Source organism: Esox lucius, chromosome 8 (genome assembly GCF_011004845.1).
Source record: "Esox lucius isolate fEsoLuc1 chromosome 8, fEsoLuc1.pri, whole genome shotgun sequence".
NCBI lineage: Eukaryota > Metazoa > Chordata > Actinopteri > Esociformes > Esocidae > Esox > Esox lucius.
Genome location: NC_047576.1, coordinates 13064256 through 13340740, shown reverse-complemented (window position 1 = coordinate 13340740; position 276485 = coordinate 13064256). Strand labels below are relative to the sequence as shown.

The window sequence follows — 276485 nt, the reverse complement described above, 5'->3', positions numbered from 1 at the left end:
GTGTAGTACAACTGTAAAAAACTGTTGTACTACACTAAAATGATATATATTACAATCTTATTCTGAAAAAAAGAAAACAGTGTACATCTGTATCCTAAAAATATTAGTCACTTTCCATTGAGGAAGCAACCCAACATCGTTCGGTTTCATTGATGAATGTACAACATGGTTCAAATAAAATGATATTCAATAAAAAATATAAATACAATTATATTCAATAAAAGAATGTATAGCGGATTCAGATTAATTTGATGCCTGCACTTTAGTTTAAACCCAAGCAAGTACCGAGAATGGGTTCAATGTTGAATTTGATTCAGGTTTTTAAACATTTTTGCTGACCACACTAGGAATCAAGTACTGGTATATGTATGTTTATGTGTGTGGACATTTGTAATGACTCACTATTTGTCAATGTGTGCACTTTTAATAGGTTATTTTTGTTTTTACAAAATATAATAATTATAATTACAAACCAACATTTAAACAGAAGCAGTTTGATATAAATGCTAAAAAAAACAAAAAAACAACCAAGAGTGTTTACCCCCTTTCCTGCTCCAAAAGTCAACATCCAGAACTTCCTGTAGACAGCTGGACAAAATACAGATCAAGAACATATCAGGTAAGAGCAGGGAGAAGAGGAAGACCCCACCTTTAATAGAAAATTGGGAATAAATAAAGACATGGAGTTTTCCAGCCATCAGGGCAGAAAGCTCAGAGGACGGATTGTCTCTTAGCCCACCTGAGCAGAGGCAGGGAAGTAAAATCTGAGGTCCTCTAGTGGCAAAATACTGTACAGCATCAGTGAAACCTGGGGTATATAGCTGTATTAGCTCTAAACAGTATATATCACATTATCAAGTGGCAATGTTCATAACGTTGCACACTTGTCAAACACTCGTTTTTGTCCTTCACTCCTGTTGGGTTTTTTCATTGTCACAGATATCCCCAACGTTGGAGGTGTGGTTCAGGACATATTCAACACTCAAACACACAAAACAACTGGAGTTTATATACAGAAGAAGCCAGAGGACCACAAAACCTGAGTAACTTTGTATTCAGTGACTTACCTACAGTAGCATGTACATGTGTTGTCATGACAGTGACTTACCTACATTAGCATGTACATGTGTTGTCATGACAGGCTAAACATAGGCTAATGTGCCCTACCGTGGTCATCAGGGAATTGTGGGAGTTTGGTACTGCACAAGACATTTCAAATAATAACACAAATTGGAAACAATATAAAACGTCTCCATCACAATCTCAGGGTTCTTATTGCAAACCTTCCAAGGAACAATTGGGAACGAAGAACTAACATTGTGATGGAAAGCATTGTTTCATAGACTCTTTAAACAGACCTTTCATTGCAAACATACGGAATAAAAACCTGACATTTCACCCGTGGATGTCCAAGAGGTGGAATCACAGTGAACCAGGAGGCTGATCCTAAGAGGTCCACAGTCAGAGGGGTGAAGAGTCCTACAGAAGTGCAGAAGACTGAAACCTGCTCATAGAAACAGTCTTATCAGAACTATCTTGTGCCATAAGAAAGCATCAAGGACTCCTGGTCATGGCTGTCTGCTGTACACTATTTCTATGTAACATTTTGAAATCAGTGAAGGAGGGGAAATCCCAGTCTCTGGTTGAAGAGGAGGCTAGTGCAACAAACATCAGGCTTTGGCCTTTGAGCTATCAACAAGCCCACACTCTTTCCAGTCCCAGAAAATCTATCAGCAAGAACTGGGAACATTCCTGTGGAGTGACTGCCCTTTCAGAACAGACAGCTAGGTGAGCCATTGTGCTTTGTCAGCAGTGGGACTCACTTGGTAAACACTCGGATACCGGTAGGCCCATCTACCTTGAAAAACACAGTTTTTCCCTTGGGCAGCTTGACACCATCCCACCTGGTCGGAGTTCACTTTATCTGTACTTGTAAGTATAGAAAACCCAGGAAATATTAAAAGGTCCTCCAGGGTAAAGACAGGCCTTTTCAGTCCCTCACTGGGTGAGAGAGTGGGGGTGCTGGACATGAGGCGGGCACAGGGCCGCAGAACACAGGCAACTGCTGATGGATCCAAAGTCAGAAGTGACAGAAACAGAGGTGGGGATGGCAGGTAAGGGTTGGGGGGTGGAGGACAAAGAGAAGTCCACCTGCAGCCGATCAGAAGCCCCACCTTCGGGCCCAGTGGACAGGCCATCGGGCAGAAATGGTTCCAACTGCAGCTGGTAGAAGCCAGAGCCCAGAAGGGGACACACCCCTGAGGGGGACAGCGGGATTCCGTAGGGCTGGGGAGACGGGGGGAGATGGGCAGGGGGGGCTGTGGGACAGTGTCCCGGGCTAGGACAATTCAGAAAGGACTCCTGATGCTGGTCCTCCACAGTTGGGAGTTGAGTGGAGTGAGTAAACTGCCGCTCCCTCTGTGGGCTGGGACAAGGAGCACCACACAGCTCCAAAACCTCCATCTGAACCTCAGCATCTAGACAATGACAGAATAATTACTAGAGACTTGAAAAGCACTAAATCAATAACCACCAATGACTGCAACATTGGCCATGGCTTCCAACATTTTGTTTTCTTCCAATCAGCAACATAAAAAAAAAGCTGAGGTAACATTGTTGAGGAAGTAGCTTACATTTACAAAATGTTAGTTGCAGAAATTAGTACCATACAGCAAAGCTCCTGGTGACTGTAAGATCATGAAAATTGTTGGTTTAAATAATGTCATTCATACAGTATATTCATGAAACTTTGTGAAAGTTGGCAAATCACCAAAACAAAAACTGACGCTCCAATAACAGACTTTTCTGTGATTTGATCATGCATTTGGTTTGGTATGTTAAATTGCATGCCAGTTCATCATGGCCTTAGAAACATAATGCCTTCAAAGTCTCCTGACAAAAAGCCTGCTCTAGTTACAACCTCACAAAACTGGTTTGGGTTTATCATTTCAACTAACAGCAGAAACAGCTGAAATTGGAGGAAGTTAGGAACGCAATGGAGCATTGTCTGTAAAACTGTCAATAATATATTATTCAGCTTTATAGGAAATAGACTAAATATTGAATGAATCTGTCTGCCTGTTAAATACTGTGGGCTTCGAGGATCCCAGTGGGATTAGTATATTAGGTAGCAGAGCTTTGACAGGCCCCAACACAATACACTGGGATAGGGCCAGGTGGTGCTTGTTATTTTAGATCAATAACCATGATACAGGCTGGACTAAACTAAATAGATCCATGACATATTGGGCCATTTACTCCCTTATGCTTGGCTGTGCAGTCTTTCTGTACTATTATTTCTTACTGAGATCCTAACATGGTTATCGAAAAAGCTTCAACGTTATCAGATCAGTCCAAAACCTTTTTTGAGGTGACAGGATAGCTTGTGAGTTTTGTCCAAGTTTAGAGTGAGAAATACCAACAAGCTAACAGTTTCTTCACATCTTGTTGACCACTGCATGCCTTTGCTATGGATACTTACAGATGGCCCAGTCTGGTGAGAATCTTAACCAGGCCTGTGCAATTAGAGCCTTTACCAGGTGGCCAACCTGGTTAGAGAGCCTTTACCAGGTGGCCCACCTGGTTAGAGAGTCTTTACCAGATAGCCCTGTCTGGTTAGAATCTTTACCAGATGGCCATGTCTGGTTAGCTTTTACATGCTGGCCCTGTCTGATTAAAGACTTAACCTGCTGGCAATGTCTGGTTAGTCTTTACTAAGTGACCCTGTCTGGTTAGTGGCTTTACCAGGCGGCCCTGTCAAATTCCAGCCGTTACCAGGTGATACTATCTGGTTAGAGTGTTTACCTAGAGGGGCCTGTGTGCTGTGAGTTCAGGGCTTTAAGAGAAAGCGGGGCGTTCGTCTGCGACGGGGACGGCCCTCCTCTTCTGCAGCACCACATCAGTACACAGGCAGAAACAGGGAAACACACAAGCCAATGGGAAAGCACAGACAGGTGGGGTCAAAATGCTTCAAATCATATGTTCATGAACACAACACAAACTGGAGCAAACAATGTTATGAAAACGATAAATAAAAACAAACAACACTAAGGTAGAGTGTGGTGACATGGGTGATTTAGCATGTGGGTCCATTGTTCTACTAGGTCTGGACTCAGCAGAGTGCTCTGGGGGGGAATCAGGAGCAGGGTGGTGGTTACCTGGTTTGTTGCGATCAGTGACTGGTGGAGGGGAGGGTGGCTCAATCTGGGAGCATCCTTCCATCTCTCCAACGTCTCCATCCTGGTCACCGTCATCCCTGGAACAGAAACCAGTAGGAAAAGCCCATGAGAAAAGGGAAGTTCTAACAGCAGCTTGTACTCATTTCTGTATTCAGTTTAGAAATTCGAATCCTTTTCTGTTGCTACTTTATTTTATTTCCATCCTAGCTTCACATCAGCTCAACATAATAAACACCCCTACCAGTAATAAGAAAACACGGCCCGATTTTTTGATAAATCCCACTTTTCTATGCATACGCATATTCTTTATTCCTTTCCTAAGTAGACATTTTTGGATTGTTTCTACACAATCTTGTTAAATGAGGCCCCATGGTTCTGCTGTTTCCATATTAGGGTTGTCCAGTAACAGAGCAGACATTAATTTTCAAAATATGTCTGTATAAATGTAGTTTTACCAAGCAACTCACTATTTTAGATTCTCAGTTGGGTGTGCCAACTCGGCTGGTGCCAACAAGGCAGTGAGATATACTGGCTCCCGTCTACATTGTTACTCACATGTTCCCTGTCTGCAGACAGTACTTCTTGCGGCCCAGCCTGGTGGTCTGCTGGGTAAAGTACTCATGGCGCTCAGACTTCTTCCACATGTAGTAATACCCCACACAGTCTCCCACCGACCGTGTGCGTACCTGACAAGTAAACCGAGTGGAGAAGAGTAAGACACAAACCCAGTGGAGAGCAGTAAGATACCAAACCCAGTACAAAGCAGAAAGACACAAACTTAATGGAGAGCAGTAAGATACCTAAACCCAGTGGAAAGCAGTAAGACACATAAACCCAATGGAGAAGGGTAAGACACAAACCCAGTGGAGATCAGTAAGATACCAAACCCAGTTGAAAGCTGTAAGGCACGTAAACCAAGTGGAGAGCAGTAAGACACATTAAACAAATTGGAAAGCAGTAAGACACATAAACCCAGTGGAAAACAGTAAGATACCTAAACCCAGAAGAAAGCAGTAAGACACATAAACCCAGTGGAAAACAGTAAGATACCTAAACCCAGAAGAAAGCAGTAAGACACATAAACCCATGGGAAAACAGTAAGACACAAACCCATGGGAAAGCAGTAAGACACATAAAACCCAATGGAAATCAGTAAGACGCATAAACCCATGGGAAAACAGTAAGACGCATAAACCCATGGGAAAGCAGTAAGACACATAAACCCATGGGAAAGCAGTAAGACACCTAAACCCAGTGGAGAGTAGTAAGACACCTAAACCCATGGGAAAGCAGTAAGACACATAAACCCAGTTGAGAGCAGTAAGACACCTAAAGCCAGTGGAAAGCAGTTAGACAAACAAACCCATGGGAAAACAGTAAAACGATGATGCAGCTTTCAACAGAGCTATTGTGTTATGCCAGTCTTGGCCATTACTGAAATATATACAGTTGCCTGACTCATTCTCAGTTGCTTTTGTACTGCCCATACAAAAAAAATCAGGCTGATGGAAAACAAATGTAGCAAATCTATTTTTGCAAGGACTCACCTTATTGGCCTGAATCAGATGGAAGTTCTTCCCATGAACTCGATAGCCATGTTCAAAGTTTCGAGACTCCTCCTCACTCCAGGCACACAGCTCTTCTGCAAAGAAGACAAACAGCATTAAGGGTGGAATGTAGGCAACAAATATAAGTTGGTAGATTTGACAGTGCTATATGCTATAATTTAACCTAGACTCCCCAAAGTCAAGGGACAGATCAAAGCAAGTATTAACAAAGGGTTTTCGAAGTAGATTTACTGATATGAATAAGATACAACACTTTATGAAGACTAGTCCTAGAGATAAATATTAGACCTACTGCTACTATACAAGAATATTGACAATCATTCAAGTACGTCCACCAATTAACTGTATTTCCAAAGAAACCAACAAAGAATTTACAATTCCAAAGAAACTAAATAGATTTTTTTAAATGTACTGAAATTCTGAATACTTAAAGCATCCAGAAACTAAAAAGTTGAAGATAATTAAGAAAATGTGTATTTATTTACATGGGTGGTTGTAGAGTTGAAGAAGATTAATTCTCAATGACGAAACTGCATTTAGTTGAATTAATCCTTTGAGGCCACTAATGACTCATAATAAGTTCACAGTAAGTTTACAAAGTTGTTGTTACTAGCAAGATGTTGCAGTAACACGACATATTACTACAAATCAGACTCTCAGAGTTGTGGAGAGACTCACCGCTATACACTTTGACATTAAAGCTCAGTCGTCTCAGTGCCTCCTCTGCATTGAAGTTGCACTTCACCAGCTCATACAAAGCCTGTAAGGAGGAAACAGAGGTCAGAGAGATATGATAGAAGGCTGAGTCAGTGATTACAATATGAACTGAACTGAAACCCCCAGCACTCTCTTCCTCTATACCAAGCCACTTTGCACCTGTTCATTGTCTTTGATTATGCCCCCGTTGATAAGGATGTCGACAGTCCCATCCTGTCTTCTTCGTCTCTGGGCACTCAGTAGGAACTCCTCCACAGCTGGGCTGGAGAGCATGTCTGGAGTCCACAACAGCTGGTCTTCATTCTCATACACTGGAGGGGGGAGGATAAACACAATGAGGGGGATGAATGGGGAGACAGGGGGAAAGGAAAGGAGGGAGGGGGAAAGACAAAAATAGGGACACTGATGAGGATGGACTTAAAAACTGAGGTGAGTCTGAAAAGTCTGTTCACTCATTCATTGCAGTTGCGCAACATAGAAGATGAGTCACATTCCAGCCGTCCACCCGGTCAACAAATGAGGGAAAATGATGGTTACCTTTCTCTTGGTCTGTGTACGGGCTAAGAGGAGGGATTTTGGCTTGGTACATGGAACCCACCATGATGTCCTAAGAAATAAGTCAGAAAGACACTCCTGAAAACAGGTTTTTAATACACTTTGATGCAAGTGTACATAAAAAGAAAATGTAAAAACTGTAGCGCGGCTGATTAGCCCATGTGTTTCACCTTGTGTCCATCGTTGGAGGTAATAAAGGCACCACCATCGTCTGAATCTTCCTCTGAGGAGCCAACTAAGGTGTCTTTTTCTGCCAGGGAATGTGCTGGGGAAAACACATGGGCTGCAATTATACAGTTATGTCATGGTTTCATGCACTGTGAGAAGGAAAATACACCCACTGAAAATGTGTCTTTTTGATATGTTTAATCTTAATTTATATACTATTGACAGGAGATTAAGATTGAGGAGTCAGCCTAAAGGGAGATATGCTAATCTCACCCTCAACATCAGCAAAATCATGAGGAAAGAGAGGAGGGAACATGCCCCAATTCACATCAACACGACTGCAGGTAAACAGCGTCAGCAGCTCTGAGATCCTCCGTGCCTACATAGTAAAGCAACTGTCAGGGACCATCATGTCCACTAGTATTGTCAAGAGGGCACAGCAATTACTCTACTCCCTAAAGAAATCGGTCATACCACCCTGGGTCTGTCCATCGCTACATCGACAGGGAGGAATTTTTGCCAACTGTTCTTTTTAGATGTGCTAAAACTGTGTGATGTTTGAGGTCTTTCTTGCATGTATTGCTTGTCCTTCTCAGCATTTCTACAGGTTTATTAGATTAGACTCTTCAATTGTTCTGGGTCAAGGCACTCCGCAATGCTTTCTGGCCATATACCACACCGGTCGTCCAGTATATAATTTGCATTATCCCCCATCAACAGGTCCCGTTCATGAAAAACGACAAATACCTGATACAACTGTTGAAGTGTATGCTTGTTATGTTTAGATAGCAAAAGACCATCTCTTTATCCATACACAGGAAGTCACGTTCATTCAAAGCGCGACAGTAATTAGCCAATGGGCTTGCAGTACTGGAATGTGTATTCTGTTTGGGATATCTATAAAAGGTGAGGACAACCTGAAGTTTCTTTGAGATTGAGTGAGATGAGCTCGAGTTTGTAAGACCAAGGATCGAGTCTGTAACAACACTATTAAATGCTGCAATAAATAATTGAATGACTCTCTCTGGGTACACCATCTTTATTTCAACCACTATATGAAACGGCTGATTTCTAACACACCAATGATGTAATGTTAAAGTAAATGGGGAAAAATAGATATTTAAGCAACTATATAATTTGCTAGGGCTGCAATGTATGAACAGCAAAGCCGCAGCAATCAAGGTGGTCGTATGGTGTGCGTGAATGATGAGGGGAAGGTGAATGATGAGGACAAAAGGAGAGAAATCAATTATGTCCCTTCATACTGGCCTGGTAAACAAACTTATTGTTTCGGATTGTTTCTTCTGATTACATAGTAGCTGTCATGAATAAGAGAATCTAATTAACCTAGCTAGTTAACGGTAGGCTAATTGAGATACAATACATTAGACACATTGATAATACAAACAGATTACCTGTGCATTTTATACAATTCTGTCCTTCTAATTTTAGCACGTTCTGTTATTTCTGATAGAATCTTTCATTGATTATCCAGATATCTACTAATAACATGCAAAATTGAGGCACTAGCACAACTTTAGTCTAGCTGATAACATTTGTCTACAACAACAAACTAGATGTGCCAATTCACATACATTTATAAATGTTTTCTACATTAACTTACCCACCATATATACACACCACAGACTTCTATTTTGAAGGCAAAATACGAAAATCTGAATCTTATAGTTGCTGCCAAATGTTGCCTATATGACGTTTCACCGTAGACTTGTTTTCAAGGCAAAATACGAAAACCAGAGGTCTTACTGTTGCTGTTGAATCTCTAAAGTTGCCTGCATGGCGCTAATATACTGTAGCTATTGAGTTGTGACAGTTTGTCAGCCAGCTAGCTACCTTTGGTTGTCGCACAGATGATGGCTACCTTATTTATATCAAATTGTGATGCAGCGGTGCCTCCCCGCTGTTATTACAGGGGGAAACACTGAGATTATTTTGAGATCATCATGAAGAATTGCCATTGTTAAGTCTAAGCCCATGTTTGAGCCCACTACTTTAGCCCAGTATATAGATTTTCTCCTAACATTCAATAACAATCTGTCTCCTCATTGGCCTAGGCTGGCATTTGCATTCAAGACCAGGTAATTTCAAGTAGGCTAACCTCCGTTTGTCATTGTCAGAGTAGCTACCCATTCCGGTCATTTGTGTAGTATTGAAAAACATTCTGCTATTTTCTTTTAACATGTAAATGTCCTAAATGTGCATTAAATGTGTTTATGAAGGGCTAAGGGAGTCCTACCAAAAAAATTAAGTCACATCTTAAAATTCATTTATGTTTTCGTTGTTTTGCGGAATTCTGGCAATTTGAAGGAATGGTAGAGGTACACTGATTATTTTGCTCAAAGAGATTACATTTATGTTTTAAGTGCATATAAATGACTACAAATGGTTATTTATTGAGTAACACCACCTTTATCGGGCAATAAGGTTGACCTAAAGACCAAATATATGTAGGTCAACAAAACATTTTTTTACAGGGTACACATCCTCTTAACACTGTAACACATTTGCGGTACAAAAAATAAACCTTGCTATAAACACATATTTTATTTGAACGATGGGCAGATGTCTATTTATGGGAAGAGGTCCCTTTGTTGTAACCTATATATAGAATATATACTAGCATGGTTCTTTATATGACATAATTCATCATATGTACCTCTTAGGTGTTGGTGAAGGAGGTCTGAGGCTTCCGAGGTGACAGAGGGAGTGAGGTCATCAGCTGATGACTCCTCTTCATCCTCTCCTGAGAAAAGATCATTAGCAATCTGGTCCTGAAACAACAGAATGGAACAGTAGCAATTGATTATTTTGTGTTTGTAGACTGTGGACAGGCCGTCTGAAATAATTTCATAATGGACAAGACATCATGACTAGACATTATATCAGTGCCATAACATCATGTAATGCCATGAATGCAGGAGTGCACTAGGCTGGCTGACATTACTTACCTGAGACATAATGAGAGACCTGTAACACACTGGTCTGGACCAGAGTCTGTTTGTTGGTGCATTATTTGTGTAACAAATGGCTCGAGATTTGATAGGTTCTCACAAAAACGCCTGAAGTGTTTTTTTGAAAAGGAACTCTCTTTCAAACAATCTGTCTGTGGTTGCAAGCACATCCCCAGAGAAAACCATACTCAAACACCTTACTCGAAATCCTTTGAAACTGAAATGGAAGGCTCACTTGAGATACATAATTGCGTAACCAAAAGCGTTTCAAAGAGCCATATACACAAACAATGTACTAATTGGCAAATTTTGGGTTGTTGGGATTATTACCTGCAAATAACTTTGTTCTCACATGACAAGCCTCTGTACTACTGTAACTTTTGGATAATATCATATTGAAGGCAGTCTGCAATAATCAGCGCACTAACATTCATCACTGCAGATCAGAACTGAGCTTCATTTGTTTATTCTTTCATATATATTTGGTAAATCTTTCTATATTTTTTACTCTTACATCACAGCAACTCCCAAGGAATTTTATACAGTCAAGTCTTCTGAAGCACATCTGATGCTGTTCTGGTTCTAATCACGCTGAACCAGGAATTCTTTCAGAATTTGTTGGAAGGAACACACTCTTCAACCTTGCTTAAGCTTACAGAAACCCAAGCTACCATAAAGAGTCACTAGAGTATGACAAGGCAATGCAAGCATATTTGATTGCTAACCACTAACCCAGGATGGTGCTGGCCAATTACCCTGCACTCTGCAGGACCCCTGGGATTCAAATTCTGGTATTGAAATTAAGTTGAATTTTACTCTTAACACCTTATGGGTTGGACATTTGCTCAGCTGAGCTAGCAAGCAAGCAAACTATCTAGCTAAATTGTCTGACATTTTTAGCTCATTTTCAAGCACATTTTGATTAGGTCAATACTGGTGCTACAACCTCTATACTTCTTTGCCAGATGTAGAATTGGCCATTTAAAAGTTACTCCGCATGAATATATCGCAATGTGATAAAGAGTTCGGATCAGGTGAATCAGACTCAGAATTTAATAGGGGTTATTTGACAGGTTATGTCAATTAAGTAACAGTTCAACATTAAAAAAGCACATCAAACTACTTCTGAAGTAGGGGTGTCGCGAGATACCGGTATTGACGATAACCGTGTTATTTAAGAAATGAAATATTGATATCATGTTAATAATACACATATGAAAATATGGTATTAACTAGGTGAAACTGAAGTTGTATTTTTCAAGAAAACCCTCTCAGTTTTTATACCTTATTCATGTCACCTATAGACAAATGATGCTTGTGCTTAAACAAGGAGACTGGACCAATGCACTGGTGTTGAAATCAACTTGTTAGCCCCACGAGAACCCCGGGGAGAGATCCGCAAAGACGCGCCGTTTCTGTAGCCTATTCACATGGAAAAAAGGACGTTGTATTTTTCCAAAGCTTATTCATAGCTTATTCATGCACAAATGATGCATGTGCTTAAACGACGAGTCTGGAACTGTACACTAGCGTTTGAATTAATGCCTTTTCGTAGCCTATTCGCTAGGTGAAAATGTTTTGTATTTTTCCTAAAACACCTCTCAGTGTTAGGCCTTGTGGATCTTTTGTTTATCAGTTCATCTAGTTGCCTTTTCACTATCCATTAAGTTGTCATTGTTCTTTTTGTACGCTTTTATTTTTTATTTGTACAGTTATGGTTACAGACTCTCTCCACCTCCATATACTTGTATTTTGAGTGTAATTAATTCCAAAAAATAGGAAACAAAACCACATTAAACAACGTAGAAGATGAATTTGACTGATATAATTTTCTTCCCTTCATATTTTCTGCAGATACCGCGATAACATTGTTACCATGAATTATTTTGGCCACGATAATCGTGTAGCGAAAATCTGATATTGTGACAGCCCTATGCTGAAGATATCCCAGGAGTGTTTGCGAGTTACCAGACAGATCAGTGCAGATGGCTGTCAACCTATTTGAAGTTGGACAATAAAGGGAACTGGGCAGTCAGTGGATGAGCAGGTCAGAGTGGGAACTGTGAGTGAGATTAGCAGGTCTCTCCAACATATACAGGTCACTATGAGTCACTGAGTGTGCGACAGCAAAATCCTTCCTCAGTTTGGAGGCAGAAAGCCTTCAGGGAGAAAAGGCCTTGGCCAATCTGCCAATAATGGGACTGCTCTCTCCAATTGAATCGTGCTGGAGTTGCTACTGAGCTCATTCCATTGCAATGTTCTCTTTGATGCCATGTATTAGCACACATTTGTACAGGAAACACTGTGGGGATGGGTGAAAGGCCCAAAAAAGAGTGGCAACAATGTCCCTTGATGTTATAGTCTACCAGTAGACACAGGAATTCCCTTAATGTTATAGTCTACCAGTAGACACAGGAAATCCCTTAATTTTATAGTCTACCAGTAGACACAGGACTTTCCTTCTTCCATTTCTACCAGCAGGGGTCACCATTTGGTTTGTTGGTGGGGTAGACACCAAGCCCACAGCTTGATAACCTGTTGCACGTGTGGCAGTGTTTAGACTACCAGTTATAGAAATTACTCCTATAGAAACTCCTGTTTCTCAATGCATTGTAACAAAAATGTTGTTGCCCATAAAGAAGTCCTATCGAGTGTATTTGCATCACATATTCCTGAGCCTCAACTATAGTGCTTTCCAGGAACAGATACGTTTTGATGTTGTTTTTCATTAGACCCCGGTTAATCCCTACCCTAAACACTGGGAGTTGCCTACTGGTTAAATATGAGGAAGGAGGAATGAGTAAAAACCAGAGGTACATTATAGATACAAATTACAAGCCTTAACTGATACTGATCAAGTAATCTCTAATATCGTTTCTAATCTGGTATCGGAAGACTACAGACAAATCTTTCAGAACTCATCCTCTGTGATGAACAAGTACAATACCTGCGACAGCTAGTTGCCAGTGTTCTGCTTCTCTAACACTGCATCGCAGGAATCAACTGGATTAACACCTTCTGAATGTGTTGTGGGATAGAAACGGAAGGGTCTGCTTGAGAGGCTCCATTGCATGTCACCTGAACCTGCCCAGAATGCCGACTGAGCGCCTGTGAGGCAATAGGCCATCCTGACAATGTCTCCAAAGCTCAAGATAAACTACTTTCACAAACAGCAACATGTTTCTTCTGATTGGGATGATCTGGTGTGGACCAAACTCCAACCATTGTAGAAAGTAGATGCCTGTTTTATGGCCAACTAACTCCAAGTAGGAAGGCCTAGCCACGTTTCCTAAAAGGTCAACTTCTGCATAGCTCTAGTTAGCCAAGGTTCTATTGTTTGACATTTTCAAAGACTGTGGTTTAACGAGATAAAAAGGTAACAGGAAAAATTTGTTAGTTTACTTTCTCAACATTTTTTCTTTTGGTGGTTCATCCAACTAAACTTTAAGGACAACATTTCATAAGGCTATTTTGATGGCCTACATTATCTTTTGGGGATGTGCTTTACACATATCCTTTGGATATTTTTTTCCTGAGCAGATAAAATATATTTATATTTAAAGGTCCTTACATCTGAGCTTATTTGGGGTTTTCCTTACCTTGGTACTTTACCTGGATTTGAAACTGGACTACACTGAAGGAATTACTGCTGTATTTTGCATGTTCTTGTGTTTCATGAACATTCCTTGGTTATATTTGACTTATTTTCTATGTTATTATTTCTATGGAGATAATTTTCCTGTGGAGATAATTTTAAGAATTGTATGATATAGGCTAAATGTGTACATTTAAACAGAATAATAAACTGTTATTCACAGGTTGCATCGACGTCACTGTTGCCGTGGTCACAGACACGGACATTGATGAAAGTTTAACGTGTTCTGGAGGTACTATGTACCCCAACATAATCTCCCCCCAGATAAAGGGTGACCAGGGTGACAGGAGCATATAAAACATGGCAAACTCATGGGCTCGTCAGGCCTATCAGTGCACGGTCTAATGTGTGTGCAATGGTTTATTTAACTAATTAATAACTATCGATGTTTATTTAATATACAGTTGTTCTTATTGTTAAAAATTGGCAAAAAACAATATTCAAATGCGGAAAAAGTTTATACTTGACTCATTTACTGGATTTTTTTTTCCCGTGATGTTTCCAAACCATTAGTCTTAGAACAAATGGTAATTAACCCCTGTCTTACTTCAATCACTTGAACACGTTAAACTTTCATCAATATCTGTGTCTGTGACCACGGCAAAAGTGACGTCGATGCAAACTAGGAATAACAGTTTATTCATCTGTTTAAATGTACACATTTCGCCTAGTTTATACAATTCTTAAAATTATCTCCACAGGTTGCACTGGGAAAGCAGTGCATGGAAAGGCTATGATTTTCACCTAATAATGGTCTGATTCATAGCTAATCGGGTGCGAGAATTCAATGCCCAGATAAAGCCCTGCCTCAACGCCAATAGAGGCTCAAAACTTGGTTCTGAGAAAACATGACTCGAACGAAGTTGGGAAGAAATTGTAATCGTAAGAAGAAGCAAACGTGGAAAAAACTTGTTTGAACGAAGACATATTAAGGTCGAACGCGAAAATCCGTTTAATGATTTAAGCATACACTTTTTCCACACTTGAATCAATTTTTTTCATACGATTGAATTTAGTTTTTTCATATTATGAAATATTTTAGTTAAGTTTTTCTTTTCTTACAGTCAATACATTTGAGCTCAGTTTGGCTCCATATATTTCATGTAATCTACTTCATTTGTACCACCTTGTCCAGTGTCATGTCCGGCAGACTAGCTACCCGCTCATTGGGCTCTCCATCTTGCTGCAGGTGAGGGTCAGACACCTCATACCCATACAGTGCCAGCAGCTCCTCGAGGGGCATCTCGCTGCCCTAAACATAAAAAGAGATAGAGAGTTTAGTAGAGAGGGAGAGAGAGAAAGAGAAAACGCATTATCATTTTGAAATTTCCTGATAGAATCTAGACTTCAGGTAAAGTAGTTTTGAAAGAATAAGTAGGAAATAGAGGTAATATTTATGTACATTTGATATACTACAGTGGCTCGGTATTCAGCTCCCATATTTAGTAGAATTCCCAGCAAAAAAGACATAGTGAAGACAAAGGAACATTCAAAGTAAATCCAGAAGTTTTGTAGAAAAAGACCAATAAGGGGTAGGATATAAGAACAATTTCAAGTCAATATTCCCTGGAGAACAGTGAAGTCCACTATTATGAAATGGACATAATATTGCAGAACCTTGAATCTATCTAGAACAGGTTGTCCTCAAAAACTGAGCAATCTGGGTGAGAAGGGCACTAGTCAGGGGGACCACCAAGAGGACTATAGCAACTCCAAAGAAGTCAGTCCTTAAAACTTGCCAATTTAGCATACTGCAAAATTAGCCGATGTGCTTCACCAACTGGCCTTCATGGGAGAATGGCAGAAAAACATCAAATCTCAGCTTGAGTTTGTCAGAAGGCATGTAAGAGACTGAAACCAAGTGGAAGAATATTCAATAGTCTGATAAGACCAAAATAAAGCTTTTTGGCCACAGAGCTGAGAGTTATGTTCAATGCAAGCCAGACATCCTGAGAACAACATTCCCATGCCATGGGGATGCTTCTCTGCATCAGGGCCTAGAAAGCATGTGATGGTAGAGGGTGAAATGAATGCAGTGAAGTACAGAAACATCATGGTAGAAAACCTGCTAAAGTCGGCAAGAGAGCTGGGATTGGAAGCAGATTAATCAGTAGAACAATGACCCAAGTAGGTGAGTCTAGTTATCTGCAATAATACTGTTACGTTTTACTTGGGACATCAATGTGGCACCTGCTAGCTTGTTTTGTTCATCCGCAAAGTTATTTTCATTACCTAAAGTTTGACTTCAGGACAACAAATGACTAGATCAAATTATTACTTTTAAATGATTACGAAGAATAAGAAAAAAAACTTTTTTAATACTGGTTGTATAATTGTTGTTTGTAATTTGATGTAATTTAATGTTATTTCATGTCAAATAGTGTTATTTTATGTGTCAAACTGTGTTATTATACATGTCATTTTTGACACACAACAACCCAAACAGTGCTAAACATGCATAGAACCATTCCTCAAGTCATTGCTCTGAAGCCTTACGCTATGGACAGAAACCAAAAAAACTATACAGCACACCGATTGTGGGTTATCATGATTGGGACTCAAAATTTTGTCTTAATATTTTTAAATTCCTACATTTACTTTAACACTTTTTAATCTATTTCATTTATGTCTTTTTGCAAGCAATTCCTTGGTTGATTTGGCTGTGTGCAGTTTCATGTTGAAAGGTCAAAATCTTCTTAAACTTCAGCTTTGTGCCAAATTATCCTAATATTTGGAGAATTATTCACACTATCCTGGACAGAGTACCTGTCCCCGTTAAAGAGAAGCATCCCCATAGCCAGATGCCGCTGCCACCATGCTTGACAATAGGTATTGTGTACAAAAAGGTTATCTACAAGATCCACATGAAAAATTACAAAATCAAGTAAATGCCAAAGCAAATATAACAACCTCTTTTGCTGCATCTCAGAATATGGTGCATGCTTCAACAATATATAGAACACTATCAAAATGGCATTCATTGGAGGGTAACTAGGAAGAAGCCTCTGGTGTCACAAAATAACCAAACTACCTGTCTTAACTTTGCTTAAGATCACCTGGACAAACCTGAAGGTTTCTGGAATTCCATTCCCTTGAAAGATGAGTCCAAATTTGGTGACAAATCAAAACCGCTATGTTTGGTGAACATCCTCTGGACCTGGTCAATTGCACATCATCAAGGGAACCATGAATACTGAGGTAAACCAGGAGATTCTTGAAAATAACGTCAGGAAATCACTCAAGGACTTAAAGCTGGGCCAAAAAAAGCTGGGTCTTCCAACAAGACAATGACCCAAACCATTCAAGCAGATCTAAGAAAGAATTATTCAGGAGAAAGAAGATTTGTGTTTTGGATTGGCCAAGTCAAAATCCTGAACATAATAATTGAGATCCTGGGGAAGGACCTGATGTTGGCAGCACTTGCAAGAGAACACTCAAGCTTCACTCAATTGACTATTCTGTAAATATTTTTACAAACTGGGCAAACATCTCTCAAAAAAGATGTCAGAGAATTATTAGTGGCTATGGAAGACGTTTACTCCAAGTTATCACTGCTAATGAAGGTGCCACAAGCTATTGAATGAAGGGGTTCACATTTAATTATATATTTTATTTTTATTTGAAAAATGACTTAGTATTGCAGTAAACCAATAACAAAGGAACCTGACTGGGATATGGTCATTGAAATAGCAGATTTTTACGATGTAATATTTGGTGAAAACCTATTTGGAAATTATTTTAAATGTGTCCCATAAACAGTACTTCAAAATACTTTCAAATACAACATTCTTCTTTTACAAATAACAATAGACAAAAATAAAATTCATTGTTTAGGGCATTATACATTATATTCATTGTTTAAGGCATTTTTTGTAACAGATATCAAATACAGATTTGTATTGGTTCCTAGGTCTTTCCAACTACTGGTCTGGGGGGATGCAGCGGTTTTACCCAAGCACAGATGAAAACATATGGCTATTGATTGAATGGACCACAGGCCAGGTGCTAGAGGAGCTTTACTCACAGCGTGGGGGCGTGCTGTCATCTTCATTAGGCAGCCCTGCGAGGCCCCCAGGTTCTTCTCCAGCTCCACTAGGGCCCTGCACTCTTCTTCCAGCCCCTCATGTCCCTGCCTCAGAATCTCCACTAGGCTGTGTCTGCGATCTCCAGAGCCCATTGATTCATCTGACAGACGCACAAAGGGCGATTTTCAATTGAACAAAAACATGTTGTACTAAAGACAAGTTGATTTGTGTGTTGATAAATGCTGTAAGCATAGCCACTGCTCTTTAAATGTAATAGTAATTGCTTCAAACTATCACTATACCCAACAAAAGGGGACAAAGGTATAACAAAAAGTCTGTTCAAAAAAGTTCTGTAAGAACCTGATGTTCCTTAAAAAGTGTCCCAAAAGGTATCGTTACCATCATGGAGGATCAGCTGGTGCCTGATCAGGTTCATGCAAGTTTACTTAGTTTCTGAACCTCTCATTAATCGAACATACACGTTTTCATCAAAGACGTTTTCGCCACAAGTAAATAAACCAGCTGTATACGAAAAACTCCTGGGTGAACACTCTCACAAACAATAGGCTACTTTACTGACAGATGGAACAACATTATTGGCCACTTGAACTTTGTAAAGCTTCGGCGGATCTACTTTAGAACGCGTTGTTGACCACCAGGGCCAGGGCGCTTTCCTGTGACTTGGTGCTGAACGTTCCTTCCTCTGACTCACGAATGGCACGAGTGAGAAGGAAATAGTTCTGGAGGTTGCGTTTCCACCCAAAGACGCAGAGTCTCAAATAAGTTAGACTTCTCTCAAAGTTTGTATTCAAAATGAACGCTAACGGCGCACAACTGGAACACATCTTCAGCACCATCACGAAGCCGGTCTTCCATTGTTTTCTTTAGTTTTTCCATTTTTTTTTTTTTTTACAGCGCTTCATCTGACAAATCGGAATGGCTCTTTAACGCGAAGAACGCGGAGAGACGAGACCGAGCCAAAATACCCCCATTTTACTTCTTTAGTAATCCACCCTTGGCCCACTCACAACCTTCTGTAACCCACATACGATTGACAACATCAATATCTGCCGTCTTGGTTGACAGAGGCTCTCAAACGTGAAGATGTTTCAGTATCATTTAGTCCCCACTTTCCTCCCCAAGCCCTTTGCTCACTTACCTCCGCCATTCCGTTTCTGCGCAGGCTGAGGAATGCCCGGATGTTGTAGAGCTGTAGCTCCTATTCTATGTACAACCCTAGTTTACTGCCGCAACGTTCCATACTAACAGAAGACTAAATGAAAACATAAAGAAATTAAAGTGAACTCGGTATACTTTTAATACTGACGCATGGTATGGTTACACAAGTTCATAAACATGTCGCGCCTTTTTGCCATGGTGTAAATAACTAACAAGTGAAGTGCTATAATGACTGAAGTTTATAAAGCTGTCCTTTGAAATAGATATCACGTTCGTTTAGCCATGATCCTGAAATACGGCTATCTGATTACCACTTGCCATTTTTGCCGAATAATTAAATTGACCGGTTTGTACATTAGTTGTTAAGAATTATATGGCTACTGTAGACTGCACCCTACTTGGGCTCAGTAACTAGATAACAATGTCACTCTAGAAGAAAAAAATGTGAAGTATAATATTGTTTGACTTTCAGAGTAATTGCATTTATCTCATTAGCTGGTAGATAGATACTGTTTTATATGTTGCGTAAGCTTTATAAACTGTATGAAATAAGAACAATTAGTGACATATCTAAAGAAATTGTTCACAATCTCACAGTGCATCTTTAATTACAACATGACATGATCCAACAATCACTGGAAAAGTTTTTGAAATATTTAAAACTACTAACGTTTACTTTAGAATGCTAAATGTAATGTTTATAGGACACTGTAGAATACTACACCACAAACTGGTCTGGAATGTTCAGCTCTTGGTGTAGAACTTGTAACGCTTACTAGAATACCAAGTATTCAGACCCTTTCACCTTCTCCACATTTTGCTGTGTTGAAAACCTAAATTATACAGTTAGAATCATACGTTTGCATACCTTTGCAGAAATTGTGAATTTTTGCATTGATTTTGAAAATATGACAGATCATGCAAAAAACACGTCTTATATTTAAGGATAGTGATCATATGAACCCTTTTATTATCACATAGTTGTTTGGCTCCTTTTTAAATCATAATGATAACAGAAATCCCCCAAATGGCCCTGATCAAAAGTTTACATACCCTTGAATGTTTGGCCTTGTTACAGGCACACAAGGTGACGCACACAGGTAAAAATGGCAATTAAAGGTGAATTTCACACACCTGTGGCTTTTTAAATTGTGTTTAAATAGTCAATGAGTTTGTTAGCTCTCAGTTGGATGCACTGAGGCTAGATACTGAGCCATGGGGAGCCGAAAAGAACTGTAAAAAGACCTGCGTAACAAGGTAATGGAAATGTATAAAGATGGAAAAGGATATAAAAAAATATCCAATGCCTTGCAAATGCCAGTCAGTACTGTTCAATCACTTATTAAGAAGTGGAAAATCGAGGATCTCTTGATACCAAGCCAAGGTCAGGTAGACCAAGAAAGATTTCAGCCAAAACTGCCAGAAGAATTGTTCGGGATACAAAGAAAAACTCACAGGTAACCTCAGGAGAAATACAGGCTGCTCTGGAAAAAGACAGTGTGGTTGTTTCAAGGAGCACAATACAACGATACTTGAACAAAAATCAGCTGCATGGTTGAGTTGCCAGAAAGAAGCCTTTACTGCGCCAATGCCTGGTTACAATATGCCCGACGACACCTTGACATGCCTCACAGCTTCACAAATGGGCAGCTATACCACCTGCAAGATGCCCCCTTTAGCATGCTGTCATTGATGCTAAAGGGGGGAATACACTGTAAGAACTAAGGGTATGCAGACTTTTGAACAGGGGTCAGTTCCTTTTTTTCTTTGTTGCCATGTTTTGTTTTATGATTGTGCCATTCTGTTATGACCTACAGTTGAATGTGAATCCCATAAGTAAAGTGTTTTGCCTGCTCATTCATGTTTTCTTTACATATATTATCAATTCTCCAAGGGTATGCACACTTATGAGCACAACTGTAATTGATAAAAATGCATTTTATTTACAGTCTACACACAATACTCCCTAGTGACAAGGAGAAAACAATTTATTAGAAATACGTGCAAAATGAGAAACTGAAATATTTTATGTCGAATTGATCAGGGGAAGGTTATGAAAAAAATGCTCAAGTACTGAATGTTCCCATGGTTGGGCACAGTGGGCTACATCATTGTGAACTGGAAAACATTTGGAACCAACAGAGAGGTGACCAAAGGCAACGGTCAAACTTTTAGATTTTCAACTGTAGAAATGTAGAAATAGGAGAACCAGACAAGAAAAAACATCTCTGCAGCACTCCAGTAATCAGGCCTTTATTATAGGGAGGCTAGGTGGATAAGCCACTCCTGAGTAAAAGGCATAAGACAAGGACTATGAGAATATGCTCACCAGAGCCCCTTATTCTTGTTTTCAGCTGATTGTGTGGTCATTTGCTGCCTAGCCCATCTGTGACTGAGAAGTTTTGAGTTCCTATATGTTGTTTTGCACGTCAGTGACGGGACATTTCTCAGTAAACCTCAGACACTGTGTGTGTGTGTGTCTGTGAACAGCCTAGGAGGCTGCTGTTTGTAAGACATTGGAATCCATGGCCTGGGCACCAACTACCATACAACACTCAATATTCAATTGAAGAGTAACTGAATGTGTCTGATTCATATTGTAAGCCATGTTTCTCAGTCAATAAATATATTTTTCAAAATGGTGGGTGTACGTAATAAACTGCCCACTTTGGTAGTAAATTGATGAATACTTAAGTACACACTACAATGGATCGTGTACTATGTAACTATATAATTTTGTAGTATACACTCATTTGAAAAAGTAAGTATAACCCTTTGAAATTTGGACACATGGATATCTAAACTAAATACCAACCACACTCATTGATAAAGGCAATTTAACTCAAGAAGTTCAAATTTGAAACCATATATGCAAATAAAATGAACAGATGTAGCAGAAGTTATTAAAAACCTTATCTTTACCATAACATAAAATGGGTGGAATTAGATTTTTTTTGGGTGAAAATTAGTAACAGATGAAAATAATTGGGAATACATTAGAGAGTAACTTGGGAGGGCGCAGCCTTCCATTCACATTAGAATCTTGGTCTAGTTTGGACTTAACCATATGGACGTGTGGTATCCCATCATGTCAAGACCAAAATAACATTCAGATCAAAAGAACTTTAGAAGATGATTGATGCAGATGAGTCTGGGAGGGGTTACAAAGCCATTTCCTAGAAATTCAAAGTACATCCTTCCACTGTCCAATGGATCATCTACAAATTGAGAATTCCAGACCACTGGCAATCTACATAGGAGAGGCTGTCTCACTAAGTTCAGCCCAAGAGCTGACCAAACAATGCTAATAGAAGTCTCTAACAACCCCAGAGTAACATCAAGGAGGCCTTGTAACAGCACATTTTGTAATAACATGGCATTATGGAATAACTTGACTAAATGTAATGGACAAAATGTACTATTTATTTATGAAAATGTAATAATATGGTGCATTATGTAATAACCAACCAAATAGGATTTCTTCATCTGTACAGTTAAAATTTTAACAATTAAGCTAACTAAACCTCCCAAATATTAAATAAGACCCCTATGACCTCCCTGGTCCACTTGGCGTTATGGTTCACCTAAACAGTTATAGTTCACATAAAAGCTTTTATTTCTAGCAGGGTTGACTATGGCAATGGTCTTTTGACAGGCCTCCCCAAAAAGATCCTCATAAAGCTTCAGCTTATTCAAAATGCAACTGATCGAGTTCTAACAGGGTCCAATAGTTCAGACCACATCACCCTGATTCTTAAGTCACTACACTGGCTTCCTGTCAACCAAAGAATTGAATACAAGGCAATGCTTGGTGCTAAACTTGGTGAGTGCAAGGGATAAAGTGGGTGAAGCAACAAATGCTGTGCATCTCTGAACCAGGCTCCCTGTTTATCTTAAAAGTAACCTAACCCTCAAAAACTTCTGAACCAGATCTCAATACCATACTGTTCATGGATGCTTTTAGTAAAATTATTTGTGTCCTTTAAAATGTTAAATGTATTTTATTTCTAATTTAGTGTGACTAAATTATTTCTCTGCAAAGCATTGGATTTAGAGGTTTCTCTCATTTAGAGTTTACTGTAGAGTAGCTCAAACCTTTATGGTAATAATCATGTGCTTGTTAGCAATGACAGCACTCGCTAGCCTGGCAGATAATATTGGTCTTAAAAAGCTTAACAGGAAACATTTTTTGGTAAGGCCTGTTAGAAATAGGCCTATTAGTCCTACATAAATCTACAATGTGATCATCATACATATGGAGCCAAACTGAGCTCAAATGTATTGACTGTAAGAAAAGAAAATATGTGTTTGAACGAAGACATTTTAAGATCGGACGTGAAAATCCTTTTAATGATTTTAGCATACATTTTTTCCACCCTTGAATCTATGTTTTTAATACTATTGAATTTAGTTTTTTCACACTATGAAATATTTCAGTTCGGCTCCATATCATCACGGATGCCAACTCTCACGCATTGACAGCGAGATACGGAATTGAAACGTGCTCTTATGCCACACGTCCATTTCTCTGTATAGTCAAAATGTGCATAATCCTTAATGGAAGGGCTGTGTGTGTGTGCACATGTCCTAATGTTCGTGTGTATACCAATACTTTGTTTGTGTCCAGGGGCGACTGGTCATTAGCGGCAGGTGGGGCACAGCCTATCATTTATTATCTATGAATATAGCATCTTCCTAAATAATAAATAATTAGTGTTAGGATTTTATTTCATGTTCATTGGTCCCTACCTTGCTGGTTCTGACTGCGTTCTGCCGATTCGAGTTCGGAGTAGTAGGCCATAGACTAAGCGTGAATGTGGGGCTGGATCCTCTCTCACAATGCAATGTACATTGTACATGTGAAAATATTAATACGCATGCTCAGAATGTTAGTGTGATCAATGTAGGTCACACAAATTTGATGCCAAGTGGGGCTGACTGCCGGTAGCCTCATTACAGCATCATTTCCTATTTCAGACCTGATTGGCTGTCTGTCTGGCACCAACATTAGTCGGCAAGAAGAGCGAGGAGGGTAGATTGTCTTAGTTAGCTTATTAGCTTCACAAATGCCAGATAACTTGAGAAAATGAATAAAGTGGATTTCATACTTGAGCACCGGTTTGAAACCCTTCATTTGGAGAGGGAACTTGAAGTAAAACGACTTGGTACCCATCAGCCATGGGATATTGTCATCACTCAAACTGCTGGTAAAAGTCACCACAAGTTTAAGGTGGAGTGGTTTTTGAAGAAAAAGTGGCTAACGGTTAGCATACAAAAGAAGGCACTCTTCTGTTTTCCATGCTATTTGGTGGAGATGGTACTTGGTCGAGGACAGGTTACAAAGATTTGAAACATCTTTTTGAGAAAATATGAGAGAGTGGGAGTCATCTGGACAATGCTGTGAAATTGGGCTTACTTGTAAGGGTAAATGTGTGCATACAGGCGCTCCATTGAGCAGCATAACGAACAAGTGGAGGAAAACAGGTACGTTCTCAGTCGGATCATAACATGTATTAAACTGTGTGGAAAATGTGAAACTGCACTGCGGGGCCACGATGAGTCGGTGGACTCCCTGAATCCTGGAATATTCAGGACTATGTGAGGGTGATTCGAGACTTCAGAGGCACTATGATGCTCAGCCCATCTTCAAAGGGACATCTAGCACTGTACAAAACTAACTGTTAGACTGTATGTATGAAGTGTACAGGGAGGAGATAGCCAAGCAAGTGGACGAGACATAATTTGTTTCCATACAGGCAAATGAGACAACTGATGTCTCCTGTAAATCACGAATGGTGGTTGTGTTGCAATACATGTTGCCTGACAATACAGTGACAGAGAGGTTTTTGGAGTTTGTGGAAGTCAAAGATAAAACTGGACTTGGCCTCTCTAATAGCATCAAGGGTATGCTGGAACCACTGAAGTTGGGAGAAAAGCTGTTCGCTCAGTCTTGTGATGTAATGAGTGGAAACATCAGAGGGGTACAGACGCTAATGAAAGAGACATACCCACATGCCCAGTTTGTTCACTGCTATGCTCACCAGCTGAACTTGACCTTGCAGCAATTTTGTTCAGGAAGGATGAGCATCTTGAAGGTGTTTTTTTCAGATTTAACTGCTTTTGCCACCTTTTTCTCTAGCGCTCCAAAACATGCTGCGGCACTTGCTGAGGCAACACAGAGACACATTCCAAGGCCACCCGCTGTACGATGGAACTTTAAAAGTAGAACTTTCAATGCAGTTTTGGAAAACTGCGCTGCGCTACTCCTGTGTATGGAGGACATACGCACACAACCAGGATGGGATGAGGCCACCATAAGTGAGGCATACGGCCTGTCAAAAAAATCTAGCCTTTCTGCAGTTGCTTGAATTTATCTTCCTTAATTCTTCCTTATGCCAGAAGTTTATGTTTTATACAACACTCTGCAAAAACTGAGCATCGATGCATCTGGGATTAGCAGTGCGCTCACCCGTTTCAAGGAGAATGTCCAGAATATGCGGAAGCAAACTGATGAATGGGCTGCCACCCTTCACGATGGAACAGACCAGCCAGGCCGACGAGTAACCAACACAGCGCTGGTGATGAAGGAGGCATGCGACACAGTCATCTCCCAGGTGGAACAGAGGTTTTCACAAAGTGACCACCTGATCGTTGCCAAACTGGTTTGACAGCTCGCTCTTCCCAGAATTTGTACTGTCAATTCCCTACATCTAAGCTTGACTGTGCGGTGAAACTATGGCCTCTAGGAAACAAGGAAAAGTTGAAGTCTGAGCTGACCACTCTGTACCGCCACACTGAGCTTCACACTGGTAAGACGGCCCTGTCTCTGTTAAGATCCATCCATGAGAACAACCTAGAGGAGGCTTTTGCTGAGACCGTCACTCTGCTGAAAATTATCAACACCTATGACGACATCCAAGTCAGAGAGGAACTTTTCCACCTTGAAGAGTATAAAAACCTTCACTCGCAATACCACGGGACAGTCACGACTCAACGCATTGGCCATGTTGTCCATCGAAAGCCAACTACAGCAGCTGATTCAGCAGCTACATTCCAAAATCATCGAAAAGCTTTCCCAAAAGAAGAACCGCCGGGCTATCTTTCTCTTCTAGTGAGCCCTCAGCCTTGGTGAGTGAAAGCATGGTCAGTGCATTGGTCATATTTTTGTGCTGGATCGATCCACCGTGCCATTCGCCGTTGCCGGCTAAAACTCTATAGGTTAAAAAAGAAGCTGTATATATACAAGATCCAGAAGCGCAGGCATTTTCTCTGGGCCAAGGATCATTTAAAATGGACTGTGGAAAGTGGAAAAGTGTTCTGTGGTCAGACAAATCAAAATTTTAAGTTCATTTTGGAAAACTGGGATGCCATGTCATCCGGACTAAAGAGGACAGGACAACCAGAGTTGTTATCAGTGCTCAGTTCAGAAGCCTGCATCTCTGATTGTATGGGGTTGCATGAGTGCGTGTGGCATGGGCAGCCTACACATCTGGAAAGGCACCATCAATGTTGACAGTTATATCCAAGTTCTAGAACAACATATGCTCCCATCCAGACGTCGTCTCTTTTAGGGACGACCTTGTATTTTCCAACATCACAATGCCAGACCACATACTGCATCAATTACAATTTCATGGCTTACATTTGGCGCATCATAAAGAGGACGGTGCGACAAAGAAGACCTAAGATAGTTGAGCAACTTGAAGCCTGTATTAGACAAGAACGGGGCAACATTCCTATTCATAAACTTGAGCAACTTGTCTCCTCAGTCACCAGATGTTTGCAGTCTGTTATAAAAAGAAGAGGGGATGCCACACAGTGGTAAACTTGGCCTTGTCCCAACTTTTTTGAGGTGTTGATGCCATGAAATTTAAAATCAACTTATTTTTCCCTTAAAGTGATACATTTTCTCAGTTTAAACATTTCATATGTCATCTAAGTTTTATTCTGAATAAAATATAGAAATTTGAAACTTCCACATCATTGCATTCTGTTTTTATTCACATTAGTACAGTGTCCCAACTTTTTTGGAATCGGGTTTGTATATATCCTATATTTTGAAATGGTTTGTGCCCCATCAATGTTTTACATATAAAAACGCCACTGTTCGTGTCAGTGAAACACTGAGTGTCGTGAAGTTAATACCCTCAAGCATAGTTTCTAATAAAGGAATACAGTGACACTTGATGTAGATACAATCCAATGAAAGATACAATTAGTTCACTAGATTAGTAGCATCTTTTCAAAATAATTTTATGTCAGCATAATTTCTGATAGAATGCATTCTCCTTATGTTATAATGATTTTGATGAACGAAGACATCCAGTTTGCTTGGTTATTACATACTGCACCAAATTATTACATTTCCATAAAAAAATTCAACTCCCACATTTTGCAATAATCACCGCATTATGTAATAATTTATTTCAAAATGCAAGGACATTTTGTCAGGTCCTGGCTATGTAGATGCCCCTAGCCATCTCTGCACTGGTCTGGGGGCCATAGTTGGGACCTGGCAGAGAATAGTTGCCTCTAGGCATCTCTGTGTGTTGTTTCAGGTGTCCCCAATTTGAGACAGCTGGCCTGTGTTGCCTCTGATTGGGGACCCTATTTAAGTTGCTGGTTCCATCCCTTGTGTGGTTGGTTATTGTTTTCCCTGAGGAGACTCATTTTGATTTGTGGTCTTTTTTTTCTTTCGTTTTTTTCTGTTGGTTAAACCTGTCTTTGAACCACTACCCTTCCTGCAACTGCTTCCACCACCTACCACAACCCTTACAAATGTATTACATTTTGCGTTAAAGCTGTTTATTACAAAATGCGGCAGAATATTACAAAATGTGGGTGTTATTAAATAATGAAATGACAATGTGTTATATTTTGTGGTGTTAATACATAACAAGCCTCTCTAGCCACAAACAATCTATCCATAAGTCCATGTATGTACATTAACATACAGCTTGTCAAGGCATGTACTGGCAAAAATCCATTTAAACAATCCTATATCTTTGCTGGACTGTTCTGTAGTGTCCAGAAGTCTTCATTCCACAAAAAGTTTAGATTCAACTTTGTCATTGAACAACAAAATGCAGTTAGTATCTAACCAAAAGTGCAAATAGAAGATTGCAGAAAATGTACAAGTTAAACATTTAAGAACAATGTATGTTATAGGTGGGATGCGTAAATATGCAATGAAGGCAAATGCATGTACAAATGGGAATTCTAAATGTGCAATGAAAGAAAATTGAAAGTGCTAGACGTCCTTATCAGACTTTGCAAAGCAATGTCACAGTCCAGTAGTACAAAGACAGTAGTGCAACGAGGGAATACTAAGCGGTGGGCAGGTGGGTATAGTTAGTGATGGGTCACAGAGTTCAGCAGGGTTACAGTAGCTGGAAAGAAACTGTTCCTGAGCCTGCTGGTATGGGAACGAAGAGACCTGTACCATCTGCCTGATGTTAGGAGGGAAAACAGTTTGTGGCATGGATGTGAATGGTCCCTGATGATGCCCGCACCCTATGCAGACATCGCTTGCGCTGGAAGCTGGCTGGGAGCCTGGCACCGGGGATTTGCTGGGCGATTTTCACCACCTGTTGCAGGGCCTTCCTGTCGGCCAAGGAGCATCCGCCAAACTATACAGTGGCACAGTTAGACAGAATGTTCAAAAAGATCTTGGGAGACGGACAGGCTTTCTTCAGCCTCCTCACAAAGTATAGGCTGTCGCACCTTTTGACCAGGGTTGAGGTGTTGAGGGTCCAGGAGAGGTCCTCGGAGATGTGGATACCCAGGAATTTGAAGCTGGGCACATGTTCCACCTCAGTGCCATCGATGAGAACTGGGGCATGACTGCAGCCTTTAAACTTCCTGTAATCCACAATGAGCTCCTTGGTTTTCTTTGCATTTAGGGCCAGGATGTTATCAGCGCACCATGCCGACAGGCACTTGACCTCCTCCCAGAAGGCTGACTCGTCATTGTCACTGATCAGCCCTACCAACGTGGTGTCGTCTGTAGTCGACGATAGTCATAGATGACGAGGGAGTACAGGAGGGGGCTCCACACACAGCCTTGTGGAACACCATTGTTAAGGATTAGGTTGGAGGAGGTGAAGTTGTCTAACCTGACTGACTGGGGTCTGTTGGCTATGAAGTCCTAAGTCCAGTTGCAGAGAGAAGGGCTTATCACTAGGTTATGGATTTTGCTCACCAGCCTAGAGGGGATGATCATAATGAATGCTGAGCTAATGTCTATGAACAGCATTCTCACATAGGTGTTAGTTTTGTCCAGGTGGGTCAGGGCAGAGTGTAAAGCTGTGTCGATGGCGTCCCCTGTAGACCTGTTGGATCAGTAGGCAAACCGGTAGGGATCCATTGTTAGGCAGTGGGGGAGGCAGGACTTAAGGTAGGCCAGGACCAGTCTTTCGAAGCACTTCATGAATGTGGGGTTGAGTGCAACAGGTCGGAAGTCATTCAGGCTAGACGCATTCAGCTGCTTCGGCACTGGCACAATGGTTGCAGTCTTGAAGCCCATAGGGACAACCGACTGGGCCAGTGACAGGTTGAAAGTGTCAGTAAAGACCTCAGCCAGTTGCTCTGCACATGCTCTTAGCACACGCACTGGGGACGCCATCAGGACCAGCGGCCTTTCGTGCATTCACCCTGCTCAGTGCAGACAACACATCTGGATGGGTAGTCTGAGGGGGAGGTTGTCTGGGGGGAGTACAGTTTCAATGGCTGGCTCTTTGTTGTGCCTGTCGAAGCAGGCATAGAACCTGTTTAGCTCTTTGTCCGAGAGTCCGTGATGGCTTGGATGCCCTGCCACATGTCGAGGTTCAGAGTTGTTGTTGAAGTGCCCCTCAACCCGCAGTTTGTGGTCATGTTTAGCTATCTTGATGCCCCTTTTCAGGTTGGCCCTGGATGAGCTGTAAGCCTCGTTGGATCTGAAAGCAGCATTGTGTGCCTTCAGCAGTTGTCGGACCTCTCTGTTCATCCAAGACTCTCACCCTAGAAAATCTAGGGTGAGAGCTGAAAATAGCAGTTGTGTTAAAGCACAGCTCAAACAAATAATAATTATTAACATTATTAAGCCATTATTCTGGCTATAGAGCACAAAATACAACAGCATCTAATTGTAATTTATTTCAGAATAAATCCAACTCAAAATATTTGCTTTAGTGCAATATCTTGCTTAACTGTAATTACATTTTATGAGTTTTGACAAACATCAAGAACATGATTTAATTTACTTAGTTGTTTTCAATATGTTAAATTCTAACAACTTTCCACGTGGCTCTGTTTTTCCACATGGCATCTGTAAATGTTATGATCATTTAAACAAAAATGTAGTTTCTATATTGTATAGGCAGCTTGTTGTGCCATGTGAAGTGATGTGGATCATGATGAACATATATCAAAACCATCAGAAATATTTATATTTAACGCTGAATATCAATAGTTATTTCCTCCGGTTTTCCACTTCCTCAGCACCACGCACTCAGAGAAAGAGTCACAGACAGACCACAATCCAGCTGACAAAAATAACAAAGCGCACCTAAACTTTGCGACTTTTTAATTTGTTGTTTAACATTTCTCTTAATTTTAAGTTTTCTTATACTTTCTACTTACATTTTTTATGATTATAATTATGATTTATGATTCTGATTACTGTGGTTATATTTCATTGTCTAAAAAAAAAATGAATAAATTGACAGTCCTTTTACTTGCTTATGCTGGTGAACATTAGCAAACACATCAAATATCATGTGATTTTTCTGAAATTAAACTAATTGGAAGTACATTTTAAAAGAAATACAGTATATGTTATATCTACTGTTTTAGTCTTTTGTCCGTGTTTGAAGTGTCACATCCTGTCCATGGTCACTTTGGCATGTGCTAACATGAGGTTAACAAGTGTTCATCTATAAGGCTCATGAAACTATCCTAGCCACAGAAGACCCCCCCCCCCCCCCCCCCAGGGGCATCTACATAGCCAGGACACAAAGCCAGTCTAATTTACTGAGCCAACCACACAAGGTTCATTCATCAAAATGAGTGTGTGATTTGCATGTTTCTCATTAATTTCTTTGTTTTGTACAGGACACCTACAGATTACATTGCTTTACCAAATTGGCATGTATAGGAACCTCAATAAATCTCATATGAATGCTGTCTTCCATCCCTCCACGTGGATGACTTTCAGTAATGAGCAGGACACAGGAGGAGATAAGAGGAGGAACAGAAACATCTCCTGTGTCCTGATTAATATACACACCTAATTCTATTCTTTATAGCTGGCAAATTAAAATAGCCCACCACTGCCCACTCCGTTGTTCCATTAGCTGGAGTGTGGGGAAAGGGTTGGCCCAGGTTAGCAAGGACGCTGGTGGCAGACAGGCTGGGTAGATTAGTGGGAGTGTCCCTGGACTTGATCAGAATAGTATGTAGAGTATTCATCAACAGGCAGCGTATCCCTTACACACACCCCCAACCCAACACACACACCCAGGGGGGTTTTAATTGCTCCTGGGGAAATAACTTAAATGGAGGTTTCAGACTGGGACAGGGACATGTATCCTTTGCCAGAGGACCTTAATTAGTTATGTTTGTTTCATTGTTTGTAAGTTTGTGTGTGTGTGTTTGTGTATTTGTGTGTGATCCAGGTCTACCTAATACTTAATAAATACATAAGTATTTGGCAGGTCCTTACTAGGACAAATTATGATTTAGGGAGAACAAACAATTGGGCATTGTGTTAGAATTTGAGTAACTTTTAGGTTAAGGCATTACAGACTAGTTATAGGGTTTGGTTAAGTTCAAGCATAAGCATTAGGACTTGGTTAAGTTTAAGCAGAACTGTTATTGAGGTTAGGTTTGGATTAAGGTGAGGGTTAGATTTAGGTTTACGGTTAGGGAACATGGATTTATGGGCTTCAGGTCCCTACAAAGGTAGAAAAACGAATGTGTGTGTGTTAGAGACTCTGTCAGGATCTATTGAGGGTCTGATGCAGATGCTGAACTGCTGGGGGTGTGTTTGGTGTGTGTCTTTTGACTTTGAATTGGGAAGGAAATTGCCACCAGACCCCAGCAACAAGTTAATTGGTCCTGACCTATGGGGACAGATTCATTACGAGAGGGAGGACCCAAGGACAAAAGCACTACCCTAACAATAGAGACCATGCATGGACTAAGTCAGCAGAGCTGCCCTATTGTATCAGCTTCAAGAGTACCATCTGAAGGACTGTGTAAACACTGCAGCAATAAATGTCTCTGGCCTGGTATGACACAGAAACTCACTGAGAGTGGTATTGTAAATTGGCACGCCATTGAGAGTGAATGAACCGCTGCACAGCCTGTTAGTCGTGTCAGTGCTATCTGTGGCATGGATGCCCTCCCCCCACCCAAGTCCATCTGTGCCCATTGGCCTTCTCCACTCAGAAGCCTGTGCAAATTAGGTTTGGTTTTAATAACCTGATGGGAGGGAACACTATTGTTTTACTAATAGGAAGGAGGGGTGTTTGTTGAGAGTTAATTTAATAGATTGCTTTGAAGTGTGTGTGTGTGTGTGTGTGTGTGTGTGTGTGTGAACACGTGATGGGGGCATTGCACATCTCTATAAAAGTAAGAGTCCAGTGTTGCTGCAAGACAATCGCGCAGTGCCATGCTTTGTTACGGACCATTTTCAGAAGAGAGCCTACTAAATCCATCTCAGACAGGACTCCAGACATTGCAGACGGTTGATTTCCTGTCAGAATACAACTTGATGTTAGAAGAGGACACCGTGCAGGACCACAGCAGTGCCGGTCGATGTGAGTTTGATAATGTACAATATTTGATCACTTACATCACGTTTCTTTTCATATTCAGAACGAAGTCGAGTTGTGCATATGACCTGTTGTGCTTGAATATAACAAATTCAGTGTTTTCTTTCGTGTATTTTCAGCGGCATCGAGGTGCAATGGTGATTTGTGTCCACCAGGGGCGGTATGGCCCTGCACTGGTTGTGGGGAGCCCATCAGAGACCCAGAGGTATTGCGAGTCGGAACAGACCAGCAGTGGCACATCGGGTGTCTGTACTGTGATGAGTGCCACTGTCCTCTAGGAGAGAGCGTCAGCTGCTTCCTAAGGAATGGCAGGACGCTGTGTAGGACAGATTATGGCCGGTGAGTCAGCAGCTTTAACTATAGGCGGTATGGCGGAGAGCTTGTAAAGTCACAATGTGATGAAGAAAGTCCTTCTAATGTCATCAGTGTGATGAAAATAGATCTTCTAATGACAGCAGTGAGATGAAGACTGATCTTCTAATGTTGACAGCGTGTGGTTGTGTGTTTCTGACAGAGAGAGAGAACAGCTGTCATTCATCTCAATCTTTAGTTTATATCCGTGTGTTTGTTGTTTTGTGTGTGTTTGTGTGTGTGTGTGTTAGACTATTTGCTGAGAAGTGCAAGGTTTGCGGGGAGGCTTTGCTGTCCTCTGACCTGGTTGTGAGGGCAGGAGGACAGATCTACCATCCTGCCTGTCTGCACTGCTCAATCTGTGGTGCGTTACTCAGGCCTGGGGATTCCTTCACACTGGGACCTCAAGGGCCGCGCTGTCAGGCTGAGCACACGACGCCAGAGCAACAGAACCGTGAAGGAGACACGCTGAAACAAATAAAAGGTTCTGTAGTGGGGTGTGCAGTTAATCCTTCAAAAAATGTATTATAACATTCGCCTGCACTTACTGTAGATGTTTAAATGTGTCCATATATTGACAATATTTGTGTTGCCCTGATTTGGGACAGGGAGAAGAGGTGGAGTTTGGGAGAGGTGTGAGGACAGGCTCAAGAGTAGAAGGGTGAGGATGCGTACTGTCCTCAGTGACTCTCAGCTGAGAGCCCTGCGCTCCTGCTACTCCCAGAGCCCCAGGCCAGATGCGCTTGCCAAGCTCCAGTTAAGCCGACTGACCGGCCTCAACCAGCGAGTCATCAGGGTGTGGTTCCAGAACAAACGATGCAAGGACAAGAAGAGCCATGCCAGGAGAGGGGCCAGGCCAGCAGGGGGCTTCACAGTGAGTCAGGTACGTGTGTGTGCGTGTGAGTGTGAGAGAGAGAGTAGTAGTAATTTAACTCTAGTGAGTAAATCTTTGTTCCAGGCCTTGCTGTCTGCCAGACCAATGGTGGTCCTCTCTCCAGAGACCCCTGACTTCGCCCTCCAGATCTACATCTTTAAGTCCCCATGGCAATCCCATGACGGCCATGCTACTGACAGGAAAGACCATTTTCTCACGGAGACATCACAGGTACGTGACAGTTGGGACCACACTAGCAAACTATTTCATTCTTGCTTAATTTATCACAGCTTCTTTAGATTGACTCCTCGTGTGTCCGGGGAAGTGGTGATACTCTTACCACATGATACTCCTTTCACCGCATTTTCACCATATTAATTATCTTTCTATTCCCCTTAGAGCACATGTTCCTCAGAGGACCTGCACTCCTCACAGCATCACAGTGTTTAGGACGTGGTCACCATGCAGACTGTCTTGAGTCTACATTAGCACCATCCCAATAAACTGTCCATTATTCAGAGGTTTCAATAAAACTGTTCACCACCATGTTAAAGGTTTCAGTTGATCTGTTTGCTATGCTGGTGTATGAACAGAACAGTTTATTATGCTGATATTTCAGTGACACTGATGATTATGCCTATGCATTAAAGGGAACTGTTCACCATGCAGATGTGCAAAGTACAGATCAGCGTAACAAAATAAGAATGTGTCTTCACTACACCACGTCCAAATACAGCATACATCAGGAGCTGTACTTTTCATTCAAACGTCCAGTCATTACATGTGATGCCTACGTGAGCTGTCACCATATGATTTCACATAAGTCTGCAAGGACACACAGGCTGTGGCACTGTGGGTATTATGGAGGAATCAAAGCCCCACAAAACCAAACCATAAGTGGAACTGAGTCATCAGATGCCCAGACATATTCCAATCGTCTTCATGACAACTTTTTTATTGTGGCAAGTTTTCACTAATCATCTGACATGCAAATCAACTACACACAACTTGTTACTCACACTTGCATTTTGCCACTGAAATACATTAATGTGAAAATCAAGTGAAAGTACACATCCCCCCACAAGGGGGCAATACAGTCTCAACACGAGGGATTAACACCATTTACTCAAACTTTTTCTGGTATTTCAATGACAACGGAGAACGATTCAGCAGTAAGTTGCCAGTAAATTGCGATCGAAAGTCACCTAGCTTGTGTGAGGAGAAATGTGTGGCTAGGAACGGTTAGTGTGATGTTTCTGTGGGCTACAAAACTAATTTGTAAGGTTAAACATGGGCTGTCTACTCTGTTTTCAGAACAAGCCCACTCAATGTCACAGATCACATTGCAACTGCATGCATTCTCCCATTCTTTTTTTCACTATTTTATCACTATGGGAACAAAATCATGCATTTATTCCTATTCAAGAACATGCAAATGCATTGTTCACTTTCATCTGTATCTTTTCACCGCTTTCATACTCACAACTGGCTAACAAACCGAGCTTCTTTTTTATTTTCAGCGCAAGACTCAAATGAGAAATAAATGTATTCTCATAACCCACAACCCACCTCTCACATGCTTACATGCCTAGGATCTATATTTGGCCCAACCCATAACCTATGAAACCCTGTGGAATAGTGTTTTCTCATCTCTCGTTGTCTCTTTATCCTTAGTCATTGTGACTTCTTTAATCATACATCCAATTCTTCTTTATTCGTCCCCTTTCCCCCACTCAGGTCCCTCCATTTTTTTGTTCTACCCACAAGCAGCCAGCCTCTCTCTGTATTGGCCTCTGTCAGTATAAACAGGATGTTTATGCCTCTGAATTGCAGTCAGAGCTGCACAACATTGATGATCAGATAGTGGCATAGTGGAGTATAGAGCTCAGCCCCCCTGATCTCGCACTCCCTGTGTAGATTAACAGGGATTTAGAGGTTCCATTCTGCTGTCCAATAAAGCAACACACAGCCTGAGACAGCACAGGAGGTCACCCAGCCAACCGCACACACACGCTTACTCGTCTGACCACTCATGACCTGACCATCAAATTCCCCACTAGTCATCTGCCATTATTTTTACGTGCAAAGTAAAAGTAACACATGATACACATATAAATCAAATCATAAAACCTTCACCAACACACTAATATACCCAGCCTACATAAACCAACTCACTAATATACCCAGCCTACATAAACCAACTCACTAATATACACAGCCTACATAAACCAACTCACTAATATACCCAGCCTACATAAACCAACTCACTAATATACCCAGCCTACATAAACCAACTCACTAATATACACAGCCTACATAAACCAACTCACTAATATACCCAGCCTACATAAACCAACTCACTAATATACCCAGCCTACATAAACCAACTCACTAATATACCCAGCCTACATAAACCAACTCACTAATATACCTAGCCTACATAAACCAACTCACTAATATACCCAGCCTACATAAACTAACTCACTAATATACCCAGCCTACATAAACCAACTCACTAATATACCCAGCCTACATAAACCAACTCACTAATATACCCAGCCTACATAAACCAACTCATTAATATACACAGCCTACATAAACCAACTCACCAATATACCCAGCCTACATAAACCAACTCACTAATATACCCAGGCTACATAAACCAACTCACCAATATACACAGCCTACATAAACCAACTCACCAATATACCCAGCCTACATAAACCAACATCAATATCAGGCCTATTACTACATACAACTAAAATATTCCTGTGTGACTGGGAAGGAGACATCATAAATCTGGACAGGTTGGACAGATGCCCCATCAGTCTGTTGAGGAAGAGATTTAGGAACAGAACTTATTTTCATAAAAACTATCAGCTGATTGTGGTTTGACCCCATGACTCAAACAGTCTAATACCATGACTAATATAATGTCATGTTCTAGTAATATATCAGTGTTTATGGATCAATCAATCAATCAAATGTATTTATAAAGCCCTTTTTACAACAGCAGTTGTCACAAAGTGCTTTACAGAGACACCCAGCCTTAAACCCCAAGGGGCAAACAACAGTAGTGTTGGATTTCAGTGGCTAGGAAAAACTCCCTAAGAAGGCCGAATTTTAGGAAGAAACATTAAAAGGACCCAGGCTCAGAGGGGTGACCAGTCCTCTTCTGGCTGTGCCGGGTGAGATATTAAGAGTCCAATTAGAATAATAAATACATTTCTCTGGGCTAAATCCAGAGTCTATTTGATTCTAGACTAGGTCAAAAGTATGACCAGGTGGACAAGGACAGGGACAGCAACGGGCCCCCCAAACCAGGTACTCCGCAGGTGTGGACCAGGACCTCATCTCCTCCTAAAATTTTAAACTGGAGGAGACTGAGAAAAGTTAGAAAGTGCATTCCTCATATTCCCCAGCACAATAATATGGATGACGTTTGAGGATGAGGCAATATTTATCAGTGTTTATGGATGACGTTTGAGGATGAAGCAATATTTATCAGTGTTTATGGATGATGTTTGAGGATGAAGCAATATTTATCAGTGTTAATGGATGACGTTTGAGGATGAAGCAATATTTATCAGTGTTTATGGATGACGTTTGAGGATGAAGCAATATTTATCAGTGTTTATGGATGACGCTTGAGGATGAAGCAATATTTATCAGTGTTTATGGATGACGTTTGAGGATGAAGCAATATTTATCAGTGTTAATGGATGACGTTTGAGGATGAAGCAATATTTACTACGTCACCATTGTATTAATAGGCTGCTATTACCTTCAAAAAGACCTTAATTGGAAAGAGGGTATTCCACTTCTCCCTGCAATATTAATTTTCCACCCACTCCCTTTCCACCCAAAACTCTTTCCACCTTTCCACCCAAAACACTTTTTCACACTCCTGTTATGAAAACAGGCTGATTGGGTTTTATGGAATAAAAGGAATGAACATAATTCTCTTTTTATCAGATGAAAAAAGCTCAAACGTTCAAACATACCAGTGAATGTATTCACCTCTATACTGAGCTGCCCAGGAGATTCTGTGTAAAGGCTGTTTTCAGAAACATGCGCACGGCCTGAGCGTGAATTAGAGAGTAAATAAGGTCATTAAGTCAGTGACACCCAGACACATAGGTCTTTCACTGGCTCTTGGATGATTTGTGTATACACTAGTAGTGAACCGTGGGTTTTGGACATGGTGTAGGCTTTCAGTGTGTGAAAATAATGTTTAAACTTGTTGCATCACACCCTAAAAAGTATAATGTTGAAGAAATATAATATTCTTTTATGGAGCTTTTTTTGATTAGGGCAATCAATTTGGAGGTAACCACACGAAAATCCTGAAAAATATTCTGTGGCATGTCATTTAAATTTTCTTGAATAACACAGCATTTCACAGGCCCAACGTATATTTTTTATGCAAATTACTTACACCTACGGGCAAGCTTAAAATAAACAATCTCTAGTGTAAACCGTACACTGCAAAATTAATATTGTCATGTCATCCTATCTCTCTGGAGTCAGACAATTGTCATAACTTTATTGTTTTCACCCTTCAAAATCATCCTTTTATGTGCAGTCTGGTCATCCACAGTCTACTGAGAGCAGCTTACATCATGTCTTAATCTTTTGGTTCTCAGCCATGGAAAACAATTCTTCAGGCCTGATGCATTATGGAAACCATTAGGTTCAATGACCTCTTTGAAAACACAGACTTGATTTAATGTGAGGCAATGCAATGTTGATACAAGAATTTCCTGAGGGCCACCTCACCCATGTTCCACAAGTGCAGTTGACCAAAACATTCCCTCTGGTGTAATACTACAGAAGGTTCAAGTGAGTTAGTATGAGCACATCCGCTGTACATTGTGTAATTATAATGTAGGGTATTATTTTCACTGTGAGAAGGGTGGTGGGAACAGCTCTCCTAGGTTTCCTCAACAGTCTGGGTGTGGCTGCATATGGTGCTGAGGTTGAGTCTGTATAGTATAAAGTACCAACAGCGAAAGCTGCTCTCAAATAGTCCAGTTTGATGGGAAAGGATGAGTTCATGTAGATAATACTTGTGTTTACAGGGAGGGCATCCCACAGGCCTGTCCGTCTATGACATACCATTTTCCCTTCACTGTCTGTGGACAGACCCATTTATTTTAACACCACATTCCCCCTCTAGTGTGCTACTCTTGTCCCCATCCACCTCCGTCAATAAACAGATCAGCACCATGCTCACTGCAGCTCTTTCTCATCCGGCACTGAGGCGTGCTGCCCTCTGTACCCCCTCAGTACTGACATGTGCAAAAACCACACACATAGTCCTGTGGGGGCAGGCTACAGTCATCTCCACAATAACAGCTGCCTGCCATGCAGTCTTACTCATAAACACAGGTTGGCCATGGTCGGGTCCTCAGACAGGCACTACTGGTGGGACATGTGCAACCCAGATGCCCCAGGGCCCATTTATGTCATAAACTCCCACAGAGAACCAGTGAAATGTGTCACATAAAACACCACTCGGAGTCACAGTGGTCACAAGCCTTGACGTTTACAAGGGAGGTTTGATGACTCTCTGTAGGTAGGCAACTGTGGCTGTTGTTCTGCCAATTAGGAGGTTATAAGGGGATGGTGACACCCTTTAAAAACAAAAACAAACCATCCTCACTGTATATTTAGTTCAGAATTATTGATTCAAAGGCATGTATAGGTCAGTACAGGTAAGTCATGGCCAAAAATTTCTACCTGCCACGAGAACCATGTATATAGAGAACAGCAAAATGTGTCATCAGCTGTAACGTCATGTACTGCATATTACTCGCCACTCATTCCAATACCATTTCTGCTCACCATGCATTCTATATATAATTGTATGTCATTATTTTGGTTGCAAATGCTGTTTACCACAAGCAACAACATTGCAACGTACTGAAGGGGACATTGCCTGGTCAGACGTAATATATGAAAATGAATAAACTCACTATTGTAGGTTTACTGGTTTAGGAGGCAGGACACGTGCAGGTAGGACATATAACAAACCTTTAACGGGAAGGAAACAGTGAAAATCCCGACAAGACAGAACAACCGTTACTTATGACGTGAGCCAAACAAAGACACAATAGGAAAAGAGGAACTGAAATAGGGACAGTGATTAGGGTTAACAATTGAGGGCGATAAACAAAAAAACAAGTGTTTGTGATCCAAATGAGGAAGGTGTTTGTGATCCAAATGTTGGATTTCACTGAAACGTCAATCCTGCCATGCCAGGACGTAACAGTAAGTCACTCTGGTTAAGAGCGTCCGTTAAATAACTTATAGCTAATGTTAAATATGTTATGAAGGGTGGCAATGTTGTTATTGTTGTGGTAAGAGCAGGGTCTGGAGTAATGGCACCTGAGACAGTCGCTAATACAGTTTGATTGTTGTCAAACACACTTCGCCTTAATGCAATTCCATCATGTTTCAATCATCAGTAATACATTTGTAGATACAATATACAGAAATATGGAGGGGTAAAAAAAACACTGTGACATGGATCAATAAAGCTAACATTTTCTCACAGACACTACCATTCCTCACAAACGTCTGGAATTAACAAGTTACTGGAATTCTCGACAAAATGTGCCCATTTCTTATATTGGATGCAACAACCGGGGTGGCACGTGAACTATGCCTGTTAGTGTGTGATGTGGTGACGTTTGAGGCCATCAGATGTCAGAGCCATGCTGGGTAATGAGAGGTGAAGTGTGTTTTTTAGCCTTGTGTTCTGGAGGCTGGTCCATGGTGCCAGGGTATGCTCCATGCACGGTCTGTCTTGTCCTTTAGCTGCCTCAGCAGAGCCACTGGCCGCTACCTCTGCAGATCTCTATCTTAGCCCTTTATGTGAAGCGTCACTCACTGTGGCTTCAGGCAGAGACCCGATCGGCAGCGGCCCTGAGGCCCGGGGTCTGCTCTATTCACACTGTGTCTAACACGCGGAGCGGGGGGTCACGTTCTGGGAGAATAACCGAAATACGTGCGCACACTATTTACGTGTGTCTGCGTTTATTATACAAACACAGACACGCAACATCCACATCTCCCACTCAACGCTGTGTGTCCCAGTTTAAATATGGACCAAACAAACAAAAACCCAACAGCACTGCTCGCAGTCCAACCCAACCAGCAGTGCTGAAAGAAGGTTTACATGAAAAGCTGTTTGATTGATGTGCACTGAGGACGTTGTAAGAGATTGTGATGGACGTCCTTAAAACACTGCTGCGCTGTAATTGGTGATGGGTGTAATTTGGCATGGCACTGGTCGAGCTTGTTGGTGAGGTGAGCCCTTTCTCAGGCTCCAGCTTTCCTCTGAGGTTTTCGAGTGGACAGGCTACCCTCTGGCCCAGGGTGAGTTAAGGAAAAATAAGGGTCTGGGGAACATAAGAGAAGAACCGCTGGGGCAAGACACACTAGAACACTTGAACATTCTGTGGCCCCTCTGAGGCCCCTCACCCTTTGACCTCAGTCAATAAGACAGCAGACAGACATAGTACAGGCGGATAAAATATGGATTTCCTCAAGAGACACAGCTGGAACATGTTTTTATATATATAATTGGCTCTTTGAAGCCGCCCTTGAGCTTCAGTTACGCGCAACAATCTGAGCTGTTTTACACGCTCACATGCACCTGTGTGTGGAAAAGCACACTGGCAGACATGGCATCAAAAACAACCACCAACCGGCATCAGCACAGCAGCGCTGGGAGAACTGGACAAAATCAACAGCAGGCTTGTTTACATGACTGAGGTCCAAGTTATTTAGGAAGGCAAAGGCCAGAACTTTATTTGAGGCAAGGAAAATAAGTCAGTGCCACAAAGAATGTACATTCTGCCAGTGCCAACAGATTACATGTGAAAGAATGTAATATCTCAAAAACGTGACAGTGATAACAATCTGTATTTCATCTTGCATGATAAAACCACGATAGGCTACCGGCGCTTTAAGTCGTATGTTGAGCAATGTAGGGTTTTTACAATGAAGGGCCCCTATAACACCCTGCTGAAAAGTTGCTCCTCCTTTTCTGTTTCATTTCACGCCAATTTGTCATAACTCCTCTGTACTATGTCACCATAATATCAGGAATGAATTGATCCAAGGGCTGACAGAGACCCAAGCCTGCAGGGGGACCTTGAAGCAGATAACAATTAGCCACAGTCTAATGGAGCCAAACCCATAACACAGGGATAATAAATGTACATAATCTTTTATATGTATAAATGAGTTTATTGTCTCCATTGACAAGGGGCATCACAGTGCAGCCCTTTTCATTGACCTATCAAAGGCTTTTGATGAAGTGGATCATGAAATGATAAAGCAAAGACTCTTGGATATAGGCTTATTAGTAGAAACTATCTAATGGTTTGAAAACTATCAAATAGATCACAATGTGTGCCGGTACAAGGTCTCACCTCCAAGCATGTGAATGTGTTAAAGGGTGTGCTACAGGGACCGGTTCTGGGACCACTCCTCTTTACAATTTACATAAATAACAAAGGTATAGATGTACCCCAAGCTAACATAAATTTCTATGCAGACGATACTGTGATTTATTGTTCGGCACCCTCTCAAATTTTGTCCCTTTCTCATTTACAGCTTGCTTTTGATATTGTTCAATAAAGATATAATCAGCTGAAACTTGTTCTAAATGGTGATAAAACAAAATAAATGTTGTATTCAAACTCAAAGAAAAAATCTAAAGATCTTCCATTTCATACCACATGGTAATGTAATTGAGCCTGTTTCTGTATACCGATATCTTGGGATTTTAATTGATGACACTCATTTAAGACACATATATTGTACATGCATGCCTCTATGTCCTCATTACGTATGCTTGATACTGTACACCATGCGGCTTTGAGGTTTGTTACAAACTCTGAATCTCTCACCCATCACTGTACCCTACTGTATATGCGAAAGTGGGATGGCCATCAATAAATCTCCCAGTTTATTTAAGCTCTTGCATTGTCCAACAGACTAATGATAAATATTGCTTGCACTCTCATAACTGTATTTCATTGACAGTTCCTAGGACATGTCCTGAAGTAGGGAAAAGACGTTACAATGCTGTGCAGCTTCTACCTTGAATGAGCTACAAAAGATTTTAAAACTAAATTGTTTAGTCACTATGGTCCAAAATCATATCCATGATACATATTGAAATGGGTTGCTGTAAATGTTTTGAATCCTGATCTTAATTGGAACGATGGTAATTTATGTTTCATGTTGTGATTTTACATATTGTAAATTCTGTGTGCTGCTATTTTTGGCCAGGTCCCACTTGGAATAGAGATCTCAATGTGGCTAACCTGGTTAAATAAAGGTTAAATAAATAATATACCATGACTAAAAGCTGTTCTAATGCACAACGCAATGCGGAGTGCCTGGACACAGCGCTTAGCTTTGATGTATTGGCATTAACCCTGCTAAACCCTGAGGTGTCTAATTGCTATAATCAATTGGTTACCAATGCAGAGAGAGTAGTAAAAATGAATGTGACGTCATACCCATGTTATACACATATGCCACGGCTATTAAACAATCAGGATTAAAGGTTCGAAGTACAGTTTATAATTATGTACTGTATATATAAAATGTATGCTTTCATTTTTGTTTGAAAGGCCTACGTTTTCTGTGTATTGACGTTGATCAAGATAATTATTATAAAATCGGTGAATGTAACTGTTCATCTCAAATGAAATCTGGATGTTGTGAAACGAAAAGGGTACATTTTTCAATGTGAGTCTCTGGGATTTATTGAGTTTAATGACATTAGGCCCTGTATAACATTAACCAATCACTTGTCTTTGCTCACCTTGATGATGCTGTTTATCTACATTTATGCTTCTTCAGTAATATAGTAAAAGCAGTTGTGTGATCTGTCATCCAGCTTGTCAACTCATTCCTCTAATCAGACTTCCTGGTAGCTGATTTCATGAACAGGAAGTGAATACAACAACTCATCTCAAAAAGAAACAATTGCACTATCACGGCAGCAGTAAGAGTATTTTTCCATTACAACATTGGTATAAAAAGAGACCAAGTAAAACATATACAGGCTTACAGCTTAGTTTTCGATTCCTGGCTACTTTAACTTCCAGTAACGTACACATACATTAACCCTTTATTCTGTACCTTTGAGGTCGCTATTTTAAAACAACAAGATTAATAGCTATCTTAAGAGTGCAGCAGGACTGTCCCTAAGACTGTCTGCCACCTGGGCCCTGTGGGGGCCACAGACTCTCTAGATAACAGATTTTCCTACAGGTCCAGATAGACTATCAGTTTCTAGGACCCTAATCAAGACCTCCTACAGAGAGACACCGTACTGAGGAAAATCGGATGTTACCGATATAACCGTCACAGTGACTTAAAATAAGTTTGACGGAGTGCTAGTATATCTTGTACAGGTTAATCTGTTGAATCTAAACTTAGCAGCAAACACTGGGAATGTAAGGCGTCTGAGTGTTGGCTGAGCAGGACATTTTGTTCTTAGAACAGTTTCAGTGAGGATGGAAGGAGAGAGGGAGGGAGAAGAGGGAAGGGGGAAGGGGACGGCTGTGGATGAAAAGGTGAAGACCCAAGAGGACCTGCCTTCCTACCACAGAACCCCCACCCCACACACACATACACCCAGTTCCCACAAAACTGGACATTCCAAAGAAGCCAACTCACTGCCAAACTGTGTCAGCCAGCCTTGACTCACAGTACCTAATTTAAACAAAACAAGAGCGTACGATCACACACACACGCTTGTAAACTATTGAAAAATGCTAATGTTCTGTGCTGACCCCGAGCTGCCTCTTTCCTCCCGGTACCATATATCCAGGAAGTCACCACACTTGCAACAACAAAGAGATCTGGACTGTTATGATACGGTTATAAATGGGTTGTTACAGTGTCTGCACATCTCTTGTCGGTCAGGCTAAAGTCAACAATGCTGGGTGCAATTCATTAATCTTCAGGGTCTGGGTTTGACATGTGTGAGAATGCCAGACTGCCTGTAAAACCTCATGCTCACTGACATCATGTCCCAGAAAGAAGCTAGTAACTATCCCAGTCCCGTTCATCCTTCTCCTCCCCAACCCGCTGCTCCCACAGACCCCAACACTTTCTCCGAGCATTTTTCAACTCTTCTGCACTGCTGCTATCTCTCTCTCACGAAATGAACAAGTCTCTATAACCATAAATTTGTCAAACTGTTGACTTTCAGCTTCTGTCTCACGCTTAGTTGACCATAGAAAGATCCTATCATTACCTTGGAGGGTGTCAGGTAAGTTTAGCGTAGCAGCCTTTATTGTTGTTCATGAAATGTAAAAAATAGTTTATAGCATTATGTAAAGCATTATCTCTGTCTTTTACGAATCTCAAAGGTATTCTCCCCCTTGGACTTTTCCACACGTCACTGTGGTAAAAATGTAATATTTAGCTTTTGCCACTGATCAACCCAGAAAATCGGCAAATTGTTCTAAATTAATTACAAAATAATTGACCGCATAAGTATATACACCCTGTGCAATGATACAGCTGAATGAGCTGTGGTGCAACCAGTTGTCTTTAGAAGTATTCTAATTAATTAACTATTTAAAAAAAAGATCATTAGTTGAATGGTGTTCACCTGTGTCCAGTTAAGGTGTTTCGCGTGACTTCAGGTTGAATACAACTGTCTCTGGGAGGTCCAACTGTTGTTCTTTTCTATCACTGCAATCCAGCTGATACTCAGTATTTTAAACCTGTGATATAAACCTTCCTTATGTTTTATGTTTATTATTTGTATGGACTTCTTTCCAGAGCCGACTTTAAACAATAACTAATTAATTGATTCGAATGCAGTCAATACTACAGTGTTTGGTTGTTTCACATAGGTTTCTTAAATATATGCACTTACTGTATGTTGCTATGGATAAGAGTGTCTTCTAAACTACTAAAATGTAAATGTAAAATGGTTAGCGCAATTCCTAACAAAAATGACATAATATAGACAATGTAACATTCAAAGCAAATCCTGAATAAGGTTCTTGTACAGCACCAATCCAAGTAGTTTGGTACGTTGATTATTAAGAAATGTAGATAATATGAGTTTCAATCTGTCTGAAAGAGGGCATCCTCCAAATCTAAGTATACGTGCTAGAAGTGCGCTAGTCAGGGATGCAAGCGACAACTCTAAAGTTGTTACCGTCTTCCACGGCTGAGTTACTGCTACATTATGCCCCATTATTCACAAAAGTGGCCTTTATGGGAGAGTGGACAGAAGAAAGCTTTTGTTGAAAAAAAATGTCACTTAAAATCTTGGCTAGAATATGCCATAAGGCATTTGGGAGACTGTGAGATCAAGTGGATGAATATTCAATGGACTGATAAGAACAAAATTGTGATTTTAACCGCAACGTTAAACACAATGTTTAGTGCAAGCCTAAGAATGCACATAATCCTGAAAACATCCCTATTGTGAAGCATTGTGGTGGCAGCCTCATGTTATGGGAATGCTTTTCATTTGTTTTGAGGTTTTCATTTGAGTATTTGTTTTTATGTAATTGTACTTTCATATATTTGTCTTTGTAAAGCACATTGAATTGCTTCAATGTATGAATTGTGCAATATAAATACATTTGCTTGCTATCATAGAAAGCCTAGAATTCTTGTGAGGATAGAGTGCAAAATGGATGCAACAGAAATCCATAAATCCTGGATGCAAATCTGTTGAAATCTTCTCCCAAGACCTGGGACTTGGGGGAAGATTAATCTTCCACTGGGACAATGACCCCGACATACAAACAAAGCCACACTGGAGTATCTTAAAAACAAAACGATCAATGTCCTGGAGTGGCCCAGTCAAAGCTGGGACCTCAATCTTTTGAGAAAAGGTGAAGAGTTGAAATTGCTGTTCAACAAAGGTCCCCATCAAACTTGATGAACCTAAGCAATTTTGCAATATTGCAAACCTTTCTGTAGAAAGGTTTTCAGTCAGTAGAGATGTATCCAAACAGACTCATGGCTGTGATTACTGCTAAACGTGTTACTTACGATTATAGACTTATAGTGGTGAATCATTTTCTGTTTTGATGTTGTAATTAATTATGGACATTTTGTATTTTTATGGACTTTTTGTGTGGATCAGTGGCAAAATCTCCTAATTAAATAAATGTTGATTGCAGAACATTTTGTCTGCTCAGATACAACCATGCACCTCATCATGCAGCAGGAAATGAACATCACACCAATTGAACATCAAACCATTTTGTCAGAACTAGAAAATGGAACGTTTCTAACAGGACAGGTCAATCACCTGATCAGAATCCCGTTGAGCTCACCTGTATGATACTGAAGACAACACTAAAGGCAAAAAGGTACTGAAAGAATCAGGAACTGAATATGACCGCAGTACAGGCCTGGCAGAGCATTCCTAAAGTGATGCTCTGCCAGGCCTGTGCCATCAAAAAGGTGTCATGTTAAATACTCTGACTCATATCCTTTGCTTGTGATGAAAGCAAAGGATATGAGTCAGAGTATTTACCATGACACCTTTTTGTTCATGTTAAAAACTATGCTCCAATCGAAGCTTACATTCTGCACTTTACCATATAAAAAATGTCCCTGTCCATACATTTTCTAAGTTCACTACATATTGCAATCAGTTGAGAAAATGGCCTACAATGGCAGCAATTTTTTCCCATTGGCCGTGGTACCATCTAACGTCCAGAATAATAGATTGACCACATTCCCCTGGGGGAGTCTATACTGGGAATGTGCTGCCTGGAATATTGTGCCTATAATATTCTCCTTTCCAGTGTAGAGACAGGGAGGAGGGTGGAGGGAGTAACAGGGTCAGACAGCACCTAAAATGTCCGTCTCAAGTTTCCAAAATATGTCAAGCAGACAAGCAAGCAAACTGACAGGCTGGCAGAAGAGTGACCTATCCTACAAGAAGCGACTAGGGGAAAATGTATTTATTTCATTTAAGTGAATATAAACAAAATTACAACGCCTGGATCTGAGTTCAAAGTCAATTAAATGGTCGGGGAAGCAGCATTTTATTTGATACCTATTGCAAAAATAGGTAAGTATGCTACCCATCAGACAGTGGCCGTGGTGATTTTCGTACTAATTGGCTGAAAGAATTGAGATGGTGGTAGAATGTGGAAAGTGGGGCGATTGAGGTAGAATTAGTGCTTGCAGACAGAAGCTCCGAAGTCTCAACACTTTTTATTAAAGACGTCTGGTTTCAGTACAAAAGGAACAATCCGCATCTCCACACGACATGGCCCTGTACACAAGGCTATTCCTTTTGGTTCTGAAATACGTAGATTTTGTGTGACGTTGGTGCTTTAGTTCGCACAGCCTAATCGTTCCCCAATACCACTTGAATCAACTGTAGATGAACCCGCCCCTTTTCCAGGTTGGGGTGCGTAGAGTTAGATTTTTTAGAGAAAGGATAGATCGCTGAAGAATGTACCACTAAAATGTGGGACGCATGCGACAAGGCTTATTTAAAATGTGTTGGCTAGATCAGGATCTTAAGAAAACCGTTAATTATAATACCTAGCAGTATTTCTGGTTCCTACATTGAATGACTTGTAAGTAGTATGGAATTGTTGCCACGACACGATGAGAGAGGAATATTTGGATTTTAAAGAACCGCTTGGGAACTTCCTCACCTACCAAGGACGTATAAGAAAACATCCATAGCCTGCAGTTATCTGCCAAAGGGATGTGAACTCTTCTTCATGTAAGTTTAAATGTAGCCCAAAATGTATAGTAGACGGAGATTTTTGAGTAGCTAACGATCAAATCTTTGCCTATATTAACTGATTCTAGTATAGAAATATTTTCCTAATATCAACGTTTGAAAATTATTCTTTCATTGTAGTGTTGCAAACAGTTTTAAGCTGGAATGTCTAAAACAATTCAAGAGGGATATAAAAGTGCCGGAGAGTTATTAAATATATTCGACAATACTACAATATATTACAGACTTTTTCTATGAAAACTGGAAGAAACATATAGGCTTAAACATAAATAATACATTTCAATACTTGAATACTGAATATGATATATATACACACACACACACACATATATATATAGTTTAGAATTAGGGCCTATTTAATACTATGATGGCATCTAATCTAAATGGCATTAATTATAATGTATTATTACCAAGGAATATACATGTTAGGCTTCTAAACGTTTTTAGGGTCACAATTAATATAGTTATTTGAGTTGAATAGAAATATGTAATATTTAAATCAGAATACATTCTTTCCTTTATTAGTAACCTCATTTAACACATTTTATCCAACAGGTCCCTCTAAAGAGAGTGATGCCAGCAGTGACGGATGAAGTAACGCAGGGAGTACTTCTGCCCGCAGTCTGCTGTGTTGTGGCGCCCTCTGCTGTGTGACGGGGGAAGGACAGCCAAACCCAGACAGGATGGAGAATGTGTTTGAGGATGGGATGAACCCAATCATTGTTGCCCACTACAATCACTCTGGAAAGTGGACTCGGCCTCGGAGCAGTGTTGCCTGTAAGACGGCTGTCCTCCTCCTCATATGTGTCTTAATCGTGCTGGAGAACATTACAGTGCTACTGGCGCTTTGGAGAAACAAGCGCTTCCACAGCCGCATGTACTACCTCATTGGTAACCTGGCCCTCTCCGACCTGCTGGCCGGGGTCGCCTACGTGGTCAATATCTTCACCTCTGGCCGCCAGACCTACTTCCTGACGCCGCCCCAGTGGTTGGCCAGAGAGGGAAGCATGTTTGTGGCCCTGAGTGCCTCCACGTTCAGCCTGCTGGCCATCGGCATCGAGAGACACATGACCATGGTGCGTCTGCGCCCGTGTGAGGCGTCAGGGCGGGGGAGGCTGCTGGGGCTGCTGGGGGCATGCTGGGCGGTGTCGGTGCTGCTCAGCGCACTGCCCTCCCTGGGCTGGAACTGCCTGGAGCACCTGGCTTCGTGCTCAACCGTGCTGCCGCTCTACCAGAAGAGCTACGTGGCCTTCTGCATCAGCGTGTTCAGCGCACTGCTGGTGGCCATCATCATCCTCTACATCCGCATCTACCGCCTGGTGACGTCGAGCGGGAGGCGGGTAAGCAGCAGGCCGTCGGAGCGCTCGCTGGCTCTGCTGAGGACGGTGGTGATTGTCCTGGGCCTGTTCGTGTTCTGTTGGGCCCCTCTGTTCCTCCTGCTTCTGCTGGATGTGGGCTGCAGCCCTAAGCTCTGCCCGGTCCTCTACCAGGTGGACTGGTTCATTGCCCTGGCCGTGCTCAACTCAGCCCTCAACCCCCTCATCTACACCCTGTCCAGCAGGGAGATGAGGGCAGCCTTCTTCAAGCTCCTATGCTGCTGTCAGCCTCACCTGGAGGCACCGCCCCCCACGGCAGGCAACCCCCACCTGGCAATCGTCATCCCCACGGCCGACCATAGCAAGTCCAGTGTAGGGGGAGTGGGGAGTGGGATTACAGGGGCTGCCAGGTCTTTAACACGGGGGAAGGTCGCAACACCCCTGAACTCCAATAACCAGCATGGAGACACATCCAACCCAACGGCGCCACACCCCTCTGGGCCAGCGGACCTGTTGTCAGCAGTGTTGGTCAAGGCTGGGGCGTTGCCCTCCCTCAGCAAGTTCTGACTAGGCAGCTAATCCCAGTAGACTGGTCCCAAACCCGTAGGTGCACTAGATAAGCTAATTCCTCCAGTTGTCCTTGGTTTTACGTGTCGTATTTGGTTGAAGTGCATGTATATCTGGGATCTTGCTAGATCCTCACTGCATGTCGAACTGGCTATACTGTAGTTGGACATTGTGCAGGCATGAACATGGGCCTTTTCAGTATGTGATTGACTGGGGGGGACCTTTAGGAAGACACTGGGATTCGTTTTCTTCCCCAAGGAGCCCACAAAGAGAAAGGTTGCTAAGGACCTACTCATACCATTTACTCTTGCTCATTTAAAGCCACTATTTTGCAAAGACTTACTCACACTGAATTTCTGTGTCTTCATTATACACAAATGTACGCAACTTTTACGGAATGAAATGCAATATGTGGCAACATTATTGACTTTGTATTTTGTGGGAAAAGTGGGAATAATTGTAATCGATGCTTTAAACAATATGTTTGAATTATAGCATGGGTTCTTTGCTAATGAGCGGAAGTGCACTGCATATTGCACATGCAGTGTATTCTGTTGGTTGACCAATTAACTTGCCTTTCTATGACAGGACAGCCTATTTATTCTAATTGAACAGAATTGTACAGAAAGTCTAATATGTATTGATTTGAAGTCACGGCCAGAGTAAACTAAGATGTTGGTTCTGGTTTCTCATAGCAGAGAAAAGCCACTCACACTTCCACTAAACACTAGTGAGCTAGGAGTGTTGGATTACAATTATTTAACCAACAAGGAACTTTAGTGATCTTCCAACCTTATGTGGTGTGGTGTTTTATTCCACTACCAGTTTAATAAAAACAACTTCTTGATAAACTTTGGTAGCTTGTCATGATTATTTGGTTTAAGCTTTCATGTTATGTCAATTTGTTTACACATATATATATATATGCACAGTATCTCACAAAAGTGAGTACACCCCTGCACATTTTTTGCAAATATTTGATTATATTTTTTCATGTGACAACACTGAAGAAATGACACTTTGCTACAATGTAAAGTAGTGAATGTACAGCTTGTATAACAGTGTAAATTTGCTGTCCTCTCAAAATAACGCAACACACAGTCATTAATGTCTAAACCGCTGGCAACAACAGTGAGTACACCCCTAAGTGAAAATGTCCAAATTGGGCCCAAAGTGTCAATATTTTGTGTGGCCACCATTATTTTCCAGCACTGCCTTAACCCTCTTGGGCATGGAGTTCACCAGAGCTTCACAGGTTGCCACTGGAGTCCTCTTCCACTCCTCCATGATGACATCACAGAGCTGGTGGATGTTAGAGACCTTGCGCTCCTCCACTTTCCGTTTGAGGATGCCCCACAGATGCTCAACACGCAGCTTCTTTAGCAAGGCAGTGGAGGTGTGTTTGGGGTCGTTATCATGTTGGAATACTGCCCTGCGGCCCAGTCTACGAAGGGAGGGGATCATGCTCTGCTTCAGTATGTCACAGTACATGTTGGCATTCATGGTTCCCTCAATGAACTGTAGCTCCACAGTGCCGGCAGCACTCATGCAGCCCCAGACCATGACACTCCCACCACCATGCTTGACTGTAGGCAAGACACACTTGTCTTTGTACCCCTCACCTGGTTGCCACCACACACGCTTGACATCATCTGATCCAAATATGTTTATCTTGGTCTCATCAGACCACAGGACATGGTTCCAGTAATCCATGTTCTTAGTCTGCTTGTCTTATGCAAACTGTTTGCAGGCATTCTTGTGCATCATCTTTAGAGGAGGCTTCCTTCTGGGACAACAGCCATGCAGACCAATTTGATGCAGTGTGCAGCGTGTGGTCTGAGCACTGACAGGCTGACCCCCACCCCTTCAACCTCTGCAGCAATGCTGGCAGCACTCATACATCTATTTCCCAAAGACAACCTCTGGATATGACGTTGAGCACATGCACTCAACTTCTTTGGTCGACCATAACGATGCCTGTTCTGAGTGGAACCTGTCCTGTTAAACTGCTGTATGGTCTTGGCCACCGTGCTGCAGCTCAGTTTCAGGGTCTTGGCAGTCTTCTTATAGCCTAGGCCCTCTTTAGGTAGAGCAACAATAATTTTTTCAGATCCTCAGAGACTTCTTTGCCATGAGGTGCCATGTTGAACTTCCGGTGACCAATATGAGGGAGTGTGAGAGCGATAACACCAAATTTAACACACCTGCTCCCGATTCACACCTGAGAACTTGTAACACTGACAAGTCACATGACACCAGGGAGGGAAAAAGGCTAATTGGGCCCAAAAGTGTATTTTCTTCAGTGTTATCACATGAACAGATATAATCAAATATTTGCACAAATTTGACAGGTGTACTCACTTTTGTGAGATACTGCATGTATATCACATTTGGTTAACTCATACCCTTATAATGTTGTTCATTTGTCCTATACTCATATTTGTGACCAAAACCATAGAAAATGTCAAATTTCGATCTCAAACAGTCTGAAAAATGCTCAGGCCTCCTGAAGAGTGTGAATGGGCCATTCAGCAGCCTAGGGAAGTCAGTGCTGGCCAGTCCGTGGTGTATTCACATGAATGTTTTCTATGTCTGGTGTACACTCATACCGTTCCATTGGAGGGGGTACACCCACACTATTCCTACACAGAAAATATGCGTTTTCACATAATTAATTAAGTAGTTATAGAAAAATCTGGAAGCATTTTTCCTTTTATGGTGTATTATACTCTCCCGTTTACATTTGTTTCTGCCTTTACGTCTCATTCAGGACGACTTACAGTAGTGAGAGCATTCGCCTTCATACCGGTTAGACGGCATCCTCTGCTTATGGAGATGGCCTGCCAACCTGTGTTACATGTCACTTATGTGCACCTAAGCGTGAGTGTGTGTGTGTATGTGTTTCTTTTTTGCTGCTCATCTTTGCAGTGATCAGTGTGTGTAAGAACATCCGAAAAGTAAGAAGAACAGCTGAGAAGTGAGATTGCTGTTTTGTGACTCTTCAGGTAATGTCAGTTAATGTCCTATCAACCCATTAAACATCTAATGGACACTGCTCGTTCCAACAGTTATGTTACATTTTCGGAGGCTTATTGGGTCTCAGCAATTTACTCCATCTGTCCTACAGAGACACTTGTGGCCCAACACTGCCGCCTAGTGGAGAGAGAGAGAGAGAGAGAGAGAGAGAGAGAGAGAGAGAGAGAGAGAGAGAGAGGGAGAGAGAGAGGGGGGGGGCAGGCAGAGGGAGGGGTCGGCAGGCCTCAGAGACACGGGGGGCAAGAGGTAGGGGTAGGGAGAGGAGTGAGAGAGAAGATTGAACAAAACGAAATATATCAGCAGTTATCGTTGACTTATTTGATGAAACATGAATAAAAGTTCAGTTTTGATCATAAATTCACATTTACTGTTTTTAAAATTAAAAACCGAGGGACTAACTTTTTATGTAGTCTACTTGGACTTCGTTATAACCAGCAGTGTTGTCCAAATTTCTATGGTGAAAATAACCAAATCCTAATCTTTGAAAGTGAGGGTTTGCGTTGTGAGTCATATACAGTTTTGGAGTGTATCAAATTCATTTTCCTTGGAAATTTTTACTCTAATGTTAAGGTCAAGTGGAAAGAGAAGAAGCTTGCAAATGCTTTTTATTCGTATCAGACTCAATGCTTTACCAGACCTGGACCACTGGGGTGGCACCACTATGAATTGTTCTGGAATATTCAGAAGAGATTACAAAGAAATATCTGCAAATGACATGGACACATGCACAATGTTCGTAATGTTGTACTGTGTGAGTCATGACATTTCAATGATAGGTGAACCCAACTGTGGCAGACAGAATGACATTTAAAAGCAGACACCTAACCCACAGGCAGTTTCTCCTTTAATCTCTCATTTTGAGAAAAAATATGAAAAAGTGAGGTGTAACATGTCTAGTTTAAAGGTTAATGTCAAAAACTAAAATCTGGCTCAACTCATGTTCTCATGTCATTTGTCAACAAACTGGCTGTAGCCTAAATGGAGTGGTTACGAATTAATCCAGATTAAATATGAATGTGGGCATGTACAGATCTACATAATACTCATTTATTGAAGTGTGTTTCTACATGCAGACACCAACATGTGACACTGTGAAATATGGGAAATATGTAACATTTCCAGTTGCTGTCTCATGGATCAACATGGGTGGAAGTGTACACACAGGCTTCAGATTTTGCTTCCTTTAAATGAAAAGAAACGTTTCTATCAATCAACATAACCTACCCCACATTTTGTAAGGGAACAAGAAATCCTTGAATATTTCTCTAATTAATAAAAAATAAACAAAGCGTATGTCATGCTTGGTTGAAGTGCCTTTGGCCATCGCCTAGGCTGTGAATCATTTCGAATAACATTCTTCTGACCTTGCCTTCGGGAAGTATTCAAACCCCTTCACTATCTTCCCTTTTTGTTGTGTTACAGATATATACACTGAACAAAATTATAAATGCAACACTTTTTGTTTTTGCCCCCATTTATCATGAGCTGAACTCAAAGATCTAAGACTTTCTCTATGTACACAAAAGGCCTAATTCTCTCCAATATTGTTCACAAATCTGTCTAAATCTGTGTTAGTGGGCTCTTCTCCTTTGCCAAGATAATCCATCCACCTCACAGGTGTGGCATATCAAGATGCTGATTAGACAGCATGATTACTGCACAGGTGTGCCTTAGGCTGGCCACAATAGAAGGCCACTCTAAAATGTGCAGTTCCATCACAGCACAATGCCACAGATGTCGCAAGTTTTGAGGGAGCGTGCAATTTGCATGCTGACTGCAGGAATGTCCACCAGAGCTGTTGCCTGTGAATTTAATGTTCATTTCTCTACCATAAGCCGTCTCCAAAGGCGTTTCAGAGAATTTGGCAGTACATCCAACCGCCTTCACAACCGCAGACCATGTGTAACCACACCAGCCCAGGACCTCCACAACCAGCATCTTCACCTCCAAGATCGTCTGAGGCCAGCCATCCGGACAGCTGCTGCAACAATCAGTTTGCATAACCAAAGAATTTCTGCACAAACTGTCAGAAACTGTCTCAGGGAAGCTCATCTGAATGCTCGTTGTCCTCATCGGGGTCTCGACCTGACTGCGGTTCATCGTCGTAACCAACTTGAGTGGGCAAATGCTCACATTCGATGGGGTCTGGCCCTTTGGAGAGGTGTTCTCTTCACGGAAGAATCCCGGTTTACACTGTACAGGGCAGATGGCAGACAGTGTGTATGGCGCCGTGTGGGTGAGCGGTTTGCTGATGTCAATGTTGTGGATCGAGTGGCCCATGGTGGCGGTGGGGTTATGGTATGGGCAGGTGTGTGTTATGGACAACTAACACAGGTGCATTTTATAGATGGCATTTTGAATGCACAGAGATACTGTGACGAGATCCTGAGGCCCATTGTTGTGCCATTCATCCACAACCATCACCTCATGTTGCAGCATGATAATGCACGGCCCCATGTTGCAAGGATCTGTACACAATTCCTGTAAGCTGAAAACATCCCAGTTCTTGCATGGCCAGCATACTCACCGGACATGTCACCCATTGAGCATGTTTGGGATGCTCTGGATCGGGCGTATATGACAGCGTGTTCCAGGCCCTGCCAATATCCAGCAACTTCATACAGCCATTGAAGAGGAGTGGACCAACATTCCACAGGCCACAATCAACAACCTGATCGACTCTATGTGAAGGAGATGTGTTGCACTGCGTGATGCAAATGGTGGTCACACCAGATACTGACTGGTTTTTTGATATGCCACACCTGTGAGGTGGATGGATTATCTCGGCAAAGTAGAAGTGCTAACCAACAGATTTAGACAGATTTGTGAACAATATTTGAGGGAAATAGGCCTTTTGTGTACACCGAGAAAGTCTTAGATCTTTGAATTCAGCTCATGATAAATGGGGGCAAAAACAAAAGTGTTGTGTTTATAATTTTGTTCTGGGTAATTTATAGTGGACTTAAAATGTTGCCATCAATCTACACATAACAAAGCAAAAAGACATTTTGGATGGGGAGTGTCACTGAACTGAGATCTTCAGGTTCTCCCACAGATATTGAATGGGGTTCAAGTAGGGGCTTTGGCTGGGCCACTCATGGACATTCACAGACTTGTACTAAAGCCACTAGTGTTGTGATGGCTGTATGCATCGTTCGCTGTCGTGCTGAAAGATCAATCTTTTCCCCAGTCCGAGTTCCTGTACACTCCGGATCAGGTTCTCTCCAATTACCTCTGTATTTTCCTCCAATAATCCTTCCCTCAGTTGCCTAGTCCCGGTTGCTGAGAAGCATCCCAGTGATACTCCCAACACTATCCTTCACCATAGGTATGGTATTAGCCAGCTTATAAGCAGTACCTTGTTTTAGCCAGACATGGTGGTTGGCATTCAGGTCTAAATGTTGGGCTTCACAAATAATATTTTTCCTCTTTGACCTTAGAAGTGAGATTTATTAATTACTTTATTAATCCAATATTACTTCATTAATCCAATTTACTTTATTAAAATGAATGCAATTTCCCCCCCCAAAACACAACAAAAAAGGACAAATTGAAGGGGTCTGAATACCTTCTGTGGGCACTGCATTTCTATTGTTTTTGTCAACATTGCTCATGCTTAGAAAATTTGGTAGGACAGAAACACTCAAACCTTGTCTCTGAGATGAAAATGTCGGCCGTGCGGTTGAATTATTTAGGCACACAACTCCACTTGGCAAGCCATTCTGATGTGTTTTTGACATTATAATTTCTAAAATGTTATATATATATTTTGGTTTTAAAATAAACCAATGTCCCTTTTAATGACAACCATTCGCAGAACATGATGATCCCACCACAAAACCAGAAAATATAAAGGCATCAGCTACAGATTATTAACCCCATATTGCTGGCTTGTATGATCGGAAGTTTGAATCATGATTGCAGTATACCAACAGTGCCAGTCAAGTATTTTTGAGGCAGGCATAAGAAATGTAATTTGTAGAGATGTGTGTTTGTACAATAATAATCTTATGATAAAAACTGTCAAAATCTATTTTAATCACCTATTGAATTTAATTATAAAGCAGGAAAAAGTTAAAACTACACAAGGGGTATGTACATTTTAACTAACCACGGTACTGTAAATGTGACACCAGAGGAATATTCGTTAGATTTAAATACGTATATAACCAGTAGAAACACCTAATTTCCATCATTGTGTTATAGTACTTGCTCATACCAGCCAATTAATAATAGTATCCCCAGCTTCATCACACACATCGATGTCAAAAAGAGTTGGGATCTCCAACTGGGTCAAAGTCATATTATATGGCTAATTATTACATAATAAGTCAGTGTGACCAGTGTGTGTTGTGATGGTCTTAGACATGGTGGATTTGGGACATTCTCTGTGAATAATGTCTGTGTGCATATGAGCCATGTGAGCATGGAGCCGGACCAGAGAGTAACACAAGGCCTGGAATTCCACTGAGCCTGTGGTGTCTGTGTGGCAGACAACAAAGAATCCATCTGGCCTCCACCAAAGGATGCGCTAGTGTGAGTAATCGCTGCCATTCCCGAGACCATGGGTTTCTCTTCACAAGCTCACAACCGAGAGTGTTAGACCATTGTGAGGGTGGTTGGCGTTGAGGAGACAGACACACACCCACATCCATTCAATACAATGTAATTGCATCTGAAACAATAAGACTTGGTGCCCAGACTTCAGTGATAAGCTCCCAAGGATCAGGAGGTTTATCTGGGAGCAGCTGGATCAGGAGGTTTATCTGGGAGCAGCTGGATCAGGAGCTCCCCAAGACCAGGAGGTTTATCTGGGAGCAGCTGGGAGAAGGCTGCTGGGGGAGTTCAAAGGTCATCCTACAGGATATTGGATGGGAGAGAGCAGGGTCGTATCCCCACATAGCCATGCCGCCATCGCCATTTAATCTCCTCTAAACACTACCCAGGCATAACCAGCCATCCCGCTATGCACTGCTGAGCACTGAAATGCTCCTCACACATTCATAATGCATTGGCATTGCCAGAAATATACATATAACAACTTCAGCATGAAAAACACCATCTCAAGTGTCTCAATCTCAAATGTCAAAATTGAAATGAACTGAAACACTTAGCTATTCACCAATAGTGTCTGATGGGGGATTTAACTTAAAATTCATAGGGATTAATGCTGTCAGCATTGGCCATTATAGGCCTATTAATGCAACAGGGAGGTGTAAAGCGGTCTAAGCTGTCCCTCAACACCATCCCACAGCCTGCCAAGTCTATTACCCATGCCCCCACTTCCCCACCCCCACCCCCACCCGGCTGCGTTGCGTGCCCCCCTCTGATTACAATCTCCGGGGCCTGACGGCACGCACACACCTGCCCAGACAGACAGCCACGTTCCCCAAGTCGGCTGCCCGGAGCTCATTACTGCAACGCAACTGTAGGGCTTAGTGTCAGTGGGGGCATGCGTGACAGGGGAGACGAGACGGCGTGCCTGGCTTGCCGCTCGTGTCCTTGTGTCAGCGCGTGCACAGCTGGGTATTCCTCTGCTCCAAGCATGTACAACTCAAACTACGGACGTTTTGGAGAAAGTTATGCGTGGCGGCTTCGGTGGGGCGTCTTGGAAATGCTAGGGGTGTGTGTGTGTCTGTGTGAAACACGCGTGTGACATTTCTCTGGCTCCACAGTGAACACAGGTGTCTGTTCGGCTCAGTCGAGCTAATGGATTACCAGCTGCTGCCAGATTATCAGCCACTCAAGCCACATATTACACTCATTCTGATAAGACAGCTGGATATCACAGGCGGTGCATGAGTATACTACATGCACATCTCCCACCCACTCACATGAAGCGACCGTATTCAGAATAAAACATCCTAAATGAATCGCCTACAACAGTAACAAAGGATAGTTGACAAAAAGCTTATTGAAACCCACACAGAGAAAAACCAGCAGCTTAGCTAGGAAGCTGCAACGGTATCATAATGATTGTGTTTGGATTACATACTACACAGTGCTTAGGTTCTTAGTCCCCAGTCTCTAGAGTGCTATCGAATGACAGGAATACACACACACTGTTCCCCCTCTGCATCGTACCCTCTCCCTCATTCCCTCTTCCTCCCCCTCACGTTCCCTCGCTCTTCCTCACACTCCCCACCTCTCATTCCCTCTCTCAGGCCGTTGAGAAAGAGTGATCTCATGGTCATCTCTGCTCTCCGTCACACTGCTAATCAGCCGCAGCCATTTCATTTGGCTCAGTAATGAAAGCAATCCCAGGGCCTTTCACTCCAGCACACCCCAAATAATGAGCCCGGCCTTACTGTCCTTCTTGCCTCACCCCCTCCTCACCCGCTTCTCCCCCCTGCGACCTAATGGCTGGGGAAGAGCCTGCGTCTACTGTAGGAGGCACGCCCACGCTGAGAGGCCTTTTCTGTGTTCCACTCAGAGTTCTGAAAATGTCTTTTCTCCTGGTAGTTCCAGCACTGACTGTGCCCCAATTGCAAAAAAAACCTGAGCGTTGCTCAGTGTGAATGTGTTTTTCTGAGAATATCTACAAAAAAGCCAAATAGGACGCAGAAGCATGCAAACAGTATAGACATATTAATGCTGTGGAGGGAAGAATGTTGCACTCAGAACAGAAGACACCACATCAGATAAGAACGAGGATCCACCAAAACTTCCACGCCGCACTTTAATAAATCCTTTACTGTTTTTACCACAGGTGAAATGCCTCAACACAGCAGGTAAATAAGACATGTTCTATCCATACTGATTAATAGAGACTACGACAATTACACTGATTATTGTGGCCCAGGCCATACAGATCATCATTAACCCTTTACACACCTGACCACTGTGATTTGGCCATTCAAGTAGCTGTGTAAACCTTTGGCTTTCCATCAAAAATTATCGTGGTCCACTATAAAGCACTGCAACCAGGCAGCGATGGGGTCCAGACCAACAGATCATATATATAACACAGCAACAGTAGTACAAATCAGACACAGCTCTGTGGCTGCTGCTACAGCTCCTGCTACAATACTGTCAACATAGAGCAGTGACACACAGGTTCAGTCAACAGTAGAATAAAACCAACAGGACAGGCTAATTAGGCCTAAAATAGTCAAATTAAACGTGTGGTCCAGACGTGGGATTCCGTGAGAAGAACCTAGTTTCCATTGAAAGTGAACCAGTTTGTGTGAGAAGAACCTAGTTTCCCCAGGAGACTTCAACCCAGTTGGTGTGAGTGGAACATATTTTCCCTGGAGATGGAGAACCGGTTGGGGTGAGAAGAGAATATTTTCCCTTGAGGCTGGGAATAGTGCAGCAGTACAGGCAGCAACACAAGCTCAGCGGGAAACTTATCATGTAAAAGGTTGTCAGTTAAAATCCCTGGTGGGCTACAGAGAAAAGGCGCCGGCACAGTCTTGAGTATTGCATTTTGTGTGAATCTGCTCCCAGATCTGAGAGAGTTGAAACCATAGGAACAAAAGTTTCTATACTGATAAGCTACTGGATGTGGAATCCTTAAACAAACAGTCCAGTCCAAGAGGAGCACATGTGGCCTCCAATTGGCTAAATCTCTTTGACATTCAATAAATCAAAAGTCAGTGTCCAATCACGATGTGACCCAGGATTGCAGGAAAAGGGTCCCGAGCCAATCACAGGGTCTGCACAAGCACAGGGAAGAGCAGAGACAGGTGTTCGGCTCCTCTGATTGGTAGCTTGTGCGTGGTATAGAAATGGATGACCTCCGGGATGGTGTCAAAGGGCAGGCTGTTCTGCCCCAGGACGTACTTCCCATCCTTACACTGGCTGAACTTCATGTGCATGAAGCCTTGGCAGCTCCTGGAAGATGACAGCAGGGGACAGGGGGGAAAGAGTCATGGACCCAATCATATCACATAATGACACACTTGGAAGTGACAGGTCTGAAATACAGCCTACTTACTACCGGCATTTTATGAGGTATTTCTCACCAAGATTTAACACCATATCATCATATATGACTAGAAAAGAGAGAGAGAAGGCAGAGTGACAGTGGAAATGATTGATGTAGTGGCAAAAACAAAGATGATTAGATGAAGGGACGAGAGGGAGAGATAGTTTTAGCGGTAGAGCAGCGCTGCACCTCCCCTTTAAGAGTAAGCAGCCTTTCAAGATGTATGCCTAATTATAGAAGGCAGACTGTAAGACAAGGACTCTAATTGGCAAGCTATGTCTGATCACTATCACAGTTAGCAAAATCAACGTTAAATTCTAGGAAAATCTGTTTTTAACAACAAGCAGACTTAGCATTGCTACACTGGAATGAAAGCTATATTTATTATTTTATCAAACAACCACAGGTTGTAATAGTAAACTGTCCCGTGAAGAGACATGGTTGGTCTGTTTATCTGTCTCATCCATATTCATATTGTCATGGCGCTGGGCTATCTGTCAGTGTGCTTCCATGCTGATTCACTCTGCTAACTGCTGCTGTTGCTTTGATTCCATCTCCATTCAACTACCTCTGGCACTTCTCCCTCACAACCATTCACAGAATGAACTGACAGGCTCTTTGTAAAGATCAAACCAGCCCTGCTCACAGAGCCCTGGCCCTCCTAGTGTGAGACAAGGGCCACATACTGTAGCGTTGCAGCATTACACGCTGTTAACATCTGAGGGTGTGTGTTCGTGTGGTGTCTGCGTGTCCTTGAAAATGAGAACCTCAGTTACACAAGGGTGTGCGTTTGTGGGTGTGTGTCTCTGTGTGTGAGAGCGTCTCTGTGTGTGGCTCACAGAAGGTGATTCATATTCATTAGTGATTGTAGAGCAGCTGAAGGGGAGCTGAAGTGTGCTCTACCTACCTGATTACCACTCAGAGAGAGAAGTAGGGCCGGGAGAATAAAGGGGGAGTCAGAGTGAGGGGGGGGTGGGGAACACGATGGAGAAGGGGGTCATGGATCAAGCTAGTAATTAGATAGAAGATATCTGACCAGAATCAGTAAAATGTGTCATAAAGGAGTAGATAGGGAAGCACTATGCCAATGATCATCAGATCCGTTGAGGATGGAGAGAAGAGAGGAGTGACAAGGGAGGAGAGGAGGGAGGAGACGGACACCGATGGGTTGAGGGAGGAAGAGGAGAGAAGGGAGGAGAGAGAAACGTCAGATGGGGCGACGGAGGAGGAGAGAAGGGAAGGAGAGAATGGACAGATCGGGTGAGGAAAGAAAGGAGGGGGAGAGAAGAAACAGATGGGGTGAGGAACAGGAGGAGACGAGGGATGAGGAAAGGAGAGAAAAGACAGATGGGGTGAGGGACAAGAGGAGACAAGGGAGGAGACGGGGGAGAAGAAACAGATGGAAGTCGACAGAGAATCTGTGTGTGGGGGGGGGGATCAGTAGTAAAGGAGACTGCCAACACACTCTACACACAGGAGAACAGTCACAGTATTGTAGCGGCAGCTCAGTTGGACTAATATCATTCCGTAAGTGTATTAGCAACTACTTGAGGATTCAGAGTGCAAGGTGAACCGGCTGATTGTGGTGTTACCGTAATGAGAGGGAGTAGTCGTTACGGCTGGTCTGGCTGTTCCTCACCAGGTAGCTACACTCCTTACACAGGGTCAGGAGAGATTCGGCCTCGGAGCGTGACAAGGTCCCGTGGTACCACCTGACCAACACAGGGACATGACAACTGCAGCTCATGGTTCAGGGATATAGGTACAGGTGATAATAAAGTAGGGTGCTCTTATTTTACCGTCGGGAGCGTCGGAAAGAGTGAAAAGGTGCCATGTAATGTGAAATGTCCACCCTCTGGGTTTTTTTCCCTCACTGAGTAGCATTGTAGGTTTTTTACAGAGCAGATGGCAGAGGGGTGAGATCACGCTCTATTTAAACCACAACAAGAGTGGCTCTGGGCTCTTATAGGAGCCTTTAGGAAGCCAATGACAGAATAACAGACCACCCACACATTCTGTGTCCTCAATTCATGTCCATGGCATTGTTTACACATATACATACTGCTTTATTCTAATCTTTGGTCATCTCTGCAGTATTACCATGTAGACAGAGGAAAAGAAAAAAAGGGTGAAAGAGCACTTCAGAAGAGAGCTCAGTACGTACACTTGTTTCTCTAGGGGCAGGGTGGGGTCTACCCTCTCCCCCGTCATGTTGGGAGGATCAGAGCAGGGCATCCGAAACTTCATGCCCCCTCCGCCCAGGGGACTGGACCGGGGCGGACGCAGATGCTCGGTGGTGGACTGGTTCCACTCAGCGCCGTCAAACTGCACTGCAAACCCAGAGAGAGGGAGGAGACATATATAGTGAGGGGGAGGAACAATGAGTCAGAGTTCATCCTTAAAAGCAGAAAACTCTAGCAAGGTCTGGGAGGACAGAGAAGATACTGTTGTCGGTGCAGAGGGGAAAAGCTTCAGCATGCCATAGCACAGAGGAGTGACAGTGGTTCTGCTAAAGAGGAACACAGAGGAGAGACAGTGGTTCTGCTAAAGAGGAACACAGAGGAGAGACAGGGTTTCTGCTAAAGAGGAACACAGAGGAGAGACAGGGTTTCTGCTAAAGAGGAACACAGAGGAGAGACAGGGTTTCTGCTAAAGAGGAACACAGAGGAGAGACAGGGTTTCTGATAAAGAGGAACACAGAGGAGAGACAGGGTTTCTGATAAAGAGGAACACAGAGGAGAGACAGGGTTTCTGATAAAGAGGAACACAGAGGAGAGACAGGGTTTCTGCTAAAGAGGAACATAGACCATAGCTGTGATTTGGTGTAATATCATCTTGATCATTGTTGCCATCCAGTGGCTGCCTAGAAGCTGCTACTGGGCAGATGTGGAAGGTGACCTATGACTGGGAGACATGGCACAGGGGGTTTATGGGTAGTGGCGGGTGTCTTGCCCCGAAGGCCTTTCATGCTGTGTAGAAGGACACATTCAGAGCCATGTGGGGAGAACCAGGGCTACATGGTGTGTAGAAGGACACATTCAGAGCCATGTGGGGAGAACCAGGGCTACATGGTGTGTAGAAGGACACATTCAGAGCCATGTGGGGAGAACCAGGGCTACATGGTGTGTAGAAGGACACATTCAGAGCCACGTGGGGAGAACCAGGGCTACATGGTGTGGGGTTGATAGGTTACTTGACCCGGTGATGAAAGCAGGCGGGAACACATGCAGATGCAGGACACCTGGGGCATCATGGGTGAGGGGGGTCTGGCTGGGGGTCGTGTGGGGTCAGGGAAGGGGTTTGGGGGTCTACTTGTCCTGGGTGAGAGGTCACCTTGCTCTCTGAGGGAGGGGGTGGGCTCCTCCTCCAGCTGTTGGCCCACTGGAGGGGGCCAAGGCAGCTCAGCCAACTCTGACCTGATCTCTACATGGCCAGAGAGAACAGACAGGAGACATGGAGACGGGTTTGAGAAGGGAGAGAGAAAAACAGACAGAAGAAGACATGGAGATGGTTTGGGGACAGGAAGATCATATAGACAACATGAATGTCTTGGTGGAAACAGGGTGGGAAATTAAAATGGAGACCGATGAAATATGGAGTCAAGTCAACGGTACAGAGTCCAGTAGATGATGGTTAACAATGAGGAAAGGACAGGCCGCTCAGAGAGGCAGGAGCAGACCAAAATAGCCCATTAAAAACAAAGCACGCGCACACACGCAGGCACACACACACACACACTTCACAAAGCCCCTCTTACACACCACACAGTGAAACAGGATTACAAAACAAATGAAGGAAAAGGGGGGCTGACATCTTAATGATCTGACAAAACCAAAGCCCCCCTGGGTGTGTGACATCAAAGGGCAGCTGAACGGGGCATTAGGAGAGAGACCCTGGCGCTGCTGTACATACATCTCTCTCTCTGAGCCCTCGTTGCCTCATTCTCTCTCTCGCCCTGGTTAATTATTGAGCAGGCAGATACACTCCGCCACTTTCCCTGGCTCTTTGTGAATTATTGATGCATGCTGCAGTACAATGGCCCCATCTGGAGTATACCCCCCCCCCAACCGGGCAGAAGCCATGATTAAAGTGTGACCCAGCCCCCCAACATCACCCCTCCACAGTCACACTTCTCCTGGCTGCCTCCCATCTCCACCTCTCCCTCGCTCCATGAATGACAGTAGGAGCAACGGGAGAGAGTGGGGAAAGAAAAGAGAACAGAAGTGAGGAAGGGTTCAAATGAAAGGAGAGAATGAACTAGATTATCATACTTTAGGGGTTGTGTGGACATTTTTTGGAGCGGGTTTTGTGTTTAAGAGTTCAGCTTAACATGTCACAGCTAATGGAAAATTCCAAGAGTATTCCTACGGCGCTTGGCGAGACTTCCAGACAGTATTCAACACAGTGGCTGTACAGTACGGTACATCACATTACAGCACAGCATTAAACACAGGGGCCATACATTACATTTATTACAGTACAATACACTATATTACACTACAGCACATTTCCAGCATGGGCTTAGAAACCAGCTGCACAAGCAGGAAGATGGTATGTGTGTGTTATGTTCATATTTCATGATTCCACAGTTGCAGCTATTTGAGGAAGCGTCCAGTATAAATGTTTGTCTGTCTGTCTGTCTGTCTGTCTGTCTGTCTGTGTTTGGTCATTCTGTGTTTCAGTGCGCCACATTAGCCTTCATCAGCAAGACAATCAATCAAATGTATTTCTAAAGCCCTTTTTACAACAGCAGTTGTCACAAAGTGCTTTTACAGAAACACCCGGCCTTAAACCCCAAAGAGCAAACAACAGTAGTGTTGAATTTCAGTGGCTAGGAAAAACTCCCTATGAAGGCCGAATTTTAGGAAGAAACCTAGAGAGGACCCAGGCTCAGAGGGGTGACCAGTCCTTTTCTGGCTGTGCCGGGTGAGATATTAAGAGTCCAACTGGAATAATTAATAAATGTCTATTTCAATTTAGACTAGGTCACAAGTATGACCAGATGGACAAGGACAGGGACAGCAACGGACCCCCCAAACCAGGTACTCTGCAGGTGTGGACCAGGACCTCATGCCCTCCTAAAGTTTAAAACAGGAGGAGACTGGGAAAATACAGAAAATGCATTCCTCATATCAACAAGGATTTATAGTGGAGAAGGAGAACTTAGTGGGGAAGTAGAACTGACCCAATCCCCCAGCACAATAGTATAGCAGCATAAGACCTTGGAACTGAGATGGGGGGGTCCGGCGACACTGTGGCCCCGAACAGGCAGGAACTCAATCCACCCACATTGCCAGGCATCAACCACCAATAACTAATGTAATTTCCTGGGTTACATATTTACTGCTGAAATGTGTTCTACTACAATAAAAGTAGGCTTAGCTTCCAGATACAACTGACATCTGACCACATCTCTTGGGAGTTATTTGCCTTTCTCCCCGGGCAGTGGCAGCTCCAGGATGGGGAAGAAGCACAGCCAAGAATAAGCCCAGATCCCCTGTTAGCACCCCTATAAAATAAAATGAATAATGTTCTCAAGAAAAGGCTCCAACTGCTCAGCAAGCCAACACAGGCTATATGACAGTAGTGTCTCTTCAGAGAGTGGATTACATTAATGTAGTCCTGGCAACCAGATAGGTATATTTTATCTAGGGACAGAGAGTTGTTTTGGAAAGGACCCCTCCAGAGCGTATGCCAGTGCTCTGTTGAAAGGCCCATGGGCTTAGTTTTAAAGTGTTTCACCTTCACTACACATTTCACCAGCTGCCAATTCTGCCTCTGAGAGAATCTGGGGGCTTGAAGTTTGCAAGTGGTTTCAGCACTTCTCTTTGACTTCATTGTAGTATTCAGCGAGCTAGTGCCTGAATTTTTGTAGGCAAAACCTTGCTGTCACAGTGATGGCCTCAGAACGGGATTCATAACGATTAAAGGTTTGACTAATTTGGCACTGGACTAATGGAAGGCTCTTCTTCAGTAGTGGTATTGCTTGGTTTCATGTAAACCCAGACACTTTTTAAGGACATTATTGATATAGAACTATGTGGTGGTGAAGGCCACATTCTCCCTGTGGTCATAACTGCATGTGCACAGATACAATTCATAGATTTCCAGCACTGATATGCAATGGTCAGGTTACCCACTGGCACAATGGATTTGACGGTCTTAAAATGTATGGCACAATGGATTTGACGGTCTTAACATTTCTTTAGGTTGAAATGTTAATGATAATTTAATTTAAGTTTTATATTTAGGAGTGCAGGACCATGAATGTGTCTAAAAAGGAAAAAATAGGATCTGGGCACCTGTACATACAATTGTTTAAAAAGCAATAGAGCTAAATATTTTCATTATTTTTTCCATAGTCTTGGAAATCTTTATCAATGGTCGCAATCATTTTGAAGATTTCGGTTTTACTAAAACCTACATAGTCCACACAGTAGACACAAAGAACCTGACAGAGCTGAAATGGGTTCATTGATAACAGATAAAACAAATAGACGGCTTGGCTTGAATCAGAACCATACTGCTTATTCCATGAGCCAACAATAAAGGGGATGTATTTCACTATTATCTTTAAGCAATCCATTTTACTTGTTCAGTCAGGACAAAAATGACTGTACAGTCTCAAAGCTTATAAACTAAGTAAATAAATGGAATTTTATTTCCAACAATCAAAACACATTCAGAAATAAAGCAATTGGATAAGTCCTACCGCACCTCTTCGCAAAACACAATTATGGAGACATCTGCTTTCTAACAAGCCCAGCTCACCAGGTCGAGACCTTCTGCAGGGCACAACTGAGCTCTAATGGCAGCCAATTAACACCTTGCATGAGCGTAAAACACTTTCTTTTAAACCCTCAAATGTATCTGATAAATTGACATAGAATACCTTTTCATTTATAGCAACGACCTGGGAGACAGTTACAGAATGGGGGGGGGGGGGGGGGGGTGAATGAGTCCGCACGAACGCTGGGGATTATTAGATGGTCACGGATGGTAACAAGAGATGATGAGGGCCATGACACTGTCTACATTATGGGACTAAGGACACTCAACACACGGGTCTATCACCAACCGCTGCCCTAGGGAATCATATATATATATATATATATAAAAAAAAATAAAGACATGGCATGGGAAATCACGGACAGAACGTCCAAAGTGTGTTTCTGTGTTTGACCTTCTGTATTTTTAGGTCAGCCCAATTGCTTTTCCTTCCACTGTCTCTCTAGGATGTGGTATCTTGTGCACTGCTGCCCAGCACCCCTCCACCTCCCAGCCCTCCACCATCTCCTCTAAGTGGGGCATCATCTCTCCCTCCACTGAGTCTCTCCTCCCTTCCATCTCGCTCAGCATCCCATCCGGCTCACTCGAGGGAACACGGCAGGACCGCCAAGGACATGTCTTTTCATTAACGTCAGTAATGCCTGGCGTGGAGCGAAGACGGAGAGAGGAAGAGAGAGCGATGGAAGAGTGTCTTCACGATAGATCCTGTACATAGACGGAGAAGCTAGTCGGGAGACCCCCAGGGTCTGTTTAAAGTGAACCAACAGACACTATGGCCCTGGTGACAGAAATCTCATTATTGCAGACGTTCGCGCACGCGCAGTCCTTAACGATACTTTGTAATATTTCAACCGATGTAATATTTCGCAAGAGTATGAGATAAGAATAATCTAGACCTAATGGACAGACAGACAGCAGCTCTCCTTGACTAACAACACAGAGATTAAACCAATGCTGTGTACCTAACACCCCTCATCTACCAGTTAGTCAGGGTGTGTGAGAGTAATGAGCCGGTCCATTACATTAGCTCACAAACGTTGCATGTCCACAGGGCTATCTGACCCTCCCTCACCGTTAAGTCTTCAATGACTCCATGTCCCACCACCAAAGGATATGGACAGCAGTTAACTAGCAAATTATTGATTGTGCCAAAAAAAAAAAAAACATGCAAACAAGCACAAAAAATATAATAATTCATAATTAGGTCTACAGAAAGCATTGTGTGTGTGTGTGTGTGTGTGTGTGTGTGTGGTAGCACATTCATAGGGTGAGAGCTGCTGAAGGATTGTTGCCTCTGTCCCTGTCCCCCAGGGGTGTAGAATTAGGGGGGGACGGGGGGTCATGAGCCCCACCAAAATTATAGACAGGTCAATGTAACCCCCCCAGCAAAAGAGGGAAAAACCTGGGAGACATTGACCGTGACCCTCCCCACCCTCAATGTACAATAAAAACCTACGGCGATGTGGTCCCCTACGCCCCTGCTGTGGGTTATCAGGCTGCCTGCATGTTACCTCAACGGGATGGTAGGACAGCACTCACAGCCCTAACACCAATGATGGGGGGGGCATCACGACTGAATGTCTCAACCCCCCCCCACCCCATCTCCCACCCCGCCAGCGTCATCATTTGTCTTATGCCTCCCCCCCTTTGCTTACGCTCTCCAAACATATAACTAACTCCCCTCTCAGCATGACTTCAACTGCCCCCCAAAGCTACCCCCCCCCCCCCATGTGACTGGGAATATGGATTCAATGTGTGAATGGAGGTAAAGTGTTTTTGTTCTGCACGGACCGGGTGACATGTAGCTGACTGACAGTAGTGAAAACAACAGGGGCCAGAAAATCACCAGTGGACTGTTTCTCCTCTGGTTCCTTCTCCAACAGATATGGTAACAGAGAGAACATTTAGAAGAGAGGGGGCTGGGTTTCAAACCTTACACTTTCTAAAAGGGTCGCTCACCCCACAGATGTAATCATGCTGAAGTTATGGTGTCTACTTAATGTCTGCAAGCTAATGTGATTTCAGCAAGTCTGAGTGCGTGTGTGTCTGGGGGTGTGTGTGTGTGTGTGTGTGTGTGTCTCGTGTGCTGCTGTAGCAATTCGGATGACCACTGTTTTATTAGCACTGGATCAGTCATGCACACAGAAGCATGTAATTAACAGAGAAGTGAGGGGGAGGAGAAAGCCTGTTGATTTACTCTCCTGTCACTTTGACCTCCTGACTCTGAGACACAGCTCAATTAAGTAGGTTGGCCCAACCATATAGTACAGTGATCTGCCTAGTGCCAGCCTGTGACTTGCACACACTAAAACACCTGGTGCCTGTTATTGTTAAGATGAAGTTGTGTTGGATACAGTCTAGTTTAGCGGTGTTGTTGTCCCACCTGGAAGGGTGCGAGGCCATCTGCCATTCGCTGCTCCGTCTACCTCTCTACATATCTAACTGGTCTCTGCCAAACTTGAAAACATAACAATATTAGTTTAAAAAAAAATATATATTATATATATATTTATATTAAATAAGTCACACACATCATCCAGCCTTTTACTGAGGCGGATCATGTTAAGTGTTTGCAATGGACTGAGTGTATGAGCGGTTATTTTTACATGTGTGTGCAATGGACTGAGAGTGTGAGGTCCTTCTAGGTGTGTAGTAGGGTGAGAGTAAGAAGTGCCAGACAGCGACAGGTCAGCCTGATGGTTGAGGATGAGACGGAGGTCATCCGTCAGACAGTCGGTCAGTCATATAGTCAGTGATTCAGTACCTGCAAACGCTTTAGAGATGTTGTCCTTCTTCCACTCCCAGGGCTGGTCGTACTCATCGGCTGGCCGCTCGTCATCCCGAGGCAGCCGGCTCTCCCTGCCTTCCTCCAGGGCGTCTCCGTACCCGAGCCCCACACCCAGTGGCCGTCCCCGCTCTGCCTCATACGGGGTGTCATAGAGCTGCACCTCACCCCGCACCCGAGCTGCTCCCGGTCCACGCTGCAGCTCTGTTAGGACACAATCCCGTTCCTTACCGCAGTGAGGTAGAGAGTGGAAATATTCCAAATCGTTTTTCAAACAGACCACACGCGGCACGTGCGATTTCAAGGTCAGACTCCGGGATCCAGCAGTTTGTGATGTCGAAGAAAATAAACGAAACACAACGTTCCTCAAACATGAATGAAATTGCATCTCTAACGGCAAATAATATGAGATGCTGGTTGAGCAACAACATGAGTTTAATTTTAGTGGGAGGGGGGGGGGATCATGTTTGCACAGCTTGCTGGAGGCCCAACGTGTCATATTGAGAGGTTTAACTAAGCTCTGGGCTACACCCAGAGCTGTGGAGCACAGCAGCAATACTGTTCCTGCATCTCACAAACGCCATATTTACTAGAAACTCAATATGAATGATTAGAAGATTTGTGATCAGACTCACTGTGGAGTATACAAGAAAGAGGAGCATAGCATTTGGCCTTAGCAAGGAGTTTAGGAAGTCATGCAATAAAATTGTTCAGAGAATTGCACCTTCAAAAAGTTACAGGTGACCTTCAGCAAAATAGACATTTATTGATTGAAATAATATGCCTGAAGGCAGACTTGACTGAAACAAAAAGATTATCGATGAACCTCACTTCAATCAGCAGTCAGGGGCTGTCTTATTGATGCAGGTGAAGAAGCTCAATGCTTACAAAAAAAAAAAACAATAACATTGGATGTGAGGAAATGTTGTAACCCAGCTTGCTATAGAAGTGCAATGCAGTGAGAGGAAAAGAGTGTTGAACAGAATGGGTTGGTGAGAGGCAGAACAGCCAAACTTTAACCTTCAGACGACAGACATACTGCCTATTGGGCCTTTCTACCATCTCCATGGCGACAGAGGAGGCCCTGGGGACAAACCCTGAGGTGGGAGGAGGAGGATGGGTAAGTGTGGGGGGAGGGGGGGGGTTGATGTTAAGTCAGTGAGACAGAGGCAGTCTCTATGCCTGGCTACACTTCTGTACCTGTGCATGGAGCCTGTAGTGTCAGAGAGCAGTGAAAAGATAGAACCGATTAGAGGGGGGAGATGAAATCAGCCAAGGTGGAATGAGAAATGGATGGCAACATGATGGGAGAGAGAGCAGAGGCGAGAATTCAGAGAATGGAGCTTGAAGGAAATGAGGAATCTATTACGGCATGCAGATGAATGGCAGGTCAGCAGGTGACAGAACATATAACAGAGTTTGGCATTTATTCTCCAAAATGCTTTCAGGACCATCTATGATTATGTAAGGGCCACATCTGGCCAGAACACACTTTGTATAGGTCCCTGAATAAAACATCTAAAAGTAAAATGTAACGTACATTGATAATCTGTCTCCGGGATGGATAATAGCCACTTAATGTGTAATGATTTAGAGCGATACTTAGTTTCACCTACCGCCTTTATTTGTTTTTTTTAAAATAGCGCCCAGAGACGGCATAGGGCCTCGGACCTGGGCTAACAAGCTGAAATACTAGGAGCTTTTTTCATCCTAATTATGTGACTATAAACTGCTTCTGACTTGAATGAAGCCAGCAAAGACAACAGTCAAACACACACTAATACACACTGACTCGCCGACGGATTGCAGAGATACCCAGACTCCCCCGAGGGCAGCTAGGGGAGAATCCACAATCCTGATAGGAGAGGCGCTTCACTACACAAGTCTGACACACAGTGGTTGGGAAACTGAGATGTTACCACAAAAAAGCCAAATGAAAAATGATAGATCTGAACCACAGGATGGAGGGCAAAAATAATAGCAATATATTGTAAAGAGTGTCTTGGCAAAAGCCTGTGTTAGAACTCAGTCAGACAGCGAGGACACTGACATGGGGAAAGTCTCACTCCTGAAGGGGAGGCCTGGTCTGCAGAACTGTGTGTACTACAGATTCAAGATAACTAATCTACAAAGGCATGACCACCAACAGCAGACAAATGAGCTGAAGCATAAAGAGATCTGGAAATAACTTAGAAAACCAACACATGAACAGAGTCACTATGGGAGATGCGCCACAGTTACTAGCCCACTATATTTGATCCAAATCGAAAAAAGACCGATGAGGCAAGACTCACCTGTGATGACCCTCTGGGCCTCGTAAGGCTCCATGTAGCCATTGTTCTCACAGGGAACTGCTCCCAGATCAGTCTCTGGCCGGGGGTTCAGGTGAGCATCAAATGGATCTGAGTAGTCCGTGTCTCCCACTGCTGGGGCTGACGGAACCACCTGAGAGGATGTCAGGACCACTCATTAAGACACAGGTTGCTTAGTGTACTCATCATCAATCATGGAACGCAGACACACCATTAATCATCCATTGTCAGAATATAGCCCACCCTAATAGTTCAACAAAATGCACATTTGTATATTACAGAAATTAGACGACATCTGACGGCAAAACACAATGAGAAATGAACATTTCATAAACTGATTTAATTATTTGATTGCCAGAGGACCAGGCACGCAGAAGGTGTTTGGAGGAGAGCATTTGTTTCTTCGGAAACACTGGTCAGCTGGCTCACAGACAACTACAAAGGAAGCCATATGGTCGAACCTTAAGCGCGCGCGCGCACCTGCACACAATCAGTCAACCAACACATGTAATAAACCCCTGTTAGACACGCACAGACACAAATTCCATCCATTCCCTTGTTGATTCAGTAACAGGTTAATGAACGCCTGGGAACAAATCGGCAGTGTTAATGAGGGGATGGATATTCCAGAAATCCACACAGAGACTAATGAGGGCAGCCAGAGCGTGCATGCAGAGTCTGTTTTGATTAGACTACTTTTGGTCTGATATTTCAAGGAGGCTGTGTACTTTCAAATAATAAAAAAAGAGACAGACTCCAACACAACTGCAGGAAAGCTACCAGTCAATCCACTCATTAACTTAGTGAAAATGTTTGAGCTGTTTTGTTAACTGAATCCATGTACATTCCCCACCTCTACTGGCAAATGGTCCTTCTCTCAGTCTCTCTCTTTATCTCTCAATGAGATTCTGTGCATTCCTGGCCATTGCAGCTGTGCCTGGCTGTTCTTCTGCCAACACACACTCTACCCCTCCAGAATAAGACTTTGGGCCCAAAATGGTAAGACAAGTGTGGCAGCATACGGTCCTACTGACAAGGGCCGGCATGGCTTCATTCACCATGTGTTCACATGGAGGTCTCTCTCTGCGTGCCAAACCAAACGCCATTTATTATTTATAGCTGTACATAAACTCAGGGGACGGTGACACCCCATTCAACGAGTCATCCAGCAAATCAACAACGCTTCCTCCCATTACACATCTAGGCCAGACAATTTACGGCTACTTCTAACAGTGTGATGTACTGAAACATTCCTTATTTCTGACACATTACCAGTCACTCGCTTATGGTCTTAATAAGTGGCAAGCTCTTTGTAATGGAAATGTATGTTAATGTGGAACAGGAAAGATGTTACTCACAGGCTCTTGTTCCTCTAAGGAGATGGCACTCAGTAAGATCTTTGTTCGCCCCAGGTCCTGTGAATCCACCTTGATTAGGCGATGTTTGGGAGATACAATCTTCATATCCAGACTGTTGGTCTTCAGAGGAGAACCAAGCGCGGTGTGGGAGGAGTCCGAGGACCCAGAGTCGTTTCTGGCCCGATTCTCTGAGTCCTCATACGGATCCTCAAAGTCTAAGTTCTTCTGAGCCCGATAGGCTTTTAGTATCTCACTCTCTGTGTAGTCTGGTTTAGGTGGCTGAGGAGGCATCCTCCTGCTACCAAAACTCAAATAGTCTTTGAGCCACTTTGCCATTTGTCCTTTGCTCCCTCTGGCACTTGAGACTGGGTTGAAAGACAGGTTGCTGTTGAGGGGAAAGATGATGATTTAAATTGAACGTCTTGGTTGACCTGGGTTAAATTTTAGTCATAATGCAGAACTACAATATCTTTAAATCTTATGTTGATCAGCTCTTTGTAAAACGTTTCCCACTGGTCAAGGGATCACTGTGACACAGACGGAAAAGAAAAATGAAACCCTAGCCCCGACGACAGCTGGACTTTATTTACTATGAATGTCGTCTCAGGGAAACAATAAAGCACTCACTCTGAAGTGTGGACTTTGACCGAAAAGAGCAATTAAATTGTAAACCCATGCGAGAGTCTAACTAAATTCACTAATACTGAATCCACTAGGACACTTCGGAAGTAATGGATAAAAAAAAAGAGGAAAACCGTTGGTTTAGAAACCTGTTAGAACGCGGAGGCCAATTCAAATTCACATTTAACACAATAACTGTTCATCACCCTGACATTTCCAACAAATAATACTGCATTAGACTTTTGACTGACCCCTTTGCAATAACATGTCTAAAGGTAATTATTTAACACTTTTTAAAGGACATTATAGCCTACCTTATCAAAACGGTAGCCAATTCTAATATAAAACGCTAAAAACATCTGGACACTATAACATGTTCTTTTCATACTTGTGCTTTTTGGTAAGTGCACTATTTTACCGTCCACAACGATAATGTTTAAATAAACTACAACTTAAACAATTCGATTCATAATTACACTTGCATGTAAGTTCGACAGTTTTTAAAACCCGCTTTTCACAATTCCAGTTTTATTAGTGACTGTACAATGCGTTGCGCTGTGAAACAAACCTTCTGCTCCTCTATGCTACCAGTGAGTATCCGAAAGCTTTATTCCACGTTTCCTCATTTTGATCGTACAAAATGCAAAAGCAGAAAATCTTCTATGTAAAAAGGTTTTATAGGTAAATGTATGTAGAAGAAAAAAAAAATAACAGTCCGCTCCAAAACGAGGGAGAAGCACATGAGTCCCGCAATGAAACGAACGTGCGAGCAACTAGAACCAAACCACACGGTTAAAGGGGAGGGGTTCGGCCAATGCTTCCCTATGGATTTGACTATTTTCAGCCGACTTTAATAATGTAACATTCTACATAGACCACTGGTTACATATTATCCGAGTAATTGCTTAATGGAAAACAATTAGCCTGCGTCTAAAAAAACAACACAACCTATGTAGCATATACTCCATACAAATTAAATGAAAATATGGTTTAAAATACTCGAGGCTTTTCACACTTGACAAAATCAGTTAAATATAATCTGCGTTCTCCTCAACAAACCAATTTAGAAACCTGAAAGCTTTGCATAACTAATAATTCAAACTATTCACTCAAAAACATTTATTTTAGAGAGAACACAAACGAACAATGTGTTCAACAATAATCAACACTATCCCCAACAATATTATCTGTAGCACCATAAACCAGAATCATTAAAAATGTGACTTCAAGAATGCCTTGGTGCATGATGGTGCAAAATCCACAAATAACCACCTAATACACACTTTTTTCTTTTTAAAATATAGTATTTGTGGTCCATTGGATTCTGATCTAATGGGTGATACTGAACTGTTTGGCTGGGCCAGTAAAGACACTATAAATAAATGCCTCTCTACCGTGATCTCACTCCCTCCCTGGAGAGAGAAAAAAAGGATGAGGTCATAGCTAAGCAGAACCCCCCCACCCCCTAAATTACTTCTTCCAGACTAGTATGCCTGGCAGGAGGGACAGTGGGAAACAAAAGGGTGAAATAGAGCAAAAAAATTAATGAAAGGCATTTCCGGGTAATATGTTGTGTTTGCATTAATAACTAGACTTTTTCGCCACACCATAGACCAAAATCAAATATAGATTATAGTAAATTATAATCCCTGTGCATGGAAACACTTCTGATAATCATCAATGGACACAAGCAACAGCGTAATGCTTGACATCTATCGCCCTCTCTTGGTGATTTGAACAAAATGCATCTAAACACTGCTGTCTGCGAAGACTGCATTCTCACTAACGAAAGCTAGAGCCTCAAGAGACTGTACACAAATATTGAGTATGGATGGATAGTATTATATGTCCAATTCCAAACCATGTAACACGCACTTTTTAAGGTAGCAATGTATTGTGGGCAGACACATTTAAAGGTAAGGAAAGGATGTGGTGTATTTACTTGGCTCGAGGCACATAGCCTTAGATCGTTGAAAGCGACAATTATGGAAATTTAAATCATGACATTGTGATAGTCGTTTTAGCTAATGGTGGGTAACTTAAGTGTTGAACCATGTAGCAGAGCTTTTTAAATTAACTGCAGCAAATTATTGTTGGTAGCAGTTAGTGCTGCGTTCAGACTTGGGGTTAGAGCGTATTTAGGGTGGCAAATCTCTAATCATTGGTAAACCGCTGGTTCAAATCTCTAGCAGACAAGGTAAAAAATAAATAAATGAATCTGTTCACCCGAATTTCTCTAAAAAGTCACTCATTATAAAAACATATGAAATTATATTTTGGTCACATCGCACCCTAGTTCCACTTACAATCGTCCACTTCCCTCCAACTGCTATCGGGACTTGAATATTGCATACAATCGAGTTTTTGGCACAAATAACAAAACATACTCTTCCGTCTCTGAGTTTACGGAAAAAAATAACAAAAGGACAAGTTCGCTACTTCCGGGTTGAGCTTTAATCCCACCGCTATATTGCTTTGGTGTTAGGCTAAAACACATCTGAGAAGTCCCAAAGTTGGCCAAACCACTACAATAACTAGGCTAGCCTACAGGATTAACATTGCGGCAAGTCACTAAAGAAAAACTGCAATGCAGTGAAACATTTTTATCGCAATGAATCAGCATATGGAATTATTTCTAATAAACAATTATAGTTTTATATTTGAATATTTATCCTCAAGGGATAAATGACCACGTTTACACAAACATGTATAGCCTACGAAGCAAAGTCTGCCATCTACCACGTCAATCAAACCTTTATTCGGCTTCTTCCGCATAATGTGATAGGAGGATCTGAAAGAAAGGGCAGGTGCATTTGAAAGTCCTGAAGGGATCAGTGGTTTAGCCTACATTGCGGCGTTAGGCTACTCATGGGACAGAAACAAGCCAGTCCAAAAACATCACTCTACCTCAGGTATTTATTTTTTCTATACCAATACACTTTTTCTGGGCTTTTCTGTAATCATCACTGTTCATGAATTGGTTATGTTTCACCAAAGACAAATACTGCCTTGGTGAAAATTAGAATAGCCATATATCGATGATATGGCATTCTGATAATGTATGATTTATTACACACTTTCTCTATCATCAAACCTGTTTATTGTTGTATTATAGATTATGTAAATCGACACCTGTTGGAATGCATTTTATAAGCTACCAACCCACGTGTTTGGCACACAATTATCCCATCAGCATCCTGGTTATTGTTGTATCATACATTATGCAAATCTAAACCTGTTTGAATGCTGTCTATAAGCTTCCAAGCTCAAACAAAATTGTTTGGGACACTGACAAGCTATGTGTGTGATTTGATGTATGTTCCTTTTCAGAGTTTCCCAGTTCTGGGTGAAAAGTAGAGCAAGCCAAAATGAAGAGCCTCAAGGCAAAATTTAAAAAGAATGAGGTAAGAGGCAAGTCTTGGAGAAACTGTCTCACAATGCACTTGATGCCTCGATATCTAACATGCAATTATGTTTAAAATGGTAGTACTTTTTTTAAGTCTGGTAACATTTTCTGACCTGATATTGACTGCTGAGGGAGGTGACAGGCCGATGGTCGTCAGGTGGCTGTCTTTGTGGAGGTCCCAGTGCTGACAGTCTGTGTGTGTGTGGAGTGCTGGGTGTCAGTGTCATGGAGCAGCAGGGAAGCAGGCCAGTCTGCAGACTGATGCTGTGACCAGAGCTCTCAGGTAGCCTTCAATTATTCAGCCACACGGGCACACACACACACACACACACACACAAAGTATTGGCCCTTTCCTTTTCTTGACCCCATCCAATTGTGAGTGGTTGTAATGTGAGGGGGAAAATAAACTAATCCCAAGACAAGGACAAAAAGTCTGTACTCATTTTGTGTACGTTAATTAATGTCTTAAATGTCTAATTAACTGGAGCTTTTTGTATTGGACAAGCAGTACTAGTGTGTGTGGCTATGTTTTAAGGTAGTCTAGTTCAAAGATGAGTAGAAATGAAACTCCTGCATTCTGTAGCTCATTTTGGTGAAATATCCCTAGAGCCTGAGTGATATTATTGCTCCACTAGGGAGAGGATTGGAGAGTTGGTTATTAATCACAGGCCGACTTACCATCTCACTTGGAGGGATGTTTCCACTGTCATTCAGGAAAAACAGAAAACAAGAGCCCCCTTTTTGACTTGACAGAGCAATACTCAGTAGCTTATCATCCTCATTCACCACAAGATGTTGGTCACACACAGGACACCGATAAGCACACTTAAGGGAATAGAACCACAACTTAACCATTGTTTCCTGTTTATATAACCAGATAAGGGATTTCTATTTCATATTATTATAATTATATTCATTTCTATATTGTGACAGTTGCTTACAGTGCTATAAATGGCTGAGCCCAGTTAGGTTGATGTTGATACAGGATGTTATTATGTTCCCTCTGCCCTGTTCTGGCCTGGTACCAGTCAGCTCATTTCTCCTCATTCTACTGAGCCTTCATCCTCTCCTCACGTACACAGGTTCAGAGACGGAGAGAAGCTGCCTAGCCAAAATAGGACAGAGCAGGGAGGCGGAGGGCAGACTGAAACAAATGGAGAGACTTTGAGAGGAGGAAAGGGTGGCTGAGAACATACAGTAGTACTAGGCTAGACTGGAGAGGAAGGGCTGGTAGAGAACATACAATAGTACTAGGCTAGACTGGAGAGGAAGGGCTGGTAGAGAACATACAGTAGTACTAGGCTAGACTGGAGAGGAAGGGCTGGTAGAGAACATACAGTAGTACTAGGCTAGACTGGAGAGGAAGGGCTGGTAGAGAACATACAGTAGTACTAGGCTAGACTGGAGAGGAAGGGCTGGTAGAGAACATACAGTAGTACTAGGCTAGACTGGAGAGGAAGGGCTGGTAGAGAACATACAGTAGTACTAGGCTAGACTGGAGAGGAAGGGCTGGTAGAGAACATACAGTTGTACTAGGCTAGACTGGAGAGGAAGGGCTGGTAGAGAACATACAGTAGTACTAGGCTAGACTGGAGAGGAAGGGCTGGTAGAGAACATACAGTAGTACTAGGCTAGACTGGAGAGGAAGGGCTGGTAGAGAACACACAGTAGTACTAGGCTAGACTGGAGAGGAAGGGCTGGTAGAGAACATACAGTAGTACTAAGCTAGACTGGAGAGGAAGGGCTGGTAGAGAACATACAGTAGTACTAGGCTAGACTGGAGAGGAAGGCCTGGTAGAGAACATACAGTAGTACTAGGCTAGACTGGAGAGGAAGGGCTGGTAGAGAACACACAGTAGTACTAGGCTAGACTGGAGAGGAAGGGCTGGTAGAGAACATACAGTAGTACTAGGCTAGACTGGAGAGGAAGGGCTGGTAGAGAACATACAGTAGTACTAGGCTAGACTGGAGAGGAAGGGCTGGTAGAGAACATACAGTTGTACTAGGCTAGACTGGAGAGGAAGGGCTGGTAGAGAACATACAGTAGTACTAGGCTAGACTGGAGAGGAAGGGCTGGTAGAGAACATACAGTAGTACTGGGCTAGACTGAAGAGGAAGGGCTGGTAGAGAACATACAGTAGTACTAGGCTAGACTGGAGAGGAAGGGCTGGTAGAGAACATAGTTCTGCTGTTGACTGCGGTGCCAAATAAGAAGGGCACTGAAAGTAGAAATGGTGTGTGTGTGTGTGTATATGATAGCGAGGAGAGAGTGAATGTGTGTGTGTTCCTGAGAGACAGAAATAAGGCGTGTGTGCCCGGTAATGAGACTGCAGACTGAGTACGAATGGCCCAGAGTGCAGCAGCAGCAGCAGGAAAAGAGGAAGGAGTTTTGGCTGAGAGCAGACCACTGCGTATGGACAGTGACGTTACTGGGAGAGCGCTGGCAGATTACGCGTTCATATAGATACTGTACGTACAGCCTTTATGTTTGTGCCGCGTCATCATGAATTTGCTGTCGTACGTTTGTTCTCTTACAGAGCGCGGAGGTTGGTTTTCACGCTCAGTATTTAGTACTGTTTGTCGTTTAGTCAAATGCTCTGTCATTCAGTCAGGGTCGATGTCTGTGGACTGGTGAGGAGAGTGTGTGACATCTCCCTGTCCATATTTTGGTCAGGCAGTGCACCCCTTGCTCCATGGATAGTCAACTAGCCGAATGACTCGCTATTTGTGTCCTTGTTTCAGCTTGTTGGTGGTAGGTACTCTCTCTCTCTATCCCTTCCTGACACTTCTCAACATTTACAGCTGTTTCATCTGTTGTTTCGTTTGTTGAAGGGATTCAGTATTTTGGCGAAAGCTGTGAATATTAGTTCTTTTTGTAGATAGTGCAAATAATGTATGTCCACTTCTATAAGAGTACTGGTTTTAGCAGAGTTCCACCTAAACCCTTGCTTAGTCATCAGAACAGGCTCCTGTACAGTATATACAACCGTTTGGTTGGTTTTGACAAGAGCCGTGTTGTGACTGGTTGGTGTACTGTCTGTCCATGTCCCGTCAGAGCCAGGACTGGAGTAAGAGCGATGAGAGGCTGCTGCAGGCTGTGGAGCAGAACGAACCTGACAAAGTAGCCACTTTGATGGTAAAGAAGGGACTCTGTCCCACCAAACTGGACCCCGAGGGGAAGTCTGCGTAAGTACCGAACACTGGGTTACAGGTAAAGACAAAGCATTCACTAGAAAAACATTGTCCCTTGTTAGTCTAAGACCAGTTTAAAATGTGTCAAAGAAACTGCTCCATACTGAGCCAGTGAGGAAGAGTAAGGATGTCAGATAGTGTCTGCATTACTGGAGGTTATGATCTGAACCAATATTGTTATTCTCTGGTAGGTTCCATCTCTGTGCGTCTCGGGGGCGCCTGGACTGCCTGGAAGTCATCCTGGCTCACGGGCCTGACATTAACGTGACAGATGGCACAGGTGAGACGGCTGTCTCATTCAGTGAACATGTTAACACGTTTAGTGTCACAGATAACCAAGGTAATGCTTTGTGGCTTTAACTGTTCAAAACAACGTAGTCAATGTTGATTATCTGAATTCCAAAAAGCTCTCTTGCTACTAATCTTTACTCATTATTCCTCTCTTTTTTTGGTAAATGAAATGGGCCTCATCGACCCCAAGGCTTGAACGCCCTTCACCTAGCAGCGAAGAACAGCCAGCCGCAGTGCCTTAAGAGACTGTTACAGGTAAATTAAACAACCAGACAAATTTAACAACACTGTGCGGTTACCGTGCTTTACATTGTCCTTATACATCTCTTACTTCCCAAGGAGAGACTGCCTGTAGACTCCACAGACATCTTTGGCCGGACAGCTCTGCATCATGCAGGTTAATACAGTGCTCTAGCTACAACACGGTAGATTACAGCAGCATCTCTGTAACACTGTCAACACCTTAACATTGTTCTACCTTCCACTTGTCCGGCTGCGATGTGTGTCCGGTCCTCTTACAGCTGTGAGCGGCTGCTTGTCCTGCACAGAGACTCTGTGGGATTTCAAGGCCAGCCTGGATGCCCAGGACGGGGTAAGTAGCCCCAAACCTGACCTCGGCGCAACAGCAGTCATTCAGCTAGGGTCTGTAGAGCTACATTCAGTAGTGTGCAGTGCCCTGTTACAGTCCATCACTAAATGAGATGATTTCATCTTGTTAAGTCTTTATTGTCATTGTGGTGTTTGTCTCTGTGTCAGGATGGCGCCACCCCGTTGATCCTAGGAGCCCAGATGAGCAGAGTTAAGCTGTGTTCTTTCCTGTTGAACCGAGGAGCCAACCCCAACATACAGGACAGCCAGGGGCGGTACAACACCACAAACAGGGCTATGCGTTAGAGGGACTTACATGTGTGCGAGCCTGTGAATGCGGACGGTGTTTAGGTTGTAGGGCCCTGGAGGGCATTTTATGAACACGAGAGGGGTAGGAGGAGTTGAGAGGAATGTAGTCGTATGTAGGTCGTAGGTCACGGTCGTATGTAGAACCAGGCAGAGCTGCCTCTGCTTCAGTGTGCTCTGTTTTTTGGGTTGAAGGTCAGCCCTGATGCTGGCATGTGAGAGCGACGGTGCAGAGGCCGTGGAGGCTCTGCTAAGAGCAGGAGCTGACCCACAGCTGTCAGACGCCCTGGCTCATGATGCAGCCCACTACAGCGTAACCACTGGCAACCAACGCATCACCCAGCTGTTGCAGAACGGAGCTCCAGGTAACCTCTTTTTGTCTCACTTGCTGTCTGTAGCAGGGTTGGGGTCATATCCATTTCGGGTTTTCTTTTTATTGAACTAGCCAAAAAGAAGACTTTTACTGAACTGATTTGGAATTGAGCCCAGTCTTCCTCCACTGTCTGGGTTCCACACTGGGCCCTAGCAGCATGGTACATCGTTTTATAATTGATAGAACAGACAACATTTCCTCTTGGGTATTGCCGGGGCTATATAGGGCTGTACCATTTCCAATGTTGAGTTCATTTTCATGGGCAACTGTAGCTAACGGTCTGCTGTTGGAAACGTTGTTGCCATTTCCATGGTGTTCATTATTTCTATCAGTTGTAATTGGGAAGTCTGGTCTATGGCCCCACTTTGCCCCCCCAGGAACCGGTTGTAAATTGAGGAAGTGGAATTAGGAGGCAGCTGCAGGATAATTGTAAAAGGCTGAAGGCCCTCGTGTTTTCAAACGTGGCTTGGTGATTTATGAAAACAGAACTGTGCTTCACATGAAGCCTGAAGTGCTGAAATGTCTCTGATGTACCTGTGATATATGATAAGTGTATTTCTTCACAGCGTATAGTAGGGCTGTTCGATGTGATATACTGCATGCTACAGTATAAAGAAGGACTTTTATGGGCCAGTGTGTTTTTTTTAGATGAAGGTGCTGTGTAAATCTGTATGTGTGCGTGTGTGTGTGCGTGCCTGTATGTTTGTGTGTGTGTGTGTGCGCGCAAGCAAGCGTGTGTGTATATGTCTGGTTGTGTGATTTCATTGAATCTCAATACACCAGAGGTTTAACAGGCCTTGCTCTTTGTCTCTCCCTAAACATACGTAGCCACTGGCAGTGATGAGGAGGAGGTAACTTACCACACAGATTTTCATTTCCAGATTTCCTCAATGTGACAGCCTATATATTTCATCAAACATCTTGTAGTAGACTGCGGCATAGAGAGGCACAATACATTCTTATCACGTTTTCAATCAACAGCCACAACCTTTGAACAACAGCTGTAGTCACTCAAGGAAAACATTAAGGAGCACAACAAAAACATAACTAGGAAACCATAAAACCCTATCGTGATATTCTTTGGACTATAGTACAACTTGCTTTGCTCCTGACCTGCTTGTTTCCATTGCTCCCTGTTCAATCTGCCCGTCCGTGCCTCCAGCGGCAGCCCCCACCTCCCCCTCCCCTGCCGGGGGGGAACACTCCTCGTAAGAGGAAAGCTCCTCCTCCACCAGGATCCTCTCCCCAGGTAGGAGGGTTAACCCGGGGGGACCGGTGACACATTGTCTGATGTCTGAACGCTCCCATTCCTCCTGACTCATGCTTAGGGTAAGCTGTCAAAATCCTTCTCATGTTCCAGGGATGCTCACCTTCTCCTGCCCCCCGAAGCCCTCCTCCTCCTGCTTCTCCTGAGCCCCAGACCCAGAGCCCCTCTCCCTCTGCTCAGTCCCCAGAAGCAAAGCGCTCTGCTCAGGCTAACCTTGTAAGTTAGCGCCCCTGCCACTGCATACTGTATGTTGTATACTGGGCATACAGGCGATAGCGCATTGTGAGGGGGGGGGGGGGTTGTCCTCTATATTGGGGGCTACTTCTGCATCACTTTCATGACAAAGGGCTTTAGGCTGTTTTCAATTGGAGACTGCTTTTGTACTCTGCTGCTGGGTGACTGAGATGTCACTGATATGCACGTGTGTGTGTGGCCTTTACTTGTGTCTGTCAGACGGAGGACGAGGAGGTGTTCGAGGAGATCCGCAGGCTGCGTCTGGAGCGGGGCCGTCTGCTCCAGAAAATCAAAGGCCTGGAGCAGCAGAACAGTGCCAACACCGCTGCAGAAGAGGTGCCTCAGATAAACGCTCTAACGCCTATTCCCTAGAGACATCTCGTATATCCCAGACGTAATGGCTGCTAACCCCTCGTGTACTGACCCCTCTCCCGTGCGCCAGCTCACCCTGCTGAAGGAGCGGCTGGAGCAGGCGGAGGCGGAGCGGGACAGGCTGCGGACGGAGCTGGAGGAGTTGAGGGCGTGTCAGGTGGTTGGGACCAGCGACTCGGACGATGACATGCTGGACTTCATGGGTGCGTGTTGTTGTGGAGAGAGCGTTTGCTAAAACAAATAGACCAAGTGGGTTCTTTAATGAGAGGGTAATACAAGGAAATGACACGGAAGGTCACGGTGAAGGCACCAGCGTGTTATCTAAGGCTACCCCTCTGTCCCTAAGGGGCGGAGAAGCTGCTGTCGAGGCGGTCGAGAGAGTGTCCTTCTGATCCGGATGAGGCGGACACAGACTTAGCCGACCCGGCCTCTGCCGAAGCGGCGGACCCAGGCACTGTGGCTGAACTACGAAGACAGGTGGAGGATCTGACCTCTCAGAACCAGGAGCTGGTCCTCAAAGTGCAGGTATGGTCATACACATAAACACACACACACACTTACACACTTTATCTACATAAATACTTAACATCAAAATGAATTCTTCCTCAATAATCCTAATCCTAACCTATTACCCTAACCTAAACCTAGCTCGTAACCTTTAATGCCTAACCATAACTGTAGTTCTAAAATGAACCCCAATTTACCCTAACACTTGTGTAAACCTTTTCCTTTTTCAAATTGGGGTGAGGGAAATCACAGGGAAACGCAACTCCTTGATGTCACCACAGTTTCGCTACATTTCTGTCCTCATTTATATAATAAAACATGCGCTCGTAGAGCTGATGTACTGATATACATGAAGTTATTACCAGGTTCTCCAGACCAGATCCGTTCCCAGGTGATGATGAGGTCAAGGCTGTGTCAGATTGGACCATTATTCATAACCACTCTGTAGGTCTGTGATACACCAACCAAGTATGAAGAGCTCCACAGAGGAGGCTAGGAGACTTGGTGCAGACATTCTTCACTAACTGGGTCATGGTCGGTTTCAGTACACAGAATTGGGCCAAAGTGTTACAGCCAGGCAACCGACCGTCTGGTGCTGTTTATCAGGGGCAGAACAGCTGGTACAAAAGAGGAGCTAAATCTGTCTAATGCTGTCCTATGGATAGAGTGTAGATGTTTGATTCCAGGTTTTAGTTGATTGAGTTGTATGAAAATACAGGATGCTTAACATAGTGTGACTCACACCACTGCTACAGTAGAGGTCAACCCCAGAGGTGAAAAACGTCTTGTTTGGTTTGCAGATGTTGGAGATGTTTGAGAAAGACGACACCGACATGCAGACATCCGGGCCAGACTTCGTCCCCGTGGCTCTGTATGATTCACTGAGGAGAGAGTTTGATGCTCTCCAGGAGCGCTACTCCCAAGCCCAGGGTTCAGCTGAGACCCCCAGCATGGCAGGAGAGGAGTAAGAATCAGCACACACACACATACATACATACATACACACACACACACACATCACCTTATGCCATCTGGATAAGCGCGTCTGCTTAATGACTAAAATGTTACATTTACATCACCCACTAGGGCTCGAGTTCCATTTGTAGAGGTGCCTTGGGGTGCTAAGCACTACCAATAGGGCACACTGGTAAGGATCACAGTAACATATCAAACTAGGACACCCCTATATTTAGGGTCAAAATAGAAACGCTGTTTCAATGCACTATTTTAAGAGTCTTTAAGCCCACTACAAGTGTAACGTGAACCCTGCTAGTCACAGTATTGTCTTTTTGAAGTAACTAACACTATGCAAACCATTCTTTTTTCCCTCCAGGTGTGAGGAGACGGTGGAGGTAGGAGAGGGGGAGTCGGGAACAGAGGGGACAGAGGGGGAGAGCAGTGAGGTGTTGCGGGAAAGGGTTCGTGGGTTAGAGGAGCAGCTGGCCCACTCCCAGTCCGAGCTGGAGGAGCTGAGAGAACAGGTGCATCTGGGAGTCTATTCAGTGGAAGAGGCGGGGGGGGGAGCGGTGACCCACACGGGCAGCAGCGAGGGGGCGAGTCAGGAGACGCAGCAGCTGAGAGAGAGAGTGAGGGAGCTGGAGGAGGCACTGAAGGAGGGACAGAGACAGGGGGAGGAGAGTGCAGGGGACAGTGACACGGTCAAACAGCTGAGAAAGAAAGTTGAGGAGCTACAGGCAGCCCCGGAGGAGAAAGAGTCGGGAGAAAAGGAGGACGGAGGGGAGAGCGAACCAGCGAGGAGCCTCAGGGAGAAGGTGCGCGAGCTGGAAGCTGCCCTGGCAGAGAGCAAGGACAGGGTGGAGGTGAAGCCAGACGGGGAGGTGGTAGGGAGGCTGCAGGAACGTGTGAGGGAGCTGGAGCAGGAACTGAGGGACTGCGTGCCCCGGTCGGAGCTGGAGGAGGTGCAGGTGACCCTGGGTTTGCAGTGTGAGCAGCTGGCCAGGGAGAGGGCGGAGGCCAGTCTGAGACTCAACGAGGCCCTACTGGAACTGGAGAGACTACGACCACCCAGCCCACAGCCTCAAGGAGACGAGGAGGAGGAGGAGGAGGAGGAGGAACGGTCCGAGGGCTCAGAGCCGTCCATCACATCAGGTGGGGGTGGGGTGGGGGGGGGGCTACCTAGCAAATTCTATTTCACTGTATTAGATCAGTGGTAAGCTGTAAATAACTTGCTTTAATATTGAATATGCAGGAATGAGTGTCACATTTCTCCAGGCTTGTGACAGCCACTCTAAGGCTTTGCTTGACCACACATCACACCGGCCGCAGCGCTCTTTGAGACTGTGATATTCTTTCCACCAATCAGAGCGATCCCTGAGACGAGTAAGGGAGGAACTGGAAGTGGCGAGGCAGGAAGCAGCTCAGGCTCTGGACTGCCTGTGTGCGGAGCGTGAGGGTCGGGCTCAGGACACGCTTCGCCTGAAAGACGCCGTACCGCTTTCTCAACACATGGAGGAGCTGTCGGCCCTGTCAGAGCAGCTGGCCCAGACCGCCCAGGAGCTGCAGTCTGAGAGGGCCCTGCGATGCCACGCCCAGACTGAGGCGGCGAGGCTAGAGGCCCGGCTACAGGCCACAGAACAGGACCTCATACCCAGGGAGGAGCACGACAGAGTCAAGGTTATAAAGATACTTTAGAAATCGTAATGAAATTCACACAAATAGAAAGCGAGAACATCCTGAATGCAAAGTAGATCAAAAGCGACTGGTTGTGTGTTGATAATGGCCGCCCTCAAATCATGTACAGCGTTAATCCAAGATAGTACAATATAAAAGTTACTGGATATTACACCCATTCTTCATGCGCTCCACTTCCTATGGCATTCCAGGCAGAGCTGCAGCGTTCCCTGGAGGCTAGTGAGAGCAGTGCAGCAGAGGCCAAAGAGGCTCTGAGTGACAAGGAGGCGGAGCTGAGAGAACTCCGGTCCCAGAAGGCCGTAGAACAGGGCCTGGTGTCCAAGGAGGACCACGAGTCCCAGCGGCTCTCATTACAGGCTGAGATCAACACACTCACCGCCCAATTCAACGACCTCACACGCAAACACGAGAAGACCTGCACCGAGGTGTGTGCAAGCCGCTTTCCGTCAAAATACGTAAAATGGGAAGAAAGGTACTGAAACGTGAAGTCACTAGTGGAGTCACCCTTCCTCACCCCCCATCCCGCCTCTCCCCCGGATCTGTCCCCTCCTCACCCCCCGTCCCGCCTCTCCCCTGGATTCGTCCCCTCCTCACCCCTGGATCTGTCCCCTCCTCACCCCCCATCCCGCCTCTCCCCTGGATCTGTCCCCTCCTCACCCCCCGTCCCGCCTCTCCCCTGGATTCGTCCCCTCCTCACCCCTGGATCTGTCCCTTCCTCACCCCCCATCCCGCCTCTCCCCTGGATTCGTCCCCTCCTCACCCCTGGATCTGTCCCTTCCTCACCCCCCATCCCGCCTCTCCCCTGGATTCGTCCCCTCCTCACCCCTGGATCTGTCCCCTCCTCACCCCCCGTCCCGCCTCTCCCCTGGATTCGTCCTCTCCTCACCCCCCTCGCCTCCCCTGGTTCTGTCCCGTCAGGTGTTTCAGGTGCAGCGGGAGGCTCTGTTCAATAAGAGTGAGCGTCAGGTAGCTGAAGCTCAGCTGGCCACGGTGCAGCAACAGCTGGCTGACCTGCAGGCCCAGTCCAGCCACGTCCAGGAGCTCCACAAAAACATACAGGACTCCCAGGGCCTGGTCAAGGAGAAGGACCGCAAGGTGAGACAAACACACATGGGACATGACAAAATGGACCCCCACCCTCCCTCAGTAGAATTTGGGCCATGTAAGACTGTCTGCTGAATGGAATGTCACATGCAAATGTAAAGGATCTGTGATGTCCCTCCTTTTTGAGTAGATAACAGAGCTGTCTAAGGAGGTGTTCCGTCTGAAGGAGGCTTTGGGGGCTCTTAGTCCTCCTCTGGGTCTCTCCTCCCACTCCTCCTCCCAGTCTGAAAAAGCCCCCCCTGTGAACCCCGGCCAGCAGATGGCGCTGCAGAACAGAGTGGCTGCACTCTCTAAAGAGCTCCAGGTGAGGGCACCAATGAGCCAGAACAAATACCTTTGTTCCTGTCACTGTTGAAGAGCCGCTCCACTCACATGATCATTAATGTGAAATCTCAGATGAGAAAAGTCTCACCTTGCAAACCAATCACTGGTTTAGACCAACCAATCACTGGTTCAGATACAACAAAAAACCAGGCAAACCTAGTTCAGCCAGACCACAATAAAAGGTATTGCCTTCTTGAGATTCGAACCTTTATTGCCCATGTGAAAGGCTGTGTCACTAACCACTACACCACAGAGCTCTACCTTCAACATGTGTCATTATAGCCTCTATCCTGAACAAAACCTATTTTGCCACTGGCTTTTTGAACAGCTTATTAGTCAGTAATAGGCTTTACCAGTATCTACTAACTTACTGGAATAGTCATAGGAATTGAGCAATTGCTAGCGAGTCTGCCAAAGTTATTTCATTCATGGCATAACAACATACTTTTTTCTTTCATTCGTGGATGACAATGAATTCAATAACCATCAAGAAAGGTGACGATAGCTAACCTTTTCATCAAGTGAAATGACAAGAGAGTCATGGAAAGAAAATAAATAAATGTCGTTGTTCACAATAGATTTGAACTTGAGCCTTCCACGTGAGAGGCACTGTCTTTAACCATAACGCCACAGCATTACGCATGTCACCATTCACTAAACTATTGAGCATTGGCTTAAACTAACGTTTCTCATTAAGTTTACCTCCACCACAAATAGCGTCTATGAGCTGTTAGCTTTTGCCACTGGCCGTTTGAACAGCTTATTAGCCAGTAATAGGCTTACTGCTATCTACTAACTTCTTAGGAATAATCGTAAGAATTTAGCAATTTCTGGCGAGACTGAAGATTACCTTATCCATGCAAGAAACAATCGCAATATAACCGTAGACAATTTTTGGTTTCAGTTTTAGCCAGCAAAGATTTCTTCAATATGGAATAATTCACAGTCACTCACTCAGAGACATTCGCTCTTAGCCGGCTCCGCTTACACGGCCCGGCAAAAAAAGAATACTAATCCCCTCCCCAAACCACCTGCTGCACCTGTACCTTAGTTTGATAGTTATAGTGATTAGTCTTCATATGTCAGAGATGAGCTGACAACTTTGGTGTGTTTTTGGTGGAGCTTGCCAATTTCATTGACATGATCATGTGACTGGAGCGCACCCTTAAGTGAATACTACAGCATACTGTCACTACTGTCTGTCTGTCAGTCTGTTAGTAGAGTCTTTGTTTTTACAGGATTGGGAACGAAGGCACAGACAAGTTGTAGCTGTGTACCGATCCCACCTGCTGGCAGCTGTTCAGGCAAGACCAACTCTTTGTACCTTAGTAGACCAACTCTATGTTCCTCAGTAGACCAACTCTATGTTCCTCAGTAGACCAAATCTATGTTCCTCAGTAGACCAACTCTATGTTCCTCAGTAGACCAACTCTATGTTCCTCAGTAGACCAACTCTATGTACCTCAGTAGACCAACTCTATGCACCTTAGTAGGCTAGCTCTATGTACCTCAGTTGAATACATATCAGTATTGGATCCGTGCTATATGAAGTGTTGTTGTGTAGTTGAGGGGAAAATCACCTAGTGTTATATCTTCCTCAGGGCCGGATGGATGAAGAGGTAAAAGGACTGTTACTGCAGATATTGAGGATGTCACACAAGGACCAGGGGCATTGACCGAACCAGGCCAACAGACAAGAGAGAATACTCACTAGTGCACACTGGAAGACACTATGAAGACGCTTGTACTGTACCACCTACTACTGCTGTGAGCACAGTACTGCTGAAACCACTGTACTAGTCTGTTTTGAAGACAGCTGCATCCAGTACAGTATGTGTAGCCCTGGCCCGTTCATGACTGAACTGTATGTAACATACATGACCAGGTAGTTTTCTATTCTCAGAAATAGACAGTGTAGTTATAAGAAGAATGTACCAGATCTTAATAGATTGCTAAGCTTACTGATACTATGACTGATATTCTTACAGTAAAGAACTTCTGCCTCTAACGTGCCTTATTTTTTAGTTGTTGAACAGTTGTTGCTTCAATAAAAGCTCAAAAGAGATAGGACTAACATGCAGAAGGTTTTCATTATTCTCCATATCTATTTTAGGCTAGAGATAGCAGGTATTTTCCTTGGGGGCTGCAGTGTGCTGCCATAAAGCCTGACAGCTGGACTTGACATCAAATGTACATCTCACTTTGACATTTCATCCAACATTAGCCTACATTCCCAATCAATCCAGACATAGGCAGAGGCCTGTGGGTTGGCTTCAACACAAACCACACACATTTCCATATAATCCATTTTGACTAATTTTATTGACAAAAATGCATTTTCTTCAAACAAGAGTTCATACTAGAAAGTCCTGAGAAAACAAAGTGGTAATTTTAAAAAGTTGCATAAAGAATGGACACATCAGAGACCAGGGAGTCCTCTATCAATCAATCCGACATCAATTAACAACACAGAATTGTGATCAAATAAGTTGGGCATATCAGTTGCAAACATCTTTGATTGTAGGACTGGAATAATAGAACGTGAAGTACATAAAAAAGTATAGCCAATCAGAACATGATGAGAGGTGCTACAGTATTTTTGAATATTCAGTCTGCCTAATTAATTAAGGGTCTTAAAAAAAAATTGGGCCAGTGACCCCATTTTTAAATAAACATTTATTTTTCAATGTAAAAAAAGGTAAATGTCTTCAGCAATGATAACTTTTTCAATGAATCTTTTACAGTCTTTCAAATAGTTTTAGACCAACTCAAAATATTGTAATATTTTAATCTGAAATAAGTAGAGTATAACTTGAAATGCACCGATAATGTCTGAAAAAAAATCAAGAAAACACCTGGGATCATGAAGGAATACATGTAGATAATCTGTGCAGAAGTTTAATTTTCCAGAGTCTGATTTACAATCTGATTTACTCCCTGGTCCTGTCCACTCTGCTGTACAGGGTCTGATGGTTACAGAAGACCTGTTAGTGTTCGTTACTGTCTTATCTTTGAAGAATGGGGTCAGAATATTTTGTATTTAAAACCATAGTTCTATGAACCAAGCGCCATTCTTTTCTTACAACTGAATGTTTTGACCCAGGTGACACCATTTAAGGTTTAGACCCCGAGTTTGAGAAACGTTGGAATAAACTGAGGTTTGGCATGGCAATAAAATTAGTCATTTGTTCTCAGGTTATACATACACACAGTGCACACAATGTGTCTTCTTCTGTGGTAGATATGTAAGATACTGTACAAGCAGTGTAGGTGGATAGATATGAAAGACATCAAATGTTAAGGCACTGAACTATTTTACGGGTCTGAAGAGATAATTATTGATACACTGAGTCACTTGTAGCAAGGCAGTCTGCCTTCTGGTAGCACAGGCTCTGACTGGAAAAACTTCAAACAGCAGGCTTGGTGAAAACCTAATTTAGGTAGCTATTCACTGACAAGCTATGAATCTCCCAAGCAAACACATTTATGGTTAATATTGATCAATCACCTTGACACTCCTCATGTATTTTGGCCAACTGTATATTCCCATGGTTGTGTTATGTAGTCGTCCCGTGGTTATTGATGGGACAGAAACGTTTTCTATGTTGGTGTCTGGTTAGTACTGTATCTTAAATTCATGCTACAGTATAATCAAATATTTAAAGCCAGTTGAATTTTTTTCAGAGATTACATCTGAATAAATCATAGGTGCAGGTCAGGTGCCACTGTTGCAGATGAACAGCTTTTACAAGTCTGTAAGTATCCCAATGTAGGAGGAGCGGAAAACTGCATTCGGGTGATTCAACAGAACAATCTCGTACTGACAGATTGTTATAAACATAGATGTTTCTATGAATGTACACCTGTCTTGACTGAAATCGTGCTGGGACTCAGGATGAGCTGCCACATCACCCTGGCACAACTTTTGTATGTGACTGTGATGGTGTCAGCTGACCCTCTGTGACCTCTGATCTCCAGTTCCATCCTTGTGAATGGGTAGTTTATTACCTCCCGTTCTGAGTTGTCCAGGCATTGGTTACCATAATGACTGCATGCTGAGAGTGCAGGTGGAGAAAGTGTACAGTTTGTGGCCGCCAGGCAATGTAAAAATCCCCCTGGGTTCCAGGTAAAGGGAGTCACGTGTGTCCTCGTGGTCCAGTGAAAGCTCTGATTCTGGGCATATGGCAAAGTGAAGATCTTCCTATCTTGAGCTTACATGAAAACACTGCTGACCCCTGAGAAAACATTTAAGGGATATAAAACTAGAGAACAAAACCAGAAGACAACGGTTGGCTGAGACAACAATCAAGAACACAAAAAGCGGTTAGACCATTTTGAGAGTCCCAATTTCCTTCAGTAGATGTTCTATAGTTTGTTTGAAAGTCTGTTGAGAGTATAACTTCCTGTTGATAAGCAACTGTTTGCTAAGGTTAAGATTAGGTTAAAAGGGTTTAGGGTTACTGATAGTAGATACTCTGTAGGGCATCTACTGGAACACTTTTGTGATATCTTTTTTTTTAACGTCACCCATGAATGTTATGAAAACCACTTTTAAACTGTACAGAATGTTTTCATGAGACAATAAAGCAAATCAGCATGGGCTGTTAATGCTATCTCTTACCATTACACAGTGTCATCTCCTCTGAGGCTGGCTTGGTAGGGAAGGTCACGGTTTCCTCCGTACCACCTGTTTGAGGTGAAGCTCACTCTCAGCCGCCACAATGGGAAGCTCGTTCTTCAGGTGGTAGCTGATCAGGTGACTTATGCTCTCAAACAGCATGTCTTTGGTGCGCACCTGACAGTGACGAGGAGGAGTGGGCTAACAGATGTTAGCAGGTCATTACATATTTAAAAGATTGCTTTGTCAAACCTACTTACAAGAATGCTTCATATAAACACTGATTGAAATTAAAAGTGCTAATGCTAGGCTTTAGCTAAGTATAGAAATACACGTTAAGTGGTTGACACATTCTCAAATTGTTGCTTTTTTGCAGTCCTTTTTGCTCTTTTGGCCTTACCTAATTGAAACAAACTACCAGCAGGCGAATCAATGTTGGTCAAAGATGGAGATGTGTTCTCAGAGCTTACACTGCCTGCTAACTAGGACGTACTCTACGCACTGGGAGGAAAACGCGTTCACAGGCCAATAACCACAAAGGAACTTGCAGGCGCCTGACCATGCACAAAGAGTCGCGGAGTGCAGCAAAGCGAGGCGACCCTGGTCCGACATTAACCACAGCCTGTTTGCCCTGCCAAATGCAAGGCCCATGGGCACTGGCGTTACTCCACAACTAGCAATGAAGCTGTAGTGCCAGACATTACCAGACTCTTCTATTCGGGGACCTGACTACATTTCCATGTGTATATTTTGCTTTGTCATGAATGTGCCGATTTGTATCATTTAATGCCATTCGCTTTCAAACTTGAAATTTCATGGCTAAGTATGCCCCGGTAATATTCCACAAGTGAACATCACTTACCACTCCTTCTGGGTCAACCAGCAGTAGGTGTTTGGGCAGGCCACAGTGCATGCCTGTCAGGACGTATTGTCCGGGATTGGTGGCGCTGTCTCGTACCAGGAAGTCCCCGTCTCGGACCAGCAGTTTCTCTGCATCACGGCGGCTCATACGACCGTGGTACCATGGCTCCCGTCGGAGCTGTTCCTCTGTAGGCGCGACAGGGGCACGGCGCCGGGGTGGGCTAGGCCATTGGTCTTCCAACACACACACCCCGCTGTTACCACTGGCCTCGTGCATCTTTAGAGCATCCTCAAATGGTCCTGCAGACAGCCAGGAAGAGTGAGAAGACCGGACACACAAATGTATACTGGAACATGGATGACATAATTCATCCATACTATATTGTCCAGATATTCCCTACATCCTGAATAATAATATAAACTATTGAGCCAATGACTATGTGGACGTGCAGCTGTTAATAAGATTTATGTTATGTTAACACTTAATATGATGCCTTATAACCATAACATAAAATGTAATAACATAACTGTTAACATGACATAACTTGTCATAACACAACATAAGGTGTCATAACATGTCATGACCTGTTATAATATTGTCACAACAGCATCATGACACATATGTGGACTTGTTGTAACATATATTGGTAATTTATGATGTTACATAAATGTGTCACAAAACCTACTACCCCAGGCAAGTCATTCAATCAAACATCTTAATTGTATTTTTAACTGAATTAAAGTTAATATAAGGAAATCAGATCAAATGAATTAGTCCCTAATCTATGGATTTCAACCATGACTCAGAATTCAGATATGTGTGCATGGACATTTTCTGGGAACTTTTATGTCAGCTCAAGAAAAATGGGACCAACACTTCAAATGAATAATTTTTTTAATGTAGTGTAGGCACTAGGTTTATCTAGGAATTTGACTTATTATTGTTGTAAGTATGCAGATGGAATTCAGACTTGTACCTACCAGAATGCTGTTGCTGATGACGGGGCGGAATGCAGGAGCAGATTTCTGAAGCAACACAAGACACCATCTCTGGGACTGATACTAATATGATTCTCATATTCACAATGCTTGCTAACAATATAATACAGTATATTCAGCTATTCAAAGTAAAGTGACACAGAATGATAAATAATAAGATATTAGGTCATATTTCTGAGTTAGTAAGCAATGCCCACTTGCCAGTTTAATCGTAGGAAGTCAGTTGGTCATTATGAGATATCAAAGGGTAATAACAACAAATATGTAAGCTTTTTCTATGTTCATAAATCACTTGAAGTAACTGCTGGACTGTCTCTATGCACACAACTCTCTCACTCAGGGAGTGCAAGGTTGAGCACGTGCCAGTGCAACATGAGAACTTGCTGTTATCTATGGATGTTCTGTCACAGCGAAAACACATTTGAAAATCTCTGTGGTTTGTGGTACATGCCATATCATTTCAAACCTGCGAAATTACGTTCGCAGGTTTTCTAGTTTACCTTTTCTAATGTCTCCATAGACAGCTCATGAGCTTACTGAGTTGTTATTTGTTCCAGCAGTGCGTGGCAGCCGAGAGGTGATTAGAATACCAGAAATGTCTGAAGGTCTTCTAGAGATGTAGGTCTATGAAGAACACCTTCCTCAAGGACAGTTAAACACATTCGGGAACCCTGCACCTCTTACTGAGCTCTACATGACTGACCCCAGCAACCCCTTATATATACACATATCTGTAATCCCAGTCATAGTTGAAATCTATAGATTAGAGACTAATTAAATAATTTGAATTGGCTGATTTCTTTAAATAAAGTGTCATTCAGAATTTTCTTTTTGATATTGTAACCTGTTACATTCATACTTTTGTTTGAATGGTTTGCCTTGGGTAGTACGTTTTGTGAGTTATGACATGTTGATGTAGCGGTCCTAAACATCATAAATTAACAATAGTATAAGTCTACATATACGGGTCATGGCGGTGTTATAACAACATAATAAAAGGTTTTGACACGCGTTATCTCAGCTGTTTAATTACATGTTTTGACATAGTTATGGGTGTTGTGAAAAGTGTTACCAGACTCACTCATGTCAAATATGTCCTTCTTGGGACTGTCTGGTCCCCTGGCTGCCCTGTGGCCCTCCTGCTCCAGATCCTCCAGACACTGGGTGTTCACATAGAGGTGTCCCTCGTAATCCCTGCTCCCCGGGGGCTGGCCATCTGCCCGCAGGTATCCATCTGATGTCACACCTGTTCATCACAACTTCACTTACTAATACAGCTATTTACACGCTTCATTTACAGAGCTGGAGACCTTTGCGGTGTATTAGAGAAAATATCACGGCTTAAAAAAACTGCAACATTGTGACACGTGTGACTTGTGGTGTCGTCTCCTGCAGTATAATATCAGGCCACAAGGTGTCTCACCTGAGGTGCTGTTCTCAGTGTCCCAGTGGAGCTCGTAGCACAGCTGACCTGAAGGATAGGATGCAGTGTCTCTCCTGGCCGGAGAACCCATCTAAAAACAGATGGCCCAAAATGACATTCACACCACTAGTAGACCTGTATCTCTTCACCTTGGGATAAAAAGTACCTCTTGCCTAATGGTTCTTGCCCTGAGGCAGAGAGATCATTACATTCTTAGATTTTTACAGTTTATTCTTCTCAAATATACACTTTTGTATGGAAATGTTACAACACATTTCATGCAATTCTACTCATTTCACCATGGGGCAGCGATTTGATTTGGTTATAGTTTAAGAGATGTTTTACACATTACAGTGTAACTAAGGCCTTTCCAGTATGTTATCTGATTGGAAATAATTCATAAATTATTGGGGGCCCACTTTACATGGTTTGCTTGAGATGCTGAGTCCCCTGGGGTCCTTAGCAACTCCTTCCTGTATGTCGATGACGCCTGAAGCCAACCCTGCTCCAAACTAAACCACCTCTGAATTCTCAGTTCATGCCGCAGGGCGTAAGCTGGCCTTCCCTCTCATAAATTAGGCGACACAGAGGCCTGGCTTCTCTCTCCTGTTGTATCTCTCTCTTGTAATTCTGTAGCAGGAACATCCCCTTGACAGTTATTGAGTTTCCTGATACTGTATGCAGACAGCACTCCCTCCTCTAACTAAGACATTGCGTGTAAAAGGCAGGCAAAGTCACCAGCATCCAGGGGATAAGGCTGAATAATTACCTGCGCTGCCTTGCTCTGTGGTTGGCTGTGGATGTGGCCCAGCAAGGCCTTACAAGGCCTCAGCCTGGAGTCCACAACCCCCCCGACCGGAGGCTCCTTCCCTGGGATGCTGTTGTAGTAGTTGTGGTCCGACGAGTCCTCGTCATCGCCCCATGCTGAGTCCTCTGTCCTGATGTTCCTGAAGTGGCACAGAGTAAGAACAGAGGTCATGTAACTCCACAAGGAATTGGTTACTTATCCCACATCTGATAACATAACAGCTGGTTTTGAATGGTTCTGTTGTTGGTAGCAGGAGATGCATATGAAACCAGAGCAGAACACATTAGAACTCGGCTGTCTACCCAGTGACCTTAAAAACGCTTTTGGTCCGGTGACACGGAAAAATGCAATCTGTTTTTACAGTTCTCATTTTGTCGAGATCAAGAGAGTAGCATGGACTGAAACTTGAGCCCGGTAGATCACATTTCTGACATGTGAGAAAATAGAACCAGTATATGTTTGAGGTAAGTTTGTATCTGTGGAAAATGCAAGTCGACGCTTTAAGTAGAACACTGTGCCACAACCATACCACTATATAAAAACCACAGAGCATGAATTCATTGTGTGTGTTTGCTTGTGTTTAACCTTGGTCAAACCAGAAGAATGCAGAAGACTTGTCCCCATTTTGAAAAAGACAATTTTTGGCTGTTAGTTTTAGGTTTAGGGTATAACTTACAATTGGGTTAGGGTTGTTTGTGTCTGTTTGTGTGTAAGGATTATTAACTTCTCATAACAACCTTCAATCAACGGACAATGAATGTACTTTGTGCGTTTCTGACTGTCTAGCAGTGCACTTTGGATAAAATGACATATTTTGTGGATTTACCTTTGGGGTTGGGAGGGTTGGAATATAAGATTTATTGGATTTCTTTAGCAAAAAGGTCAAATGGTCAAACTATTAGTACATTTTAGTATGAAGACACATGAGTGTTTTAAACCCATTGAACTAGATGATGCTGGTTCATTGGCCCTTGTCATCCCAGATTCCCTGCAGTGTCTCTGTCCCTCACCTCTCCATGGTGGGGATGGCTTTGGGAGGGCTGTGGAGGTACTGTTTGAACTGCAGTTCGAAGGCCTGGCCGATGGTGCTGATGACATTCTGTGCCAGACCATCACAACACTCCAGGATGTGACATGCTGGACAGAGGAAGTACTGTGAGTATAGTGGGAGTGCTGTAATGTCAACATGAGTATAACATCTCATCACAACCTAAGAAAACATGCATACATCTCCATAGCCTACTCGGTTTAAAAGACAGTGAACCAGTTCCGTCAACCTTATTGTCAGTGTTTAATGCTCAGACGAAGATGCTTCGATTTTAAATTATATAATATGTTGTTTCTGAACGACAAGCTGAAGATTGTCTAAGTACCTCTTTGATTGACTGGATCTTTGGCTACATAAGCAACGTAATCAGGCGTGTCCTGCAACAGAGGGAAGATGAACCAGATGAATTAAGATATCATTGAATAACTCATTGATTGTAGTAATGAGATTGGGAGGCGGCAAAAGCAACCAGGACAGACACCCAGTCTGCCAAGCGGCCCATTTAAACAAACACACAGAGGCAAACAGAGAAAGCGTCTATTGCACTTATGCTGCGAACACTCACCGTGTCTCCCCCAGAAGCAAAGGAGATTGACTGCATGGGATGATGCGCTATCACCTGCGCAAAAGGATAAAGAAAGCTATCCCATTAGCGAAAACACTGTTCAGATGTTATTGGAAGCTGTTATTTAGTGTCAGGTGTAATGTGATGAAGGCAATGCCCAAGTGTGTGGACGGTGTGATAGTGTGTGCTGTGAGGGGAGATGTCTAACCTGTCGCGTGGTGGGGATGAGCAGACTAAGGCCCTCTATAGAGATGTTGACAGCAATACTCATGCCAGCGAAACGCAGGTTACTTTTCCCCATGGTGGTCTGTAGGGCCTTGTTAATGTTCTACAGGACAAGGGTATTCTGGGCTTAGTGTCGAACATTTATAAACACACACACACACAAACACTCTTATTCACACACACCCTTATGCACACACATGCATTTATATACAAACATACACACACACACACGCACACACAATTTTGCATAAACAGATGTTGACTCACCTTCTTTCTCCAGGCCCCCTTACCCCCAGGGACAGCTTCACATAGCCGGTTGATGGCCTCCCTGGGTGGGGCGAGGGGAGAGGCCTTTTTATATTCATGCTTGATTAAATTGACATCCCCTGAGGTTTTTGTGTTATTCTCACCATTGGCGGAGACACAAAATGCTCTTGGATACAGTGTGCATGCCTTGTCTAGTCATAGAAATATAAAACACGCTTAGATTCAGCTAATTCACCATATAATGTGAATTGAATTTGCACTGTAACTATTAATTACTACCACAAACATGGCTGCTGGTCCAGCCAACATCTAATGTCTACTTTATTTCATTAATTAAGCTCATTTTTGCTCTCTCTACTATATATTTTCAATCTGTTTTTATGGAGGGCTGTTAGTAAAATGCAAAGTCAACATTATTAGAAGTTGTATATGACATGCTATAGAATGTGTTTTAGTCACTGGTATGTGATGGTTCAGCAAAATGTGACAATCTTTTCTTTAAGAAAAAACTGCTTGAGAATCCACAAGCACAGACAGACTGGAATAAGTTTAGAGCATGGGTGATTAAAGGGGTGAATTTCCCTTTCATCAGCCAAAACATAACCACCCAATCAGTATTCAAGAGCATGTTGCACTCTATCACAAAACCCCTCAGATATAAAACAGGGACATAAGTACAATACATCATTCATATTTTAGTCAACAAATGCTTTATATACATTTATTTAAAGTTGTATTATTATTATTGTCAAATAGCTTTACAATACAGTAAATGAGAAATTATAAAAATTTTAACCCATCTTTGCTGGAAGAAAGACATGTACTGGTGACCATGGTATTGTGTGGTAGGAAAAACTTTGAGCTCCTTTCTGTTGAATGTTATGACATTCAGGTCAAAAAGACATGTTTGTTCAAATCAAATGAGTGTAAACAAAAAGCAATGGACGTTAAATGAGTTGAATCTATTTTGATTTCATAGGCTAGAAGTACTAGTAAACTGTAAAGTGTGGGTGTATCCATATTGGCACCACAACCTGAAGCACAACACACTGGTACAAACAATGATCCAGAAACTCAGGAAAAACTGAGCTTAAATAGGGACTCCAATTAGAGGCAATGGGGAGCAGCTGCCTCTAATTGGGGACAACCAAAGCAGCAGTGCAGAGATGCCTAGATGCACCTCTGCGGGCAGGCCGTGACTGTTGCCCCGAGGCATATAGAGATGCAGAGAGGTCAGTACCTGACGTGGAATGCACTCCTTCGATCTCACCAGAAATTACAGGACCGAAATCATCCAAAAAGCCCCAGTTCTGAGTTGTCTGTCTTTAGAGAAAAAAAATCAAAGGTACTTCCGATGTGTTTTGGGAAACTTAAGTTGAATTTAGGAAGAAAATGAGTCCTGTTATTCCTGAGGAAAATCAAACACTGCATTCCAAAGTTTTTACACCATACCAAAGGTCAAGCATAGTGATGGCAGTGTCATATTTTGGGGAAGTGTTGCTGCATAAGGAACCAGAAGATAAGCCATCATTGAAGAAACATACATTCTGCTCTGTAGTTAATATAATTCTAAAAGTGGATGCCATACAAAGTGCCCCTGAGTTGAAACTGAAGTGCACTTGAGTCATGCTGCAAAAAATAATGAACTCATTTTAAACCACAAAGAATAAAAAGCAGAACATTTTAAGTTTTGGATTAGCCTAGCCAATGGCCAGACCTAAACCAAAGTGAATTAGTTGTGCTGGGACCTGAAATGAGCAGTTCATGCTCAATTGCAAAAGCGGTTCTTATGTAAATGAAATACATGTACAAATCTTGTCTTATACGTTCACTTTATTTAAAGGTGCAATGTGTAGAATTCTAACTTGTAGAACTCTAACGTTTAGAAGACTGGATTGAGCAATGATATGAAGTGTCCTCCTCCTCTTACCTTACCAAACTAGACCAGAATATTATTAGCTAGTCCAGGGTGATTTAGGATGGGGGTATTGTACTGTTAGTGTAAAAAAAAGTCAATGCAAACTGACAGACAAACCGGCAAGAAAGTTTAAATGGGGAATATCTTACACGCTCTGAAAACGTTTGTAGAAAACAGTCAATTGAATCTTTACTGTTCAATTCTAAGCATCAGAGCTCAGCTCACTACAAGAGGCTACAAGAAATGAAGGAAAACGACACCCACAGCATTGACTTAAACTTCTTATTGTGGACCCAAGAGGACATCAGTACAGGAACGCTGAACATCCTGGTGAACATGAAGGTCTTCTGGCTAACCTTATCTGGGATGTGACCTGCTACACCAAGAAGGACCACGTCCAGGCTGAACTTTTCATTAGTACCTTTTAGGCCAATGAGTAGCAGGTCATATTAAAATAAATCTGAATCTACCATCTAAAAATGTGCACCAAACTCTCACTTACAAAGCAGCTCTAAATTTCCAAGACATAAGATTCAAAGACTCTGAAGCAGCTGGGCATGGAGAATACTGCTGGTCAATTAAGGCCAAGACGGCATGCTTCTACCCCCATAGAATAAACATTAATGGGTTGTTCAAATGGCTTGGAAATATTTTTTTGCAACAGTGGGTCATTGAAATTGTTCTCGGTTTCAAGTCATTACTGTAATTCTACAGAAATTCCACAGGAAAATAAGTTGTCAACAAACTGTCCATAAACTGCCTTCTTCATTTTTGTTCTTATAGACAGTCTGTGTTTTCAGTAGATTTGTTGGTTTCTTTAGGGGTATTCAATTAATCTACATCCTTAGGAGTAGCCATTTTTTTTCCATATCTTAAGTTTTTGCAGGTTTAACCAACTTTCTCAGTCTTTAGGTATAGTAGATTTCTCAGACACAGACAAAAAAGGTATTTAGAATACAAAGCGTTGTTTACGGACCTGAGATGATGGATGACATAGTTTAAGTTTCTCCGAAACTTGGTACAGTTCCAACACAATAGTCTTCACACTTACGCACCGCTGGAGGGGCTCTACAGTATCTAAGATGTGGCATCTCAAGCTTACAATAGCTGCAAATTTACACAACAGAATTATCTTGGTCTCAAGTTTTCTTTGATGTGTTTTTCGGAAAATGTATTGTAATGTACAACCCTGTTTTCCCTAATAAAAACAGAATCCAATGGTGTCATTTAGACCTATATTTAATTGAAAATAGTACAAAGGCAACATACTGTATGTCCCAACTTTTTTTAAATGTGTTGCTGGCATCTTATTCAAATTGAGCATATATTTTTCAAAAAACAATACATTGTGTCAGTTTCAATATTCAATATTGTCAGGTCCTGACTGTGGTTCCTCTTGGCATCTCTGCGATGCAGTTTTGTTATCCCCAATCAGAGGCAGCTGTGCCTTGTTGTCTCTGATTGGGGATCCTATTTAAGTTGCTCGGGTTTTGCTTCAGTTTGTGTTTTTCTGTTTGTGTTTGGGTTACACTCAGTTTTGCGAGCTGCCCCTGCGTTTGTTGTTTTTGGATCAGTTTGGAGGAAGAACATTAAAAGGATTTTTCACTTGAAGTCTGCGCCTGTGTTATTGTAAACATCTTGATGGTTTTGAAGCTTGAGACAAGGGAAGCACCAAAAGCCAATTCGATGCAGTCTCTCATAAGTGATGTCCAACACTTGACTATGTATGATGAACTCAACAGACAATAACATGGTGTTGCCCAACACTTGACTATGTATGATCAACTCAACAGACAATAAGATGAAATTGCTCAAGAGGTTCACAGTATCATTCATAGAGGACAACACTTTTACTATTGTCCGGTTTCAACAATATAACTGTACTCCAACTTCATCAGCATTGTCCTCATATTCATCCTATGGACAACTTAGAAGTAAAGTGAGTATGTGAGCAAGCCAGTGCCTCTTCCTTCAGTCTCAATCCTAGGTCATGGGTTACCAGTCCATCTCAGTTCAAAGGTCACAGTAAGTCTCTCAGATGAAAGCAGGACTGTATATGTCTAATCCCAGTTTACGCATGGCTAACGGGAACACTTGATATCATAATCACATTCAGTTGAGATAACAGTAACATATTCTCTGCAGTAAATTATCAGGTAAGTTGGGGTAAGGAATAAAACAATAGCAGCATGATTGAAGGTTATAGTGTAATGTCTTCTCCTGAAGGAGTTATGGGCTCATCAGGCTAGATTTGATTTGGTTTTAGTTTCCTCTCCATTTTGTGGTGTACTATTTTAGTGTACTCTGTACCATTAGGCTGCTCTAACTCCTGTGCATGAGGGAAATTGGGGACAGATGAGTGAGGATGTCTGATGATGTGCCTGAGTGTGGTTGCCTCAGCATAGGGTCTATCAGGGGACAAGAAAAGATTGGCTTTGGACTCGACTCACAGCCTGGGTGAAGTTTAACAAATGGATACCAAGCATTTGTATTGTGGTCTTTCTCCCAACCAAGAACAATCCCATTGTATCATATCGGCCAAAAACCATGAAACTGCACTTCAAATTAGATTCTGGAAAGACTGATAATCTGTGCTTTATTCTCCTGTCAGTTTTAGGAATTGTGTCATTGGGAACATTAGGCTTAGCCGGCAATAACAAGTGACTCCAGGAAAACACAAGATTAAACCAAATAGAAGTGGCACAAGAAAAACTAGCCTGAATTGAATTAAATAAATGAATCTGGAATGCATGGTTAGATGAGACATCCTTAAACAATAACGGTATAGTCTAAACAGATGACCGCTGAGCCCTTTATACTCCATGTTACAAATGTATTTAATCTGAGCTTAGTGCGCATAATACCATAGCTTGTGCCATAACTATCATAAACACAGCCATCTCAGATGTTGGCTTTGTAAACCTTCTATTTCTCACTCTTCTTTCCTTCTGTCTTCCTTGTTGTTGTGCTCTGCCCATGTCAACCACTGCAGCTCTCCAGTCATTAGCAAAAATCATCAATAATAGATCCATCCATCGCTCCATTTCTGCCTCTCCCCTCGCACTTAAGGCCTGTGTGTGTGTGGGGCTCAGATTACTGACTATCGATCATGGAGGAGAGAAAGACAGGGAGGGGCTGTCCTGCCCAGGCAAGGGGGCTCTGCCTGGCAACATTCACAGCACCATCATCACACGAATGAGCACACAGACACAAATACGCACATAGCCAAACATGTAAAAGTGTGCATGCACACACGCAAAATTGCAAAGGTGCACATGTGCTAACAGGCAAAACGAGGTTAACACATTATTCATTATTCCGGGAATCGCAAGAACTAGGGGAAAAGGCCTGTGAATCTCTAACCTATTTGGTACTGTATCCCTGTATCACTGTGACCCATGTACCTTCTCGTTCTGCTCATATCGGCTTCTCCTGACTCATCGCTAGCAGGACAGAATGAACCACTGCTCACCTTGTCACCTGAGTCCGAGTGTTGAAGTCCAGCGATCGCATCGACTTCAGCACCTCAATGCAGCCCATGTACTGCAAAAACCGAGAGAAAAAAACATTGACATGACATATTTCCAACCAGATGTATTGCTCCGTAGATTCCTTTTGTCCGTCCAATTAAAAGGGATCTAGTACACAATGTACTTAAGGTCACAAGACAGAAAGTTTTGTGACAGTCTAATCCACTAATATATGGCACAACACCAATGTGTGACACAATACAGTATATCCTGTGTATACAGAGTGTCAATCATTTATTCCATAGTAGTAGAACAAACATATCTAGCTGGTCTTTGTGACAGAGGCTCAGTCGTTTGCAGACAGTGAGTGGTGGTGTAATGGTCAGGTTGACTTGTTATTAATGGCTTTGTGAGTAGATTAGAAACACTGAGAACCCGGTGCGTCCAGGGAGTTGTAGTTTCAGAGACCCTGAAGGACTTGTCTGTGTGTCACAGGGGATGAGGGAAGTTCTTGGAGAGAAGGAACTCAATCACTAGGGCTCTAGAGCCTGTTGTTTGTCACAGGGAATTTAGTCTACTAACAATATTACGAACATACAGTATGTATAATGAACTCCAAAAGCATTTTAACAGTGACATTTCTTGGCTCTGTATTCCACAACTTAGGATGTGTATTGGTGACATTTCTATGGGGTAAAATACAGACTGACATCTTTAATTAGAGGGTATTTGAGGGTATTTGAGGGTATATCCAATTAACCTTTTAGAAATGACAGCACATTTTCCCCATTTAAGGTAACAAAAGTATATTGGCCGTGGGCTACACAACTGACTCTTGGCAGTTTGTTCGTATTATTAGAGCATGCAGAGCTCTTGCATAGTCTTGATTCTAGGCATTGTATTTACAACTTAACATGGTACAAGATGCAATAAACATGCTCTAATTGTGCTTTATTACGTTATTATATATGCAGTGGAGTAGTATAAACATCATAGCTGTAAGCCAAATTTATTTATGCTTGAATAGGGCCACATCTACTTTTAAATGGTCTTCTGTATCAAGCCCGGAGGTCCAATGCCCCAGCAGCCCACAGAAAACACACAGTGAGGAAACACATTTTGTCGTTTTTATTTAATCTACTTTGTGATTAGCCATTGAAATGAATGTGTTTTTATGTGTTAATGCACCAGGGACAGAGGGGGGATGCTGTAGCTAATCTTTCTCTGTAATAAGAAATGGCTCTACACCTCATGAGAATGAGTGACTGTGACACGTCGTCAACATCTTTGAGTGACAAACGCTCCCATCCATAAAATAAATAGTAGACAAAAATGAACAGAAAAGGGCATACACATATTTCTCAGTGAGTGACTGATAAACCAACACACTAACACACACACACACATTTACATCCTGATGACTGCGATTATAGCAACAAATCAACATTCCAGTACACAACATCAACCTACAACATGCACTGTACAGTGTACTACAGGAGGATGGTCTTCACTTTCAAAGCTGTATGATCTCAGCCAACCTCTTGGCTTCATGTCCATGAATCTTCATTTGGCAAGCTCAATCAATGTCTTGTTGTGTATAGTTTGTCAACTGAATTTGTTGTGGTGGCTGGGCTGCTCCAGAGAAAGGGAGAGAAATTACCCGTATAACCTCTGCGCCTGAGAGCTCACTGAGCATCCTAACCAGATTAGGAGACAGGGAAGTCTTCCATCAGTCAAACGATCTCCCCCACTCCCTCTCTTTCCCTCTCTTTCTTCCTTTCAATGCCTGCATTGTCACTCTCTCCTGCATAATACACTTTTTCCATCAAGAGCCCTACCCTCCTTCCTCCCCCCAGCACTCTCTAATATTCCCCTTCCAAGAAAACATTCCAGAGAAATGTATGAAATTAGCCCATCTTCTCAGACGCCATCTCCACTGCTGCCTTGAAGGAAGCAAATGTCAAAGGAGGGTATCTATCATATTACTGGCTCTAATCTGGCCTCACGATCACTGCAACAGAGAACATCCTGTTCAAGTCTCCAGCTAAAGTTTATTATTTAACCTCTCTGACATTGTCAAAGGGCCAATATTGCTTGGCGGAAAATGTTGACAGCATATCAGTACCACCCAGTCCAACCAAGGTGCAAGTCTGGTATTTTGGAGAGGCTGACGAACAGTTTTACTGTAGTAATACTGATGTCGCTGTTTCCCAGGCCAGGCTGGACCGTAGATAACAGTATGGGTTTGGTTTCAGTGGGCCTAGATTGTTGCGATGGTGGCTTGGCTTCAGAATTTACAGATGCAGGTACACCACAGCAAATGTCGCACAAAACTGAAGTATGAAACTGTCCGGGAGGAAACATATACCATGTCGTTTTTTTCTTGTCAACCTTTGGTCGTTTGTTTCTTTTTGCCTTCCTGTAACGCCTTCCAGCAGAGCAGTGAAGGCAAGTAGTGCAATGGCAGCAGGGCACAGCAGAAGTCTTCTGTCTACAGTAATAGATTCCCCTGGGTTCTTCCCTGTGCACTGCATAGTAGTGAGGGGATGAAAGGACCTCCCCGATGTACGCACATCTTTTCTGCCTTGCTGGCTCCTTGAATAGTGTTATAATGTATTGGAAACCCGCAAACTGCTAATGAAAACGGGTGCAGGGCAAACATAGCGAAGTAGTGCTTGTAGTGGTCTTTGGTATCTCCTGTCAGTACAGCATGTTTGGCTGTGGACTACGTTAGGCATGGAAGACCCCGAGGTGTTAATGTGAGGAAAGCACCGTTAGAGATGAGGGAAGCTCCTGGCTGCGTTCTCTCTATGCTGCCTCCTACGACAGTTCTTCAGCGTTAACGCAGGACTATATATCCTGTCATGTCACTGTAGTCCTTCCCCACTACATGTGATACAAATGACTGTGATTAAATGTAATTGAATATAGGAATGAATGGGGCCTGTATAATGGAATTAGAAAGCGTGCTTGGGCCTAGACCGGGCTAATAAAGGGCCATGTCATTTTGTTGAGGCCGTTGGGGTAGAGCAGTAGAGAAGGAGGCGAGGTGGGAGTGTAAGGAGAGGGAAGGAGGGGGAAGGAGGGGGAAGGGGAAGAGCGGATTGCTGAGGGGATCGTTGACATTGACGTCAAACAGTCCCCCTCAGATGTAACCCTTTGTGAGCCAAAGAAACAGCATAGACTATGAAACAATACCTTACACACAGCAAGACATGTTGTTTTACAGTGAGCTTTTTGACCAAACGATACCATCATTTGCCTTGTAATATGTTTCTCAGATATGTTAATATAGTGTAGTTTTGTCCCAATTTTTGATGTCATGTAACATATCCATTATGGTGATAACCATTGTAACCAGGACTAGGGAATCACATGTATGTCGGTCTGATGTCACATCACATCCAATGTTTTACACAAACACCCAACATTTTAACAACTGATTCACCTCTATGAATTCTTGTTATTTGTTCTGGCTTTTCATCAACATACATGCTGACTGATACCCACGGACTGCATGTATCCATCGCTCACCACATTTGTTGTTCTGTGTACGGTTCCATCCTGTTCATTTCCTCCCTCCCACCCACAAGGCTGAAATGTGTAGGCTGACGCAGTATACCCAGTCATCCTCCCCACACAAAGCAGGGAGAGCCATCTCTCTGGATTAAATTATGTATTTCTCCTCAGCTTCATAATGCACCACCTGGCATTCTAATGTCTCATTGTATCCAGGAGACACACATCACTGAAACATCCAAGGATAAATGTCATATGAAAACGGATTTGAAAAATGGATTTGAATCATTCAATATTCTACAGGTTTGTAAACAAAATAGCAGGAAATCCTATTGGAAACAATTAACATGCAGTGAAATCATCCCTGACAGATTTATGACCATGTATTTAGCTGCATGGTAGAGAAATCCTAAAATGCTATGTATTCAGAACAATAAGAGCATGTGAAGAGCCAGAGCTGTAGTGAAATGCATGCGTGGGGACTCACCCTGACAATGTAGGAGACCCCAGTGCCTGTGATCTTCTTGTCTGGATGCAGCCAGCCCTGGGAGGGCTTGTGAATGAAACTGCCCTTCTGACTGAAGTCCTCCCCTCCCAGCCACATGCCCTCCACCCTGGCCCTGCGACTCATCCCCGTCCTGGACCCACTGTGGCCCCCGGGGCTCCCTGTGTTCTCCGCAGCCCCTGCTCCGTGACCCCCCGGGCAGGCTGACCCAGCCACTGATCTCTGCCTGCTGATGGCCTGTAGGGAACAGGGGGTGACACACACAGGATCACAGGAGTTCAACACAGTTGCCAGACTGGCCACTGGGCCACTGGGGACAGACACAGCGCTGGGGCCGTGTGAGCCCTGCAGGGACGGGGCTGCAGCCTTGCCGGAGTCCTTGCTGGAGCTGGAGCTGGAGCTGGAGTTAGAGGGACTCCTGCTGAGCAGGGAGTTGGAGAACTTCCATTGAGGCATCCTGGGGATGAGCATGCAGAAAGTGGTGGTGCCATCCTGCTCCCCGTCCAAGCAGGGGGAGTCGGCCAGAGCTGGGGCTGCAGAGGAGGAGGACCGGGGGACGGACTCCAGAGGTGGCAGGGGGGGCAGTGGTAGGCTGGGGGCAGAGGATGGGACCACCGGGGTGGCCACCACTTTGCCGCTCATGGCTAAGCTCTGCATCAGGTCGTCGGAGGAGGTCACAGAGTCGTTTCGAAAGCGGCCATACTTTGGCTTAAGTAGCATGCCCGGAGGATCAGCCTGAAGCAGAGGCTGATAGGGGCTGGTAGAGGATCAGGGGAAAGGGGGAGGGGGAGGGGGAGAGGTGCAATTGAAGAAAAAGAAAAATTCGGCAAAATCTTCCAGAAAGAGCTGTATCCCTGGTCAGTGTTGAATGAGGGCTGTCTGGTCCTCTCGACTCACACAGGCTCTTTCCCTCTCCTGCCTCTCTGCATCTGAGCTGGCCTGCTCCCTCCTTCTCCCCTGCTCTGGCTCTGATGCACGCTCCCCCACTCTCTCTCTGGGTGATGTCATTGTGTTCTTGCTCGTCTATTAGCCCTGCCCGGCCCAGCTGCTCTCAGACAGCATTAGTTAGTATATATCTACCCGAGCCTCCCTCCTAGAACACAAACATGAAGACACACCGACACACACATACACACATGCACTCATGCTTTGTCGTTCAAACCTTCAGCCGCAACATGCAGAACATAAACATATTAAATTGTCCTGCATGTGGCAATGACCGAAACACATATTTTTCTCCACCAGCTTTTTCGTCAGAATAAGGAGGTCATTGTTGCAAAAGCAAAACATCTATTTACGCATGAAGCCATTTATTGGAAAGACCAATAATTAATTATTTAATGTACAGTCAATACACATTATGTGTTCGCTACATTAACATCAATATTTCACATTTATGGGATAGAAGTGTGCTGCCAGTAAATAAGGACAACTGTGAGTTTAAGAATATACCAAAATCAGTGGTTGTAGGGATGTAAAAAATATTTGTAGATACCCCACTATACCTGAAATGTCCTCTCTCTGCTCTGGACATTTCTGGATCCAACATGAGATGATGATCTCTTAGACCCTGGTCTTGCCTGAGCATCATAAACTTTGACGGTCTTAACTTTCTGTATTAGGGGGAGATGCATTTATACATCAAGAGAAAACAACAAAAACAGGAAGTAGTGTTCTATGTTCTGTGGTTGGAGTACACATTGCATATAGATGTCAATCCCTCTGTGGGGAATACAGACAGTTGAGAACAAAAGGGTTTGTAAACAATTAATCTACAAAAGGCTGTGTTAATTTAGCAAGTGGTTCCTGCACTGCACCCAGGTAAATAATGGGGAAAAAGCAATAATGAAAGAGCATGTCAACTATTTTCTGACTCAGAATTTGTGTAGCAATTTAAGTGTATTAGCTATAGACATTTAAAAAAGAATCTAACTCTCAGATGCAAAATTGTAACGATCAATCAATACAATTTTGTTAAAAAATTTATATAAATTCCCAAGATTATATAATATGGATTTCCTATGTAATATTGTTGTCTGGATCATACAGACATATTTTCAAACATACACATTAATTGCATTTGTGCAGAAAACCAGTAAATTATGTTCTTCTCAGAAATCTATCCAGTCCCATCTGTGTGAATTCTCTCTCCCCATTACTCCTAATTTCCTGCCACTGTCCCAAGAGAGCTATTCTCCATCTTCCAAAAAAGACTAGGCCTTTTAGTGCTCCACTCCAGTCCCTCATCATTCTCTCACTTACACTTTACCAGGAGATGGAAGAATCTTCTATGAAATCCATAACAATGTGGGTTAAGCAGGGATTTGTTCTGCTCACCTTTCTGGGAAAAAAATCTTTAGTCATAGCAGAAAAACATTTGGTGACAGAGCAGATTATGAAACCCAAGGTTATATTATCTGACACACAGGACATATTAGTATAGTACAGTCCATTTTATTTGAAACCAATGACACAGTGTTTACTCAGCTCAAATAATATGAGAAAGCCAGTTGGCCTCATCTAAACCGTTATACTGTATACATATATACTGATCAGCCATGACATTATGACCACTAACAGGTGAAGTGAATAACACTGATAATCTCGTTATCATGGCACCTGTCAATGGGTGGGATATGTTAGGCAGCAAGTGAACATTCTGTCCTAAAAGTTGATGTGTTAGAAGCAGGAAAAATGGGCAAGTGTAAGGATCTGAGCGTCTTTGACAAAGGCCAAATTGTGATGGCTAGACGACAGGGACAGAGCATCTCCAAAACTGCAGCCCTTGTGGGGTGTTCCCCGTCTGCAGTGCCTATCAAAAGTGTTCCAAGGAAGGAAAAGCGGTGTGTGCCCTCTTTTAACTGGGTATGTGCATGTGTTCAGAATTAACCAATCACATTCAAACTCATGTTAAATAGAAGTCATTACACACCTGCCATCATTTAAAGTGACTCTGATTAATCAAAAATAAAGTTAAGCTGTTCTAGTAGGATTTTCCAGACATTTTCTCAGAGCAAAAGTCATGGTCCACAGAGAGCTTCCAAAGCATCAGACAGATCTCATTGTTGAAAGATATCAGTCAGGAGAAGGGTACAAATTAATTTCCAAAGCATTAGATATACCATGGAACACAGTGAAGACAGTAATCATCAAGTGGAGAAAAAATGGCACAACAGAGACATTACTAAGAACTGGACGTCCCTCCAAAATTGATGAAAAGATGAGAAGAAAACTGGTCAGGGAGGCTTCCAACATTAAAGGAATTGCAGGAATTTCTGGCAAATACTGGCTGTGTGCTACATGTGACAACAATCTCCAGTATTCGTCATATGAATGGGCTATGGGTTAGGGTGGCAAGACGGAAGCCTTTTCTTACAAAGAAAAACATCCAAGCCCGGCAAAAAGAAACATCACGTCCCCCAAAAGCACATGGGAAAATGTGTTATGGTCTAATAAAACCAAGGTTGAACTTTTGGTGAAACCAAGGTGAAGGATGGTGGTGGCAGCATCATGCTTTGGGGCTGTTTTTCTTCAGCTGGAACCAGGGCCTTAGTCAGGGTGGAGGGAATTATGAACAGTTCCAAATACCAAGCAATTGTGGCACAAAACCTTCAGGCGTCTGTTAGAAAGATGAAGAGGAAGTTCACCTTTCAGCACGACAACGACCCAAAGCACACATCAAATCCACAAAATCATGGCTTCACCAGAGTAAGATTACCATTTTGGAATGGCCCAGCCAGAGCCCAGACCTGAATCCAATTGAACATCTGTGGGGTGATCTGAAGAGGGCTGTGCACAGGAGATGTCCTTGCAATCGGACAGATTTGGAGCGCTTTTTCAAAGAAGAGTGGGCAAATATTGACACATCAAGTTGTGCCATGCGAATAGACTCCTATCCAAAAAGACTGAGTGCTGTAATAAAATCAAAAGGTACTTCAACAAAATATTAGTTTAAGGGTGTGCACACTTATGCAACCAGGTTATTATGAGTTTTTTAATTTTTGTTTTTCCCCCTCGAAGATTTCAGTTTGTTTTTCAAGTGAATTGTTCACGTTATTGGTCACAATAAAGGTGGAAAAAGTTCTGACATTATTTCTCTGTGTCTCATTCTTTTACATCACAAAAACCTTGTTTTTTAACAGGGGTGTGTAGACTTTTTATATCCACTGTACATTTTTGGAAAGGAAAGAAAAAGGTGCAATGGTCTCTTAATTTTTTCCGGAGCTATATATAAACTGAACAAAATTATAACACTTTATAATTTTGAGCTGAACTGAAAGATCTAAGACTTTCTCTATGTACACAAAAGGCCTATTTCTCTCAAATATTGTTCACATATCTGTCTAAATCTGTGTTAGTGAGCACTTCTCCTTTGCCGAGATAATCCATCCACCTCACAGGTGTGGCATAGGCTGGCCACAATAGAAGGCCACTCTAAAATGTGCAGTTTCTCTGTATTAGGGGGGTTCGGGGGGGGTCAGAAAACCAGTCAGTATCTGCTGTGACCACCATTTGCCTCACGCAGTGCAACACATCTCCTTCGCATAGAGTCGATCAGGTTGTTGATTGTGGCCTGTGGAATGTTGGTCCACTCCTCTTCAATGGCTGTGTGAAGTTACTGGATATTGGCAGGACCTGGAAGACGCTGTCGTATACGCCGATCCAGAGCATCCCAAACATGCTCAATGGGTGACATGTCCGGTGAGTATCCTGGCCATGCAAGAAGTTGGGATGTTTTCAGCTTCCAGGAATTGTGTACAGATCCTTGCATCATGGGGCCGTGCATTATCATGCTGCAACATGAGGTGATGGTTGTGGATAAATGGCACAACAATGGGCCTCAGGATCTCGTCACGGTCTCTCTGTGCATTCAAAATGCAATCAATAAATTGCACATGTTTTCGTTGTCCATAACACATACCTGCCCATACCATAACCCCACCGCCACCATGGGCCACTTGAACCACAACGTTGACATCAGCAAACCGCTCACCCACACGTCTGCCATCTACCCTGTACAGTGTAAACCGGGATTCTTCCGTGAAGAGAACATCTCTCCAAAGGGCCAGACCCCATCGAATATGAGCATTTGCCCACTCAAGTTGGTTACGACAACGAACTGCAGTCAGGTCGAGATCCTGATGAGGACAAGGAGCATTCAGATGAGCTTCCCTGAGACAGTTTCTGACAATTTGTGCAGAAATTCTTTGGTTATGCAAACCAATTGTTGCAGCAACTGTGTGGGTGGCTGGTCTCAGACGATCTTGGAGGTGAAGATGCTGGTTGTGGAGGTCCTGGGCTGGTGTGGTTACACATGGTCTGCGGTTGTGAGGCCGGTTGGATGTACTGCCAAATTCTCTGAAACGCCTTTGGAGACAGCTTATGGTAGAGAAATTAACATTAAATTCATGGGCAACAGCTCTGGTGGACATTCCTGCAGTCAGCATGCCAACTGCACGCTCCCCTCAAAACATGCGACTTCCGTGGCATTGTGCTGTGTGATGGAACTGCACATTTTAGATTGGCCTTTTATATGCCACACCTGTGAGGTGGATGGATTATGTCGGCAAAGGAGAAGTGTTCACTAACACAGATGTAGACAGATTTGTGAACAATATTTGAGAGAAACTTAAAAACAACTTGGTGGAAGTTCTCACAACTAATTAGGTTAATTGGCAACAGGTCAGGAACATGATTGGATTTGAAAACAACAGTCTTTCAGAAGTAAAGATGGGGAGGGGTTCACCACTCTGTGCAGGCAAATTGTACAGCAATTTAAAAACAGCGGATCTCATCATTTACGATACATAATATCATTAAAAGATCCTGAGAATCCAGAGAAATCTCTGTATGTAAGGGACGTGGCCAAAAATCTATATTGGATGGCTGTGATCTTTGGACCCTCAGAGGGCACTGCATTAAAAACAGATAAAACTTTGCCCACTGCATGGGCTCAGGAACACCTCCGAAAACCACTTTCTTTGAACAAAGTAGGTTGCTGCATCCACAAACAAGTTAAACTCTACCATGCAAAAAAGAAACCATATATAAATATGATCCAGAAACGCCACCGCCTTCTCTGGGCCCAAGCTTGTTTAAGATGGACTGAGGCAAAGTGGAAAACTGTCCTGTAGTCTGACAAATCCAAATTACTTTTGGGAATCATGGACGCCGCGTCCTTTGGGCTAAAGAGGAGAGGGACCATCAGGCTTGTTATCAGCGCACGGTTCAAAAGCCAGCATCGGTGATGGTATGGGGGTGCATTAGTGCACATGGCATGGGTGACTAGCACATCTTTGAAGGCACCATTAATGCTGAACAATATATACATGTTTTGGAGCAGCAAATGCTGCCATCCAGACAATGTATTTTTCAGCAAGACAATGCCAAACCACATTATGCATATATTACAATACATTATACACATATTACATAGCATGGCTCTGTAGTAAAAGGGTCTGGGTGCTGAACTGGCCTACCTGCAGTACAGACCTTTGAACCATTGAAAACATTTGGCGCATTATGAAACAAAAAATATGACAAAGGAGCCCCTGAACTGTTGAGCAGCTGAAATCCTATATCAAGCAAGAATGGGAAAACATTTAACTTTCACAACTACAGCAATTGGTCTCCTCAGTTCCCAAACGCTTACAGAGTATTATTAAAAGAAGAGGTGATGCAACACAGTGATACATGTGGCCCAGTCCCAACTTTTTTGAAACATGTTGCTGGCATCAAATTCTAAATGGGCATGACTTTTTCCAAAAACAATAACATTTCTCAGTTTCAACATTTGATATGTTGTCTTTGTACTACTTTGAATTAAATATAGGGATATATGATTAGCACATGATTAAATTCTGTTTTTATTTGCATTTTATTCAGTGTCCCAACTTTTTTGGAACAGTTTTGTAATTTCTAAAAGTCAAACAAACATAATTTAACATCATTAACAACTGTGTGATACAAACATTTGCAGTATAATTATGAAGGACACTTTACAACCTGAACAGCTTAAAGCTTTGTTTTGTTACTGCTAGTTACATGTAAACTGTTAAAAATGGAATTTGTGAAGGTGTGTGCTGAAAATGCAGATCATAATATTTATTGTGCCTGGCAAATCACAAATGCCCTAGATGTGAAGCAGGCATGCATTCAGATACACCAAAAAGACTAAGTCAATACAATGCACATGTGGGCCTTTTGAGAGGCACCAATAAACTCACTCACCTACAACAAAGTCCTTTGGAGATCAGAGTGGAGATGCCTTGACTTGAACAGTAGACCAAAATCCAAAAACCATAGGATGGTTTAGAGTATGTTTAGAGTATGTTTAGAGTATCCAACAGGATGGTTTAGAGTATGTATGAGATTTAAAACTCTTCAGGAAGTCATAGACTGTAGATACAAATAAGCGCCAACAAGGCCATCAACTTGCAGTCAAATACACACATGTGCGCACACGCACACACCCACAAACACACACACACACCACCGCCTCCTTTAAACAACCAATCACATTACTTGCTTGTTTGTGGCATAAGAGAATAGAGAAGTTACTGATAAACCAGATGTCATCAATATGTAGGATGTGACTAACAACGAGCAAAAAATCAGTATAGAGATCTTACTTAACAACTTATTTTTATTCTAGACTTTTTCTATTGTATGCCTGATTATCTAAGCCTCAGACAATGCCATGCAGTAGCTATAGGGCCATCACCGCTTTATGAGTGGGAGGATAGTGAATGCATTCTTTAAAATCTGTTTTAAAAAGTAAGCAGCATTTCAGCCAAGCAATATAGAGCTTTGTAGCAGTATATATTGCATGTACAAAATATTGACTACAACATTAATTTAATTTGTCACATGCAATATTAACAATGGCAGTGGAATAAGAGTGAAATGCTTGTCAAATTGCAGATGAAAGAAGTTGAAAATGTATAGAAAAAGTAACAGAGACTACATACAGTAATATGAATGAAAATAACATGGAATTCATCCAAAATGATGAGTAACAATTACTAGACTATTTGCAGGGAGTAGCAGTACTGACAGTTTGGATAATTACAGGGAGTACCAGTAGTGACAGTTTGGATATTTACAGGGAGTAGCAGTACTGATGATTTGAATATTTCCAGGGAGTACCAGTACTGTCAGTCTGAATAATTACAGGGAATACCAGTACTGTCAGTTTGAGTGTACAAAGATTCATATACAAATACGAAGTAGGGTCAGATAAATAATTAAATAATAAACAGTAGCAACAGTAATATATATGACTGGTTTGAAATCTGTATGTGTGTTCATGTTTTATATGAATGTGTTTGGATGTGCCTGAATGTATTTTTAAGAGGTAAAGGTATCTGGAAAAAATAGGTGTCTGAAAAAACTTTTTGGATTACCCATAACCACACCAACAGAATCTTTCCAGGTTAAACAAATGTCCTTAAAGAACTTCTCTGACAAAAATCTCAAAAGAACCTGTTGCAAAAGTTTTAACTCAAACAAGAGAACAAATTAAGAGGGGAAAGCCTAGGCCAAAAAATATATATATATATCAACAAGCCACTCCATGCCTTCAGTCCAGGGTTCTTCCAGGAACTCTTTGCTACACATCCAAGAACCTTCAACTACAGAAACAGAAAGTGCATATAGTTCCCTAAGGAACTCCAGGGTTAACTTCAGGATGTCCAGGGTTACAGTACGTTTTGTAATGTAACTAATTAGTTTGCACTACAAGATGAGAATGTAATGTTCACCTGGTTTTCTGTGTGCCATGCTATTGCAATCAGCAGTGGAATAAGTCAAGCTGTGCATGTTCTATGTCTCATTAGCAACCATTACCGAGCCAACAGATGTGATTACAACATGCAAAAGCACACTCTCTGGGAACTTAGCTTGTTTGTATGTAACTAATTCAGAAGGAAAAATGCTACCCACGAGGTAATGAGTGGGGAGTTTAATCATGTAGAATTTCTACTTGATCTACTTAAAAGTCTCTCTCGATCTGTCACTTTCTCTCGTCTTGCACTCTCTTTCAAAGGTCACAGGAACAATGTGGTTAGGACAACAACCTGTTTGTTATTTAGCGCCTCAAACACGTTTTTTTGTAGCGTATATCACAAAGTGACCTTTTCATAGATATTATCAGTGAAAAATATAAGGATATTGTTTTACATTAAACATTACGCTTACTGTCTCCAAATACATGACAAACACTGTGACAATAAAGTATATCAGAATTAAACACAATTATATTTCTATTGTTTTTGTTTTGTGTTGATTAGTAAAAAACAAAAAACAATATTATCTGAAGTCATCATGTTTTGAACCATCTCTGGCAGAGAGCTGTGTACCTCAGACGTTGGGGCGTGGCGCCATGCACGTCGTTCTGTCCGCGCGTGACTTCACCAATCCGGGCAAAGAGAGGGACGGTTGGAGTTCAAATTTGCCGATAGACTGAAGATGACAACTTGCGTCCGTTAGCTAGCTCGTAAGCCAACGTATTGGAACGTTGCTTAAATTTGACAGCTGTCTGAAACTATCTACAACATTGTAGAATATATTTCTGTTCGATTAAACATGTCGAAGAAGCAAATCTACTACTCTGACAAGTACACAGATGAAGAATTTGAGTATAGGTACAGTAGCGAACTATGTTTTGTTGTAATTTGCTAACGTAAGCTACATGCTTGTTATGCTAGCTATCGCAAGCATGTGAATGCTTCAGTAGGTTGAAAGAAAATTAACGTTAGTTAATGCATTCAGCCATACAATCACGAATATCATTTTTCTTAACTGATGACTGGTTTACGCTAGCTAATTTGTGTATTTTGCAGTAAGTAACGTGCAACCAATGTAACAAACGTTAACTACTAGTACCTTACCATTGACTTCGCTAGCTAGCCCACACTACAGTAAATTAACGTACGTTACCACATTAGCTACTGCTAGTCTACGGAAATAGGTTAAATATGAAATTAGTAAATATCAGTGCCGATGTCTTCACAACATCCTCTACTTTGAAGACGTTAGATTGGCTAATTTATTTTATACTAGTACAGTACTAACCAATCTAGTACTAGTTAAAACATAGCATCTTCAAGTTGGCTGGTAACATACAGTAGTAACGTTAAAACGAGTTGGGTGAATTCAGTGTTCCTTTTCTACACAGGCATGTTATGCTCCCGAAACAGTTATCCAAGCTGGTTCCCACATCTCACTTGATGACCGAAGATGAATGGAGGGGTCTGGGCGTCCAGCAGAGCCAGGGCTGGATCCACTACATGATCCACAAGCCAGGTAAGTTATTGGCCTGCAGTAGTTAACAAGTCTGGCTTTAAATAGACATTGTTTCATAGTTGAAACTAGATCTAGAGTCATATAGTATTCCCAATGTCCCAAACACATGACCTCTACCTCTGTCTTTTGTGTTGTTGTGATCACAATTCTACATTGTGTCTGAAAATGACATGCTGTAGCTAAATATCTCTGCTAGATTGAAGTGAGAACTGAATTCCTTTTTCTGTTATTCTTTTAGAGCCACACATATTGCTTTTCCGAAGACCTCTTCCAAAAGATTAAGACCCAAAAACCACCTCATTTGAATTGTTTGGTGTTTGTTGACTGTAAGCATTACACATCTCTGTGTATTTTGGTGTTTAGAATAGAACCCTTTTGCAGTTTAGTTTTTTTACTCCCACAAAATTCTGGATGTATGGTAGAGGCATCCCAATGAGAGCTGAAGGCAGAGAAGGCTCAGCCCCCACTAAAATATGGTGAGCAGTTCTGCGTTGATTTTTCAGTGATGCCAGTATGAAAATGGATTCCAGAGTTTACCATGCTTGAGTCAATATTATTTGTTAATTTTTTATTGATTAATCACTTCACAATATATGGTGTAGTGATACGCATATTGGTCAAACTTATGTATTTTTTTTTTTTGTTGAACATGGAATATTTGATTTAAATATTTGTTCTGTAAATGTTATTTTTTGTCTGCAATCTTGTATATATATTTTTATCAGACAGTATACATTTTGACTGATCAGTCAAATTTCTGTTAATTTTATTTTCTGTTGGACAGTATGTAAATAAAGTATATTTCTTTACTTTCTCTGTGGAGGTTTGTATACATTCTCTCTTTTAATGTAAATGTCATTTATTCAAATTTTTTATAAATCATAGCAGTACAAGTGGTTTTTGGTTTTTACCTCATCAATATGTTTTGTTTTGCAGATTAATCAAACTGTATTAAGGCTGTTGTATATTTTAGAGGATCATATAGTAACCTCAAGTTTGGCACCCTTGATAAAGATGAACAAAAGAGCTGAGTGAAATAAAGGAAATAAGTAATGCCCTTTATTTTATGCTAAAGAAAATATGGGGGAATTACTTTACTCTAATACAATTACTCTGAGAAAACATGCATCATTATTGGCACCACAAAATATTCAGACTACTAACATTTGACAGAATTACATCTGTATTAACTGTTGTAAATCCAAAAATCTTACATTAAAAGAGACAATGTTGTTGACTTTCATAAGTCAGGAAAGGGGTACAAAGAAATTGCATAAAATCTATATCTATCACTTATGGAAACCAATAAGAAGTACATAACTGATGGAACAGTGTTAAACCTGCCTGGTTTAACAATAGACAGCTTCCAGGCCCCCTATTGAGGAAGATTGTACAGGAGGCAAAAGTAGTTAATTGACCACAAAATCAACATTTTGGAATCTCAGTGAAAACCTGTGGTTTGAGGATGTGGAAAGATTATTTATGGAGGATTCTGTCCATGTTTGTGTTCCATTCTAAACAGACTTTTTTGCTCATCTTTTTGTGGGTGCCAACAACTTTGGAGGTGACAGTGAGAAGTGATTTTCAGTCAGCTACATTGACCACAAGTGGAGTGACAAATTCAGAGTGTCTGACACCCAAAGAGAAAGCTGGGGCCCGAGGCTTGTGGACAGTCACCTTCTCGGGGTTATGGGTTCCAGGACCAGGCTTCAGAGGGCTGTTGTTGGGGAGGCCATGGCGACCCAGAATGGAGAAAGCTGGTTTCCTGGGCAGGTAGACACTTGGATCTGTACTGTTGTATCTACCAGGGCCTGGGGTTTTGGATAGGTCCTCTGACGGACCCCCTGACTTGCAGTGCCCTGAGATGGTAAAGCTGGCACTGGCTGGCTTGGTAGGGATATGGGGCCCCATGAGTGGAGGAAGAGAGTACGTGTTGGGGGCAGGCACTGAGTCAATGGTACGGTAGCGGGTGCGTGAGCCCATGGTGTAGGATGGAGGTTTACGCTGGGCGTTGCATGGTGGAGCATTCTCAGGGCTATATGCCCCTGGTCCAGGAGTCTGGAAAATCTCTAATGGTGGAAATAGATATATTTAGTTTTGACTTTACCTAAACAAGGAGAACTCGATTGTAAAGCAAGAATATTGTTAACTGCCAATTTAGACACATGATGTAGTGTGTCTATAAAATGCTGTTTCAACCGCTGACTGTCAAAGGTGAAGCTTGAGCTGCCACATTCAGTTGTATCTTTATGCATGCTAAGTGTCTGACAAGTGTCCCTCATCCCGCTCAACAAGGCCCTTTTGTAAGGAAAGTCATTATTTTAACTTTTAATAACGTGCTGAGACCGCATGTGCTCCCAAAAGCCTTTTTGGTAGGCAAGTTGTCCTAAAAAAAAGCAGCACATGACTCTACTAGAAATATATAGCCACTTTAACAGGAAATCAACCCTTAATTAAAAATATATTTACCTGAAGTTGGTGGGAACTTTCTTGATGATCCTCTCACTCTACCCAGCATGGAGTATGCAGGATTTCCATCCCTGCCGAAGCGGGTCATTTTTGCATCAATATAATACTGAGGCCCAGGACTGGAGTCAACACAGTACACTGTACAACCAAACACAATCGTACTGTAATCAAACATATAACTGCCATACAATCAATACTGTTATAAGTTGGCCAATTTAATAAGGACAGGTTCACACATAGTCACAGGTATTGTGTAGTTGTCTCACCCCTGTGGATTTACATTGTCATTACATAATTTGAGGGTCTTTAGTCACCACTGTAGTACTTACAGTTGTTGCACATTGTACCATGAAAAGAGTAAGCTGGACTGGTTGTCTTTGTGAAATCATGGCCGATGAAACCAATGGTTGGTGGCAGAGAGTAGCGGCCGGGTCCTGGCCCTGTTTAGATATGTTAAAACATACAGAAGCTGGTTTCAATGTGTACCATTTTATGTACATCACACCTATTACCACACACATGTAGAGAAAAAAAAGCAAGCTGCAAAGTTTAACATAAAGACTTGACTGTGGACTGTGGACTTCTAAAGTCGGACAGTTCTGCAGGGAGTACAGAAAGATACCACCTGGGGAAAGACATTACATCAGAATACAAAGGTTCAGATGGGCGCACAAAACACAAGAAAGGCTACTGGGATCTTGGAACATTGTGTAACACTAAATAAAGCATGGGACGTTTTGGCAAGTCCAATCTCTGTGAATTGATAAATTCCTGCCAACGTTTCCAGATGAAATGCATTCAGTTACTAACTAAATGGTACATTTAATTAACCCACAGGATTGATCTGCACTGAAAAAGCACTTTACATTTGGTTACATTGAGGGAGCTCACCTTTCTCTCTGCCAGCAATGATGGGACGTTTTTTCACCTCCTCCCCCATGGTCAAAGAGATTCTGAAAGTCTGAACTTTTCTTAAATTAGTAATATGAGGAAATATAATTCAATATGAAAAACACGGGAAGCATGTACTGTAGATGTGGACGCAGACGGGCGCTAGTAGAAAGGCAGCATAGCCGGAAAGTTCTCTCTCTTTAGTAAGGGGATAGAGGTGATCTTCTGTGTTAGATGAAATACCAGCTGCTCTGCTCTTTTTCATCCATCATCTCCCAAGTCCTGAATGAAATACAGTATGGTGCTCCCTATCTTAGTCATCCACTCTGTCAATCAGTCTGTACACTTAGTTATCTTAGTTACCAAAAGACCCATGGACCATAAAAATAGAAAATGCTGTGAAGGTTATTTGAAATCATCATATGTTCCATTGCACTCCTATGCTGTCTCAATGTGCTCCAACGATTCCATCATTCAGCCAGTTAAATGGCACTTCAGTCTAAAGGGGGCTCACTGCCGGTGCTTAGAAACAATGTTATCACTGGATTCACTCGTGTAACATGATCTCTACAGAGCAATCCATGAAACCAACATCCCCCTCTCTCTTTTCTCTGTTCATTGCAGCATGAGGCAGAATCACACTTCAGCCATGAACACGGTTGCCAGGGATTCATCCCTTGGTATTCAGTCACAGCAACCAGGGCTCCTGCACTGCATGGTCAGCAGAGCAAGTGTCCCCATACTGTTACTTCATTCATGTTGTAGAGTGAAACAAATAGTATACCTTAAGTTATATTGACAGAGAACAGCATTTGGTTGTATGAACTATAAATGTGTTTGTTTCGGGAAAATCTTCAATGTATGTACAGGAGAGTTTTTGCTGAAAGTTGTCTGGATTCTTACCCAGGCTATATCACTACAAGTGCAACAGAGTCAACAGTCTCGACTGCTAAAACATCCCAGGCCACTAAAATACTTTCTATGAGAGACCATAAACAGGCCACTAAAATACATTCTATAAGATACCATAAACAGGCCACTAAAATACATTCTATAAGATACTATAAACAGGAAAAATTGCGAGAAAACCTGTTACATCTGCTATAATATGCCTTTATAACCATACACAGGCTCTCTGATCTTTCAGTAGTTTTATCATACAGTGGACTCATTGTAGTCATTTCAAAAACTCAACACACCGGAAGAAGCCAGTGGCTCTATGGTAACTGACAACATTGACCGAGTTAGCCATGCTCTGCTGAAACAAACATTAAACATTAACAGGCTCTAACTCTCTTCTGGCTGCTGTTTAGGTAACCTGAGTGTGTTGTTAAGAGCAAACACACAGGTTGGCCTTGATGCACACAGCCACGCCAGGGGTCACAGGGTGACTTGTCTTCAGACATGAAAGCCTTCTAAAGAGCCACAGCACTTCATCTCACTGTTGACTGAGTGACAGGAAATTCTCAACAGGCTTACATTTTTTTTTTTTTTAAAGAAAGGGGCATCTTAACCACAGCTTTTACATTTCCTATTATAGTACCATGCCAAAGTTTTAGGCAACCCGAGAAAATTGTTCAATATATGCAGTATGTGTTGTTCATTTACAACGAGAGAAAAATTAGGCCAGCTTAGTTCAGCCAGCCCATGGGTAGAAGTGTATGTGGTGAGTCACACAGGCCTTGAAGAGCAGCTATTTATGGGCCACGGCCATCTGTGTTGAGAGAAGTGGTCAAGATTTGGTTCCTGTAGGTGATGTACGTGATATCAGCATGTGTGGATGGGCCTTATCCTACAACACGTTGATAATCCAGGATCCTATACAAAGGTCCCATTTTTTTATTTTAGCTCTGCGTTTAACACCATCACATCAGAACCTTTCTGTTCATTTCTTGAACATGATTTTATTTCATTGCTACAATGAGCAATGTGCTGTGTAGACCTTTAGTTAAAGTGGCCTTTAACCACTGTTAATCAGATTTTGGGGGGTATTCCACTGCATTTTCTGACCTCAACTTCCCTAGTTTCCTCATCTTTTTTTTCTTCCAGCAATCTCACAAGATATCTATTAGCTTTGGGACAACAAAGACTTTCTTTTTACGTTTTATTATATTAATGTTTATTTGTATATATTCTGTTATATCATGTATTTCTATGAGTAAACAAACACTTTCCACCCGAATAAATAGCTTTAAAAAACGTCCTTACGTGGCCAAAGACTTATGCACCATACTATAGGTCTATAGTGTATAGGGGAATTGAGGTACTGTTACTGGAGGACACACTTTCAGTAGAATGTTAACTGCAAACAGAGACATGGATTGTAATACAACATTTATTCTCTTATTTTTCAAAAGCACCTGTATTGTAAATGGATCTGTTACATTGGTTTAAATTTAGTAAAGGTTGGTAAATGTAAAGTTAAATCTACATTTAATTTCAATGTTTATTCCTGGCAATAAAGTGACAGAATTTAACAAAAAAACGGAATAGCTTATGTACTGTACAATCAAATCCCTGTCTGTTCAACAGTTAGGTGACAGCTATACCTAAATAGGACTTCTTATGTGGAGATATTGGTAAATAATTGAACTCATTTGCATCCTCAGTCTAAGTTCTGCAGAAATGCACTCTTTGTCTCATTAGGTTAACACCAAATAAGTACATAAAGATATCGACTGTACACCTCAGTGTTTGACATAAGGCTTAGAAAAACAATGTGCGTCACATCTTAACATATTTTTGATTCATTAAATGAAGACACTGGTTGTTGGTGACAGGGCAAGGCAATAAGGGGAACAAATAAAACAAAACAAAAAGACTAGCTACAAATAAATACCACAGATAGAAAAAACAACAACACATTTGTTTTAACTCAGGTGTAATTACAAATATAAATACTTGATTATTTCATCTAGAGATTACAACTGTAAAGGTACTACAGTGAATATTAAAGACGCTATGGTGTCTACTGGTGATGAAGTGACTGCATATATAAAAGATAGAGAAACACAGAGGGCTGAAGATTACTAGCACGCGCACACAAACACACACATACATACAAACACACACACAAACACACACAGTCTTCCGGTCATTCATACGCACACATACACAAACTCCAGACACCAAGATATTTTTCCATCAGGTGGGGCAGTCCCTACTCCTTCTCCTCGTTCTTTTACTCTAACATATTCACAAACAATGTACAATTTGGAGCTCTGGCTGGTGTTGCAGTCAAGGGCAGTTTCTGTGGAGGAGAGGAGAACAGAATATAGAATAAGATCTCCCATAATAATTTACAGCATTCCAATCGGACAGGAAATATGCTCTGTTGGATGCAGAGGTATCCGAATACAAAAGGTATGTATACTGTCATTGACTGACCTCATGTGTGAGATCACTACGTTAATCTCAGGTGGAATTCACATTGCCACCGTGTTAGACGGTTCAAACTCAGTGTAACCGTGCGGACAGGGACGTCAGAGAGACGTACCATCGCTCAGTGGGGTCCTTTGGGTCCAGTGTGAGTAGCTGGCTAGCTGATGGACGTTCCTGCCCCCCCTCCGGTTCCCCTGTGGCCAGCTCAACGCGGTCCTCCTCCTCGGCAGGGAAGGGTTCGGAGTCTGGCTCGTATTCGTAGGAGTAGTAGGACACCTCAGCCATGGAACTCTGCTCCTCTTCACCTACATCACAGAAAAGAGGGACGGTGAGAAAATAAATACCAATACAATGGAAAATGAAAGGGTCGAACCGTAGGTTTCCACCAGGGGGGGACCCCTAAGTGTCAAGGCATACAGATTTATTTTAAATGAAAAAGCCTCACAAGGTTTAGACTGTAAAATACAGATCATGTCCATTGGCTGTAATCATTTTTTAAAACACATGAGAATGTTTGATTCGGCACCAGGCAATAAGCTTCTGCAAACTTAACGCTGGCTAGGGTTATTGTTATAAAAGTGTAAGGTGTAAAGTTGTTTTATATTTCCTAGCATGCCTTTCAAGTGAATGAGATACACGTCCGTGACTGTTTATTAGTGATGAGTTACACACTCACACACTCGCACGTTTGTACAGCTACACTCATGGGGACCAGAAAATAGAAATTGCATGCTCTCTTGCCCTAATCTTAACCCTAACCTTAACCTAACCCAAACCTCAACCTCAATAAAGTAAAATGTATGCCTAAACTTTACCTAGATGTAATGCCTAACCTTAACCCTAAACTTAACCAACAACACCTGTTCCTTAAAGAAACCCCAATTCTAACTATAAAATCAATTGTAAGTTTGACCCTAAACCTAAACCCTGAGCCGGAAATTGACTTTTGCCTCACGGGGACTGGCAAAATGTCCCAATGAGTCAAATTCTTTCTGGTTTTACTATACTCTTTGGGACATTCGGTCACCATGAGTTCAGTAAGACCTAACCACACACACACGGACACACAGACGCTAGTGTTTGGTGTTTGAAACTTTGATGAAACTTAACACTGTAGGTGTTCTGTTGGCTGGACTGGTAAAATATCACTATTATGTTTAATCTTTCATTCTAAATGCCTGGGTTTCAGATGAGAACACTTATTGGCATATTGAAATGGCTAAAGTTTGTTTTAAAAACTAATGTTCAGGTTATAAATGTGTCACGTGTTCATTTTAGTCCACTCACAAGTTAATTGTACAAATAGGCCAGTAGGGGTCACTATGTCCTTTGAAAGTTCCAGCATCTTGTCTGAAGCACTGCTATTGTACCCTGCTCTTTTAGCAAATCCTGTGCATCAGATGAACATACTACGCTCCCTTTACTTTCATCAACCTCTTAAAACATGTGTTTTGTTGAATTAATCATGCCCTCAGCTCTGATGCTGTTTCACCACCACATGTTCACACAGAGGTACTGATTCCAAAACCTCAATGTTTTCTCTAAAGCTGTTAAAAATGCTTTCACATTCCTGGCAAAGAAAAACACATCTATCAGAATCTACCTAACACACTTTGGTGCTCAGGTAAACAGCACCACACAGCTGGCACAATGCTCACTGTGTGTAATAATCTGGTTTGATCATCTGGTTTTTAGTACCTGTGCATAACCCCACTCAACTTGAATTTGCATTCCTGTGCCTATTCCATTGGGAAGCATCAGTGTTTGTACTGAGGAGATCTATGACTGAGTTAACTCCAGTACAACTACCAGAAGCTGCAGGCTGGGAACAAGTCAGTGCATGCATAGGCCACATCTAATACACAAACGGGTGGATTTCTCCCTGAGAAAAACTCCTGCTACGCACACAAAAACAGGACACAGTGACACATTTGACCAGGCGTTCTGCACCTACATATTCAAGCATGACACTTAAGTGAACCGTGTGTTGTAGCAAAACAATCCCCAAGAAAAACTACCCTCCCAAGAAAAGCCCATCCTCCGGTTGATCTGAACGCGTGTGCGCCCTGCAGACGCGATGCACTAAGGAGCCCCCTACCCTGCCCTCCGTACTAGGGCAAGTCTCAACAGCGTCCAGCACACTGCAGGCAGACCGTGTGATCAGACCTGGAGGAATAGGAGGGGAAGGCTGTGCAGCGTGTCTTTTATCCACACCTTTAGCTCCTACACAGCACACTAATCAAACATGTTATGTTTCTTTGCATGACAGTATACGTTCAAGCAGGAAGTTGCGTGCCAATGAACATATTCTTTGCGATGGGTATGCAGGATGTAACAGGTACAGTCACTACTGGAAGCAGTTGGTGGTGGGGAGGGGGCGGGGGTTGTCAGAGCTGAAGTCAATTCTAATCCCTCATACAACTGGGTGGCAGGTAAACCATTGGTTAAAACACACCCAGGATCCGATAGGTTGCAAGATTGAAACTGCGCCATCAGGTTGAAAAATCTCTCGTCCTTTCCCTTTCCGTAATTGTAACTAGGTTGTTGCTGTAAATGAAAATATATTCTCAGTCAACACACCTGGTACAGGAGTACTTTTAAATAAAATACAGATTCATGCAGACAAACATTAACAGTGACTCAAGTGGGAACAGAGCAGAGCAAGATTTGATATACAGTACCCTTGGCAGACATAACCTTAATACCTGAACACAATCTTCACAGTCCTCAGTTAACCCTTACTCCATCTCACTCAATACGTCTGTGGATGTATGTGTTTGGGTGTATGTTTTTCAACATCCACTGTATTTACCTGTGTGTACAGACATAGGAGCTTGCTCTGGTTCCTGGCCTGTAGCTACCTCACGGTCCTCTGTGGTGGAATCCACTTTGTGAACAAAGACAAAACACAATGACAGGCCAATGTTACACAGATATCATATTGTACTGAACATTTACGGTAAAAGCGTGATATCTTTTCCGGTATGTCCAAACCAGCCTTTACACAAACAATCAACAAGATGGTCTAAACATGAATCCTGTTCTTTTGATAATCTACTGTAAGGTTCTGTCTGTGCCTTTTCCCTATCCGCTCCACAACAAGAAGGCTCCTTTGTTGTTGGTCTGTGCGTCGGAAAGGAATGTGACAGGGTTTTCAAAGGCCTGGACAAAAGCACTCTGTCATTTGGAGTGCCCTGTAATATAGCAGCACTGGGCAGAGAAGGGGGAGTGCAGCTCTCCTCAGAAACTTCATCCAGCAATCAGCCTGCACCTGAACAGCTGTTACTCACACATGCACACACCACCTCATCTTTTCTTCCCCTACAATTGTGTGTGCGGGTGTGTGTGTGCGGGTGTGTGTGTGTGTGTGTGTGCGTGCGTGCGTGCGTGCGTGCGTGTTGGGCTCCCACGGTTGCACCCTCTTCCCAGCACATCCTCTCTTTAATTCCTCCAAGGGTGTTTCTCATAATCAAAACATGTTGGAGACATATTTTCGGTGCACGTAATGTTCGACTATGAACTAGATCATGTTTTTAGCTCTTCGATGTGGTGCAGCTGACCAATAAATCACAGCCACATGTGTGCTTGGCTTGCAGAGACACTGGGAGGGACGCAGCCTGGCATGCTAGTGTCAGATCAGACAGTGGGTGTGGAGGCACAGCTGCAGCAGCTTTGAATTCAAACCATTCGGAGGACCAATTGACACGAATTGATTAATGGCCCATTACTTTTACATTGAGGATTTTTTCGACTCATGAAGTGAATTTAAAGTGGAACTGAGCTCGGTCCTGGTTGAGTAGTGTGCAGCTCTCTTACTCTGAGGACACTGGGACATAGACACTTGTTCTATGCGGGTCCCATTCCGGCAGGCGAAGACCTCCATCTGGCACTGGTTCTGGTAGAGATGGCCGTCTGAGCCACAAACCGGCTCTCCATCATAGCCACAGTCCCTGTAGCAAGTGCAACGCTCAAACTGCTCCTCCCCCAGGCAGTCAAACACATTGTTACATTGGTTCCCCTGGACAAAGCCTGGGTCAGAGAAATCAGATAAGAAAGGATAAATGATATTACTTTCCATGTTGGGGATCTTTTATATTTTTCTAACAATGTTTCTCACCATTGTGTGACACTAGTGATCGTCAAAGTTTATAGGTTGGAAAATCTCCTCTTATCCAGGCCTCCACACTCACCAGGCCTCCACACTCACCAGGCCTCCACACTCACCAGGCCGGTAAAACACAGTCAACACACAAAGGGTCACGCACCCGTCACCAAGGTGACCGGCACAAGCGTTCCCCATTTGCTGTAGCAACAACGGTCCTCCGTAATAACGGTGTGTGTGTGTGAACTAAAACACTCATGTCGGCGTGATATCAGCCAGAGACAGTGGGCATACCCGTGTGGGCAGCTTTTCTGTTTTTCTGTCCCTAATATTGGCCCACGCATGACAAATACGGTCTTATAATGCAGAGGGACAGCAAATGGAGCTTTACACAGGAGCCACGTGAGACATACTGTAAGTCTCTATCTTTTTCATTAGCTGTGCACATACGTAAGTACAACTATGTAGGTGAACGAATGGAAATACAGTTGTGTTGGAACCAGTGGTGTGATGTTTACCTGTCCACTGATTAGTAGAGCTCTCCACCTCATTGCAGGTGGTACCATCACATAGCTCGCGGGCCAGGGGACTGCTCTCACTCACGTTGTAGAAGCGGGTCGCCTCAAACGCTGTATAGAGGGAGAGACAACAATAAACACACACACACAGACAGGTTTGTTTGAGTGGTTTAAGCACTACTCCACAAAACAATTGTGTCTCTCGATTTAAACAACAAACTACGATTTCCTATGAGAGAAGGCTGTCATACTAAATTACTGTAAATCATTGAGATTTCCTAATGGCAAAGTTAGTGGGTGCAAAACATATTCTTCACATTGGAGGCACACCTGGTTCATAGTAGTCGTACACCTTGACCGGAACAGGCGCTGTCTTTCCCACTATGAACTCCCTGACAGCCTGGAAGGCCACACACGTCATACACTGACTGGGGATCTGTGTGGTCAGACACACATCGAGATAGGGCAAACATTTTCATACGTTTGAACTGATCACAGCACACCTTTTATATAAAACAGATGAACTGTATATTTGGCAAGAGATCGTAAAAGGTGTATTTCTGTGAAATGGAAAGGTTGTAGCCAGCTTATACATTTGCCTGAAATGTCCTTGACTTGACTAATGAATGGTTGGCAGAAGAGCAACATATGGTGATATTTTATTATCGATATAGTGGATGAATTTTCACATGACATGGCAGGAACAAACACCTTGTGCATTCAAAGTTGCCATGTAAAAGTGTAAGGATTTTATGGGAGCAGACTACAGTTTATTGACAAGAAAAACAGAAAACAAGGTGGTTTTTCACCTCGTCAAAGTAGAAGAGGACCTTCCTTCCATCAACTTCATACCTCTTCAGGCCAACCCTCTTGTCCATCAGCAGCTGTTTGATAGGAATATGGGAGAGAAAGGAGTTAAGAGATGCAGTATTCTAATCTCTAATAAACCAAACAATACATAACCTCCCTTTAAACAAGGAGTGTGACAGTAGAGAACGTGCAGCGCTATTTCAGCATTTATTCAGCTTATAGACACATTAAACCAAGAACTAATTGGTGTTTATTATTTCAAGATGAATGTTCACAACACCCCATAATGGCCCAGTAAAAACACTTATTCTTTACATTTGTGGCAATTTATTGAAAATAATGATAAAGCATTGACAGTAACCATGAGCACAGTCGTTCCATCATTGTGACATGAAAGAAGTTTGGAACCAACAAGACTCCTAGACTCTTCCTGTCCAGCCAAACGAAGGTACTGGGCAAGAAAGGCCTTGGTCAGGGAGTTAACGAACAACCCAAATATCAGAGTTTCTCTGCAGAGTTGGGAGAACCAGCCAGAGGGACAACCATGTTCCACTCCATCAATCTGGCGTTGGGAGTAGAGTGGCTAGACATGACACGCCATCTAAAGTACTCTGAGAGCATGAAGAAAATGATTCTCTGGTCTGATGAGATCAAAATCAAGCCATTATCCCTGAATGCCTAGCTGTATTTCTGGTGAAAACAAGGTACCACTCATCCCCTAGCTAAAACCATCCATACTGTGAAGCATGGAAGAGAGAGCATAGTGCTATGGGGATGCTTCTCAGTAACAGGGAGTTGGAGACTGATCAGGATTTTGGGATGGATGAACAGAACAGAATAGTGAAGACAACCTTATCCTTCGACGCTTCACGTCTAATCTGCAAGGAAGACATCCAGGTATGCAAAGCTGGTATAGGTATACCCAAGGAGACTCAAATCTGTGATCACTGCCAAAGGCGCTTCTACAAAGTAATGAATAAAGGGTTTGAATACTTATGGTTATTTGCTTGATTGATTGATTGACTTATGTACATCAGGTATTTCAAGTTTTTGTTTTCAATAAATTGGCATAAATATTTAGAAAAATTTGTTTTCGCTTTGTCATTATGCGCTTTTGTTTGTAGAGTAATGGCAGTAGAATGAACACAATTAATTATACATTAAGTCTATAACACAACAAAATATGGAGAAATTCAAGGGGTCTGAATCTTTTCCGAAGGCACTGTAATTCAAATGTAATTAAAATGGCAATGATGTAACAACAATTGAGGATGTACTATATTTAACATTCACCAGCCAGGATCAGGTTATTCAACCATCGGTCCTGTCACACCTAGAATACTGACCATTCATTTAGTCCCTAAGCCAAAAACATATATGAAAAAGCTCCAACAGCATTTTCGTCTTCAAATTTTATGAACTTCAACCGAATGCTTCACAATGTCTTATCGGTTTCCTATGAGTCTTGATTTTCTGCAGGAATGTAATGTATTAAGAAGTAATACTGAACAGTATTACTGTCTATAAAGGAGTTGTGTTTATGGTGTAAGAAGGTGGGTTATGAGAGCAGTATGGGGTCTTAGTTGGGGCATGGAGTGCTAATTTATCCCACAGTGCTCTCATATGGACAAATTTGGTTTATGAGGTGCTCAGCCTGAGCTGGCGCCGCTATGACTGATATACAGACAAACACACACGTGAGTGAGTGCCATAGTACGAGTATGCAGTTAGGTAGATCACAACAATTAGACTGCAGTGCTAGACATTTGTCCTCCAAATGTCAGGTGATGACTTACTTTGCGCTACATAAAGTAATAATGCCAGGCACTGGGATTGAACTCATAATACCGGAGCTGGAGCTTGTGGCATATTCCACTCGACCCTAACCCTAACTTTAGCCTTAACAAAGGTCCAAAAATAGGTATCAAAATATACTTTTCTTTAACACTTCAAATTTCAATGTGACACTCAGATTTTGCTACAGTACTCTCTATTTTGGGGTATACGGTTATCGGGGTGGTTAATGTTAGGAATAAGCTAATGGAACTTGTAAGCCTCTACACTACTGTACAACTGGTCATTACTGACACCCTAAAGTCTGAGGGAAAGTGTGTGTCCAGTCTGTGTGTTTGTGTTAACTCCCCCCGGTAGGTAAGTCGTTATGTATAGCTTGAGGCTAGGGCCTATAACTCTGCAGTAATGAGGAAGACAAGCTCCTAGGGAGTTGGTCTCAACTAACCTCTTGTCCCCCTCCCTACAATGCTGCCAAGGGGCCCTAACCTGGCTCTCAGACGGGAGATAAAAGGTGACAACCCCTATTCCCAGTCCTCCCATGTTCTTGCGGCTGGGTTAGAGGTCCATGGTGGGTCTGTGGAGGTCTGCTCCCCCTGCCCACTGGGTCAGAGCTGGCTTTCATCCAGTCAACAGACCTTAAACACTGTAGTCAACTTCTCAGTATCGATTAACCCATTGCTGCATTAAAAACACACACAGAGCCTGCCAATCAAACACTCAACACACAAGCACATGAGCACACACAAACACAATGACAGAGAACGAGGGAGTGACAGCGCAATTTCCTCTAAAATTCAGCCTGAACCATGTGTTTACGAGGGAGCTCAGTGGTGTGAAGGAAATGTTTTGGCTATGTCTGCCATAGTTCCAACACAGTGTCAGAGCTACAGGTAAACACTCAATGTGTTCCCCCATTAATAAACATATGATCTTAAACGCCTCTTTCAGACTCATGAGGATGAATCATTAGCAGCATAAACAGCAGCAGAGGAGAAAAACAGTCAGAATGGAAAGTACATTTTTAGTGGGTGTGAATTGTTTGAGCATTACGTGTTTGAGACGTTGTCTTAGTAATTTTTGGGGCACAAATCTATTGTCTTTTAAAAAAAAAAAAAATATTGATAGTAAGTGTAGCAATTTATAAGAAAAGTATACAGTTTTACATTGTCAATAATATATTTTGCCTGTATTCTATACTCCGTGCTGAAAATAGTCAAGCCATAAATAGGAGGAAGCTAATAAATTCAGATGTGTTTCGGTGTCTAATTAAATGCCGTCTGTATAACTTTATAATGTGTATTGATGTTCATTTCTTACCCTCTCCAAACTTTCCACATCGGCTCGGAAACCTGACAGCAGAGGGACCTCTAAGACAGCCATATTAGAAGAACCTGAATGAAGCCACCTGAGAAGAGAAAACCAAAGACTTACATGCTCAACCAAATGTTAGCTAGACTGATGGTCACGGCAATTAGCCCAGTATTCATAGAGTACCTCGCGCAGGCTTCCAGGGTGATGCGGTGGTCCAGGCTGTCTTGGTGGGCTGCGGGGTCATCATCATCGTTGGGCGTCCGGCGTTTACGGTTCAGCTCTGAGCGGTTGTCATCACGGGAACTGGAGTGAAGACTAGCATGGTGGGAGGGGCGCGGTGCTGGCGGGTTGCGCTCCTGCTTGGGTTCCTTCAGGTCTATCTTGAGCTGGAAGGCTGGTTTGGCCACAGGGTCGGGTACGTTGTAGGATACATCAATCTAGTTAGAACAAGACAAGTGTCTCTGAGGTACAGAATATAATCCACATAAGGACCCAAATGGAACAAAAATGTATACAAATATTTCTACATATATATGTGGGGGAACTCAAAATAAATATATCAATATTTTCATTCAAAATATATAACTTTCAATAAATGCAAATGTAGTTTAATACCAATGTCTAATAAAGATATTTCTGATCATATAACAGAATCATTAGCAATTGTCCTAGACTTCCCAAAAACACATGTAATTAACATATGTTCAAATATGTTTACATGTTATGTACGGAGGGCAAGTTCCGGGCATATACACCGATCAGCCATAACATTATGACCACCTGCCTAGAATGGTGTAGGTCCCCCTTTTGCCACCAAAACAGTCCGGACCTGTCGACGCATGGACTCCACTAGACCTCTGAATGTGTGCTGTGGTATCTGGCAGCAAGATGTTAGCAGCAGATCCTTTAAGTCGCGAGGTGGGGCCTCCATGGTTCGGACTTGTTTGTCCAGCACATCCCACAGATGCTCAATTGGATTGACATCTGGGGAATTTGGAGGCCAAGTCAACACCTTGAACTCGTTTTTGTGTTCCTCAAACCATTCCTGAACCATTTTTGCTTTGTGGCAGAGTGCATTATCCTGCTGAAAGAGGCCAGTGCCATCAGGGAATACCGTTGCCATGAAAGGGTGCGCATGGTCTGCAACAATGCTTAGGTAGATGGTACGTGTCAAAGTAACATCCACATGAATGGCAGGACCCTAGGTTTCCCAGCAGAACATTGCCCAAAGCATCATGCTGCCTCTGCCCGGCTTGCCTCCTTCCCATAGTGCATCCTGGTGCCATGTGTTCTCCTGGTAAGCAACGCACATGCACCTGGCCATCCACGTGATGTAAAAGAAAACGTGATTCATCAGACCAGGCCATCTTCTTCCATTGGTCCGTGGTCCAGTTCTGATGCTCATGTGCCATATTGTAGGCACTTTTGGCAGTGGACAGGGGTCAGTATGGGCACCCTGACTGGTCTGCGGCTATGCAGCCCCATACGCAACAAACTGTGATGCACTGTGTGTTCTGACACCTTTCTATCAGTAACAATATTAACTTTTTAAACAAATTGAGATACAGTAGCTCTTCTGTTGGATCAGACCACACGGGCCAGCCTTCGCTCCCCACATGCATCAATGAGTCTTAGCACACCACCCATGACCCTGTCACTAGTTCACTGCTTTTCCTTCTTTGGGACACTTTTGGTAGATACTGACCACTACAGATCGGGAACACCCCACAAGTGATGCAGTTTTGGAGATGTCATGACCCAGTCATATAGCCATCACAATTTGGCCCTTGTCAAAGTCGATCAGATCCTTACGCTTGCCCATTTTTCCTGCTTCTAACACATCAACTTTTAGGACAGAATGTTCACTTGCTGCCTAATATATCCCACCCAATGACAGGTGTTTGTAATATATATATATATATATATTTCAAAGGATTTTTTGGTTGTCGCGATGTAGTTCAAAGCTCTCCTGAAAGTCCAGAGGCCAAAGAGATGGTAAGATTTACTCCTCCCACATATGATAGGATGAAATACTCAGACAAGGCCTGAAGAGCTACACACGTGTCCGAGGATAGGGGATGGGAAGACATCTTGTAGAAGGAGATTTTAGTCTCTACAATATATTGATCTGAAATATTTATCCATACTGTTAAATATATTTTAAACAAACATTTAAGTATGCCAACATATATTGTATATTAATTGCATAGTGGTCATACAATGTGGTCATTCTCCTCTAAACTCTCTCATTAACAATCTCTCTCATTTCACCCACAAAACTGCCACTTTTTAGTTTGATGCAACATTTTATGTACAATTCTAGAGACGGTAGTGCTTACAAATCCCAAGAGGTCAGTTGTTTCTGAGATGATGGAACTACCAAGTCTGGCAGCAACAATCATGCCACTGTGAAAGTCGCTAAGATCACACCTTTTCCCAATTCTTAACTGAATGACAACTAAACCATTGTATAATGACTTTTTGAATAATGTGTGTATATATATGGAATATATGGAAACATAAGATAACTACATACATTACATAAATGTATATTATTATTCATAAAAAATATTGACACATTCATTTTTTAAATATATGCTAATATATGTCTTTGGTGTGGGGATTTAATAGAGTGCAGAAGTGCAGAGCAGTGTGGATGCAGGTGAGAGCACACACACACACACACACACACTCTTATACGTATGTAAACATGTGTGGGCCTGCAGACATACACACAAAGACAGCCACTCTTTCTTTTATCATGCAGATGTTGCGGTCTCAATACAGGCCAGCTGTTCCAGTCCTCAGGCACTGACAGAGAGGGAGAGAAGGTTGGGCTGAGGAAGGGAGAAAGGTGTAGATTGAGGGATAGAGGTGTGAAAGCATGTCAAGTCATTGAGGGTTTTGGAGGAGAAGATGGGCAATTACAGCCATGAGTCTATTTGAATAAGTCTCTACCAGCTGTACACATCTGGTCACAACAAATTTTGCCCATTCTTCTATCCAACTTTGCTCCATCACGTTGGATAGGGCCCATTGGTGAACAGCAATATTCAACTCTTTCCACATATTCTAAAATCTCAAAAGATTGAGGTTCAGGCTTTGACTGGCTCACTCCTGGATAAAAACCTTTTTGTTTTTAAGCCACTCCATTGTGGCTTTGACTGTATGTTCGGGTTTATTGCCTGCTGGAAGATGAATCCTCTCCCAAGTCTCAGGTCATTTGCAAGTTTCTCTCAACTTTTTTCTGTCTTGGTACTTTGCTGCATTCATTTAGCTTTCTATCTTCGCAAGCTTTACAATCCCTGATTCAGAGAAGCATCCCCATAACATGATGCTGCCACCACCATGTTTCACGGTAGGGATGGTGTTCTTAGAATGATGTGCAGTGTTAGCACCAAACATAAGGCTTAGCGCTGAGCTAAAAAAGCTCTATTTTGCCATTATCAGACTATAGAATCTTCTTCCACTTGGTCTCAGAGTCTCCCTCATGCCTTCTGACAACCTCTTGCGGAGATTTGACATGAGTTTTTTTTCCTTTTTGCCATTCTCCTTTAAAGGCCACTTTTGATTAACAATTCTTGCGGTATGTATAGTGTCTCCCAGCTCAGCCTTTGAAGACCATAACTGCACTAGAGTAACTTTTATTCGCTCTTGGTAGCCTCCCTGAATAGTGCCCTACTTGCCTGGATACATTTGTTTTAGGATGGCTTGTCCTAGACAGATTCACAGTTGTGCCATAATGTCTCCAATTCTTCATAATGGACTTCACAGTGCTCTGGGAGATATTCAATGCCTTGATAATGTTCTTAAATCTGGAGCAGAAAGATGCATGGACAACAACACCCTGAGCAATTGAGTATACACTATGACCTCAAATATCCTTTTGTTTTTAGTGACATAGTATAGGGAAAACTACATCCTATCTTGGGGGGGTCAGTATAATTGAGAAATGAACAGTCCCTGATGAGAAATTACATTTTACCAGATCTTTCCAATTTACAGGAATCTGGTCTTTAGAGCAATGAGTCATGGAAATGAAATGGCTTTTTCCCTCTAGCGGAACTTCTGTGCGAGTAAAGGATAGTAGTAACATACCTGCATAAGACAGCAGCCCTCGCCTTTAGCACTGACAAACAGCCCTGTGGGAATACTGGGGATCTGCAGAGAGGTAAAGGGGGCGGGGGGGGGGTTAAGAGAGTGGGTGAGAGAGACACTAATCAAATGAATTAATTCTGTAGACACATGTAGCGGCAGTTAAATAGCCTGGCTGCTAACCAGGACAGCAAAATTACCCCCAATTAAACTGACACAGCTAATTACAGCACAGAATTAATAACATGCCTGGTTGAGGGAACCAAAGTTCACATCCTCACCTGAGCTTCTCCCTCTCTGTGACTGATATACTTGGGAATTAATTGGACATGTAGACATACTCACTGGTTCATTCAATAGGAAAGGCAATGTATTGGTTATATAGGGACTCCTTGCTATCATCAACTAAATTATTTATTTGTTATTTGAGGTACAGCATAAAGAGTTGAAATCTGTGTAACTTTAGTTCCCACTTGCATCTTGGTCCAGGTTCACTACTTGAGCACCTTTAGAAGATGCACATATAAATTACCTTCCTCAAATTTAAATCTTAACCATTACAGCAAAGAAGATACAGCACATTTCAGATCAGAGTCTAGGGACAACATGATCATACTCCTTACCGAGGCACTCTGCAGGATCTTTTGGTTGTCGCGATGTAGTTCAAAGCTCTCCTGAAAGTCCAGGTTGGTGGAGGCCAAAGAGATGGTAAGATTTACTCCTCCCACATATGATAGGATGGCGTACTCAGACAAGGCCTGAAGAGCTACACACGTGTCCTAGGACAGGGGATGGGAAGACATCTTGTAGAAGGAGATTTTAGACACTGCCTTAGTGAGACAGTTCTCTGTAGTAAATTAGATTGAAAATGTCAGTGTGGTACCTGGTGAAACAGCGAACTGTTGCTAATTAAAAACCATAATAATAAATTTGGGAGCTTTGGACTAAGAGGCTTTTAGGGTCTGGTTCTGCAGGGGTTTGTGAGGGATACCTGTGTGGAGGAGAATCCCCCAAGAGCGTTCCTCTGCTGGGAGAGCCACTTGACCACAGGCAGGGCGGAAGCTACATCACCCAGCAGGGTGTACGTCAGCAGGCTATATGCTGTCATCTCCACCTCAGCTGACACCACTGAGACAAGGAGGTAACTATTAGCATGCAAACACTAGACAGTTTCAAGACATTCACATAAACACTAAAAGTGATGCTCTGACAACAGCAAGTCAGGCAGTCTGTGTCTGTACCTGACTGAGTAAGGCCATCACTGAAGCCCATGAAGGTATCCTCATCTGTGACTGTGCTGCCTGTCAGACTCCAGTGGGTGAATCCATCTGATCCAAAGACAATGGAGAAGAAAAAAAATCAAAGATAGAACAGCGAGTCGTAAAAAAAGACAGGAAAGTGTGACTATCATGTCACTTTAGTGTTCTATATGAATTCGTAGGCAACCAAGCTGAACGGTACCTTGTGTGATGGCCATGTGGTTGAGGCGTCTGAGAGCGAGAGGGGCGTATGGGCTTCGTAACAGGGCCAGGGTGTAGGCAGACAGGGCTGTGGTATACGGGTCATCAGCCGAGTATGTGTTACTCTCTAGGAAACCCTTTGCCTTGCTCACAGCCATTTTCTCCTCCTGGGAAAGAATACATTTATATACCTGAATACAAAAGTGTGCACACGAAAACACATTAACTGATGTTGCTGAAGATACTGTAGTTGCACACACAGAAAACCTTTAGACGAGAAATGGAAACACTTCACTCCACGAATACTGTATCTGCATTTATCTTTAGCTAATTTTAAGTTAAGAATATTTGTTCTTTGCTGAGTGTTCAAGATCTGTCCCTTTCGAACTCTTGCACCCCAACTCAAAAGGCAAATAAACATTCACTTAATCATTAAAGGTGGGAGCACTTTCATCTTTTCCAGAAGTCCCCTTTTCCTGAACACTTAGATGAGAGACCTCAACAGCCACTCACTTTAATCTGTCCAGTCATCTTTTAATTAACTGAATTGGTAAGGAGTAAGGAGTTCTGCTTTGATCCTTTCAAGTATCCTTTTTCAGGCAGTTCTACTGGCCTGATTCCCTGGAGAAAGCTTTGTGATGGATTAAGAAAAGGAAGACTAGAAGATAATAAATGGGTTTGGTGAAGTATTATGTAGATGGATGGCACGGAATTAAAGATGATTCTTGGCCGCCACTATACTGGTTGAATTAAAGATGTGTAAATGAAACTGACACAATTAAAATTTGGGGTTTAACATTGGTATTGGAAACACAATTTAGGACAAAGCATAAACAGTATGTGGAAATCACTGTACAAATAAACAGCAATTTGTTCTTTTTAGTGACATGGCTTTGGCAGATAATGAATACCACACTTGAATGCAGGGCTGGAAATTAAGCTCAGGCGAGTCTAATTTTAGAACAGCTAGTCAGTCTGGCGAGTGAAGTTTTGCAGATTTATTCCAGGGAGTTTTAAATGTGGTAACTAAGATAATACAAGGGCTGATGACTCATTATGGGGCTCATAATCAGTACGCTAGACTCAACTTGAAATAAAGAGTCAGAACCTTCGCAAAGACCTGCCCCCTTGGTTACTGTAGCTGCAAATGTCTCTGTACTAGACACGAAACACGTCAATCATTTTAGAATTAGTTTAGCGCCAGAACAGTAAGGATACATTCAGTAGACTGAACATTTGCAACTTGTTAGTGTGTTTTATACATATTTGTCATGATCACTATACCACCAGTAGTAATATCAAGTTCATTAGCCTACCAGCTGCCGTTAACGTTCATTGAATGTAAAGTAAACGTTAAATGATCCTGAATGCAACCTATGTTTGAATGAATACTTTTGTATGCACTATTTAAATTAATTTTTTTGCTAATTACACTTGGTTGGATATTTTTGGGTGACTTGCATTTGCAAAACTTATTTCATTCTAAGTAGTTATATAATATTGTGCACAGACTAATTTAACATGAATACTAGAAAACATCAATTTATATACTACTATCTCTGTTTGTTACTCTGCAAATAGAGTTACAAACAGGGCTAGTAACATTTTCCTCGGGCTAGTAGAAATTTTGGCCTGCCCGGCTGGCTAATGCCAAAAACTCTAAAATTCGCCCCTGCTTGAATGTAAAAGAAGTACACTGCTACCTTTAGAGTATTCAGTGGGCTCCTTCTCTGTATTTTTATCCCCAGATTTGGACTCGACTCTATGGATCATACTATTGCTCAAAATGTTTTGCAGTTTTATTTATCAATATTTTATGTCGTTTGACACCAAACTCAAAGTATTCTTGTTTTGTGTAGATATATGTAGATTTAAAACTTCCTATGAATGGATGTCAAGCGTTCTCTCTATCCAGCATGTGAATGTTTCTTTTCAGCTAGTTCTGCCGTTTGGTTTCTTTCTGAAGATAAAACCCCTCAGGAAGGCCTCAAGCATTTCCCATTGTAAAGATCGGGGGGGGGGGGGGGGGCTAAATTGGCATTTGTTTCAAACAAAATCATAATTTAGGAGCTGAGGATTGGCTTAAGTGTCTCAGTTGGCTTGAGCTCACCCAGTCCCAAAGACAAGGTATTTGGTAAGAGATTACAATGCCACAAAACATTATCACATTAACGGTTTAGGGCAATAATTGACCAAGAGGTAGATAATCCAGTGAATATGACACTTAATGGAATATTCTCTACCAGTAGGATGCCAAACACATGTACGTAATAAAGACCTTGCTTGAACTGGAGGTAAGAGACATTGAGGATCTATCCAAGTATAAGTCTAACACACAGTTGAGGTCTCCTTTAATGATTATTTTGAGAGATCTCAGGAATCAGGTTGAGTACATTTAAAAAAAATAGATTCAAACAAGGTTTATTGTCATTGACATACACATTCAAGTAGTGTTACTGTTACTGAGATGGTGGTATTTTCTTGTTTTTGCTTGCTATTTGGGGTTTTATGGGTATATGTATACATTTGATTGGTATGGCACGCACACATGCCTCTGACACAGCCTGGTGTAGAAATCTTAAAACACTGAGGGCCAGTTTCACAGACACAGATTAAGCCTAGATTTCTTAGTCCTAGACTAGTTCAATAGAAAAGTCCATTGAGCTTGCTTTTTTAGTCCTAGACGAGGCTTAATTTGTGTCTGTGAAACCGGCCCTGGGTGTTTAGCCCCAGTGACAATCTTGGCTGTTTGCACCACCCTCTAAAGTGCCGTACAATTGAGCAGTGCAGTTGCCATAGCAAGCAGGAATGCAGCCATTCAAGATGCTCTCGATGATGCAGCTGTAGAACTGTTCGAGAATCTGGGGGACCATGACAAATCTTTTTAGCCTCCTAAGATGGGAGATGTTCTGACAAGCTCTCTTCGGCAATGACTGAGTGTGTGTGTGTGGAATACATTAATCAGTTGGTGACCCCCAAGGAACTTGGATTGACAAAATGGCTAATGGCTTTCTCACCCCTGCTTTTCTTGTAATTCACAATCAGCTTGTTGTGATCAGGCCCACCAACAGTGTTGTCAACAAACGTGATTAAAGTGCGGGTGTTGTGCATGGCCACAGCTGTGGGTCAGGTCCCTGACACGGACATGTAAGGGGTCACTGTAGGAGAGTCATAATCTACACACACATTAATGAAGCCAGTGACTGCTGTTGTAAACAGGATGGAATGCTGCCTCTGGGTGTACATTTTCCAGAGTGTCTTTGGCTGTACAATTGAGTTTAACCCTCTGATGCCTCTGAGGCACAGCCAAGTGCCAGTAATCCATATGCTGGAGGGTCTAGAAAGCGGCCCAGGGATTCCTTTCAGTTACAAAGTGTTTTTAACCTATGATCACCTTTCACAAGAGCAAGCATGACATAGTAAAGTATAAAATAATAACATGTTTAACTGCCAGTATGTCCAATGGCGTTGCTTCAGTGTACACAGAAAAGAGTTCAGCAGGTCGTTGTGCACATTGACAAGAGTTCAGCAACAGGGTAAAATCACTGGGAGGTGCACAGACACAGGAATGCGGCCAAGGTGTACTACTTTTCACAGGCATTGTTGTCTCTGCATGTCCTCCTCATAAATCTTTTGATGCAGTCAGCCAGGGATTAGATATTAGATTATCACCACTGGAGCGTAACTAAAGGTGGGCCTGTTGCCAGGACGTCTATCTTTCCTACTGATTGGAATGTACTGGGCAAACACACATTCATGCACCCACGTGCGTGCACATCCACACACACACACACACCCACATACCCATTTTAAATACTTCATTTCAATGCACAAACATTCACATTTTTTTTTATGAATATCTACATATAGGGTTTTTTTATAACATGTTTCTCTCTGTAGGAAATTAGTTTAATCATGTACTTGATTTGGTGATCATATGTTGGCTGATTTGGTTTTGCAACATAAGCCATACCGTAGGAATGCCAATTTCTCCATGCATTCTCTGTCCTCTTTGGTCACCAAGTGATGGTTGAGTGGTGTCTTCAATAAAGTCTATAACACATGCACTCCTACCCATTCTATATCTAGGTGAGAGTGTGCTGTATTTGCAGCAGTCTATTATTAGCAACGAACCTAACAACAGACTGTGGCTGGTGAGGCTGCTTTCTGAAGAAATGTACAGTTTAAGTGTTCCCTGGCAGTTAGATTTAAATGCACATATAAATGTCAGGTTAGCATGTGCCTAGAAAGAATGTGCTAATTAATGCAATTGGGATGGTGAGGGTGCTTGATGGGAGAGGTCATGTTACAACCAGTGGTCCTCATACCTCTGTAGTAATTCCGGTCTCCAGGAGGGCTGCAACCACATACGCCGTCAATGAGATCTTTCCATGGATTCCTCCCTTTAGAGGATTAATAACACTGGTTAATGATGTTCATAAAACACACTTACACACACATAATTTCTGGAATGTGAGCAAATCTTTAAAATGGAACTCTACCCCCTAATTCCCATTGCAGGTTATTATACCCACTGGTCCCATAATGGACAAAATGGAAATGTATAACTATTTTGTCTCAACTGGCCACCTTTTTTAGTTATGTCACTTAAAAATGATTGCAGAGAATTATGTTACAACTGACACAGTGCATCCACATTTAGCAAGGCACATAAAACATCAAAGACATAATATGGAAGAAATTCAGATAAAGATGATAAATATTCAACTGGGGCTGACTGAATGTTTTCTGAATGAATATATTTTGTACCTGTATTCCTAACTTGAGAATTGTTATTGGTGTTACCCATAACATCTGGAAAGTAACATGTCCTCACCCTGCATAAGGGACAAGAGCCTTCAATCCCTATTATTTAGCCAAGGTATTGGAATCCCTGATCAACAGTAAGCTAATAAGGGTTTTACATTTTCTCTCTAGTTTCAACAAATAGCAATGTCATTTTCATTTTGGTAGCACTGATAGCATCATTTTCTGATGGCGTCAAGTGTAGTTATTTCTAACAAAAGGTATACCACAGGGGTCAATTGAGACCTGTTCTGTCTACAATTTAATCATTTAGCTGACAAATCTTTTACCTAAAATTATACTTTTCTATATGGGTGGCGAGAGAATTTATGAGCCAATTGGAAGCTGGGGATGAATGCCCTCATCATCAAGCCCCACGATACTGGATTTAGCGGAGCTAGTTCAGGGCAAAAACAAAATTGTGAGGCATCTGTGAATCCCCAGGAGAGGTTTGTGAACCAGTTTTGTAGATGGCACTCTGCGCAGGGCAAATTCCATTTGATTATCTAGTGCATCAAGACTTGATCTTTGTACCAGAGGGAAGAGTACCCCCTACTGGGCTCTAAAACTGCCTCCAGCAGCATCTGATCTCCCATCATGGGGCCAACCAGGTCTGACCCTGCTTAGCTTCAGAGGCAGGACAGAAGCGGGATTCAGGACGTTTTTCTACTGGTTTACAATTCATTTAGTGTACAGTATCTATTAAATCCTGTGATATTGATGAGTCTACAATACAGTTATATATGCAAAAGCACCATATATATTGATATGTTAGAGTTGCAACCAGGTTTTCACATTAGTTGGTTATCTCATTGGGCGGGTCCTCACCAATAAATATCTAAGCATTTGGATTCACAAAGATCTAACAAGTATGAATTCTGAGTATGACTCTGTAGTGATCTCAGTGGAGGTTTTAAAGCTACACATTTGTGGAATTTCCAGCCATACTCCTTGTGTCTTAACTCCATGACGCCACTTGGGCAGTTTAAGACCCAGATTATAGAAGTGAGATGTGTTTTGATTGATGACATTGAAATATTGAAATTATAACATTGAAAGTGTCAACGTTCCTGTTGGTAGAAGGATATTTGTGAATTGCTGTACTGTACTCATTACATACTTTGTCTCAGGATCCACTTCTGGATGGTTCCTATGAATAAATCCAAGTAAAATAAACAAATTTTAAAAACCACAGACCTGCAGGTCTTTATTGAGGATGCGTCCCATGGCGGGGAAGGAGCCTTCCTCTCTTTGGTGGTTGATGAGCCACGCCTTGGCAGCACGCAGCTCCTCTGGGTCAATAAAAATGAACCCACGAGACTGAGCAAAAGATTTCAACACAAACGCTGTCAGCCTTGAGAAAGGAGACAGAGAGAGACAGAGAGGGAGAGAAAGAGAGAGAGAGAGAGCCAGAGAGAGAGATATTTATTGGATCTCTTTCAAGCATGTGCTGACATATCTTTCATAAGTACTTCTCAAACTTCACATTGAAGTTCACATAAACAATTTGAATGGGGTGAAATATTCCAAAACAAGTCACACTCTTTAAATCTCTCAACAGCAATAACATTGCGTTTGATGGTTACCAGTTATGCTATGAAATTTTGAACTTCATCAAAATCTTGTCAGATAAAAACAGACTGACTGAAAGAAGGCAGGGTTCAAAGCTAGAGAAAGCACTTGAATATAAAAAGTAAAAGTTGGCGGAATGGATAAAGTGGAGATAGCCACCACAGGATACAATAGCTGTTCTCTCAATAAAGAGGAATTTCACAAGGCTAAATCAAGTATGTTTCTGCATGTCAGAATATCCAGCCTGTTACCAGCACAAATGCGTCAATATGGTACAAAACTGCGTCACAATCATGAAAACAGACAGACACACAGATATATAAATTTAAAGACAGGCAGACATACACAGACAGTGTTTTGATATTTGGCCAACATGGGGGGTGCAGGCAGGAAGAAGCATCTGCTCTCAAAAATGAAAATCAAGACACAAGACACACTGTTTTCTGGACAATACCTGGTTAAAGACCAAAACTACTGGAACATTGTTCTCTGGACAGATGAGTCAAAGGAGTTGTTTGGGTGCAATGCCAGAAACTCATGTTTGTCTAAAGACAAACACAGCCTTCAAACAGAAGATCCTCATACCAAATGTAAAGCACAGAGGAGGTGGCATTATGGTTTGGGGCTGCTTTGCTGCCTCAGAACCTGGCCAACATGCCATCATTGAGTCAACCATGAATTCCACATTGTATCAGAGAATTCCTGAGGAGAAAGTGAGGCCATCTTTCAAAAGGCTGTACCTGAACTGAACTGAACATGGACCTTGCAACAGGACAATGACTGAAAACACACAAGCAAAGCTACTTCAGAATTGCTAAAAAAGAAACTGAGAGTTACGTAATGGCAATTTAAGTGAAAAAAAAGAGCAATGCACAGGGTGTGTTAACTTTTTCATATGATTAATTCTCCAGAGGTTTTTTTGGGAACTACAGGGACAGAATTAATCACCATGCTGATTAATTTTCCATTTCTTGAATACAACGCATTCACCTGAACAACAGCTAGGCATCAACAGTGTGATGCTAATGTTCTCGTCACTTAAGTGCCATGTTCGTCCTGACAGTGTATTAACGAAGATGTCATGTCAATCTATTTGCTGAATCTCATATCTCAATTGCAATGAATGCAATGTATTAAGGTGTCATGTTTTCTAAGGCCTTCATTTTAAGAAATTCATAACAGATGGTCCATTATTTCCTATTGCAGCATCCCAAAAGTACTGAGAATTTATGCATACAGCCATCCTTTGAGGTGTATTCTCACCTGGAGGTTGTAATCTGGAATCACAGCAGAATTTACAGAAGAGAACAGACCCACAAAAAGGTCAGTGGTGATGGCAGAGGTACTTGGCTAAGGTAATAACCACACATGCATACATAAACAACTGCCCTCAGTGAAACCAGCATATTCGAGCCAATACTCTAACTACAGACCGGCAATCCATTACAGCATCCTCCCTAGAGCAGCCAAATGATGAGGAAAACTACCTACCATAAAACAGGGAAATAAATGAATAAGATGTTTTTCCCTGAACTTATATTTGGGACGTAACGTAACTTAAGGAACAAACTAATCGAGAGTAAAAAAAAAAAAGTCTCCAGCCAGGTCCTAAAAGTCCTATCGCCCCAGGGAAGGAGCAGGGATGGAGCCTTAAGCCAGCAGGAATGTTGATGATGTTAAGTAATACTGTGTCAACTGCCAGGCCCAGGAGAGAGGTACTGGGTAGTGTAAAGAAGATTTAGTGGGCAAGGAAATGCCACAGACAGGGCTGATTCCTCCACTCTGTCCCCCTCCCTCTGTAACTTTTCAAGGGTGTTTAGGAAGTAGGCGCAGGCAGAAAGGAGATTGCCAAGAACAGGTAAGTTTAATCCAAGAAGAACTTAAGCAGCATACACAATGCTTAACTGAACCCATACTGTAGGGCTCCTAACGAGACCATGAACCTGCTACAGTGCCACATACAGCAACAAAACCCAACAATGAACAGAAGAAATGACAGAACTAAATACAAGTACTAACGAGACAACATAAAAACAGGTGGGAGAAAACACAGGTGAACAACATGGATTAAGTAGCTAATAAGGACAAGAACTCCAAATAAGGGCATGATGCTAACAAGCAAAGAAACCAACAAAACAAAAACAGGGACTGGAATGTTCCCGTTAGGCTGGAATCGTTACACCCTCATTCCTCTTCCCTGGTAATGCAGTTTGGGTAGGTTGTTGACATGTTGTATTGGATACCATATTGAGGAAATTGGATCCTGGAATGTCAAAGTTTTTATAATAGTCTACAAAAATGACAAAAACATGACAAAAGAGTGTTGTTAAAAACACCTATCTACTGGTTATATACTGTATGTGGAAGCAGGTTTTATATCTGCTTTTGTTTTTGTCAAGTATTAAAAAACTGGTTAGAGTACAAAAAGTCATTTTTTTTCTACATATATGAATTACCCAGCTCCAGAAAAAATTAAGAGAGCACTGCATCTTTTTCTTTCCTTTCCAAAAAAGTTGAAAAGGAAAGTTTTGAGTGAGGAACAGAAGCGTTCAATTTGCAGTGGTCTCTTAATTTGAACCCTTCTGTTCCTCACTCAAAACCTTCCATTTTGACTTTTTTGGAAAGGAAAAAAAAGAAAGTTTTTCCGGAGCTGTATTTTAAATCTTTAAAGTAATGAGACCTTATAAGAATTACTTTCAAAATGTAGTCTTTTCTCAAAGGCAGTTGGTGCAGTCATTTTAAGCTTGAATTAGTGATAGTGCTATGTTATTGGTCAAACCACAAAAGAGCACGTCATAAATGCACACACGCACACACACTAAGGCTTTTAAGCAGTGATTGTGAGTGGCCAGAGAAATTGTCACCACGCCGACCCAACACCAAATTCTTGCTACAATCACCCATGTCCGTTACGTGCCCGTTTTGCATTGGAATGGATATACATGGTTGAACACAACACAATATGTTAGTTCTCTCTGCTAACCGGTCCACTCCAGGCCCACTGCCAGATCAATCTCCTTCAGAGAAAAATGTAATGCCAGCCTCAACATGTCCTGTGTGTATCTAAGCAGGCACCGCTAACAGGCCCAGAGTGTGGATCGGTGAACCCTTCCAACAGGCTGCATATTCACCCCAGGCCAGAGTATTTAAGTAGGCTAGAGGGATGGAGGGAGTGGAGGGTGGTGGTGACGATTGCAGCAGCATGTGTCTCTCATTGGAACCAGACGGAGGCAGGTATGTGAGCGATGCCGGAAGAAGCGCTGCCAGGTCCGGTCTGGGGCCACAACATCCCCCACCTCGGCAAAAACATCTTGACACAACACCGCGGAAAACATACAGAGGCGCGCACACACACACACACACACACACACACACACACACACATGCGCGCACACACGCGCGCGCAGACACGCGCACACACACACGCGCACACACACGCGCACACACAGCCACATCTGCATCTGCCTGAGAGGCAGGTAATGGATATTGATGAGAACCAGTCCATCTTCACGTTCCTCCTCATCGTCAGAGGTATACTGTTCCACCCACAGGGTCGGACCGAGAGACAGCAGCAGAGCAGAGTAACGTAGTGAGGGGCTACAGGCCTTGGCATCACCGAGACCCAACATTAGCGGACAAAGACATAAGTGCCTGTGTCATTATGTACAATCTTTTCATTAAGCCCGGCAATTTCCGCTTAGATACATTTTTACAAGCTGGAATACATTAACACTGCATTAAGACTGTTGTAAACCTGCCCATAAATGACCTGCACTAATGAATAACCCTGGAGCCCAAATTAAAGGTAGGTTGTTCTGACAAATAAACACCAACCTGATGGATTAATATAGTGTTTTTTTGCTATGGACTTACATAAGGTTCAACATTGGTTCCTGCCATGTTGCCCATGGCCAACACTTACATTCACCGTTACACTTCATATCTTCTTAACATCCTCTTCCCGCATATGATGGTTTCAAGGGTTTCTCATGGAAAAAATGTGTTATTAGCAATTAAACTGAAACTAAGCAAGGTATGCTTAGTCCCAGTTTATTGGACATGTTGAAATGCAAAATAATTTTTTTGTGTTAAGTACGGAACAGCACCTTGGGTTAGCAGTCCCCCTGGGTTAACACAGGCTACTTACAAAGGTGCTGTCTCGCCCATGGGGCCAAAACAACTACAGATCATTCTGTTCCGTGAGCATTAAACCTCTCTACCAGCACACACTGCCTTGAGCCCCATAGCTGCCTTGGGGAAGCAATTAGGAGTTTGTGTATGATTTTTCTGAGTTTATTTAATCTACTGTTTCACAGTATGAGCTCTAGTAAATATAATAATACTTGCCACAGCTAATAAATCACCTTGAAGGTATGCAATCTTATTGAATATGCAAGCGGAACATTGGGGCGTCTTATGAACTCCGCATTCACTATTTCAAATATTATGAGATGGTCATGGCCACATGCCTGCCCCCAGGGATGTGTAAACATTCAGTTAAATACAGGAACAGGGGCATAAAAGTTACTGATAGTAGCCCATTGTTTCAGTCATCAACCCCCAGGCAAGGCTAAGTGGTGGAGGAGCGGTATGCAGTTCTAATCTATATACCATCTGGAGGCCATGAAAGTGGATGTAAGTAGATGTCTTACTGAAGGACAGTAACCCTACTGTGAGTAAATTGAAGATGACTGACCACATGCTTCCAGAGGAGTCCCTCTCTCCAAAGGCACTGTAGGATCCATCCTGGCGCTTATAGGTCAGCTGTCTCTGGTAGCCTGGTAAAGAGGCGGGGGAGGTGGATGTAAAGCGATCACTACTCAGAGTCCCTTAAGACCTGATGCATAACTCACAGCATGCACTGATTTCAATGGGAGATATTCAGGGAAATCTGATGAACCACATGACAGGTCCAAACCCCTTGAAAGATTTAAACCCGTCCAGTGGTTTACCTTGCAGCAGGTAGTCTGTGGCCTCAGCCTCCACCTCGCTGCTGAGCTGCCTGGTCTTCTGCAGGTACTTCAGGACAAAAACGTTGGGGGCAAAGTGGATCATGTTCTGCTCTCCACAGCCAAAGGGCAGTCGCAGCAGCTTGTCCAGGTTGTTGAGAGTGGGGCCCATCACGTCCCCTGACACATTACAAAACACAGCATAGAGACAAGTCAGCAACACTGCAATAGCAACACACATGTAGTTTTAATGTGACAACAAATTCCTGACAGCAGCGTAGTACCAGTACTTGTGAGGAACAGTGTACTGGTTCCTATTTAAGTTCCAATTTATGATTAACACTTATTTAAAAATATATATATTATTTGGCATTTATATATTATTAATACAATAATCTCAAAAAGTTTATTAATATCAGTAATTCCATTCAAAAAAGTGAAACTTGTATATTATATTCATTCATTGCACACAGACGGATATATTTCAAATATGTATTTATTTTAATTGTGATGATTATAACTGACAACTAATGAAAATCCCAAATTCAGTATCTCAGAAAATTAGAATATTACTTAAGACCTATACAAAAAAAGGATTTTTAGAAATGTTGGCCTAATGAAAAGTATGAACATGAAAACTATGAGCATGTACAGCACTCAATACTTAGTTGGGGCTCCATTTGCCTGAATTACTGCAGCAATGCAGCGTGGCATGAAGTCGGTCAGTCTGTGGCACCGCTCAGGTGTTATGAGAGCCCAGGTTTCTCTGATAGTGGCCTTCAGCTCTTCTGCATTGTTGGGTCTGGCGTAACGCATCTTCCACTTCACAATACCCCATAGATTTTCTATAGGGTTAAGGTCAGGCGAGTTTGCTGGCCAATTAAGAACAGGGATACCATGGTCCTTAAACCAGGTATTGGTAGCTTTGGCACTGTGTGCAGGTGCCAAGTCCTGTTGGAAAATGAAATCTACATCTCCATAAAATTGGTCAGCAGCAGGAAGCATGAAGTGCTCTAAAACTTCCTGGTAGACGGCTGCGTTGACCTTGGACCTCAGAAAACACAGTGGACCAACACCAGCAGATGACATGGCACCCCAAATCATCCCTGACTGTGGAAACTTTACACTGGACTTCAAGCAATGTGGATTCTGTGCCTCTCCTCTCTTCCTCCAGACTCTGGGACCTTGATTTCCAAAGGAAATGCTAAATTTACTTTCATCAGAGAACATAACTCAGCATCAGTCCAGTCCTTTTTGTCTTTAGCCCAGGCGAGACGCTTCTGACGCTGTGTCTTGTTCAAGAGTGGCTTGACACAAGGAATGCGACAGCTGAAACCCATGTCTTGCATTTGTCTGAGCGTGGTGGTTCTTGAATCACTGACTCCAGCTGCAGTCCACTCTTTGTGAATCTCCCCCACATTTTTGAATGAGTTTTGTTTCACAATCCTCTCCAGGGTGCGCGGTTATCCCTATTGCTTGTATACTTTTTTCTACCACATCTTTTCCTTCCCCTCGCCTCTCTATTAATGTGCTTGGACACAGAGCTCCGTGAACAGCCAGCCTCTTTAGCAATGACATTTTGTGCCTTGCCCTCCTTGTGCAAGGTGTCAATGGTCGTCTTTTGGACAGCTGTCAAGTCAGCAGGCTTCCCCATGATTGTGTAGCCTACAGAACTAGATTGAGAGACCATTTAAAGGCCTTTGCAGGTGTTTTTAGTTAATTAGCTGATTAGAGTGTGGCACCAGGTGTCTTCAATATTGAACCTTTTCACAATATTCTAATTTTCTGAGATACTGAATTTGGGGTTTTCATTAGTTGTCAGTTATAATCATCAAAATTAAAAGAAAGAAACACTTGAAATATATCAGTCTGTGTGGAATTAATGTATACAAAAAGTTTCACTTTTTGAATGGAATTACTGATATAAATCAACTTTTTGATGATAATTTTTTGACCAGCACCTGTACGTGGCACACAGTTTGTGGAGTGGATAGGTACGCTGCGGTCAGAGGTTTTCCACCATGGTTGCAATGCATTAAGGTATGGCGGCCTCAGAAAAAGTATTCTAGCCATTAGTTGGCTTATTGAGAATTGAGAATAACTATTTGCTGCAAGAGGAGTGAAAGAAAAAGGGTAGCACTATTGTGCAAGTCATGTGATGAGATTTCGGGCAACTCGTAGGCCCTACAAAGTGACAATCGACAACAGACTTACTATTTAGCCTAAAAATATGTAGCTAGCTTGGCTGGTAATCGTGCTGGTAAATGCTTTGCCAGTTCCGTTTCCACAGATGTAAATATTTGAATAGCAAAATTGCTAAAAAAAGTCTTCCTACTGTGCATTTAGATCTCCCTTGATTTCTGGTTGTAGATAAACATACTGGACCACAAGATCTGCAGACTCACTCCCAGGAAAAAATAGTTTAGGCTATGAGGCTATACCATTGTTCATTAACACCATCTGCTCAAGAATGCGTTCACTAAACATAATTCAAAACAACATTGTTGTAGGCTACTTTAAGAATTATGAAAACAAAAAGTTGGTCAGGATTAGAGTGTCTGCTAATGGACTTGTCCAGCAAACAAAAGATCCAGAAATGACACAAAAGCCAGACTGTAACAAAAAGTAAGAGAAGTTGTAAAAGTTTAAGAGGCCTCACTAGCTACTAGCATGCCTCCTCACCTATCATGGAGGCGGTGGCAGTCTCAGAGCCAGGCACCACATTGTGAGGGACGCCCAGGGTGAAGGCCTCGTTGTGGTTCTCATCAGAGTCCTCCTTCCTCCAGATCTTAAACTCCCCGACTGAGCCCCAGCCCGTGGAAAAACCAATGTGACGCACCTGCCCAGGGAGGGTGCTGGACCATTGCAGGATCATCGACTCATTGGATGGCTGCAAGCCATGTCCCACCTTTCAGAGAAATAATTGGTTAGAGGTTTTTTACTTTTTCTTTTACTGAAGTTAAACAGTGAAATTAAAGAACTTGACTCTGGAATTTTTGATAGCAGTGAAATGTGAAATGCCAGATACCTATAAAAGCCAGATTGGATATACAGTGCCTTTGGGAAGTATTCATTATGCTTTACTTTCTCCATATTTTCTGTTATAGACTTAAAGATGTAATTGCTAAAAGTATTGAAAGTTCCGAAGTTCTCTTGTCAGATGAGACCAAAATCAAACTATGATGCCTGAATGCCAAATGCTACATTTGAAGTAAACAAAGAACAGTTGATCACCTGGCTAATATCATCCCTACGGTGAAACATGGTGGTGGGAGCATCATGTTATAGGGATGCTTCTCAGCGGTAGGGACTGGGAATCTGGTCAGGATTGAGGAGAAGGATGAACAAAGCAAAATAGAGAAGATCTTGAAGAAAACCTAATCACAGTGCACAGTTCCCTAAAACTGGGGTGTGGAGTCATCTTTCAGCATGACAACAACCAAAAGTACACAACCAAGATAATGCTGGAGTGGCTACAGGACAAGCATGTGAATGTGTTTGAGTGGCGCAGTCAAAGCCTAGACTTGAACATCTTCAGGGAGACCTGAAGAACGCAGTTCACAGAAGCTCCTCATCCAATCTGACAGCGCTTGAGATCTAGAAGTAAGAACTGGAGAAACTGTCCAAATCCAAGTGAGCAAAGCCGGTAGCTGGCAAAGCTGGTAGAAGAATACCCCAAAAGATTCAAAGCTGTGATCACTGACAAAGGCGATTCTACAAAGTATTGAGTAAAGAGTGAAAACATTTACAATGTAAAACAAAATACATTTCTGGGGGGTTCTGAAAGAAGTGGCATCCATTGCTAAAAATGTGCTTTCACTTTGTCATTATGTGGTATTGTGAGTTGATTAATCAAAATTTGGAGAAAGTGAAAGTACCTTAATACTTTCCAAAGGCACAGTAAATGTGGTGGTAAATTACACCAGGACCAGATATCTAATAATAACAGGTTAGAAAAAGTGGTAAGTTTATGCTAAACAGAGTATGACAATATAAAAATACTAGATACCAATAATATTGTACTTAAAAAGCAGTTTGTGTTGCTTGTACATTTACAAATCCTATTCACATAGTCCATTGCCAAGCGTTGGCAACAACAGTCTCCATCACCTTTTTCCAACATCCATTCAGTCCTTGGTTGCAAATGAATTATAGCCCCTTGGGTATTTCTAGGCATTTTGTAGTCACATTAAACCAATGACCATGCAGAGCTGAACATGGCTCATCAAACTGAAATGTAATCAGTCACTAGAAAAATAAATGAATCTCATTGGGCCATACTGGGTTCTAGTGCGGGCTTTTAATTGCTCCCTTTGGTGAATGGTGCGAGGCTAATGCAGGGTTCAGGCCCGTGTGCCTGGCAGCGCCATGTGGATGCCACGGATCACCGAGTGTCCTCACTGACATCAGCCTGTTAAGCGTGACCTCACAGGCATGTCATTAAAAGTGGCGCCAGCCCTCTTGATTACACATCCCCTGTGCCTGCCCAGTCTAACAGTCCCCCTGGAACTTCACTCACTGCCCCTACTCACTATTACCTGCTGGTTGACTGGCTGACTGAGGCTCTGTTAAAAAGAAGGAATCAAATCCCAGAACGTATTGTATAGAATAGATGCACTAATGTCCAAAAGAGAACGAGCGACATTCCCCTCCTCTCACCTGCACCACGCCATCCTTCCAGCTGACCCAGAAGCTACGAAACTCATCCCAGGAGAGGATGCCTGGTGTGGAGGCACTGACCACTGGCTCGCCCATCTTGCCAAGGGAAATCCAACTGCGGGTGTTCTGTCTGCCCCCAAGCACAATCTCCAGCATCTCAGCACTGTCGTGGGGGCCGGGTGAGAGGGCGAAGTGGGCATCGTTGTGGGTCTTCACGGCCACCTCGAAGCAGGTCATCTTAGCCGGCTTCTTGACATATTGATACTCATACTTGTTGGGTGTGGAGATGTGTATCCGTTCTGTGAATGGAAATGTCAGATTTACAGAAGGTTACGGCCAGTGCAGGGAATAAACCAGACTGTGTTGAGGCGTTGGCTAACACTCAAAATGAATTTGCTGGTGGTGAAGGGTGGTCCAGCGCTCTAGGCCACTGCAGCATGGGTTCCATTCCAGCCTACTGCTATTTCAGCACACCCTCCTCTGTCTTTCCCCCTTTCTGTCAATAAAGCATAAAATTCCCCCCATAAATGTTATTAATTAGCTATTATACCTGTTGTAGCTGTAATACGACATAGAACTCCATACTGACCGTTGGGGCAGAAGAAGACACTGTAGGTGTACTCTCTGGGCAGGCCCTCTGGCTGCGGGCGGAGACAACATGTTAGAGCCAACATCCCTCCCAGCTATACCAATCATCTGCCTCCCATCTCAGCTGTCCATCCTCTCCCTCATACCTCCACAAGGACACTCCTGCGGACATAGTCAAGGCCAGTGGGGGTCCTCCTGTCTTCCGGGTCATCTGTGTTTTTGCCTGTTTTTGTTGCTTGGAGTCCATCAGAACAGCAGCCAGGCTCGCTATAAGCAATGGCCCGCGCTATATATGAAAACAAAGACACAATTTGCCTCGTCATATGTCTGCATATTTGTTTTGCTCCTAAGTTCCCACAAATATTTAAAGTACACATTAGAATTAAAAACACATTGAATAATCAGCCAAGATTCTATACTTTAAATACAAAATCCCCAACTGTTGTGTAAATCCACGCATTTGTTAATGGCCCATACATCTATGGACAATACAATACCATGCTGCAAAACATGACAAAATACGGTTGTCAAGGAACATGTAGTTCCCTTTACCACAGAGCACATTGGAGCTGTGGCTGAGTGACAATGTGTTCTCTGTATGTGTGTAGTGAGAGGGAAAGACAAGGGGCCAGGGTGAGAGCTGCAGGGGGGCCCATTGACCGCCAGTGACCTGAAAACTGATCAACATGCCACTGAGTGTCAGTGCAAGGCCCTGGCTGCCCCCCCCCCCCCGGTGGTGGCCTGCTTTGTTCTCAGATGTACTTTTGAGGGGACTGTTTTTAATCGCTGGATGACCAGATCACATATGCCTCAGGTCCTTTACCAGGACAGAGCCTCCCGGACAATCAGTGCATTTCGAGGTAGAAAGGGAGATGCATTTGTAGCCCTCCCCAGGGATTCCCCACTCTCCAGTAATGCGTAACAGGGCTAACCTGTGATGTTGGCAGAGCCCAGCTCAGTGAAGGACAACACGATGGATGTGGGTGTTGCCTCTCCAGGAGCCACACACTTCTTTCTGGTCAGGTGATGTTTCCCAGGGTGGCCGACAAACTTGATGCCTTTGGGAACAGTAACCTTTATATGGACCTGAAAAAGAGAAAGAGAGAGAAAGAGAGAGAAAGAGAGAAAGACACACACACACACACACACACACACACACCCACACACACCCACCCACAAAACATACACAAACACACGCACACAAAAGGGAAGGCCCTATGTTAAGACAACAGAGATAGATTTCTTCTGACAGGACATGATTGCGTCATATCTGCTCCCCGGTCCTTTCTTCATGTAGCGTGACCTCCTCAAAGCTCTTAAAGGATTTTGGAGAATTTCGAATCACATTGCACATTTTCCCTGCTCACTGACTCATGGGTCTCAAGCTCACTGAAGGATTAAGTTCCACTCATCATCCAAATTTCACAGAGGGCTCTGTTATGCAGTCAGAACTGTTCTTCATCCACACGCTACAAGTTGTACATAACTTTCGAGGAAATATAAGAATCAAATGTTTTCAGGCGAACATCAAAGGGAGGGCTTCACTGGCCTGCATAATCACCTTACATGACGTTAAAGCATAGAAGTGCCTTTCCACAGGCTCATCCGCCAACACAATGATGTCATCGCTGTAAACCGGAAGATGGACAGACTTTTGGTCGTACATATTTCTAGACGGTTGTCACGGTTTAGCATCGCACCCCCCAGTCTACCCCTTTGCTCTAATGTTCACCTCTGCGCAGGCAGATAGGTAGCCAAGATGCTTACCTCTGCGCAGGCAGACAGGTAGCCAAGATGCTTACCTCTGCGCAGGCAGACAGGTAGCCAAGATGCTTACCTCGGCGCAGGCAGAAAGGTAGTTGTAAACAGTCAGCGGGACTTTGGTCTGCTCCCCGCGAGTCACACTGTAAGGGAGGGTGAAGTCCACAAAGAAGGGCTTGAATGTAAGAAGCTCCACCTTCTTGGCAAGGCCCAGCCCCTTTTCCACTGACAAGCCAATAGCTTCTGTCACCCAGGTTGTAATGGAGTCTGGAACATCCAATTGCAACTCAGCTTCCCCGGTCACATCACTGCCAAAAAAGATTTTAGGTAGAAAAAACACACACAGAGGGCTGCAGAATTTTGACCCAATAACTTGTTTCAGACATAATATAGGAGGTCAGGAACTCAGCTAACTTGTGTTACAGGAACACCTGTGACTTCTTCCATAACACATGTCAATATACAGGTGTGAAAAACAGGCAGGTGCTCAGTATAACTGTTGTAAATGAATGAGATCATTGTTGGCTACCCGTACTGAGGTCGGTTTTGGCCGGCGCAAAATATAATAAACATGCTCGGAAATGACTAACGCCCTTCCCTTTGATCACCCTAAAACTACTTCGATACGGTCAATAAGGGAAATCAAAGTGTTGGACTGAACGTTGAATAATGCAGAGCATACCGTAACTCGACCCAAAGGAATCGAGCATTATGGAAATCTATGCCTAGTTTATTTATATTGGCTGGAAATGAATGGAAGGAGCTGTTGAGAAAGACGATGCGTGTTCCAAGACAATCCTGTTTAAATGAGCCACATTCACACCCACTGGGAGAAAATGCTGGACAGCCAAAGGGTGGTGAAATACCCCTTACAAATATGTGCTACCCCACCCTGTCCTCCATCCTAAATGCTTACAGATCTGGAACACCACCAAGTCCCATTTAAACACCCACAATCGGATCCATCTCCATCCACTCACAAACACACAAAAGCAAATCCATGCAGAAACACACACACACACACACGCCCTGATGTGGGTATTCCAGTACCTGACATTGAGGCAGTGCCACACCCAGGTCTCTGGGAAGAACGTCCGCCTGCGCTTCTCTGCTCTGCAACAAACACACCACAATCTGACATCAATAGTGGCCATCTGATATAGATTTGGATGCAATAATTATTCATTGAAAAAATTATTGATTTTAAACGCTTGCTGACATGTGCATGTTCATCTCAGGGATTCAGACAGAAGTCTGTAAAGTCCAACATATTTATGGTCACCGTCTAAACAACCACTGTCAATAAGTTACAGTTCACCTCCTTCTCCATGTACTAATAAATAGTGGGCACAGTGACTGGTTATATTAGACAAAAAAAAGATTCCTTGTATGTCAAATTCTAATTGGCAAAGACTTGGATAAAGGGCTTTAGCTGCTTAGGCTCAGTAGCTACCTGGGCACAGTGATGGTTTCTAATGGGCAAAAACGTGGCTTCATGTCTGTAGCTACCTGGGCACAGTGATGAATTCTAATGGGCTAAAACTTGGCTTCATATCTGTAGCTACCTGGGCACAGTGATGAATACTAATGGGCTAAAGCTTGGCTTCATGTCTGTAGCTACCTGGGCACAGTGATGGTTTCTAATGGGCAAAAACGTGGCTTCATGTCTGTAGCTACCTGGGCACAGGGCGAGAGTGCATAGCTGCCACCAGTGTGGACGTGTGTGGCTGAAAGGCAGGAACGGCCTCGTCCGTGTACATCTCCTCACTCTGTCTGTGGTTCAGACTCACCATGTCAGTCATCACCACAAGACCAGTCTCCTGTTACACAGTACACACATACACAACCACATTTATGATTACCTAAAACAGCCCCCTGTTACACAATATGCATACACACAACCTTTGTAAATATTATCATGGCCCATGTGGTTGTCCCGTCCTTGTCCACCTGGTTGTGCCTAAGGAATCCTGGCACAGGCCTCCTATATTTATACCCAGTGACCATCAAAACATGCAAGTATTGCAGGTACTGCTATATTCTTCACCCAGCATAGCCAGAACAGGCCTGGCCACCCCTAAGAGTCTGGCTCTTTTCTAGGTTTCATCCACCTAGGGAAGTTTTCCCAGCCCCTGTGCATCAATTTCTTGGAGTTGCTTGCTCTTTGGTGTTTTAGGCTGGGTTTCTATACAAGCACCTTGTGCTGTTAAAAGGGCTTAATAAAACAAATTTGATTGATTTGATTGATCTAGACCAGTGGATCTCAAATGGTGTCTGACAAAATTGAAAACACCTGTCTGAACCACTAATACCAGGTAGAAGGTGTGTAGATATTAAAATGAATTTACAGTACATTTACATAATTACATTCTAAAATTATATATATATATATATATTTTCAATCACAGTAAGTGATTGAAAAAATAAGTGAATCACACAACAACATTCTTCATTAAAAGAGAAAACCCACCGCTTGACACTAGATAGAATTATTAGTTTCCAATAGAGTTAGAATTTACACATGTTTAAGATGGATAAAGGGCTTTAGCTGCCACATATTTAAGATACTGCCACAAACCAAGGGAAAATCGAGCAATAAGATTGCACACTGCAGAGAAACTTGATACAGTTCCAATACAGTTGTAGTCACATGTGCAAAATGGGGCTCTATTAAACATGTAAGGCACTCTACCCCCGGAAGGTGGCATCTCAAGCTATCAGTATCAGCAAGTTTACTCAACAAAATAATCTCACGTTTCGAGTCTTCTTTGATTTGTACTGAAAATGTTAGTGTAATATAAACATGCCCACTGTTTGGGTTGTTTTCAGTTGATGTTCCTATTGGCCATGACATGAAGAATAGCCTAGTTACAACATTTTCCCTTGATTTGTAAAGACTGCAGCCAGATGGGAGCTGTGTTTTCAGAGATAGGCTTTTCAAAACAAGAGCGATGTTAGTCTCAGGATTTCGCTAGCTACTCTAAATTATTTTTATATTTACTGTCAATATGGGTTGAATGAAAAGTTCAAGTCAAAAACCAATTGGGTCGTGATTGAAACTACTTGGTGCCAATTGACTCCTAAGGAGAAACCAGTTGTGAACCTGTGATCTGGACTGAAGCTTATGCCGTGTCAGGTGGTCGGTAAGTGGTTGTTATTCTCACCGTGAAGGCAAAGCGGGCATCTTTAGTGATTTCCCAGTGCCATGGGAACACTGAAGAACGCCTCCGTCGCTTAGATGACAGCCCTGGCCACCAGAAGTGGCCGTCATCTTTGGGTACTCCAAAGGCATCGGACACGTCAAAGTCTGCCAGTTCTTTAAACACCTGCAGAATAGTGGACATGCATGGATTATGTTCATTTCCTGTTGGATTATAGTTTAGTGGTACTGTAGGTTACAAACAAGGTGAAGGGAGAGAGACCTTGTCTGGACTGAGCTGGAAGTCTGGTTTGAGAAGGTAGAGGCTCTTGTCCACGGTGCCGACACATACGCAGGAGCCCTTCTCACCAATAACACGCAGACTGACAGGGTCACCTGGCATCGACTTGTTGGCAGACAGAGACACGGACACCTACAGACAGGCAAAGAAAAGATACATGAATCCCGTTTGCTCTGTATAGTCATCCACAGAGACGTTCAGCTGACCTGTGAGGGGCTGTGTGTTGCAGCCTTAGTTGAAGCCTGATCTATTTATGGTCAGGAGTTAACAATTAAATGCAGGGCTGGTAGACGGAGAATGAGAGCCCCTAACCTTTCACAGCAGTTTTCACCAGTTTTCACACAATTGCCCAAATTAGCCCTGTTTAATGTGTTCCAATGGCCTCCTTTCTTCAGCTCCTAACCTAACCCCTCATCATCTCTCCACAAACATACACACATAAACACACGCAAATACACAAATGACGAAATTACATTCAAAGTGAGGACCGGAATTGAAGTATCCGAAATGTATAACTTGCTTGAACTAACCCTAACCTTACCTTTACTTAACCCCAATGACAATAACCTATATGCCTAAATGAACAAACCCTAACCATTAAACTTAACTCTCAATGCCTAAAATTAACCCTAATCTTAAAGATACGATCTAACACTAAACTTAACCCAAGTCTAAAAAAAAATCCCCAAACATCCTTACTTAAATACAGTAACCGGTCCTCACTTTGATAGCAAATCGAGTACACACACACTCACGTATATACACAGTCTCTGTCTTGTCATGTCCACGCAGATAGCCACACACACACACCTCCCCCTACCTCATTGATTGCATACCAGGGAGCAGTAAATACTTCATGGAAGGAGTTAACCCACCCCGCCTATTGCAGTCAGCTACTGGGCAGCTGATGGGCCAACACAGCTGGTTGTTTACTGGGACTCAATGGCTTTAGGGATCCCACTGTAGCATAGCAACAACTATGGTACTCAAGTCAACTGGAAACACACACAAGAACAATAGGTAATGTCTCAGTAATCCCAATCTGAACACGGCCTGGTTGCGAGTCTGTTTCTAATTCAGCAAACTCATTTGAGTTAACACACTGTAAGCTCCTTCCACTTCTAGCCTGAGATGTCACCAATTAGCACCATTTGTACTATTCAAATAGTTGGCATGTTGTCAGGGAGGGCGGTCACGTGTCTCTCAACATAGAGTCATCAGCAACACACCTACCTACAGTATCATTCTGACAGGTGCCTGTGTAAGACGCACAGGCAGGGAGGCCCTGGCCAGTACCTGGTTCTCAAAGCTGGGCTGCACGGGAATCTGCAGACTGTCAGTGACGCCCTCTCCGTTCTCCCTAACATAGTAGACCAGGAGGCGGCTGAGCGGTGACATGCTGTGGGTCACAGTGAAACGCAGCAGCGCCATACAGCTGTCCGTCTCTGCCTGAGTGGAGGCCCCTGGGTGAAGGGGTTGGAGACAGAGGGCTGATTCCGAGACATGCATTTACAGTTTGACTCATTATTCTCGGGGCATTTCTAGCATAACACATTGGACTGTTTGGTGCAAATATGGCGGGAATTGAGCAGATCTCTCGGCTCTCCATTACGGAGACAAAACAGCCTTCACATTCGGTCATTTATGACACTGACCGGAGCTAGCGGGCGGCAGGGTGGTGTGGACGTTCTTGTCGAAGGTGACCGCTGCCCGCTTGTTTCTGCGAGCAGTGGCGTTGGGCTGCTGCTGGCCAGACTGGACAATGTTACCTCTGGAGGCGATCTCATAGTGGAGGGTGAAGTTACAGGGACAGGTTGACTTCAGAGTGACTTCAGCCTCCTCACCGATCTAAATAGACATAAACACACACAGCACTCAGGATGAACCCATTTGATATCAGAATGATCGTAGCTAATGGGATCATTTGCTCTTTGTTATCACCATTCACTTCCACTCCGTGCATTATATGCGACACGTTTCAATGACGGTGTGTGAGACCTGGCGATGCTGAATGCTCATGAAGGGGGTGGTAAAGTATGGATGGCAGTGTACCTGGAGAGGAGCACTGAGACTTTGGATCTGGATGTGACATTTGCTAGGCGAGTACCAGCTGCTGATGGATAGGTAGTTTGGGAGGTACTGGTCTCCAGCTGGACGGCCATCTATGGCAGTCACCTTGGTCTGAGGAAACAACACCGAATTAAACCCACCAAAACACTCCAAAGATGACCATGATGACAGGAAGTAAGGTCCTATTGGATTTTCTGATTTTCTGTTCCTATTGGAGTTCTGATAGTTCCCAACAGTCTCTGGTCTCTGATATTGGATTGTTTGTTTCCTAACATCTATTTACAGAATCTGAGTGGCTGTGGATCCATATTTTCTCTGTTCTACTTCTCCAGACTACAGATCCAAAAGCTTCTGCATATGCCTATATTTTACACATAGATGTTTTTTGCAGTCCTCGGACACAGTGTCTGGGTCTGGTGTAATCTAGGAGACCTACACACACCGACTAGATTTACATAACAACTTGCCTGTTTTGACTTATTACAGTAGCCTTGGTTTATGCAAACATGAGCACAATACAATGTGGTGCTGAATCAGTGTCTCACCAATGCCACCCCCAGAAGGCTGGTTGGTCCAGTGAACCTTCCAGGGCCAGCCAGCGGGGCCAACCCCACCTCTAAACAGCTGCCTCCTATTGGGATCTCAGGGGAGGCATGTAAGGGCTCCCAAGGATCAGCTTGGGGCTGAGGCCAGAGAAGTAAAGGCTGAGAATGAAGAGGCTACAGAGGAAGAGGCAATATGCAATTCTGCACTGAGGAGTTGAAGGAAGACAGCCAGAAGGTGGAGAGTGCAGAGGCCACTGCCCATACCCGAGGCCACTGCCCATACCCGATATCTCCAAAGCCCCACCAGGAGGACACCCCGAAAATGATGCAGCCAGCAGTTTAATGGCTTTTGATCTTCCCCTCTCCTTCTCTGCTGCTAACATTAACGAAACACCCAGGCCCTACACTTGTCCAGTGTCCGTTACCTGCAAACTACACTGTAACCAAAAATAAACAGACTACAAAGGTTGCACATCAAACAGCCCGCAAGACACAGACAGCATAGCGTTTCTTTGTCATCGTCATTGCAAACACTAGCTAAGGACACAGACAGACCGGGAAATGCAAAATTTGGCCACTGTCCAACTTTGGTTACTGGGGCGGGTGAATGGCTGTCCAGAGGTGGGACCATATGCTGTCAATCAAATTGAGTTGTAAGCTACTTGCTTAATAATTGGCAATTGGCATTACGGGTCAGCAGCAGAGAAGTAAGAGGAGGATGCAAACAGATAAGTTAAGAACATATTGAGAATAAATACAAACGCAGAACCTGATCCACACATGGTCAGAAGCTTCTGGATCTTTAGATATACAGTGCATTGCCTGTTTTTGAGAAGAGCAACTTTGTTTTTTCTTTGAACAACTATACCTAAATTAAAAGGTTCGATCTCATTCTTATTTTTAAATTTGAGATATAGCTGATGAGGGAGGGCCACAGCAAGTCCACAGCCTTTTTTCCTGATCTTTATCAAGGGTGCCACTAATTCTTGAGGACACTGTACACATTCTCTAACACTTTAACAAGTTAGAGCTGCAGCCAAAATTCTACTATTTCATACCTCTGTCCCCCTATAGACCTTGTGTGGTGAACCATAAACAGCTCTCCAGCTAGTAAGATGGCTGGCTTGGTTTTATGAATAAAAAGCTTTTTTTCTGGGAAGCTAAGCATGCCCTAACCATGTCCACTTCTATTAATCCTCCTCCGTGGCCCACTAACCTCCAGCCAGACGTACTGGGCTGCCGTGGGGATGGAGGGGATCTCAAACATGACCTGACCGTCTTTGGACGTCAGCTCGCTGGTGTACACATTGTCCTTGGGGGTCAGCTCTGCCTTCACACGCACCCGCACCCCATCCGCTGGACTCCCATCAGGGTAGGTTACCTCTACCTGAGGGAAACAAGGACAAAGGGAACCACAGTCAGGAGATCATTAACCCCAAGTCTGCATAAGGAACCCCACATCTTGAACAGTCCAGTCCAGTTTGCCCTTGACAGACACCACGTGACAAATTAATTACCTTTGGCTGTCTCTTACCTTTCCCTTGTAAGGCAGACCAGGCTTGAACTGCTTGCGTGTGTCCTTGGAGTATTTGATGTCAATGAGCTGCTTATGAACCGGCGTGGAGTCATCAAACATGGTCTGCTGCCCTCCGTCTGTGCTTCTCACGGACACCCACATGTTCACTGTGCCCCGGAAGTGATCGGCCACATCCAGGGGCATCATGTCTTTGACACACACGCTAAAGGTTGCTGACGCTTTGATCTGAAAACAGTTGGGAATAGACAGACTCAGATATCGAGAAGTAAGCCCAAGATAAGTCACCCAGAAGACTACTGGGACTTGACTCACCTCCATGGTCTTAACCACAGGGTGGCCCACCTCATGTCGGTAGTACCCAACTCCATTCACTGTCATGTTCACTGTCATCTTCCCCATCACTGGCTTCCCAAAGATATACCTAAGACAAAGATGCAGTTTGAGTAGAGGTGCTACTTTGCCCCTCTCCAAGCCAACGAACAATAAATTAACATGTTACTCACTTTGCCCTCACAGTGGCTTGTTCACATGTGTTGAGGTCCCGAATGTACCGTGGAGGGTCTATCACCAGCTCAAACTTGGGCATCACTGTAAATGGCAGACAGAAAGCTTGATTAGGGCACACTATATAAAGAAAAATGTTGGATGTCCAGTCCCATTTCAAGCCTATATAATACAGCTCAAACAAAAGTGTCAAAGTATTTCGGAAAGTATTTAGACCCCTTCACTTTCTCCCAATAATTGTTTTCTTATGGACTGAATTTATAATAGATTTTTTTTTTGCCATCCATCCACACACAGTACACAAGACCCTTTATTCAGTACTTGTTTTTATTCAAGTACAGGCTTTGGCTTGGCCACTCAAAGACATTCACAGACTTGTCCCAAAGCCACTCCAGAACTGTCTTGTCTGTGTGCTTCATGTCTTTGTCGGGCTGAAAGATGAAGATTCGCCCAAGTCTGAAGTCATGTGTGCTCTGGATCAGGTTCTCTTCAAGGACCTCTCTGTGTTTTGCTCTATTCATCCTTCCCTTAATCCTGACCAATCTCCCAGTCCCTGCAGCTGAGAAGCATCCCCATTGCATGATTCTCCCACCAACAGTATAGATGGTATTTTTCACCAGACGCTGTGCTCGGCATTCAGGCCTACTAGTTTGATTTTGGTCTTATCAGACTCATTTTATAATCCTTTTACTTTATCTAGTCACTCCACCAAAAAGGCTTGATTGATGGAATGCTTTGGATATGGGAGGTTCTCCCATATCCACTAGAGTGGCCATTGGGTTCTTGATCACCACCGTGACCATAGCCAGTCTAGGCCAGATACTCAGTTGGGCAAGATGGCCAGCATTAGGATGAATCTTGGTGATTCCAAACATCTATTTCACTGTGATGGAGCCCACTATTTTAATGGGAAATTTGAATTCTAAAGTTTTTTTTTTTATAAACTTCCGCAGATCTGTGACTCCACAAAAAGTTTGACTGTAATTTTGAAATGATGACTTGCTGCTGCCAATGTTGGCCAGGCCACTCTTGAAAACAGAGTCTTTCCTGGAAAATGTAATTAAAAAAATACATAGAAAATGAAAGGGTCATAATACTTCCCGAAGCCACCATACAGAGTTGCTGTATTCATGTTGGGAGTCAAAAGGTTTTTTTAAATTCAAAAGCCTTCAAATGAAAACCATTTCCCCAGCTGGATCAATGTCCTCCCCTCAGGTAGAAACTCACCATACTTTTGCACTTCAAAGGATGTGTTGTAGGTGTGCCCCTGCATCTCTACAAAGACCAACCACTCCCCAAACACAGGCTGGTCAGAGAGAGGGAAGCTCATGTTGACGATCCCTGAGGAGAGAAATACTGGGTTCTTGACTTACCGTAATCATCACCAACTACAGCAGAGAGTACACGGTGCATGGGAGATAATGAGAATCTAAGTCATATTTCTCACCACAGCAGAGGGGTTTAAGCTCTTTCCACTGGACCATTCTTGATCCTCTTGGGTCCTGCAATCCAAAGTACAGCCATTAAGAGATTTTCCTTTCATCCAAACAGGTATGACTCTGTTTTACCCTACACATAAAAGCTGAGGGGAATTTCCAAAAACCTACATAAGTCCTCAAGTAATTCTTACATACACTGACCTGGATCTGACTCAAAAGGAAAAACAAACCCTAACGACTGTCAATCAGGAAATTATAACCACCTCACAGACTTCCCTGACCAAGAGAGCCACAGGGTCTACTGGTTGCAGGTGGCAGTATAACACAAACACAGTTATTCTTAGTCTCTGAGCTGAGCTTGTTTACGAAAAGCTGCCGATTGGCACTACAAAGGCACTGCAGACTGAACACCAGAGGATGTGAGAGGGAGAGAGTGAGACAGAGAAAACCAGAAGAAGGAAAGGCAGGCAGGCGACAGAGAGTGGAACCGAGGAGTTTACAGCAGGAGAGAGCAGCTGAGGTAAAGAGAGCGGTTCCTTTCATGTCCTGCTGCAGGGGCCAGGCTGGGGCTCAGAGCACAGGCCTGTTATCAAGGTGAGCTCTTCCCAGCCCTGTAATCTCATGCCTGGAGTTGGGAGACTAAACCCCATGTGGCCCTCCCTCCCAGCCCTGGTGGTCTGCCATACAGGCTGCCTCTCCCTCCACTCACCACAACGTAGGCCTCAATCTGCAACACGGGAGAGAAGAAGAGGGGAGAAAAAAAAGTGTCAAGGATGGCACAAGTTCACTGCGAACTGCACAGCCACACTGCAAAATATCCCCTGGACCCCTCCCCTCGCCAACAATCATCCATCTGTGTGTGTGAACGACGGCCATGGCCAGCAGTCGGCCTTTATAGCTTCGGCCATGAATAAACACACTGTCTACACAGTGGCAACGGTATATTTGGAGCTACATCTAAAATTCCAGCAGAAAAATGACTCAAGGTTTGTGTAAATAGGTTACTGTATATTTAATGTTCTCTCAGGCCAGGTTTCCCGCACCTCACTTGCCTCTGAGAGGATGCTGGAAAAATAAGTGTGTAAAAAAAAAAAGACACATACAAGAAAAAAAAGCTAGGTTGATGCCACCCTTCATTTGAAGCTGAGGCACATCAAAGGAGGCCAGCCCAGCTGCTTGGCATCAAGTCCCACTGACACACATTAGGTCAACACACCTGACTCTCATATTTCATATCCCATCCATTTCCTGTAAGTAGGTGTGATGTCTTGGCTTTGATGTGAGAGACTGGGTGCATTACCTTGTCATTGGCCGGCCTCAGATCCGGAGTGACAGAGTACACGTTGATTAGCACTAAATTGAGAGGAACAGATTATTACCCACTTCAATGCATTTGTTTACGTACAGTGCAATAAACAATCCATGTCATGCCAAACACCTTTCTTCTAGGCCGCTATTAAAGCAGGCTTTTCACAGCTTACAATGGTAGATGAGTGAATCTACTTTAGAAAGGGTATTACAAGTCCAATGGCTGACACTGAAGAGGGGGTAATAGACCTTTGTGTTTTGGCTTGTAAACTGGCTTGTCTGTTTGGATGAAGACGGCTGTGCCTTTACTGTCCACAGTGACAGTGGTGTAGTTGTGGAAGATGTATCCCCCCTCAGTGATGTGGCGATTCCCCCACACCTTTAGAAGAGCCTGGCCTCTCTGACCAGGAGGGACCTGAAACCAGGAAGGACACACATTTTTGCAGGATGCAGCGCCTGAGCATAACATAACACCACCCAGATGAACGGCAAACCAGATGCTTAAGGGCATAACTAGCCTAGTGGACAACACTTCATAAGGATTGGGTCGGGGGATAGAGAGAGGGAAAGAATCAAGTCACGCACGCTGGATTGATCCATTCCAGCCTTTAGGGGCTACAAACCCATACATGCACGTCAACAGCTGTCGCATATTATATTGCGGCTGTTACCTTATTCCAAATGAATGCGCAAAAAGGCAGATGTTCACATACAAATGATGTTAGTGTTGTTTTGCATGTCGTGTATGGAATGTGGACAGAGTGACTGGGATCTCACTACTGTGCAGCTGGAGAAACAACAATTTCAATGCATTTTTAAACCATTTAAATGTATCAACTTTTTTTTATTATATTACCTAACAACAATTATAGAAATGTCATTTACCACAATGTCATTACTCTTACCTTTAATTTGATTGTGCCTTTGTCTGAAATGGAAAAACAGAAAATAACAGTTAGTGAAAGTACAAGCAAAAATAACTCTAGTCAAAATGATCGATTTCTCTGATGATATCTTGTGGTGTGCGGTTAGCCTGGTTGTTGTGTGGCTAGCCTGGTCCAGTGTGAAAGCCACTGTGTTTCTAATAATAGTGTGGTGTTGTTACCTCATGTGTCAACACTGGCCCTGGAGGAGAACCAGTGTACACTAGTTTGGGTTGTCATGTACTGTTAGCAGTAACTAAATTTTTTTCCCATTCATATTAATTCACTCAATAACATGTTGAGTAAAATCTCTGGCCAATCCGGATGATCAATTCACTGGCAACTGAAAGGAAAACTGGTGGGACTGGAGTGATGCATTCTGCAAGAGATACAGCTGCAGACTCTTTTAGTGAAGTCCCAGCGCTGTCAAACAAATCCCAATGATACACAAAAGCCTTGTTAGTCAGGCCAGGCTTTGCCATAAACCTCCTATAAAAGGTAACATCCATTAAAGAAGAATTTTGCTTTTTTCAACTTGACGTTAAATGGGTCCTGATCTTGTTCCCAGACACTGCTGCCCAAATACATGGAAGGTCAGGCAGAACAGAGCATTAAACTTGACCTTCATTAGCCAATAAGAAATACCTGGCGCGATAGACATGGACCTAATCCCCAAGAATTGAACGATCATGGGACAACTGAAAGTACAATGCTGCTGAGCTAGTTCAATACTGCACTGACTTTGGGCAGAACAATGCAGTTACTGCTTCATGAAACATGTTAAATGTGATTAAATCACATACTACAGTAGCTAGCTAGCTGTTTATGGGCCAAGTGATGTTGTTTATGGGCCAAGAGAAACTGTAATTCATCATAATTTTCTTTAAAGAGCCATCACAAACTTAAAGGATCCATATGTAAGATTGTCAATGGACAACTAGCTTAAATACAACCATAAATTACCTTAAGATATCTGCAGTTAATATTTTAAGTTAAACTTTCACCTATTTATTTTACAAAATAGTCCAGAGTGCCTGAGATATTCCCCATTGAAAGTTAATTTACAGTCCATCTATCAGTTTGCATTGATGTGTAGTCTCCTCATACTGGCTTTAGACAATTGCAGTACTAACCACTACCCTAAAGCAGCATGGGCCAGCTAATACCATCATTAATTATGTGTTCGGTACAGAAAGAGGAGACAAGTCATGTTATTGTTTAAAGTCTTGTAAACAGTAAAGTAGAGGCAAGATTCTACAGTGTCCCTTTAAGCTAACCTTACCACATCTGGCTACAAATAAATGGAATAGTATGTGTGAGCATTTTTATTCTTCAATGGTAAAATCACATTTATGTAAGATCAAACCAAATATGGAGTGGATTTCAAATATCCTAGCCTACCACCAGCCTGAGCCCCACTCACCACAGTGTAGCCTAAACATCAGCTAGAGGAGAATCTTAGCTGTTCAGGACTAGATAAAATGCCTGCACACCCGGAAGCTCTCCAGATGGAAAGGCTGTTGCAATTTAATTCAGTAGCCTCACCTAGTACAGTGCCATGGCTGTGGGCCACCATCTCACCCTTCACTGAGAGCTGGACCTGGACGTGCGTCTCCTCCACAGCGTTGAAGATGGTGACACTCAGAGCCTCCTCCACGCCAGCACGGAACACAGAGGGAGCGGCAATTAGGTAACCCCTAGTGACCAGGAGAGAGCAGGGTACCTTAGTCTGGTGTTTACAACTCTGGTCTTAGAGGCCAAAAGACAGCTTTTTCAGTTTATTTTTGTCAAGGCTAATTCTCACTCATTCTCACACACAGTGCTCGAGAGAGATTCAGTTTATCTAGTAGGCACATGATACCTGCCAGCCAACAGGACTCTGCTCTATTGTTCAGTATGGGTGGCCGGCATCACTTCAGATGGAATATCAGTCCATTTTTTTGAAAAATAATGTCCCAGATTCCCGAGAATAACTTTCACATTTTGTCAAGGGAAGACGGCTGTCAGTAGGGTCAGAGGCCGAAGGTCATCCTCAGAAGCACATAAACATTCTGAAAGTCCAATTAAACTTTTACCACTGGTTGGCAAAGGGGTACCATAAATAATGGTAGAGCAATGGGTTCACTAGCAGTGACCTCTTAAAGAGTTCAGGAAGTTCACTGACCATAGCTGAGAGATTCTTTGCTTCCATATGGTGCTTTTATCACTTTTACATAATTACTACAGTACACTGTTATAGGTTGTTCAGTTAACCTTTTCATGAGTTCAAATTAATTAATTGAAAATGTAATAACATTAAAAGAAAAACAGGTTAATACAGATGACAGATATGTTTTCAGACCTTGGGGCTCCCATGTTAAACTTTCCTTAGAGATTACCCAAATTAGAAGGAATATGGAATTCACCAACCCAGTTGCATGTCTGAGTGTCAGATCAGGTGGTTAGCATTACAGTGCTGGGAGCCAGAGGCAATCTAGTTATGAGAAAATCCCTTAGAAAATTGGGCTTTGAGAAAAGCCAGATAATATAAGGAAATTGATTCTCTGTGTTTGATCTACTGCAAGTTCAACCAGCTCTTTGATAAGCCTGCGTCGGGTGTTGAAGACCATGCTTATTTTAATTAGACAGGCAGATACCTTGAACTTCACAGGGGTTTCTTCCCATTTCCTGAGAGCCCAGCCTCCAATGGGGACTGATGTTCTTTTCTTCGGGAAGGCGGTATTAGTCCCATAGCGTTCTCTATGGTGTGGTGTGGCGGGCTAACCTCATAATTACCAGACTGAATGCTGCTGCAGCCAACCATTCATGTGCGCTTGCGAGACCAGGCGGCTCATGAGGCTATTGGTGGGCTCCCCTCTGAAGCACATTGGCAACACAGCTTGTAAGCCTTCACAATTAACTCAGCAGAAATCTCCACATTTCAGGACTAGGCTCTGGCATACATTTCACAGCAGCCTGGCTGATGATTAAAAAAAAAAATCTTAATAATCAACTGTATTTAAAAATTGTCTTCCTGGCACTTAAAGACATCTTACAATAGTTTTAATTCAAACTAATTTAAATACCCCATATAGAGGGCTAAGTTCTGCAAACTCAAGGGAGCTCTTCGACAAGAACAGGGAGATGGAGAATCCATAAGTGTTGTTTCAAAACGGCCATATAGTTTAGTGTACTGTGGAGGGTAGTTTTCCAATCATAGAAAGTCCTATATATCTCAAGTAAAGCATTTAAATTATCTTTCTCTATTTCTTCACCTACCAGAGATAATAAGTAGGACAGAAATGAAACAGGGTCTTTTTCATCACACTTTTCACAGGTGTGATGTTTGTTTTAGTTCTATGTTCCCTCAGCTCTATCTTCCCCCAGGCCTCTGGGAACTCAACACCTATTCCCTTAGCCCCATTTTCCCTAATCCCAATGTTCCCTCAGCCCTATTTTCTCTCAGACCTATCTGACCTTAACACATTACCTCATCCCTGTGTTTGATCAACTCATTGATCCACCAGCCCTATGTGACCTTAACCTTTGTTTCCTCAACCCTGTGTTACCTCAACATTATGTTACCTCAGCCCTTTGTTCCCAATCCTTTGACCTTAAACTTTGTTCCCTCAGCCCTATCTGACCTTAACCTTTGTTCCTTCAGCCCTATGTTCTCATCAGACCTTTGTGACATTTGTTCCCTTCACATTTGTTCCCTCAGCCCTATGTGACCTTAACCTTTGTTCCCTTAGAAGTATGTTTCCTGAGAACCCTCTGAGCCAATTCTGATTAAATTAGCGCAAACGCTTACTGATATAAGAAATTGCTGAGGACAAAATATCACGTTTTTGTCTGAAGTCCGTTTTCTGTTCTTTCCCTTCTAAAACGAGGGTACATTGTGTCTTGATCCATACATACTCGATATTGACCAAACAAAACAAAAAGGTTCTTCCTCTCATTTGGGTTGGGGAACGCAGCATTAGGCTACTGAGGTAACACAGGGTTGACGGAACATGGTCCTACACAAATATTCAACAACAAAAAAACAGCAGGCACGAAGGACGTTTTATTGACTTTGTACACTGTTTAAAATTGAGTTGTTAATAAGAGTAATGGGTGAGAATAAAAGAATGGCAAAAATGTGTTGTAGCGGGTTGACTAAGAACCGGCACACGAATCCCAAATACAAAGGAATGTGACTCAAGACCAAAATGTGATTTGTATCATAGCCTAACCCAAAATTACTTTGTTTTTGTGAATTACTTTACAAAGCATCATAAACCGTGTTAACAAAAGTTAATTTTAAAAGGAAGAAATTTTCTCAAAAGAGAAAACACGTAAACAACATCGTCAATCCAACCTCAAATATTGGCGCTGAACATGTCAAGTGGGTTTGGATACATTGTATCACGATCAAGACATGAGCAAACCCTCTTTATAAACGCATGCAATTACAACTATGCTTAATTCATTTCTACAAATTGCAGTTACTGAACAAATTTAAATTAACAAATCAGTACCAATACAAAATAATACAATTGTATTAACTCATAAATAGCAGTGCCATTAACTGAGTGACTGATCTATTTCACAAAGATTCACAGCTGGGAATTCAGCAAGTGGTTTTGCTTTTCCCAGGAAAAACATGCGAATTTACAATAAAATTAGGTCAGCCACTTACTGTCTTTCTTGTGCATAACTTCTATTGACGACACAGATGAATAAAGTCCACGAGAGACTCAGCGTTGTCCAGCAGAACCTCCGCATTTTCAATATTACCTTCAGTTTGCCGAGCGGTGCTGTAATAGGGTCGCTCTCAAGAGTTCAGACTTAAAAACGTTCTCAAACCTTAAAATGTACAGTTGCTTCGACCAGCCTCTCATTCTTCCGTAGCCTATCCATTGAGGCACTCTGATGTGTGAGCGCCAACGTTTGCCTCAAATCGGCAATTGGGGATCAAATTTTTATCATGCCACTTCGAGAAATCCCGTTTCTGGGCAATAGGCTTTTTTCCTCTGAGCTCAGCGCACATACAGTCCTATTTTTGCGTGATTTATTCATCTGGCTTAGTTCCGTTTTCTCATATTTCAGCATTACAGATTGCTAGTGTCCTCCCACCCCATGAGACGTCGCACTATATAAAAGGGATGTTAGAGATATTTATCAATGTATTTCCAGTGGATTGGTGTTGTCCATTTCCTCTGCAACTGCGTGTGCCTCCTCATGTCTTTGAAGTTTAAAAGCTTTTGTTCCTGCGAGTGCGAGTCAGAACAGCTCCTGCAGCCTAGCCCTAGTTCATGCCAAATTAACAGTTCATTCTTAAAGTCCCTACCTCCCATTGCCCTGGCCTGAACACCAATAAGATACAAGCAATCTCTTTTCTATGATGAAACTTTCTAGTCTAGTGTATATTGATTATCTTTGCATTCGGTATTAGATATTGCACTAATTAATAATTTCACTATATTATATTTAAAAAATGGTCTATATTCAATATTGGACGACAAAACTCTTACCTTGGGGATTTGTTTCAATAAGTGTTAGGAGAAATAGCAGAGTAGAGAAAAAAAAAATTATCAAATTAAACCACCTTTTATTTGTCACGTCCATTGTAAAGAAACAAAGCTGGCGTAGAGAAGTGAAATGCTTACCCAGAGCTAAACAAAACAAAAGAGAAGATAATTCAAATAAAAACCAAAGAAAATACTGTAAAATTCTAACAGGGATTTTTTGAGAAATGTATGTCAATACATCAGTGTGCTGGAGTATGACGTGGGGAAGCAAGAGAATAGATAATGTGATGAGAGTGTGTGCGCGTGTGATCCAGGACACCCTTTAAAGATGTAAGTTTAGGCATACAGATTAGGGTTATTAAATTATGTACAGGATTAGATTTAGGGCATCTGGATTTCTGGTCCCAATACCAAGTGCTGATGCAGCCTGATAAAATGCTCTTAATGGAGTGGCGGCAGAACGTTTTGTGGAGACTTCGTTTCCGGTAGTCCATCAGATTTGAGTGAGGGATTATTGTCTCTGACCTCCTTTAGGCGGTCTCTGCATCATCGGTAATCAGGTCTTCCACCACTGTAGTAAGAAAAGTTTACTGTGCCCACAATCTGTTGATAAATCTTTGGCCCCATCAAGTGGCAAATTGTGAGCACTGACAACTGCAGTACTCTCTGGACAATGACCTCCAGTGATCACACTTGCAGGCTTTTGATGATAAGTGCTTCATACAGTGCCAAAGGACGATAAAAAAAAATGTAATTTTCCTTAACTGTTTGATAAATGCAACATTTACTTCCAAATTTTGTTTAAATGTGTCAAAAGTTATTGAAATAGGTAATGTTAAACAGCAGCTTTTCTGTATAAGAATGCTGGGGGCATATACTGGTCATAAAAAAATATATCCCATTAGTGGCCTGCTCAATATTAGAAGTAAAAACTATAGTAAAAACAGTACAGAAACACAACCAATGTAATTATTTGTACATTGAATCTAGGGTTGGGGTCAATTTAATTTCAATTAAGTTATGTAATCCAAATTCACATCTCCCTCATTTACAAGAATTTAAGAATATTGAAATTTCAATGAACTTCCCAAATATCTGGAATTACCTGAATTTTTTCTGGGGTCTCAGACATACTAAACATAAAGTACCTCAAATTAATTTAAAGTACCAATGGATATTTGATTTGTCCAAAGCAAGTTTGTAATTACACACAACACTGTCACTAACATGTAACGAGCATCAATGCTACAGGAACACCATGAACATGTAACATTCTGAATGTACATTAAAACAAGTTTATTTAGAAAACAACTTAAAATACAAAGTGAAGCGCATGTTAGCCTTCTTGGTGGAGGCAGGCTCCAGTTTATCCAAATGTCCATGTCTGTGGATATCAGGCACAGCCGTGAATGATGCCACCAATAGTTAGGCCACTCTGCTTATTTTCCACCAGTTCATGGAAGTTCGGACACTGTAGCCTTCCAACATCTGGCTCAGTGAAAGACGTTTTAGAGAAGACCACGGCATCCCTGATAATGACCACTCCATAGGCCTGGCACAGACAGGTGGTAAGACGGACATCCAGAGCCAGGAGGTCAGCTAGCTTATGGAGGGGGAAGTGGCAATTCCTGCTGCTGTGTCCGTGGCTGTAGATCAGCAGAAGGTCCCTGCGACAGGCTTGCAAGTGTCTATGCAGGGCACAGCTCTGCAAGAAGTCCAGTTTACGAGCCAGTCGGAGGAGTCGTACAGGGTTGCGCTCCATGAAGGCCCGACTCAGTGAAAGGGCCAGACACACAACAGAGGAGGAGCGTATCCGCTCCGGGAGCTCCATGGTGTGCTGTGTGGCGCGGCCAGAACCTGGACAAATGATACAGGAAATAAGGAAGTATGAGAATTCTAAGACAGGACTGTAGAACAACGGAAAGAAAAGTACCTTGGTCAAGGGTTACATTTTTCTCTAGTTTTTTTATTTGGAATAACAACCTTGTAACCCTTCAACTCTCACCCTATAAGGTCTGGAGCCTGATAGTGTTCTGTTCTACCTCATCATTAATTGCACCAACCTGGTGTCTTGGGTCTAAATCAGTCCCTGATTATAGGGTTGCAATAAGAAAACCGAGTGAGACTGGCTTCTAGGTCCTGAGTTAAGCCTATATTTGAGGGGTAAGGAATAGAAAATGGGGTGACAACCAAATCAAGCCTATTGATTAGATTAGATTCAACTTTGTCATTGAACGAGTACAGTATAACGAAATGCAATTAGCACCTAACCAGAAGCGCAAATAGAATAGGGCAGAAAATGTACAAGTATTAAGTATATGTATATTACAAGTGGAATGTATAAATGTGCAATGAACGCAAATGGAAAAGGGCAGAAAATGTACAAGAATAATGTTACAAGCGGGATATTGAAATACTGAAAGGAGTACATCCTCCTCTTCAACCTACCTGCTGCACACCCGCACTTCATTTTCAATGGGATTTCGATTGGCGGTGATGTCTGAATTTTTAGGGAATGTGTGTTTTTAGAAGAGCTTGGCCATTTAAATGGAGTGATCATGTGACTGTTTAGAGTGGCAACTATCTACATGAACATTGCAATTCACTACCCAGCAGTGTGTTCTACTCCCAAGCTCCAGATGGATGGGCCTGCAAGATAGAGGCCAAGAAATGACTTGAAAGAACCCACCCAGATTGATTTCCTTCTGTGTGAACACAGTGATAGCTACTTACCCAGGTTGTAGAGAAGACTAAGGGCCTGGAACTCCTCCTGGTTGGGGTGCTGTCCTCTAGTATAACATTCCAGCAGCCAGCTTAGGCTCTCCTGCAGGTGAATGTCATTAATGCGGGGGTCATAGAGGCGCAGGGGCTCCCCACAAAGCCGGTAGGAGGCGTAAATCAGGAAGCGGACTATCCGCTCCAGAATAGCCACGCAGTCTGGACCAGACACCCTCTGGATGATCATATCCTGTCTAACACTGCGCAGCCGGTCAAAGACAAAATCGTAAACCTAGAAATACACAGAACAAGAATAAATGCATCAATTAAACGTTGCATTCAAATATAATCTGAGGAAAACACTAAGAAGAAACACAGTGGACATCCAGTGTACCTCGGCAGAGCATGGCACTTGTCATGCAAGGGTTGTGTTCGATTCCCACAGCAGACCAAATGAAAAAAATATGCACTTACAATAGCAAGTCAGTCTGGATAAGAGCATCTCCTAAACTAAGTTACTGTAATGTAAACGAGATTACTAACATCAATCCATGGCTGGAGAGTAGGGGAGGTAGCAATGTTGTCAATGAGGTAGCAGACAGTCTTTAGCAGCACAGCTGGGGGCCGCAAGTCAGTAGGTCGAGTGGAGTCCTTCCCTGCCGCAGGTCTCGCATACTCCTTAACCACGCGCAAGGGGTCAGCCCTCGGCCGACGGTCTTTCTCACTGCCTGCCAACACCTCAAAGCGGTGCAGTAGGTTCTGGGCCTCCCTGCGTTGCAGCTCGCGCGCAGGACACATACACAAACAGGTGCCCCTAGGTACTGGATCCTGCTTCTTTTCTTCCTCAATTGTCTCCTGCGCTTCTCGCCATTGCCCCTGGTTGTGTTTTTGCCTCCATTCCCTTTCCACAGCATGCCCTCTCCTGGAGTAGGAACTATTAATGGAACCAGAGAGTTCTTAAATGTATTCTATTATCTCTCAATAAACTGTTACGGAGGAAAGCACGCTGCATACAAGCATTTTTAAAGAAATTGTGTCAATTAAAGCTGCTATTTTAAAGAACCAGGTATACTTGAATACTAAGAAAATGCCAGTCAACTTACAGTACTCGCTAATTGAAACTAACACAGCTGTGTACATTCCTTGCTTATTAGCCAATGTTACTACCTTGCTAGCTGTAAGCTTACTTTACCGATACTTGATTGTACATGATCCACTTTCCACCCCGCTAAAGTACTTATAACTTCCGGTTTCTATTAAAATTTGGATATAGAAATATAGGCCGATCAAATCAAATAAAAACTCACATGCGACGGGATGCTCTGTTGTTCATAGGTCAAAATTCGTCACTTCCAGAATATGGCCGTGTTGAAAAAGATCAAAACCATTCCTTTACAAGTTCGCCAGGGATACTAGCCGAGAGACTGCAAGTCGCAACGGAATCGTAATGACGTTGTTACTCGCACGTTTCGCGTGGTGATTTGTGGGTAAATGCACTTCAGAGAAATTGTTCTTTGTAATATCCGAAGTTTTCGTATTGACATTAGGTACTTCCAGAAAATGTGCAATTGCTTGTCTAATACAAGATTTTTGTGACGATCAGATCGGCAACCACGTGACACAGAATGACTAACCTGAACGTGATTTATCGATCATATATGATAGGCAGGAACGTAATACTTTGTTCAATATGATTAATCCCTCCTTATCTATGATCTATCGAGAGGCTCAAATTAGCAAAAATATAATATGTATGAAAATCACTAACTCACTACACACATCACGAGGAATCTGACCAAAGAGCTTTAAGCCTGACCCAAAGATGTATTTAAGTGGATAACATTTAAGACCACCTCACATCCACTGGAGTTTAGACACATGACTGCAGTTGAATTTTGCCATGAGGCAGGGATCACTTTCAGTTCTAAGGTTTAAATTTAAGCTTTACATTTGGGAATAAAAGTATTACACGAGTGGTTGTTCTACTGTGGATCAATCTGTTTATTATGATTACATTTGATTGAATTCTGTTATTTGCTACTTTTGCCAATTCTTGCATGAGTGATGAAAACATATTTGACACACTAACAATGAAATATTGTCCAGCTGTAGGTACACGACTGCCATTTAATGAATAGAAGTGTGCAATGACAGATCCATGGAGGATTTACCGTAGTGATGATTTGTATATAAACCATTGAATATACCCATGAATGACTACTTATTCACCTTTTAACTCATCCACATGACTGCTTTGCTCAGTAGAAGTGAAAGCCCAAATGGATGGACCTTATTCCACAGATCCTTTAGTTGCATGAATGTTAGCTAATTTTAATATAATAGGACACTGATTAGCAATATTCCAAGTCGCTTCACCCTCACACAACAATAAAGCATAACTTTCTTTAAAAAAATCTGTCTAGTTGGACAGCATAATTATCAAATTCACTTTAAAGTTCAGGGCCGTAGTACGATATGCTACAACTTCTAGCTATGACCCTTTCACATGCTAGTCAGAACTAGGAAATAGGGGACATTTCAAACTCTGTTGCAGTTAACGTTAAAATCAGTTTTCAGCATATCTGATTTCTCACACCGCTTCAACAGAAGTCTTGTGCAAATACAAAAATACTAATGTGTACAATTTTAACAAATACCGAAACACACTAAGAATGTGTTATTGAATAAAATAACTATTAAACAAAAGGTGTACAATTTATTACAAAGTTATACAAAACTCCCATTCACAAGATTCCCAATGAATGTGATTAAGCAAAAATTACTATGTTTATAAACACTATAGATATTATACATGCTTTTACGATGTTCCCAATGCTACTTCACAGCTTTGGACAGTAAAGCTCCTGAGTTCTAATCAAGCCAATCTGCTCCTCCTCCAAGGCCTGCTGGATCTGCACATTCTCCCGACTGACAAGTGATGACAGCTCCAACAACTCTGAAAACCCCCTGTGAAGATGCAAATTCTGTTATCAACTAACAAACCCACTACACAGTCAATGATTGAATGTTAATCACTTATTTGGACTATGTTGTGTGCCTGGAAGTGATACATTGTGACCAGGCTCCATGGCATAATTACTACACCAAAAAAACAAATTAAATTTTATATAAGACAAGAAAACAACATTGGCTGCAGATAAAATGCAGTGAGTGTATAAGTGTATTCTACACATTTTCTCAATTTAAACAATGTAGTTTAGGCTACATCCACAGCAGATTGGCCAGGGTAAATTAGGAAATTCAGGTTTTATTTGAGTTATACAGAATTTTCAAATAGAAAGTCAGACAAATTGTCATCTTGACCATTCTGGTCACTTATCCTGAAAACTGCTGGTTACAATAACCTAAACCATGACAAAACCATGCTATCCAAATAAGGGAGTGGCTAAGGGATCAGTTATACAGGTGAATTACTGGTGCATATTGATAGTAAGTGTGCACGATATCTTTACTCGATACCGTTATCGCAATATCACGTTCGCAATATCATGTCACGGAACCGTTTATTTTGTGGAGAGATGCGTCCTTTGGCTGCGTGGCTTAGATGTGTTTGATTTAGAACCAACTTGAGACCGCTATATAATGATCATGTTTCATTGGGCCTATAGCCCTGTCACATGCTAGTTTGAGCGCACTGGTCCACTACACAAACATACCTTATGGAGCATAATACATGACTCGTATAAGTGTAGACAGACACCGAAACAAGTCAGACCCAGCAAACACGTTATGTAACCATGACAAACCGTGACGTAATGGATTGGTAATTTCGTGACATGACCTTCTTACAACGTTGTCCGAAGGTAATTAAATGACTACATCTTCCTCACCTGCTCAGGACGTCGCAGAAACGCAATTAAAAGACAAAATGACAATGTAAAAACGTACGTACCAGTTTGGTAACGATCTTATGGAACTACAAATGGAGAAGTTAAACGATTTCAGAGTTCAGCTGAAGAAACAAGAATATTCCAATACACGCAATTACTCAATTAAAATGCCATGTAGCCTAATCTCTCATAATACCAGATGGAAGACATACACTCATTCACTGTGCACGAGCCGCAGCTCGAGGGTCCCGCCCTGTCTTCGCTGTAGTATATGTACTCGTGAGAAGTTTACCTCAGCTATGGCTGTATATACTTCTGATGTGTTAAACTACTCCCGTTTAAGATAACTCACAGACACGACTAAACCAGAATTTTCACAAGTACTCTTCTACTGTGGTTAGCCCAATAGCTATTATTGGTAGTGTTAAGGTTTCAGACGCTTTCATAGTTTTTTCGAATTTATCATTTTTTTCTATTAAGAAATGTAATCATGGTAGAGCAAGTTCTGTTACAGTAACGTACCTGGCTAACACTACTGTACGACTACTTAAACATCTGCTTAGCTCGTTAAGCCGACAATTTCTGGAGCTCCGTGTAATCATTTCTGGACCAGGAATCTCAGGTAAGCTTATTTAACTTCTTTACAAAGCAGATGGCTATCTGACAAATTAGCTAAAATCACTTTGGTGGTTATCATCGAATGTAGAGAACTAGCGGTTATCATCGAATGTAGAGAACTGTAGCTAGCTAGCTTGATTGGTTGTTTTTTCCCCACCAGCCAGGCTGAGCTCAGTGCAATAAGTGTTTCACTTGCTGGGACAGAAATAAATCCTCAAATCGAGTTTGAGTATTCGAGGTGTGACTAAGAACGCGATAATCATCATGTTTTCAAAGTATTTACGTCGAGTACTTTATTGAGGTAATGTGCACTAGGCTACCGAGTGGAACATTAAAATATTAACTTCCAGCGCAAGATCATTTTGACACGGAAAATCTGCTAAGCAGATTCGAGGAAGTACACAATTTTGTAGTCATATTTTAAACGTTGAAATCCTTAATATGCATTCTCATTTATCACTGCAGCTTTCCCTGACTAAGAAGAACCACAGAGCAAGCAACTGAAGTGGCTGTAAACACAGATGATCAATAAAATAATGCTGTAAGGCTTACAAGACGCATGGTGCAATACGTTTGTTAGTGTTTTATTTATGCAGCTTTAGGGTAAGCAAAATGTATTGATAGCTTATTGATATAATTGGCTTGTGTGTTCTTTAATTTTAAGTAATATTTCACTTTCTCTAGTTATTGGGGTATCACTATGTGATGCATAAAAAATGCAGAGCAACTTTAGCTTTTGTCATCATAAAGACAATGTACCCTTAATATTTTGGTGAGTCTCAAGGAATATATGTAGACTGAGATCAGGAAAACAAAAATCCTAATATTAAAATACATGGTACAAAATATTGTTTCACCAATTACAAATGGGTTACTTTAAATAAATTGCATTCAAGTTGTATTTATGTAAGATCATTATCAAACTGGTTCTAAATGTAAGATACCCTGTCAGTACGCTGTGACAATGCAATATTGTTTGCTGGGAAATGACTACATGAGCAAAATATCTAGTTGGGTTGACTATGTGGTTTGTGCTTTAAAAAGAGCAGGAGATTATATTGGCATATACTTGAAAAATCAGCAGGAACATTCTGGAATGTAGGAATATAAAGCAGAAAACAAACTGAGTTAACTCAGTCTTATTTTTTAAATAGAACCACCATGTTAATGGGATATGGTTGATGCTGCAAAGGACCATGAGTAGAAGGTAACAGGAAGGATAGCTAAAGTAGCTGTACCTAGACCAAATACATTTTGCTAGTGCAAAAATAAGCATTGCATAACCAAATACTGCAAACCTGCCATTGGTAAGCAAATGACAAACAGGCAACCTTAATTACATAACGTCGTCACGAAGTACAGGTGACGAAATATCACCTGAAATGACACCAACCAAAATAGGAACTTAACTTTTCCGGTTGCTGCAACGTCAGATAGTTACGTAACCGGTACGAAAACAGACTGTCTCGCTATGTCGTGACAACGTAATATTGTTTGTTGGGGAGAAGCGAAAGAAAAGAGAGAAGTGAGTCAGATGAGCAAAAGAAAGGACAGAAAAGTAAGGCCAGTGTGGCTCAGGGAGACAAAACAATGGTGATCAAATAGGACACATTAGTGGCCAAAAAGTTTCGTGATAGACTAACAGTAATGTTGATCCACGTCCCAAATTGCATTACAAAAGTATAATCCAAAATAAAAAGATCTTGGCATTAAATTGAGTCGGGAGTCTAGAAGACTGCGCGATAAAGAATTAATGAGTGTCCGGTATTAGCTATAGAGGCAATGCTTCTTAAATGCCTTTGCACTAGATTTGAGATTTAATTTAAAAAAAGTAAAAGGCAGTGTGCGCTGCCAAGAAATACAATAGGCACCCTTACATAGGCTGAAACACTGGGCTCTTCTAGTGAACAGCGTTCAGATTCCCTTTGCGGTAGCCTACAAAGCTTTGTGTAGCTAGTTTGCAGTCTGTGTCCATGCGATCATTTGTTTTTATATTTTCAAAATGATTTTGCTTTTAGTGTTGACTAGGTACAGTCTAAAAACGAAATACCTGTGATTGGCCCGGTTTGAGAGTTGACAAGTGTTCCTCTACTGTAGAGACTAAACTTGGGGGCATATACTAAGAAAAACTTTAGATTATTCAACTTTGTCATTGAACAGTACAAGTACAGTACAACAAAATGCAGTTAGCATCTAATCAGAAGTGCTAACAGAAGAGGGCAGAAAATTGACTACTAAGTATAATGTAAGTACGAGTGGGATGTAAAGATGTGCAATGAAGGCAAATGCAAGTGCAAAGGCATTTTTTACATATGTTTAAGAATACGGAAATTAATATCATTATCGCAATATTCCTGATCAATTTCACTATCACATTTTGTCAAAATCGTGCAACCCTAATTGATGGTATGCTGAGAGTTAAGCTAGCAGTAATCTAGTGGCCAATTTTTGTAATTGCGCAGAGGTTTATGTTCTGATGATGTTATGTATTGTTTTACCCCGAGAGCTGATCGCTGATGTCTTGCGCAGCAGCTTGCATTCCTCTCAGGGACTCAGCAGATTTATCATTGCCATGCTCAGCTCCCTGTGTGCACTGCAGTAACACTTCCTCAATCTCCTTCAGGTTAGCAGTGGTTTTATCTGTATGGGTAAAAAACATTTTAGCATATAATGAAATAAAATTCTATGTTAGTGTTAATTCTGCCAGCCATCTTAATCTTTAGTTACCAACAGTCAACTGAAACAGGCCTAATGTAGTTGGACAAGGTAATCAATGTTAACAAAATGAAAGCTTGAGTTAGCCTAGTCTCAGATTACCACATTTAAGATATCCGCTCACTCTTACTGCAATTGTCTGGACTCCCACAAGCAAGGTGTGAAATCATCCAGAAAGTCAAAAAGAACCCTACAACAGAGATCTTCTGGCATCTCACCTCAGCTAAGGTCAGTGTTCATGACTTCCTCAGAAAGACACGGGCAATGGAATGAATAGACCTCCTTTGCAGCGCATATGGCTTTTGAAGTAAACCATGTGCAATCATGGGTGTTCACTTTTGCACAGAAGGGCATTGAATGTTACTTACATTTCTTTAATAAATAAATGCAATATGTATCAACAGTGTGTTAACTGTTCCTTCAGGTTCCCTTTCATCTAAGGTTTTGGTGGAAGATCTTCCATATTTTTGGCATTCAGTGCCAAAAATATGGAAGAAAGAAAACAGCACTGCAGCAAAACAAAGTGAGGCGCAAACATAGCAGCACTATAAAGTAAACAAGCAACATAAAAATAAAAAAAATACAATGTAGACAATTTTGAATGGAATATCCAAATACCAACCAAGAAACTCCATTCTGTCCCCCTCAATATAAAAGTTTTTCACTGGAAGCTCATGGCATGTAGTGTCCACTGCACTGGCAAAATCTTTGTAGTCCTGTGTGAACTGCTTGGCGGCATCTGCCAATGGAGTTAGAACGGTGATCTGAAACGATACCATTTACGATAATTCAAACAACAATCCCATAATGACACACATAAAACAATAACGTTCACAATAATTTAAACCTGTAAATCAAGGAGGTCATCCAGCTGCTTGTTCTTCTCCAGGAGGTGGTACATGCGCTTCTTCTCATGGACTTCCTTTCGTAGCTGTTCCTCTTCCTCCATCACAGCTAGAATACGCCCTTCAGCCTCCACTTTTAACCTATGGCTATTATTCTCCATCTGAAAAGGTTAAGTCCTTAAGGGTGAAGTACCAATGACATTTATTATTTAAAAGTTTACTTAGTTAAGACAATGATTACCTTGGCTGTGAGGTAGGCCAACAAGAATGTCTGCATCTCTAGGAGTCTCTTTTTTTGTTGATCGTTTCTTTCATGTTCTACTGCTGCATTTTGTAACACTGTCTTTTCTGTATTATAGGTGAGGCATAGCATGTTAACTGTTACGGTTGATGCTCAAATGTTTGTTTGTTATCAACATGATCATAATAAGAACAATTTACCTTTAATGACAGAGACATCAAAGTCGGGGCGAAAACAATGACCATCTACGGTTGTAGATTGCAAAATACTTGTTCCTAGTTGTGAAGCCTCAAAGACACTAGACATCATTTCTAGAGGATAAAAAGCATGATAGGTAAACATACATGATCTCAGACTCTCTAGAATAAAACAAACCGTAATAGCCAAAGACAGGAAAAATAAACAAGTTGACCACATTTGAGTATTGACAAAAAAACATCAGTCATCACAGGGAGCCCTTACGAGTTTGATTACGAAGTGACTGAGGAGCCATGGAACGCCTTGCGGGAGAGGCCACCCGTGGTGTAACACCTCCTGGTTTAGGCGAGGCCGGCCTTTGTAGTACGAAGGTAGACTCATTGGTGAGGGAATTGTTCTATGAAACATTACATGGGTTAAATTAGTTGATATTTAGAGAGAACTATTTAACAAAAATGTAATAAAATGTAATAATTTTAATGAATAAAAAACAGGATATTAACTCAAATGGTACCTTAGAGGCTGGTGCCTTTTCGACAGGTTGCAGATATCGAGACTTAACGATTGTTCCAGCAGCTGAAATTTAGGGTACTATTACTTATAACATAAAAAATACTGATAACTAAAAAAGTCGCATTAAATAGTCATTTCAAACTTACATTTTATTTTATGTCCAGCTCCACTAATGTTTCCTTTACTGGTGTTTCCAGTTCCACTATTGTTGCTCTTGACGTTTTCACTTACAACTTTGGAACTGAAAATAATGTAGAATGACCAAGTTTAAAGTGTTTGAGACTGAGAGAAAATGTAATTTAGGTACACTTGTTTTTGCCGAGCTCGTAAGTTGCTAGGTATGTTTTTTTTCTTCACGTATGTCAAGCAGCTAAGGATGCCGACAACAAATAATACAATAACTAAGATATTAGAAGACAATTCTTTGCGATCGAAGCTAACTCAAGCCAAGGTAGAAGGCCATTCTTAACCGCTCATTCTTATGCTCTTACATTAAGCTTTGGTAAACATAAAACTAATATTTGGTTTGAACAGTGTTTTTTACCTTTTTGAATCTGCTCGAGTAGGTTTCTGACTTTTAGGAACTGATGATTGTCTTCGTGAAGCCATTTTCCTTTCAAGGGAACCGCGTCTTTTAATTTATTGGCAGCTCGCATCCAATTGAAAAGTGCATATACTGCCACCTACTGTACCGGAGTGTGAGACCGGTCACGACCTACCTACTGCATATCCTCCTGCTCAAACCTGTCTCCCTGAGAAAGAGACACAGCCATTGCCACCACCACACCCCACCCTACTCCTCTTCCCGCAACCCATCTACAGCCCACTTCTTACCCTCCCCTCTAACATTCTCATACAACCTTTCCCTCTCAATATCATACTGCTCACAATACAACACATGTTCAACTGTTGCCCCCACTAGACACACATCACACAGACTTCATGCTTACCTATCACCTTCAATGGTGAGTTCAGTCCTGTATGCCCTAACTTTAGTCAACCCCAAATTCCCTCTTCTATCCTACACCCCATATTCCTTCTCTAGCCTCACCGCCCTCTGCACCCCATAATACCCTCTCCACTTCCTGCAACCACCCCACTTCCTCTGCCAATATTCATAATCCACCCCCTTTATCAATGTTTAAATTGCACCCCATCCTAACAGCACTTGCACACTCCTACATACACTCACTCCTAGTCAGCCACTTCAATACCCTCCACACCAACATGAGCCAGCACCCAGCAGAACTGAACCGCCACCCCAATCCTCTCTAACCACAACAACAACACCATCATCATCTCCACCAACAACTCACATCTATCTGACCTTCCAGTCTGTAAGCATCTTAACACTGCTGCTGAGACGGAACACTCCACCACTCTCAATGGTCTCAGCTCCTCCACCCACCTCAACCGAAGAATCATTGCCACCACCTCGGCCATATACAGCTCTGGAAAAAATTAAGAGACCACTCCTAATTTTTCTTTCATGTATGGCAGCCATTCCATTCCAGTGTCTGGCACACCTCATTTTACTTAATGAGGTACTGTTGTTTACCTGTCACTCAACAACCATAGAATGACATCAAGTGACCTATAAAAAGAACAGCATCTGGGGTGAAGTGCACGGCGAGGACGGTTTGAAACAGGCTCCTAGGGGCAGGGCTGAAGTTGTGCAAAGCTAGAAAAAAGCCCTTCATCAATGAGAAGCAAAGAAGAGCTAGGCTGAAGTTTGCAGAAGACCATAAGGATTGGACCGTAGAGGAATGGAGTAAGGTAAACTTCTCTGACGAGTCAAACACCTCGTCACCTAATGGTTAGATGAAGACATGGAGAGGCCTACAAGCCACAGTGTCTCGCACCCACTGTGAAATTTGGTGGAGGATCGTTGATGATCTGAGAATGCTTTAGCACGGCTGGAATCGGGCAGATTTGTGTTTGTGAAGGACGCCTGAATCAAGCCAAGTACAAGGTTATCCTGGAAGAACACTGCTTCCTTCTGCCGTGACAACGTTTCCCAACTCTTGAGAATTGTTTTTTCCAGCAGGACATTGCTCCATGCCACACAGACAGGACAATCAATGTGTGGATGTAGGACCACCAGATCAAGACCCTGTCATGGGCAGCCCAATCTCTATACCTGAACCCTGTTGAAAACCTCTGGAATTTGATCAAGAGGAAGATGGATGACAAGCAATCAAACCAAGCTGAGCTACTTGAATTTTTGTGCCAGGAGTGGCATAAAGTCAGCCAACAGCAATGTGAAAGACTGGTGGAGGGCATGCCTAGACGCATGAAAGCAGTGATTAAAAATCAGGGTTATTCCACCAAATATTGATTTCTGAACTCTTCCTTAGTTAAAACATTAGTATTTCTTTGCATTATATGAGGTCTGAAAACAATGCATATTTTTCGGGTTATTTTGACCAGTTTTTATTTTCTACAAATAAATACTCTAAATGACAATATTTTTATTTGGGTGTAATGTTTTCATTAGTTTATAGAATAAAACCAAACTGTTCATTTTACCCATACACATACCTATGAATAGTCAAACCAGAGAAACTGATAATTTTGAAGTGGTCTCTTAATTTATCCCAGAGCTGTATACCGACACCTGGTTTGTCATTCTCTGGGCCACCTGCAAATTCCGGCACATACCCTGCTGCACTAACCCTTCCACTTGCCGGACGCTTTGACCCATCCATACTCTGTTGATTAAGCAGACAATGTTTGATAGCAACAGCTTTTCTCTGCCTAACGAGTCATGTGATAAATCTGAGATAGGCAACCAGTTAACAGATTGAATATTCACATATACCTGTGATCACCCAGATTAAGGTTATTTTTAAAGTAACCAAAATTGTGTAATTCATTGAGAACAGAGAAAACTGAACTTGAACTTGAAAGTAACAGCGGTCAATGGAAACCAAAACCAGCAACCGAATGAGGGCTGGATTTGAACTCACACCGACAATCAAAGTAAACAATTGAAATCACAGCCTGTTCCAACTTGCATGCATTTCATCACAGCAACTCATAATGTGACTCAGTAGTGTGTATGGCCCCCACGTTCCTGTATGTACTCCCGACAACATCTGGGCATGCTCCTGATGAGACGACGTATGGTGTCCTGGGGGATCGCCACCCAGACCTGGATTAAGGCATCAGTGAGCTCCTGGACAGTCTGTGGCGCTACTTGGCTGTGTCAGATGCACCAATACATAACATCCCAGAGGTTCACAATTGGATTCAGGTCTGGGGAACATGAGGACCAGTCAATGGCTTCAATACCTTTGTCTTCCAGGAACAGCCTACACACTCTGGCGACATGAGGCCGGCATTGTTCTGCACCAGGAGAAACCCAGAGCCCACTGCACCAGCGTAAGTTCTGACGATGTGTCTGAGGATTTCTTCCCGGTACCTCACAACAGTCAGGGCACCGTTGGCTAGCACGCTGAGGTATTTGCGACCCCCCCCCCCGAGGATATACCTCCCCAGACCATCACTGACCCACTGCCAAATCGGTCATGCTGGATGATGTTGCAGGCAGCGTAACTTTCACCACGGTGTCTCCAGACTCTTTCACGTCTGTCACATGCTCAGTGTGAATCAGCTCCCATCTGTGAAGAGAATAGGGCACCAATGTCAGACCTGACAATTCTGGCATTTACTGGTAAATGCCGATTGAGCTTGAGGTGCACGGGGCTGGGAGCACAGGTCCCACTAGAGGAAATCGGGCCCTGATGCCAAACCTTCTTGTGATGGCACGTATGGATGTGCCATCCTGGAGTTGCTGGACGACCTGTGGAACCTGAATGGGCTACTGGTGCCGCCTCATGCACCCAGTAGTGACAAGGACCTTAGGAAACACACAAAACTAGAGAAGAATCTGTCAGGAAGCATAAGAGAGCAATTGTCTGTGTACTTCAATTAGGGTACCATCATTTAGCAATCAATTATTTATTTATTAATCATTGGACACCTATTTGGAAGTTGAAAACAAACATTTAGCACTTTGTCTACAATTAAATGATCAATATTTTGTTATTTTAAATGTAGCTAGAAACGTAATCAGAAAGTAGAAATAGAACTTGTCAAAGAGTATTAACCCAACTCCAACCAATGCATCTATTGAGTGCCTCAAAATATCGGCATAGAGGACACATACACAGTAATAGTGTAAGAAGAACATTTACTTCATCTCCAATAGAGAATACTACAGACCAGGCATTCCAAAACAGTTCAAAAGTTCTACCAAAAACTGTCTAACTAGTGTGGGTGAGAGAGTGTGTGATTGAATGACTGTTGACACTAAGCCACACGTGTTCATTCAACAAGTTACACCATATCGTGGCATTACAATGTAATGTGGTACAACACTGAAACGCTTTATTATTTTTCATGCACAACCGACGAAAACTGGCTGAAAGTAGCAAGTTAACGTTAACTGTGATGGCTGCTACTCGGGTCACATAGCTAGAACATAATGTAAATTGGTAAATGATTGAGCCTAGGCTACTAAAATGAACACCAAAACTTAACATGAACTGTAAAATATTTTTTTTTACAATTAATGCAAAAAATCGATGGAAAGCGGTCAACCTACACGTTTCCAACCTTGACCCTCGTATACATTTTCTGTTCTGATCTCAACAGGTCTGGCCAAATCACAAGTATGCACCAATCAGAGACATTTTTATGATGGCATTTTTATCATGTAGACTTCTCATAAAGTATTTTTCAACTACAAAACACTAAAGTATTTACATTGCCATTACAAAATATGAAGCCATTTTCATCAATCCTATCAAATACAAATGACAAAATCGTATTTTGCATTTGAAATACGTATTTTATATATGTATCCTAAATACTGCCCACACCTGCCTATACATAATCATAATGCGGTCGCCTGGACCACATCTAAACATGTCAATACGATTGAGCATTCGTTCGGGGTTGCGTTGCTATGAATATTAATGACCCAAATGTACGAAATGACTCGAACGATCCGAATTCTTTACTGAACGACTCAAAAACAACTCAGTAAAGAGTATCGAAAGGTAAGCTCCGTACCTGGTGAAATTTTACAGTCCGACTTGAACACATTATAAAATGACGATGGAAACGAGTTCCTAGACTGTGTTGCAAAACCTGTTCAAAACCTGTTCACCAAACGTAATATTGTTGAAATGTTGAACATTCTTGTGAACTCGTTTAGCTTAATTTACAGTAACGATGGACCACTGATAACGTCACATTTTTGAACATTTTCTAACAATCTTTCTGGTTCTACACTAGAGTGCTAGATGTACCATCGGACCGAATTTAAGGGTGAGCATAAACAGGAACTGGCTTTAAAATACTTGAATCATGATGTACTACAGCACAACGGTACTGTGTATTGTTTCACATCTCGTTTATTGACCACGCTGTATTTTATTTTGATTTTTTTTTTTTAAATAACATTGCCATGGTGAGTTTGTTATTTCAATACATTTATTTTGAGCCAAGAATATTCATAAACGTATGTAGTTCCTGGATGAAACTAGCTAGCTATCTTATCTATCTACTTTGTAGTGAATGCGTCATCAGGGACGACTACGGGGCAATAAGCTAACATTGTTACACTACATTGCCAAGAAACGTTACAGTAGTTCCCACTGCAACACGAATATCTAGGTAGCTATAAACCTCAATCAAATATGTATATATGATGTTAAATATTTAGTTAAAATGTAGCTGGTTAAAAAGACTGACGTTTAAGTAATGCAGTCATGTTACACTATGTTTTTGCAGTATATGTAGTTTCCCCCCCAAAAAATCACTTAACCGTGTTATCAGGTACAGCTTATTCATAATATAATTTTGTCGCATTAGCTATTTTATGTCTTCACAATCTCTCCCCCCATTTAGGTACCCGCAGACTTTCAAGCATTGGTCCATCGATTCTACGCTGTTCAAGCTGAAAGGGTAGAAGCTTACAGGCTTTTTGAGGAGTAAGTAGGGCTAAGTTACTCAAAAAACCTTGTTTCTTTTTAATAAAAATTGGTTGAAGTCTAACATTGTTTATTTTTTTCCAGAGGCCATGAAGCATACTTGAGGACAGGACCCCATTATGACTTTGACCACTACAGACAACTTGTACATGAGATAACACAGGCTTTTTGTGGCCTATCCAAGGAGGTGCTTGAGATCAAGGAGCGACTGCACCAAGACTTTGACCGTCCAGATCTTTCTGAACACATTGACAAGCTGCAAAGCAAAGAGAAGCAGAAGCTTGAGCTGGTAAACTGATGTTTGAATTTTTTGTTATTAAATGTTACCATGACTTAAAGGGGAAAAAACAAATGCCTACAATTTGTCTAAGTTCATAAATTGCTTGAAGTAATTGTTGGACTGTCTCTCTATGCAGGCAACTCTCTCACTCAGGGTGAGCAAGGTTGAGCTAGTGCAAGTGCTTCCCCCGTTAATGTGATTTTATAGAACTGTGAATTATTATCTGTATGGAAAAGGTCATTCTGTCACTGAGAATACACAACTTTGTCAAACCCCAATCGATTGTGGTACGTGCTATATACATCCTATGTGGTGATGTCTGTAGCAGGTTTTAAATTGGACCTATTCTAACATCTCCATAGACGGCTCATGGGTTTACTGCACATCTTTCCAAAATGGTGTAATACCCATTTGGTATTGAAGAAGTCCCATTTGGAATGCTATCTCATCTATCATGTACAGTGGAGAGAACAAGTATTTGATACACTGCCGATTTTGCAGGTTTTCCCCACTTACAAAGCATGTAGAAGTCTGTAATTTTTATCATAGGTACTCTTCAACTGTGAGTGACAGAATCTAAAACAAAAATCCAGAAAATCACATTGTATGATTTTTAAGTAATTAATTTGCATTTTATTGTGTGACATAAGTATTTGATACAACAGAAAAGCAGAACTTAATATTTGGTACAGAAACCTTTGTTTGCAATTACAGAGATCATGTTTCCTGTAGCTCTTGACCTGGTTTGCACGCACTGCAGCAGGGATTTTGGCCCACTCCTCCATACAGACCTTCTCCAGATCCTTCAGGTTTTGGGGCTGTCACTGGGCAATATGGACTTTCAGCTCCCTCCAAAGATCTTCTATTGGGTTCAGATCTGGACACTGGCTAGGCCACTCCAGGACCTTGAGATGCTTCTTACGGAGCCACTCCTTAGTTGCCCTGGCTGTGTGTTTTGGGTCGTCGTCATGCTGGAAGACCCAGCCACAACCCATCTTCAATGCTCTTACTGAGGGAAGGAGGTTGTTGGCCAAGATCTCGCGATACATGTCCCCATCCATCCTCCACCTCAATAGCGTGCAGTCGTCCTGTCCCCTTTGCAGAAAAGCATCCCCAAAAATGATCTTCCTCATGATCATTGATGCCCCACGAGGTCTTGCAAGGAGCCCCACGAGATCTTGCATGAAGCCCCAGACCGAGGGAGATTGACCTTCATCTTGAACTTCTTCCATTTTCTAATAATTGCGCCAACAGTTGTTGCCTTCTCACCAAGCTGCTTGCCTATTGTCCTGTATCCCAGCCTTGTGCAGGTCTACAATTTTATCCCTGATGTCCTTACACAGCTCTCTGGTCTTGGCCATTGTGGAGAGGTTGGAGTCTGTTTGATTGAGTGTGTGGACAGGTGTCTTTTATACAGGTAACAAGTTCAAACAGATGCAGTTAATACAGATAATGAGTGGAGAAAAGGAGGGCTTCTTAAAGAAAAACTAATAGGTCTGTGAGAGCCGGAATTCTTACTGGTTGGTAGGTGATCAAATACTTATGTCATGCAATAAAATGCAAAGAAATTATTTAAAAATCATACAATGTGATTTTCTGGATTTATGTTTTAGATTCAGTTGAAGTGTATCTATAATAAAAATTACAGACCTCTACATGCTTTGTAAGTAGGAAAACCTGCAAAATCGACGGTGTATCAAATACTTGTTCTCCCCACTGTATATTATATAGAATATTTTTTTTAAAATATTTATTTCAAGCAAGTCACCGTTAAATGAGGTGTTTCTAGTAAAGGTACAATTATTTTTATCTTGTTCAACAAATTAATTTAGTTGCTTTGTCATCTCTTTAGAGGTTTGAATCATTTCCACTCTGATCTAATCGGTATTAAAACAATCCACACGGGGGCAGTCATGGATTGCTATAAGCTCACATTTCATGTGGTTTCTCTATAGCTATTAGTATTTGGTGTACATGTTTTAAGGTAAATAAAAGTCCTGTTGTCTAGTTCAATGTTAGCGCCCAACCTAACCTGCATTTGAAAATTATTAAAGTTCTTTAGCTCAATAGTTATTACCTGGACCTAACAATAACAATAGTCTGATGTCAGGCAAGTGACTTGTGGCAGCTGCCACCAACTTCTCAAAGATGTTTAGTTCCTGGGCTGGCATGTTTTCTCCTGGTCTGTGGTTTTAAGGCTGGTTGGACATACTGCTAAATTCTCTAAAAGAATACAGCAATTCCAGCTAACAGCTTGCCAATTGCACCACTCCCTTAAAATGTAAGACATCTGTGGCATTGTTTTGTGGCAGAACTGCACAGTTTAGAGTGGCCTTTTATTGTCCCCAGCACAAGGTGCACAGTTATCATGCAGTTTAATTAGCTTGATATGCCACACTTGTCATTTTGATGGATTATCATGGCAAGGAAAAATGCACTCTACAAGGGTAATAAACAAATGTGCAATACATTTTGAATGAAATACATTTTTTTTTAATGTAAAATGTCTAGGAATTATTTATTGCAACCTGGGAAAACAAAAATTGTAAACATTCTTCATGGGGGCAATGTCCTGTTGGTTTATGTAAATTGTTTCGTTATGACGTACTTCATAAACAAAGTTGTAAGTACAGTGCCATAAACTTTGCCCCCTTTCTGATTTCCAATATTATTACATATTTGTCACACTTAATGTTTTCTAATCTTCATACAAAATGTAATATTAGACAAAGAAAACCTGAGTAAAGAGAACATGTAGTGTTAGGAATTATAATATTTAAGTAATTATAATATGGCCCTGCGTGAAAATGATTGCCCAATTAGGTACTCCATCAACCCATTAACCAAAGTTAGAGCAGACACCCCCAGGCTTGATTACTGCTGGCCCTGTTCAATCTAAACATGTCTTATATAGAACCACAACATCAATGTGAAGTAGGCTTCAAAGTTTCAACAAGTAGCAGACCATGCCGCAATCAAAATCAATTCTGGAAGAGACGAGAAAAAGATGTTGAGATTATGGAAAGGGTTACAAAGCCATTTCCAAGTCTCTGGGACTCCAGCAAACCACAGTGAGAGGCATTATCTACAAATGAAGACTTGGAACTGTGGTGAATCGTCACAGGAGTGGCCATCCTCCAAGGGCACAGTGGTGACTCATCCTGGAAGCACAGAAGGCAACCTCTAAGGAACTGCAGGCCTCTCTAGCCTCAGCTAAGGTCATTCTTCATGATTCATCAATAACAAATAAACTGTACAAAAATGGAATTCATTAGTGCCCGTCACACCTTTGCAAGAATGCACACTGGTTACACCAAAGACATTTGGAATGTTTTGGACAGAAGCATCAAAAGTGGTATTTTTTGGAAAACTCTGGTCCAGAGCTTTACAGCGTTGTAAAGCAAAGGCATCATTTGACAATAAGAACAATCATTCCAGTCAAATATGTATTGGTGTGGTGATTCTTTGCTGCCTCAGGGCCTGGAAGAATTGCCATCATTGAAGGAGAATTTCCAGTCATCAGTCCCTGAGCTGAAATTGAAGGGTAATTGTGCAGCAGGACAAGAATCTTAAAGAGAAGAGTCCACCTCAGAATGTCTCAAACAAAAGTTAAAGTCCTGACTTGATCCCTGTCATTCAAAACGGATTTTTTTATTATATTACATTTTCTATGAAGATCTGGCACCTTTCTGTGTGACAAAAATGCAATAATAGAGGAAATCAGGATGGTTGCAAATATTTTTTCATGGCACTGTAGTTAATCAAATTATTTTCTAATGCATAAAGTAATGACGTGCATTGCTAAACTGTATTAAACAGCATTTAAATATGTATAATATTAACCAAATGTAGCCTATGAATAGCTGCAATATATTATAGCATCCCACCCTAGATAGGCCCTGGATTATCCCAAAATATTTGAAGTAAAAACTCTGTTTGGGTCACTGATTTGCAATGACCCCTGGGATCTCATGATGTACACATTCATTAATAATACATATTTTACAACATATTTCTTTGTATAGTCATTTTTGTTTAGTTTGACAGGACCGTTTTTTTGTGTCAGTGGCTTTCTAAAAGTTTCTAAATTAAATAAATCTGTCATGTACAGTAGTTTAACAAGAGCTGAGGGCTCCTCTAAGCTGAGAGTGATGGTCAGACTGAACTGTTGCTGTTTTATAAGGGGATACAGTAAACACAACTGGAAGAGGACGCTTGTGTACTTTGCCTCCAAGTGAATTTTGTGGTCAGTTAAACCAAAAAACAGGGCTTTTTTACCACTAACACCAGAGGTTGCTTTGGCATAAGAGGGATGGTGATGCAAAAAATAACCTTATTCCACAGTGAAATATGGTGAATAATGTTGTGGGGCTGTTTTTCTTTCCTGGGATCTTTGTTAGGATACATGGTATCAGGTCTGCTACAGGGTCATCTTTGGATCTTACAGCATGACAGTGATCCAAATAATTCCTTGAGATTCACAAAGATTGCTCACTGCCCACAGAATCAAGCTCTTGCAATGACCGTCCCAGTCCCCTCACCTACAAAGTATTGGAGCCTGTGGGGTGATAAAGAGAAGAGTCCAGTCAGTCCACAAGTGAGCACTTTGAGGGATCTGGAGAGATTCTACATGAATGAATGGTCTCCGATCCCTTGCCATGTGCTCTCACGAAATCTAATGAAGGACTGTGCTGTTAGCAAAGGGAGGGTGCATGTATTAAGAATATATATTTTTCTTAGAATATGTTAATCCCAAATGTTACATTTCAAATTTTCTGCATGAAATAAACAAATACACAAATAGTAAATTACATTTTAGAGCTTTCTTTAGAAAGGTGGGGCAATAAGTCTGAAGGGCACTAGATATAATAAGATGTATGGTGACTAGGAAACAGGATGGATTATCTGTAGACTAAGGGCATATTATGGCTGTAAAAATGTGTGCAGTGTCAGTGATGCATAGATACATTTATAACATGTAAAACTGTAATGTGAACCTCAGTAAAAACACAAATATTTAACTAGATTTATATTATGGCTTCCATTTCCATGCTATCAACTGTCATCACATCAGATATATCTGTCCCTCTTCTAGGTCAGACTCGGGCTGTTGTTAAAATTTGATTGCTTCAGCTCCACATTTGATAAATGGTTTGCACATGTCTTTGTCCACAGACAGCCAAGCTCCAGCTGGCAAAGCAGAAGGCTCAGGATCACCCAGAAGACCAGGACTGTCAGGAGAAGATCCAAGAGATCAAGCAAAAGTAAGAGCAGATTTTGTTCCTTCTTTCAGGGCTTCCTCTCCCCAGTGACCTCATTCAATGTGCTGTCTCCAAAACTGCAGTGTGTTAAAGCTGCAGGGTTGGCCCAGTGTCTTGTTAAGCTTCTCCATTGCCTGGTCACTGGTGTCAGTTTGCAAACTACTCACAGGAATGCACCCAGACCTCTCAAACCCTTTTTTTCTCCACCCCTTCTGCAGCATCATAAAGAATAAGGAGGCACTGAGTGAGATTCTGCAGGACTTTAAATACGACACTGAGGATTCAGAGTGATGGGGACACCCAGGAGGCTGCTGCCCAGACAGGGATTGATGGACTTTGCTGAAGCCTCCCCCTTGTTATTTCATTAATTTGCTTAAGTTATTGATTGCCTCCTGGCTCCACCTGACTGCTGTATTTTCTTGTAGCCCAGGGTCATTCTGCACCCTGCTTTTATTTGCATGCACATATGAGGCCTTAGCAGGGAAAACCCATTCTTGTCCTGTGTGGTCTTGTAGAAATTAAGACAATAACTATTGTTTTAGCCTCGACTACTATGTCATTATCATAAATGTATTTAGATAAAACATTCCAAGGCAAGTCTCATTCCTTTATTGTTTTTTGACAACTACTGCCGAAATGACATTTACATGATTTTTGTGGATAATTGGACATAATTTAATGAGAACAATTAATTAGTATTTCTTAAATATGCAGCTACAAAAATAAAAGCAATATGAAAGTGTCTTCATCAGCACAGTCACTCAAAAAGCGTATTAACAGTTTAACCTTATGACAATTTCAGTAAGAGGAATCCAGAGTGGTACAGACACTCAGGATGAGAAGACTTCCAATACAAACTGCAGAATGCTTTAGTCACCATGACCCAAAAGCCTGAGTTCCATACAGAAACATCTGAAGTTGGCTTGCTGTGTCTGGTATGCCAACCCACAAAATATTGTATTTGCATTTGCTTACACAACACCATGTTTTTGCTTGTTATAAACACACAGAAATAAATTACCATGATACTTAACTTGGGCAAATGTGTGGCTATATATAAGGTATAATTTGACATTTCACATCAGTACCTTGTGTATATAATTTAATGTCTACATTTAATTTGAGGGAGTTGAAAACTAGGGTTAATGCAATCGCTATATGGCTGGACATGGGACCATCTCCATACAGGACCCAATAACAATCACCTCACTTCAGACGTTGTCACTACAAACATGGAAGTGTCATGGAGATGCAGAATCTGTGTCTTCTCTGACGTAAGGCAACAATAAAACATGGTACATCTGACTCTGGGGAAGTAGATTAAGGGCTTTATTCCCAAAATCCTTAGCTATCTTTTTAAAGTGGTTAAAATGGAAATACAATATGGAAATTCCTTCATGTTCTAGAATACTGAAATGTTCTGTGATAGACTTTTCCAAACAGGAGCTGAAATAGTTCTTTGCACTATATAAAACATTACAGCAGGATTGCTAAATGGTCTTAAGTCTGTGTTAAAAGCCTATGATAGTGGCCACTACTTGTCTGATCTGACGGTAGTCTGTGCGATGATTTATGGCCATTGAGTCAAACACATTCTAATGCTACATTAAGAAACGTGTCCATCCTCCCACTCACCGATCTGTTTGTGTGTAGTCAGTGAGTGAGCAATTCGTAGAGATAGATGGCTGTATCTGAGCAAAGAGGGATTCCACTCTATTTTAATCCTGTGTGGCAGACAGCAGTGTAACACGCTGGCGTCTCGCATCAGTTCTTTTTCTGTTCCATATGGATTCCTACAAAGAAGAATTGGTGTTACCAAGTTCTGGAATATCCAAATTGTTGGATTGCTTTCACACAGAGGCCTCAAAGTAGACTGAGCCAGTTTGTCAGTTGCTCTTCTGAATGCTGCTGTTGTTTTTATTACTTCAATGACATTTAGGATGTGCTATGATTTATCGCCTTGTAGAATCTGCAAGGGAAAACAGATGTGTAATATTGGGATAATCAAATGCACAAAGGACAGAAATTCACATTCATTATCATAGTGTCACTAATTGTGTATTGGTAACAGCTAGTTGAACTTCCCTGTTTTCTCAGGTTTATCAATATAAAACTGTCAGACTGGTTAGACACAAACTTTATTCAGGGGGGAAACCACACTAATCAGGTGAGCTGAAAGTCTGGGAAATTCCCTTGTCCTCAATAGCATAACGACCAGCGATTAGGTTCAGGGGGCGAACAGAGGATGTGGCTGAGTGTTGACCTCAGTTCTCCTGGCTGCCATTTGGGCTGAGTTATGTTGTGAAACAAGCTTCTCATGTCACATTGAGACAAAACACACAAGGAACACATTAAAGGGGTTGTTAATTATATTTACATGCTGATTTCCCTTTGTTGTGGTAATCAACTGAAGATCATAAGTCTATGCCATAAAAATTGTAATAAAAAGACATTGCATGACTCTGACAACTGAGCAGATATCAACTTTATGCTGTACTCTGGGCCAATAAAGTAGTAACCACACACATACCTGAAAATAAAACTTCAAACTCTGCCTTCAGAAAATCTAACCAGTTCTGGAGAAACGGTTCTTGTGTGGTTCCAAAACGCTGACCACATTGCAAAAGTACAATTCAGGACAGAGGGTGTGTGCAGAGTTCACATCAACAGCAGTGTGTTGCCGTGATAAAGAGCCACAGTAGACTAATAGTACAGGATCAAAGCCTATGCTGGAGCAATGACAGAAAAAAGGGGATATTCGCCTTACCGACCTGGTTGCGCGTTTTATGCGATTTCTGCAACCACACCCTCCACTGGTCGTACAGTTTGATTGACATGCCACTGCAGCCGTAGGTGTGTTTGCGGACCCAGCCAAAGAACTGCTTGAGCTCCTGTCGCAGGGTGGAGTTCTGCTCGCCCGACTTCGGGTCACATGACCCACTCTGCAGCCGCTCTGCTCAGGGAGAATGAAGAAAGGCAGCAACGTGGTCAAGGACAAGGTTCGTCAGAGAGGACAGTTCAGAGGGATACCGGCTGCAATTCAACCCAACATTCCACAGCCATGTTTACACTACCTGTAATACCCCAAGCCATGGTAATTTGATTTAACTATGGCTAAAAAGAACAACTGCGTAATTACCAGAACGCAGGTCTGATTTAATTGAACCATCTGTCTGTTGCTATAATTAAACCAACTGGGAAAAAGAGCAGTTACAGGCTAAAACAGGGCGAGGAACTCTGACTACAGCGCAAGGTCATTCCTCCAAGTCTATTTGATTTCAGTAGATTCAATATGAATTCAATAGAAATTATTCATAGAATTGATCTGGTACACTCCCCATGAAGAGGGCAACATTTTAAAGTCTGCCACAATTAATAGCTGATGGCAAACAGAGCCTGATAACTTCCTCCCCATTGCAAGTAAATACCACATGACCTATGTAACCCATTATCTGCTGTTGTATTCTGCGAATCTGTTTCCACTCAGTGTTAATGTCCCCTGCAACTGACAGACTACATTTCAAGTTGATCAATCTTTGAAGGCTAACAAAAGAGAAAAATAAGCATATCTATCAGATGTCCCCCTCAGCCTTTTGCCATTTCAGCTTGGGTTATTTTAATCCTAGGATGAAAGATTTCTATCATGTATTTTTTTTAAGTTTAGCTTTCTGGGCTCACATACGGTTTGGATCTCATTTCCCCAGGATGTTGAAGACTAATCTCGGGTGAGGTTTTGGTTTCTTTACTTTAATTGGCAATGAAAGGTTGATTATTAGAGGGCAATTTTTATGTCTCCTGTCTCACAAGCTATAAAATACTGTTTGATCTTAAATATAACTTTTCAACATATTACAAAAGAATATTCAGTGTGCACTATCGATAATTATTTCATTAAAATTCCTTGAATTGCATTAAAAAAAAACAACACTAATGTCATAAATCCCCCTCAAGCTTGTGATGCTGCTGCACTGGTGAGAGGTTTATGAACCCTTCATGATTTTCCGTATTTTTGCATATATTTGGCATACATTAACAAGTTCTTAAAATGTACATGACAACAATTGTGCTCATTCTCTTTATATTGATCTAACAATCAATCTACTTGTTTGTGAAAGTATGTGAACAACCTAGATTTACCTAATAAAATGTAGCATTTTTACCCATTATGCTCAATTACTAAATGTGCCATCTTAAGCTGTCTGCAATCAAAGGTTACCAATTTCCTGTATCTTTCAGGAAGGATTTTGGTCCATTTTTCCATAAAGAACTACTTCAGCCCATTTGATTTCAGATAATATAAGGGATTTACTTGACATATCAATGGGGTTTGGTGGGGGTAGTGTATGCACTCATTAAGTCCCTTTAAGAGAGTCTCGGTCAAATTAATTCATAATGACCATGACATATTGACATGAGAAATGTGGGCAACAAAATGTCATTTCTACATTCAAGTCATCACCACAAATTTAATAGATATTGTATAGAATCATGTTCATTTGGCAGCATGTTCTGTTGTGTTTGTTACCTTGAACAGAATAGTTAATCTAAAACGAGCAATCATCAATAAAAAGGTGATTTGGTATGTTCAATTCTTTGTTACAACGGAACACTCTTACAAAACCGTGCGTGTTTCACAGAAACCTGAGTTAGGAGTTTGAGTTAGGAGTCTTCATCCCATCTTGTTTTGAAGGGAGCTCCAGTAATGAAATGGTGTTTTAGAAGTATAATCCAACCTGTTTTGAAAATATTAAGAAATACATTTGTTTAGAGTCAGAATATTTTAGATATTAAATTACTATAGTTGACAAAAGAAATCTCTCCCTGCTTGAATAGTGGAACGAGCAAATGTTGCTATTAACCTCTCCAAAGGCATAATGGCTAATGTATCAGCCTTTGGTTCCAAACCTGGCAGGCTCAAAAGATTGTTTTTTGTGGTACACAATAATTCTCTTAAATATATACAAAGGAGTTTTTACAAATAGTTGGTCGACAACTATAAAAGCACAGTTGCTAAAGATAGCTGAGAGTCAAAAACTGGAAAGTCAGAAGGGGGAATAGATCAAAATGTTTTGTTTGAGCATCAAAGTCTGGAATTTCACCACAAGACCACAGGTTCTGATGGTATCTGTCCCAATTCCGGGTAGTCTGCAAATGCAATTTTTTACCCTCTCCATTAGATACTTGCCAAAATACAATGTGGGCAACAGAACATTGATTAATATAACTAAAGTGTATTCATATGAATTTTAAACAAGCCCCAATGCCCTATGCACTTAATTGGAGCGCCCTGCATAGTAATTTGCTTTGAAGGGGCAGCTACATGTTGATTTGAACATGCATTTGCCTGGAAATGGTGGGGGGTGATTTGGGCAGGGGAGCCGTATAGGGGGAAAAGTTAGGACAATTCCAAGGGCCCATGACTGACAGGGGCCACAAAAAATAGGTAACAGCTGTCATGGGGCCCAAAATTCCTGGCGGCGCCCCTGGATTTGGGACCACACTTTGGTTTTCCAACAGGAAAAAGATTCCAGCAACCTGGTGACTGGTTATCACAGGAAGTTAACAGCTGGTCATTTGTATTATTGTTATACCTTTATTTCAACAAGGAACACAGACTGAGACCAATATATCTTTTACAGCTGGGCCCTGCGTGTACATGTTTACACATATGATTAAAAAAAAACGTTCTTACCGTGTCAAAAAATGCATTGCTTCCCAAGCTTCGCGCTGCATAAATCGCTTGTTGTAGCTACGTAGTTATTTTAAATAAATGGGAGCGCACGGGCGCTTTTGGTGTATCACAGACTTTAAGACACAACAATAGCCCCGCCCCACACGTGAGCTCCTGGCAATACTCAACTACCCACACCTGTCGAAAATTGTCTGTTCCGGTCCCCGTTAAAATTGACACCCCTTCCTTGATCGTGGAGGATCCTCCAGTCAGCATGAGATTGTTGTTCATGTTCCGGGTTTCTGTGCTAGGAACTACTCCGTAGCAATTGGCAGCTTTCGTATGCGTTTCCTTTGAGACTCCTGCACAGAAGTAACTGTTGAGATCTTTTCGGGCATATCTTTTGTTAATTAAACGTCTTATTACACAACTCGGCTCGGAAAGTTCAATCTTTTTTGTTAGGAGAGTTTGTTTCCTACTGCCCTTTTCTGTTTTTGGACAGTTTGTTTGCCTGTCAAAGATATTTTTGCACTTTACATGACTTACATAAAGAAAAGGGAATACGTTTTTTGGTGGTTTTGTGCTTGTTTATTTAATCCACCTGTTCAGCCCATTTAAAAAAAATTATGGTTGCCCCATAACCTTAAAACAAATTAATCTCCAGACCTAAACCCAATGTATGTTTTGGCAGGCCTTAAAATGTACTATTAATGTAACAATGATGTAACAGACTGATCAATCATTACAGTAAGAATTAGGTTGTAGTCTTTGCAGCACAACCCATTATTGACTCTAAGGGGGTAGTTGCTTTTTCATGCAGAATTGGGTGTTGCATTTATTAATTGAAGACCACTGGAATTTAATGTCATAGTGATTCCACCTTTAAATTAAGCACATTAGCAACAACACAACCAGGCCAAACTGCAAGGTTTTTAAAAATAGAAATTAAGTTTGTTATTCACAAAAGTCACAGACAGCATCTTTAAATTAATTAAACAAGGCGGACATTTTTAGATTTTTATGTTCCCTCAGGTTACGATTATCTGATATCAGGTTTTGGCTGAAGATGATAAAATTCAGTGTAAACAATATAATAAAAAGTTCTGATACTTTCTCACAGCACTATGCTATATCCTTGGACAATGAATCAACTATCCAAATGGAGATGAAGGTCTGATCACATTTCATGTGAAAAGTATAGATAACATTTTAGTAATTAACATACTTTCACCGCTAAATGTTAATGCTATATAAATCTTTACTCACCGCTGTGAGGTGTGGAGGCAGCTGTAGGGTGGCTCCAGTCACTCCAGATCCCAGCCTTTTTGGAGCCATAGATTCCCACTGGGTTACACCTCAATTGGACAAAGTACACCGTCCCTGGCCTCAACCCAGCTAGCCGGCATGATGTCTGGTTACCTACATCGTCCACTACCTGAGCACAACATTAAAGAATTCCTTTTCGTTAAAGTCAAAAATTAATTTGAGTGTACCTACCATAACATACCAAACATAACCTCAAATATTTCAACAAATAAAATATGCCATAGATGTGGCACTGTGTCATATATACAGTGCCTTTTGTAAGGTATTCAGACTCCTTCACTTTCTGTACATTTTCTTGTGTTGATATTTAATTTATTCAGATTAATTAAAAATCTAATCGACCAATTGACACAATACCCCATAATTACAATGCAATTTTTGGGGGGGAAATGTGTGCCAATTTATTGAAAACAACCATTCTCATGTACAGTACATTCAGTATTCAGACCCTTTATTCAGTACTTAGTGCTTTTGGTAGCGATAACTGCTTTGAGACTTTGTGGGTATCCCCTTACCACCTATGAACACCTGGATTTGGGAAGTTTCTTCCATTTTTCCTTGTAGCCTTGTCAGATTGGATGTGGTGCGTCGACAAACAATGGGGTTCAAGGTGTTGTCACGCTGAAAGATGAATCTTTGCCCTAGACTGAGGTCCAGTGCGCTCTTTATCAATTTTTTGTCAAGGACCTCTCTGTACTTACTCAATTTACCCAGGCCTTGGGCTGAGAATCATCCCATAGCATGTTGCTCCCACCCCATGCTTCAACATAAGATTAGTGTTAGCAAAGTGATGAGCGGTACCTTGTTATTGCCAGATGTAGTGCTTGTCTTTTAGGCCTAACAGTTTTATTTTGGTCTCATCAGACTAGAAAATCTTTTTCCTCATGCTCTTAGAATCTGTCCCATGCTTTTTACTCAGGAGTGATAACCTTCCCAAGTTTGTTGCCTCAACAATGCTAGACTCTATTACACTGGGAAGTGTGGAACCTTTATATAGGGCTTGTTTACATAATGACTGACAGAATAAAATGCTAGATAGACTTATCTTAGTTTGCATAATAATTTCCATAGTGGCTGAATTTCTGCCAGTACGTTTGAGACATATCGCGCAGGAATGTGGCCATCAATCGCTGGAAAACCAAGAGATGTGTGCACTGCACAGAAACTTGATACAGTTCAGATCTATATCTGTAAGTCTAACAAAAAAATAATCTAACATCGAGTGTTCTTTATGGGCTGAAATATGTGCCACCAGAAACTGAATTTGTCTTAGCCATGTTTCAGAATATGTAGTGTAATGTAAATAAGCCCATAGACATCCAATCAACAGGATCCATCTGAGCTCAATTTGGAATGTCATGGTAGAGGGTCTTACAACTTCTGTGAGATCATTCTATTTTTCACTTTCATGCACAGTGGCACACATTTCGATTACGGACTATTTCGTGGAGATTGATGGCATTCCTTTTTACTACATTATTAATGAATCAAGTCCATAACAACAAGATGTGGAGAAAGTGGGTTGAAATACTTCCCAAAAGGTACTATATATAGAAGTTAGAGAGAGGGCGGTAGAAACCTTTTACGATTAAATTGGACTTCTGATCTACCTTCCATTCAAGGCTGTCCTCCAGTCGGTATCGTATCTGGTATTTGGCCTGGAACAAGAAGTCTTTGAGTGCTGGAGGGCTACCCCAGCTGACGGTCAGCTGGTCCTCAAGCTCCCCCACACGACTCACATGGATGTTGTCTGGAGGGTCTGTAGTCACTGAAACAACACAGACCAGTTGGTCGCAAAGCTGTGTAATTGAAATACCAAGACGGCTGCACACAGAACTCATTACACACCGTTTGTACGGTTTGCACTGCTTTGTGAGAACTACAATATGTCAAACATTTTAACCGTTGTTGTTTAAGGCTTTACAGTGTTTTATTCTAATCTGTATTCAAAACCTACTTGAGGAGATGTGCGAGAAAATAGCAGGTGTTACCAATTTGGTAGCTGTTCCAACAATCTGATAGACAGAGGTTTTACTCATGCCACTCAAATCCTCTTACATGTTTCTCCAAAAGTGTATAAGATATTTGGGTCAATGTCAGATTGAGACTTTATCTTCGGTTTTCTGCTCTGAGCAGGTTGAGGCTCGGGATGGCCTAACATCTTTGAGATGACCCTAAAAGTTGTACCTGAAAACACAGGTTTCTCAACATCAAAAAATAACTAGGTAAATTACTGTACTATTCTGTGCAGACACTAAATCTCTAACATCAAAGTTACCATGCTTAAATGAAACATGATGATGAATGTTCAGTGTTGGGCCTGCACTGTGTTGTCCAGCACCAACCCAATGTTTTCTCCGCTCAACTCAGTTTTGTTCGTCTGATTTTGATCCCCTCTCTTACTCACCATCTGTTTAATTTTTTTTGTGCCTTAATAAATGCCTTAATAAATGGCAGACTGAATCCCTTAGCTGACAAATCAAACCAGCAACCTTGCAGTCACTGTTCCAATATGAACCACTCTCTGCCATTTCTTCTCCTTCCATTTCCCTCTCCAAGTCTTAGAGACATGCCAGAATGTACAGGGGGGCCATCTATTATTATATATATATATATATATTATTATTATTTAGTTTTTTAGTTTTAGTAAGGATACCATTTTTATTGGGCACAGGGGGGGGTAGTTAGTTATTTTCCTTGTTTATGTTCAACCTTTAGTAAGTTTATTTATTACATTTCCTTTGTTTAGCTTTGTTTCCTTTGTTTAGCAAATACTATAGGCCTGAGATCTCCATTGAGCTTCATTTTAATTTGTCTAGGACTAGGCTTAATTTGTGTGTGTGAAACCAGCCCTTTAAGTTCTAACATAACACACACAGCAATGAGCACACGGCAGTGGGCTACCCACAAATGTTCCAGAAAGTGCACTGCACATGCCAAAAAAAAAGTTTCAAACACGACTGTAAAACCCACTGATTAATGACACAGGACATGTTAATTAAGGATCAAGGTGAATACAATTCTAAATGCTGTCTGCCTTGGCAGAGATTGTAAGGTGAATGGTGGGTTGGATGCTGAACAGGCACTTGCCTTTCCTCCAACCATTTGATTGGAATTAATGACTGTAAGCATTAGTAGCCTACATTATATTTTCTAAACAGGACTGGCTGTTTGCATATACATACATTTGGTTATTATATTTGGGACAGTCCAAATTTTCACAAACATTAAAACTGTCTCAAACCCTGCAAGCATTCTCTGTTGAAATCAGCGTTTACTTGATTGGAGTACTACAAATGCTAACCATGATGTTAAAGGGCTCCAGATCTCACACTAATATACGGTTATGCGTTATTTATTGTTGGTGTGGTGCATTGGTACAGTAACCTGAAAAATGTGTTGCATATTTTGTAGTATAAACATTTATATAATGCAGCATCAAGTAGTAATCGGATGCTGGAGATAGCCAGGAGAGGAGGGTCTTCCCTGATAGTCAGCAAACCCTCAAACAACTAACTGTGCCACAACTGACTGCAACAAAAGGTAATAAAGTCAGTGTCTATTTCTGCCTTCTCTCCCAGTCAAATGATTTATGCACACTGCAGTTTTGTCCCTCACTCCAGCATTAAAAAAACATGTTTTCCTGCCGCAATAAGGTTCTCAGAGAAGTCAGATACTTTGGTGGCACTGATAGAGGAAGATGGCGCTGAGAGCGAAGAGCCAGGGAGAGAAAAAAAAAGACAGAATCAAATATCAGCAGCCTATTTGTGATTATATGCTTGAGTATAGCTCCCTTCATTTCCTGTTTTCCTTGTTGTTTGTGTAATGCTGCACTTTATTGGTTTTATCAAATTTGCCCCCAGGGGAGTGGAATGTCATGGAGGTTTCCACTGAAACATTCCACATCTTATTGGTTCCGCTGTGGAGAGGGTGAAAAAACAGCAGGTTAGTAATGCGTCATGTTTAGGCCCTTCTAGTCTCCTCTCCATCCCATCCAACTTCGAGTAGTTTACATGTGTGTTATGTATGGTAGGGAGGTAGCCAAGCAACACAGGTAAACTCGCTTACAGTTTTCAACCCACAGAGACACACCTCAGTCCTTAGGACATACAATAATACAGTTGATTATTATTGTTTCATCATAAACCAGTCTGGCAATCTGGCATAATGCAACATTGTAATTCAAGACCAAAATGTTCATGGCCAAACTAAATGTTGTTGGAATTAACAACTTATATTTTGTTTTGTGTCCCCAATATTGTATATTTGGAGTGTTCCACTTTGCCAAAACTTCTGATGCTCCATGATCTTGAACAACAGTTCAGTTTACCATTTATAATCACTGGCATAATCCATTGTATTGTTATAAGATTGGATTAAGAGCACATAAAATTCCTTTCTCACATGAGGGCATGTTAGCCATATGGAGGAGATCCTGTGCCGAGTGAGCGAAGTGAGACGAGGAAAAGAGAGGAAAGATGTGCTCATTAAGGAACACGGGGTCGCAGGGGGAGCACGGCATGTATCACACCCTCGTTACCGTAACGACAGGACTCCATGATGTGGCCACAGGTGGGTGAGGGGCGGGGAGCGGCATGGTGAGGGGCGAGGAGCGGCATGGTGAGGGGCGGGGTGTGGCATGGTGAGGGGTGAGGAATGGCATGGTGAGGGGTGAGGAATGGCATGGTGAGGGGTGAGGAATGGCATGGTGAGGGGTGAGGAATGCGGAGGGGCGGGGTTCGGCATGGGGAGGGGTGCGGCATGGTGAGGACAGGGAAGGACGTGTAGCAAAGTTTGAGTCCACCTTACCCACATCCAGGATGTCCAAAGTGATGACATCAGAGGTGGCAGTCCCAAGCTGATTGGATGCCTCCACCCAGATCTCGTAGGGAGTGAAGAGGGCCAGGTCACTGGGGATGTAACACAGATGGTTCTGCCCCGTGCTGTAGTCATCACATTGTCTCTCTCTCCCGTACCACCTTCACAGAAAACACGGCAACATAAAGCCAATCAAAGCGGTAACAAAATCGTCAGCTACATTGTACTGCCAAAAACCAGTCAAATGAAAATCATTTTTATAGCTTCTTTCAGAACAACAGTCTACTATTACAGTATTTGTAATGCATCCTCAGAATGACATCAAGGCCTTAAGTGAGTAAGAGGAGGTTTTCCAGGTGATACATCTATCATTGTTTCTAAGCAGAAATGAATGTGTGTTGGGTGATCACCTGGGAGATGCTGGAGATCTGTGGCTCTCACCTCAATTTGTACTTGAGGGTGTATTTGGTTTTGATGAAGGTTTCACCCCTCCCCCCAGGGGTCCACTTGCAGCTCAGGTCCTTTGTGTTTCGGGACCAGCAGGTTAGGTTGACTGGCTTCTCTGGGGGCACTGCACATTAAAAGTAAAAATACTTGGTTCTCCCAGTGGCTGCTCACAGTGGACATAAAGCTGATAAACACACAGTCATTGCTAGCTAACTAGTACAATGGATAATCATGGTCCTTCAGAATTACTATTACTCATTAAACAAGGTGGTTTTGACCCACAACACAGACATCAGTGCAGTAGCTCCTATCAAAACCTGATTGAATAGTCAATCCCATAATGACCCACCATCTCATTACATAACCTCAGACAACAGGCTAGAGGCACTCTCATATCCTCTGAAGAAGAGACTATCAAACCCAGATGTAGAGACCAGGTGCTGATTACAACCAACTGATCCACTAAACTGAGGTATGATGGGGTATGATTAGAAGAAAGAGTAGACAGAGTTTAATAGAGACATGGGCTTTGCTTTTTCATTCCAAAGACTTCTGCATGAGTTTCGCATTGCCTCTGTTCATACATAGGTCGGATGCAATATTCACTGTCCTTAACATTAAGAGACTACAGATTATAGAATGGCAATATAACAGGTTTTAAAATCATAGAAAAGCTCAGATTACAATCCTTGTTTCCAGTAATTACAAAATCTCTGTAGGGGGCCTGGAGCTGCTTACTTTAAACAGTATTGATGCAAACAATGGAATATTTATGAATGCCTTTCTTGTTACCCGACAGCGCTGTTTCGGAGCCGTTTTAATGTGGCTCCTAAGACGCATCGTGATATAGTTTTCCTCAGATCTGTGGTTCAGATTTCATCCAAGTGAAAGGAAGATAAATAGAATGTCAATAAACACCGCATATAATTTTGATCTGGCAAAAACTGTCCCCGGGTGAAGCGATTGAGATCTCCAGGTCTGGTGTAACACTTACAGCCTACATAAAGACAGGAGCCAGCCAGGACATGTCCATCTCCACTGTGACACATCAGGTTGTCCCCGGACTGCTGCTGGGAGCCGTTTAGGCGGTGCAGGGTGACACTGAGGGCATTTGGGCTCAGCAGGCCATACGTGCTACTGCTGAGTCTTTTCCCGTTCAATGTCCAGTACATAGTGTGTACAAGCAGTCCCCGCTCTGGGCTGACTGTGCATGTGGCCGTCAGGCTGGAACCTATCTGCAATGCTGGGTCCTGGGGGAAGATCACAGCCACCTCTGAGGGGAGGGACAAAGAAATGTTTTATGTGGTCTTCACACCTATGGGTGAGAGTGGATTAGCACGCATAGGAATGCACTTTAATTTGAATAAGTCTGTTCAAATTGAATAGATAATGAACCATGAGTAAACTTTCCTCTATTTCTGACTGCAGACACTTGACACTGATAATGTTTATGACCTCAGAGAAATGACGTGGATTTATGGGTCCAGGGTTGAAACTGTTAGGAGAAAGCTTCAAGAGGTCAGAGAAGGTTGCTGGTAAAATTCTTGAATGCTTTTCCATCCCTACTATTCCTTTACTCTTCTGCCTCATCTTATGATTGATGCTTCAAGAGAAATGCCTTGAGAAGCATTACTGTTTGAATGTGTTACCACTTGGTTCCTTTGGGAGAGATTCAAGGGTTAATGTGAGGAGGTTTATTAAGTCTTGGTGGGAGGTGGACAAGCTATCTAACATATGGACCAATATGCTGCTTGCTATGAGTCTGACTTGGCTAAAGAAGACTTGGTATGAGACAAATTGTGCCATACTCAAGTGTGTGCGCTGATATTTCCACTTGAAGCAACATTAACTCATATTACAATTAGGAATATTAGATTAATTTAAATAAAGCAACTTTACACCAAGTTACATTTGGGTTATGTGTAAATGTACTTAAATAAAAATAATTCTAATCCTGATCCTTGTCTTGTGGTCTAGTTTTTTTAGTTTTTTTTTTGCAACAAATCAATGTTATTTAAATAAATCCAGGTAAGCTGCTGGCACAGGTTGTTACTTTGTGTAAAATAGTTCACGTTTATTCATAAACTATAAAATACATATTAATTCACAAATGTGATATGATACAACACCAACTGATTCTCATTTTTTTTTCAAACTTATTGTCCCATATTTAAAAAAGGAAAGTAGCCTATGTCATCTTGAATATCACTCATATCGGTTCATTCATTATTAAATTAGTCATGTGTGCTATAGCACAGGTTCAAATATCTGTTAACTTCGCAATTACAAGACAGTCAGACACCTGCGGTTTAATGGATCAAATGTTTCGTACCTGCACATAACGTAGGCTACATGCAATATAAAAAAACACATTGCTTAGAATTGTAACACATTAACCGTAAGTTTTTTTGTTGATTAATGGGTTGGAGTGCGCTCCTCCCCTTCAAATCAGTCTACACGTTAGACCCAAATCCGTCGTATGGTAAATTTGATAGTCGGCTTCTCACAATTTCACACTTCAATTTTGAACTTACGTGTCGACGAGGTGAACACACGTGGAAAAAACAGCATGAGACACAACAAGGAGATCATGTTTCAGATTTCCTTTTTCTTTGCCTCTCTAGTCTTTTCCCTCCTGACGTTTCTGCTCCAAGACCCGCGGGTTAACACTCCTGTGTTTGAGAACGCAGTAATGGAAACGCAGCTCTCCAACAACGTTACATCTACAGTGAATTTCTAACGAAGAAACTAGTTCGAACGTCGGAGATCCTTGTGTTAAGTGGGTATGAGTTGATGAACAGTGGTTGTGTGAAAGCCACAATACGGGTTGCCTTTAGTTCAGTGAGGGTTTGCTTTAGTGCACGCCTCAACAGCTAAAACATTCAAGTTGATACTTTATTAGGCCCCTCCCTTGTCTTCCCACACACTCCCAAGTAGTTACTGCTCTTCCTTTTGTTATTCCCACCGAAAACGAAAAACAAAGGACATAACATACATATAATACGCATTTATTTAGAGTATATTCTTTAACTCCAACGTCAGGAGTTAAGGAATTACCTATTCCTATTTATGGTCTAGGCAGATAATACATTTTTCATTAAAACAGCATGGGACAGGTGATTCAAGTTCTCTAACATTCACATACCCCAAAGAGAAATTGTATTCATACAGGTCATATGGCACATTCTAATACTGTTTTACTTTATCCGAAATACTCTACCTTATAGTAAATAGAAAGAGTCTGAATCAACCTTACATAAAAGACACACAAAACAAATGGCAGTGCAAAAGTGTTCTCTTCCCTGACAAAAGGGTATTCTATTGTAAGGGATGTGCTTTTTCAAAAATATAACCAACATTGTCTTTTTTTCTATTCTTTCATTTTAAGTGCAAAAGTTACTATTGCTTTAGCCATTGGGCATCAGTTAATAGTATAAATATAATGAGTAACATCATGACAATCTGGATACAAAAAACTGTTTTTAAATTGTGTCTTCTACATGGGACATTTATTAAAAAAACTCTTATTTAGCTCTTATTTAATGTGAACAAATTATTACATATTTTGAAAACTTACCTAGCTATTCTTGACAGATTCACTAAATAAAAACACTCACATTTACATATTTTCTTTTATAATTTGCATAAAATGTGCAAGAAAATGTAAGGACCAGTTGACAAGGTCACACATGACCGCCAAAGTGGCCACATCATGAATTATGTTATTAAAACACAACTTGACAAATCACGGTAGTAAGTATGGCCTCAGAAATACAAACCAAAACTGTCCACTGAACGCTGAAGTTCAAATACTTTGGAAGGTTGGCACAATTCACTATTTTTGTAAAATACATAAAACATCAGAAATGAATGGTGTTCAGACATATTTGTTTGATTTACAACTGCAAATGACAATCAATCAATCAAAATTATTTTATAATGCCCTTTTTACATCCGAAGTTGTCACTACAGTAAGTGCTTTTACAGATACCCAGCCTGTAACCATGAAGAGGTTGATGCACAGTGACTAGGAAAAACTCCCTCGTAGGGTCGAAACGTAGGATGAAACTTAGAGAGGAACCAGAATCTGATGGGTGGGCAGTCCTCTGGCTCTGCCGGGTGAAGATTATAAGAGTAAAATATTATAATACAGCCACCCTAAAACAGAAATTTTAATTTTTTAACCCCCTTGATTATTTAAAATGTAAATACATTTAATTGGAGGATTCCTGTCGATGTGTAATTTCTCAGCTATGGTATGCTGCAATTCAATAATTATTTTAGAAAATGCCCTCTTTTTTAGGATGCCCTCTTTTCACAAGATCATATTTATGGAGGACCAAAGGAGTACAAATGAAACAATCAAATATATTATGAATTAATTGAAATAAATAAATGAATTATTTTAAGTCACACATTTTTATAAAATCTTCTTTCATAATGCCACAAAATAACCTTGAATTTTAAAATAAATTTTTTCATGTACTTTTTCATGATTTCAAGACCAATTTCATAATTTTAGAGCCTTTTTGATTGTGGTATTTTGCTTAATATATTATTTCATGACCTAATTAGTAATGTCATGTAGGTTTTCATGTTCACAAGGTATAAGTCAATCAATGCAAGTGGGTGGTCTTCAGCCAGTGATTGGCTAATTCAGCCATGTGTTTCAGTGCAATTGACATGCTGACTGCCAAAAATGTCCACCAGAGAATTTACTGCTTATCTACCATAAACTGCCTCCAATGTTCCTAATGTTCCAATGACAAAAAAGAGAAAACTCAGTTTCTTGCACTATAGTAGCCTAGCCTTAGCTAACTAGCTTAATTAGCTTCTCTTGGTTTGATGCAGTAAAGAAAGCTCCTACATAATTAGAGGAAAATGTAAGTTAGTTTATCGGTTCATCATGAGTGTATTAAATAATTGTTACTGTCCTGTTCCCTGCCCCCCCATCACCCAGACACACACCACTGGCCTGTTGTCTGCTTCACATGCTGCTATGCTTCTGCATAGCAACTTTGCTGATAAAACAATTTTGTCAACTTTCCTGTTAATGTTATAAGCATTTTACTGTTATGTATTTGCTGATTATGATCAGACCCGAAGTGTATCATTATTATTTAGATTTTGTGAAGAAAATTTATTGGACATTTGAAAATCACATTGAAACAACATTCATGTCCCAGGCAACTGTTCAAGAATAAGCTTTACTTGCCCTGAAAATATGTTCAATTTAACCCATTCCCATGTTAAAATGTTGTGCCAAGTGACCACTGTCTTAGGAAATGCTATGTTGTTTATGCTACTAGTGGTTGTACCAAACATAAAATATCTTCCCATAAGTGACCCATAAACGTATACTGTGCTATGTCCGGTCTATGAGAACAGGCTGAACATCCTGAAATGTTTGTAGGCCTAGATATCATTGTAAGAAATAATACTGTAATCACCATTGACATAGTCATGTGGAATGTATAAAAGACAGACGGTAATAGGCTAATGCATGTATAATAAGATGCATTATGCCATCTGGTGTGAATTCTATAATTGTCAGTAGTATAATAGCTCTAAAATGTTCATTATTTTAAATGTAATTCATGTAAATAATTTGAAATGTTGTTTTGCTTGCAAGAACAATATTTGTCTTGCATTTCATTAGATTATAGGATCATATTTCCAACCCTTATTGCTCAACCCCTTTCCCTAAATAGTAACTTTATATAGGGGAAGGCATCTTTATGAATTAACAAGAATTGTTTTATTCACCAAATAAAATTGTCTGGGTCATATGCGCAGAATACAACAGGTGCTGGACCGTGGACCCTCGAGTGTAATGTAATGTTTACAGGCGCTCATATCTGAAAAGGAGCTCAGACAAAAAGTTGAAAAACAAGTAGGCCTATTATAACAGGGAGAATTAAAACAATGGAAACAATATAATTAGCTTTTCCATGTTAAGCCACAACAGGCTGGTTAATTTTTGACCAAGTGAACATTTGTGTTCCTAGCGTATAGATGTTTAATCATATATTTTATGCACTGCAGTGAAGTGCGGAGCGCACATTGAAAGCGGAACGCAGCAGCGTCTGCGTGATGATGTTTGAAGTGACGACACCACGAAACCATGGGACAAAAGATTACTGAAGCAGATAGATATCAGGCTGGAAGCAACATCCATCCGACCTCCGGTGTTCGTCCAAGCTGTGGTGATAAAATCCGTCTTTGAAATGCTTCAGTTCAGCGTCAGGTTGTGCGGTGTCTCCACTGTCGTCTCGCTGCTTCTTGCGGGGCTGGCGGCTGGGTCTTCTGATCTATTTGACAACCAACTAGGCGACATCAATTACTGCAAAAAGCAATGCCAGATCACCATCAAAAACAAAAGTCCAGCTAAAGTAAGTGATAGCCTACTTGCCAACGCTATATACCTATTTTGGGAAATTAGAGAAAATCTGAATATATTAGGTATACGTCGTCAGTGTGACAGAAATGTCTGTTTTCTTACTAGATTTGCTACCATAAGTAGTCTACTTTCGACAACGACTACATCCGGAATTGAATACGGTTTATCGATAACCGATAGACATCCCTTTTATCTTTAAATGCTGTCAATCTGTTGTCTAGTGGGCTATACTTTATGGCCAATGCATATACATTATCTTTCATGTTTATGTTTGCTTATCAATCGCATAATAAGGGGGTTACTTATCTTTCTGCACTCTGGACATTAGGCCAGAAATATCGTTTTATGACGCAATTTCTACGCTTTTCGCTGCTCTGATCACCCGTTACAATTCTGAACACCAGTTCTTCAAAAGCGAATTGCAACTTGTAATGGTTCCCTGCCTCATTGTGAATCGACTTTGGCCTATTTATTAGTCTATGAACCGCGTGCAACATACGTAAATAATAACTAATTGATTAGTATTCTAGCTATGTTTAAATACTCATAAATATTCCTATAACGATAACTCCCTCGACTAGGCTGCTATTTTCTCACCTGCTTGCCTATGCTCAGCTCAGGTATGGTTCACACATGCTGGGCAGTGCAGAGCTGCAAAATGGATCTCCGTGAACTATGCGGAATCACCTGTTTTCAGAACACTGCACCAGCCTATAGGCCCTAGTGTATGCCTTTGATTCATTAATGGAACAGATTAACATCTTAGTTACATTGCTTGGATATATTTTTAGTTTTCTTGGATTTATTAACTATATCTTACACGTTGGAGTAAATAAATACCTATAAATGAACCATGAATTATGAGTCAAGTCCCGCTAGATCTGCAGTGACCAGGGAAATAACGCAGCAAATTGAAAGGATGACATGCTTGACAGTGTAAATACGCCTGTAAAACAGTTAATGGTTGGACAAGGGGAATGTTTGTGTTTGTTTCACGTTCCTTTGTCAGTCGCCCGGGGACGCTGTTTCGTTCTGCTTTAGTGGAACCAGGATGGAAAAAATCCTAATCAATTAGAACATTCCATGGCACAACATTATTTGCACGTGTGCCCCCAAGACCAATCATTCTTCACCTCATTTAAAATATTACGATTGTGTCTTGAATTTGTCAGTTGAAACACAGTCACCTAAAATGATTGCCAGCCTTGATCAAGATGAGCAAAATTGCTTGTATATAAAGAACAACACAGATAATGAGCTCAAAAACATGGAAAAAACATCTTATTTTATAATAAAACAATAACAAAAAAAACGTATTTTTAACAGAATTTATTTTTCTTTAAAAGATAGATGTCAGCATTATTAATTCTCATAAGGATTTTTTAATAAATAGAATCATACCAAATATAATCTGCATTTACATTTTACTTTCTAAGTACATGTCAGCATTAAAGAGATGTTTGCATACTTCCATGGCATCCTATTTCACTTGGATACAAAAAGTGTTAAACATGCATGTAAAACTAATTTGCATCCATCGCCATGTGGGTTCCTTTTTTAGGCAAGCCTTATTAACACATACATTTTCATGAATATAGTCTAGTGTGCGATTTGTCAGTTCCTGCACTTTTTATCCCAAGTCAAGCGCTGCCTAGAATTTACATAAAAGTATTGGCACTTGGATTGGGGCTGTGTGCTGTGGTCAGATGAAATGAAAATAGATCTCTTTGGCAATGTCGAAAGATTCATGTCTGTACAGGGAAAAACTCATGCCTATTGTAAAATATGGTAATAGATATTTTATGTTATGGGGCTGTTGATCCTGCATGACTGTGTGGCCACACACAGCTCCAACGTCATCCTTAGTTTGCTAAGACACTAGCATCCTGGGTCTCATCTCCAACAACGATGAGACCGCTTACAGAGAGGAGGTAGGGGACCTGGCTACATTATTCCAGCATAACAACCTCTCTCTCAACGTCTGCAAGACTAAGGAGATGATCGTGGACTTCAGGAAGTGGCGGAGGGGGGGGTCATGCCATACACATCGATGGAGCTGAAATGGAGAGAGTCTCTGACTTCAAGTTCCTTGGTGTTCATCAAAGATGGCCTCACCTGGTCCAGGACTCGGCAGTGCCAACAGCCCAAAAGAGACTATTCTTCCTGAGGAAACTCAAGACGTTTGGCATGTCTGCAAAAACTCTCACCAACTTTACAGGTGAACCGTTGAGAGCATCCTTTTAGGCTGCTTTACTGCCTGGTAAAGCAGCTTCTCTGCTGCTGATTGCAAGGCCCTCCAGAGGGTGGGTAAGTCTGCGGAGAATGTCATGGGCTGCCATCTCCCCTCCGTGCTAGGCATCTAGCATACACAATGCCATAGGAAAGCACAGAACATCTTAAAAGACTACAGCCACCCAGGCTATGGTCTGTTCACACTAATATTTATAATATTTAATATTTCTACCCATATTGTTCATATACCCCTTTCTTCTCTATTTGGAATTGCTGCTAGATAACATTCTGTATATTTTTGCTTTTTGTATTTCCTAATTTTTACTGCGTAGATGTAGTCTGCCGTGTCACAAGAATTTCATTGTTCAAAATCACGCTATGTTATTTGGTGCATTTGATAAATAATTTGACTTTGACTTCTAAAACATTATTAAAAGTATGTAGAATTCCTTTACAATGTTCATAGTGTTTGTTTTTTCTGCAATTAGCAATTACATTTTTAAAGATTTGTTGGTTTGAACAAAATCTTGAAAATATAGCGATGTTGACCTTTAATGATATCTCTAATCATTCCAGTTTTCGAAAGCATGTCAAAAGAGCTAGGTAGCAAAAAAAGGAGATTCCGTTTCTCTTGACGACTTCGATTGACCTATATTTTATAATGATTCTGTTTCTATGCTTTTATCAGTTAGTCCTCAATTGAAAGAGCAAATGGACACGCCTTCAAACAGCTCCTGTGTGCCTAACTGATCAGGAATTCAACTAACAATTTACTGAATCCACAGTTCCTTTATAGCCCAATCAGTGTGGTTCCAACAATTGTTTTTGTAAGAAGATACATTTGGGAGGACATTTCTGTGCTGGAATTGAATCTCACAAATTGATTGGAAGTCACAGCAATGTCAAGTAGCCTGGACACTCTGTGTTCAAGTGGTGTGTCACACTTGTTTTGCTCACACAGTCTTTAGTAGTATTGTCTTATCAGAACTTTTTGCTGTGATGAAATTTGTGGCCTCCCTTCATTGTGACAGCATCAGGAAATGTAACAAGTTCCAAGATATTGTAGTCTGGCAGGGCAGTGTCTTGAACCTGTGACCTTCAGCTCCCCAGGCAGGGCACACTACCCACTGCTCCAAATAGGGATATCCCTTTTGGAGGGGCGAGTAGCGGCCCTACCAAGGTCGCTACAATATTTTAATCCAAAACCTGATTGTCTCTACCAGGAAGCTGAAACTTGACCTCAATTCCATCTTCCAGCAAGAAGTGACCCCACCCAAGAACACATCGAAATAATTAATTAACCACAATCAAAATGTTGCCATGGCCATTGAAAACATGTAGTTGGAATTGAAGAGGGCATTCCATAAGTGCAAACAGAAATATTTCAAGGATTGGTGAAGATTCTGTATGGAGTAATGTTGTAAGAACCCTTACAATATGTTAGAATGTTCATCAGAAAGAGAGGCTCAGTGTTGTTATCCTTGCAAGGGGAGGCTGCACAAAGTAACCATTCTCTTTGTTCATTCTCTTCACTTCCACTTAAACTGTTTTGAAGGGATTGTAGTATTATACTCTTGAAGAGCTCATCAATACAACAGATTTCCTTGCAATCAAATTGGGCAAATTTACATCTTTTGATCTGTAGCTAGCCAATTAACTTCATCATCAACATGGCATTTACTTTCAGATCTATTTGTTATGTAATATTAGCAAACATTTTTTGCTTGTGTCACATACTGTAGCTGAATTTTAAATTATTTATTTCTAGCTACCATTAGCTATGCACTTGAGCAAGTGCACCCTATACAGTGGCGGTAAAAAAATATTCACCCTCCTTGGACTTTTCCAGATTTTATTGTGTTACAACATGATATCAAAATTGATTTAATCTGTCTCTGATGAACACAAAGAAGTTCACAATGTCAAAGTAAAAAATAAAGTAATCTTGTTGCATCTTTTTCTAAATGAATTACAAATATTAAACATAATATAATTGATTTACCGCCTTTGGTAGGACACACCTGAATGAGATGTGGGGCAACCAATTGTCCTTAAATGTCTTGAAGTCACATAATTAGTTGAATGGAATCCACATGTTAGCAGTTAAGGTGTTTCACATGATTTCCAGTAAAATACACCTGTCTTTCGTAGGTATTAACAGTTGGTTAAAAAAAAAAAATCCTAAAAAAAAATTATAATGAAGATGAAGGAAAATTAAAGTCAATCTGGAAAAAGGTCCTTCAGAAGCATCAATCAAGGTTAGGATGAAAATCTCTAAGTGAATATCTCTATTATTAGGAAATGGAGAGAATATGGCACAACTGAGAATCTATCTAGAATAATCATCCTTAAAAACTGAGTATCCATGCGAGAAGAGCATTGGTCTGGAGGGCCAAGAAGAGGCATATTGCAACTCTAAATAAGTCCAAAGGATTTACAGTCTTCCACGGTTAAGCTGGGAGACACTGCACGTACTCCAACAATTTCCTGAGTGTTTGACAAAAGTGGCCTTCATTGGAGATTGGCAAAAAGAAAAAAACTCTGCCAGAGTTTGCCAGAAGGCCTGTGGGATACTCTGAGACTAAGTGGACAGAGATTCTATGGTCGGATGAGACCAAAATAGAGCTTTTTGGCAATAATGTAAACAACAAAGTACACAGAAATCCTCAGGCAAAACCTGCTGTAGTCTGCAAGAGACCTAGAACTTGGGAGAAGATTCAGCTCCCAGCAGAACAGTGACCCCCAAAAAATTGCAATATCCTGGAGGGGCCTGGACTTTAATCCAATTGAGAATAAATGTAGGCATGAAAATTGCTGTTTCACCAAAGATCCCCATCCAACTTAATGGAACTTGAGCAGTAATGAGAGGATGAATGGGCAAGAATTGCTGTGTCGAGATTTGTGAAGCTGCAGTAGTAGACTTAGTCAAATAGATCCGTGGCTGTAATTGTTGCCAAAGGTGCCTCTTTTTGACTAAATTTTGACTAAATATATACAGGGGTGAATACTTATGCAACCATGTTTTTCTGTTTTGTATTTGGAAATAATGAACAAGAATTTGTAGATTTTATTTTTCATTTTGACATTATGGACTCTTGATGAACAGTGTCATGAACTAAATTAAATTCATTTTGATTTCATATTGGAACACAATGTGGAGAAGTCCAAGGGGGTGAATACTATGCCTGTCAAGTTGCCACTCTATGCAATCCTATGTGTGGTATAGCAACATTTTACCACACATAGGATATCTGCTATGTTTTAAACAGTCATAAATAGTGTACTCCATATATAATGTACTCCTATATTTTTCTTTCTCTCCCGAAGGACTCCATACTGAATGCATGTCACCGTGGTTGCCGTCTCTACTCCATCTGTCAGTTTGTCAATGGCAATGCTGGCTTCAACACCAGCCGAGAGGAGTGTGAAGGAGGTAAGAAAGTCTGACTGGCCAGCTAGATAGGACAATTAGAAAAATCTGATTACAGTTATTTTAAGCCCTGGCATTTGGTGACAACTACCTGCATATACCCTCCGATATTTGACGTCCAATTGCTGGTTGGTTTTTGTAATTAAAAAAATGCTCCATTATTGAAAGAGATGAATTATTTTGCTCCATTAAAGATCCTAACAAGATTTTGTCTATTTCAAACAATCTCTCATCGATAGAGGCAGGTGAGTGTCCACCCCAAAGTGTCCTTCACAAAGTATGGGGTCACGAAGACACCTTTCTTAATCAATGAAAGGTTTTAAAGAAACAAGCTGGTTGATGACACATTATTGGATTACTTCATATATAGGCTCTGTAGCAGGTATTTTAGAATCAGATGACCAGTTTAAAAATCCAGGTGGGCAGATACAGTGGGGAGAACAAGTATTTGATACACTGTCGATTTTGCAGGTTTTCCCACTTACAAAGCATGTAGAAGTCTGTAATATTTATCATAGGTACTCATCAACTGTGAATGAAAATCACATTGTATGATTTTTAATTAATGAATTAGCATTTTATTGCATTTTATCAGAAAAGCAGAACTTAATATTTGGTATAGAAACCTGTTTGCTACTACAGTGAGTTACTGTAGTTCTTGACCAGGTTTGCACACACTGCAGCAGGGATTTCGGCCCACTCCTCCATACAGACCTTCTCCAGATCCTTCATGTTTCGGGGCTGTCGCTGGACAAAACAGACTTTCTGCTCCCTCCAAAGATTTTCTATTGGGTTCAGATCTGGACACTGGCTAGGCCACTCCAGGACCTTGAGATGCTTCTTACGGAACCACTCCTTAGTTGCCCTGGCTGTGTGTTTCAGGTCGTTGTCATGCTGGAAGACCCAGCCACGACCCATCTTCAATGCTCTTACTGAGGGAAGGAGGTTGTTGGCCAAGATCTTGCGATACATGGCCCCATCCATCCTCCCCTCAATACGGTGCAGTCGTCCTGTCCCCTTTGCAGAAAATAATCCCCAAAGAATGATGTTCCCACCTCCATGCTTCACGGTTTGGATGGTGTTCTTGGGGTTGTACTCATCCTTCTTCTTCCTCCAAACACGGCGAGTGGAGTTTAGACCAAAAAGCTCTATTTTTGTCTCATCAGACCACATGACCTCTCATTCCTCCTCTGGATCATCCAGATGGTCATTGGCAAACTTCAGATGGGCCTGGATATGCGCTGGCTTGAGCAGGGGGACCTTGCGTGCGCTGCAGGATATTAATCCATGATGGCGTTGTGTGTTACTAATGGTTTTCTTTGAGACTGTGGTCCCAGCTCTCTTCAGGTCATTGACCAGGTCCTGCCGTGTAGTTCTGGGCTGATCCCTCACCTTCCTCATGATCATTGATGCCCCACGAGGTGAGATCTTGCATGGAGCCCCAGGCCGAGGGAGACCGTCATCTTGGAACTTCTTCCATTTTCTAATAATTGCACCAACAGTTGTTGCCTTCTCACCAAGCTGCTTGCCTATTGTACTGTAGTCCATCCCAGCCTTGTGCAAGTCTACAAGTTTATCCCTGATGTCCTTACACAGATCTCTGGTCGTAGATGATGAGATCCCCAAACTCTGCAATTTGACATTGAGAAATGTTATTCTTAAATTGTTGCACTATTTTCCTGCTCAGTCTTTCACAGAGTGGTGAACCCCTCCCCATCTTTACTTCTGAAAGACTCATCCTCTCTATGGTGTTCTTCTTATACCCAATCATGTTGCTGATCTGTTGCTAATCAACCTAATTAGTTGTGAGATGTTCCACCAGTTTTTAGTATTACGCAACTCTTCCAGTCTTTTGTTGCCCCTGTCCCAGCTTTTTTTGGAACATGTTGCTGGCATCAAATTTCTTTCTGGACATTTCAGAAACAAGAACATTTCTCAGTTTCAACATTTGATATGTTGTCTTTGTACTATGTTATATGGAATATAGGGTTTAAGCTCCTGAGACCCTGTATCCACATATGAGGACACTGTTTCAGTAAAATAAACCCAAGGTCATCATACAAGGACATGTTTTCTTCTGAAAAGTACTTCCTGTTCTAAGACAATGCTAAGATATAATACTTATCAGGTCCTGCTAATCTCAGAAATTACAAATGCATACATTATCAAAGCTCAGGTCTTAGGAGGTTAAATGATTTGCACATCATTGCATTTGGTTTTTCTTTATATTTTACAGTGTCCCAACTTTTTTGGAAACGGGTTGTACATAATACACAGCCTTGGTTGTGTGCTTCTGGTTGAATAGTTCTTTAAAAATATATATTCACAATCTTTACACGTATCTTTTCAAGTGAAAGGATAAGTGTGTCCAAAGTTTGACTGGTATTGTATGCCTCAACAGAATTCTATCTCTGAGATCTACAGGGAGTTCCTTGGACTTCATGGCATGGTTTTTGCTTTGATGTGCACAGTGGTGTGTAACCTTATATAGACAGATGTGTGCTTTTCTAAATAATGTCCAATCAATTGAATTTGCAACAGACGGACTCCAATCAGGTTCTGGAGACACTTAAGGATGATCATAGAGTTCAATTTGGAGTGTCATGGCAAAGGTTCTGGATATTTGTGATTATGGGGTATTGGGTGTAGACCGATGGCAAATGAAATCTATAACACATCAGAATGGGGAGAAAATGTAGGGGTCTAAATACTTTTCAAAGTAATGGCAATATTTCAAAAACCCTGGATGTTCTTTATTGCTTAAAAGCCTTTTAACAATACAATTAGAATAGTAACAATTACTTTTTTTGTCATACACATGGTATATGGTTTCATACACCACAGCTTTTAGGAAATCAGTATCCAAGATTTGAACCACGTGGGACCAATGTAGAATAAGTATAAACAGGATAAGCAGTTTGATGTAGCAACTATGCCAAAATAATTGTCTGTGGCAAAATGACAAAAGTAACTAACAACCAGATTTTTGTCTAGACATTTTATGAATGTACTTACCAACATTTAAAACCTTTTTTGGATATTTTGCTAATAAAAGCAATAAGGACTCAAGAGGCAGTGCTAACTCAGGATTAGAGTCACTGGTAGATACCTTTTACTGTATTCGTGCCATCATGTCTTTAGTACAGACAGGGTTGTTTCACCCCGTTTGCATTTTCACTGTGAATTCTTATTTTTTTACTGTTGTATGACAGTAGGATAGAAATGGGTTCAGCTGTAATGTTCTTTCACCTCATTAATCATTAGATTATGTAAGAAATATGTTTAGCAACGATTACATCTGAGTCCTCTTAGACAAGTCTATAAGAGCTTTGTACACCTGTATTAGTGTGCTTGTGTGTAATGCAGGATTACCTAAATTGATGTAAAATGATTTTCCCACCTCTTGACTATTTTCCCACCTCTCTCTCTTGCACCTTTTTTTTTTCTCCTCTTCATGTTCTCTCTCTCTTCATAGCCTGCCAGGAAGCTTACAGCAAGTTGCTGGAACAGGAGGCATGCAGTACTGGTTGTACCAGCCAGCCCTCTGAACCAGAGATCAAGAGGAGGAAGGTGAGCACAGTTACACAGAAGACATTTATTAGGCCTCTCTCACTCTGTCTCTCGGACTCTGTCACACACACACACACACACACACACACAAAAACACACACCTGTGTCTCCCACCTAATAAACACCCCTTCACACTGTCACCGTACTTTGTCAGTAAACGAAGGCATCTGAACTCTGTGCTGCCCGTTGTCTCCTTCAGCTGAAGGCCATGGCGCACCGTCCCAAGCCCCCCTCTGTGATGGAGACTGTGTCCAGCTGGTGTAACGACATTGTCAGCTCTGCTCAGAGCTTCATCTCCTCCACCTGGACTTTCTACCTGCAGGCTGACGACGGCAAGGTGGTCGTCTTCCAGGTGAGACGCTGTCAGTGTGGGGCACTCGGCGGGAGAGCCGGTATTCATTTTGGGAGTGTCCTGAACTCCACACGGCTTTACAGCAAACCTCGGGGGGTGGCAGAATATAACCTTCCTCAAACGCGAGGGTTAAAGCAGTGTCTAGTATCAGTATTGTACATGTGTTTGAAGTATTAAGTGACAGGCTGGGTGGAGTCTTTAGTCCACAACAACAAGCGATCTGTAAATCCGGAAATAAAATAGAGGCAACGTGAAATTACCAACAAAACATTCTTCATTTGGTGTCTTTTTGTAGCCTTAGGTGTGATGGATGGATGCCTGTGTTTTATGGCAGTGACATACTACAGCTCTGCGCTTGCTAGCAGGCCTGTTGTTTAGTGGGCAACTGGCTGGCTGCCAGCCGCTTGGCAGATTGACTGGGGGTGAAGAAACAACAGAACACTAAGGCTGAGGGACAGCTCAAAGAAAAGCCAAGCCACCTCTGCAATACAAATCACTGCTGCAGACATTCAGGCTGAGTAGCTTCTGCAGAGGGCTGGACAGGGAACGTCAGGGTACAAGGATTCAGTTGGAGGACAGAGCCTTAGGCGTGACACGAAGAAAACTGTTAGAAGACCCGCAGTGCTTGCAGTTTGTCCAGAGTATGTAGTATTTTTTGCACTAAACTTTAAAACAGGTCAATTCCGGGCATCAAAGTGAGTATGAGCCAAATACATTTTTCAACAAGTTCTTACGAGTTCTTTTTTTTAGAGAGAGTAAGAGAAACACTGTGTAGACTGAATGGCACCTGGGCTTAGTTTTGAGTAGAAAGTCTATTTGGGACAAGGAATTTGTCTTTAAATCAATGTACTGTTGAATGAGTTGTTCTCTCCATTCACTTAATCGCTTAATTAAAGAAATGTGAATTTATCTTTAGAAAATAGATGGAAAACCAGATGTAAACAGAGGTATTTTGCTTTGGGAGTTACACATGTAGAATGGAGACTATATTTCCAAGCACTTTTTAGGCTTTAGCTCACAGGGCTAATGTGGTCTTGATACACGCAACCATCTGGAGATTGATATCCCGCCTGTCACAATTAGGCTTTAGTTCAACATGACGCAGACCACCTGGGTCCTATATTAATATGGGTTACCCACTTGCTTTTTTCCCAAACAGTTTGTGTTTGGATGCAAATGTGATCAAAGCAGCTTCTCTGATTGCTCCAGGCCAGCCACCTGGATCTGAGGGATGCAGTCTGAGTCCCGGTCTTACAAGCAGCAGGCCCTCCGTCCCTGTAGCTGCCTCTCGGAGCGTGGGCAGAGCTCCAGTTGGGTAACATCCATCCGTCTCTTGCCCACGTTTGACGTGGGATAAGTGGAAGCCTCCTTCTTAATCACACTTACTCATGCCATCCCAGCCTCCCAGTGTTTCAGGAGTGCTCCTCCAAGGTAATCAGGGAGAATCAAACTGTTTCCTCTGGGCTGACAGGGAGTAAACACAGCGGACATGGCCCTCTCAGCACTGATTGGGGGAGAGTGCTTGTTTGGAAAAGGGGTTGGAGTCTTGTTTCAATTTCTTCTGGGTCCAACATGCACATGATATGGGGTCCCCCCCCCTTGAAAGAATCAGTGAGATATGGAGATATTATTTCTATGACATTCCCCTCCCTTTAAAAGAAAGTGAACCCAAATAAAAGAAAGCATTTATAAGGGAAGGGAGCTGGTTTGGAAACAGATCCCTCCGTCCCATGCTCTCTGAGCCTCTGAAGCTAGAGCACCTTTAGTATTCTGTGCCATAATGCATGACAGATGTCTGTCAGGGGGCAGACCTGCTCTTACTGAAGCCCTCAGTCCCCAGTCTGTAGCCAATGACTGCCAACCTCCTCATATGTTCCCTCTTCACGTTGCCTCTGCCACCAATGTTACATCTGGGTCCAATGCGCTTTGTAAAAGCACTGCTATCGATAAATGTTATTGGGAAATGACTTAGACAATCTGGTTAAACTGTTGTTATTTTCTAAGAGGCAGACGCGTCACGAGCCTTATTGTCTACTACATGCCCTTAAAAAAGGTAGAACCATATAGTGTTCATCGGGTTGGCCCCATTGGGGAAGCGATTTTTGTGCTAGCTGTAACCCTTTGCAGAGGTTTCAATCTACAACCATCCATGAAGGGTTCTAGAACGATCTTTACGAAGGGTTCCACCAGATGTATTAGCCTTTAAAACTAAATGTATAGTGTGTATTGTAAATCCTACTTTAAAGGCCTAATGTACATATAATCAGTGGTATGACAAACTCCTGGTTTACAGGCAGCATCTGGCCTGGAAGTCACATTTTGCTAGTCTGCAAAGGGATGTTTTTTCATATTAAAATCCAGCCAGAGTTAGGATATCCAACAAGTGCAATTGTTACTCACCCTTAACCATTATTCGGAATGAGTGACAGCCAGGATATGGGGGATTTTATACTGAGACTACCTCAATCATCTGTCACTATGGTGGAAAGCCTAGCAATTAGAGCATTGCTACAGCAGTCAAACTGTTGCTCTATCAAGTCTGTCACTGTGAAAATCGCTTTGTCCTTGAGCAAGGCAGTATACCGGGCCCCAATGTGTCAGCCCCCTGCACTTGTGATTGGGTTAAAAACAGAAATTACTTTTGGTGGCCCTGTATTCTACTGATGACTAAACTAATTGAATTCTTTAATTGAATTCTTTAAATCTGCACTGGAACAATTGTCTCTAAATGCTGTCTGTAATTTACAAATATAAACAGACCGCATTACTTTATTTAGAGAAATGCTAATGATTTTCTCATTTTCTTTTCAATTTTCTTTCTTTCATTTTCTTTTCAATTTTTATTACAATTGACTTGATGGTGCTAATCAATCGGATCCACAGTATGAGTATTTCCCATATATGAACAGAGGTGATCATATACTTTTTGTCTCAGAGTGAGACAATACTTGTTTCATTCAGGCTATTCATATTGATCGGCTAAAATGTCAGATTCACTCAGCAGCAAAGCCTCCTCTTACCTGGAGTACACAGAGTTTAAAGTGCTCAGTAGAGGGTAACCAAAATCCTCTTTTAATGAGTTCTCCAGGGGAGCCAGAAACACTGTCTCTATAATGAAACGCACAATCATGCCTCTGCTGATAGAGCTGTGTGTGTGTGTGTCTCTACACACACAGAGATTTAATTTAACTTAACATAACTGATGCATGTTTGCTCACGCACTGTACTGTACAATTGCTATTTTTTTAAGGTCTTCTTTCAGAGATATTTTACAAGGCAAGTGACCTTTCCATTCCTCAGAGATGGTGAATGGTGGACCAGTCGGTATAGCCTCAGCAATGGGCAGCCATGGGGTCCTTTAAATGACCTTAGAAAGAAAAGCTGATTTATATTCTACCAGTGTGACAAAGAACAATCTATACTGTCTACTATATGCTCTGTGGCCATTTGTAATAGGTACACCAGTTGTTCATGAAAATGGATGGCTCCAACAGACCGTGAGTTACGTGGCCATAACATCAAGCAGTCAGACAGTTGGCAAGGCACTCAGTTACTGTTTTATTGAACTTTGGGTGCTGTCAAGCCCAAAAGGCTTCCAGAAAATGCAACTCTTTGTCGTGTACGGTATGTGCCGATGTTTGCCCCATGCCAGCGAAACCACTCGCTTTCAAACTTCGATGAGGTATGACAGAGATTTTACTTACAACTGAAAACACATCCAGAACAAAATGGAGGGTTCAGTTTTTTCTAATTATTTGGAAAAGGCCTGGAATTCGTCTTTAATTGTTGATCGTGGCAGATGTGCTTGTTCCAGTTACTCTGGAAAGACTGACAACCAGGGCTTTCAATGAACAACAGTGTCTACAGCTTAACAAGAACGGAGGGATGAAAAAACATCCAGTCAGTAGCAGATGAGGAGCTGGAAGAAGAATGACAAGAATCCTACTAGCTAACAGATGGGCCAAAAAAATGGCAAAAAAGAGGCTTCAGCACTGTTCAATCTACACCTCAGAAGGATGTCATTCCATAGCTGCAGGAATTAGGGGTGCTGGAGGTTTCTTGGGTGCTGAAGGTTTCGGGGGGTACTGGAGGTGCTGCATCTCCCCCCTCCAGTAGCCCCCTGTAGTAGCCCCCTCCCCCTGTAAGTGCGTCGCCAGGGCCAATATGCGCACGCCGTCTGTCCATCCACCAGCTAGACACGTGTCAATACAGCCAATCAGGAGCTTGTTACTGTGGCCGGTGGGCATGTGTCATCCGTCCGTTTCTAACCAAAATATCTATGCTCAGTTTAACCATTACACGGTGTGAATAATTGGCTCGATTCTAGTACTGTATTGTAGTGTTTGGTATTTTGGAAGTCTGCAGATGGCTGAGGTAGATAGTGCCTGGCCTACAACAGAACATACTACCTAAGTAACCAGCAAGTATTGTCATTTCTATGAGTAATCGTGGTCGCACTATACCTAAAAGAGCAGCTGCGTCTTTTTCGGATGTACCTGTCCAAGTGTTCTTAGTTAAAGCTCATGTTTTAACCTCACCGTGTTGAACGGCTCCCTTTTTCTGTAATGTTCTAGGGAATCATTACATGTGATGACTTTGGTTGCGTTTCCACCAGAGCCAGCCGGAGATGGAGTACACTCTGCCGGAGCTGCAGGCTCCCCGCTCCAGTGTGGCAGACACGCCGTGGCCTCAGGTCCACTCCCACACACAGAGACCCCACGGTGAGTAGCCGAGTGCCTGCAGCTCGGTTACAGGCTGACATGCAACAGACACACTGATGAGAAATGTACACGTGGACATAAGAAAATAGAACGCGCCCTATTGATCTCAGAGGGCTGAAATTAGCGTACACATGTTTCACATTACAAGCTCCATTACTCCTCCGTGTTCACTTCTGCACAGGAGTTAAAGGGCATGGGGAGAAGGGAGTAGCCAGGGGAGGAGGAAAAGGGAAGCACCCAGCGGTCCAGCAGCATGCAGAGGACACCAGCGCTGAGCATGACTTCCTGGGCTGCATGTCAAGGTGAGGATATATTGAACAGGGACAGTGGTTCTCAAGCCTCTCCTGGAGCGCCCTGGTTTCTCACATGTTGTAGCCTTGAACGGGCTCACCTCAATCAAGTAGTCAAGTGACTGATGATTAGTTGGAAAATTGCTTCAGGTGTGCTAGCTCTGGAATACATCTAAGAGCCTATTTAGACTTCAGCAATCACAGGGTGAAAGCACTCTATACATGGAATGGCTGGGGGTCCTCAGGAGAGGTTTAAGAACCGCTGATTTAACCAAATCGACCCTTCTGGGTCCTGTAATTTAATAGTTTAACGAGTTAGGGCCTGTGTCATCACCTAACCCCCCCCCCCCCCCCCCCTTGTTCCGTCAGGCGCTCCGGGCTGCCGCGCTGGATCCTAGCCGCCTGCCTCTTCCTGTCCATCATGGTGATGCTGTGGCTGAGCTGTGCCAGCCTGGTTACAGCACCAGAGCAGCACATCAAAACACAGGTAAACACAGAACCAGAGCGGCACATCAAAACACAGGTAAACACGGAAACAGAGTGGCACATCAAAACACAGGTAAACATGGAACCAGAGCGGCACATCAAAACACAGGCAAACACGGTACCAGAGCGGCACATCAAAACACAGGTAAACACGGAACCAGAGCGGCACATCAAAACACAGGTAAACATGGAACCAGAGCGGCACATCAAAACACAGGTAAACACGGTACCAGAGCGGAACATCAAAACACAGGTAAACACGGAACCAGAGCGGCACATCAAAACACAGGTAAACACGGAACCAGAGCGGCACATCAAAACACCGGTAAACACGGTACCAGAGCGCCACATCAAAACACAGGTAAACATGGAACCAGAGCGGCACATCAAACCAGGCAAAACTGCCTGCCTCTGTATTTCAGAAGAAAAATGGCTAACCAGCAACGGTCCTACAGTCTCCGCTTGTTAGAGGAATTGTTAACTCGCTGGAGTGTTACGTCTTACCATGTGTTTGCCTGGGAGGGGACACGGCCTAAACACAATGGGAAAATGTCTGTTTGTGGGAATTAATGACTGATTATTTATTCCAGCTGAGTATCAACGGAGACAAGGAGTTTCTAGATGACGTCCAGAAAGTTAGCCCCTACCACCTTAGTCCCGTGATCGCTGTAGCCATCGACCAACCAGAGGAAAGCGAGGAGGCGGGACCAGTGCCAGTCAAGGTTGACCTAAACAAGACTTCTCTCTAAGGGGACCAATGTGATTGGTCCTCTAGTGTCTTGGTTAACATTATCGTAAAATGCTCCCTCAGAGAAAAAGGGTGGTGGGGCAGAAACACAAATATTGTTTTTCTTTTATAAATGCATGGCCCCATCTCTTCAGTGTTGTTTTCTCTAGTGAGTCTGCCCATCCGATAGCTTGTTATGTTTGTCACTGTGTAGAATACTCTTTTTCAAGATTCATACTGTCCATTGGTAGATCTCACTAAGAGCTTGAAGATCAGTTTGTCACCACCTTCTTCTACATATCGTTTTATATATGACAGTGCAATTGCTTAAGGCTTCCTTAATAGACAGTGTAACTATATTAAATGTAACTACTTTGATCCGCCTATGAGAAAGTCAAGGAGAAAAGGTGAATGTAAGCTTAACGCTTTTCTGGCTTTTGATGTCAAGGGGGGAAAGGAAAGGACAAGGACTAGAATTCAGATTGAAGGTGAATTACAATTTTCCTCATGCTCTTACATTTTTTTGGAATTAATTGGTGACTTGCAAAGAGAAAAGGTATTGAGATGTTCAAAATGCTTTGAAAGCTACAGTACATTGTGAACACTGCAGGGGACAATAGCTACCAGTGTTCACCTTTGATGCTCTGCTTGATCATCACTAACGTGAAATATGAGAAGCAAATAACACCTAAGAGAAGGAAATAAATTGTATTTATAATTTTCCTCACACAATGCATGAAAGGGAATTCAGAGATCAGATGTAATACTCATATCATTGAATTTGACATTTGGCAGAAAAAGGATATGAGCTAAAATGATATTTGGCACAGCCTCCGCTAAGTGTGTGTGTCTGTGTGTGTGTGTGTGTGTGTGTGGTGTGTGTGTGTGTGTGTGTGTGTGTGTGTGTGTGTGTGTGTGTGTGTGTGTGTGTGTGTGTGTGTGTGTGTGTGTGTGTGTGTGTGAGGAAAATCACAGTAATTGGTGCTGAATTAAACTGGAAGTGAACCACCCAATCATTGTGTGTATTTACGTATGCCTTTTTGTATTTATTCAGAATCAATAAATGTAAATGCTCATCTATCCAAATCTATCATAGTGCAACGACTGTAATATGACATTGTACCCCTTTTATTATTACTAAATATCCTCAAGGATTAGACCTATAAGCTCTTACGCTTTTACATGTGCCAATGCGCTTTATAATAGTAGACTGTTTTGTACAAGCACATAGCAAAGGGATGACCAATGTGATACACAATGCAAGGCTTTTAGAATAGACCTTTGTTATGAACTTAAATAATCAATGAGATTTCAGTCCTCTCCTCAGTGCTGTTGATGTCCAGTAAAGCTACTGTACCTTTTCATTTTGCTTGGTCACTGTGCATGCTAGTATGCTACAACACAGTAAATAAAGCCACTCATTTCAATATGGCAGGAAACTAATGTAGACTTATGATTTTTTTGGTTTCTGTTAAATGTTGAATAGGATGTTATGTTATCATTATAAGCTCATGATTTAAGGAAAGAGGCAGTATGGACTTACTGTGCATATATAAGCCATTCAAAATCCATCCTGTGTCTAGTGAAGGTTACACCTTAACGATTGGAGTTTCAAACTGTAACATTTTAATTTATTCGTTTTTAATTAAAGACATGACATGATGAATAAAGTGTTTTCATGTTAAACAAGGTGATTACATAATGGTTTTGTGTCACTGCACCCATGTAGCTCATCTATGAATTATAAATTAAGTATTTTATATATATCAATTTAGTCGCATCATTACAATTGTCAATACACTATCATTCCGATTATGTGTAAAAACAGCCTAAACTTTATCACAAGATCTCCCCAGACTTTTCTGTGTTATTTCAGAAACTCTGTACTCCCCTGTGAGACATTTCAGTTGCAGGGAAGAAGTTAGGGAACCACACCAAATGCATCTGGAACTCATTAGGAACCCTTCTGTCCAGACAAAAGACACACGTTAGAGTGTGGCTGACATGTTTTTTCCCTGCTCCATTTACAGCTTGTAAAGGGGTCAGTTAACTGTTGCTTTTTTTGGGGTGGATACTGATTCAGAATAAAATCCAAGTATCACTGTACACTTATGATTGCATGAAATTAACTTGGGGAAAAAACGAATAGGCTATAGGATTTTCTCCACATGGTGGCGCCAAAGCAGCTTACTGGTTTCATGTTTCCCTGTTCTAGGTTTGTGCCTCCTGAATTCTACTGTCTGACACAGTCAAACTTTTTCAATCTGCCAAGCCATATTCAAAAATAATTTATATGTTTTGATTTTCCAGTTAGAATTTCAAACCTGTCTTTTACTGCTGTCAGGGCCCAGTTATATGGATCTTATGGGAATGTACTGCAATGTTGTGCAAATGTTCGTATTAGAAATACGCTTGGTTGTGGCCTTCGACTCGTCCTGCGGTGTAAGCCACTCTGCTGCAGCATTGTCTTTCAGGAAAACTGTATTTTCCAACTGTTTCTGTTCAAGTATAAACACCCCTCACAAACCAATAAAATAATATCAATAATAATAATCATTTTCATGAGAATCAATCAATCTCATCTTCTATGGTGAATGTTTGACTTTACAAGTCTTAAAATTTTTTTTAAAAGAAGCACATGTTACCCTATGTGTGCTTCTGGACACATCTTTGATGTGACGGCACCATATGTTTCAATTCAAGGTGTGAACTTGGCTCTCCTATGTGCTGTGTCTCCACAAGATGGTGTAACCTGGCTTAGAAACAAATACTAATGCCGAAATATGTCAAACATATCATGTTTCTGTCCATCACAATGTTTATTCCCACCTCAATATTTATGTCCATGTACCAAGGATCTTATAAACCCTAATTTCTTATGTGAAAATACCCTATGGTTTATTATGCGTACATGAAATGCATGCACTGGAGTGAACCCTAACACCTCCTTAGGGATTTACAGTACAGAAGGCACGACTAGGATTTAATCATGTTCTATGGCGGAGCAATGAAACATTACAAACACATATCTTTGAATTTTGCAAAATTATAATCTCAGACTTCTGGCTCTGAATGGGGATTTCATATCAGTCATAATGATCCTGAAAAGAGTCATGGTTTATTAATCTCTACAGCTATTCCAAAATTGTCTTCGTGTGTTTCTTCCCTGGCTTCCTCCACTTCATAGATATTAACGTCTTCCTATTTGCAAGATGTCCATTTGCTCACCCTCAGCCTATCTCCATAATGGCCAGCCAGGCTGTGTGAATATTACACAGGGTGAAAACAATGTGTTGTGGTGCATATTTAAACATGGCCCCCAGCTTCATCAGGACCCATAATGAGGGAAAGACATTCTCCCTCATAACTTGAGCAGAAGCCTGTTCGTGGTGGAGGGGATGAGTCAGTCTGGAGACTGGCTGGCTGAGCTCCTGACACATCCAGGGTGGAGTGGCAAACAATGCCCCCCTACAGCCATTCAGGAGCACTCCGGGGGCTGAGTCTCCCAGCGGCTCTACAGACTGAACCTTATATCTCATTGTAACTCCGCTCCAGTAACGTGACCCATCCAGACTGTCTGCAGGAACGAGGCAGAGGCTGCCGCTGAGACCCCATTGATAATAATGCTGAATGAGTGGGTCTGCTGAATGGGAAGACACAGGGATCACGGATCTGTTTAGGAGACGTCAATCCACAAAGGATAAAACACACACCACGGTTTTTATGTAGGCTGTGTTAGTTGTGATACAGGCACTTTAATGCGAATGCATTCTGCTGGCTTCCTGATCACTGTGACATCTAGTCTTTAAGGTTTCATCTTTGCATCTGAAACCTCAAAATGTGACTTGACAGATACAGTGACCTTCACAGTTCCAACAGAGGGTAAAAAGCTGTCTAACAGAGGGTAAAAAGCTGGGTTGTGCAAATTCATGTTGGTTCAATTGACATGGAGCTCTGCTTTGTTAGTCCCCACTAACAGCTGTGTGTATGACCACAGAGCCTATAAGCCTCACACAGCCTACCAGCATGGTGGTGGCACTGATGTCTTACCCAAACATGAGCTCTAAAATGATCCACTCTGCCGTCTGCATTACTGTGACTCAGACACAGGGGGAGCCATGGATCCAGATTTGAGCGCCGCTTCGCATTCACATTAGTTCCTAAGGGCTTGAGGCACTATAGGTTTCTTCCACAGGCTCCCACCTTTCCTCTCCTCTCCCCCAGCAGAACAGAGGCAGAGCTGCTTTCTTATCTGGCCAAACCTGCTGCTGTTGGAGCCAACCTGCAGTGCATTAAACAGCACTGGCCGACACCGCACATGCATAGCATCACTGGACAGGAGAAACCATCAGAATAATGACAAGGGGAAGAGGGAGAGAGGGGGACAGAGATATAGAAAGAGCTGGAAGTGGAGATTGAGGGGAGTGATGATGTATCCCACGTGGTCATGCATTCTGTGACATTTCTGAATAGTGCTGGGTAGTTGATTGCAAGGGAATTCTGTTGTTTAATCTTCTAGTGAATGTTTTCTTGTTGTTGATTGGGAATTAGTCATAAGTCAACTTAAGATCAATAAATATCATAATTACGCCATTTTATAGCAGTCAACAGCATTCAGGGAACTTCTGTTCCTGACGTGAGAATTGGTGCTGCCTCCATATAAGACCAAGACTTGAGACAAAACTAAAACAATTTCTCTCATTAGGTCAGAATAGCTGACTCTTTGGATATACATAATGTGGTATGTTTGAAATGTACAGTATATACAGTGTATAACATTGTTTTTAATGGTATCCCGTAAAGACTGAACATCTGGATGGATTTGATAATTAATTGTTAGATTTGAAAAATTCTACAACACTGTTTCCAAAAAATGTGTGACACCGCGTTAAATGCAAATATAAATCCCTATCTTTAATTGAAAATAGTACAAAGACAACATATCAAATGTTGAAACTGAGAAATGTTATTGTTTTTGGAAAAATACAGCTCCAGAAAAAGGTGCAGTGGTCTCTTAATCTTTTCCGGAGCTGTACATGCCCATTTAAAATGTTATACTAGCAACACATTTCAAAAATGTTGGGACAGGGGCATGTTAACCACTGTGTTGCATCACCTCTTATTTAAACAATACTCTGTAAGCATTTGGGAACTGAGGAGACCAATTGCTGTAGTTTTGAAAGTGTTTCCCCATTCTTGCTTGATATTGGATTTCAGCTGCTCAACAGTTCAGGGTCTCCTTTGTCATATTTTTGTTTCATAATGTGCCAAATGTTTTCAATGGGTGACAGTTCTAAACTGAAGGCTGGCCAGTTTCTTTTACTATGGAGCCATGCTGTTGCTATATGTGCAGAATGTAGTTTGGCATTGCCTTGCTGTAATAAGCAAGGCCTTCCCTGAAAAAGATTTTGTCTGGATGGCAGCACATGTTGCTCCAAAACTGTATATATTGTTCAGCATTAATGGTCCCTTTACATGCCATGTGCACTAATACACCCCCATACCATCACGGATGTTGGATTTGATATGTGCACTGATAACAAGCCGGCCTTGTCCCTTGCGTACAGAGATTTCTCTGGATTATCTGAATCTTTTAATGGTATTATGTATCGTAGATGATGAGATCCCCAAACTCTGCAATTTGACATTGAGAAATGTTCTTCTTAAATTGTTGCACTATTTGCCTGCTCACTCTTTCACAGAGTGGGGAACCCCTCCCCATCTTTACTTCTGAAAGACTCATCCTTTCTATACCCAATCATGTTACTGACCTGTTGCTAATTAACCTAATTAGTTGTGAGATGTTCCACCAGGTTTTAGTATTATGCAACTTTTCCAGTCGTTTGTTGCCCCTGTCCCAGCATTTTTGGAACGTGTTGCTGGCATCAAATTCAAAGTGGGCTTATACACTCACCTAAAGGATTATTAGGAACAACATACTAATACTGTGTTTGACCCCCTTTTGCCTTCAGAACTGCCTTAATTCTACGTGGCATTGATTCAACAAGGTACTGAAAGCATTCTTTAGAAATGTTGGCCCATATTGATAGGATAGCATCTTGCAGTTGATGGAGATTTGTGGGATGCACATCCAGGGCACGAAGCTCCCGTTCCACCACATCCCAAAGATGCTCTATTGGGTTGAGATCTGGTGACTGTGGGGGCCATTTCAGTACAGTGAACTCATTGTCATGTTCAAGAAACCAATTTGAAATGATTCGAGCTTTGTGACATGGTGCATTATCCTGCTGGAAGTAGCCATCAGAGGATGGGTACATGGTGGTCATAAAGGGATGGACATGGTCAGAAACAATGCTCAGGTAGGCTGTGGCATTTAAACGATGCCCAGTTGGCACTAAGGGGCCTAAAGTGTGCCAAGAAAACATCCCCCACACCATTACACCACCACCACCAGCCTGCACAGTGGTAACAAGGCAAGATGGATCCATGTTCTCATTCTGTTTATGCCAAATTCTTACTCAACCATTCAAATGTCTCAACAGAAATTGAGACTCATCAGACCAGGCAACATTCCTCCAGTCTTCAATTGTCCAATTTTGGTGAGCTCGTGCAAATTGTAGCCTCTTTTTTCCAATTTTTTGTGGAGATGAGTGGTACCCGGTGGGGTCTTCTGCGGTTGTAGCCCATCCGCCTCAAGGTTGTGCGTGTTGTGGCTTCACAAATGCTTTGCTGCATACCTCGGTTGTAACGAGTGGTTATTTCAGTCAAAGTTGCTCTTCTATCAGCTTGAATCAGTCGGCCCATTCTCCTCTGACCTCTAGCATCAACAAGACATTTTCGCCCCCACAGGACTGCCGCGTACTGGATGTTTTTCCCTTTTCACACCATTCTTTGTAAACCCTAGAAATGGTTGTGCGTGAAAAGCCCAGTAACTGAGCAGATTGTGAAATATTCAGACCGGCCCATCTGGCACCAACAACCATGCCACGCTCAAAATTGCTTAAATCACCTTTCTTTCCCATTCTGACATTCAGTTTGGAGTTCAGGAGATTGTCTTGACCAGGACCACACCTCTAAATGCATTGAAGCAGCTGCCATGTGATTGGTTGATTAGATAATTGCATTAATGAGAAATTGAACAGGTGTTCCTAATAATCCTTTAGGAGAGTGTATTTTTCAAGAAACAAGATCATTTCTCAGTTTCAAAATTTAGTAAGTTGTCTTTGTACTATTTTATATTGAATATAGGGTTTAAATGATTTGCACATCTTTGCATTCTGTTTTTCTTTACATTTTAAACAGAGTCCCAACTTCTTTGGAAAAGGCGTTGTATTAACATTATTCTGTTTATGATCAGATATGCAGTGTAATTGCAACTCAAAAACACTATGTGCTGAGGGTGCACTGCACTTCCTTCTAGGTTTAGTTAAAACACTGTGGTCATGAAAACAACCTGGGACATAAAGTACACTTTTGTATAGGGACATGTTCTGGTTGGTCTGGGTAATAGGAATGCCAGGGGTTTTTACCAAAGTCAATTCACCAAACAGAATGTGTAAAAACTTCAATTAAACATTTTGAGGAGCTCAAAACCATGAAATTGCCTTGTACATATTCAAATGTTACTTAATTTGGTGGTTGAAAAAGATTACGCTGTTACGATTCAAAACGGCAGAGGCATACAATATTCATTTCTACAGTGGCCATGCACAAAGTTTGCCTGTGATCTGTAGCCTAACTCTGTCGTCATACATAGGTGCCATTACTTACTATTTAATATTGCTGTTACTTTTTACCCATTTTTCACAGACAGTGCGACAACGGCAGGCCTGATCTCTGACGACAGTGAGAGAGCCTCCAGGAAGGAACTTACTGCCCTGGTGGAGTGACGCCGGGAAAGCCACATCGCTCCCAATGGGAAACATCTAAGGAGCAGATTGTGGACTAGAGGACATGACTCCTTGCTGTTTGCTAGATGTCAGCAGCACAACTAGCCACTTGTGCGGCTGAGTTCCAGGATGACCTTTGCGGCCAGGATGATAATCTCCACAGTGTGTGGCATATATGTCTAGGAGAGCAGGCAGCGTGGTGTTCTGGGCTGGTCTCAGCACCTTCCAAACAGCCGTACGGTCGCAGCTGGTGCAGATGCTGTGCCAGGTGGCGATGCATCTTGTAAATATCCTCTGGATGGTGCAACTGAAAAAGTTTGTGAGGGTCACCCGGGACATGCCGCAATTATTCACCAGCCTGTGGTTGAAGAAGTGCTGTTGTGGTTGAAGAAGTGCTGTTGTGGTTGAAGAAGCGTCTTTGTTACCAGGGTGATGGTGTGGTGGAGCCATTTCAGGTCTTTGGTGAGGTGCACGCCAAGGAAGCTTTTGACCATTTCAAACAGAGATGATTCAGAAGCAACATAGCAGAACAGAGACTGAAAAAAGCTTCTGCCTCCAGGCCATCAAAATAATAAACAACAAACAATCTATTTGCCCTGCATACACACAACACACACTCCAGATCAGTCACTAGGCACGCTCCCAGTAACACACGTACCATGGACACACTCTCCCTCACTCAGTCGCTCATTCACACTCACTGTATGATCACACACACACACACACACACAGTTGTCCCATGTACATGTGAAAGCTGGTGTTTTACACTACTTACAATCCATTTATTTTATATTGTATACTTTTGTATTTTTTGCTCAGGGCTAAATGGACGTGTATTACTGATTTGTAAATGTATAGCGTGTATTTGTGTTGATTAGCTTTTTCTTGTATTATTTTAGATAATACAGTTAATTTATTTAGCAGACTGCATTGTTTGGAAGCAGATAAACAAGCAATAAACTTAACACTAAACAATGTCCTGTCACTGCAAAAGACGAGTATAGCCAATTTCCTGATAATAGACTGTTCCGTATTTCTACAAAGTTAAACTGACATTGAAAAGTTAGAAACATCTCTTAAACAAAGGAACACGCGCACGCACACACAAATAAAGTTATGACAAACAGTTTGGTAACAAAATCCAGTTCACCTAAATGTTTAACTCGAAGGCCGTTCCCTTTGTGCGCATGGAGACTAAACGTTTGTATAAAAAAGACAATTCCTATTCGTTTTTAACTATAATATGCATGCACATACGTAAGGACATTCAGACTACATTGTACGGTTGGTACTCGGACTATTAAACTCCAAGCTGCCCCACACGCCACTCTCCAAACTCGGCGCAATGGCATGAGTTGACGGTTTCAAGCTACCCTCTCTGTGAATTGATTCTACTATGAGCCTACTCGAATCTGTGCCTTTCAGAGCGGGGTGTGTATTACTAAAATATAGTCTATATATTCGTTTTTGATGAATAAATAGTATATACAGAATAAACTATTCTACAGTAATGTTTCAAACCAAATTTCGTTTAACTGACTGCCAAGGTAATAATGTGTTTAACGTTTATCGCTCGGGTTTCTTAGTCCTCACAGCTTCTGTTCCCCGCTTCCAAAAATGGAACATTCCACAATTTATTCCAGGGAAAGACTGACAGTTTTTTGGGTCATGAAGCAGCTGTTCAAGTCAGCGTCCATTCCCCCCTCCGCTGGAATAAGAAATTAGTCCATTTTAAAGTAAATAACTAAAGCCTTTAGCTGATAAGGCGGAAATTATGGAATATTGTGCAGTCTCGATTTTACGGAGAAAATGGTCCAAACATTAAAGCTCATACATATGATTTTATTTCTATATCCCATCAAATTATTGAAAACATTGCAGTAGCTTATCAGCATTAAAAAATAGCTGCCAAATTCAGAAGCATAACCTATTGAACATAATAAACTATGCCTATGTGTGTATACACTGATAATATAATTGTTGTAGGCAAACAATATCATTCTTTAATGTATTGAACAATTAACTAAATATGATTTGAAGGTCACATATTCTGAAACAATAATTAGTATATATGGAGTAGGTATTATTGTGTTTATTGGGAGCATTTGATTAAATACATTTGGTAATTTAGCTGATTCCTCATGTTTCCCACAATAATCACAGCTTTAAGCTAGACATGTGACAATAATTTGATTGATGGAGCAATATATGGGGGCTCATGGATGCCTATGTATAATTTCACCAATGCATGCATATTTCATTGCTGTCATTTCAGTCTATAATGCTTTACACACTTATATTAAAAATAATTAATAAATTGGCCTAATGATATACAGTTTCTAATCATTTTGACCTTACACAGTGGGTGCTATGTAAATGGCCATGTACATGTCTGCCCCATGAAGCTCAGATGAAATCAATATGTAGAGGCCGGCAAGCCCCATTCGGTTAAAAGTTTTTTTCAATACTCATATGACATTGTCTAACTTTCTCAGATTCTCACTTTGCTGTTCTCTGCTAGTTTGAGAGACAGCGGTTTGAAAGAGTAATGTAGGAGAATTTTCATCTTACACAGGAGAATGTCCTTTCTGCTGTCTCATGGCCATAGTGAATAAGTCACAGTTCATTCTGATAATAATTCCCATAGGCTGCATTCACACAGGCAGCAGAATTCTGATATATTTTCACTAATTGGTCTTTTTTAGGGCGGGTTCCAGCCTTTTTGGGGCCATATGCAAGATGTAGTTGGGGGGGGTCCCCAACCAAGCCGCAATAGATACAAGTTGCCATCTAGCCTTGTTAAACACCAGGCTCCCCTGTTTGGGAAGTCCAATATTAAATAACTGATAAATACGGGAGGGGACCCTGTGTAAATCAGTGATACCTTGGAAAACAGGTCAAACAAATGTAATGCCTTACTTGGGTGGAGCGCCAGCTGTGCTCACTAGATCATTGTAATGGGCAAAACCGGACGATGGGATGGCAAGAATGGCTGTGTCAAAAATAACACATCCTGAGAGGCTGGCAGCCTTTAAACAGTTTATTAGTCAGACTTCTTGGTGTTTTGTTGGCTTCGATGTCATTGATGACTGGTGATGAAAAACTGTTTTACAAGAAAAATAGAAACAATTAAGCCCAAGTAAATTTTGTGTATCATTGAGATGGGCAATAAAGGCAAACATACTTATATCAAACTGAAAGGCTTCAAAAGGCGTCACATTAGCATCCAGTTGAAATATTAACACTATGGCCATTGCACACAGTCTTTATCAAATATGTCCGCACCATGGCCTGCATTAAAATCAGATTGTCAGAATCACTGGACCCTCTCCAATTTGCCTACCGTCACAACAGATCCACAGAGGATTCCATTTATATTTACACGGCCGCAACCAGTGGTGTAGTGGTGCCTGGAGAAGTGTGTATACTCTCCTTTCCCCACCCCTCACTCCCAGCAAAGTGAAGTTGCCTTGTATAAAAATGCTGAAATGGTCTTTTCAGTCAGACTTCTGTAATAAAAACAATCATATTAGCAACTGCTACGCCACATCTATGGATGTTGTTTTTCTGCAGTGAGTCTGAATATGAGAAGCTAAAAGACCAGTTTTAGATTGCAGAATCAATCTAACATTTCTAAATGGTCCCAGAACCCAATGGGCTGAGCCAGAACCAGAAACATTTGGGTAAAGTGTTTTTTTAATGTAATTTCCTTTGATATGCTGATTGGTTAGAGATGATCCAGTCTCTGGAAAGATGAGAACACCTTTTATTTTGACTTTACCACAAGTGGTTTCAACTATGATTCCTGTATTCCAACAATAAACCAGCGAAAAGATTTATGTAAAATGTACTTAATTTGTAGCAATTGACTTTTGAGCACAAATCTTTGATATAATTGAAATTTAATTTGGGTGCCACTGACCCTGTATTAGAGCCTGTGTTCATGGTATTGGGAACACTTTTGACTGCCTTTTTGACCAGGGTGAAATTTTAATAATTCACTTTCAAGTAACTAATGGAGAAGTTGCAACCTGTTGTTGAAAAACTTGAAGAACCTGCGTGATGTGAAAAAATAATCTAGTCTGGCTTCTGTCGTCAAAAGGAAAAGCTGCACCCACCCTCTCTTCCATAGGCTTCTTCCAGTGGCATGCTCATCTCCTTTCAAGCACATCAACTGAACAATAGCAGACTGGGGCTTCTGAAATCCCTCTGTCATTTCCTGGTTGCTAAAATTCTACTCAGTATACAACATTTCTCTTCATGGACACGGTACTAACTACAAAAGGACCTTTAATATCATAAATGTGTTGTGCTTGCTAGTTTTTAAAGGTATTTATTGTTTTGAAATATATATCACAACTACTGCTGGCACACTGACTGATTTAGAAATGACCTTGAATAAGAAATAATGACACATTATTATTTTTAGATTAGTCAGTCAGTCACAATTTATATTGCCTATTGGTTTGTGTAAACCAAGGCCAATCTGTTAGTGAACAGGAATTCTCAACACAGAGGTTAAAAGGTCTAAGACCCAGTTAGTTAGTTAGTTTTCAACACGATGAAAAGAGACTATAATTATTATAATGCCCTTGTTGTGTAAGCGTGGTTTGAAGGGAAACCCTGGGAGATCAGCATGTTAAGGAAGTATGGAACTTTTGGCTTACTTTTCTATGTCACAAAGTTGACCAATGACTGCCAGCTTGTTGAGAGGTGGTCTAAAGACCAAGCATCGCCATCAAGTTGATTCCAAGTTAGCAGTAAATCGCCAAACAATTCTTAAGGTACATGTACTTCACACCTTCCACCACAGACCATCCTTAAACACAACGAAGGTATCGGACACTGCAGCCTGCCAGATCTTATTAATACAGCAATGACATAACTCCAAATGTAGGCAGTTGCTTCCTAATAACCGTCTTGTCTTCTCAACAAGGTTTACCTGGCAGAAGCATATCGTTTTTCATTTAAAATCCAATATTTGTTATTTGTTTGATGACAAGAAATGTCCTAGACAGGCACATTCTTCTCTCGACAAATGTGCAATTAAAGGGGAATTACACTCAAAACTAACCGTCCTTTTTGTCAACTAAAAAGCTTTGAAAAACATCCAATGTTTTGTTTGTTCTCTATGAATAATTGTAATTTGTAAAAAAAATCAAAAAATAATCCTAAACCACTAAAAAACCTAATGTGTAAGGCCCATTAGATTTGTTAACTTAGTCTTATTTTAGCATGTATATTAACAGAAAAGGTAGTGCAGTATTTTCTCTAGTGCACTAATGTTTAAAGAGTTGCTGAAGAAAGGTAGAAATAATTATGTGCAAGCAAAAACTATTTTCATCTCACTATATATTCATGCCCAAAAGGTTGAGACCTCAACTGTAGACCATCCTATCCGCAAATCAAGACTGTATATCTAAATACCTAAATATACGTTTCCTTACACCCTCATAATTAGACAGGACGCTTTAAGGAGATTTTACTTCAAGGAGTTTTACTTAGACCAAAAAGTATTGGAGGCCCCTGAAATGCAGAAATGAATGTGTTTGGTTGACTTTATAAATTGGGTGCAGGTTAGGTTCCCCTTTTTTTTTTCTCCATGAAAGTTTGCATATGAAAATGTTAAGGTTTACAGTAGTGACATACTAACCTAGGTCAAATGTCCTCTCAGAGCTTACAGCACATTTTCAACACAAGCTCCACCCTCTCTATTAAGTTGGACCAATCAATTAGTTTCTGCCTTCAGGGCAGATATGCCTCCAAGACATGTTTTAGTTAAGTTAAGTTAAATTCCCAAGTGCACATTTCAACAGCCAAAAGAATCTCAAGTACATACATAATGAAATATATACAGTATTTAGGATATATTTCCATAAATAAGCATATTTGTTGATAATTTTGAAGAGTGTGTCCTTTTTGGACTTAGTGCATATTTGCCTACAGTCTGGCTGAGACTGTAAGGATCTGAACAATGATCAAGCTGCTCTCTATTAACAATGACATCAACGTCTCTGTTGATCTGGTCCCTTTGCCCAATGTCACGAGTCAGCAACCAGCATGAGGTCCTGCTATCGCCGTAATGGGGATCATATGTTAAGGCTACCCTGAAACTGAATGCAAGACATCCACATTCAATAAAAACATCTGCCAGCGTAAGGGCCTGTACTGGATTGTAGCTGCTCTATTCTGGGGGAAATAAACAAAATGAGGAGCAGTCAATCAAATGGAACTCCGAGATACACTTGGCTAGGAGAAATGTCAAAACCTACCTATGAAATCCTGGGGTGCAGGTGAGATGTCAGAAGTAGTGACCCTGGTGAGATTTTTCAACTGTGGAACTTCATATATCAGTCATTTGGACAGGAAATCATTTAATATTCACACTGTCAAATATTTTATCTCCTCAAAAATTACTAATATTAAGTCATAATAAATGTGTACACTTAATTATTCCATCATCATTGCTGTTTCTCATAACATTCTTTAGGATTTGGGTCACTGACCCAAATTTAGTGAAAAGCGAAGCTGCATTCATATGTCGATGGCATCAGAATACGGTATTGGGGTATATTTAGTAAAAAAAACAAACAGTATATAGGTATATTTAGTAGTTATTATTTACGGTATAGAGGTATGTTTCGTTTTCTTTTTCAGTACAGAGGTATATTTAGTCGTTTTTTTTATGGTATAGATGTATATATATATATATATATATATATATATATTTATGCTATAGAGGTATATTTCGTGTTTTTTTACGGTATAGAGGTATAATTAGAATTTCAAAGTATGGCTTTCAAATTTTAACATTTTAATTAATTATTAAGACAGATTATAAGGAGATAAAATTGCTTGTGCCAATGACAGACTTAAAGCAATAGTAAAACCAATAAAACCACCTTAGTCAGTATTCAAGTAATCAGCTAGCTAGCATTAATGTAAACTATACGTTGTCTTTTGGCGGAAATCTTTCTTGGTCTACCTGACCTTTTCTTGGTATCAAGAGATCCCAGAGTTTTTCACGTCACTATGTGATTGAACAGTACTGACTGGAATTTGCAAGGCTTTTGATATCTTTTGATATCCTTTTCCATCTTTATAAAGTTCCATTTCCTTGTTACGCAGGTCTTTTGACAGTTCTTTTCTGCTCCCCTGGCTCAGTATCTAACCTGCTCAGTGCATCCATATGAGAGCTAACAAACTCACTGACTATTTATACACAGACACTAATTGCAATTTAAAAAGCCACAGGTGTGGAAAATTCACCTTTAACTGCCATTTTCACCTGTGTGTGTCACCTTGTGTGTCTGTATCAAGGCCAAACATTCAAGGGTATGTAAACTTTTGGGTGATTTCTGTTATCATTATGATTTAAAAATGAGCCAAACAACTACGTGATAATAAATGGCTTCATATTAACACTATTCTTAAATAAAATAAAATTGTTTTGCATGATCAATCACATTTTCCAAATCAATGCCAACATTTCACAATTTCCACCAGGGGATGCAGACTTATGAGCACAACTATATAGGGGAATAGTACATGGGGAACATGCATTATGGAAGGCATTTGGACATGGGCAATATGTATTGTAAATGTGTTCAGGAATGTCTACATGACATGTTTTACATCGTTTCAACATTCGCCTAGCATCAACTTTCTATTCTGATTTCTCGTCTTGTAATGTATAAATAATCTCCAAATGGGATATGTGCATTTGATATGTTGGGTCAATGCATATTGGGAAGTTTATAATGGCTGCAACATTTTGAAAATAAGTCTACTGACACGTCTGAGTGTAAATTTAACCATGGTGGGTCGGTTTCTTCTAACAGGCATAGCTTTTTGCATAGTGACCTTCAAGAATCTACTAATAAGAAACATTCATGCACTGCATTTAAGGTAGACAGATAACCGCAAAGTGCAATGATTTTTAAAGATGTTCTGTCAAATTGTTCAGTTCCAGTGAGACAGCCAAACTGCATGAACAATTAAACCGTTTGTAGAATCCCAATCATGTGTGCTAGAAAAAAATGAAAACAAATCTATTCAGCCTTTTAAATATTATTTCTGAACTCTGATAATAAAGGAAAAATCATTAAAAGCAATTATGATGGTATTCTAGAACCTTTTTCTTATTATTTTGTATACCTTTATAGGTTTTCAAATTCAAATTCATAAAAAATACTTATCATGAACTTATGTTTAAAAAAATATATGTTTAATCTTATTTTAGTACTAGGTGGGAATTAAGGATGAAGACTCCTAAAAATAAAATGCACAATGCATGACACCACCAGCAATGTTATTTGGCGTAACTTTTTATTAAAGTTCTCTAGAGGTGTCTTTTAGTGTGTTGTGTTTTTGCTAAAAATGGTCTGTGCAGAAATAATCAAGCACATTTTGGTAAATATTTGGTGAAGTATTGCAAATAAGATTGACAGCATTAAAAAACTCAGAACATGTCACATGTTAACACAATATTAACTTAGTAATGTTGACAGCCCTACCCCAGAAACATGTTTAGCTTGTTCAAATTGGCTTGTTTGACTTGTCACTGGACAAAGCTTCCTTCATCAACTCCATGCCTGCACCAGTTTAGATGTCTGCACTCCAAATCATTATTTTAGGCTTATACTAATTTGTGTTAGGGTTAGGGTTGCAACAATAAAATACACCACCAGGCCAACAACACCATAGCAATCGATGATTGTAGCTAATAGTTATGAAACTGCCCATGAGTCTGAATTATACATGAGTAGAGAAGTCCGGATGCATAGTGAGTCTTGATGTAGTGAAAGAAGCCTATACCCTGTGGTTTTTCAGTTGACTGGGATCAGATCCTATCTTAAGGATGTGTCTACTCCAGACTGGGTACGTAAACGATGAACAGTGGCTTGTGGTGTAATCCACTATGCAGAGAGCAGGAGGTGTGTGGATTACTGCTGGCTACTCTAGACTCTCCACTTGTTTTACACCTCAAGAGGATTCTAATTTAGCTAAATCTAATTATTTATGGCTGAATGCAGACACCGTAATCAGGGCAGCCTGTGTCTTTAAACAGATCAGTTAGACCTGCTTCTGCTGTTCACTGGTTTACTGATGAGATAGAATGGCAGCGGGAGGGGTAGAGGAGTGATGCTTTCTCAGTTTGTTCATTCACAGGCTCCAGTCTACAAAGTATCACAATATTATTTACCTGCTCTGGCAGAAATGCACCTGTTTAAAATATTGTTTTTATGTGTGCGTAGAGATGTCTGTATAGGGCTTGAATACATTTTAATTATAATGATGGCCCCATCATTAGCAATATTCTTAATTTATTTATTGGACTACAGATTGAACTAAGAATCTTTATATCCTGGAACTATGACATTTCCCTTTTTTTATAACCACAAAGATCATTGTACAATACAAGTTTTCATGAAAATTATGAATGGTGACAGAGAACCCTGAATGAACCTGTGGGGAGTGCTGGCATAAGGACAGGAAGCTTGTATTGATGGAGAATAGGGAAGTGGAATTTAAAAAGCAGTTCACATGAATGTCACAATCTCAGGGCAGATGAATCAAGAACTGGAACGCACAGAAAAGTTTCAGCGGGAAGAGAAAGCTGAAATCTACAGTAAAACGGCTATATGAAGATGTCAAAAAGTATAGCTTTTTTTATTTGGAGTTGTTTGACTGAGCGTGATGGAGGTTCCACAAAGAAGACCCAAAGCCATATGTGTGTCTATGCAATAAACATGCAAATAGCCGCGTGCATGAGTGATGTGGGGAGCCGCAGAAGGGGAGGTATTGTATTACGGAAGCTCATTACTGTACAGCGTCAAGCTCCAGCTCACACTACTGGGCAGCATACATAGCTGGGGTGGCAACAATGGCCGAATTACAGAATAATATGTGAAGACAGGAGGGATTTGGAGAGAGAGAAAGAGAGAGAGAGAGAGAGAGCAATCGTATCAACCAATGGGATCTGTGGTGCCAAGTGGAAGAGACAGGGAGGCTGTGGGTTTGCAATGAGCAGGCAATCCAGAGCAGCTCCAGAACGCCAGGCAGCAGGGAGACATGTGGCCCAGGAGAGACGACCCTTTGCTGGGTAGACCAGCCAGACTTAACCCTGGGTAGCGTTCCGAGTGCAACAGATGTTTTATTGGTAGAGATTAACGCGTGAGAGGGCATTTTATTGTCCATTTTATATCTGGGAGCACTGCATTGAGAAGAGAAGCTTCCCTCCTCAGTCACACGGGTCCCTTAGCCCACAGCCAACATAACATTCCATATAACAAAACACCTCTTATATTTGCCTTTTTAGGAGATATCACGCATTTGGAAGTGAATGTTCATGCGCATGAGTGCATGACTGGCGTACGCTGAAGTGTGAGAGCCCCATCACGGGTTGCGTATGTTACAGCAATGTACACTATATGTTTTACAAGTGAAGTGCTCTGAGTTGGCGGGATATAAATCAGTGTGAATGTGCGGGAGAGTGTGTGTGAAAGCGTGTTAGTGTGCATCTCCAGAAACGGTTTTAAGAGCGTGAGGAATTGTGCAAGCGGGGGGAGCCAGGGCAAATGTTTGTGAGATGGTGATGCATTAAAGCATACGGCAGTGTCTAAACATGTGACACTCATGTGATTCTGTATTTCCGTGACAACTTGCATGCCCTGCGTAAAAAGGAGCGCCTCCTCCTCAGTATGTCCTCAGTACCTCCTCAGTACCTCCTCAGTACCTCCTCAGTACGTCCTCAGTACGTCCTCAGTACGTCCTCAGTTCGTTTGTGTAGAGTATTGGAGCATTGTATTCCTCCGATTGTTTTTCGGGCATTGCGCCTCTCTCTGGCTGTATATTGTGTGAGCGTGTGCGTGTGCGTGTGTGTGTGTGCGTGCGTGCGTGCGTGTGTGTGTGTGCGCGCGCTGCACCGGTGAGGCATAGCGGCAGTGCAAGAGCGTGTCTCTCTCTTGTGAGAGGAGTTGGCAGCAGCGTCTCTGCTCTCCTGCAGTAATCAGTGAGAGTGGCCTGGCCCTCTCTCCTCTCCACCTCTCCCGCCTGCGGTTTGTCCACATGCCGCCTCAGCTGAGGGGGGAGGGGGGGGGGGTATGTGTCTGTGTGTGTGTTTAAGGGAAAAGGGTCGAGGGGTGTAGGGGCCCTGGAAGGGAGAAGACTGATCCTGAATTCAGTTGTATGGGCTGTAAACAATGCATGATACTTAAGAACAACAACTGGGACATTTGGATACATTTACTTGTAAGCACCATGTCCGTGTAAACTGGGCATCTAAGCTAAGCTTACATACACCATATTGTAGCTAAGACGTTAAGGAAAATGGGTGAAAATGTAATGTTCTACTGGCCTTCCACTGTCACTGGGAATATTTTAAGTTGTCATATCAGCAGACGTAAACAAAAATGTATTGTGCTTTTTTCAAATGTAACTTGAATAAATAATATTATGGAAATAACGACTTGCTGAGAACGCAGATGAATAGTCAGGAAACTGAGGAAGCATTAAACTGGACTATGTGTGGAGTATTCCAGACAGCCTACATAGTTAGCCTCTGCCTGTACCCAGAAAACTATTGGACCCAGACCCAATGAGGTCTGAGATCTGACAATAGAGCATGCTAAAGATCTCCCTTATGACAAGCAAACTAATACATAGCTCCGCTGGAATAAATGTCTGCTTGTCAACAAAGAAAAGCATTTAGAATTGGAATAGTAACCCAAGAATCGTATTTATCGGTAACAACAGAAGCTTTGATCGAAACATACTCTGCTGTTGGTGTTGCTAATGGAGACAGTAAAGCGAGAGTAACGCATGCAGTAACATTGGAAGATATGGACAGAACATGAACAGTGGGAAGAATGCAGAAGGGATGGTGAAAGAGAGGACGAGAGAGAGAGGGACGTAATGGCTGGACAGCAGCAGTGGTAGCAACGTTTTGTAGCAGCTCCCTCATTCCGCTTCCCTGGGGTCTACTCAGGCCACTCAGATGACAGAATGGGTTTATAATTACAACCATACAACCTGCTGGTGGAGCCACACACACACACACACACACACACAAACACACACACCTACACGTGAAACAAACACAAACGAATGCAGAGAGAGTCATGCAAACACACTCGGAACACACCAGGCACACCCTACACACAAGAAGAGGACACACACTGCCTGGCACTCACATGCCGATGGAAAAAAAAACACACACACGCGCGCGCGCATACACACGCACCTACAGTTCATTAATGAATTGCAATTCCAGAACAAGACACGACACAGGGGTCCTATTTCGGGGGTTTGGCTGATGTCCCTGCTGATAAACCCTACTGTACACATTCTACCTCCTACCTCCTGTAGGCAAATGAATGGTTTTACATAAACTAGTATTGAATGGGGGTAAAACAACATGTCCGTTGTTTTCTAGAGAACATAGAAATGACCCAAGCGACTCAAGCATTATGTACTACTATATGGTGCCTATATGGATGGTCCCTTACAAATATCCGGGTATCTGGATAGACAAGAAGCTCTTTTGAAATTGTTATTGAAGACGCTGAGAATAAAAATGGGTTTCTTATATAGAAATAGGTCCTGCCTCTTAGCAGTAGAAAGCAGATCATTCAATTGATGCTCCTACCAGTCCTTCACTATTGCCACATAAACGACGTGAATGCAGCTGCCACTTCATTAAAGATGTTAGATGCAGTTGACCATACAGCACAGGTTTTTATTACCGTGATGGATCCAGTGAACATCACTGTATTCTTTCCCAGATAGTAGGGTATCTCTCTTTTCATTGCTGTCTTTTTATTTATAATGGTCTTTCAGTAAAACATCTGCCACATCTGAAAATCATCTTATCACCTACCAGTTATCGTATCTGGCTTCAGGAATAGCTAACTCTTGAAATACCTTTGGTCTCCTTAGAGTGAGTTTCTCAATTAGACTCCCTGTTAAAATAAAGGTAAAAATAACTCTCTGCGCAAAACAAAATACCAATTCTTTCCGTGCAAAACATCTCACTTCTGTAATAATGTTACAAGATAATATCATATCATTATACAATTCTAATGCTTTTAAGCCTAATAAAAAACATGACATTAATATCAATGACACAGATACTTGAAAATACTATCACTTGTGATTTTGGTTGATGTGGGATCATATTTGGTATCGTTATTCTGTGGTGGGGTGTTTATGATGAAGGCATTGCTGATACCCCCATCTGCAGATACAGAGCAGTGATGAAACGCTAAACACCACCCAATGAGAGTGGTCAACTTGAATATGATGTAAAATCTATATTTTCAGATATCAGATGTATGGCATCGCATGAAAGCAATACAAAAGACTAAAGAATTGTACTTGCTGTATAACATCGCTTGTCGACTAAATGTGAAAATCTGTATGTTATATGATACTTCAGATATACTTTTTGACGGTTAGAAAGGATGAATTTCTCTCTCCCTCTCACTCTCTCTCTCTCTGTCTGTCTCTCTGTCTTTCTCCCTCTGCAGCAGTAAAATCAGGACATATTTCTCTTGTCCTATTGACTTTCTAGGGTTAATTATTAGTGGTCCCACTGTGATTTCGGGATAAGATGCTGCTATGTGCATCTGAATCCCCCCGATCTGATCCTAACCCGTCACGCTGAATCCCCCCGATCTGATCCTAACCATCATGCTGAATCCCCCAATCTGATCCTAACCGTCACGCTGAATCCCCCCGATCTGATCCTAACCCGTCACGCTGAATCCCCCCGATCTGATCCTAACCCGTCACGCTGAATCCCCCCGATCTGATCCTAACCCGTCACGCTGAATCCCCCCGATCTGATCCTAACCATCCACGCTGAATCCCCCGATCTGATCCTAACCCAATCACACTTTCTAATTCCAGCCTGCATTCTCTGTGACTGAAAAAGCCATAAACACGCCAGATTGGGTCAGAGCTGGTTTCATAACGACTACATGACCTCTTTACTTGCTCTGTCTCTTCTATCTCTTCTCCTTCGTTTCTCCCCGCTCTCCTGTCTGCTCTCTCTCTCTCTCTTCACACTTTCCAGCCATTACTTTCATCTCCACTTCTGGGTTCCTTTACAAGGGCCTTGCTCCCTGTATTTCTTCTCTGTCAATCCTTCATTCTCTCTTTTTCTTTGTCTCTGTGGGCCACAGCACAACCAATCCAGATTATAAGTGATGGGCCAAAGTGGCACTGTGGTTCTGTTCTGCTACAGAATGGATTTGTAGCTCAGAATCAATCAAATCAGCTAGCCTAAATCATCTTACCTAAAAGTTGATATACCTACAGTACAGTTATCGTACACTACAGTTATCATACAGTACAGATATCCTACAATCAGAGTTGGGGAGTAACTGATTACAAGTAAAGGATTACAAAAAACCTGTAACTGTAATCGGTTACGTTAACCAACTAAAATATTGTAATCGGATTACAGATAGTTTTGAAAAAGAGTATAATTACTTTTTGATTACTTCAATTGAAAAAGAATAGATGCGCGAAATAATTATGACACGCTGAATGCTTGGTTTTTCTATTTAATGTTTTAAAAACATCGTTATTTGAACAAACATTTTAATTGAGCGCCACAGTTGTGTGATCATCATGCGTGCAAACGTGGACGCGCATAAGCAGTTTAGTGGCTGATAAAGCGCTAGTTTAATTGGTAAATACAGTGTGCTATAGTAGCCGATTCATTTAAAGGTGATTTAGTTATCTACTCGACGCATCTTTCTCAGAACAATGGTAAGGCGATAGGCCTCGATCGTTTTATATATTTTATAGTTCAAGTTTCAAGGTTTATTTGTCAAATGCACCGAACAACACAGCCGAGAAGAGTTGCAACTATTTGTTAGATAGCTGTAACATGGGCTGCCTTCAAGATAAAACATTATATGGAATTAATCACGATATTTAAGGAGAAAGGTGTGTTGGGAAGCACTCTACCGAAGGATAATGTTATGTATTTGACGCAACCACCTGAAGTCTGTCCATACGGGTAGGCAATGTGATTCTGCTTGCTTTGCATCTCAGAATATTGTATCCATTGGTTATCATTGGCTACTGAGGACATTGACTTTTAGCTAAGAGTGCAGGTGTATTATCACAGTTTATTTCTATAATTTGCGATTTGAAAATCAATTGCAGGTGGCCCTAATAATTGTGTTATGTTCGCGCGGGTAAACGGGTAAACCGTGTAGCTATCTTTAATGAGCGTGGTCCTTGCAATGCCAGGATTGTCGGTTTGATTAACCAGTACATACCAGTACAACCTATGAAAATGTATGCACTCTACCGTAATTCACTCTGGATAGCGTCTGTATTTTTTTTTAAATGTTAAAACAATGTTAAAACATCAATGTAATGAGATGATGAAAGTTAACAGCATAGTGGTTCAATTTCCTCAACAACTTCAAGAACTTGAACAAACTATATTGCATTCAACTGCAATGCACAGCTTTGCCTCTGATTTGGTCCCCTGTGTACCAACTAGTGCTCATGCGCAGATATAGTGTGTGACTGTATAAAATCTTGCATCTTGCCCATCTCAACATGTTGTGGCTGTTTGTGGTAAGTTATTTCACACAGCCTACAGTTAAAACAATGAACAGAAAATGGTATGAGAAAAAAAAAATAGGCTCATATACATTTGAGATGTTTTTGTGTATGCATTTATGTAAATCATACGTGTGAACATGCACCTGTTTGTTTGTTTTTCAGTGACCATGGATAAAAACGCCATATTCTCCAGCATAAGCCATCTTACTGAAGCTGCAGAGAATAGAGTAGAGGCCAGATGAGAAGGGGGGGGGGGGTGTAAGGAGGAGGATTGTCGCTGGAGAGGAGAGAAAAGAGCATAAGCATTTACAGGCTGCAATTATGTGTAATTTTCCAACAGCAGCGAAATTAGAGCCCCCAAACAAAACAAGGGGGCAAATTTACTCCCCGGATTAGCTTGTCATTGACACGTGTGAGGGGAAAGAAAAGAGGCAATATCACTAATGCAAATATTGACAAACAGTGGCATCTGGAGACAGGTTGGGCAGGCAGGTGAGGCACACGGCCAGGGAGGTTGATCACCGCCTGGGGAGGGTGTGATGGGGAGGAGCTCTACGCAGTACGCAGCAACTCCACAGTTGCCATGGCACCACAGCCTAATGTCACTACAGGGCAACAGTACTGGGTTGGTCCCATTCAGAGCCGACCCTTGAGTTTTGGGGGCCCTCAGCAGAATTTGGTTCGGGGGCTTCCCAACTCTGCATCCCTCTTGACAAATGAGAGGAAACAAATTACATTAGAAAAATATTTCTTGTGTCTGCAGTTAAAAAGCAAATTTTCTGCATATTTCACACATTGTGAGTCAGAATGATTGACAAAATCAGTGGTGGCACCATTGAAAGTCAGAGCCCTTGTGGAGATGCTCTGTATGCTTGGTCAGTGTAAGCATGACTACCTCAAGTTTAGACTGGCTAGACTAACTACGAACCAAAAATGGTTAGCTGACATGGCAAATTGCTTGTCAGTGACTGACATAATGAGAATTGTTGATACACATACACACACAGATATGTAGTCAGAGTGGAGAGCACCCTCAATCCATCCAGCCCAAACACAGTCACTGCTAACCGCACTGTCACGCAATAGTTAGAGGTTATGCTTTCAATGACATCAGGAGGGGAGTCATTAAAGCAACAGTGAGATGCAAAAGGGAACAACATAACAGTGTTTATGTTCAATCCCTAATTACACTGGGTCCACCCTTTACATTCTAACCCCTTTCGGCAGAGTGAATTATTGCTGGCCAGGCTGGCAGGACTATTGGATTAATCAATGCTCCTGAATGTATGCGTTTTGCAAACAGCTCATAACACTGTCATAGTGAAAAGTATAATACAAAGCAGCTACAAAACCTCAGCATGAACCAGTAATAAATGTTCAGGATCTGCATGAGTCTTAATAGCTTAATTGTACATAAAACTAAGGAATAATGCTTGAACAGGCACTTTTATTTTTTTTACATTTGATAATGTACATGGACTCTCGTGCAATATGTAAGCCTGAGCCAGCACATATGAAACTACAGTGAAAATAACCAGCTATTACAAGAGAAAATGTATTCAATAAGGTAGAAAGTTAGTTAGCTAGTTAGCAAGTTGTCGTAATAACATTATTTTATCATAATGATGAAGTTTGAATAAAGCACCAACTGCCAGTTCTGTCCTGAGTCCGTGTAGTATTGTCAGCTCAGGCTTTTTCTCCACCCTCAGAAGATTACAACATTGCGATTGCAGCTTTAGCGCTCAAGAAATATTAGGGGGTGATTATAGGTTGATTGATTAAGTAGATTAAGCCAATTACTATCTCGGCAGGAGTGTCTGGCACCTTTCTTATTGGGTAAGGAAGTTTGAAGCATTGTTCCACCAGAACTTGGGGGTAAGTATCTAGGAACTAAATAGCTAATTTTTAACTGTAGAGACACAAATTTGTCACATGAAACGGTTAGAATAAACAGATCTCTTAAATATATGTGATATCTCCTAAATAATAATGCATAAATAAATAATAAATATCGATAAAACAAAGAATGTACCTAATATGACTCTCTTTGAATCTCTTTGAAATGTACTCCGAAAGAAAAACTTTGTTTACACTCAGGTGTGTCAATAAACTTATTTAAAAACATTCTTGTTGCAATATAATTACACAATACGGTCAAACATCAAAGCTAAAACAAACTGTTTCTAATATAAATCTCAGGGTATATAGCAGGGTTTTACATTTGCATTGATGGCCGTGGAGCCAGTCTGTGGAAAAGGCCTCGCTGGGTACCACAAAAAGTAATTTAAAGAAGGAAAATTATGAATAAACATAATTGTTCTGTTAGGAGTACAGAGAAAAACATCTAGTCCTAGCTGAGGACAAAATGTACTCTGTCCTCCTCAGATGTTTCATCTGGATGGTTGGAACATTAAAGCAATGTTGTTGCCATTAGTTGTCCAACTAGTTATCCCAGTTCATCTCAGCCCTTGTGCCTTTGTTTCCCTTTGCTCTTCAGCACAATATTGTTAGTTGCATAAGGTACATGTATGGTCTGCTTTCTATCTGTTATTGAATAGGTAACCAAACTGGAAGTCTTACAAGTTTTTGTTGTTCATATATCTTATGAACCTAGCATACCAATATATCCATTAACATTGTTTTTTTTTTTCGAAATACATAGAAGTTTGCCTGGAGACATTTGACAGGTTTCAACATCCTTTATGTACCCTCACATTTACAGAAGCATTGGGGTTCTGTAATGTTTGACATGCCACATTACTTGGCAGATATATATAAAAAAAATCTCTTTCTATGCAAATAGCGTAGATGTAAGGAAGCTGCCTCAGTTGGGCAGAAACACAATAACAGGTTGGACTAGTTGGGCTTGGCGCATCCTGACCTAATTATCTAATGGATTTTTACTAGTCCAATAAAAGATGTACTGCATAGTACAATCCCATTTCCCAGAAAGTTGGGACGCTGTTTAAAATATAAATACAAACAGAATGCAATGATGTGCAAATCATTTAAAGCATGTATTCAATAGTAAATAGTACAAAGACAACATATCAAATGTTGAAACGTTGACATTTTGTAAAATATATGCCCACATTGAATTTGATGCCAGCAACATATTTCAAAAATGTTGGGACAAAGGCAACAAAAGACTGTAAAAGTTGTGAACTGCTAAAAAACTAAACCTGGTGGAATATCACACAACTAATTTGGTCAATTGGCAACAGGTCAGTAACATTATTGGGTATTAGAAGATCATTCCAGAAAGGATGTGTCTGTCAGAAGTGAGGATAGGGAGGGGTTCATCACTTTGTGAAAGACTGCGTGGGAAAGAGTGCAGCAATTTAAGGATAAAGTTTCTCAACGTCAAATTGCTAAAATAGTTTGGGGATCTCATCATTTACAATACATCATATCATTAAAAGATTCAGAGAATCCGGAGAAATCTCTGTACACAAGGGACAAGGCTGAAATCCAATACTGAATAGCTGTTATCCTCGGGCCCTCAGACAGCACAGCATTAAAAACATACAATTCTGTAGTGGAAATCACTGCATGGGCTCAGGAACACTAAATAGGAGGGGGACCATCTGGCTTGTTATCAGCACACAGTTCAAAAGCCAGCATCCTTGATGGTATGGGGGTGCATTAGTGCACATGGCATGGGTGACTTGCACATCTGTGGAGGCACCATTAATGTTGTACAATATATACAGGTTTTGGAGCAAATATTCTGCCATCCAGACAATGTCTTTTTCAGGGAAGGCCTTGCTTATTTCAGCAAGATAGTGCCAAACCACAGTCTGCACATGTTACAACAGCATGGCTCTGTAGTGAAAGAGTCCAGGTGCAAAACTGGCATACCTGCAGTCCAGACCTGTCACCCATTGAGAACATTTGCTTCATTATGAAATGAAAAATACAACAAAGGAGACCTCGAAATGTTGAGCAGCTGAAATCCTATACCAAGCAAGAATGAGAGAACATTTCACTTTCAAAATTATAACAATTGGTCTCCTCAGTTTCCAAACGCTTACAGAGTATTGTTAAAAGAAGAAGTAATGCAACATAGTGGTAAACATGCCTCAGTCCCAACTTTTTTGAAAGGTGATACTGGCATCAATTTCTCAGTTTCAACATTTGTTGTTTTTGTACTATTTTCAATTAAATATAGGAATAAATGATTTGCACATCATTGTATTGCATTTAACACAGCATCCCAACATTTTTGGAAATGGGGTTGTACAGGGTACATACATTCACAGGGTTTGACTTGACCTGATTGGATGGTCGCAAGAGTTTTGCACGCATATTCTTTTCAAAATCTACTGAAATTATCCCTTTCTCTTTCATTGTTATTGCAGCAATTATTTGCTCTAATTTTAAATTCATAATCCATCTTTTGTTATGGAGGTGTCCAATAATAAGCCAACTAAAGAAAAGAACACCTCATCTGAGGCCTGTGCCATTCTGAGCCACATCACACCCCTATGATGGTTATTGCAATTGTTTTCAGTTATTCATACTATTGGGATTATATTTCTTAAATATTTGAATCTATTTTGTATAGCTTAAAATGCCTGAAAACACATATTTAAAAAAATGTGTGGTGTTTACGACTTTTATATAACCAGACTTTGGAGGCCTTTAAAAGTTTATATCTACTGCCCTTGAGGACTGATGCACCACACTTGCAGAGGAATTAAAAATGCTAGAATCTATGACCGCTACACATAGCCACATATTAGTGACCTCAAAAAGACAACTAAATGCACTTCAGCATAAGTTGAAACATTGTAGAAAATTTATTCTGATCTACAGCGAGACAAGGACTAAAGCAGTGAATCTGGAGGCCATTCCAAACATAACAATTTAAGAGATAGGTTACTTTTCTCTCCAGTGTCTTCATGCAGGTCCTGTTCTTTTGTTGCATCCAAACTTGAACCTGCTCATAAAATGCTGTCTAAATTAGGGTCCAACTCAGAAATTCTGCTCCTTTGTCACCTGTTAATCAAAGACCACCAAGTAAAGGAGTGGATCCATAGGGCTGTTCTAGAGGTTCCCTAAAGTTTCCTGACCACATCATACATCTTAAAGGATTTTCTACTGAATGGTTTCATCAGGTAATACCCAGATTTTCCACCTAATGCATAATACAGAGAATGTTCTCTCTACAAGATAGCAGGATATATGAAGGGGCAAGCTGATGGTGGCAACACCACAGGCCATCCATTTAATTTAATTATTTTAATTATTTTTAGTTGATGTTGCTAGTTTGCTGGCTACTAATCACAACAATTTGTTTGCTACTTTCTTTTGATATACAGTGGGGAGAACAAGTATTTGATACACTGCCGATTTTGCAGGTTGTCCTACTTACAAAGCATGTAGAGGTCTGTCATTTTTATCATAGGTACACTTCAACTGTGAGAGACGGAATCTAAAACATCCAGAAAATCACATTGTATGATTTTTAAATAATTAATTAGCATTCTATTGCATGACATAAGTATTTGATCACCTACCAACCAGTAAGAATTACGGCTTTCACAGACCTGTTAGTTTTTCTTTAAGAAGCCCTCCTGTTTTCCACTCATTACCTGTATTAACTGCACCTGTTTGAACTTGTTAGCTGTATAAAAGACACCTGTCCACACACTAAAAAAGACTCCAACCTCTCCACAATGGCCAAGACCAGAGAGCTTTGTAAGGACATCAGGGATAAAACTGTAGACCTGCACAAGGCTGGGATGGGCTACAGGACAATAGGCAAGCAGCTTGGTGAGAAGGCAACAACTGTTGGCGCAATTATTAGAAAATGGAAGAAGTTCAAGATGACGGTCAATCTCCCTCGGTCTGGGGCTCCATGCAAGATCTCATCTTGTGGGGCATCAATGATCATGAGGAAGGTGAGGGATCAGCACAGAACTACACAGCAGGACCTGGTCAATGACCTGAAGAGAGCTGGGACCACAGTCTCAAAGAAAACCATTAGTAACACACTACGCCGTCATGGATTAAAATCCTGCAGCGTACGCAAGGTCCCCCTGCTCAAGCCAGCGCATGTCCAGGCCCGTCTGAAGTTTGCCAATGACCATCTGGATGATCCAGAGGAGGAATGGGAGAACGTCATGTGGTCTGATGAGACAAAAATAGAGCTTTTTGGTCTAAACTCCACTCACTGTGTTTGGAGGAAGAAGAAGGATGAGTACAACCCCAAGAACACCATCCCAACCGTGAACCATGGAGGTGGAAACATCATTCTTTGCGGATGCTTTTCTGCAAACGGGACAGGACAACTACACCGTATTGAGGGGAGGATGGATGGGGTCATGTATCGTGAGATCTTGGCCAACAACCTCCTTCCCTCAGTAAGAGCATTTAAGATGGGTCGTGGCTGGGTCTTCCAGCATGACAACAACCCGAAACACACAGCCAGGGCAACTAAGGAGTGGTTCCGTAAGAAGCATCTCAAGGTCCTGGAGTGGCCTAGCCAGTCTCCAGACCTGAACCCAATAGAAAATCTTTGGATGGAGCTGAAAGTTTGTATTGCCCAGCGACAGCCCTGAAACCTGAAGGATCTGGAGAAGGTCTGTATGGAGGAGTTGGCCAAAATCCCTGCTGCAGTGTGTGCAAACCTGGTCAAGTACTACAGAAAACGTATGACCTCTGTAATTGCAAATATCTGTAACAAATATTAAGTTCTGCTTTTCTGATGTATTAAATACTTATGTCATGCAATAAAATGCAAATTAATTACTTAAAAATCATACAGTGTGATTTTCTGAATTTTGAAGAGTACTTATGATAAATATTACATACTTCTACATGCTTTGTAAGTGGGAAAACCTGCAAAATCGGCAGTGTATCAAATACTTGTTCTCCCCACTGTATATGCTAAAGGTCAAAACTTTTTATTGAAATTTTTACATTTCAAGTCCTGTAAATTATCTGAAATGGTACAAAGAGAAACAGTCAGAGGTAGAAAAAGTGTAGGTTGCATTTTTCAAGCAAGTAATAGGTTAATAACATACTGCAGCAATTGAAGTAAATTAAGCCTTGAAAGTTGATCCTAACAATTCATACAGAGTTACCAACCTTTACTTACAATCCCACTGTCTGTATAAAAGCAGTGTTTGAACAGACTTTGTTATTATTTGGACAGTATTGTACTGCAGGAAGTAGTACAATAAGTCGATACAATAATGGCAAGAAAAAGGCACTTATCAAAGATAGACAGACAGACCATTATAACCCTTAAAAGTGTAGATCTTTCCTTTAGAGAAATTGCCAAGAAAGCCATGTGTCAGTGAGTACAGTTTCCTACCCCATCAAAAGGCACTTGGAAAACTGGAGGAAACTCTGACAGGAAGCCCCAAAGCCTCAACAGAATCAGAAGATACATTTCTGACAGTCAACAGCTTGCGTGATGGGCGGCTCACAAGACAAAATCTTCAATAATAGCTTATCACTGGACGAAGTAAGCAAGTCTCAGTTTCAGCTGTGAAGAGAAGACTTCGAGGTGCAGGTTTGACAGGTCAAGTGGCAGTAAGAAAGCCTTTCTAAAATGGCAAAATAAGAAAAATAGACATGCCTGGGCCATGAAGCAACGCCAGTGGACTACTGAAGACTGGAGGAAGGTCTTATGGACAGATTAATCAAAATCTGAAAAATAAATTGAGGTGTTCTTAAACTTCTGACAGGTAGTGTACACTTTTACCCACATGAATGGGTAAAAGTGTGTCCAAATCTTTAAATGGCACTCTAAAGGCAATTAGAATAAGAGTTACATTTTTGCCCATCAGAATGCAAAACCCTTCTTTATTCAGAAAATGTCTCATTAAATATCTCCAAAGATAAGTCACAAAACCATGTTCATCCCTATTTACAGTAAACATTACCACCCTCTTGCAGATATACTTAAAGCAAACCTAACTTTTTACAGAACGCTCCCAATGGCTAAAAGACGACTTATATAATATTGGGCCACAAACATCTGCACTGTCACATTTTGGCTTGAAGGCGCTCCTGTGTCGTCCAGCTGGCTTTGCATGCACAGTCTGTATCTGGGTGCAAATTACGGGTCATTTTGTCTTTAGACCAATGTCATTCCTGCTGATAGTGAGAACTCCCTCCCTCACTTCTTCAAATCTTGATAATACCTGTGAGTGATGGATAGAGAATCTATAGGTACAGTTTTAGAAGGAGACTGACCTTACCAGACAACATATTCAGCTAATGAGAGATTAGAGACTATATTAGAAAACATCTTCCAGCAAATGAAAATGCTAGTCCCTCTATATTTGACAGATGTGAAATGCTTATATGATTTTAAATCAATTAATCTTACACAGAATACACTACTCAAAAATAAGAATTATTGGTTTTTACTCTAGGCCCAACTAAAAGTGATTTATTTCAATCAAATGTTTTCTTTATTTTACAGGAAAAATTATGAGGTCCCCTCAACCAAATAAGGGCTAAGCAAAAGGGCAAACAAACAATTTAGACAAACATGATTTTCAACATTTAAGGATTGTTGCGTATTCATTCATTAAGTATTTACTGCTTTAATAATTACCACATAATAAAGGCACTTTCAAAGTGTACACACAGTATCTGTACCAATGTAATAAGGCAGGACTATGTAGCAGTGTTATGCTGTAGCAGGTAAGCAAGATAAAAACAACAGTCTCTGATAGCCAAATAAACTACATATTTAAGACAAATTCAAATCACACATTTCAAATCACACATTTCAAATCACACATTTCAATTCTAACTGTCCACAACCTGTTTTTTGCAATGGTAGGACTGACTTCGACAGTATAAACTATCAGATTGCTAGCCCAAACAGTCACACTAAGTTGTAAACAAGCTAACTATCTTGTTAAAACAGTTACATTAGTTCTTAGCTACACTTTATATCTGATAAAAGACAGCTGTTTGCCTAATACTTTTAGAGTAAGTTGCCCGTGAGATCATTGTTGCAGAATTCAGAATGCAAAAACAATTTCAGCAAACTTATGGAGTGACTTCTCACACCTGATCACCTGACAATATGTTGTGGTAAATGCAACTGGACTGATAATGATGGAGCAAGTCATACATTTGTATAAGGCAGTTAAGCAAATTCATGTTCATTCAACAGTGCTCATTGTTCAGGAAAAAGCCTAGGTCTAGCTTCACTTAAATGAAATCCCTTAATCGCATTGGTCAATTATTTGAGGTGCAAAACATCCTTTTTTGGTCAGGTAGGGGTTGAGAGTGTGGTGCCAGCTCCGAGCTATGTTGTAAGTTACGCTTTCCCTCCAAAAAACCTACATATGCACAAACTATGAAAATGAATGTAGTTGCTAACAGAGACCAAGCAGCGTGGCTCATTCATTGTCAGTGAAGCCTAGACGGGGTGTGGAATTCTATCCGTGCTGCGCTGTCAGCAATGCTGGTGCACGTGACGGCCACCTTGCCAGGCTCAAGCACGGTGGAACAAATATGAATCTGTAATTTTTCTGAAGTAACGCTGCTGGTGATCACAGTTGAGAACAGCCTGCATGTTGACACTGTAAGTCACCATGTAGTCCACAACAACTTTGCCAGCTGCTAGCGAATGTCTTTTACTCTGCACATATCTTGATGACTTTAAGTTAGAGGTATAGGGAAAGTAGCCCTATGCCTTTTCTGGCCATCAAGAGTGACTGGTATCCTCAGCAAGTGCTTGAACAAGTGGTTTGAATGCCCACCCCCCCTTCCCCCAAACTTCATGATATCCAATTTGTGATTAAGGGCCTGCTTCATTGCAACAACTCCCTGCAGATTTAGGACAGTCAGTGTGGAAATACAGTGGGGAGAACAAGTATTTGATACACTGCCGATTTTGCAGGTTTTCCCACTTACAAAGCATGTAGAAGTCTGTCATTTTGATAATAAGTACTCTTCAAATGTGAGTGACGGAATCTAAAACATAGCATTTTATTGCACATACTGCAGCAGGGATTTTGGCGCACTCCTCCATACAGACCTTCTCCAGATCCTTCAGATTTCGGGGCTGTCGCTAGATTTTCTATTGGATTCAGGTCTGGAGAATGGCTAGGCCACTCCAGGACCTTGAGATGCTTCTTACGGAGCAACTCCTTAGTTGCCCTGGCTGTGTGTTTCGGGTCGTTGTCATGCTGGAAGACCCAGCCACGAACCATCTTCAATGCTCTTACTGAGGGAAGGAGGTTGTTGGCCCCATCCATCCTCGCGATGCATGGCCCCATCCATCCTCCCCTCAATACGGTGCAGTCGTCCTGTCCCCTTTGCAGAAAAGCATCTGAAAAGAATGATGTTCCCACCTCAATGCTTCACGATTGGGATGGTGTTCTTGGGGTTGTACTCTTCTTCCTCCAAACACGGCGAGTGGAGTTTAGACCAAAAAGCTCTATTTTTGTCTCATCAGACCACATGACCTTCTGGACATGCGCTGGCTTGAGCAGGGGGACCTTGCGTGGGCTGAAGGATTTTAATCCATGATGGCGTAATGTGTTACTAATGGTTTTCTTTGAGACTGTGATCCCAGCTCTCTTCAGGTCATGGTCCTGCCATGTAGTTCTGGGCTGATCCCTTACCTTCCTCATGATCATTGATGCCCCACAAGATGAGATCTTGCATGGAGCCCCAGACCGAGGGAGATTGACCGTCATCTTGAACTTCTTCCATTTTCTAATAATTGCGCCAACAGTTGTTGCCTTCTCACCAAGCTGCTTGCCTATTGTCCTGTAGCCCATCCCAGCCTTGTGCAGGTCTACAATTTTATCCCTGATGTCCTTACAAAGCTCTCTGGTCTTGGCCATTGTGGAGAGGTTGGAGTCTTTTTTAGTGTGTGGACAGGTGTCTTTTATACAGCTAACAAGTTCAAACAGATGCAGTTAATACAGGTAATGAGTGGAGAACAGGAGGGCTTCTTAAAGAAAAACTAACAGGTCTGTGAGAGCTGGAATTCTTACTGGTTGGTAGGTGATCGAATACTTATGTCATGCAATAGAATGCTAATTAATTATTTAAAAATCATACAATGTGATTTTCTGGATGTTTTAGATTCCGTCTCTCACAGTTGAAGTGTACCTATGATAATAATGACAGACCTCTACATGCTTTGTAAGTAGGACATCCTGCAAAATCGGCAGTGTATCAAATACTTGTTCTCCCCACTGTATGTATCTTTCAAAAAGCACATCTACTGCTGGTTCTAATCATGCTGCTTGCTTAACCAGGAAGTCTATACTGGATTCCTTATACACAGGAAGGAACAAACTCTCCTGCCTTCTACATTCAATGAGCTCAAAGCTACCCAAGGCACCAAAAGTAGTTGCTAGAGTGCAACGAGGCAAGACAACCATTTTGGATTGCTAACCTCCCAAATCTGGACAGTGCTGGACAATTTCTCCATCCACCGTGGGACCCCTGGGTTAATCCGCTAGCAGGATTGGAACCCGGGTCTTGGTTTGAATGCATTTCAAAGACGGAGAAGGTAGATAGATATCATCAATTATCATTTTGTGAGGTTTTGATGCAGTATTGGCAAATGTGATTTTCAGCATAAAAAACACAGCTGGTTCATTGACTATCCTGACTACCATGATTACACTGAAAATTCTGACAACCATGACAACCCTGGCTAACCTGACTACCCTGATTGCACTGACTGCCCTGACTACACTGACTACATTGACTACCCTAACTATTCTGAATACCCTGACTTCACTGAGTACGCTGATTACGCTGACTACACTGATTATATTCAGTACACTGACTGCCCTGACTACACTGACTACATTGACTACCCTAACTATTCTGAATACCCTGACTTCACTGATTACGCTGATCATGCTGACTACACTGATTATATTCAGTACACTGACTGCCCTGACTACACTGACTACATTGACTACCCTAACTATTCTGAATACCCTGACTTCACTGAGTACGCTGATTACGCTGACTACACTGATTATATTCAGTACACTGACTGCCCTGACTACACTGACTACATTGACTACCCTAACTATTCTGAATACCCTGACTTCGCTGATTACGCTGATCATGCTGACTACACTGATTATATTCAGTACACTGACTGCCCTGACTACACTGACTACATTGACTACCCTAACTATTCTGAATACCTTGACTTCACTGAGTATGCTGATCATGCTGACTACACTGATTATATTCACTATACTGACTGCCCTGACTACATTGACTACCCTAACTATTCTGAATACCCTGACTTCACTGATTATGCTGATTACACTGACCCTGACTATTCTGACTTAACTGTCTGGACACAACTGTTATGTAGCCACTGGGGGATTCTTACATTTACAGTATCTCGCAAAAGTGAGCATTTAAGAACGTAACGTCTGGATGTCTGAAATGGGGAGAATTATTTGCTGCACATCGCTACCTTGGCCGATGGATTGGTTTTCCTGTTCTTCAGCAGGGTTCATAAGGACAGAATTGGAGTAACCATAGAAATAAGAATACGTTTCATCATTCCAGTTCTATGGGAAGAATATACTGAGTATCCCCCGCTGTAAGAAGACTGATCCCCAGACATATAACAACACTTTATTTCAAAGCCTTGTATACAACACACTTTTAATCATTAGCAAACCAATCTTCTTATGCCAAAACATACATGTAGCCATGCACGTACTGTAACTCACAAGAGTGAGTACACCCCTCACAGTTTTGTTCATATTTGATTATATCTTTTCCTGTGACAACACTGAAGAAATGACACTTTGCTACAATGTAAAGTAGTGAGTGTACAGAGTGTACAGCTTGTATAACAGTGAAAATTGACATCACACAGCCATTCATGTCTAAACCGCTGGCAACAAAAGTGAGTACACCCCTAAGTGAAAATGTCCAAATTGGGCCCGCTTGTATAACACCGACCCATCGGCCAAGGTAGCGATGTGCAACAAATGATTCTCCCCATCCATCCAGACATCCAGACATTACGTTCTTCAATGCTCATTTTCAAACCTCCAAACATTATGTTTTTCAAGACTCTTATTTTCAGACCTCCATAGATCATGTTCTTCAAGGGTCTCTGCTTATCAGACCTTTTGTGTTGATGTAAATATTGTATACTGGAGTGCAAGCACAGACTGATGGTCCCCACATGGAAAAAAACATTGCTGTGATGGTGTTGTTGATGTCCACTACCAGTGTTATTCTAGATTCAGGTCAGTTCAATACTATGACATGAAATAGTATACGTATTTCCAAAAAAACAAGCCTGATAAGGTCATACTCACTGTTGACAGTTATTCCAGAAAGCGTTGTGAGAGAAAACTAGATAATTGTTAATGTGGTATTATATAATTTTCCCATAGCCCATAATCCAGTGCTCATCCAAAAGGGATTAAGTTAACGTTAGTTCAATAACAAAAACTACCACAATATCCAAATATATGATAAACAATTATTAATTATGGTAGGTTTTATATAGTTTTAGACAGTGAACCATGAAGGCAGAGAAGTGAGTGATGCCTAATCCTATACCGTTGTAGCTCCTCATTGCCACTCAGTTTGGAGAATGTTGGCAAACCATGCAATTATTTTTGATTTATTTACTTGGACACTTCCTGGCATACTGAGTTGATTCCATCGCTCGTGGCCCAGACTCCAGAGGAGGGTTGTATCCTCATTATTGATACTACTCACTGTATCTACCTCTACTTTTACCAAGACATCCTCCTGCTTCTTAGGCTTCTGTCTTCATTAAATCAAACTGCAGCCATTCAACGATACATTGTTTTCTGTCATGCAAAGGTTTTTATGGGTGAGTAGGCCATTATACCAAGAGACCTAACCCAGTTGTTCTGGGTGGGTGGGTGGGGGGGGGGGGGGGCACAGACGTGTATAAGGAGCCAATCAAGTGAGTGGCATACAGACTGGACTGTGTTTAGGACCTGGATACTGTAAGTTTCCTTCATTAGAAACAGTAGAGGCTTGGTCTGGCTAGGACTGTAGGAGAGGCAGTGTGTGTGTGTGTGTGATTTCACAGGAATGCCCCTTAACCATTCACAGCCTCTCACTTTTAATCTAGCGTAAGCCACCAGATCTCTCTCTCTCTCATTCATCCCTTTCCCCATCCCCCACTCCTGCAGTAATCTGACACAGCTCTTTCAGTACAGGGAGCATGTGTCATTTTTGGTCCTGTACTCTAAAAAGCACGTTCAATTAAAACAGTGTCTTTCTCAGAACGCTGTCAAGGTGTCAGCGTCCCTGCCACTGTGGTTCCAATGCACCTCTTTGTTTCAGCTAATTCCTCCTCATCATCTGTGCCAGCCCCCACCCTCCACCCCTAGCTAGCAAGACAGTTCCGTTACTTAGGGGCAATTAAATCCTTAGGCGTGGGTAGAACTAAACCAAGCCTTGGTGTATATCATGAGGGGAGGGGTCTCCGACCAGAGACATCATTCAGTATGAAACATGTTAAACAAAGTTCCCTCTAGGTTGACAAAATAGGAAAGGAATGTGGCATTATGTGTTCAGCACCCAGTGATTTGTCATTAGTAGAGGATAGGGATTGCAGGGTTAATGATCCCCTGTTCATATGAATTTGAATCCACGGGTCATCCAAGTCACAGAAGCCTTTAGAAAAGTAATTTTAGAGACCCTGCTCCAAAGATTGACCAGTATTCCTCCAGCATCTAATCAAAATGGCTCTTGAGTCAGCAATGCACTGTTACATGAGAACAATAACTGTTATATTTCATTCTGAACACTGCACCATTGTGGTTCTGGTGCAGTTTATAAGCAGAGGTGAAAAACAGGTGTGTGTGTGTGTCCTTCTCAAGCCTCGACCGGTGATAAATATGCATAGCACATCTACTGTTTGTACTTAGGCAAAATAGATGGCATTGCCGGCATGCAGAACATCTATCATTTCAGTCTGATTAATAGCTGTCCTGGGGTTGACTGCTGCAAACTCCAGCCACAGAGAGCCAGGCTAAGAGATAAACAGCACACATCTATGGTCAGGGGGATGGGTACACTACGCACGGTTTGAACATCTCTTAGTGTGTCCTGTGACTCCATAGCATTGTCTGTTTATTAGATATTCAAATTCAAGCTATTCTTAGATCACGTGACTCCATATTGTTGGAGTTTCACCCATTTCACTGTACTTTTCTCAATGTTATGAACACTACATGTGCTTATTTTACCCTTGTTTATTTTATTTTTGTGTGTGTATTTTTTGAGGGACGAATTCAACTGTGTCTTAAATTTAAGATACCTTTACAGTGCAATTGTATTTTGTTGTAAATTGATATGGAATTTCTATATTTGCTCAACTTAGAGTGCCAGAGAGCCAGTGACCTCCACCATCATCCTATCATGATGTATTCATTTCTGTCATGAAATTCCCAAATTGGAGAGATCCCCAGTCAGTCAGTTTATTGTCTCCACTTAGGTGTCACTATAGGTGGGTGACATTTATTTGAATGCGTGCCATCTGGTCTGGAGGTGAGATGGTTAAAGGCAAACAAAGGGCACAATGCAAATAATGTAAATACCCTTCTTCTTGTCGGTCTCTGTGACACAAGTCACTGTTTATTATCTGCCTCAGAATTATGTGTGTATGCTAATGAGCAGCCATGTGGATATGTAGGTCACATCAACCTATTTTCCACAAGCCCCCCCCCCCATCCCCAGTCTACACAACTCGCAGACACACACAGACACACACAGGTGCACACACAGTGAGACGTGAAACCTTAAAACCTCTCCTTTATTCCCTTGCTTCCGCAGATACCCATTTTTAGTTTGCGCCAGTTCCACGAATGCTGGAGCAGTGACTACCTTTCTGACACACACCAGAAATTTTACACAGAGAGCAAATAACAGACAGCATCTTGTGAAGCCTCCACCCCAGCGTGAGATGGCTGGTCCCCATGCTTCCTGTGGTGTTATCTCAGCTTTCATTTTTTACTTTTCACATCCACGTGACAAGATGAGCTTATTCCAGAAACCTTACTTTTTGCCTCCGTGATATGTTATAAATATACAGTAGAAGTGTAAAAGGAAAATACCTCATACGGCAAGGTATACAAGGAATCTGTCCATATGAAAGATTATTTCCTGCTGAGAGGCTACTGCACAGAGGCTATTTTTGTCACTGGATCACAGAGCCAGTACATCTTGTGATAGTATATACGTGTGAGTTGGTCTTATACCTGAATACTATTTTTGGATTAATTATTTTATTGCTTTGTTGTTTAAAAAAAAAAACACACTTCACAGTCTCCACAGTCTGGATCACAGAACTCAACTGTCATCTGGTTGTGTAGGTGTTTGGAAAGAACTGGTGTTTACTTTAAAGAGCATTAGTCTCTTTCAGAACTATGGTTGGATCACAATGACACCTACTTCCTTCTGGGCATTTTACTGTCCCTTTTTTGACCCCAGTGTTGCATCACGCACACTCAAGTCACTCTAGTCCAAGCAGCTGATGACTTCTGGACAACATCTGTACACAAGCAGCAGCTGAAAACACATCCATATTTCTCCATTGTCCTCTTCTGCCATTTACTTTTTTTATTACACAAACATGTATTTTAGAATTATTGATCTGAATGTATTTTATGTGTGTATTAATAAATAAAAAATCTGCCTTTGTAAAGATTCCCTAAAATCAAGCCAGCCAAAACAAAACAGACATGGTCCTCATTTCAGTACATTTGGAGACATTCTCTTAGGGTTTTCAAGCAACACTATCCAAATGATCTTTCATCAAGTTTACAGGGGTGTCATATGTTTGTTCCAAAGTTAGTGATGGCCAAACGAGGCTTCATTACCATTCTTCTAGCAGCAGAATATTATGCTAGCAGCGGTAACTGAGAATTTGTTTTTCAAAATAAAAGCAATCATTGAAATATATAAAGGCAATATAGTTAGCAATCTAGTCTGTACATTTTATGTTTAATGTCCGTTCCAATATTGTTTGTGTCTGTTCTTTTTTACTAGATTGTTAATTATATTGCCTTATGCATGTCAGCGATGGCTTTTATTGTGATAAAGAAAATCTGAGTGCTGCCAGCATAATATCCTGCTGCTAAAATAACTAATGAATCCTTGTTTGGCCATCAGTATCCAAAGTAATGTTTTCTTTTGGTACCCTGTAAACTCCAAGGATGTAACTGAAGACATTATCGGGATGACTTTTGAGTACTTTTATTTTACTAGTCCTCAGTAAGTCATGTGATGGTCTTGAAGTAGCGTTTCTGAGGGGAATGTTCTTAGGACTTTTATTTTGCAACCCTATAACAATAAAAAATGCTTTTTGGATGTACCATCCCCAGGGTGGGCACATCGTTTTGTCATGGTCCCCTGAAAATTACATTTAAATGATATTTAGTCCCTGCAACATCCCCAAGGATGTTTTTGGATGTTCTTGGGAAGTTAAGTTATGGCCACCTGGTTGTTCTGCCATCACATGGATGTCCCTGTAAATGTTTTTTAGACATTCTTGAAATGTTGTATCATGGTCCCTTGGAGGTGTTTTTTCAGACATTCTTGGAATTTTGTGTCATGGTCTAGCTCTCATATGGTTCTGGGGATTTACCTGGTAACTTCTTTTGGACTTTCTTTAGAGATGTCCTGTGGATGTCTGAAAGGACATTTCAGTGAATGTTTTGGATGTTGTGTCATGGTCCCCTGGAGGTTTTGTCTTCTGGGAATGTCCCAGAGGACCTATTAAGGAAAATTGTTGGTTTATTGTGTCATGTCCCCCTAGAGGCTCTTGTCACATGAAGGTCCCAGGTGTCCCAAGTAAAGTAATGAAAATGTATGTAGGTTCATGGTAAGTGTTACAGTGTTTGGCTGTATGGTGTTTAGCTGTGTTTAACAGTCTGCAAATCTTCAGTATCATCAATGACAATATGATTGCATTTGACACATGTTTTTATACGATACCCCCTGGGATTTGATGTGACAAACTCTGGATTCAGAATATGCAGATTTTCTGATGAGCCACAAAGTGTAGAATTCAGGAGTCCACTTTCATTACAGATACTGCATCTTCTCTAGACGTAGAAATTGTAGAGAAAAGAATGTTACTTCCGTGTCTTTGCGAATTGATGGAATATTTCATTTAAAGTGTCTGGTTCAGGCTTGACTTAACATACCTGTTTCTTCAGGATTATTTGAAA

General features: G+C 41.8%; 14 protein-coding genes across 37 annotated transcripts; 6 read left to right on the top strand and 8 right to left on the bottom strand.

Moving 5' to 3' along the window:
* Positions 1–500: 500 nt before the first annotated feature.
* mier2 (mesoderm induction early response 1, family member 2) lies at positions 501–19045 on the bottom strand. Of its 4 annotated transcripts, none has more exons than XM_010871733.3 (13): positions 18238–19013; positions 17838–17998; positions 14940–15065; positions 9864–9978; positions 7189–7283; positions 7001–7070; positions 6623–6774; positions 6425–6506; positions 5726–5820; positions 4734–4864; positions 4158–4255; positions 3805–3885; positions 2377–2477 (listed from the first exon to the last, which is right to left on the bottom strand). In XM_010871733.3, the coding sequence occupies exons 1-12, from the start codon at positions 18272–18274 to the stop codon at positions 3830–3832; spliced, it is 1218 nt and encodes a 405-aa protein (XP_010870035.2). In that variant the 5' UTR covers positions 18275–19013; the 3' UTR covers positions 2377–2477; positions 3805–3829. The 4 variants fall into 4 exon arrangements, with proteins under 4 accessions (XP_019904327.2, XP_010870034.2, XP_010870035.2 ...); XM_010871734.3 differs by having other exon boundaries at positions 3805–3882; XM_020048768.3 differs by lacking the exon at positions 3805–3885 and having other exon boundaries at positions 501–2477; positions 18998–19045.
* Positions 19046–32671: 13626 nt separating this feature from the next.
* LOC105011669 (insulin gene enhancer protein isl-2b-like) lies at positions 32672–34594 on the top strand. Of its 3 annotated transcripts, none has more exons than XM_034293948.1 (6): positions 32672–32816; positions 32951–33170; positions 33560–33666; positions 33791–34065; positions 34141–34287; positions 34456–34594. In XM_034293948.1, the coding sequence occupies exons 1-6, from the start codon at positions 32771–32773 to the stop codon at positions 34504–34506; spliced, it is 846 nt and encodes a 281-aa protein (XP_034149839.1). In that variant the 5' UTR covers positions 32672–32770; the 3' UTR covers positions 34507–34594. The 3 variants fall into 3 exon arrangements, with proteins under 3 accessions (XP_034149839.1, XP_019904508.1, XP_010870181.2); XM_020048949.2 differs by having other exon boundaries at positions 33434–33666; positions 33791–34056; XM_010871879.3 differs by having other exon boundaries at positions 33434–33666.
* A 13359-nt stretch (positions 34595–47953) lies between these two features.
* On the top strand, positions 47954–51566 carry s1pr3a (sphingosine-1-phosphate receptor 3a). Of its 2 annotated transcripts, none has more exons than XM_020048811.2 (2): positions 47954–48148; positions 49394–51566. In XM_020048811.2, the coding sequence occupies exon 2, from the start codon at positions 49522–49524 to the stop codon at positions 50719–50721; it is 1200 nt and encodes a 399-aa protein (XP_019904370.1). In that variant the 5' UTR covers positions 47954–48148; positions 49394–49521; the 3' UTR covers positions 50722–51566. The 2 variants fall into 2 exon arrangements, with proteins under 2 accessions (XP_019904370.1, XP_010870033.1); XM_010871731.3 differs by lacking the exon at positions 47954–48148 and adding an exon at positions 48163–48817.
* An 8852-nt stretch (positions 51567–60418) lies between these two features.
* Positions 60419–76388, bottom strand: shdb (Src homology 2 domain containing transforming protein D, b). 2 transcript variants are annotated; one of them, XM_029121346.2, is made up of 8 exons: positions 76121–76388; positions 74932–75316; positions 73556–73706; positions 71241–71465; positions 65021–65110; positions 63852–64017; positions 63280–63399; positions 60419–61593 (listed from the first exon to the last, which is right to left on the bottom strand). In XM_029121346.2, the coding sequence occupies exons 2-8, from the start codon at positions 75265–75267 to the stop codon at positions 61407–61409; spliced, it is 1275 nt and encodes a 424-aa protein (XP_028977179.2). In that variant the 5' UTR covers positions 75268–75316; positions 76121–76388; the 3' UTR covers positions 60419–61406. The 2 variants fall into 2 exon arrangements, with proteins under 2 accessions (XP_028977179.2, XP_010870032.2); XM_010871730.4 differs by lacking the exon at positions 65021–65110 and having other exon boundaries at positions 76121–76368.
* A 2060-nt stretch (positions 76389–78448) lies between these two features.
* On the top strand, positions 78449–92176 carry ankrd24 (ankyrin repeat domain 24). The gene is made up of 25 exons (XM_029121849.2): positions 78449–78464; positions 78883–78956; positions 79090–79241; positions 81218–81710; positions 82014–82144; positions 82342–82430; positions 82632–82696; positions 82781–82838; positions 82963–83033; positions 83198–83304; positions 83531–83700; positions 84537–84559; positions 84871–84957; positions 85069–85191; positions 85429–85545; positions 85652–85784; positions 85928–86106; positions 86889–87052; positions 87422–88197; positions 88412–88722; positions 88932–89165; positions 89659–89835; positions 89975–90148; positions 91407–91472; positions 91770–92176. The coding sequence occupies exons 4-25, from the start codon at positions 81672–81674 to the stop codon at positions 91842–91844; spliced, it is 3369 nt and encodes a 1122-aa protein (XP_028977682.2). The 5' UTR covers positions 78449–78464; positions 78883–78956; positions 79090–79241; positions 81218–81671; the 3' UTR covers positions 91845–92176.
* Positions 92177–92470: 294 nt separating this feature from the next.
* On the bottom strand, positions 92471–117813 carry shc2 (SHC (Src homology 2 domain containing) transforming protein 2). Of its 6 annotated transcripts, none has more exons than XM_020049286.2 (16): positions 117625–117813; positions 111900–112007; positions 110377–111151; positions 106373–106443; positions 100983–101043; positions 100699–100818; positions 100491–100544; positions 100251–100302; positions 99888–100014; positions 98839–99016; positions 98070–98160; positions 97728–97892; positions 96629–96673; positions 95649–95947; positions 94790–94987; positions 92471–94403 (listed from the first exon to the last, which is right to left on the bottom strand). In XM_020049286.2, the coding sequence occupies exons 2-15, from the start codon at positions 111983–111985 to the stop codon at positions 94835–94837; spliced, it is 2277 nt and encodes a 758-aa protein (XP_019904845.1). In that variant the 5' UTR covers positions 111986–112007; positions 117625–117813; the 3' UTR covers positions 92471–94403; positions 94790–94834. The 6 variants fall into 6 exon arrangements, with proteins under 6 accessions (XP_019904845.1, XP_010870026.2, XP_019904846.1 ...); XM_010871724.4 differs by having other exon boundaries at positions 94790–94963; XM_020049287.2 differs by lacking the exon at positions 117625–117813 and adding an exon at positions 111292–111487 and having other exon boundaries at positions 111900–111985.
* Positions 117814–119928: 2115 nt separating this feature from the next.
* On the top strand, positions 119929–121845 carry cks2 (CDC28 protein kinase regulatory subunit 2). The gene is made up of 3 exons (XM_010871728.5): positions 119929–120038; positions 120572–120699; positions 120938–121845. Exons 1-3 carry the CDS (start codon positions 119980–119982, stop codon positions 120979–120981), a joined length of 231 nt encoding a protein of 76 aa, XP_010870030.1. The 5' UTR covers positions 119929–119979; the 3' UTR covers positions 120982–121845.
* Positions 121846–121974: 129 nt separating this feature from the next.
* On the bottom strand, positions 121975–124422 carry odf3l2b (outer dense fiber of sperm tails 3-like 2b). The gene is made up of 4 exons (XM_010871721.4): positions 124060–124422; positions 123498–123608; positions 123169–123306; positions 121975–122768 (listed from the first exon to the last, which is right to left on the bottom strand). The coding sequence occupies exons 1-4, from the start codon at positions 124106–124108 to the stop codon at positions 122284–122286; spliced, it is 783 nt and encodes a 260-aa protein (XP_010870023.1). The 5' UTR covers positions 124109–124422; the 3' UTR covers positions 121975–122283.
* A 2501-nt stretch (positions 124423–126923) lies between these two features.
* On the bottom strand, positions 126924–176894 carry cpamd8 (C3 and PZP like alpha-2-macroglobulin domain containing 8). Of its 3 annotated transcripts, none has more exons than XM_034293818.1 (43): positions 176292–176894; positions 173177–173328; positions 171614–171636; positions 170958–171123; positions 170701–170753; positions 170110–170127; positions 169409–169463; positions 169189–169302; positions 167961–168045; positions 167770–167878; positions 167455–167682; positions 167137–167307; positions 165358–165486; positions 164961–165153; positions 164602–164768; positions 163288–163437; positions 163030–163191; positions 161543–161685; positions 160916–160978; positions 159942–160173; positions 159037–159190; positions 158251–158390; positions 158067–158157; positions 157517–157815; positions 155540–155765; positions 152861–153037; positions 152605–152686; positions 147534–147690; positions 145859–145933; positions 141532–141697; positions 141312–141398; positions 141062–141198; positions 140694–140849; positions 140074–140136; positions 136159–136412; positions 135982–136069; positions 132870–132944; positions 132391–132496; positions 132061–132171; positions 131257–131469; positions 130253–130327; positions 127556–127745; positions 126924–127309 (listed from the first exon to the last, which is right to left on the bottom strand). In XM_034293818.1, coding segments are annotated over exons 1-43 (5622 nt in total). In that variant the 5' UTR covers positions 176378–176894; the 3' UTR covers positions 126924–127308. The 3 variants fall into 3 exon arrangements, with proteins under 3 accessions (XP_034149709.1, XP_034149710.1, XP_034149711.1); XM_034293819.1 differs by having other exon boundaries at positions 158106–158157; XM_034293820.1 differs by lacking the exon at positions 131257–131469.
* Positions 176895–178398: 1504 nt separating this feature from the next.
* sac3d1 (SAC3 domain containing 1) lies at positions 178399–181434 on the bottom strand. The gene is made up of 4 exons (XM_010871717.3): positions 181149–181434; positions 180385–180775; positions 179857–180133; positions 178399–178980 (listed from the first exon to the last, which is right to left on the bottom strand). Exons 1-4 carry the CDS (start codon positions 181172–181174, stop codon positions 178517–178519), a joined length of 1158 nt encoding a protein of 385 aa, XP_010870019.2. The 5' UTR covers positions 181175–181434; the 3' UTR covers positions 178399–178516.
* Positions 181435–182542: 1108 nt separating this feature from the next.
* haus8 (HAUS augmin like complex subunit 8) lies at positions 182543–189577 on the bottom strand. Its single transcript, XM_010871716.4, has 10 exons — positions 189367–189577; positions 188969–189063; positions 188824–188885; positions 188574–188706; positions 188312–188422; positions 188112–188218; positions 187873–188031; positions 187648–187789; positions 186809–186950; positions 182543–182808 (listed from the first exon to the last, which is right to left on the bottom strand). The coding sequence occupies exons 1-10, from the start codon at positions 189429–189431 to the stop codon at positions 182682–182684; spliced, it is 1143 nt and encodes a 380-aa protein (XP_010870018.2). The 5' UTR covers positions 189432–189577; the 3' UTR covers positions 182543–182681.
* A 4580-nt stretch (positions 189578–194157) lies between these two features.
* On the top strand, positions 194158–201398 carry rex1bd (required for excision 1-B domain containing). Of its 3 annotated transcripts, XR_828092.3 has the most exons (6): positions 194158–194301; positions 194406–194507; positions 194742–194824; positions 194909–195113; positions 200280–200368; positions 200584–201398. XR_828092.3 is itself a non-coding variant. In XM_010871711.2 (5 exons), exons 1-5 carry the CDS (start codon positions 194299–194301, stop codon positions 200654–200656), a joined length of 453 nt encoding a protein of 150 aa, XP_010870013.1. In that variant the 5' UTR covers positions 194158–194298; the 3' UTR covers positions 200657–201398. The 3 variants fall into 3 exon arrangements, 2 of the variants coding, with proteins under 2 accessions (XP_010870013.1, XP_019904834.2); XM_010871711.2 differs by lacking the exon at positions 194406–194507; XM_020049275.2 differs by lacking the exon at positions 194406–194507 and having other exon boundaries at positions 194166–194219.
* crlf1b (cytokine receptor-like factor 1b) lies at positions 199493–215494 on the bottom strand. Of its 8 annotated transcripts, XR_004576071.1 has the most exons (9): positions 215162–215494; positions 213622–213900; positions 212622–212751; positions 212172–212341; positions 208973–209130; positions 207303–207471; positions 203137–203318; positions 202001–202158; positions 199493–199662 (listed from the first exon to the last, which is right to left on the bottom strand). XR_004576071.1 is itself a non-coding variant. In XM_020049273.2 (8 exons), the coding sequence occupies exons 1-8, from the start codon at positions 215217–215219 to the stop codon at positions 199646–199648; spliced, it is 1167 nt and encodes a 388-aa protein (XP_019904832.1). In that variant the 5' UTR covers positions 215220–215494; the 3' UTR covers positions 199493–199645. The 8 variants fall into 8 exon arrangements, 7 of the variants coding, with proteins under 7 accessions (XP_019904832.1, XP_019904831.1, XP_010870015.1 ...); XM_020049273.2 differs by lacking the exon at positions 202001–202158 and having other exon boundaries at positions 203133–203318; XM_020049272.2 differs by lacking the exon at positions 202001–202158.
* A 3220-nt stretch (positions 215495–218714) lies between these two features.
* tmem59l (transmembrane protein 59-like) lies at positions 218715–236526 on the top strand. The gene is made up of 8 exons (XM_010871710.4): positions 218715–219019; positions 224587–224692; positions 228165–228259; positions 228459–228611; positions 233227–233332; positions 233514–233634; positions 233992–234109; positions 234699–236526. The coding sequence occupies exons 1-8, from the start codon at positions 218855–218857 to the stop codon at positions 234855–234857; spliced, it is 1023 nt and encodes a 340-aa protein (XP_010870012.1). The 5' UTR covers positions 218715–218854; the 3' UTR covers positions 234858–236526.
* The last annotated feature ends 39959 nt before the right edge of the window (positions 236527–276485 follow it).

What these genes read in the sequence shown, in the direction of transcription:
- shdb (XM_029121346.2), bottom strand. Translation starts at nt 75,267, where the DNA reads ATGGCAAAGTGGCTCAAAGACTATTTGAGTTTTGGTAGCAGGAGGATG. An exon ending in GGCCCAGAGGGTCATCACAG is followed by an intron (nt 71,466 to 73,555) that starts GTGAGTCTTGCC and finishes GTGTCCTAACAG; the next exon opens with AGCTGCAGCGTGGACCGGGA. An exon ending in CATCTCTAAAGCGTTTGCAG is followed by an intron (nt 65,111 to 71,240) that starts GTACTGAATCAC and finishes CTGGCCATGTAG; the next exon opens with AGATCAGGTCAGAGTTGGCT.
- cks2 (XM_010871728.5), top strand. Translation starts at nt 119,980, where the DNA reads ATGTCGAAGAAGCAAATCTACTACTCTGACAAGTACACAGATGAAGAA. An exon ending in GATGAAGAATTTGAGTATAG is followed by an intron (nt 120,039 to 120,571) that starts GTACAGTAGCGA and finishes TTTTCTACACAG; the next exon opens with GCATGTTATGCTCCCGAAAC. An exon ending in CTACATGATCCACAAGCCAG is followed by an intron (nt 120,700 to 120,937) that starts GTAAGTTATTGG and finishes TTATTCTTTTAG; the next exon opens with AGCCACACATATTGCTTTTC.
- rex1bd (XM_020049275.2), top strand. Translation starts at nt 194,199, where the DNA reads ATGATGTACTACAGCACAACG. An exon ending in GCTTACAGGCTTTTTGAGGA is followed by an intron (nt 194,825 to 194,908) that starts GTAAGTAGGGCT and finishes ATTTTTTTCCAG; the next exon opens with AGGCCATGAAGCATACTTGA. An exon ending in AGAAGCAGAAGCTTGAGCTG is followed by an intron (nt 195,114 to 200,279) that starts GTAAACTGATGT and finishes CTTTGTCCACAG; the next exon opens with ACAGCCAAGCTCCAGCTGGC.
- LOC105011669 (XM_010871879.3), top strand. Translation starts at nt 32,771, where the DNA reads ATGTTAGAAGAGGACACCGTGCAGGACCACAGCAGTGCCGGTCGAT. An exon ending in CACGCTGAAACAAATAAAAG is followed by an intron (nt 33,667 to 33,790) that starts GTTCTGTAGTGG and finishes GATTTGGGACAG; the next exon opens with GGAGAAGAGGTGGAGTTTGG. An exon ending in GGGGCTTCACAGTGAGTCAG is followed by an intron (nt 34,066 to 34,140) that starts GTACGTGTGTGT and finishes TCTTTGTTCCAG; the next exon opens with GCCTTGCTGTCTGCCAGACC.
- tmem59l (XM_010871710.4), top strand. Translation starts at nt 218,855, where the DNA reads ATGCTTCAGTTCAGCGTCAGGTTGTGCGGTGTCTCCACTGTCGTCTCG. An exon ending in AAAACAAAAGTCCAGCTAAA is followed by an intron (nt 219,020 to 224,586) that starts GTAAGTGATAGC and finishes TCTCTCCCGAAG; the next exon opens with GACTCCATACTGAATGCATG. An exon ending in CCACACACAGAGACCCCACG is followed by an intron (nt 233,333 to 233,513) that starts GTGAGTAGCCGA and finishes ACTTCTGCACAG; the next exon opens with GAGTTAAAGGGCATGGGGAG.
- ankrd24 (XM_029121849.2), top strand. Translation starts at nt 81,672, where the DNA reads ATGACTCGCTATTTGTGTCCTTGTTTCAGCTTGTTGGTG. An exon ending in GCCTGGATGCCCAGGACGGG is followed by an intron (nt 83,034 to 83,197) that starts GTAAGTAGCCCC and finishes TCTCTGTGTCAG; the next exon opens with GATGGCGCCACCCCGTTGAT. An exon ending in GTTGCAGAACGGAGCTCCAG is followed by an intron (nt 83,701 to 84,536) that starts GTAACCTCTTTT and finishes AAACATACGTAG; the next exon opens with CCACTGGCAGTGATGAGGAG.
- s1pr3a (XM_020048811.2), top strand. Translation starts at nt 49,522, where the DNA reads ATGGAGAATGTGTTTGAGGATGGGATGAACCCAATCATTGTTGCCCAC.
- sac3d1 (XM_010871717.3), bottom strand. Translation starts at nt 181,174, where the DNA reads ATGAACAACAGAGCATCCCGTCGCAT. An exon ending in CTCTCCAGCCATGGATTGAT is followed by an intron (nt 180,134 to 180,384) that starts GTTAGTAATCTC and finishes GTGTATTTCTAG; the next exon opens with GTTTACGATTTTGTCTTTGA. An exon ending in TAGTCTTCTCTACAACCTGG is followed by an intron (nt 178,981 to 179,856) that starts GTAAGTAGCTAT and finishes TCATTTGTCCAG; the next exon opens with GTTCTGGCCGCGCCACACAG.
- mier2 (XM_010871732.4), bottom strand. Translation starts at nt 18,274, where the DNA reads ATGAACCTGATCAGGCACCAGCTGATCCTCCATGATG. An exon ending in CCAGCTGATCCTCCATGATG is followed by an intron (nt 17,999 to 18,237) that starts GTAACGATACCT and finishes TGCGTCTGTCAG; the next exon opens with ATGAATCAATGGGCTCTGGA. An exon ending in CCTTCACCAACACCTAAGAG is followed by an intron (nt 7,284 to 9,863) that starts GTACATATGATG and finishes TGTTTTCCCCAG; the next exon opens with CACATTCCCTGGCAGAAAAA.
- crlf1b (XM_010871712.3), bottom strand. Translation starts at nt 215,219, where the DNA reads ATGATCTCCTTGTTGTGTCTCATGCTGTTTTTTCCACGTGTGTTCACC. An exon ending in TGCCTCCACACCTCACAGCG is followed by an intron (nt 203,319 to 207,302) that starts GTGAGTAAAGAT and finishes CTCCCTGAGCAG; the next exon opens with AGCGGCTGCAGAGTGGGTCA. An exon ending in CGCATAAAACGCGCAACCAG is followed by an intron (nt 202,159 to 203,136) that starts GTCGGTAAGGCG and finishes TCTTCTTTGTAG; the next exon opens with GAATCCATATGGAACAGAAA.
- shc2 (XM_020049286.2), bottom strand. Translation starts at nt 111,985, where the DNA reads ATGATGCTCAGGCAAGACCAGGGTCTAAGAGATCATCATCTCATGTTG. An exon ending in ACTCGGACTCAGGTGACAAG is followed by an intron (nt 101,044 to 106,372) that starts GTGAGCAGTGGT and finishes CGCCCCACCCAG; the next exon opens with GGAGGCCATCAACCGGCTAT. An exon ending in GAAGGACATATTTGACATGA is followed by an intron (nt 96,674 to 97,727) that starts GTGAGTCTGGTA and finishes GTGTTGCTTCAG; the next exon opens with AAATCTGCTCCTGCATTCCG.
- odf3l2b (XM_010871721.4), bottom strand. Translation starts at nt 124,108, where the DNA reads ATGGGGGAGGAGGTGAAAAAACGTCCCATCATTGCTGGCAGAGAGAAA. An exon ending in CATTGCTGGCAGAGAGAAAG is followed by an intron (nt 123,609 to 124,059) that starts GTGAGCTCCCTC and finishes ATATCTAAACAG; the next exon opens with GGCCAGGACCCGGCCGCTAC. An exon ending in AAAGTTCCCACCAACTTCAG is followed by an intron (nt 122,769 to 123,168) that starts GTAAATATATTT and finishes TTCCACCATTAG; the next exon opens with AGATTTTCCAGACTCCTGGA.
- haus8 (XM_010871716.4), bottom strand. Translation starts at nt 189,431, where the DNA reads ATGGCTTCACGAAGACAATCATCAGTTCCTAAAAGTCAGAAACCTACT. An exon ending in GTCACTTCGTAATCAAACTC is followed by an intron (nt 188,423 to 188,573) that starts GTAAGGGCTCCC and finishes TTTATCCTCTAG; the next exon opens with AAATGATGTCTAGTGTCTTT. An exon ending in ATCAGCGATCAGCTCTCGGG is followed by an intron (nt 182,809 to 186,808) that starts GTAAAACAATAC and finishes GCATCTTCACAG; the next exon opens with GGGGTTTTCAGAGTTGTTGG.
- cpamd8 (XM_034293818.1), bottom strand. Translation starts at nt 176,377, where the DNA reads ATGCGGAGGTTCTGCTGGACAACGCTGAGTCTCTCGTGGACTTTATTC. An exon ending in GTCTGCCTTACAAGGGAAAG is followed by an intron (nt 167,308 to 167,454) that starts GTAAGAGACAGC and finishes TGTTTCCCTCAG; the next exon opens with GTAGAGGTAACCTACCCTGA. An exon ending in CTCTACTAATCAGTGGACAG is followed by an intron (nt 131,470 to 132,060) that starts GTAAACATCACA and finishes TCTCTGACCCAG; the next exon opens with GCTTTGTCCAGGGGAACCAA.